The sequence below is a fragment of the Channa argus genome, unplaced genomic scaffold (assembly GCF_033026475.1).
Source record: "Channa argus isolate prfri unplaced genomic scaffold, Channa argus male v1.0 Contig039, whole genome shotgun sequence".
NCBI lineage: Eukaryota > Metazoa > Chordata > Actinopteri > Anabantiformes > Channidae > Channa > Channa argus.
Genome location: NW_027125258.1, coordinates 1 through 277775, shown reverse-complemented (window position 1 = coordinate 277775; position 277775 = coordinate 1). Strand labels below are relative to the sequence as shown.

The following is a 277775-nucleotide window of genomic DNA, read 5'->3' as shown; positions in this document are numbered from 1 at the left end:
CAAGGGCTTCTGGTCTCCAATGGAGGCGTGGGTTCAAATCCCCCTCCTGACATTTCTTCCCTCTGCATGTTTGTCATGATTTAGACATGTTTGTATTTGACAACTTTAGCAACTCGTGATTGTCTTTTGATGAACAAAGCAAAAGACATGGCGACACTATTGCATAATCCTTCTCTACCAGATACCAATGTGCTGCTGAGATGATGCTGCCGCAACATTCTTACGAGAATGCACCTCGGGCACTCCTGGCAGTAATTTCTGACAACTGACGCTCCACATCAATTCACGTCAAGTGAGGTGGCCATGATGTGCAAGCAAACGGTTAGATCAAAGCAATATATTCCAAGCGTAAGACTTACTGTCCGAAGTAGATGCTGAAAACAAACGGCTAAATAGTTGCAGTTGATCTAAAAGTGATTGCTGAAAAAAAGTGGGACTTTGTGCAAACACAACTGGAAATCAGGTTTCCAATGAGGTTTCTCAAACTGTCCGTATATACGTAACAAAAGGCTGCAAGCCCCACGATGGATGCTGAGGTTTTCGAAAGAGAAGCAATTCAGAAAACCCAGCTGCAACTGCAGCCAGACTTGGCTGCTTGTACAAACGTTTTGCCAAACAAAATTAATCATCTAACCAACACTCCAACTGAGACCCACTAAACTCACTTACAAGAGCTTCACTCACTTCATGTCACTGTCATAAGTTGTGCAAAGTCCCGACTGACGTCCTTTCAAGCTGAGACAAAGGTGAATATTGCAAGAAATGGAGACTTTTCTCAAGAACACCTTGAGTATGTTGATTGAATTAGAGAATAATAAACTAATGAGTTAGTTCCACTGTCCTAAAGAGTCAATTCCCACAAATGGCTGTCAGGATGGCCGAGCGGTCTAAGGCGCCAGACTTAAGCAAGGGCTCTTTCCCCAAAAAGACTTCTGGTCTCCAATGGAGGCGTGCGTTCAAATCCCACTCCTGACATTTCTTCCCTCTGCATGTTGGTCATGATTTAGACATAGTTGTATTTGACAACTTTAGCAACTCGTGATTGTCTTTTGTTGCACAAAGCAAAAGACATGGCGACACTATTGCATTATCCTTCTCTACCAGATACCAATGTGCTGCTGAGATGATGCTGCCGCAACATTCTTACGAGAATGCACCTCGGGCACTCCTGGCAGTAATTTCTGATCACTGACGCTCCACATCAACTCACGTCAAGTGAGGTGGCCATGATGTGCAACCAAACGGTTAGTTCAAGCAATATATTCCAAGCCTAAGACTTACTGTCTGGAGGAAGATGCAGAAAACCAACGGCTAAATAGTTGCAGTTGATCTAAAAGTGATTGCTGAAACAGAGTGGGACTTTGCTAAAACACTCCTGGAAATATGTTGCTTTATTGAGGATTAAAAGGTCTTTTCAGGAGTTCAGTTTCAGGAGACCCACACTAAAACTGCAGAAAAATTTTATCTCTTGTCCAGCTGAAAATGAAAGTCACTTCCGGCAATTACACACAGTAAAGTAGCCAAATTACAGTCGGCTTTCTCGGGGGAGCTGATTTCACAAACTGAGGTATGGAAACTGACTTTACCCGACTAGATACCAGTCGGAGATTGCCAAGTTCGTTGTCGTTTATAAACGTAACCATGTTTCCAATCAGGTTTCTCAAACTGTGCGTATATAAGTAACAAAAGGCTGCAAGCCCCATGATGGATGCTGAGGTTTTCGAAAGAGAAGCAATTCAGAAAACCCAGCTGCAACTGCAGCCAGACTTGGCTGCTTGTACAATCGTTTTGCCAAACAAAATTAATCATCTAACCAACAATCCAACTGAGACCCACTAAACTCACTTACAAGAGCTTCACTCACTTCATGTCACTGTCATAAGTTGTGCAAAGTCCCGACTGACGTCCTTTCAAGCTGAGACAAAGGTGAATAATGCAAGAAATGGAGACTTTTCTCAAGAACACCTTGAGTATGTTGATTGAATTAGAGAATAATAAACTAATAAGTTAATTCCACTGTCCTAAAGAGTCAATTCCCACCAATGGCTGGCAGGATGGCCGAGCGGTCTAAGGCGCAAGATTTAAGCAAGGGCTCTTTCCCCAAAGGGACTTCTGGTCTCCAATGGAGGTGTAAGTTCAAATCCCACTCCTGACATTTCTTCCCTCTGCATGTTGGTCATGATTTACACATGTTTGTATTTGACAACTTTAGCAACTCGTGATGATCTTTTGTTGCACAAAGCAAAAGACATGGCGACACTATTGCATAATCCTTCTCTACCAGATACCAATGTGCTGCTGAGATGATGCTGCCGCAACATTCTTACGAGAATGCACCTCGGGCACTCCTGGCAGTAATTTCTGACAACTGACGCTCCACATCAACTCACGTCAAGTGAGGTGGCCATGATGTGCATGCAAACGGTTAGTTCAAAGCAATATATTCCAAGCGTAAGACTTACTGTCCGAAGAAGATGCTGAAAACAAACGGCTAAATAGTTGCAGTTGATCTAAAAGTGATTGCTGAAACAAAGTGGGACTTTGTGCAAACACAACTGGAAATCAGGTTTCCAATGAGGTTTCTCAAACTGTCCGTATATACGTAACAAAAGGCTGCAAGCCCCATGATGGAGGCTGAGGTTTTCGAAAGAAAAGCAATTCAGAAAACCCAGCTGCAACTGCAGCCAGACTTGGCTGCTTGTACAAACGTTTTGCCAAACTAAATTAATCATCTAACCAACACTCCAACTGAGACCCACTAAACTCACTTACAAGAGCTTTACTCACTTCACGCACAACTGACGCTCCACATTAACTCACGTCAAGTGAGGTGGCCATGATGTGCACCCAAACGGTTAGTTCAAAGCAATATATTCCAACCCTAAGACTTACTGTCTGGAGGAAGATGCAGAAAACAAACTGCTAAATAGTTGCAGTTGATCTAAAAGTGATTGCTGAAACAAAGTGGGACTTTGCGCAAACACACCTGGAAATCAGGTTTCCAATGAGGTTTCTCAAACTGTGCGTATATACGTAACAAAAGGCTGCAAGCCCCACGATGGATGCTGAGGTTTTTGAAAGAGAAGCAATTCAGAAAACCCAGCTGCAACTGCAGCCAAACTTGGCTGCTTGTACAAACGTTTTGCCAAACAAAATTAATCATCTAACCAACACTCCAACTGAGACCCACTAAACTCACTTACAAGAGCTTCACTCACTTCATGTCACTGTCATAAGTTGTGCAAAGTCCCGACTGACGTCATTTCAAGCTGAGACAAAGGCGAATATTGCAAGAAATGGAGACTTTTCTCAAGAACACCTTGAGTATGTTGATTGAATTAGAGAACAATAAACTAATGAGTTAGTTCCACTGTCCTAAAGAGTCAATTCCCACAAATGGCTGTCAGAATGGCCGAGCGGTCTAAGGCGCCAGACTTTAGCAAGGGCTCTTTCCCCAAAGGGACTTCTGGTCTTCAATGGAGACGTGGGTTCAAATCCCACTCCTGACATTTCTTCCCTCTGCATGTTGGTCATGATTTAGACATGTTTGTATTTGACAACTTTAGCAACTCGTGATTGTCTTTTGTTGCACAAAGCAAAAGACATGGCGACACTATTGCATAATCCTTCTCTACCAGATACGAATGTGCTGCTGAGATGATGCTGCCGCAACATTCTTACGAGAATGCACCTCGGGCACTCCTGGTAGTAATTTCTGACAACTGACGCTCCACATCAACTCACGTCAAGTCAGGTGGCCATGATGTGCATGCAAACGGTTAGTTCAAAGCAATATATTCCAAGCGTAATACTTACTGTCCGAGGAAGATGCTGAAAACAAACGGCTAAATAGTTGCAGCTGATCTAAAAGTGATTGCTGAAACAAAGTGGGACTTTGCGCAAACACACCTGGAAATCAGGTTTCCAATGAGGTTTCTCAAACTGTCCGTATATACGTAACAAAAGGCTGCAAGCCCCACGATGGATGCTGAGGTTTTCGAAAGAGAAGCAATTCAGAAAACCCAGCTGCAACTGCAGCCAGACTTGGCTGCTTATACAAACGTTTTGCCAAACAAAATTAATCATCTAACCAACACTCCAACTGAGACCCACTAAACTCACTTACAAGAGCTTTACTCACTTCACGCACAACTGACGCTCCACATTAGCTCACGTCAAGTGAGTTGGCCATGATGTGCACCCAAACGGTTAGTTCAAAGCAATATATTCCAAGCCTAAGACTTACTGTCTGGAGGAAGATGCAGAAAACAAACTGCTAAATAGTTGCAGTTGATCTAAAAGTGATTGCTGAAAGAAAGTGGGACTTTGCGCACACACACCTGGAAATCAGGTTTCCAATGAGGTTTCTCAAACTGTCCGTATATACGTAACAAAAGGCTGCAAGCCCCAAGAAGGATGCTGAGGTTTTCGAAAGAGAAGCAATTCAGAAAACCCAGCTGCAACTGCAGCCAGACTTGGCTGCTTGTACAAACGTTTTGCCAAACAAAATTAATCATCTAACCAACACTCCAACTGAGACCCACTAAACTCACTTACAAGAGCTTCACTCACTTCATGTCACTGTCATAAGTTGTGCAAAGTCCCGACTGACGTCCTTTCAAGCTGAGACAAAGGTGAATATTGCAAGAAATGGAGACTTTTCTCAAGAACACCTTGAGTATGTTGATTGAATTAGAGAATAATAAACTAATGAGTTAGTTCCACTGTCATAAAGAGTCAATTCCCACCAATGGCTGTCAGGATGGCCGAGCGGTCTAAGGCGCCAGACTTAAGCAAGGGCTCTTTCACCAAAGGGACTTCTGGTCTCCAATGGAGGCGTGGGTTCAAATCCCACTCCTGACATTTCTTCCCTCTGCATGTTGGTCATGATTTAGACATAGTTGTATTTGACAACTTTAGCAACTCGTGATTGTCTTTTGTTGCACAAAGCAAAAGACATGGCGACACTATTGCATTATCCTTCTCTACCAGATACCAATGTGCTGCTGAGATGATGCTGCCGCAACATTCTTACGAGAATGCACCTCGGGCACTCCTGGCAGTAATTTCTGACAACTGACGCTCCACATCAACTCACGTCAAGTGAGGTGGCCATGATGTGCACCCAAACGGTTAGTTCAAGCAATATATTCCAAGCCTAAGACTTACTGTCTGGAGGAAGATGCAGAAAACCAACGGCTAAATAGTTGCAGTTGATCTAAAAGTGATTGCTGAAACAGAGTGGGACTTTGCTAAAACACGCCTGGAAATATGTTGCTTTATTGAGGATTAAAAGGTCTTTTCAGGGGTTCAGTTTCTGCATACCCACACTATAACTGCAGAAAAACTTGATCTCTTGTCCAGCTGAAAATGAAAGTCACTTCCGGCAATTACACACAGTAAAGTACCCAAATTACAGTCAGCTTTCTCAGGGGAGCTGATTTCACAAACTGAGGTATGGAAACTGAGTTTACCCGACTAGATACCAGTCGGAGAACGCCAATTTCGTTGTCGTTTATAAACGTAACCATGTTTCCAATCTTGTTTCTCAAACTGTGCGTATATAAGTAACAAAAGGCTGCAAGCCCCATGATGGATGCTGAGGTTTTCGAAAGAGAAGCAATTCAGAAAACCCAGCTGCAACTGCAGCCAGACTTGGCTGCTTGTACAATCGTTTTGCCAAACAAAATTAATCATCTAACCAACAATCCAACTGAGACCCACTAAACTCACTTACAAGAGCTTCACTCACTTCATGTCACTGTCATAAGTTGTGCAAAGTCCCGACTGACGTCCTTTCAAGCTGAGACAAAGGTGAATAATGCAAGAAATGGAGACTTTTCTCAAGAACACCTTGAGTATGTTGATTGAATTAGAGAATAATAAACTAATAAGTTAATTCCACTGTCCTAAAGAGTCAATTCCCACCAATGGCTGGCAGGATGGCCGAGCGGTCTAAGGCGCAAGATTTAAGCAAGGGCTCTTTCCCCAAAGGGACTTCTGGTCTCCAATGGAGGTGTGAGTTCAAATCCCACTCCTGACATTTCTTCCCTCTGCATGTTGGTCATGATTTACACATGTTTGTATTTGACAACTTTAGCAACTCGTGATTGTCTATTGTTGCGCAAAGCAAAAGACATGGCGACACTATTGCATAATCCTTCTCTACCAGATACCAATGTGCTGCTGAGATAAGGCTGCCGCGACATTCTTACGAGAATGCACCTCGCGCACTCCTGGCAGTAATTTCTGACAACTGACGCTCCACATCAACTCACGTCAAGTGAGGTGGCCATGATGTGCATGCAAACGGTTAGTTCAAAGCAATATATTCCAAGCGTAAGACTTACTGTCCGAAGAAGATGCTGAAAACAAACGGCTAAAGAGTTGCAGTTGATCTAAAAGTGATTGCTGAAACAAAGTGGGACTTTGCGCAAACACACCTGGAAATCAGGTTTCCAATGAGGTTTCTCAAACTGTCCGTATATACGTAACAAAAGGCTGCAAGCCCCACGATGGATGCTGAGGTTTTCGAAATAGAAGCAATTCAGAAAACCCAGCTGCAACTGCAGCCAGACTTGGCTGCTTGTACAAACGTTTTGCCAAACAAAATTAATCATCTACCCAACACTCCAACTGAGACCCACTAAACTCACTTACAAGAGCTTTACTCACTTCACGCACAACTGACGCTCCACTTTAACTCACGTCAAATGAGGTGGCCATGATGTGCACCCAAACGGTTAGTTCAAAGCAATATATTCCAAGCCTAAGACTTACTGTCTGGAGGAAGATGCAGAAAACAAACTGCTAAATAGTTGCAGTTGATCTAAAAGTGATTGCAGAAACAAAGTGGGACTTTGCGCAAACACACCTGGAAATCAGGTTTCCAATGAGGTTTCTCAAACTGTGCGTATATACGTAACAAAAGGCTGCAAGCCCCACGATGGATGCTGAGGTTTTTGAAAGAGAAGCAATTCAGAAAACCCAGATGCACCTGCAGCCAGACTTGGCTGCTTCTACAAACGTTTTGCCAAACAAAATTGATCATCTAACCAACATTCCAACTGAGACCCACTAAACTCACTTACAAGAGCTTCACTCAGTTCATGTCACTGTCATAAGTTGTGCAAAGTCCCGACTGACGTCCTTTCAAGCTGAGACAAAGGTGAATATTGCAAGAAATGGAGACTTTTCTCAAGAACACCTTGAGTATGTTGATTGAATTAGAGAATAATAAACTAATGAGTTAGTTCCACTGTCCTAAAGAGTCAATTCTCACCAATGGCTGCCAGGATGGCCGAGCGGTCTAAGGCGCCAGACTTAAGCAAGGGCTCTTTCCCCAGTGGGACTTCTGGTCTCCAATGGAGGTGTAAGTTCAAATCCCACTCCTGACATTTCTTCCCTCTGCATGTTGGTCATGATTTAGACATGTTTGTATTTGACAACTTTAGCAACTCGTGATTGTCTTTTGTTGCACAAAGCAAAAGACATGGCGACACTATTGCATAATCCTTCTCTACCAGATACCAATGTGCTGCTGAGATGATGCTGCCGCAACATTCTTACGAGAATGCACCTCGGGCACTCCTGGCAGTAATTTCTGACAACTGACGCTCCACATCAACTCACGTCAAGTGAGGTGGCCATGATGTGCATGCAAACGGTTAGTTCAAAGCAATATATTCCAAGCGTAATACTTACTGTCCGAGGAAGATGCTGAAAACAAACGGCTAAATACTTGCAGCTGATCTAAAAGTGATTGCTGAAACAAAGTGGGACTTTGCTCAAACACGCCTGGAAATATGTTGCTTTATTGAGGATTAAAAGGTCTTTTCAGGAGTTCAGTTTCAGGAGACCCACACTAAAACTGCAGAAAAACTTGATCTCTTGTCCAGCTGAAAATGAAAGTCACTTCCGGCAATTACACACAGTAAAGTAGCCAAATTACAGTCGGCTTTCTCGGGGGAGCTGATTTCACAAACTGAGGTATGGAAACTGACTTTACCCGACTAGATACCAGTCGGAGATTGCCAATTTCGTTGTCGTTTATAAACGTAACCATGTTTCCAATCAGGTTTCTCAAACTGTGCGTATATAAGTAACAAAAGGCTGCAAGCCCCATGATGGATGCTGAGGTTTTCGAAAGAGAAGCAATTCAGAAAACCCAGCTGCAACTGCAGCCAGACTTGGCTGCTTGTACAATCGTTTTGCCAAACAAAATTAATCATCTAACCAACAATCCAACTGAGACCCACTAAACTCACTTACAAGAGCTTCACTCACTTCATGTCACTGTCACAAGTTGTGCAAAGTCCCGACTGACGTCCTTTCAAGCTGAGACAAAGGTGAATAATGCAAGAAATGGAGACTTTTCTCAATAACACCTTGAGTATGTTGATTGAATTAGAGAATAATAAACTAATGAGTTAGTTCCACTGTCCTAAAGAGTCAATTCCCACCAATGGCTGTCAGGATGGCCGAGCGGTCTAAGGCGCCAGACTTAAGCAAGGGCTCTTTCCCCAAAGGGACTTCTGGTCTCCAATGGAGGCGTGGGTTCAAATCCCACTCCTGACATTTCTTCCCTCTGCATGTTGGTCATGATTTAGACATGTTTGTATTTGACAACTTTAGTATCTCGTGATTGTCTTTTGTTGCACAAAGCAAAAGACATGGCGACACTATTGCATAATCCTTCTCTACCAGATACCAATGTGCTGCTGAGATGATGCTGCCGCAACATTCTTACGAGAATGCACCTCGGGCACTCCTGGTAGTAATTTCTGACAACTGACGCTCCACATCAACTCACGTCAAGTGAGGTGGCCATGATGTGCATGCAAACGGTTAGTTCAAAGCAATATATTCCAAGCATAATACTTACTGTCCGAGGAAGATGCTGAAAACAAACGGCTAAATAGTTGCAGCTGATCTAAAAGTGATTGCTGAAACAAAGTGGGACTTTGCTCAAACACGCCTGGAAATATGTTGCTTTATTGAGGATCAAAAGGTCTTTTCAGGGGTTCAGTTTCTGCAGACCCACACTATAACTGCAGAAAAACTTGATCTCTTGTCCAGCTGAAAATGAAAGTCACTTCTGGCAATTACACACAGTAAAGTAGCCAAATTACAGTCAGCTTTCTCAGGGGAGCTGATTTCACAAACTGAGGTATGGAAACTGACTTTACCCGACTAGATACCAGTCGGAGAACGCCAATTTCGTTGTCGTTTATAAACGTAACCATGTTTCCAATCAGGTTTCTCAAACTGTGCGTATATAAGTAACAAAAGGCTGCAAGCCCCATGATGGATGCTGAGGTTTTCGAAAGAGAAGCAATTCAGAAAACCCAGCTGCAACTGCAGCCAGACTTGGCTGCTTGTACAAACGTTTTGCCAAACAAAATTAATCATCTACCCAACACTCCAACTGAGACCCACTAAACTCACTTACAAGAGCTTTACTCACTTCACGCACAACTGACGCTCCACTTTAACTCACGTCAAATGAGGTGGCCATGATGTGCACCCAAACGGTTAGTTCAAAGCAATATATTCCAAGCCTAAGACTTACTGTCTGGAGGAAGATGCAGAAAACAAACTGCTAAATAGTTGCAGTTGATCTAAAAGTGATTGCAGAAACAAAGTGGGACTTTGCGCAAACACACCTGGAAATCAGGTTTCCAATGAGGTTTCTCAAACTGTGCGTATATACGTAACAAAAGGCTGCAAGCCCCACGATGGATGCTGAGGTTTTTGAAAGAGAAGCAATTCAGAAAACCCAGATGCACCTGCAGCCAGACTTGGCTGCTTGTACAAACGTTTTGCCAAACAAAATTGATCATCTAACCAACATTCCAACTGAGACCCACTAAACTCACTTACAAGAGCTTCACTCAGTTCATGTCACTGTCATAAGTTGTGCAAAGTCCCGACTGACGTCCTTTCAAGCTGAGACAAAGGTGAATATTGCAAGAAATGGAGACTTTTCTCAAGAACACCTTGAGTATGTTGATTGAATTAGAGAATAATAAACTAATGAGTTAGTTCCACTGTCCTAAAGAGTCAATTCCCACAAATGGCTGTCAGAATGGCCGAGCGGTCTAAGGCGCCAGACTTTAGCAAGGGCTCTTTCCCCAAAGGGACTTCTGGTCTTCAATGGAGACGTGGGTTCAAATCCCACTCCTGACATTTCTTCCTTCTGCATGTTGGTCATGATTTAGACATGTTTGTATTTGACAACTTTAGCAACTCGTGATTGTCTTTTGTTGCACAAAGCAAAAGACATGGCGACACTATTGCATAATCCTTCTCTACCAGATACGAATGTGCTGCTGAGATGATGCTGCCGCAACATTCTTACGAGAATGCACCTCGGGCACTCCTGGTAGTAATTTCTGACAACTGACGCTCCACATCAACTCACGTCAAGTCAGGTGGCCATGATGTGCATGCAAACGGTTAGTTCAAAGCAATATATTCCAAGCGTAATACTTACTGTCCGAGGAAGATGCTGAAAACAAACGGCTAAATAGTTGCAGCTGATCTAAAAGTGATTGCTGAAACAAAGTGGGACTTTGCGCAAACACACCTGGAAATCAGGTTTCCAATGAGGTTTCTCAAACTGTCCGTATATACGTAACAAAAGGCTGCAAGCCCCACGATGGATGCTGAGGTTTTCGAAAGAGAAGCAATTCAGAAAACCCAGCTGCAACTGCAGCCAGACTTGGCTGCTTATACAAACGTTTTGCCAAACAAAATTAATCATCTAACCAACACTCCAACTGAGACCCACTAAACTCACTTACAAGAGCTTTACTCACTTCACGCACAACTGACGCTCCACATTAACTCACGTCAAGTGAGCTGGCAATGATGTGCACCCAAACGGTTAGTTCAAAGCAATATATTCCAAGCCTAAGACTTACTGTCTGGAGGAAGATGCAGAAAACAAACGGCTAAATAGTTGCAGTTGACCTAAAAGTGATTGCTGAAACAAAGTGGGACTTTGCGCAAACACACCTGGAAATCAGGTTTCCAATGAGGTTTCTCAAACTGTGCGTATATACGTAACAAAAGGCTGCAAGCCCCACGATGGATGCTGAGGTTTTTGAAAGAGAAGCAATTCAGAAAACCCAGCTGCAACTGCTGCCAGACTTGGCTGCTTGTACAAACGTTTTGCCAAACTAAATTAATCATCTAACCAACACTCCAACTGAGACCCACTAAACTCACTTACAAGAGCTTTACTCACTTCACGCACAACTGACGCTCCACATTAACTCACGTCAAGTGAGTTGGCCATGATGTGCACCCAAACGGTTAGTTCAAAGCAATATATTCCAAGCCTAAGACTTACTGTCTGGAGGAAGATGCAGAAAACAAACTGCTAAATAGTTGCAGTTGATCTAAAAGTGATTGCTGAAAGAAAGTGGGACTTTGCGCACACACACCTGGAAATCAGGTTTCCAATGAGGTTTCTCAAACTGTCCGTATATACGTAACAAAAGGCTGCAAGCCCCAAGAAGGATGCTGAGGTTTTCGAAAGAGAAGCAATTCAGAAAACCCAGCTGCAACTGCAGCCAGACTTGGCTGCTTGTACAAACGTTTTGCCAAACAAAATTAATCATCTAACCAACACTCCAACTGAGACCCACTAAACTCACTTACAAGAGCTTCACTCACTTCATGTCACTGTCATAAGTTGTGCAAAGTCCCGACTGACGTCCTTTCAAGCTGAGACAAAGGTGAATATTGCAAGAAATGGAGACTTTTCTCAAGAACACCTTGAGTATGTTGATTGAATTAGAGAATAATAAACTAATGAGTTAGTTCCACTGTCATAAAGAGTCAATTCCCACCAATGGCTGTCAGGATGGCCGAGCGGTCTAAGGCGCCAGACTTAAGCAAGGGCTCTTTCACCAAAGGGACTTCTGGTCTCCAATGGAGGCGTGGGTTCAAATCCCACTCCTGACATTTCTTCCCTCTGCATGTTGGTCATGATTTAGACATAGTTGTATTTGACAACTTTAGCAACTCGTGATTGTCTTTTGTTGCACAAAGCAAAAGACATGGCGACACTATTGCATTATCCTTCTCTACCAGATACCAATGTGCTGCTGAGATGATGCTGCCGCAACATTCTTACGAGAATGCACCTCGGGCACTCCTGGCAGTAATTTCTGACAACTGACGCTCCACATCAACTCACGTCAAGTGAGGTGGCCATGATGTGCACCCAAACGGTTAGTTCAAGCAATATATTCCAAGCCTAAGACTTACTGTCTGGAGGAAGATGCAGAAAACCAACGGCTAAATAGTTGCAGTTGATCTAAAAGTGATTGCTGAAACAGAGTGGGACTTTGCTAAAACACGCCTGGAAATATGTTGCTTTATTGAGGATTAAAAGGTCTTTTCAGGGGTTCAGTTTCTGCATACCCACACTATAACTGCAGAAAAACTTGATCTCTTGTCCAGCTGAAAATGAAAGTCACTTCCGGCAATTACACACAGTAAAGTACCCAAATTACAGTCAGCTTTCTCAGGGGAGCTGATTTCACAAACTGAGGTATGGAAACTGAGTTTACCCGACTAGATACCAGTCGGAGAACGCCAATTTCGTTGTCGTTTATAAACGTAACCATGTTTCCAATCTTGTTTCTCAAACTGTGCGTATATAAGTAACAAAAGGCTGCAAGCCCCATGATGGATGCTGAGGTTTTCGAAAGAGAAGCAATTCAGAAAACCCAGCTGCAACTGCAGCCAGACTTGGCTGCTTGTACAATCGTTTTGCCAAACAAAATTAATCATCTAACCAACAATCCAACTGAGACCCACTAAACTCACTTACAAGAGCTTCACTCACTTCATGTCACTGTCATAAGTTGTGCAAAGTCCCGACTGACGTCCTTTCAAGCTGAGACAAAGGTGAATAATGCAAGAAATGGAGACTTTTCTCAAGAACACCTTGAGTATGTTGATTGAATTAGAGAATAATAAACTAATAAGTTAATTCCACTGTCCTAAAGAGTCAATTCCCACCAATGGCTGGCAGGATGGCCGAGCGGTCTAAGGCGCAAGATTTAAGCAAAGGCTCTTTCCCCAAAGGGACTTCTGGTCTCCAATGGAGGTGTGAGTTCAAATCCCACTCCTGACATTTCTTCCCTCTGCATGTTGGTCATGATTTACACATGTTTGTATTTGACAACTTTAGCAACTCGTGATTGTCTATTGTTGCGCAAAGCAAAAGACATGGCGACACTATTGCATAATCCTTCTCTACCAGATACCAATGTGCTGCTGAGATAAGGCTGCCGCGACATTCTTACGAGAATGCACCTCGCGCACTCCTGGCAGTAATTTCTGACAACTGACGCTCCACATCAACTCACGTCAAGTGAGGTGGCCATGATGTGCATGCAAACGGTTAGTTCAAAGCAATATATTCCAAGCGTAAGACTTACTGTCCGAAGAAGATGCTGAAAACAAACGGCTAAATAGTTGCAGTTGATCTAAAAGTGATTGCTGAAACAAAGTGGGACTTTTCGCAAACACACCTGGAAATCAGGTTTCCAATGAGGTTTCTCAAACTGTCCGTATATACGTAACAAAAGGCTGCAAGCCCCACGATGGATGCTGAGGTTTTCGAAAGAGAAGCAATTCAGAAAACCCAGCTGCAACTGCAGCCAGACTTGGCTGCTTGTACAAACGTTTTGCCAAACAAAATTAATCATCTACCCAACACTCCAACTGAGACCCACTAAACTCACTTACAAGAGCTTTACTCACTTCACGCACAACTGACGCTCCACTTTAACTCACGTCAAATGAGGTGGCCATGATGTGCACCCAAACGGTTAGTTCAAAGCAATATATTCCAAGCCTAAGACTTACTGTCTGGAGGAAGATGCAGAAAACAAACTGCTAAATAGTTGCAGTTGATCTAAAAGTGATTGCAGAAACAAAGTGGGACTTTGCGCAAACACACCTGGAAATCAGGTTTCCAATGAGGTTTCTCAAACTGTGCGTATATACGTAACAAAAGGCTGCAAGCCCCACGATGGATGCTGAGGTTTTTGAAAGAGAAGCAATTCAGAAAACCCAGATGCACCTGCAGCCAGACTTGGCTGCTTGTACAAACGTTTTGCCAAACAAAATTGATCATCTAACCAACATTCCAACTGAGACCCACTAAACTCACTTACAAGAGCTTCACTCAGTTCATGTCACTGTCATAAGTTGTGCAAAGTCCCGACTGACGTCCTTTCAAGCTGAGACAAAGGTGAATATTGCAAGAAATGGAGACTTTTCTCAAGAACACCTTGAGTATGTTGATTGAATTAGAGAATAATAAACTAATGAGTTAGTTCCACTGTCCTAAAGAGTCAATTCTCACCAATGGCTGCCAGGATGGCCGAGCGGTCTAAGGCGCCAGACTTAAGCAAGGGCTCTTTCCCCAATGGGACTTCTGGTCTCCAATGGAGGTGTAAGTTCAAATCCCACTCCTGACATTTCTTCCCTCTGCATGTTGGTCATGATTTAGACATGTTTGTATTTGACAACTTTAGCAACTCGTGATTGTCTTTTGTTGCACAAAGCAAAAGACATGGCGACACTATTGCATAATCCTTCTCTACCAGATACCAATGTGCTGCTGAGATGATGCTGCCGCAACATTCTTACGAGAATGCACCTCGGGCACTCCTGGCAGTAATTTCTGACAACTGACGCTCCACATCAACTCACGTCAAGTGAGGTGGCCATGATGTGCATGCAAACGGTTAGTTCAAAGCAATATATTCCAAGCGTAATACTTACTGTCCGAGGAAGATGCTGAAAACAAACGGCTAAATACTTGCAGCTGATCTAAAAGTGATTGCTGAAACAAAGTGGGACTTTGCTCAAACACGCCTGGAAATATGTTGCTTTATTGAGGATTAAAAGGTCTTTTCAGGAGTTCAGTTTCAGGAGACCCACACTAAAACTGCAGAAAAACTTGATCTCTTGTCCAGCTGAAAATGAAAGTCACTTCCGGCAATTACACACAGTAAAGTAGCCAAATTACAGTCGGCTTTCTCGGGGGAGCTGATTTCACAAACTGAGGTATGGAAACTGACTTTACCCGACTAGATACCAGTCGGAGATTGCCAATTTCGTTGTCGTTTATAAACGTAACCATGTTTCCAATCAGGTTTCTCAAACTGTGCGTATATAAGTAACAAAAGGCTGCAAGCCCCATGATGGATGCTGAGGTTTTCGAAAGAGAAGCAATTCAGAAAACCCAGCTGCAACTGCAGCCAGACTTGGCTGCTTGTACAATCGTTTTGCCAAACAAAATTAATCATCTAACCAACAATCCAACTGAGACCCACTAAACTCACTTACAAGAGCTTCACTCACTTCATGTCACTGTCACAAGTTGTGCAAAGTCCCGACTGACGTCCTTTCAAGCTGAGACAAAGGTGAATAATGCAAGAAATGGAGACTTTTCTCAATAACACCTTGAGTATGTTGATTGAATTAGAGAATAATAAACTAATGAGTTAGTTCCACTGTCCTAAAGAGTCAATTCCCACCAATGGCTGTCAGGATGGCCGAGCGGTCTAAGGCGCCAGACTTAAGCAAGGGCTCTTTCCCCAAAGGGACTTCTGGTCTCCAATGGAGGCGTGGGTTCAAATCCCACTCCTGACATTTCTTCCCTCTGCATGTTGGTCATGATTTAGACATGTTTGTATTTGACAACTTTAGTATCTCGTGATTGTCTTTTGTTGCACAAAGCAAAAGACATGGCGACACTATTGCATAATCCTTCTCTACCAGATACCAATGTGCTGCTGAGATGATGCTGCCGCAACATTCTTACGAGAATGCACCTCGGGCACTCCTGGTAGTAATTTCTGACAACTGACGCTCCACATCAACTCACGTCAAGTGAGGTGGCCATGATGTGCATGCAAACGGTTAGTTCAAAGCAATATATTCCAAGCATAATACTTACTGTCCGAGGAAGATGCTGAAAACAAACGGCTAAATAGTTGCAGCTGATCTAAAAGTGATTGCTGAAACAAAGTGGGACTTTGCTCAAAAAAGCCTGGAAATATGTTGCTTTATTGAGGATCAAAAGGTCTTTTCAGGGGTTCAGTTTCTGCAGACCCACACTATAACTGCAGAAAAACTTGATCTCTTGTCCAGCTGAAAATGAAAGTCACTTCTGGCAATTACACACAGTAAAGTAGCCAAATTACAGTCAGCTTTCTCAGGGGAGCTGATTTCACAAACTGAGGTATGGAAACTGACTTTACCCGACTAGATACCAGTCGGAGAACGCCAATTTCGTTGTCGTTTATAAACGTAACCATGTTTCCAATCAGGTTTCTCAAACTGTGCGTATATAAGTAACAAAAGGCTGCAAGCCCCATGATGGATGCTGAGGTTTTCGAAAGAGAAGCAATTCAGAAAACCCAGCTGCAACTGCAGCCAGACTTGGCTGCTTGTACAAACGTTTTGCCAAACAAAATTAATCATCTACCCAACACTCCAACTGAGACCCACTAAACTCACTTACAAGAGCTTTACTCACTTCACGCACAACTGACGCTCCACTTTAACTCACGTCAAATGAGGTGGCCATGATGTGCACCCAAACGGTTAGTTCAAAGCAATATATTCCAAGCCTAAGACTTACTGTCTGGAGGAAGATGCAGAAAACAAACTGCTAAATAGTTGCAGTTGATCTAAAAGTGATTGCAGAAACAAAGTGGGACTTTGCGCAAACACACCTGGAAATCAGGTTTCCAATGAGGTTTCTCAAACTGTGCGTATATACGTAACAAAAGGCTGCAAGCCCCACGATGGATGCTGAGGTTTTTGAAAGAGAAGCAATTCAGAAAACCCAGATGCACCTGCAGCCAGACTTGGCTGCTTGTACAAACGTTTTGCCAAACAAAATTGATCATCTAACCAACATTCCAACTGAGACCCACTAAACTCACTTACAAGAGCTTCACTCAGTTCATGTCACTGTCATAAGTTGTGCAAAGTCCCGACTGACGTCCTTTCAAGCTGAGACAAAGGTGAATATTGCAAGAAATGGAGACTTTTCTCAAGAACACCTTGAGTATGTTGATTGAATTAGAGAATAATAAACTAATGAGTTAGTTCCACTGTCCTAAAGAGTCAATTCCCACAAATGGCTGTCAGAATGGCCGAGCGGTCTAAGGCGCCAGACTTTAGCAAGGGCTCTTTCCCCAAAGGGACTTCTGGTCTTCAATGGAGACGTGGGTTCAAATCCCACTCCTGACATTTCTTCCTTCTGCATGTTGGTCATGATTTAGACATGTTTGTATTTGACAACTTTAGCAACTCGTGATTGTCTTTTGTTGCACAAAGCAAAAGACATGGCGACACTATTGCATAATCCTTCTCTACCAGATACGAATGTGCTGCTGAGATGATGCTGCCGCAACATTCTTACGAGAATGCACCTCGGGCACTCCTGGTAGTAATTTCTGACAACTGACGCTCCACATCAACTCACGTCAAGTCAGGTGGCCATGATGTGCATGCAAACGGTTAGTTCAAAGCAATATATTCCAAGCGTAATACTTACTGTCCGAGGAAGATGCTGAAAACAAACGGCTAAATAGTTGCAGCTGATCTAAAAGTGATTGCTGAAACAAAGTGGGACTTTGCGCAAACACACCTGGAAATCAGGTTTCCAATGAGGTTTCTCAAACTGTCCGTATATACGTAACAAAAGGCTGCAAGCCCCACGATGGATGCTGAGGTTTTCGAAAGAGAAGCAATTCAGAAAACCCAGCTGCAACTGCAGCCAGACTTGGCTGCTTATACAAACGTTTTGCCAAACAAAATTAATCATCTAACCAACACTCCAACTGAGACCCACTAAACTCACTTACAAGAGCTTTACTCACTTCACGCACAACTGACGCTCCACATTAACTCACGTCAAGTGAGGTGGCAATGATGTGCACCCAAACGGTTAGTTCAAAGCAATATATTCCAAGCCTAAGACTTACTGTCTGGAGGAAGATGCAGAAAACAAACGGCTAAATAGTTGCAGTTGACCTAAAAGTGATTGCTGAAACAAAGTGGGACTTTGCGCAAACACACCTGGAAATCAGGTTTCCAATGAGGTTTCTCAAACTGTGCGTATATACGTAACAAAAGGCTGCAAGCCCCACGATGGATGCTGAGGTTTTTGAAAGAGAAGCAATTCAGAAAACCCAGCTGCAACTGCTGCCAGACTTGGCTGCTTGTACAAACGTTTTGCCAAACTAAATTAATCATCTAACCAACACTCCAACTGAGACCCACTAAACTCACTTACAAGAGCTTTACTCACTTCACGCACAACTGACGCTCCACATTAACTCACGTCAAGTGAGTTGGCCATGATGTGCACCCAAACGGTTAGTTCAAAGCAATATATTCCAAGCCTAAGACTTACTGTCTGGAGGAAGATGCAGAAAACAAACTGCTAAATAGTTGCAGTTGATCTAAAAGTGATTGCTGAAAGAAAGTGGGACTTTGCGCACACACACCTGGAAATCAGGTTTCCAATGAGGTTTCTCAAACTGTCCGTATATACGTAACAAAAGGCTGCAAGCCCCAAGAAGGATGCTGAGGTTTTCGAAAGAGAAGCAATTCAGAAAACCCAGCTGCAACTGCAGCCAGACTTGGCTGCTTGTACAAACGTTTTGCCAAACAAAATTAATCATCTAACCAACACTCCAACTGAGACCCACTAAACTCACTTACAAGAGCTTCACTCACTTCATGTCACTGTCATAAGTTGTGCAAAGTCCCGACTGACGTCCTTTCAAGCTGAGACAAAGGTGAATATTGCAAGAAATGGAGACTTTTCTCAAGAACACCTTGAGTATGTTGATTGAATTAGAGAATAATAAACTAATGAGTTAGTTCCACTGTCATAAAGAGTCAATTCCCACCAATGGCTGTCAGGATGGCCGAGCGGTCTAAGGCGCCAGACTTAAGCAAGGGCTCTTTCACCAAAGGGACTTCTGGTCTCCAATGGAGGCGTGGGTTCAAATCCCACTCCTGACATTTCTTCCCTCTGCATGTTGGTCATGATTTAGACATAGTTGTATTTGACAACTTTAGCAACTCGTGATTGTCTTTTGTTGCACAAAGCAAAAGACATGGCGACACTATTGCATTATCCTTCTCTACCAGATACCAATGTGCTGCTGAGATGATGCTGCCGCAACATTCTTACGAGAATGCACCTCGGGCACTCCTGGCAGTAATTTCTGACAACTGACGCTCCACATCAACTCACGTCAAGTGAGGTGGCCATGATGTGCACCCAAACGGTTAGTTCAAGCAATATATTCCAAGCCTAAGACTTACTGTCTGGAGGAAGATGCAGAAAACCAACGGCTAAATAGTTGCAGTTGATCTAAAAGTGATTGCTGAAACAGAGTGGGACTTTGCTAAAACACGCCTGGAAATATGTTGCTTTATTGAGGATTAAAAGGTCTTTTCAGGGGTTCAGTTTCTGCATACCCACACTATAACTGCAGAAAAACTTGATCTCTTGTCCAGCTGAAAATGAAAGTCACTTCCGGCAATTACACACAGTAAAGTACCCAAATTACAGTCAGCTTTCTCAGGGGAGCTGATTTCACAAACTGAGGTATGGAAACTGAGTTTACCCGACTAGATACCAGTCGGAGAACGCCAATTTCGTTGTCGTTTATAAACGTAACCATGTTTCCAATCTTGTTTCTCAAACTGTGCGTATATAAGTAACAAAAGGCTGCAAGCCCCATGATGGATGCTGAGGTTTTCGAAAGAGAAGCAATTCAGAAAACCCAGCTGCAACTGCAGCCAGACTTGGCTGCTTGTACAATCGTTTTGCCAAACAAAATTAATCATCTAACCAACAATCCAACTGAGACCCACTAAACTCACTTACAAGAGCTTCACTCACTTCATGTCACTGTCATAAGTTGTGCAAAGTCCCGACTGACGTCCTTTCAAGCTGAGACAAAGGTGAATAATGCAAGAAATGGAGACTTTTCTCAAGAACACCTTGAGTATGTTGATTGAATTAGAGAATAATAAACTAATAAGTTAATTCCACTGTCCTAAAGAGTCAATTCCCACCAATGGCTGGCAGGATGGCCGAGCGGTCTAAGGCGCAAGATTTAAGCAAAGGCTCTTTCCCCAAAGGGACTTCTGGTCTCCAATGGAGGTGTGAGTTCAAATCCCACTCCTGACATTTCTTCCCTCTGCATGTTGGTCATGATTTACACATGTTTGTATTTGACAACTTTAGCAACTCGTGATTGTCTATTGTTGCGCAAAGCAAAAGACATGGCGACACTATTGCATAATCCTTCTCTACCAGATACCAATGAGCTGCTGAGATAAGGCTGCCGCGACATTCTTACGAGAATGCACCTCGCGCACTCCTGGCAGTAATTTCTGACAACTGACGCTCCACATCAACTCACGTCAAGTGAGGTGGCCATGATGTGCATGCAAACGGTTAGTTCAAAGCAATATATTCCAAGCGTAAGACTTACTGTCCGAAGAAGATGCTGAAAACAAACGGCTAAATAGTTGCAGTTGATCTAAAAGTGATTGCTGAAACAAAGTGGGACTTTGCGCAAACACACCTGGAAATCAGGTTTCCAATGAGGTTTCTCAAACTGTCCGTATATACGTAACAAAAGGCTGCAAGCCCCACGATGGATGCTGAGGTTTTCGAAAGAGAAGCAATTCAGAAAACCCAGCTGCAACTGCAGCCAGACTTGGCTGCTTGTACAAACGTTTTGCCAAACAAAATTAATCATCTACCCAACACTCCAACTGAGACCCACTAAACTCACTTACAAGAGCTTTACTCACTTCACGCACAACTGACGCTCCACTTTAACTCACGTCAAATGAGGTGGCCATGATGTGCACCCAAACGGTTAGTTCAAAGCAATATATTCCAAGCCTAAGACTTACTGTCTGGAGGAAGATGCAGAAAACAAACTGCTAAATAGTTGCAGTTGATCTAAAAGTGATTGCAGAAACAAAGTGGGACTTTGCGCAAACACACCTGGAAATCAGGTTTCCAATGAGGTTTCTCAAACTGTGCGTATATACGTAACAAAAGGCTGCAAGCCCCACGATGGATGCTGAGGTTTTTGAAAGAGAAGCAATTCAGAAAACCCAGATGCACCTGCAGCCAGACTTGGCTGCTTGTACAAACGTTTTGCCAAACAAAATTGATCATCTAACCAACATTCCAACTGAGACCCACTAAACTCACTTACAAGAGCTTCACTCAGTTCATGTCACTGTCATAAGTTGTGCAAAGTCCCGACTGACGTCCTTTCAAGCTGAGACAAAGGTGAATATTGCAAGAAATGGAGACTTTTCTCAAGAACACCTTGAGTATGTTGATTGAATTAGAGAATAATAAACTAATGAGTTAGTTCCACTGTCCTAAAGAGTCAATTCTCACCAATGGCTGCCAGGATGGCCGAGCGGTCTAAGGCGCCAGACTTAAGCAAGGGCTCTTTCCCCAATGGGACTTCTGGTCTCCAATGGAGGTGTAAGTTCAAATCCCACTCCTGACATTTCTTCCCTCTGCATGTTGGTCATGATTTAGACATGTTTGTATTTGACAACTTTAGCAACTCGTGATTGTCTTTTGTTGCACAAAGCAAAAGACATGGCGACACTATTGCATAATCCTTCTCTACCAGATACCAATGTGCTGCTGAGATGATGCTGCCGCAACATTCTTACGAGAATGCACCTCGGGCACTCCTGGCAGTAATTTCTGACAACTGACGCTCCACATCAACTCACGTCAAGTGAGGTGGCCATGATGTGCATGCAAACGGTTAGTTCAAAGCAATATATTCCAAGCGTAATACTTACTGTCCGAGGAAGATGCTGAAAACAAACGGCTAAATACTTGCAGCTGATCTAAAAGTGATTGCTGAAACAAAGTGGGACTTTGCTCAAACACGCCTGGAAATATGTTGCTTTATTGAGGATTAAAAGGTCTTTTCAGGAGTTCAGTTTCAGGAGACCCACACTAAAACTGCAGAAAAACTTGATCTCTTGTCCAGCTGAAAATGAAAGTCACTTCCGGCAATTACACACAGTAAAGTAGCCAAATTACAGTCGGCTTTCTCGGGGGAGCTGATTTCACAAACTGAGGTATGGAAACTGACTTTACCCGACTAGATACCAGTCGGAGATTGCCAATTTCGTTGTCGTTTATAAACGTAACCATGTTTCCAATCAGGTTTCTCAAACTGTGCGTATATAAGTAACAAAAGGCTGCAAGCCCCATGATGGATGCTGAGGTTTTCGAAAGAGAAGCAACTCAGAAAACCCAGCTGCAACTGCAGCCAGACTTGGCTGCTTGTACAATCGTTTTGCCAAACAAAATTAATCATCTAACCAACAATCCAACTGAGACCCACTAAACTCACTTACAAGAGCTTCACTCACTTCATGTCACTGTCACAAGTTGTGCAAAGTCCCGACTGACGTCCTTTCAAGCTGAGACAAAGGTGAATAATGCAAGAAATGGAGACTTTTCTCAATAACACCTTGAGTATGTTGATTGAATTAGAGAATAATAAACTAATGAGTTAGTTCCACTGTCCTAAAGAGTCAATTCCCACCAATGGCTGTCAGGATGGCCGAGCGGTCTAAGGCGCCAGACTTAAGCAAGGGCTCTTTCCCCAAAGGGACTTCTGGTCTCCAATGGAGGCGTGGGTTCAAATCCCACTCCTGACATTTCTTCCCTCTGCATGTTGGTCATGATTTAGACATGTTTGTATTTGACAACTTTAGTATCTCGTGATTGTCTTTTGTTGCACAAAGCAAAAGACATGGCGACACTATTGCATAATCCTTCTCTACCAGATACCAATGTGCTGCTGAGATGATGCTGCCGCAACATTCCTACGAGAATGCACCTCGGGCACTCCTGGTAGTAATTTCTGACAACTGACGCTCCACATCAACTCACGTCAAGTGAGGTGGCCATGATGTGCATGCAAACGGTTAGTTCAAAGCAATATATTCCAAGCATAATACTTACTGTCCGAGGAAGATGCTGAAAACAAACGGCTAAATAGTTGCAGCTGATCTAAAAGTGATTGCTGAAACAAAGTGGGACTTTGCTCAAAAAAGCCTGGAAATATGTTGCTTTATTGAGGATCAAAAGGTCTTTTCAGGGGTTCAGTTTCTGCAGACCCACACTATAACTGCAGAAAAACTTGATCTCTTGTCCAGCTGAAAATGAAAGTCACTTCTGGCAATTACACACAGTAAAGTAGCCAAATTACAGTCAGCTTTCTCAGGGGAGCTGATTTCACAAACTGAGGTATGGAAACTGACTTTACCCGACTAGATACCAGTCGGAGAACGCCAATTTCGTTGTCGTTTATAAACGTAACCATGTTTCCAATCAGGTTTCTCAAACTGTGCGTATATAAGTAACAAAAGGCTGCAAGCCCCATGATGGATGCTGAGGTTTTCGAAAGAGAAGCAATTCAGAAAACCCAGCTGCAACTGCAGCCAGACTTGGCTGCTTGTACAAACGTTTTGCCAAACAAAATTAATCATCTACCCAACACTCCAACTGAGACCCACTAAACTCACTTACAAGAGCTTTACTCACTTCACGCACAACTGACGCTCCACTTTAACTCACGTCAAATGAGGTGGCCATGATGTGCACCCAAACGGTTAGTTCAAAGCAATATATTCCAAGCCTAAGACTTACTGTCTGGAGGAAGATGCAGAAAACAAACTGCTAAATAGTTGCAGTTGATCTAAAAGTGATTGCAGAAACAAAGTGGGACTTTGCGCAAACACACCTGGAAATCAGGTTTCCAATGAGGTTTCTCAAACTGTGCGTATATACGTAACAAAAGGCTGCAAGCCCCACGATGGATGCTGAGGTTTTTGAAAGAGAAGCAATTCAGAAAACCCAGATGCACCTGCAGCCAGACTTGGCTGCTTGTACAAACGTTTTGCCAAACAAAATTGATCATCTAACCAACATTCCAACTGAGACCCACTAAACTCACTTACAAGAGCTTCACTCAGTTCATGTCACTGTCATAAGTTGTGCAAAGTCCCGACTGACGTCCTTTCAAGCTGAGACAAAGGTGAATATTGCAAGAAATGGAGACTTTTCTCAAGAACACCTTGAGTATGTTGATTGAATTAGAGAATAATAAACTAATGAGTTAGTTCCACTGTCCTAAAGAGTCAATTCCCACAAATGGCTGTCAGGATGGCCGAGCGGTCTAAGGCGCCAGACTTAAGCAAGGGCTCTTTCCCCAATGGGACTTCTGGTCTCCAATGGAGGTGTAAGTTCAAATCCCACTCCTGACATTTCTTCCCTCTGCATGTTGGTCATGATTTAGACATGTTTGTATTTGACAACTTTAGCAACTCGTGATTGTCTTTTGTTGCACAAAGCAAAAGACATGGCGACACTATTGCATAATCCTTCTCTACCAGATACCAATGTGCTGCTGAGATGATGCTGCCGCAACATTCTTACGAGAATGCACCTCGGGCACTCCTGGCAGTAATTTCTGACAACTGACGCTCCACATCAACTCACGTCAAGTGAGGTGGCCATGATGTGCATGCAAACGGTTAGTTCAAAGCAATATATTCCAAGCGTAATACTTACTGTCCGAGGAAGATGCTGAAAACAAACGGCTAAATACTTGCAGCTGATCTAAAAGTGATTGCTGAAACAAAGTGGGACTTTGCTCAAACACGCCTGGAAATATGTTGCTTTATTGAGGATTAAAAGGTCTTTTCAGGAGTTCAGTTTCAGGAGACCCACACTAAAACTGCAGAAAAACTTGATCTCTTGTCCAGCTGAAAATGAAAGTCACTTCCGGCAATTACACACAGTAAAGTAGCCAAATTACAGTCGGCTTTCTCGGGGGAGCTGATTTCACAAACTGAGGTATGGAAACTGACTTTACCCGACTAGATACCAGTCGGAGATTGCCAATTTCGTTGTCGTTTATAAACGTAACCATGTTTCCAATCAGGTTTCTCAAACTGTGCGTATATAAGTAACAAAAGGCTGCAAGCCCCATGATGGATGCTGAGGTTTTCGAAAGAGAAGCAATTCAGAAAACCCAGCTGCAACTGCAGCCAGACTTGGCTGCTTGTACAATCGTTTTGCCAAACAAAATTAATCATCTAACCAACAATCCAACTGAGACCCACTAAACTCACTTACAAGAGCTTCACTCACTTCATGTCACTGTCACAAGTTGTGCAAAGTCCCGACTGACGTCCTTTCAAGCTGAGACAAAGGTGAATAATGCAAGAAATGGAGACTTTTCTCAATAACACCTTGAGTATGTTGATTGAATTAGAGAATAATAAACTAATGAGTTAGTTCCACTGTCCTAAAGAGTCAATTCCCACCAATGGCTGTCAGGATGGCCGAGCGGTCTAAGGCGCCAGACTTAAGCAAGGGCTCTTTCCCCAAAGGGACTTCTGTTCTCCAATGGAGGCGTGGGTTCAAATCCCACTCCTGACATTTCTTCCCTCTGCATGTTGGTCATGATTTAGACATGTTTGTATTTGACAACTTTAGTATCTCGTGATTGTCAATTGTTGCACAAAGCAAAAGACATGGCGACACTATTGCATAATCCTTCTCTACCAGATACCAATGTGCTGCTGAGATGATGCTGCCGCAACATTCTTACGAGAATGCACCTCGGGCACTCCTGGCAGTAATTTCTGACAAGTGACGCTCCACATCAACTCACGTCAAGTGAGGTGGCCATGATGTGCATGCAAACGGTTAGTTCAAAGCAATATATTCCAAGCGTAATACTTACTGTCCGAGGAAGATGCTGAAAACAAACGGCTAAATAGTTGCAGCTGATCTAAAAGTGATTGGTGAAAAAGAGTGGGACTTTGCTCAAACACACCTGGAAACATGTTCCTTTATTGTGGATCAAAAGGTCTTTTCAGGAGTTCAGTTTCTGCAGACCCACACTATAACTGCAGAAAAACTTGATCTCTTGTCCAGCTGAAAATGAAAGTCACTTCTGGCAATTACACACAGTAAAGTAGCCAAATTACAGTCGGCTTTCTCAGGGGAGCTGATTTCACAAACTAAGGGTTTGGAAACTGACTTTACCCGACTAGATACCAGTCGGAGAACGCCAATTTCGTTGTCGTTTATAAACGTAACCATGTTTCCAATCAGGTTTCTCAAACTGTGCGTAAATAAGTAACAAAAGGCTGCAAGCCCCATGATGGATGCTGAGGTTTTCGAAAGAGAAGCAATTCAGAAAACCCAGCTGCAACTGCAGCCAGACTTGGCTGCTTGTACAATCGTTTTGCCATCAAAATTAATCATCTAACCAGCAATCCAACTGAGACCCACTAAACTCACTTACAGGAGCTTCACTCACTTCATGTCACTGTCATAAGGTGAGCAAAGTCCCGACTGACGTACTTTCAAGCTGAGACAATGGTGAATATTGCAAGAAATGGAGACTTTTCTCAAGAACACCTTGAGTATGTTGATTGAATTAGAGAATAATAAACTAATGAGTTAGTTCCACTGTCCTAAAGAGTCAATTCCCGCCAATGGCTGTCAGGATGGCCGAGCGGTCTAAGGCGCCAGACTTAAGCAAGGGCTCTTTCCCCAAAGGGACTTCTGGTCTCCAATGGAGGTGTGGGTTCAAATCCCACTCCTGATATTTCTTCCCTCTGCATGTTGGTCATGATTTAGACATGTTTGTATTTGACAACTTTAGGAACTCGTGATTGTCTTTTGTTGCACAAAGCAAAAGACATGGCGACACTATTGCATAATCCTTCTCTACCAGATACCAATGTGCTGCTGAGATGATGCTGCAGCAACATTCTTACGAGAATGCACCTCGGGCACTCCTGGCAGTAAATTCTGACAACTGACGCTCCACATCAACTCACGTCAAGTGAGGTGGCCATGATGTGCATGCAAACGGTTAGTTCAAAGCAATATATTCCAAGCGTAAGACTTACTGTCCGAAGAAGATACTGAAAACAAACGGCTAAATAGTTGCAGCTGATCTAAAAGTGATTGCTGAAACAAAGTGAGACTTTGCGCAAACACACCTGGAAATCAGGTTTCCAATGAGGTTTGTCAAACTGTCCGTATATACGTAACAAAAGGCTGCAAGCCCCAAGATGGATGCTGAGGTTTTCGAAAGAGAAGCAATTCAGAAAACCCAGCTGCAAATGCAGCCAGACTTGGCTGCTTGTACAAACGTTTTGCCAAACAAAATTAATCATCTAACCAACACTCCACCTGAGACCCACTAAACTCACAAGAGCTTTACTCACTTCAAGCACAACTGACGCTCCACATTAACTCACGTCAAGTGAGGTGGCCATGATGTGCACCCAAACGGTTAGTTCAAAGCAATATATTCGAAGCCTAAGACTTACTGTCTGGAGGAAGATGCAGAAAACAAACGGCTAAATAGTTGCAGTGGATCTAAAAGTGATTGCTGAAACAAAGTGGGACTTTGCGCAAACACACCTGGAAATCAGGTTTCCAATGAGGTTTTTCAAACTGTGCGTATATACGTAACAAAAGGCTGCAAGCCCCACAATGGATGCTGAGGTTTTCGAAAGAGAAGCAATTCAGAAAACCCAGCTGCAACTGCAGCCAGACTTGGCTGCTTGTACAAACGTTTTGCCAAACAAAATTAATCATCTAACCAACACTCCAACTGAGACCCACTAAACTCACTTACAAGAGCTTCACTGACTTCATGTCACTGTCATAAGTTGTGCAAAGTCCCGACTGACGTCCTTTCAAGCTGAGACAAAGGTGAATATTGCAAGAAATGGAGACTTTTCTCAAGAACACCTTGAGTATGTTGATTGAATTAGAGAATAATAAACTAATGAGTTAGTTCCACTGTCATAAAGAGTCAATTCCAACCAATGGCTGTCAGGATGGCCGAGCGGTCTAAGGCGCCAGACTTAAGCAAGGGCTCTTTCCCCAAAGGGACTTCTGGTCTCCAATGGAGGCGTGGGTTTAAATCCCACTCCTGACATTTCTTCCCTCTGCATGTTGGTCATGATTTAGACATAGTTGTATTTGACAACTTTAGCAACTCGTGATTGTCTTTTGTTGCACAAAGCAAAAGACATGGCGACACTATTGCATAATCCTTCTCTACCAGATACCAATGTGCTGCTGAGATGATGCCGCCGCAACATTCTTACGAGGATGCACCTCGGGCACTCCTGGCAGTAATTTCTGACAACTGACGCTCCACATCAACTCACGTCAAGTGAGGTGGCCATGATGTGCACCCAAACGGTTAGTTCAAGCAATATATTCCAAGCCTAAGACTTACTGTCTGGAGGAAGATGCAGAAAACAAACGGCTAAATAGTTGCAGTTGATCTAAAAGTGATTGCTGAAACAGAGTGGGACTTTGCTAAAACACGCCTGGAAATATGTTGCTTTATTGAGGATTAAAAGGTCTTTTCAGGAGTTCAGTTTCAGGAGACCCACACTAAAACTGCAGAAAAACTTGATCTCTTGTCCAGTTGAAAATGAAAGTCACTTCCGGCAATTACACACAGTAAAGTAGCCAAATTACAGTCGGCTTTCTCGGGGGAGCTGATTTCACAAACTGAGGTATGGAAACTGACTTTACCCGACTAGATACCAGTCGGAGATTGCCAATTTCGTTGTCGTTTATAAACGTAACCATGTTTCCAATCAGGTTTCTCAAACTGTGCGTATATAAGTAACAAAAGGCTGCAAGCCCCATGATGGATGCTGAGGTTTTCGAAAGAGAAGCAATTCAGAAAACCCAGCTGCAACTGCAGCCAGACTTGGCTGCTTGTACAATCGTTTTGCCAAACAAAATTAATCATCTAACCAACAATCCAACTGAGACCCACTAAACTCACTTACAAGAGCTTCATTCACTTCATGTCACTGTCATAAGTTGTGCAAAGTCCCGACTGACGTCCTTTCAAGATGAGACAAAGTGAATAATGCAAGAAATTGAGACTTTTCTCAAGAAAACCTTGAGTATGTTGATTGAATTAGAGAATAACAACCTAATGAGGTAGTTCCACTGTCCTAAAGAGTCAATTCCCACCAATGGCTGTCAGGATGGCCGAGCGGTCGAAGGCGCCAGACTTAAGCAAGGGCTTTTTCCCCAAAGGGACTTCTAGTCTCCAATGGAGGCGTGGGTTCAAATCCCACTCTTGACATTTCTTCCCTCTGCATGTTAGTCATGATTTAGACATGTTTGTATTTGACAACTTTAGCAACTCGTGATTGTCTTTTGTTGCACCAAGCAAAAGACATGGCGACACTATTGCATAATCCTTCTCTACCAGATACCAATGTGCTGCTGAGATGATGCTGCCGCAACATTCTTACGAGAATGCACCTCGGGCACTCCTGGTAGTAATTTCTGAAAACTGACGCTCCACATCAACTCACGTCAAGTGAGGTGGCCATGATGTGCATGCAAACGGTTAGTTCAAAGCAATATATTCCAAGCGTAATACTTACTGTCCGAGGAAGATGCTGAAAACAAACGGCTAAATAGTTGCAGCTGATCTAAAAGTGATTGCTGAAACAGAGTGGGACTTTGCTAAAACACGCCTGTAAATATGTTGCTTAATTGAGGATTAAAAGGTCTTTTCAGGAGTTCAGTTTCAGGAGACCCACACTAAAACTGCAGAAAAACTTGATCTCTTGTCCAGCTGAAAATGAAAGTCACTTCCGGCAATTACACACAGTAAAGTAGCCAAATTACAGTCGGCTTTCTCGGGGGAGCTGATTTCACAAACTGAGGTATGGAAACTGACTTTACCCGACTAGATACCAGTCGGAGAACGCCAATTTCGTTGTCGTTTATAAACGTAACCATGTTTCCAATCAGGTTTCTCAAACTGTGCGTATATAAGTAACAAAAGGCTGCAAGCCCCATGATGGATGCTGAGGTTTTCGAAAGAGAAGCAATTCAGAAAACCCAGCTGCAACTGCAGCCAGACTTGGCTGCTTGTACAATCGTTTTGCCAAACAAAATTAATCATCTAACCAACAATCCAACTGAGACCCACTAAACTCACTTACAAGAGCTTCACTCACTTCATGTCACTGTCACAAGTTGTGCAAAGTCCCGACTGACGTCCTTTCAAGCTGAGACAAAGGTGAATAATGCAAGAAATGGAGACTTTTCTCAAGAACACCTTGAGTATGTTGATTGAATTAGAGAATAATAAACTAATGAGTTAGTTCCACTGTCCTAAAGAGTCAATTCCCACCAATGGCTGGCAGGATGGCCGAGCGGTCTAAGGCGCAAGATTTAAGCAAGGGCTCTTTCCCCAAAGGGACTTCTGGTCTCCAATGGAGGTGTGGGTTCAAATCCCACTCCTGACATTTCTTCCCTCTGCATGTTGGTCATGATTTAGACATGTTTGTATTTGACAACTTTAGCAACTCGTGATTGTCTTTTTTTGCGCAAAGCAAAAGACATGGCGACACTATTGCATAATCCTTCTCTACCAGATACCAATGTGCTGCTGAGATGATGCTGCCGCAACATTCTTACGAGAATGCACCTCGGGCACTCCTGGCAGTAATTTCTGACAACTGACGCTCCACATCAACTCACGTCAAGTGAGGTGGCCATGATGTGCATGCAAACGGTTAGTTCAAAGCAATATATTCCAAGCGTAATACTTACTGTCCGAGGAAGATGCTGAAAACAAACGGCTAAATAGTTGCAGCTGATCTAAAAGTGATTGGTGAAACAGAGTGGGACTTTGCTCAAACACGCCTGGAAACATGTTGCTTTATTGTGGATCAAAAGGTCTTTTCAGGAGTTCAGTTTCTGCAGACCCACACTATAACTGCAGAAAAACTTGATCACTTGTCCAACTGAAAATGAAAGTCACTTCCGGCAATTACACACAGTAAAGTAGCCAAATTACAGTCGGCTTTCTCAGGGGAGCTGATTTCACAAACTGAGGTATGGAAACTGAGTTTACCCGACTAGATACCAGTCGGAGAACGCCAATTTCATTGTCGTTTATAAACGTAGCCTTGTTTCCAATCAGGTTTCTCAAACTGTGCTTATATAAGTAACAAAAGGCTGCAAGCCCCATGATGGATGCTGAGGTTTTCGAAAGAGAAGCAATTCAGAAAACCCAGCTGCAACTGCAGCCAGACTTGGCTGCTTGTACAATCGTTTTGCCAAACAAAATTAATCATCCAACCAACAATCCAACTGAGACCCACTAAACTCACTTACAAGAGCTTCACTCACTTCATGTCACTGTCATAAGTTGTGCAAAGTCCCGACTGACGTCCTTTCAAGCTGAGACAAAGGTGAATATTGCAAGAAATGGAGACTTTTCTCAAGAACACCTTGAGTATGTTGATTTAATTAGAGAATAATAAACTAATGAGTTAGTTCCACTGTCCTAAAGAGTCAATTCCCACCAATGGCTGTCAGGATTGCTGAGCGGTCTAAGACGCCAGACTTAAGCAAGGGCTCTTTCCCCAAAGGGACTTCTGGTCTCCAATGGAGGTGTGGGTTCAAATCCCACTCCTGATATTTCTTCCCTCTGCATGTTGGTCATGATTTAGACATGTTTGTATTTGACAACTTTAGGAACTCGTGATTGTCTTTTGTTGCACAAAGCAAAAGACATGGCGACACTATTGCATAATCCTTCTCTACCAGATACCAATGTGCTGCTGAGATGATGCTGCAGCAACATTCTTACGAGAATGCACCTCGGGCACTCCTGGCAGTAAATTCTGACAACTGACGCTCCACATCAACTCACGTCAAGTGAGGTGGCCATGATGTGCATGCAAACGGTTAGTTCAAAGCAATATATTCCAAGCGTAAGACTTACTGTCCGAAGAAGATACTGAAAACAAACGGCTAAATAGTTGCAGCTGATCTAAAAGTGATTGCTGAAACAAAGTGAGACTTTGCGCAAACACACCTGGAAATCAGGTTTCCAATGAGGTTTCTCAAACTGTCCGTATATACGTAACAAAAGGCTGCAAGCCCCAAGATGGATGCTGAGGTTTTCGAAAGAGAAGCAATTCAGAAAACCCAGCTGCAAATGCAGCCAGACTTGGCTGCTTGTACAAACGTTTTGCCAAACAAAATTAATCATCTAACCAACACTCCACCTGAGACCCACTAAACTCACAAGAGCTTTACTCACTTCAAGCACAACTGACGCTCCACATTAACTCACGTCAAGTGAGGTGGCCATGATGTGCACCCAAACGGTTAGTTCAAAGCAATATATTCGAAGCCTAAGACTTACTGTCTGGAGGAAGATGCAGAAAACAAACGGCTAAATAGTTGCAGTGGATCTAAAAGTGATTGCTGAAACAAAGTGGGACTTTGCGCAAACACACCTGGAAATCAGGTTTCCAATGAGGTTTTTCAAACTGTGCGTATATACGTAACAAAAGGCTGCAAGCCCCACAATGGATGCTGAGGTTTTCGAAAGAGAAGCAATTCAGAAAACCCAGCTGCAACTGCAGCCAGACTTGGCTGCTTGTACAAACGTTTTGCCAAACAAAATTAATCATCTAACCAACACTCCAACTGAGACCCACTAAACTCACTTACAAGAGCTTCACTGACTTCATGTCACTGTCATAAGTTGTGCAAAGTCCCGACTGACGTCCTTTCAAGCTGAGACAAAGGTGAATATTGCAAGAAATGGAGACTTTTCTCAAGAACACCTTGAGTATGTTGATTGAATTAGAGAATAATAAACTAATGAGTTAGTTCCACTGTCATAAAGAGTCAATTCCAACCAATGGCTGTCAGGATGGCCGAGCGGTCTAAGGCGCCAGACTTAAGCAAGGGCTCTTTCCCCAAAGGGACTTCTGGTCTCCAATGGAGGCGTGGGTTTAAATCCCACTCCTGACATTTCTTCCCTCTGCATGTTGGTCATGATTTAGACATAGTTGTATTTGACAACTTTAGCAACTCGTGATTGTCTTTTGTTGCACAAAGCAAAAGACATGGCGACACTATTGCATAATCCTTCTCTACCAGATACCAATGTGCTGCTGAGATGATGCCGCCGCAACATTCTTACGAGGATGCACCTCGGGCACTCCTGGCAGTAATTTCTGACAACTGACGCTCCACATCAACTCACGTCAAGTGAGGTGGCCATGATGTGCACCCAAACGGTTAGTTCAAGCAATATATTCCAAGCCTAAGACTTACTGTCTGGAGGAAGATGCAGAAAACAAACGGCTAAATAGTTGCAGTTGATCTAAAAGTGATTGCTGAAACAGAGTGGGACTTTGCTAAAACACGCCTGGAAATATGTTGCTTTATTGAGGATTAAAAGGTCTTTTCAGGAGTTCAGTTTCAGGAGACCCACACTAAAACTGCAGAAAAACTTGATCTCTTGTCCAGTTGAAAATGAAAGTCACTTCCGGCAATTACACACAGTAAAGTAGCCAAATTACAGTCGGCTTTCTCGGGGGAGCTGATTTCACAAACTGAGGTATGGAAACTGACTTTACCCGACTAGATACCAGTCGGAGATTGCCAATTTCGTTGTCGTTTATAAACGTAACCATGTTTCCAATCAGGTTTCTCAAACTGTGCGTATATAAGTAACAAAAGGCTGCAAGCCCCATGATGGATGCTGAGGTTTTCGAAAGAGAAGCAATTCAGAAAACCCAGCTGCAACTGCAGCCAGACTTGGCTGCTTGTACAATCGTTTTGCCAAACAAAATTAATCATCTAACCAACAATCCAACTGAGACCCACTAAACTCACTTACAAGAGCTTCATTCACTTCATGTCACTGTCATAAGTTGTGCAAAGTCCCGACTGACGTCCTTTCAAGATGAGACAAAGTGAATAATGCAAGAAATTGAGACTTTTCTCAAGAAAACCTTGAGTATGTTGATTGAATTAGAGAATAACAACCTAATGAGGTAGTTCCACTGTCCTAAAGAGTCAATTCCCACCAATGGCTGTCAGGATGGCCGAGCGGTCGAAGGCGCCAGACTTAAGCAAGGGCTTTTTCCCCAAAGGGACTTCTAGTCTCCAATGGAGGCGTGGGTTCAAATCCCACTCTTGACATTTCTTCCCTCTGCATGTTAGTCATGATTTAGACATGTTTGTATTTGACAACTTTAGCAACTCGTGATTGTCTTTTGTTGCACCAAGCAAAAGACATGGCGACACTATTGCATAATCCTTCTCTACCAGATACCAATGTGCTGCTGAGATGATGCTGCCGCAACATTCTTACGAGAATGCACCTCGGGCACTCCTGGTAGTAATTTCTGACAACTGACGCTCCACATCAACTCACGTCAAGTGAGGTGGCCATGATGTGCATGCAAACGGTTAGTTCAAAGCAATATATTCCAAGCGTAATACTTACTGTCCGAGGAAGATGCTGAAAACAAACGGCTAAATAGTTGCAGCTGATCTAAAAGTGATTGCTGAAACAGAGTGGGACTTTGCTAAAACACGCCTCTAAATATGTTGCTTTATTGAGGATTAAAAGGTCTTTTCAGGAGTTCAGTTTCAGGAGACCCACACTAAAACTGCAGAAAAACTTGATCTCTTGTCCAGCTGAAAATGAAAGTCACTTCCGGCAATTACACACAGTAAAGTAGCCAAATTACAGTCGGCTTTCTCGGGGGAGCTGATTTCACAAACTGAGGTATGGAAACTGACTTTACCCGACTAGATACCAGTCGGAGATTGCCAATTTCGTTGTCGTTTATAAACGTAACCATGTTTCCAATCAGGTTTCTCAAACTGTGCGTATATAAGTAACAAAAGGCTGCAAGCCCCATGATGGATGCTGAGGTTTTCGAAAGAGAAGCAATTCAGAAAACCCAGCTGCAACTGCAGCCAGACTTGGCTGCTTGTACAATCGTTTTGCCAAACAAAATTAATCATCTAACCAACAATCCAACTGAGACCCACTAAACTCACTTACAAGAGCTTCACTCACTTCATGTCACTGTCACAAGTTGTGCAAAGTCCCGACTGACGTCCTTTCAAGCTGAGACAAAGGTGAATAATGCAAGAAATGGAGACTTTTCTCAAGAACACCTTGAGTATGTTGATTGAATTAGAGAATAATAAACTAATGAGTTAGTTCCACTGTCCTAAAGAGTCAATTCCCACCAATGGCTGGCAGGATGGCCGAGCGGTCTAAGGCGCAAGATTTAAGCAAGGGCTCTTTCACCAAAGGGACTTCTGGTCTCCAATGGAGGTGTGGGTTCAAATCCCACTCCTGACATTTCTTCCCTCTGCATGTTGGTCATGATTTAGACATGTTTGTATTTGACAACTTTAGCAACTCGTGATTGTCTTTTTTTGCGCAAAGCAAAAGACATGGCGACACTATTGCATAATCCTTCTCTACCAGATACCAATGTGCTGCTGAGATGATGCTGCCGCAACATTCTTACGAGAATGCACCTCGGGCACTCCTGGCAGTAATTTCTGACAACTGACGCTCCACATCAACTCACGTCAAGTGAGGTGGCCATGATGTGCATGCAAACGGTTAGTTCAAAGCAATATATTCCAAGCGTAATACTTACTGTCCGAGGAAGATGCTGAAAACAAACGGCTAAATAGTTGCAGCTGATCTAAAAGTGATTGGTGAAACAGAGTGGGACTTTGCTCAAACACGCCTGGAAACATGTTGCTTTATTGTGGATCAAAAGGTCTTTTCAGGAGTTCAGTTTCTGCAGACCCACACTATAACTGCAGAAAAACTTGATCTCTTGTCCAACTGAAAATGAAAGTCACTTCCGGCAATTACACACAGTAAAGTAGCCAAATTACAGTCGGCTTTCTCAGGGGAGCTGATTTCACAAACTGAGGTATGGAAACTGACTTTACCCGACTAGATACCAGTCGGAGAACGCCAATTTCATTGTCGTTTATAAACGTAGCCTTGTTTCCAATCAGGTTTCTCAAACTGTGCTTATATAAGTAACAAAAGGCTGCAAGCCCCATGATGGATGCTGAGGTTTTCGAAAGAGAAGCAATTCAGAAAACCCAGCTGCAACTGCAGCCAGACTTGGCTGCTTGTACAATCGTTTTGCCAAACAAAATTAATCATCCAACCAACAATCCAACTGAGACCCACTAAACTCACTTACAAGAGCTTCACTCACTTCATGTCACTGTCATAAGTTGTGCAAAGTCCCGACTGACGTCCTTTCAAGCTGAGATAAAGGTGAATATTGCAAGAAATGGAGACTTTTCTCAAGAACACCTTGAGTATGTTGATTTAATTAGAGAATAATAAACTAATGAGTTAGTTCCACTGTCCTAAAGAGTCAATTCCCACCAATGGCTGTCAGGATGGCTGAGCGGTCTAAGGCGCCAGACTTAAGCAAGGGCTCTTTCCCCAAAGGGACTTCTGGTCTCCAATGGAGGCGTGGGTTCAAATCCCACTCCTGACATTTCTTCCCTCTGCATGTTGGTCATGATTTAGACATGTTTGTATTTGACAACTTTAGCAACTCGTGATTGTCTTTTGTTGCATAAAGCATAAGACATGGCGACACTATTGCATAATCTGTCTCTACCAGATACCAATGTGCTGCTGAGATGATGCTGCCGCAACATTCTTACGAGAATGCACCTCGGGCACTCCTGGTAGTAATTTCTGACAACTGGCGCTCCACATCAAGTCACGTCAAGTCAGGTGGCCATGATGTGCATGCAAACGGTTAGTTCAAAGCAATATATTCCAAGCGTAATACTTACTGTCCGAGGAAGATGCTGAAAACAAACGGCTAAATAGTTGCAGCTGATCTAAAAGTGATTGCTGAAACAGAGTGGGACTTTGCTCAAACACGCCTGGAAATATGTTGCTTTATTGAGGATCAAAAGGTCTTTTCAGGGGTTCAGTTTCTGCATACCCACACTATAACTGCAGAAAAACTTGATCTCTTGTCCAGCTGAAAATGAAAGTCACTTCCGGCAATTACACACAGTAAAGTACCCAAATTACAGTCAGCTTTCTCAGGGGAGCCGATTTCACAAACTGAGGTATGGAAACTGAGTTTACCCGACTAGATACCAGTCGGAGAACGCCAATTTCATTGTCGTTTATAAACGTAACCATGTTTCCAATCAGGTTTCTCAAACTGTGCGTATATAAGTAACAAAAGGCTGCAAGCCCCATGATGGATGCTGAGGTTTTCGAAAGAGAAGCAATTCAGAAAACCCAGCTGCAACTGCAGCCAGACTTGGCTGCTTGTACAATCGTTTTGCCAAACAAAATTAATCATCTAACCAACAATCCAACTGAGACCCACTAAACTCACTTACAAGAGCTTCATTCACTTCATGTCACTGTCATAAGTTGTGCAAAGTCCCGACTGACGTCCTTTCAAGATGAGACAAAGTGAATAATGCAAGAAATTGAGACTTTTCTCAAGAAAACCTTGAGTATGTTGATTGAATTAGAGAATAACAACCTAATGAGGTAGTTCCACTGTCCTAAAGAGTCAATTCCCACCAATGGCTGTCAGGATGGCCGAGCGGTCGAAGGCGCCAGACTTAAGCAAGGGCTTTTTCCCCAAAGGGACTTCTAGTCTCCAATGGAGGCGTGGGTTCAAATCCCACTCTTGACATTTCTTCCCTCTGCATGTTAGTCATGATTTAGACATGTTTGTATTTGACAACTTTAGCAACTCGTGATTGTCTTTTGTTGCACCAAGCAAAAGACATGGCGACACTATTGCATAATCCTTCTCTACCAGATACCAATGTGCTGCTGAGATGATGCTGCCGCAACATTCTTACGAGAATGCACCTCGGGCACTCCTGGTAGTAATTTCTGACAACTGACGCTCCACATCAACTCACGTCAAGTGAGGTGGCCATGATGTGCATGCAAACGGTTAGTTCAAAGCAATATATTCCAAGCGTAATACTTACTGTCCGAGGAAGATGCTGAAAACAAACGGCTAAATAGTTGCAGCTGATCTAAAAGTGATTGCTGAAACAGAGTGGGACTTTGCTAAAACACGCCTGTAAATATGTTGCTTTATTGAGGATTAAAAGGTCTTTTCAGGAGTTCAGTTTCAGGAGACCCACACTAAAACTGCAGAAAAACTTGATCTCTTGTCCAGCTGAAAATGAAAGTCACTTCCGGCAATTACACACAGTAAAGTAGCCAAATTACAGTCGGCTTTCTCGGGGGAGCTGATTTCACAAACTGAGGTATGGAAACTGACTTTACCCGACTAGATACCAGTCGGAGATTGCCAATTTCGTTGTCGTTTATAAACGTAACCATGTTTCCAATCAGGTTTCTCAAACTGTGCGTATATAAGTAACAAAAGGCTGCAAGCCCCATGATGGATGCTGAGGTTTTCGAAAGAGAAGCAATTCAGAAAACCCAGCTGCAACTGCAGCCAGACTTGGCTGCTTGTACAATCGTTTTGCCAAACAAAATTAATCATCTAACCAACAATCCAACTGAGACCCACTAAACTCACTTACAAGAGCTTCACTCACTTCATGTCACTGTCACAAGTTGTGCAAAGTCCCGACTGACGTCCTTTCAAGCTGAGACAAAGGTGAATAATGCAAGAAATGGAGACTTTTCTCAAGAACACCTTGAGTATGTTGATTGAATTAGAGAATAATAAACTAATGAGTTAGTTCCACTGTCCTAAAGAGTCAATTCCCACCAATGGCTGGCAGGATGGCCGAGCGGTCTAAGGCGCAAGATTTAAGCAAGGGCTCTTTCACCAAAGGGACTTCTGGTCTCCAATGGAGGTGTGGGTTCAAATCCCACTCCTGACATTTCTTCCCTCTGCATGTTGGTCATGATTTAGACATGTTTGTATTTGACAACTTTAGCAACTCGTGATTGTCTTTTTTTGCGCAAAGCAAAAGACATGGCGACACTATTGCATAATCCTTCTCTACCAGATACCAATGTGCTGCTGAGATGATGCTGCCGCAACATTCTTACGAGAATGCACCTCGGGCACTCCTGGCAGTAATTTCTGACAACTGACGCTCCACATCAACTCACGTCAAGTGAGGTGGCCATGATGTGCATGCAAACGGTTAGTTCAAAGCAATATATTCCAAGCGTAATACTTACTGTCCGAGGAAGATGCTGAAAACAAACGGCTAAATAGTTGCAGCTGATCTAAAAGTGATTGGTGAAACAGAGTGGGACTTTGCTCAAACACGCCTGGAAACATGTTGCTTTATTGTGGATCAAAAGGTCTTTTCAGGAGTTCAGTTTCTGCAGACCCACACTATAACTGCAGAAAAACTTGATCTCTTGTCCAACTGAAAATGAAAGTCACTTCCGGCAATTACACACAGTAAAGTAGCCAAATTACAGTCGGCTTTCTCAGGGGAGCTGATTTCACAAACTGAGGTATGGAAACTGACTTTACCCGACTAGATACCAGTCGGAGAACGCCAATTTCATTGTCGTTTATAAACGTAGCCTTGTTTCCAATCAGGTTTCTCAAACTGTGCTTATATAAGTAACAAAAGGCTGCAAGCCCCATGATGGATGCTGAGGTTTTCGAAAGAGAAGCAATTCAGAAAACCCAGCTGCAACTGCAGCCAGACTTGGCTGCTTGTACAATCGTTTTGCCAAACAAAATTAATCATCCAACCAACAATCCAACTGAGACCCACTAAACTCACTTACAAGAGCTTCACTCACTTCATGTCACTGTCATAAGTTGTGCAAAGTCCCGACTGACGTCCTTTCAAGCTGAGATAAAGGTGAATATTGCAAGAAATGGAGACTTTTCTCAAGAACACCTTGAGTATGTTGATTTAATTAGAGAATAATAAACTAATGAGTTAGTTCCACTGTCCTAAAGAGTCAATTCCCACCAATGGCTGTCAGGATGGCTGAGCGGTCTAAGGCGCCAGACTTAAGCAAGGGCTCTTTCCCCAAAGGGACTTCTGGTCTCCAATGGAGGCGTGGGTTCAAATCCCACTCCTGACATTTCTTCCCTCTGCATGTTGGTCATGATTTAGACATGTTTGTATTTGACAACTTTAGCAACTCGTGATTGTCTTTTGTTGCATAAAGCATAAGACATGGCGACACTATTGCATAATCTGTCTCTACCAGATACCAATGTGCTGCTGAGATGATGCTGCCGCAACATTCTTACGAGAATGCACCTCGGGCACTCCTGGTAGTAATTTCTGACAACTGGCGCTCCACATCAAGTCACGTCAAGTCAGGTGGCCATGATGTGCATGCAAACGGTTAGTTCAAAGCAATATATTCCAAGCGTAATACTTACTGTCCGAGGAAGATGCTGAAAACAAACGGCTAAATAGTTGCAGCTGATCTAAAAGTGATTGCTGAAACAGAGTGGGACTTTGCTCAAACACGCCTGGAAATATGTTGCTTTATTGAGGATCAAAAGGTCTTTTCAGGGGTTCAGTTTCTGCATACCCACACTATAACTGCAGAAAAACTTGATCTCTTGTCCAGCTGAAAATGAAAGTCACTTCCGGCAATTACACACAGTAAAGTACCCAAATTACAGTCAGCTTTCTCAGGGGAGCCGATTTCACAAACTGAGGTATGGAAACTGAGTTTACCCGACTAGATACCAGTCGGAGAACGCCAATTTCATTGTCGTTTATAAACGTAACCATGTTTCCAATCAGGTTTCTCAAACTGTGCGTATATAAGTAACAAAAGGCTGCAAGCCCCATGATGGATGCTGAGGTTTTCGAAAGAGAAGCAATTCAGAAAACCCAGCTGCAACTGCAGCCAGACTTGGCTGCTTGTACAATCGTTTTGCCAAACAAAATTAATCATCTAACCAAAAATCCAACTGAGACCCACTAAACTCACTTACAAGAGCTTCACTCACTTCATGTCACTGTCATAAGTTGTGCAAAGTCCCGACTGACGTCCTTTCAAGCTGAGACAAAGGTGAATATTGCAAGAAAGGGAGACTTTTCTCAAGAACACCTTGAGTATGTTGATTTAATTAGAGAATAATAAACTAATGAGTTAGTTCCACTGTCCTAAAGAGTCAATTCCCACCAATGGCTGTCTGGATGGCTGAGCGGTCTAAGGCACCAGACTTAAGAAAGGGCTCGTTCCCCAAAGGGACTTCTGGTCTCCCATGGAGGTTTGGGTTCAAATCCCACTCTCGACATTTCTTCACTCTACATGTTGGTCATGATTTAGACATGTTTGTATTTGACAACTTTAGCAACTCGTGATTGTCTTTTGATGCACAAAGCAAAAGACATGGCGACACTATTGCATAATCCTTCTCTACCAGATACCAATGTGCTGCTGAGATGATGCTGCCGCAACATTCTTACGAGAATGCACCTCGGGCACTCCTGGCAGTAATTTCTGACAACTGACGCTCCACATCAACTCACGTCAAGTGAGGTGGCCATGATGTGCATGCAAACGGTTAGTTCAAAGCAATATATTCCAAGCGTAAGACTTACTGTCCGAAGAAGATGCTGAAAACAAACGGCTAAATAGTTGCAGTTGATCTAAAAGTGATTGCTGAAATAAAGTGGGACTTTGTGCAAACACAACTGGAAATCAGGTTTCCAATGAGGTTTCACAAACTGTCCGTATATACGTAACAAAAGGCTGCAAGCCCCACGATGGATGCTGAGGTTTTCGAAAGAGAAGCAATTCAGAAAACCCAGCTGCAACTGCAGCCAGACTTGGCTGCTTGTACAAACGTTTTGCCAAACAAAATTAATCATCTAACCAACACTCCAACTGAGACCCACTAAACTCACTTACAAGAGCTTTACTCACTTCACGCACAACTGATGCTCCACTTTAACTCACGTCAAATGAGGTGGCCATGATGTGCACCCAAACGGTTAGTTCAAAGCAATATATTCCAAGCCTAAGACTTACTGCCTGGAGGAAGATGCAGAAAACAAACTGCTAAATAGTTGCAGTTGATCTAAAAGTGATTGCTGAAACAAAGTGGGACTTTGCGCAAACACACCTGGAAATCAGGTTTCCAATGAGGTTTCTCAAACTGTGCGTATATACGTAACAAAAGGCTGCAAGCCCCACGATGGATGCTGAGGTTTTTGAAGGAGAAGCAATTCAGAAAACCAAGCTGCAACTGCAGCCAGACTTGGCTGCTTGTACAAACATTTTGCCAAACAAAATTAATCATCTAACCAACACTCCAAATGAGACCCACTAAACTCACTTACAAGAGCTTCACTCACTTCATGTCACTGTCATAAGTTGTGCAAAGTCCCGACTGACGTCCTTTCAAGCTGAGACAAAGGTGAATATTGCAAGAAATGGAGACTTTTCTCAAGAACACCTTGAGTATGTTGATTGAATTAGAGAATAATAAACTAATGAGTTAGTTCCACTGTCCTAAAGAGTCAATTCTCACCAATGGCTGTCAGGATGGCCGAGCGGTCTAAGGCGCCAGACTTAAGCAAGGGCTCTTTCCCCAAAGGGACTTCTGGTCTCCAATGGAGGTGTAAGTTCAAATCCCACTCCTGACATTTTCTTCCCTCTGCATGTTGGTCATGATTTACACATGTTTGTATTTGACAACTTTAGCAACTCGTGATTGTCTTTTGTTGCACAAAGCAAAAGACATGGCGACACTATTGCATAATCCTTCTCTACCAGATACCAATGTGCTGCTGAGATGATGCTGCCGCAACATTCTTACGAGAATGCACCTCGGGCACTCCTGGTAGTAATTTCTGACAACTGACGCTCCACATCAACTCACGTCAAGTCAGGTGGCCATGATGTGCATGCAAACGGTTAGTTCAAAGCAATATATTCCAAGCGTAATACTTACTGTCCGAGGAAGATGCTGAAAACAAACGGCTAAATAGTTGCAGCTGATCTAAAAGTGATTGCTGAAACAGAGTGGGACTTTGCTCAAACACGCCTGGAAATATGTTGCTTTATTGAGGATCAAAAGGTCTTTTCAGGGGTTCAGTTTCTGCATACCCACACTATAACTGCAGAAAAACTTGATCTCTTGTCCAGCTGAAAATGAAAGTCACTTCCGGCAATTACACACAGTAAAGTACCCAAATTACAGTCAGCTTTCTCAGGGGAGCTGATTTCACAAACTGAGGTATGGAAACTGAGTTTACCCGACTAGATACCAGTCGGAGAACGCCAATTTCATTGTCGTTTATAAACGTAACCATGTTTCCAATCAGGTTTCTCAAACTGTGCGTATATAAGTAACAAAAGGCTGCAAGCCCCATGATGGATGCTGAGGTTTTCGAAAGAGAAGCAATTCAGAAAACCCAGCTGCAACTGCAGCCAGACTTGGCTGCTTGTACAATCGTTTTGCCAAACAAAATTAATCATCTAACCAACAATCCAACTGAGACCCACTAAACTCACTTACAAGAGCTTCACTCACTTCATGTCACTGTCATAAGTTGTGCAAAGTCCCGACTGACGTCCTTTCAAGCTGAGACAAAGGTGAATATTGCAAGAAATGGAGACTTTTCTCAAGAACACCTTGAGTATGTTGATTGAATTAGAGAATAATAAACTAATGAGTTAGTTCCACTGTCCTAAAGAGTCAATTCTCACCAATGGCTGTCAGGATGGCTGGGGGGTCTAAGGCACCAGACTTAAGAAAGGGCTCGTTCCCCAAAGGGACTTCTGGTCTCCAATGGAGGCGTGGGTTCAAATCCCACTCCTGACATTTCTTCACTCTGCATGTTAGTCATGATTTAGACATGTTTGTATTTGACAACTTTAGCAACTCGTGATTGTCTTTTGATGCACAAAGCAAAAGACATGGCGACACTATTGCATAATCCTTCTCTACCAGATACCAATGTGCTGCTGAGATGATGCTGCCGCAACATTCTTACAAGAATGCACCTCGGGCACTCCTGCCAGTAATTTCTGACAACTGACACTCCACATCAACTCACGTCAAGTGAGGTGGCCATGATGTGCATGCAAACGGTTAGTTCAAAGCAATATATTCCAAGCGTAAGACTTACTGTCCGAAGAAGATGCTGAAAACAAACGGCTAAATAGTTGCAGTTGATCTAAAAGTGATTGCTGAAACAAAGTGGGACTTTGTGCAAACACAACTGGAAATCAGGTTTCCAATGAGGTTTCTCAAACTGTCCGTATATACGTAACAAAAGGCTGCAAGCCCCACGATGGATGCTGAGGTTTTCGAAAGAGAAGCAATTCAGAAAACCCAGCTGCAACTGCAGCCAGACTTGGCTGCTTGTACAAACGTTTTGCCAAACAAAATTGATCATCTAACCAACACTCCAACTTAGACCCACTAAACTCACTTACAAGAGCTTTACTCAATTCACGCACAACTGACGCTCCACTTTAACTCACGTCAAATGAGGTGGCCATGATGTGCACCCAAACGGTTAGTTCAAAGCAATATATTCCAAGCCTAAGACTTACTGTCTGGAGGAAGATGCAGAAAACAAACTGCTAAATAGTTGCAGTTGATCTAAAAGTGATTGCTGAAACAAAGTGGGACTTTGCGCAAACACACCTGGAAATCAGGTTTCCAATGAGGTTTCTCAAACTGTGCGTATATACGTAACAAAAGGCTGCAAGCCCCATGATGGATGCTGAGGTTTTCGAAAGAGAAGCAATTCAGAAAACCCAGCTGCAACTGCAGCCAGACTTGGCTGCTTGTACAATCGTTTTGCGAAAACAAAATTAATCATCCAACCAACAATTCAACTGAGACCCACTAAACTCACTTACAAGAGCTTCACTCACTTCATGTCACTGTCATAAGTTGTGCAAAGTCCCGACTGACGTCCTTTCAAGGTGAGACAAAGGTGAATATTGCAAGAAATGGAGACTTTTCTCAAAAACACCTTGAGTATGTTGATTGAATTAGAGAATAATAAACTAATGAGTTAGTTCCACTGTCCTAAAGACTCAATTCCCACCAATGGCTGTCAGGATGGCCGAGCGGTCTAAGGCGCCAGACTTAAGCAAGGGCTCTTTCCCCAAAGGGACTTCTGGTCTCCAATGGAGGTGTGGGTTCAAATCCCACTCCTGACATTTCTTCCCTCTGCATGTTGGTCATGAGTTAGACATAGTTGTATTTAACAACTTTAGCAACTCGTGATTGTCTTTTGTTGCAAAAAAGCAAAAGACATGGCGACACTATTGCATAATCCTTCTCTACCAGATACCAATGTGCTGCTGAGATGATGCTGTCGCAACATTCTAACGAGAATGCACCTCGGGCACTCCTGGCAGTAATTTCTGACAACTGACGCTCCACATCAACTCACGTCAAGTGAGGTGGCCATGATGTGCACCCAAACGGTTAGTTCAAAGCAATATATTCCAAGCCTAAGACTTACTGTCTGGAGGAAGAGGCAGAAAACAAACGGCTAAATAGTTGCAGTTGATCTAAAAGTGATTGCTGAAACAGAGTGGGACTTTGCTCAAACACGCCTGGAAATATGTTGCTTTATTGAGGATCAAAAGGTCTTTTCAGGGGTTCAGTTTCTGCAGACCCACATTATAACTGCAGAAAAACTTGATCTCTTGTCCAGCTGAAAATGAAAGTCACTTCCGGCAATTACACACAGTAAAGCAGCCAAATTACAGTCAGCTTTCTCAGGGGAGCTGATTTCACAAACTGAGGTATGGAAACTGACTTTACCCGACTAGATACCAGTCGGAGAACGCCAATTTCGTTGTCATTTATAGACGTAACCATGTTTCCAATCAGGTTTCTCAAACTGTGCCTATATAAGTAACAAAAGGCTGCAAGCCCCATGATGGATGCTGAGGTTTTCGAAAGAAAAGCAATTCAGAAAACCCAGCTGCAACTGCAGCCAGACTTGGCTGCTTGTACAATCGTTTTGCCAAACAAAATTAATCATCTAACCAACACTCCAACTGAGACCCACTAAACTCACTTACAAGAGCTTTACTCACTTCACGCACAACTGATGCTCCACTTTAACTCACGCCAAATGAGGTGGCCATGATGTGCACCCAAACGGTTAGTTCAAAGCAATATATTCCAAGCCTAAGACTTACTGTCTGGAGGAAGATGCTGAAAACAATCGGCTAAACAGTTGCAGTTGATCTAAAAGTGATTGCTGAAACAAAGTGGGACTTTGCGCAAACACACCTGGAAATCAGGTTTCCAATGAGGTTTCTCAAACTGTGCGTATATACGTAACAAAAGGCTGCAAGCCCCACGATGGATGCTGAGGTTTTTGAAAGAGAAGCAATTCAGAAAACCCAGCTGCAACTGCAGCCAGACTTGGCTGCTTGTACAAACGTTTTGCCAAACAAAATTAATCATCTAACCAACACTCCAACTGAGACCCACTAAACTCACTTACAAGAGCTTCACTCACTTCATGTCACTGTCATAAGTTGTGCAAAGTCCCGACTGACGTCCTTTCAAGCTCAGACAAAGGTGAATATTGCAAGAAATGGAGACTTTTCTCAAGAACACCTTGAGTATGTTGATTGAATTAGAGAATAATAAACTAATGAGTTAGTTCCACTGTCATAAAGAGTCAATTCCAACCAATGGCTGTCAGGATGGCCGAGCGGTCTAAGGCGCCAGACTTAAGCAAGGGCTCTTTCCCCAAAGGGACTTCTGGTCTCCAATGGAGGCGTGGGTTCAAATCCCACTCCTGACATTTCTTCCCTCTGCATGTTGGTCATGATTTAGACATAGTTGTATTTGACAACTTTAGCAACTCGTGATTGTCTTTTGTTGCACAAAGCAAAAGACATGGCGACACTATTGCATAATCCTTCTCTACCAGATACCAATGTGCTGCTGAGATGATGCCGCCGCAACATTCTTACGAGAATGCACCTCGGGCACTCCTGGCAGTAATTTCTGACAACTGACGCTCCACATCAACTCACGTCAAGTGAGGTGGCCATGATGTGCACCCAAACGGTTAGTTCAAGCAATATATTCCAAGCCTAAGACTTACTGTCTGGAGGAAGATGCAGAAAACAAACGGCTAAAAAGTTGCAGTTGATCTAAAAGTGATTGCTGAAACAGAGTGGGACTTTGCTAATACACGCCTGGAAATATGTTGCTTTATTGAGGATTAAAAGGTCTTTTCAGGAGTTCAGTTTCAGGAGACCCACACTAAAACTGCAGAAAAACTTGATCTCTTGTCCAGCTGAAAATGAAAGTCACTTCCGGCAATTACACACAGTAAAGTAGCCAAATTACAGTCGGCTTTCTCGGGGGAGCTGATTTCACAAACTGAGGTATGGAAACTGACTTTACCCGACTAGATACCAGTCGGAGATTGCCAATTTCGTTGTCGTTTATAAACGTAACCATGTTTCCAATCAGGTTTCTCAAACTGTGCGTATATAAGTAACAAAAGGCTGCAAGCCCCATGATGGATGCTGAGGTTTTCGAAAGAGAAGCAATTCAGAAAACCCAGCTGCAACTGCAGCCAGACTTGGCTGCTTGTACAATCGTTTTGCCAAACAAAATTAATCATCTAACCAACAATCCAACTGAGACCCACTAAACTCACTTACAAGAGCTTCATTCACTTCATGTCACTGTCATAAGTTGTGCAAAGTCCCGACTGACGTCCTTTCAAGCTGAGACAAAGGTGAATAATGCAAGAAATTGAGACTTTTCTCAAGAAAACCTTGAGTATGTTGATTGAATTAGAGAATAACAACCTAATGAGTTAGTTCCACTGTCCTAAAGAGTCAATTCCCACCAATGGCTGTCAGGATGGCCGAGCGGTCTAAGGCGCCAGACTTAAGCAAGGGCTCTTTCCCCAAAGGGACTTCTAGTCTCCAATGGAGGCGTGGGTTCAAATCCCACTCTTGACATTTCTTCCCTCTGCATGTTAGTCATGATTTAGACATGTTTGTATTTGACAACTTTAGCAACTCGTGATTGTCTTTTGTTGCACCAAGCAAAAGACATGGCGACACTATTGCATAATCCTTCTCTACCAGATACCAATGTGCTGCTGAGATGATGCTGCCGCAACATTCTTACGAGAATGCACCTCGGGCACTCCTGGTAGTAATTTCTGACAACTGACGCTCCACATCAACTCACGTCAAGTGAGGTGGCCATGATGTGCATGCAAACGGTTAGTTCAAAGCAATGTATTCCAAGCGTAATACTTACTGTCCGAGGAAGATGCTGAAAACAAACGGCTAAATAGTTGCAGCTGATCTAAAAGTGATTGCTGAAACAGAGTGGGACTTTGCTCAAACACGCCTGGAAACATGTTGCTTTATTGTGGATCAAAAGGTCTTTTCAGGAGTTCAGTTTCTGCAGACCCACACTATAACTGCAGAAAAACTTGATCTCTTGTCCAACTGAAAATGAAAGTCACTTCCGGCAATTACACACAGTAAAGTAGCCAAATTACAGTCGGCTTTCTCAGGGGAGCTGATTTCACAAACTGAGGTATGGAAACTGACTTTACCCGACTAGATACCAGTCGGAGAACGCCAATTTCATTGTCGTTTATAAACGTAGCCTTGTTTCCAATCAGGTTTCTCAAACTGTGCTTATATAAGTAACAAAAGGCTGCAAGCCCCATGATGGATGCTGAGGTTTTCGAAAGAGAAGCAATTCAGAAAACCCAGCTGCAACTGCAGCCAGACTTGGCTGCTTGTACAATCGTTTTGCCAAACAAAATTAATCATCCAACCAACAATCCAACTGAGACCCACTAAACTCACTTACAAGAGCTTCACTCACTTCATGTCACTGTCATAAGTTGTGCAAAGTCCCGACTGACGTCCTTTCAAGCTGAGACAAAGGTGAATATTGCAAGAAATGGAGACTTTTCTCAAGAACACCTTGAGTATGTTGATTTAATTAGAGAATAATAAACTAATGAGTTAGTTCCACTGTCCTAAAGAGTCAATTCCCACCAATGGCTGTCAGGATGGCCGAGCGGTCTAAGGCGCCAGACTTAAGCAAGGGCTCTTTCCCCAAAGGGACTTCTGGTCTCCAATGGAGGCGTGGGTTCAAATCCCACTCCTGACATTTCTTCCCTCTGCATGTTGGTCATGATTTAGACATGTTTGTATTTGACAACTTTAGCAACTCGTGATTGTCTTTTGTTGCACAAAGCATAAGACATGGCGACACTATTGCATAATCTGTCTCTACCAGATACCAATGTGCTGCTGAGATGATGCTGCCGCAACATTCTTACGAGAATGCACCTCGGGCACTCCTGGTAGTAATTTCTGACAACTGGCGCTCCACATCAACTCACGTCAAGTCAGGTGGCCATGATGTGCATGCAAACGGTTAGTTCAAAGCAATATATTCCAAGCGTAATACTTACTGTCCGAGGAAGATGCTGAAAACAAACGGCTAATTAGTTGCAGCTGATCTAAAAGTGATTGCTGAAACAGAGTGGGACTTTGCTCAAACACGCCTGGAAATATGTTGCTTTATTGAGGATCAAAAGGTCTTTTCAGGGTTTCAGTTTCTGCAGACCCACACTATAACTGCAGAAAAACTTGATCTATTGTCCAGCTGAAAATGAAAGTCACTTCCGGCAATTACACACAGTAAAGCAGCCAAATTACAGTCAGCTTTCTCAGGGGAGCTGATTTCACAAACTGAGGTATGGAAACTGACTTTACCCGACTAGATACCAGTCGGAAAACGCCAATTTCGTTGTCGTTTATAAACGTAACCATGTTTCCAATCAGGTTTCTCAAACTGTGCGTATATAAGTAACAAAAGGCTGCAAGCCCCATGATGGATGCTGAGGTTTTCGAAAGAGAAGCAATTCAGAAAACCCAGCTGCAACTGCAGCCAGACTTGGCTGCTTGTACAATCGTTTTGCCAAACAAAATTAATCATCTAACCAACAATCCAACTGAGACCCACTAAACTCACTTACAAGAGCTTCACTCACTTCATGTCACTGTCATAAGTTGTGCAAAGTCCCGACTGACGTCCTTTCAAGCTGAGACAAAGGTGAATATTGCAAGAAATGGAGACTTTTCTCAAGAACACCTTGAGTATGTTGATTGAATTAGAGAATAATAAACTAATGAGTTAGTTCCACTGTCCTAAAGAGTCAATTCTCACCAATGGCTGTCAGGATGGCTGGGGGGTCTAAGGCACCAGACTTAAGAAAGGGCTCGTTCCCCAAAGGGACTTCTGGTCTCCAATGGAGGTGTGGGTTCAAATCCCACTCTTGACATTTCTTCACTCTGCATGTTAGTCATGATTTAGACATGTTTGTATTTGACAACTTTAGCAACTCGTGATTGTCTTTTGATGCACAAAGCAAAAGACATGGCGACACTATTGCATAATCCTTCTCTACCAGATACCAATGTGCTGCTGAGATGATGCTGCCGCAACATTCTTACAAGAATGCACCTCGGGCACTCCTGCCAGTAATTTCTGACAACTGACACTCCACATCAACTCACGTCAAGTGAGGTGGCCATGATGTGCATGCAAACGGTTAGTTCAAAGCAATATATTCCAAGCGTAAGACTTACTGTCCGAAGAAGATGCTGAAAACAAACGGCTAAATAGTTGCAGTTGATCTAAAAGTGATTGCTGAAACAAAGTGGGACTTTGTGCAAACACAACTGGAAATCAGGTTTCCAATGAGGTTTCTCAAACTGTCCGTATATACGTAACAAAAGGCTGCAAGCCCCACGATGGATGCTGAGGTTTTCGAAAGAGAAGCAATTCAGAAAACCCAGCTGCAACTGCAGCCAGACTTGGCTGCTTGTACAAACGTTTTGCCAAACACAATTGATCATCTAACCAACACTCCAACTTAGACCCACTAAACTCACTTACAAGAGCTTTACTCAATTCACGCACAACTGACGCTCCACTTTAACTCACGTCAAATGAGGTGGCCATGATGTGCACCCAAACGGTTAGTTCAAAGCAATATATTCCAAGCCTAAGACTTACTGTCTGGAGGAAGATGCAGAAAACAAACTGCTAAATAGTTGCAGTTGATCTAAAAGTGATTGCTGAAACAAAGTGGGACTTTGCGCAAACACACCTGGAAATCAGGTTTCCAATGAGGTTTCTCAAACTGTGCGTATATACGTAACAAAAGGCTGCAAGCCCCATGATGGATGCTGAGGTTTTCGAAAGAGAAGCAATTCAGAAAACCCAGCTGCAACTGCAGCCAGACTTGGCTGCTTGTACAATCGTTTTGCGAAAACAAAATTAATCATCCAACCAACAATTCAACTGAGACCCACTAAACTCACTTACAAGAGCTTCACTCACTTCATGTCACTGTCATAAGTTGTGCAAAGTCCCGACTGACGTCCTTTCAAGGTGAGACAAAGGTGAATATTGCAAGAAATGGAGACTTTTCTCAAAAACACCTTGAGTATGTTGATTGAATTAGAGAATAATAAACTAATGAGCTAGTTCCACTGTCCTAAAGACTCAATTCCCACCAATGGCTGTCAGGATGGCCGAGCGGTCTAAGGCGCCAGACTTAAGCAAGGGCTCTTTCCCCAAAGGGACTTCTGGTCTCCAATGGAGGTGTGGGTTCAAATCCCACTCCTGACATTTCTTCCCTCTGCATGTTGGTCATGATTTAGACATAGTTGTATTTAACAACTTTAGCAACTCGTGATTGTCTTTTGTTGCAAAAAAGCAAAAGACATGGCGACACTATTGCATAATCCTTCTCTACCAGATACCAATGTGCTGCTGAGATGATGCTGTCGCAACATTCTAACGAGAATGCACCTCGGGCACTCCTGGCAGTAATTTCTGACAACTGACGCTCCACATCAACTCACGTCAAGTGAGGTGGCCATGATGTGCACCCAAACGGTTAGTTCAAAGCAATATATTCCAAGCCTAAGACTTACTGTCTGGAGGAAGAGGCAGAAAACAAACGGCTAAATAGTTGCAGTTGATCTAAAAGTGATTGCTGAAACAGAGTGGGACTTTGCTCAAACACGCCTGGAAATATGTTGCTTTATTGAGGATCAAAAGGTCTTTTCAGGGGTTCAGTTTCTGCAGACCCACATTATAACTGCAGAAAAACTTGATCTCTTGTCCAGCTGAAAATGAAAGTCACTTCCGGCAATTACACACAGTAAAGCAGCCAAATTACAGTCAGCTTTCTCAGGGGAGCTGATTTCACAAACTGAGGTATGGAAACTGACTTTACCCGACTAGATACCAGTCGGAGAACGCCAATTTCGTTGTCATTTATAGACGTAACCATGTTTCCAATCAGGTTTCTCAAACTGTGCCTATATAAGTAACAAAAGGCTGCAAGCCCCATGATGGATGCTGAGGTTTTCGAAAGAAAAGCAATTCAGAAAACCCAGCTGCAACTGCAGCCAGACTTGGCTGCTTGTACAATCGTTTTGCCAAACAAAATTAATCATCTAACCAACACTCCAACTGAGACCCACTAAACTCACTTACAAGAGCTTTACTCACTTCACGCACAACTGATGCTCCACTTTAACTCACGCCAAATGAGGTGGCCATGATGTGCACCCAAACGGTTAGTTCAAAGCAATATATTCCAAGCCTAAGACTTACTGTCTGGAGGAAGATGCTGAAAACAATCGGCTAAACAGTTGCAGTTGATCTAAAAGTGATTGCTGAAACAAAGTGGGACTTTGCGCAAACACACCTGGAAATCAGGTTTCCAATGAGGTTTCTCAAACTGTGCGTATATACGTAACAAAAGGCTGCAAGCCCCACGATGGATGCTGAGGTTTTTGAAAGAGAAGCAATTCAGAAAACCCAGCTGCAACTGCAGCCAGACTTGGCTGCTTGTACAAACGTTTTGCCAAACAAAATTAATCATCTAACCAACACTCCAACTGAGACCCACTAAACTCACTTACAAGAGCTTCACTCACTTCATGTCACTGTCATAAGTTGTGCAAAGTCCCGACTGACGTCCTTTCAAGCTCAGACAAAGGTGAATATTGCAAGAAATGGAGACTTTTCTCAAGAACACCTTGAGTATGTTGATTGAATTAGAGAATAATAAACTAATGAGTTAGTTCCACTGTCATAAAGAGTCAATTCCAACCAATGGCTGTCAGGATGGCCGAGCGGTCTAAGGCGCCAGACTTAAGCAAGGGCTCTTTCCCCAAAGGGACTTCTGGTCTCCAATGGAGGCGTGGGTTCAAATCCCACTCCTGACATTTCTTCCCTCTGCATGTTGGTCATGATTTAGACATAGTTGTATTTGACAACTTTAGCAACTCGTGATTGTCTTTTGTTGCACAAAGCAAAAGACATGGCGACACTATTGCATAATCCTTCTCTACCAGATACCAATGTGCTGCTGAGATGATGCCGCCGCAACATTCTTACGAGAATGCACCTCGGGCACTCCTGGCAGTAATTTCTGACAACTGACGCTCCACATCAACTCACGTCAAGTGAGGTGGCCATGATGTGCACCCAAACGGTTAGTTCAAGCAATATATTCCAAGCCTAATACTTACTGTCTGGAGGAAGATGCAGAAAACAAACGGCTAAAAAGTTGCAGTTGATCTAAAAGTGATTGCTGAAACAGAGTGGGACTTTGCTAATACACGCCTGGAAATATGTTGCTTTATTGAGGATTAAAAGGTCTTTTCAGGAGTTCAGTTTCAGGAGACCCACACTAAAACTGCAGAAAAACTTGATCTCTTGTCCAGCTGAAAATGAAAGTCACTTCCGGCAATTACACACAGTAAAGTAGCCAAATTACAGTCGGCTTTCTCGGGGGAGCTGATTTCACAAACTGAGGTATGGAAACTGACTTTACCCGACTAGATACCAGTCGGAGATTGCCAATTTCGTTGTCGTTTATAAACGTAACCATGTTTCCAATCAGGTTTCTCAAACTGTGCGTATATAAGTAACAAAAGGCTGCAAGCCCCATGATGGATGCTGAGGTTTTCGAAAAAGAAGCAATTCAGAAAACCCAGCTGCAACTGCAGCCAGACTTGGCTGCTTGTACAATCGTTTTGCCAAACAAAATTAATCATCTAACCAACAATCCAACTGAGACCCACTAAACTCACTTACAAGAGCTTCATTCACTTCATGTCACTGTCATAAGTTGTGCAAAGTCCCGACTGACGTCCTTTCAAGCTGAGACAAAGGTGAATAATGCAAGAAATTGAGACTTTTCTCAAGAAAACCTTGAGTATGTTGATTGAATTAGAGAATAACAACCTAATGAGTTAGTTCCACTGTCCTAAAGAGTCAATTCCCACCAATGGCTGTCAGGATGGCCGAGCGGTCTAAGGCGCCAGACTTAAGCAAGGGCTCTTTCCCCAAAGGGACTTCTAGTCTCCAATGGAGGCGTGGGTTCAAATCCCACTCTTGACATTTCTTCCCTCTGCATTTTAGACATGTTTGTATTTGACAACTTTAGCAACTCGTGATTGTCTTTTGTTGCACCAAGCAAAAGACATGGCGACACTATTGCATAATCCTTCTCTACCAGATACCAATGTGCTGCTGAGATGATGCTGCCGCAACATTCTTACGAGAATGCACCTCGGGCACTCCTGGCAGTAATTTCTGACAACTGACGCTCCACATCAACTCACGTCAAGTGAGGTGGCCATGATGTGCATGCAAACGGTTAGTTCAAAGCAATATATTCCAAGCGTAATACTTACTGTCCGAGGAAGATGCTGAAAACAAACGGCTAAATAGTTGCAGCTGATCTAAAAGTGATTGGTGAAACAGAGTGGGACTTTGCTCAAACAAGCCTGGAAACATGTTGCTTTATTGTGGATCAAAAGGTCTTTTCAGGAGTTCAGTTTCTGCAGACCCACACTATAACTGCAGAAAAACTTGATCTCTTGTCCAACTGAAAATGAAAGTCACTTCCGGGAATTACACACAGTAAAGTAGCCAAATTACAGTCGGCTTTCTCAGGGGAGCTGATTTCACAAACTGATGTATGGAAACTGAGTTTACCCGCCTAGATACCAGTCGGAGAACGCCAATTTCATTGTCGTTTATAAACGTAGCCTTGTTTCCAATCATGTTTCTCAAACTGTGCGTATATAAGTAACAAAAGGCTGCAAGCCCCATGATGGATGCTGAGGTTTTCGAAAGAGAAGCAATTCAGAAAACCCAGCTGCAACTGCAGCCAGACTTGGCTGCTTGTACAATCGTTTTGCCAAACAAAATTAATCATCCAACCAACAATCCAACTGAGACCCACTAAACTCACTTACAAGAGCTTCACTCACTTCATGTCACTGTCATAAGTTGTGCAAAGTCCCGACTGACGTCCTTTCAAGCTGAGACAAAGGTGAATATTGCAAGAAATGGAGACTTTTCTCAAGAACACCTTGAGTATGTTGATTTAATTAGAGAATAATAAACTAATGAGTTAGTTCCACTGTCCTAAAGAGTCAATTCCCACCAATGGCTGTCAGGATGGCCGAGCGGTCTAAGGCGCCAGACTTAAGCAAGGGCTCTTCCCCCAAAGGGACTTCTGGTCTCCAATGGAGGCGTGGGTTCAAATCCTACTCCTGACATTTCTTCCCTCTGCATGTTGGTCATGATTTAGACATGTTTGTATTTGACAACTTTAGCAACTCGTGATTGTCTTTTGTTGCACAAAGCATAAGACATGGCGACACTATTGCATAATCTGTCTCTACCAGATATCAATGTGCTGCTGAGATGATGCTGCCGCAACATTCTTACGAGAATGCACCTCGGGCACTCCTAGTAGTAATTTCTGACAACTGGCGCTCCACATCAACTCACGTCAAGTCAGGTGGCCATGATGTGCATGCAAACGGTTAGTTCAAAGCAATATATTCCAAGCGTAATACTTACTGTCCGAGGAAGATGCTGAAAACAAACGGCTAAATAGTTGCAGCTGATCTAAAAGTGATTGCTGAAACAGAGTGGGACTTTGCTCAAACACGCCTGGAAATATGTTGCTTTATTGAGGATCAAAAGGTCTTTTCAGGGGTTCAGTTTCTGCAGACCCACACTATAACTGCAGAAAAACTTGATCTCTTGTCCAGCTGAAAATGAAAGTCACTTCCGGCAATTACACGCAGTAAAGAAGCCAAATTACAGTCAGCTTTCTCAGGGGAGCTGATTTCACAAACTGAGGTATGGAAACTGACTTTACCCGACTAGATACCAGTCGGAAAACGCCAATTTCGTTGTCGTTTATAAACGTAACCATGTTTCCAATCAGGTTTCTCAAACTGTGCGTATATAAGTAACAAAAGGCTGCAAGCCCCATGATGGATGCTGAGGTTTTCGAAAGAGAAGCAATTCAGAAAACCCAGCTGCAACTGCAGCCAGACTTGGCTGCTTGTACAATCGTTTTGCCAAACAAAATTAATCATCTAACCAACAATCCAACTGAGACCCACTAAACTCACTTACAAGAGCTTCACTCACTTCATGTCACTGTCATAAGTTGTGCAAAGTCCCGACTGACGTCCTTTCAAGCTGAGACAAAGGTGAATATTGCAAGAAATAGAGACTTTTCTCAAGAACACCTTGAGTATGTTGATTGAATTAGAGAATAATAAACTAATGAGTTACTTCCACTGTCCTAAAGAGTCAATTCCCACCAATGGCTGTCAGGATGGCCGAGCGGTCTAAGGCGCCAGACTTAAGCAAGGGCTCTTTCCCCAAAGGGACTTCTGGTCTCTAATGGAGGCGTGGGTTCAAATCCCACTCTTGACATTTCTTCCCTCTGCATGTTAGTCATGATTTAGACATGTTTGTATTTGACAACTTTAGCAACTCGTGATTGTCTTTTGTTGCACCAAGCAAAAGACATGGCGACACTATTGCATAATCCTTCTCTACCAGATACCAATGTGCTGCTGAGATGATGCTGCCGCAACATTCTTACGAGAATGCACCTCGGGCACTCCTGGTAGTAATTTCTGACAACTGACGCTCCACATCAACTCACGTCAAGTGAGGTGGCCATGATGTGCATGCAAACGGTTAGTTCAAAGCAATATATTCCAAGCGTAATACTTACTGTCCGAGGAAGATGCTGAAAACAAACGGCTAAATAGTTGCAGCTGATCTAAAAGTGATTGCTGAAACAGAGTGGGACTTTGCTAAAACACGCCTGGAAATATGTTGCTTTATTGAGGATTAAAAGGTCTTTTCAGGAGTTCAGTTTCAGGAGACCCACACTAAAACTGCAGAAAAACTTGATCTCTTGTCCAGCTGAAAATGAAAGTCACTTCCGGCAATTACACACAGTAAAGTAGCCAAATTACAGTCGGCTTTCTCGGGGGAGCTGATTTCACAAACTGAGGTATGGAAACTGACTTTACCCGACTAGATACCAGTCGGAGATTGCCAATTTCGTTGTCGTTTATAAACGTAACCATGTTTCCAATCAGGTTTCTCAAACTGTGCGTATATAAGTAACAAAAGGCTGCAAGCCCCATGATGGATGCTGAGGTTTTCGAAAGAGAAGCAATTCAGAAAACCCAGCTGCAACTGCAGCCAGACTTGGCTGCTTGTACAATCGTTTTGCCAAACAAAATTAATCATCTAACCAACAATCCAACTGAGACCCACTAAACTCACTTACAAGAGCTTCACTCACTTCATGTCACTGTCACAAGTTGTGCAAAGTCCCGACTGACGTCCTTTCAAGCTGAGACAAAGGTGAATAATGCAAGAAATGGAGACTTTTCTCAAGAACACCTTGAGTATGTTGATTGAATTAGAGAATAATAAACTAATGAGTTAGTTCCACTGTCCTAAAGAGTCAATTCCCACCAATGGCTGGCAGGATGGCCGAGCGGTCTAAGGCGCAAGATTTAAGCAAGGGCTCTTTCCCCAAAGGGACTTCTGGTCTCCAATGGAGGTGTGGGTTCAAATCCCACTTCTGACATTTCTTCCCTCTGCATGTTGGTCATGATTTAGACATGTTTGTATTTGACAACTTTAGCAACTCGTGATTGTCTTTTTTTGCGCAAAGCAAAAGACATGGCGACACTATTGCATAATCCTTCTCTACCAGATACCAATGTGCTGCTGAGATGATGCTGCCGCAACATTCTTACGAGAATGCACCTCGGGCACTCCTGGCAGTAATTTCTGACAACTGACGCTCCACATCAACTCACGTCAAGTGAGGTGGCCATGATGTGCATGCAAACGGTTATTTCAAAGCAATATATTCCAAGCGTAATACTTACTGTCCGAGGAAGATGCTGAAAACAAACGGCTAAATAGTTGCAGCTGATCTAAAAGTGATTGGTGAAACAGAGTGGGACTTTGCTCAAACACGCCTGGAAACATGTTGCTTTATTGTGGATCAAAAGGTCTTTTCAGGAGTTCAGTTTCTGCAGACCCACACTATAACTGCAGAAAAACTTGATCTCTTGTCCAACTGAAAATGAAAGTCACTTCCGGCAATTACACACAGTAAAGTAGCCAAATTACAGTCGGCTTTCTCAGGGGAGCTGATTTCACAAACTGAGGTATGGAAACTGAGTTTACCCGACTAGATACCAGTCGGAGAACGCCAATTTCATTGTCGTTTATAAACGTAGCCTTGTTTCCAATCAGGTTTCTCAAACTGTGCGTATATAAGTAACAAAAGGCTGCAAGCCCCATGATGGATGCTGAGGTTTTCGAAAGAGAAGCAATTCAGAAAACCCAGCTGCAACTGCAGCCAGACTTGGCTGCTTGTACAATCGTTTTGCCAAACAAAATTAATCATCCAACCAACAATCCAACTGAGACCCACTAAACTCACTTACAAGAGCTTCACTCACTTCATGTCACTGTCATAAGTTGTGCAAAGTCCCGACTGACGTCCTTTCAAGCTGAGACAAAGGTGAATATTGCAAGAAATGGAGACTTTTCTCAAGAACACCTTGAGTATGTTGATTTAATTAGAGAATAATAAACTAATGAGTTAGTTCCACTGTCCTAAAGAGTCAATTCCCACCAATGGCTGTCAGGATGGCCGAGCGGTCTAAGGCGCCAGACTTAAGCAAGGGCTCTTTCCCCAATGGGACGTCTGGTCTCCAATGGAGGCGTAAGTTCAAATCCCACTCCTGATATTTCTTCCCTCTGCATGTTGGTCATGATTTAGACATGTTTGTATTTGACAACTTTAGCAACTCGTGCTTATCTTTTGTTGCACAAAGCATAAGACATGGCGACACTATTGCATAATCTGTCTCTACCAGATACCAATGTGCTGCTGAGATGATGCTGCCGCAACATTCTTACGAGAATGCACCTCGGGCACTCCTGGTAGTAATTTCTGACAACTGACGCTCCACATCAACTCACGTCAAGTCAGGTGGCCATGATGTGCATGCAAACGGTTAGTTCAAAGCAATATATTCCAAGCGTAATACTTACTGTCCGAGGAAGATGCTGAAAACAAACGGCTAAATAGTTGCAGCTGATCTAAAAGTGATTGCTGAAACAGAGTGGGACTTTGCTCAAACACGCCTGGAAATATGTTGCTTTATTGAGGATCAAAAGGTCTTTTCAGGGGTTCAGTTTCTGCATACCCACACTATAACTGCAGAAAAACTTGATCTCTTGTCCAGCTGAAAATGAAAGTCACGTCCGGCAATTACACACAGTAAAGTACCCAAATTACAGTCAGCTTTCTCAGGGGAGCTGATTTCACAAACTGAGGTATGGAAACTGAGTTTACCCGACTAGATACCAGTCGGAGAACGCCAATTTCATTGTCGTTTATAAACGTAACCATGTTTCCAATCAGGTTTCTCAAACTGTGCGTATATAAGTAACAAAAGGCTGCAAGCCCCATGATGGATGCTGAGGTTTTCGAAAGAGAAGCAATTCAGAAAACCCAGCTGCAACTGCAGCCAGACTTGGCTGCTTGTACAATCGTTTTGCCAAACAAAATTAATCATCTAACCAACAATCCAACTGAGACCCACTAAACTCACTTACAAGAGCTTCACTCACTTCATGTCACTGTCATAAGTTGTGCAAAGTCCCGACTGACGTCCTTTCAAGCTGAGACAAAGGTGAATATTGCAAGAAATGGAGACTTTTCCCAAGAACACCTTGAGTATGTTGATTGAATTAGAGAATAATAAACTAATGAGTTAGTTCCACTGTCCTAAAGAGTCAATTCCCACCAATGGCTGTCAGTATGGCCGAGCGGTCTAAGGTGCCAGACTTAAGCAAGGGCTCTTCCCCCAAAGGGACTTCTGGTCTCCAATGGAGGCGTGGGTTCAAATCCCACTCCTGACATTTCTTCCCTCTGCATGTTGGTCATGATTTAGACATGTTTGTATTTGACAACTTTAGCAACTCGTGATTGTCTTTTGATGCACAAAGCAAAAGACATGGCGACACTATTGCATAATCCTTCTCTACCAGATACCAATGTGCTGCTGAGATGATGCTGCCGCAACATTCTTACGAGAATGCACCTCGGGCACTCCTGGCAGTAATTTCTGACAACTGACGCTCCACATCAACTCACGTCAAGTGAGGAGGCCATGATGTGCATGCAAACGGTTAGTTCAAAGCAATATATTCCAAGCGTAAGACTTACTGTCCGAAGAAGATGCTGAAAACAAACGGCTAAATAGTTGCAGTTGATCTAAAAGTGATTGCTGAAACAAAGTGGGACTTTGTGCAAACACAACTGGAAATCAGGTTTCCAATGAGGTTTCACAAACTGTCCGTATATACGTAACAAAAGGCTGCAAGCCCCACGATGGATGCTGAGGTTTTCGAAAGAGAAGCAATTCAGAAAACCCAGCTGCAACTGCAGCCAGACTTGGCTGCTTGTACAAACGTTTTGCCAAACAAAATTGATCATCTAACCAACACTCCAACTGAGACCCACTAAACTCACTTACAAGAGCTTTACTCACTTCACGCACAACTGATGCTCCACTTTAACTCACGTCAAATGAGGTGGCCATGATGTGCACCCAAACGGTTAGTTCAAAGCAATATATTCCAAGCCTAAGACTTACTGCCTGGAGGAAGATGCAGAAAACAAACTGCTAAATAGTTGCAGTTGATCTAAAAGTGATTGCTGAAACAAAGTGGGACTTTGCGCAAACACACCTGGAAATCAGGTTTCCAATGAGGTTTCTCAAACTGTGCGTATATACGTAACAAAAGGCTGCAAGCCCCACGATGGATGCTGAGGTTTTTGAAAGAGAAGCAATTCAGAAAACCAAGCTGCAACTGCAGCCAGACTTGGCTGCTTGTACAAACGTTTTGCCAAACAAAATTAATCATCTAACCAACACTCCAAATGAGACCCACTAAACTCACTTACAAGAGCTTCACTCACTTCATGTCACTGTCATAAGTTGTGCAAAGTCCCGACTGACGTCCTTTCAAGCTGAGACAAAGGTGAATATTGCAAGAAATGGAGACTTTTCTCAAGAACACCTTGAGTAAGTTGATTGAATTAGAGAATAATAAACTAATGAGTTAGTTCCACTGTCCTAAAGAGTCAATTCTCACCAATGGCCGTCAGGATGGCCGAGCGGTCTAAGGCGCCAGACTTAAGCAAGGGCTCTTTCCCCAAAGGGACTTCTGGTCTCCAATGGAGGTGTAAGTTCAAATCCCACTCCTGACATTTTCTTCCCTCTGCATGTTGGTCATGATTTACACATGTTTGTATTTGACAACTTTAGCAACTCGTGATTGTCTTTTGTTGCACAAAGCAAAAGACATGGCGACACTATTGCATAATCCTTCTCTACCAGATACCAATGTGCTGCTGAGATGATGCTGCCGCAACATTCTTACGAGAATGCACCTCGGGCACTCCTGGTAGTAATTTCTGACAACTGACGCTCCACATCAACTCACGTCAAGTGAGGTGGCCATGATGTGCATGCAAACGGTTAGTTCAAAGCAATATATTCCAAGCGTAATACTTACTGTCCGAGGAAGATGCTGAAAACAAACGGCTAAATAGTTGCAGCTGATCTAAAAGTGATTGCTGAAACAGAGTGGGACTTTGCTCAAACACGCCTGGAAATATGTTGCTTTATTGAGGATCAAAAGGTCTTTTCAGGGGTTCAGTTTCTGCATACCCACACTATAACTGCAGAAAAACTTGATCTCTTGTCCAGCTGAAAATGAAAGTCACTTCCGGCAATTACACACAGTAAAGTACCCAAATTACAGTCAGCTTTCTCAGGGGAGCTGATTTCACAAACTGAGGTATGGAAACTGAGTTTACCCGACTAGATACCAGTCGGAGAACGCCAATTTCATTGTCGTTTATAAACGTAACCATGTTTCCAATCAGGTTTCTCAAACTGTGCGTATATAAGTAACAAAAGGCTGCAAGCCCCATGATGGATGCTGAGGTTTTCGAAAGAGAAGCAATTCAGAAAACCCAGCTGCAACTGCAGCCAGACTTGGCTGCTTGTACAATCGTTTTGCCAAACAAAATTAATCATCTAACCAACAATCCAACTGAGACCCACTAAACTCACTTACAAGAGCTTCACTCACTTCATGTCACTGTCATAAGTTGTGCAAAGTCCCGACTGACGTCCTTTCAAGCTGAGACAAAGGTGAATATTGCAAGAAATGGAGACTTTTCTCAAGAACACCTTGAGTATGTTGATTGAATTAGAGAATAATAAACTAATGAGTTAGTTCCACTGTCCTAAAGAGTCAATTCCCACCAATGGCTGTAAGAATGGCTGAGCGGTCTAAGGCACCAAACTTAAGAAAGGGCTCGTTCCCCAAAGGCACTTCTGGTCTCCAATGGAGGCGTGGGTTCAAATCCCACTCCTGACATTTCTTCACTCTGCATGTTGGTCATGATTTAGACATGTTTGTATTTGACAACTTTAGCAACTCGTGATTGTCTTTTGATGCACAAAGCAAAAGACATGGCGACACTATTGCATAATCCTTCTCTACCAGATACCAATGTGCTGCTGAGATGATGCTGCCGCAACATTCTTACAAGAATGCACCTCGGGCACTCCTGCCAGTAATTTCTGACAACTGACACTCCACATCAACTCACGTCAAGTGAGGTGGCCATGATGTGCATGCAAACGGTTAGTTCAAAGCAATATATTCCAAGCGTAAGACTTACTGTCCGAAGAAGATGCTGAAAACAAACGGCTAAATAGTTGCAGTTGATCTAAAAGTGATTGCTGAAACAAAGTGGGACTTTGTGCAAACACAACTGGAAATCAGGTTTCCAATGAGGTTTCTCAAACTGTCCGTATATACGTAACAAAAGGCTGCAAGCCCCACGATGGATGCTGAGGTTTTCGAAAGAGAAGCAATTCAGAAAACCCAGCTGCAACTGCAGCCAGACTTGGCTGCTTGTACAAACGTTTTGCCAAACAAAATTGATCATCTAACCAACACTCCAACTTAGACCCACTAAACTCACTTACAAGAGCTTTACTCAATTCACGCACAACTGACGCTCAAAAACAAAATTAATCATCCAACCAACAATTCAACTGAGACCCACTAAATTCACTTACAAGAGCTTCACTCACTTCATGTCACTGTCATAAGTTGTGCAAAGTCCCGACTGACGTCCTTTCAAGGTGAGACAAAGGTGAATATTGCAAGAAATGGAGACTTTTCTCAAAAACACCTTGAGTATGTTGATTGAATTAGAGAATAATAAACTAATGAGCTAGTTCCACTGTCCTAAAGAGTCAATTCCCACCAATGGCTGTCAGGATGGCCGAGCGGTCTAAGGCGCCAGACTTAAGCAAGGGCTCTTTCCCCAAAGGGACTTCTGGTCTCCAATGGAGGTGTGGGTTCAAATCCCACTCCTGACATTTCTTCCCTCTGCATGTTGGTCATGATTTAGACATAGTTGTATTTAACAACTTTAGCAACTCGTGATTGTCTTTTGTTGCAAAAAAGCAAAAGACATGGCGACACTATTGCATAATCCTTCTCTACCAGATACCAATGTGCTGCTGAGATGATGCTGTCGCAACATTCTAACGAGAATGCACCTCGGGCACTCCTGGCAGTAATTTCTGACAACTGACGCTCCACATCAACTCACGTCAAGTGAGGTGGCCATGATGTGCACCCAAACGGTTAGTTCAAAGCAATATATTCCAAGCCTAAGACTTACTGTCTGGAGGAAGAGGCAGAAAACAAACGGCTAAATAGTTGCAGTTGATCTAAAAGTGATTGCTGAAACAGAGTGGGACTTTGCTCAAACACGCCTGGAAATATGTTGCTTTATTGAGGATCAAAAGGTCTTTTCAGGGGTTCAGTTTCTGCAGACCCACATTATAACTGCAGAAAAACTTGATCTCTTGTCCAGCTGAAAATGAAAGTCACTTCCGGCAATTACACACAGTAAAGCAGCCAAATTACAGTCAGCTTTCTCAGGGGAGCTGATTTCACAAACTGAGGTATGGAAACTGATTTTACCCGACTAGATACCAGTCGGAGAACGCCAATTTCGTTGTCGTTTATAGACGTAACCATGTTTCCAATCAGGTTTCTCAAACTGTGCCTATATAAGTAACAAAAGGCTGCAAGCCCCATGATGGATGCTGAGGTTTTCAAAAGAAAAGCAATTCAGAAAACCCAGCTGCAACTGCAGCCAGACTTGGCTGCTTGTACAATCGTTTTGCCAAACAAAATTAATCATCTAACCAACAATCCAACTGAGACCCACTAAACTCACTTACAAGAGCTTTACTCACTTCACGCACAACTGATGCTCCACTTTAACTCACGCCAAATGAGGTGGCCATGATGTGCACCCAAACGGTTAGTTCAAAGCAATATATTCCAAGCCTAAGACTTACTGTCTGGAGGAAGATGCAGAAAACAAACTGCTAAATAGTTGCAGTTGATCTAAAAGTGATTGCTGAAACAAAGTGGGACTTTGCGCAAACACACCTGGAAATCAGGTTTCCAATGAGGTTTCTCAAACTGTGCGTATATACGTAACAAAACGCTGCAAGCCCCATGATGGATGCTGAGGTTTTCGAAAGAGAAGCAATTCAGAAAACCCAGCTGCAACTGCAGCCAGACTTGGCTGCTTGTACAAACGTTTTGCCAAACAAAATTAAGACTTACTGTCCGAAGAAGATGCTGAAAACAAATGGCTAAATACTTGCAGTTCATCTAAAAGTGATTGCTGAAACAAAGTGGGACTTTGCGCAAACACACCTGGAAATCAGGTTTCCAATGATGTTTCTCAAACTGTCCGTATATACGTAACAAAAGGCTGCAAGCCCCACAATGGATGCTGAGGTTTTCGAAAGAGAAGCAATTCATAAAACCCAGCTGCAACTGCAGCCAGACTTGGCTGCTTGTACAAACGTTTTGCCAAACAAAATTAATCATCTAACCAACACTCCAACTGAGACCCACTAAACGCACTTACAAGAGCTTCACTTACTTCATGTCACTGTCATAAGTTGTGCAAAGTCCCGACTGACGTCCTATCAAGCTGAGACAAAGGTGAATATTGCAAGAAATGGAGACATTTCTCAAAAACACCTTGAGTATGTTGATTGAATTAGAGAATAATAAACTAATGAGTTAGTTCCACTGTCCTAAAGAGTCAATTCCCACCAATGGCTGTCAGGATGGCCGAGCGGTCTAAGGCGCCAGACTTAAGCAAGGGCTTTTTCCCCAATGGGACTTCTGGTCTCCAATGGTGGCGTAAGTTCAAATCCCACTCCTGACATTTCTTCCCTCTGCATGTTGGTCATGATTTAGACATGTTTGTATTTGACAACTTTAGCAACTCGTGATTGTCTTTTGTTGCACAAAGCAAAAGACATGGTGCCACTATTGCATAATCCTTCTCTACCAGATACCAATGTGCTGCTGAGATGATGCTGCCGCAACATTCTTACGAGAATGCACCTCGGGCACTCCTGGTAGTAATTTCTGACAACTGACGCTCCACATCAACTCACGTCAAGTCTGGTGGCCATGATGTGCATGCAAACGGTTAGTTCAAAGCAATATATTCCAAGCGTAATACTTACTGTCCGAGGAAGATGCTGAAAACAAACGGCTAAATAGTTGCAGCTGATCTAAAAGTGATTGCTGAAACAGAGTGGGACTTTGCTCAAACACGCCTGGAAATTTGTTGCTTTATTGAGGATCAAAAGGTCTTTTCAGGGGTTCAGTTTCTGCAGACCCACACTATAACTGCAGAAAAACTTGATCTCTTGTCCAGCTGAAAATGAAAGTCACTTCCGGCAATTACACACAGTAAAGTAGCCAAATTACAGTCAGCTTTCTCAGGGGAGCTGATTTCACAAACTGAGGTATGGAAACTGACTTTACCCGACTAGATACCAGTCGGAGAACGCCAATTTCGTTGTCGTTTATAAACGTAACCATGTTTCCAATCAGGTTTCTCAAACTGTGCGTATATAAGTAACAAAAGGCTGCAAGCCCCATGATGGATGCTGAGGTTTTCGAAAGAGAAGCAATTCAGAAAACCCAGCTGCAACTGCAGCCAGACTTGGCTGCTTGTACAATCGTTTTGCCAAACAAAATTAATCATCTAACCAACAATCCAACTGAGACCCACTAAACTCACTTACAAGAGCTTCACTCACTTCATGTCACTGTCATAAGTTGTGCAAAGTCCCGACTGACGTCCTTTCAAGCTGAGACAAAGGTGAATATTGCAAGAAATGGAGACTTTTCTCAAAAACACCTTGAGTATGTTGATTGAATTAGAGAATAATAAACTAATGAGTTAGTTCCACTGTCCTAAAGAGTCAATTCCCACCAATGGCTATCAGGATGGCTGAGCGGTCTAAGGCACCAGACTTAAGAAGGGGCTCGTTCCCCAAAGGGACTTCTGGTCTCCAATGGAGGCGTGGGTTCAAATCCCAATCCTGACATTTCTTCCCTCTCCATGTTGATTATGATTTAGACATGTTTGTATTTGACAACTTTAGCAACTCGTGATTGTCTTTTGTTGCACGAAGCAAAAGACATGGCGACACTATTGCATAATCCTTCTCTACCAGATACCAATCTGCTGCTGAGATGATGCTGCCGCAACATTCTTACGAGAATGCACCTCGGGCACTCCTGGCAGTAATTTCTAACAACTGACGCTCCACATCAACTCACGTCAAGTGAGGTGGCCATGATGTGCATGCAAACGGTGAGTTCAAAGCAATATATTCCAAGCGTAAGACTTACTGTCCGAAGAAGATGCTGAAAACAAATGGCTAAATACTTGCAGTTCATCTAAAAGTGATTGCTGAAACAAAGTGGGACTTTGCGCAAACACACCTGGAAATCAGGTTTCCAATGATGTTTCTCAAACTGTCCGTATATACGTAACAAAAGGCTGCAAGCCCCACGATGGATGCTGAGGTTTTCGAAAGAGAAGCAATTCAGAAAACCCAGCTGCAACTGCAGCCAGACTTGGCTGCTTGTACAAACGTTTTGCCAAACAAAATTAATCATCTAACCAACACTCCAACTGAGACCCACTAAACTCACTTACAAGAGCTTTACTCACTTCACGCACAACTGATGCTCCACTTTAACTCACGTCAAATGAGGTGGCCATGATGTGCACCCAAACGGTTAGTTCAAAGCAATATATTCCAAGCCTAAGACTTACTGTCTGGAGGAAGATGCTGAAAACAAACGGCTAAACAGTTGCAGTTGATCTAAAAGTGATTGCCGAAACAAAGTGGGACTTTGCGCAAACACACCTGGAAATCAGGTTTCCAATGAGGTTTCTCAAACTGTGCGTATATACGTAACAAAAGGCTGCAAGCCCCATGATGGATGCTGAGGTTTTCGAAAGAGAAGCTATTCAGAAAACCCAGCTGCAACTGCAGCCAGACTTGGCTGCTTGTACAATCGTTTTGCCAAACAAAATTAATCATCTAACCAACAATCCAACTGAGACCCACTAAACTCACTTACAAGAGCTTCACTCACTTCATGTCACTGTCATAAGTTGTGCAAAGTCCTGACTGACGTCCTTTCAAGCTGAGACAAAGGTGAATATTGCAAAAAAATGGAGACTTTTCTCAAGAACACCTCGAGTATGTTGATTGAATTAGAGAATAATAAACTAATGAGTTACTTCCACTGTCCTAAAGAGTCAATTCCCACCAATGGCTGTCAGGATGGCCGAGTGGTCTAAGGCGCCAGACTTAAGCAAGGGCTCTTTCCCCAATGGGACGTCTGGTCTCCAATGGAGGCGTAAGTTCAAATCCCACTCCTGACATTTCTTCCCTCTGCATGTTGGTCATGATTTAGACATGTTTGTATTTGAAAACTTTAGCAACTCGTGCTTGTCTTTTGTTGCACAAAGCATAAGACATGGCGACACTATTGCATAATCTGTCTCTACCAGATACCAATGTGCTGCTGAGATGATGCTGCCGCAACATTCTTACGAGAATGCACCTCGGGCACTCCTGGTAGTAATTTCTGACAACTGACGCTCCACATCAACTCACGTCAAGTCAGGTGGCCATGATGTGCATGCAAACGGTTAGTTCAAAGCAATATATTCCAAGCGTAATACTTACTGTCCGAGGAAGATGCTGAAAACAAACGGCTAAATAGTTGCAGCTGATCTAAAAGTGATTGCTGAAACAGAGTGGGACTTTGCTCAAACACGCCTGCAAATATGTTGCTTTATTGAGGATCAAAAGGTCTTTTCAGGGGTTCAGTTTCTGCAGACCCACACTATAACTGCAGAAAAACTTGATCTCTTGTCCCGCTGAAAATGAAAGTCACTTCCGGCAATTATACACAGTAAAGCAGCCAAATTACAGTCAGCTTTCTCAGGGGAGCTGATTTCACAAACTGAGGTATGGAAACTGACTTTACCCGACTAGATACCAGTCGGAAAACGCCAATTTCGTTGTCGTTTATAAACGTAACCATGTTTCCAATCAGGTTTCTCAAACTGTGCGTATATAATTAACAAAAGGCTGCAAGCCCCATGATGGATGCTGAGGTTTTCGAAAGAGAAGCAATTCAGAAAACCCAGCTGCAACTGCAGCCAGACTTGGCTGCTTGTACAATCGTTTTGCCAAACAAAATTAATCATCTAACCAACAATCCAACTGAGACCCACTAAACTCACTTACAAGAGCTTTACTCACTTCATGTCACTGTCATAAGTTGTGCAAAGTCCCGACTGACGTCCTTTCAAGCTGAGACAAAGGTGAATATTGCAAGAAATGGAGACTTTTCTCAAGAACACCTTGAGTATGTTGATTGAATTAGAGAATAATAAACTAATGAGTTACTTCCACTGTCCTAAAGAGTCAATTCCCACCAATGGCTGCCAGGATGGCTAAGGCGCCAGACTTAAGCAAGGGCTCTTTCCCCAAAGGGACTTCTGGTCTCCAATGGAGGCGTGGGTTCAAATCCCACTCCTGACATTTCTTCCCTCTGCATGTTGGTCATGATTTAGACATGTTTGTATTTGACAACTTTAGCAACTCGTGATTGTCTTTTGATGCACAAAGCAAAAGACATGGCGACACTATTGCATAATTCTTCTCTACCAGATACCAATGTGCTGCTGAGATGATGCTGCCGCAACATTCTTACGAGAATGCACCTCGGGCACTCCTGGCAGTAATTTCTGACAACTGACGCTCCACATCAACTCACGTCAAGTGAGGTGGCCATGATGTGCATGCAAACGGTTAGTTCAAAGCAATATATTCCAAGCGTAAGACTTACTGTCCGAAGAAGATGCTGAAAACAAACGGCTAAATAGTTGCAGTTGATCTAAAAGTGATTGCTGAAACAAAGTGGGACTTTGTGCAAACACAACTGGAAATCAGGTTTCCAATGAGGTTTCACAAACTGTCCGTATATACGTAACAAAAGGCTGCAAGCCCCACGATGGATGCTGAGGTTTTCGAAAGAGAAGCAATTCAGAAAACCCAGCTGCAACTCCAGCCAGACTTGGCTGCTTGTACAAACGTTTTGCCAAACAAAATTAATCATCTAACCAACACTCCAACTGAGACCCACTAAACTCACTTACAAGAGCTTTACTCACTTCACGCACAACTGATGCTCCACTTTAACTCACGTCAAATGAGGTGGCCATGATGTGCACCCAAACGGTTAGTTCAAAGCAATATATTCCAAGCCTAAGACTTACTGCCTGGAGGAAGATGCAGAAAACAAACTGCTAAATAGTTGCAGTTGATCTAAAAGTGATTGCTGAAACAAAGTGGGACTTTGCGCAAACACACCTGGAAATCAGGTTTCCAATGAGGTTTCTCAAACTGTGCGTATAAACGTAACAAAAGGCTGCAAGCCCCACGATGGATGCTGAGGTTTTTGAAAGAGAAGCAATTCAGAAAACCCAGCTGCAACTGCAGCCAGACTTGGCTGCTTGTACAAACGTTTTGCCAAACAAAATTAATCATCTAACCAACACTCCAACTGAGACCCACTAAACTCACTTACAAGAGCTTCACTCACTTCATGTCACTGTCATAAGTTGTGCAAAGTCCCGACTGACGTCCTTTCAAGCTGAGACAAAGGTGAATATTGCAAGAAATGGAGACTTTTCTCAAGAACACCTTGAGTATGTTGATTGAATTAGAGAATAATAAACTAATGAGTTAGTTCCACTGTCCTAAAGAGTCAATTCTCACCAATGGCTGTCAGGATGGCCGAGCGGTCTAAGGCGCCAGACTTAAGCAAGGGTTCTTTCCCCAATGGGACTTCTGGTCTCCAATGGAGGTGTAAGTTCAAATCCCACTCCTGACATTTGTTCCCTCTGCATGTTGGTCATGATTTACACATGTTTGTATTTGACAACTTTAGCAACTCGTGCTTGTCTTTTGTTGCACAAAGCAAAAGACATGGCGACACTATTGCATAATCCTTCTCTACCAGATACCAATGTGCTGCTGAGATGATGCTGCCGCAACATTCTTACGAGAATGCACCTCGGGCACTCTTGGTAGTAATTTCTGACAACTGACGCTCCACATCAACTCACGTCAAGTGAGGTGGCCATGATGTGCATGCAAACGGTTAGTTCAAAGCAATATATTCCAAGCGTAATACTTACTGTCCGAGGAAGATGCTGAAAACAAACGGCTAAATAGTTGCAGCTGATCTAAAAGTGATTGCTGAAACAGAGTGGGACTTTGCTCAAACACGCCTGGAAATATGTTGCTTTATTGAGGATCAAAAGGTCTTTTCAGGGGTTCAGTTTCTGCATACCCACACTATAACTGCAGAAAAACTTGATCTCTTGTCCAGCTGAAAATGAAAGTCACTTCCGGCAATTACACACAGTAAAGTACCCAAATTACAGTCAGCTTTCTCAGGGGAGCTGATTTCACAAACTGAGGTATGGAAACTGAGTTTACCCGACTAGATACCAGTCGGAGAACGCCAATTTCATTGTCGTTTATAAACGTAACCATGTTTCCAATCAGGTTTCTCAAACTGTGCGTATATAAGTAACAAAAGGCTGCAAGCCCCATGATGGATGCTGAGGTTTTCGAAAGAGAAGCAATTCAGAAAACCCAGCTGCAACTGCAGCCAGACTTGGCTGCTTGTACAATCGTTTTGCCAAACAAAATTAATCATCTAACCAACAATCCAACTGAGACCCACTAAACTCACTTACAAGAGCTTCACTCACTTCATGTCACTGTCATAAGTTGTGTAAAGTCTTGACTGACGTCCTTTCAAGCTGAGACAAAGGTGAATATTGCAAGAAATGGAGACTTTTCTCAAGAACACCTTGAGTATGTTGATTGAATTAGAGAATAATAAACTAATGAGTTAGTTCCACTGTCCTAAAGAGTCAATTCCCACCAATGGCTGTCAGGATGGCTGAGCGGTCTAAGTCACCAGACTTAAGAAAGGGCTTGTTCCCCAAAGGGACTTCTGGTCTCCAATGGAGGCGTAGGTTCAAATCCCACTCCTGACATTTCTTCACTCTGCATGTTGGTCATGATTTAGACATGTTTGTATTTGACAACTTTAGCAACTCGTGATTGTCTTTTGATGCACAAAGCAAAAGACATGGCGACACTATTGCATAATCCTTCTCTACCAGATACCAATGTGCTGCTGAGATGATGCTGCCGCAACATTCTTACAAGAATGCACCTCGGGCACTCCTGCCAGTAATTTCTGACAACTGACACTCCACATCAACTCACGTCAAGTGAGGTGGCCATGATGTGCATGCAAACGGTTAGTTCAAAGCAATATATTCCAAGCGTAAGACTTACTGTCCGAAGAAGATGCTGAAAACAAACGGCTAAATAGTTGCAGTTGATCTAAAAGTGATTGCTGAAACAAAGTGGGACTTTGTGCAAACACAACTGGAAATCAGGTTTCCAATGAGGTTTCTCAAACTGTCCGTATATACGTAACAAAAGGCTGCAAGCCCCACGATGGATGCTGAGGTTTTCGAAAGAGAAGCAATTCAGAAAACCCAGCTGCATCTCCAGCCAGACTTGGCTGCTTGTACAAACGTTTTGCCAAACAAAATTGATCATCTAACCAACACTCCAACTTAGACCCACTAAACTCACTTACAAGAGCTTTACTCAATTCAAGCACAACTGACGCTCCACTTTAACTCACGTCAAATGAGGTGGCCATGATGTGCACCCAAACGGTTAGTTCAAAGCAATATATTCCAAGCCTAAGACTGACTGTCTGGAGGAAGATGCAGAAAACAAACTGCTAAATAGTTGCAGTTGATCTAAAAGTGATTGCTGAAACAAAGTGGGACTTTGCGCAAACACACCTGGAAATCAGGTTTCCAATGAGGTTTCTCAAACTGTGCGTATATACGTAACAAAAGGCTGCAAGCCCCACGATGGATGCTGAGGTTTTTGAAAGAGAAGCAATTCAGAAAACCCAGCTGCAACTGCAGCCAGACTTGGCTGCTTGTACAAACGTTTTGCCAAACAAAATTAATCATCTAACCAACACTCCAACTGAGACCCACTAAACTCACTTACAAGAGCTTCACTCACTTCATGTCACTGTCATAAGTTGTGCAAAGTCCCGACTGACGTCCTTTCAAGCTAAGACAAAGGTGAATATTGCAAGAAATTGAGACTTTTCTCAAGAACACCTTGAGTATGTTGAATGAATTAGAGAATAATAAACTAATGAGTTAGTTCCACTGTCCTAAAGAGTCAATTCTCACCAATGGCTGTCAGGATGGCCGAGCGGTCTAAGGCGCCAGACTTAAGCAAGGGCTCTTTCCCCAAAGGGACTTCTGGTCTCCAATGGAGGCGTAAGTTCAAATCCCACTCCTGACATTTCTTCCCTCTGCATGTTGGTCATGATTTAGACATGTTTGTATTTGACAACTTTAGCAACTCGTGATTGTCTTTTGTTGCACAAAGCAAAAGACATGGCGACAATATTGCATAATCCTTCTCTACCAGATACCAATGTGCTGCTGAGATGATGCTGCCGCAACATTCTTACGAGGATGCACCTCGTGCACTCCTGGTAGTAATTTCTGACAACTGACGCTCCACATCAACTCACGTCAAGTCAGGTGGCCATGATGTGCATGCAAACGGTTAGTTCAAAGCAATATATTCCAAGCGTAATACTTACTGTCCGAGGAAGATGCTGAAAACAAACGGCTAAATAGTTGCAGCTGATCTAAAAGTGATTGCTGAAACAGAGTGGGACTTTGCTCAAACACGCCTGGAAATATGTTGCTTTATTGAGGATCAAAAGGTCTTTTCAGGGGTTCAGTTTCTGCAGACCCACACTATAACTGCAGAAAAACTTGATCTCTTGTCCAGCTGAAAATGAAAGTCACTTCCGGCAATTACACACAGTAAAGTAGCCAAATTACAGTCAGCTTTCTCAGGGGAGCTGATTTCACAAACTGAGGTATGGAAACTGACTTTACCCGACTAGATACCAGTCGGAGAACGCCAATTTCGTTGTCGTTTATAAACGTAACCATGTTTCCAATCAGGTTTCTCAAACTGTGCGTATATAAGTAACAAAAGGCTGCAAGCCCCATGATGGATGCTGAGGTTTTCGAAAGAGAAGCAATTCAGAAAACCCAGCTGCAACTGCAGCCAGACTTGGCTGCTTGTACAATCGTTTTGCCAAACAAAATTAATCATCTAACCAACAATCCAACTGAGACCCACTAAACTCACTTACAAGAGCTTCACTCACTTCATGTCACTGTCATAAGTTGTGCAAAGTCCCGAATGACGTCCTTTCAAGCTGAGACAAAGGTGAATATTGCAAGAAATGGAGACATTTCTCAAGAACACCTTGAGTATGTTGATTGAATTAGAGAATAATAAACTAATGAGTTAGTTCCACTATCCTAAAGAGTCAATCCCCACCAATGGCTGTCAGGATGGCCGAGCGGTCTAAGGCGCCAGACTTAAGCAAGGGCTCTTTCCCCAAAGGGACTTCTGGTCTCCAATGGAGGCGTGGGTTCAAATCTCACTCCTGACATTTCTTCCCACTGCATGTTGGTCATGATTTAGACATGTTTGTATTTGACAAAATTAGCAACTCGTGATTGTCTTTTGTTGCAAAAGACATGGCAACACTATTGCATAATCCTTCTCTACCAGATAGCAATTTTCTGCTGAGATGATGCTGCCGCAACATTCTTACGAGAATGCACCTCGGGCACTCCTGGCAGTAATTTCTGACAACTGACCCTCCACATCAACTCACGTCAAATGAGGTGGCCATGATGTGCATGCAAACGGTTAGTTCAAAGCAATATATTCCAAGCGTAAGACTTACTGTCCGAGGAAGATGCTGAAAACAAACGGCTAAATAGTTGCAGTTGATCTAAAAGTGATTGCTGAAACAAAGTGCGACATTGCGCAAACACACCTGGAAATCAGGTTTCCAATGAGGTTTCTCAAACTGTCCGTATATACGTAACAAAAGGCTGCAAGCCCCACGATGGATGCTGAGGTTTTCGAAGGAGAAGCAAATCAGAAAACCCAGCTGCAACTGCAGCCAGACTTGGCTGCTTGTACAAACGTTTTGCCAAACAAAATTAATCATCTAACTAACACTCCAACTGAGACCCACTAAACTCACTTACAAGAGCTTTACTCTCTTCACGCACAACTGACGCTCCACATTAACTCACGTCAAGTGAGGTGGCCATGATGTGCACCCAAACGGTTAGTTCAAAGCAATATATTCCAAGCCTAAGACTTACTGTCTGGAGGAAGATGCAGAAAACAAACTGCTAAATAGTTGCAGTTGATCTAAAAGTGATTGCTGAAACAAAGTGGGACTTTGCTCAAACACGCCTGGAAATATGTTGCTTTATTGAGGATCAAAAGGTCTTTTCAGGGGTTCAGTTTCTGCAGACCCACACTATAACTGCAGAAAAACTTGATCTCTTGTCCAGCTGAAAATGGAAGTCACTTCCGGCAATTACACACAGTAAAGTAGCCAAATTACAGTCAGCTTTCTCAGGGGAGCTGATTTCACAAACTGAGGTATGGAAACTGACTTTACCCGACTAGATACCAGTCGGAAAACGCCAATTTCGTTGTCGTTTATAAACGTAACCATGTTTCCAATCAGGTTTCTCAAACTGTGCTTATATAAGTAACAAAAGGCTGCAAGCCCCATGATGGATGCTGAGGTTTTCGAAAGAGAAGCAATTCAGAAAACCCAGCTGCAACTGCAGCCAGACTTGGCTGCTTGTGCAATCGTTTTGCCAAACAAAATTAATCATCTAACCAACACTCCAACTGAGACCCACTAAACTCACTTACAAGAGCTTCACTCACTTCATGTCACTGTCATAAGTTGTGCAAAGTCCCGACTGACGTCCTTTCAAGCTGAGACAAAGGTGAATATTGCAAGAAATGGAGACTTTTCTCAAGAACACCTTGAGTATGTTGATTGAATTAGAGAATAATAAACTAATGAGTTAGTTCCACTGTCCTAAAGAGTCAATTCCCACCAATGGCTGTCAGGATGGCCGAGCGGTCTAAGGCGCCAGACGTAAGCAAGGGCTCTTTCCCCAAAGGGACTTCTAGTCTCCAATGGAGGTGCGAGTTCAAATCCCACTCCTGACATGTCTTCCCTCTGCATGTTGGTCATGATATAGACATGTTTGTATTTGACAAAATTAGCAACTCGTGATTGTCTTTTGTTGCAAAAGACATGGCGACACTATTGCATAATCCTTCTCTACCAGATACCAATGTGCTGCTGAGATGATGCTGCCGCAACATTCTTACGAGAATGCACCTCGGGGACTCCTGGCAGTAATTTCTGACAACTGACCCTCCACATCAACTCACGTCAAATGAGGTGGCCATGATGTGCATGCAAACGGTTAGTTCAAATCAATATATTCCAAGCGTAAGACTTACTGTCCGAAGAAGATGCTGAAAACAAACGGCTAAATAGTTGCAGTTGATCTAAAAGTGATTGCTGAAACAAAGTGGGACTTTGCGCAAACACACCTGGAAATCAGGTTTCCAATGAGGTTTCTCAAACTGTCCGTATATACGCAACAAAAGGCTGCAAGCCCCACGATGGATGCTGAGGTTTTCGAAAGAGAAGCAATTCAGAAAACCCAGCTGCAACTGCAGCCAGACTTGGCTGCTTGTACAAACGTTTTGCCAAACAAAATTAATCATCTAACCAACAATCCAACTGAGACCCACTAAACTCACTTACAAGAGCTTCACTCACTTCATGTCACTGTCATAAGTTTTGCAAAGTCCCGACTGACGTCCTTTCAAGCTGAGACAAAGGTGAATATTGCAAGAAATGGAGACTTTTCTCAAGAACACCTTGAGTATGTTGATTGAATTAGAGAATAATAAACTAATGAGTTAGTTCCACTGTCCTAAAGAGTCAATTCTCACCAATGGCTGTCAGGATGGCCGAGCGGTCTAAGGCGCCAGACTTAAGCAAGGGCTCTTTCCCCAATGGGACTTCTGGTCTCCAATGGAGGCGTAAGTTCAAATCCCACTCCTGACATTTCTTCCCTCTGCATGTTGGTCATGATTTAGACATGTTTGTATTTGACAACTTTAGCAACTCGTGATTGTCTTTTGTTGCACAAAGCAAAAGACATGGCGACACTATTGCATAATCCTTCTCTACCAGATACCAATGTGCTGCTGAGATGATGCTGCCGCAACATTCTTACGAGAATGCACCTCGTGCACTCCTGGTAGTAATTTCTGACAACTGACGCTCCACATCAACTCACGTCAAGTCAGGTGGCCATGATGTGCATGCAAACGGTTAGTTCAAAGCAATATATTCCAAGCGTAATACTTACTGTCCGAGGAAGATGCTGAAAACAAACGGCTAAATAGTTGCAGCTGATTTTAAAAGTGATTGCTGAAACAGAGTGGGACTTTGCTCAAACACGCCTGGAAATATGTTGCTTTATTGAGGATCAAAAGGTCTTTTCAGGGGTTCAGTTTCTGCATACCCACACTATAACTGCAGAAAAACTTGATCTCTTGTCCAGCTGAAAATGAAAGTCACTTCCGGCAATTACACACAGTAAAGTACCCAAATTACAGTCGGCTTTCTCAGGGGAGCCGATTTCACAAACTGAGGTATGGAAACTGAGTTTACCCGACTAGATACCAGTCGGAGAACGCCAATTTCATTGTCGTTTATAAACGTAACCATGTTTCCAATCAGGTTTCTCAAACTGTGCGTATATAAGTAAGAAAAGGCTGCAAGCCCCATGATGGATGCTGAGGTTTTCGAAAGAGAAGCAATTCAGAAAACCCAGCTGCAACTGCAGCCAGACTTGGCTGCTTGTACAATCGTTTTGCCAAACAAAATTAATCATCTAACCAACAATCCAACTGAGACCCACTAAACTCACTTACAAGAGCTTCACTCACTTCATGTCACTGTCATAAGTTGTGCAAAGTCCCGACTGACGTCCTTTCAAGCTGAGACAAAGGTGAATATTGCAAGAAATGGAGACTTTTCTCAAGAACACCTTGAGTATGTTGATTGAATTAGAGAATAATAAACTAATGAGTTAGTTCCACTGTCCTAAAGAGTCAATTCCCACCAATGGCTGTCAGGATGGCTGAGCGGTCTAAGACACCAAACTTAAGAAAGGGCTCGTTCCCCAAAGGGACTTCTGGTCTCCAATGGAGGCGTGGGTTCAAATCCCACTCCTGACATTTCTTCACTCTGCATGTTGGTCATGATTTAGACATGTTTGTATTTGACAACTTTAGCAACTCGTGATTGTCTTTTGATGCACAAAGCAAAAGACATGGCGACACTATTGCATAATCCTTCTCTACCAGATACCAATGTGCTGCTGAGATGATGCTGCCGCAACATTCTTACAAGAATGCACCTCGGGCACTCCTGGCAGTAATTTCTGACAACTGACACTCCACATCAACTCACGTCAAGTGAGGTGGCCATGATGTGCATGCAAACGGTTAGTTCAAAGCAATATATTCCAAGCGTAAGACTTACTGTCCGAAGAAGATGCTGAAAACAAACGGCTAAATAGTTGCAGTTGATCTAAAAGTGATTGCTGAAACAAAGTGGGACTTTGTGCAAACACAACTGGAAATCAGGTTTCCAATGAGGTTTCTCAAACTGTCCGTATATACGTAACAAAAGGCTGCAAGCCCCACGATGGATGCTGAGGTTTTCGAAAGAGAAGCAATTCAGAAAACCCAGCTGCAACTGCAGCCAGACTTGGCTGCTTGTACAAACGTTTTGCCAAACAAAATTGATCATCTAACCAACACTCCAACTTAGACCCACTAAACTCACTTACAAGAGCTTTAGTCAATTCACGCACAACTGACGCTCCACTTTAACTCACGTCAAATGAGGTGGCCATGATGTGCACCCAAACGGTTAGTTCAAAGCAATATATTCCAAGCCTAAGACTTACTGTCTGGAGGAAGATGCAGAAAACAAACTGCTAAATAGTTGCAGTTGATCTAAAAGTGATTGCTGAAACAAAGTGGGACTTTGCGCAAACACACCTGGAAATCAGGTTTCCAATGAGGTTTCTCAAACTGTGCGTATATACGTAACAAAAGGCTGCAAGCCCCACGATGGATGCTGAGGTTTTTGAAAGAGAAGCAATTCAGAAAATCCAGCTGCAACTGCAGCCAGACTTGGCTGCTTGTACAAACGTTTTGCCAAACAAAATTAATCATCTAACCAACACTCCAACTGAGACCCACTAAACTCACTTACAAGAGCTTCACTCACTTCATGTCACTGTCATAAGTTGTGCAAAGTCCCGACTGACGTCCTTTCAAGCTGAGACAAAGGTGAATATTGCAAGAAATGGAGACTTTTCTCAAGAACACCTTGAGTATGTTGATTGAATTAGAGAATAATAAACTAATGAGTTACTTCCACTGTCCTAAAGAGTCAATTCCCACCAATGGCTGTCAGGATGGCCGAGCGGTCTAAGGCGCCAGACTTAAGCAAGGGCTCTTTCCCCAATGGGACGTCTGGTCTACAATGGAGGCGTAAGTTCAAATCCCACTCCTGATATTTCTTCCCTCTGCATGTTGGTCATGATTTAGACATGTTTGTATTTGACAACTTTAGCAACTCGTGATTGTCTTTTGTTGCAAAAAAGCAAAAGACATGGCGACACTATTACATAATCCTTCTCTACCAGATACCAATGTGCTGCTGAGATGATGCTGCCGCAACATTCTTACGAGAATGCACCTCGGGCACTCCTGGCAGTAATTTCTGACAACTGACGCTCCACATCAACTCACGTCAAGTGAGGTGGCCATGATGTGCATGCAAACGGTTAGTTCAAAGCAATATATTCCAAGCGTAATACTTACTGTCCGAGGAAGATGCTGAAAACAAACGGCTAAATACTTGCAGCTGATCTAAAAGTGATTGCTGAAACAAAGTGGGACTTTGCTCAAACACGCCTGGAAATATGTTGCTTTATTGTGGATCAAAAGGTCTTTTCAGGAGTTCAGTTTCTGCAGACCCACACTATAACTGCAGAAAAACTTGATCTCTTGTCCAGCTGAAAATGAAAGTCACTTCCGGCAATTACACACAGTAAAGTAGCCAAATTACAGTCGGCTTTCTCAGGGGAGCTGATTTCACAAACTGAGGTATGGAAACTGACTTTACCCGACTAGATACCAGTCGGAGAACGCCAATTTCATTGTCGTTTATAAACGTAACCATGTTTCCAATCAGCTTTCTCAAACTGTGCGTATATAAGTAACAAAAGGCTGCAAGCCCCATGATGGATGCTGAGGTTTTCGAAAGAGAAGCAATTCAGAAAACCCAGCTGCAACTGCAGCCAGACTTGGCTGCTTGTACAATCGTTTTGCCAAACAAAATTAATCATCCAACCAACAATCCAACTGAGACCCACTAAACTCACTTACAAGAGCTTCACTCACTTCATGTCACTGTCATAAGTTGTGCAAAGTCCCGACTGACGTCCTTTCAAGCTGAGACAAAGGTGAATATTGCAAGAAATGGAGACTTTTCTCAAGAACACCTTGAGTATGTTGATTGAATTAGAGAATAATAAACTAATGAGTTAGTTCCACTGTCATAAAGAGTCAATTCCCACCAATGGCTGTCAGGATGGCCGAGCGGTCTAAGGCGCCAGACTTAAGCAAGGGCTCTTTCCCCAAAGGGACTTCTGGTCTCCAATGGAGGCGTGGGTTCAAATCCCACTCCTGACATTTCTTCCCTCTGCATGTTGGTCATGATTTAGACATAGTTGTATGTGACAACTTTAGCAACTCGTGATTGTCTTTTGTTGCACAAAGCAAAAGACATGGCGACACTATTGCATAATCCTTCTCTACCAGATACCAATGTGCTGCTGAGATGATGCCGCCGCAACATTCTTACGAGAATGCACCTCGGGCACTCCTGGCAGTAATTTCTGACAACTGACGCTCCACATCAACTCACGTCAAGTGAGGTGGCCATGATGTGCACCCAAACGGTTAGTTCAAGCAATATATTCCAAGCCTAAGACTTACTGTCTGGAGGAAGATGCAGAAAACAAACGGCTAAATAGTTGCAGTTGATCTAAAAGTGATTGCTGAAACAGAGTGGGACTTTGCTAAAACACGCCTGGAAATATGTTGCTTTATTGAGGATTAAAAGGTCTTTTCAGGAGTTCAGTTTCAGGAGACCCACACTAAAACTGCAGAAAAACTTGATCTCTTGTCCAGCTGAAAATGAAAGTCACTTCCGGCAATTACACACAGTAAAGTAGCCAAATTACAGTCGGCTTTCTCAGGGGAGCTGATTTCACAAACTGAGGTATGGAAACTGACTTTACCCGACTAGATACCAGTCGGAGAACGCCAATTTCATTGTCGTTTATAAACGTAACCATGTTTCCAATCAGGTTTCTCAAACTGTGCGTATATAAGTAACAAAAGGCTGCAAGCCCCATGATGGATGCTGAGGTTTTCGAAAGAGAAGCAATTCAGAAAACCCAGCTGCAACTGCAGCCAGACTTGGCTGCTTGTACAATCGTTTTGCCAAACAAAATTAATCATCCAACCAACAATCCAACTGAGACCCACTAAACTCACTTACAAGAGCTTCACTCACTTCATGTCACTGTCATAAGTTGTGCAAAGTCCCGACTGACGTCCTTTCAAGCTGAGACAAAGGTGAATATTGCAAGAAATGGAGACTTTTCTCAAGAACACCTTGAGTATGTTGATTGAATTAGAGAATAATAAACTAATGAGTTAGTTCCACTGTCATAAAGAGTCAATTCCCACCAATGGCTGTCAGGATGGCCGAGCGGTCTAAGGCGCCAGACTTAAGCAAGGGCTCTTTCCCCAAAGGGACTTCTGGTCTCCAATGGAGGCGTGGGTTCAAATCCCACTCCTGACATTTCTTCCCTCTGCATGTTGGTCATGATTTAGACATAGTTGTATTTGACAACTTTAGCAACTCGTGATTGTCTTTTGTTGCACAAAGCAAAAGACATGGCGACACTATTGCATAATCCTTCTCTACCAGATACCAATGTGCTGCTGAGATGATGCCGCCGCAACATTCTTACGAGAATGCACCTCGGGCACTCCTGGCAGTAAATTCTGACAACTGACGCTCCACATCAACTCACGTCAAGTGAGGTGGCCATGATGTGCATGCAAACGGTTAGTTCAAAGCAATATATTCCAAGCCTAAGACTTACTGTCCGTAGAAAATGCTGAAAACAAACGGCTAAATAGTTGCAGTTGATCTAAAAGTGATTGCTGAAACAAAGTGAGACTTTGCGCAAACACACCTGGAAATCAGGTTTCCAATGAGGTTTCTCAAACTGTCCGTATATACGTAACAAAAGGCTGCAAGCCCCAAGATGGATGCTGAGGTTTTCGAAAGAGAAGCAATTCAGAAAACCCAGCTGCAAATGCAGCCAGACTTGGCTGCTTGTACAAACGTTTTGCCAAACAAAATTAATCATCTAACCAACACTCCAACTGAGACCCACTAAACTCACAAGAGCTTTACTCACTTCAAGCACAACTGACGCTCCACATTAACTCACGTCAAGTGAGGTGGCAATGATGTGCACCCAAACGGTTAGTTCAAAGCAATATATTCCAAGCCTAAGACTTACTGTCTGGAGCAAGATGCAGAAAACAAACGGCTAAATAGTTGCAGTTGATCTAAAAGTGATTGCTGAAACAAAGTGGGACTTAGCGCAAACACACCTGGAAATCAGGTTTCCAATGAGGTTTCTCAAACTGTGCGTATATACGTAACAAAAGGCTGCTAGCCCCACGATGGATGCTGAGGTTTTTGAAAGAGAAGCAATTCAGAAAACCCATCTGCAACTGCAGCCAGACTTGGCTGCTTGTACAAACGTTTTGCCAAACTAAATTAATCATCTAACCAACACTCCAACTGAGACCCACTAAACTCACTTACAAGAGCTTTACTCACTTCACGCACAACTGACGCTCCACATTAACTCACGTCAAGTGAGTTGGCCATGATGTGCACCCAAACGGTTAGTTCAAAGCAATATATTCCAAGCCTAAGACTTACTGTCTAGAGGAAGATGCAGTAAACAAACTGCTAAATAGTTGCAGTTGATCTAAAAGTGATTGCTGAAAGAAAGTGGGACTTTGCGCAAACACACCTGGAAATCAGGTTTCCAATGAGGTTTCTCAAACTGTCCGTATATACGTAACAAAAGGCTGCAAGCCCCAAGAAGGATGCTGAGGTTTTCGAAAGAGAAGCAATTCAGAAAACCCAGCTGCAACTGCAGCCAGACTTGGCTGCTTGTACAAACGTTTTGCCAAACAAAATTAATCATCTAACCAACACTCCAACTGAGACCCACTAAACTCACTTACAAGAGCTTCACTCACTTCATGTCACTGTCATAAGTTGTGCAAAGTCCCGACTGACGTCCTTTCAAGCTGAGACAAAGGTGAATATTGCAAGAAATGGAGACTTTTCTCAAGAAAACCTTGAGTATGTTGATTGAATTAGAGAATAATAAACTAATGAGTTAGTTCCACTGTCATAAAGAGTCAATTCCCACCAATGGCTGTCAGGATGGCCGAGCGGTCTAAGGCGCCAGACTTAAGCAAGGGCTCTTTCCCCAAAGGGACTTCTGGTCTCCAATGGAGGCGTGGGTTCAAATCCCACTCCTGACAATTCTTCCCTCTGCATGTTGGTCATGATTTAGACACGTTTATATTTGACAACTTTAGCAACTCGTGATTGTCTTTTGTTGCACAAAGCAAAAGACATGGCGACACTATTGCATAATCCTTCTCTACCAGATACCAATGTGCTGCTGAGATGATGCTGCCGCAACATTCTTACGAGAATGCACCTCGGGCACTCCTGGCAGTAATTTCTGACAACTGACGCTCCACATCAACTCACGTCAAGTAAGGTGGCCATGATGTGCACCCAAACGGTTAGTTCAAGCAATATATTCCAAGCCTAAGACTTACTGTCTGGAGGAAGATGCAGAAAACCAACGGCTAAATAGTTGCAGTTGATCTAAAAGTGATTGCTGAAACAGAGTGGGACTTTGCTAAAACACGCCTGGAAATATGTTGCTTTATTGAGGATTAAAAGGTCTTTTCAGGAGTTCAGTTTCAGGAGACCCACACTAAAACTGCAGAAAAATTTTATCTCTTGTCCAGCTGAAAATGAAAGTCACTTCCGGCAATTACACACAGTAAAGTAGCCAAATTACAGTCGGCTTTCTCGGGGGAGCTGATTTCACAAACTGAGGTATGGAAACTGACTTTACCCGACTAGATACCAGTCGGAGAACGCCAATTTCGTTGTCGTTTATAAACGTAACCATGTTTCCAATCAGGTTTCTCAAACTGTGCGTATATAAGTAACAAAAGGCTGCAAGCCCCATGATGGATGCTGAGGTTTTCGAAAGAGAAGCAATTCAGAAAACCCAGCTGCAACTGCAGCCAGACTTGGCTGCTTGTACAATCGTTTTGCCAAACAAAATTAATCATCTAACCAACAATCCAACTGAGACCCACTAAACTCACTTACAAGAGCTTCACTCACTTCATGTCACTGTCATAAGTTGTGCAAAGTCCCGACTGACGTCCTTTCAAGCTGAGACAAAGGTGAATAATGCAAGAAATGGAGACTTTTCTCAAGAACACCTTGAGTATGTTGATTGAATTAGAGAATAATAAACTAATGAGTTAATTCCACTGTCCTAAAGAGTCAATTCCCACCAATGGCTGGCAGGATGGCCGAGCGGTTTAAGGCGCAAGATTTAAGCAAGGGCTCTTTCCCCAAAGGGACTTCTGGTCTCCAATGGAGGTGTGAGTTCAAATCCCACTCCTGACATTTCTTCCCTCTGCATGTTGGTCATGATTTAGACATGTTTGTATTTGACAACTTTAGCAACTCGTGATTGTCTATTGTTGCGCAAAGCAAAAGACATGGCGACACTATTGCATAATCCTTCTCTACCAGATACCAATGTGCTGCTGAGATAAGGCTGCCGCGACATTCTTACGAGAATGCACCTCGCGCACTCCTGGCAGTAATTTCTGACAACTGACGCTCCACATCAACTCACGTCAAGTGAGGTGGCCATGATGTGCATGCAAACGGTTAGTTCAAAGCAATATATTCCAAGCGTAAGACTTACTGTCCGAAGAAGATGCTGAAAACAAACGGCTAAATAGTTGCAGTTGATCTAAAAGTGATTGCTGAAACAAAGTGGGACTTTGCGCAAACACACCTGGAAATCAGGTTTCCAATGAGGTTTCTCAAATTGTCCGTATATACGTAACAAAAGGCTGCAAGCCCCAAGATGGATGCTGAGGTTTTCGAAAGAGAAGCAAATCAGAAAACCCAGCTGCAACTGCAGCCAGACTTGGCTGCTTGTACAAACGTTTTGCCAAACTAAATTAATCATCTAACCAACACTCCAACTGAGACCCACTAAACTCACTTACAAGAGCTTTACTCACTTCACGCACAACTGACGCTCCACATTAACTCACGTCAAGTGAGGTGGCCATGATGTGCACCCAAACGGTTAGTTCAAAGCAATATATTCCAAGCCTAAGACTTACTGTCTGGAGGAAGATGCAGAAAACAAACGGCTAAATAGTTACAGTGGATCTAAAAGTGATTGCTGAAACAAAGTGGGACTTTGCGCAAAAACACCTGGAAATCAGGTTTCCAATGAGGTTTTTCAAACTGTGCGTATATACGTAACAAAAGGCTGCAAGCCCCACAATGGATGCTGAGGTTTTCGAAAGAGAAGCAATTCAGAAAACCCAGCTGCAACTGCAGCCAGACTTGGCTGCTTGTACAAACGTTTTGCCAAACAAAATTAATCATCTAACCAACACTCCAACTGAGACCCACTAAACTCACTTACAAGAGCTTCACTGACTTCATGTCACTGTCATAAGTTGTGCAAAGTCCCGACTGACGTCCTTTCAAGCTGAGACAAAGGTGAATATTGCAAGAAATGGAGACTTTTCTCAAGAACACCTTGAGTATGTTGATTGAATTAGAGAATAATAAACTAATGAGTTAGTTCCACTGTCATAAAGAGTCAATTCCAACCAATGGCTGTCAGGATGGCCGAGCGGTCTAAGGCGCCAGACTTAAGCAAGGGCTCTTTCCCCAAAGGGACTTCTGGTCTCCAATGGAGGCGTAAGTTCAAATCCCACTCCTGACATTTCTTCCCTCTGCATGTTGGTCATGATTTAGACATGTTTGTATTTGACAACTTTAGCAACTCGTGATTGTCTTTTGTTGCACAAAGCAAAAGACATGGCGACACTATTGCATAATCCTTCTCTACCAGATACCAATGTGCTGCTGAGATGATGCTGCCGCAACATTCTTACGAGAATGCACCTCGGGCACTCCTGGTAGTAATTTCTGACAACTGACGCTCCACATCAACTCACGTTAAGTGAGGTGGCCATGATGTGCACCCAAACGGTTAGTTCAAGCAATATATTCCAAGCCTAAGACTTACTGTCCGAGGAAGATGCTGAAAACAAACGGCTAAATAGTTGCAGCTGATCTAAAAGTGATTGGTGAAACAGAGTGGGACTTTGCTCAAACACGCCTGGAAATATGTTGCTTTATTGAGGATCAAAAGGTCTTTTCAGGAGTTCAGTTTCTGCAGACCCACACTATAACTGCAGAAAAACTTGATCTCTTGTCCAGCTGAAAATGAAAGTCACTTCCTGCAATTACACACAGTAAAGTAGCCAAATTACAGTCAGCTTTCTCAGGGGAGCTGATTTCACAAACTGAGGTATGGAAACTGACTTTACCCGACTAGATAACAGTCGGAGAACGCCAATTTCGTTGTCGTTTATAAACGTAACCATGTTTCCAATCAGGTTTCTCAAACTGTGCGTATATAAGTAACAAAAGGCTGCAAGCCCCATGATGGATGCTGAGGTTTTTGAAAGAGAAGCAATTCAGAAAACCCAGCTGCAACTGCAGCCAGACTTGGCTGCTTGTACAATCGTTTTGCCAAACAAAATTAATCATCTAACCAACAATCCAACTGAGACCCACTAAACTCACTTACAAGAGCTTCATTCACTTCATGTCACTGTCATAAGTTGTGCAAAGTCCCGACTGACGTCCTTTCAAGCTGAGACAAAGGTGAATAATGCAAGAAATTGAGACTTTTCTCAAGAAAACCTTGAGTATGTTGATTGAATTAGAGAATAACAACCTAATGAGTTAGTTCCACTGTCCTAAAGAGTCAATTCCCACCAATGGCTGTCAGGATGGCCGAGCGGTCTAAGGCGCCAGACTTAAGCAAGGGCTCTTTCCCCAAAGGGACTTCTAGTCTCCAATGGAGGCGTGGGTTCAAATCCCACTCTTGACATTTCTTCCCTCTGCATGTTAGTCATGATTTAGACATGTTTGTATTTGACAACTTTAGCAACTCGTGATTGTCTTTTGTTGCACCAAGCAAAAGACATGGCGACACTATTGCATAATCCTTCTCTACCAGATACCAATGTGCTGCTGAGATGATGCTGCCGCAACATTCTTACGAGAATGCACCTCGGGCACTCCTGGTAGTAATTTCTGACAACTGACGCTCCACATCAACTCACGTCAAGTGAAGTGGCCATGATGTGCATGCAAACGGTTAGTTCAAAGCAATATATTCCAAGCGTAATACTTACTGTCTGAGGAAGATGCTGAAAACAAACGGCTAAATAGTTGCAGCTGATCTAAAAGTGATTGGTGAAACAGAGTGGGACTTTGCTCAAACACGCCTGGAAATATGTTGCTTTATTGTGGATCAAAAAGTCTTTTCAGGAGTTCAGTTTCTGCAGACCCACACTATAACTGCAGAAAAACTTGATCTCTTGTCCAGCTGAAAATGAAAGTCACTTCCGGCAATTACACACAGTAAAGTAGCCAAATTACAGTCGGCTTTCTCAGGGGAGCTGATTTCACAAACTGAGGTATGGAAACTGACTTTACCCGACTAGATACCAGTCGGAGAACGCCAATTTCATTGTCGTTTATAAACGTAACCATGTTTCCAATCAGGTTTCTCAAACTGTGCGTATATAAGTAACAAAAGGCTGCAAGCCCCATGATGGATGTTGAGGTTTTCGAAAGAGAAGCAATTCAGAAAACCCAGCTGCAACTGCAGCCAGACTTGGCTGCTTGTACAATCGTTTTGCCAAACAAAATTAATCATCCAACCAACAATCCAACTGAGACCCACTAAATTCACTTACAAGAGCTTCACTCACTTCATGTCACTGTCATAAGTTGTGCAAAGTCCCGACTGACGTCCTTTCAAGCTGAGACAAAGGTGAATATTGCAAGAAATGGAGACTTTTCTCAAGAACACCTTGAGTATGTTTATTGAATTAGAGAATAATAAACTAATGAGTTAGTTCCACTGTCCTAAAGATTCAATTCCCACCAATGGCTGTCAGGATGGCCGAGCGGTCTAAGGCGCCAGACTTAAGCAAGGGCTCTTTCCCCAAAGGGACTTCTGGTCTCCAATGGAGGAGTGGGTTCAAATCCCACTCCTGACATTTCTTTCCTCTGCATGTTGGTCATGATTTAGACATGTTTGTATTTGACAACTTTAGCAACTCGTGATTGTATGTTGTTGCACAAAGCAAAAGACATGGCAACACTATTGCATAATCCTTCTCTACCAGATACCAATGTGCTGCTGAGATGATGCTGCTGCAACATTCTTACGAGAATGCACCTCGGGCACTCCTGGCAGTAATTTCTGACAACTGACGCTCCACATCAACTCACGTCAAGTGAGGTGGCCATGATGTGCATGCAAACGGTTAGTTCAAAGCAATATATTCCAAGCGTAAGACTTACTGTCCGAAGAAGATGCTGAAAACAAACGGCTAAATAGTTGCAGTTGATCTAAAAGTGATTGCTTAAACAAAGTGGGACTTTGCGCAAACACACCTGGAAATCAGGGTTCCAATGAGGTTTCTCAAACTGTCCGTATTTACGTAACAAAAGGCTACAAGCCCCAAGATGGATGCTGAGGTTTTTCGAAAGAGAAGCAATTCAGAAAACCCAGCTGCAACTGCAGCCTGACTTGGCTGCTTGTACAAACATTTTGCCAAACAAAATTAATCATCTAACCAACACTCCAACTGAGACCCACTAAACTCACTTACAAGCGCTTTACTCACTTCATGCACAACTGACGCTCCACATTAACTCACGTCAAGTGAGGTGGCAATGATCTGCACCCAAACGGTTAGTTCAAAGCAATATATTCCAAGCCTAAGACTTACTGTCTGGAGGAAGATGCAGAAAACAAACGGCTAAATAGTTGCAGTTGATCTAACAGTGATTGCTGAAACAAAGTGGGACTTTGCGCAAACATTCCTGGAATTCAGGTTTCCAATGAGGTTTTTCAAACTGTGCGTATATACGTAACAAAAGGCTGCAAGCCCCACGATGGATGCTGAGGTTTTTGAAAGAGAAGCAATTCAAAAAACCCAGCTGCAACTGCAGCCAGACTTGGCTGCTTGTACGAACGTTTTGCCAAACTAAATTAATCATCTAACCAACACTCCAACTGAGACCCACTAAACTCACTTTCAAGAGCTTTACTCACTTCACGCACAACTGACGCTCCACATTAACTCACGTCAAGTGAGGTGGCCATGATGTGCACCCAAACGGTTAGTTCAAAGCAATATATTCCAAGCCTAAGACTTACTGTCTGGAGGAAGATGCAGAAAACAAACTGCTAAATAGTTGCAGTTGATCTAAAAGTGATTGCTGAAACAAAGTGGGACTTTGCGCAAACACACCTGGAAATCAGGTTTCCAATGAGGTTTCTCAAATTGTGCGTATATACGTAACAAAAGGCTGCAAGCCCCACGATGGATGCTGAGGTTTTTGAAAGAGAAGCAATTCAGAAAACCCAGCTGCAACTGCAGCCAGACTTGGCTGCTTGTACAAACGTTTTGCCAAACTAAATTAATCATCTAACCAACACTCCAACTGAGACCCACTAAACTCACTTACAAGAGCTTCACTCACTTCATGTCACTGTCATAAGTTGTGCAAAGTCCCGACTGACGTCCTTTCAAGCTGAGACAAAGGTGAATATTGCAAGAAATGGAGACTTTTCTTAAGAACACCTTGAGTATGTTGATTGAATTAGAGAATAATAAACTAATGAGTTAATTCCACTGTCCTAAAGAGTCAAGTCCCACCAATGGCTGTCAGGATGGCCGAGCGGTCTAAGGCGCCAGCCTTAAGCAAGGGCTCTTTCCCCAAAGGGACTTCTGGTCTCCAATGGAGGCGTGGGTTCAAATCCCACTCCTGACATTTCTTCCCATGATTTAGACAGGTTTGTATTTGACAACTTTAGCAACTCGTGATTGTCTTTTGTTGCACAAAGCAAAAGACATGGCGACACTATTGCATAATCCTTCTCTACCAGATACCAATGTGCTGCTGAGATGATGCTGCCGCAACATTCTTACGAGAATGCACCTCGGGCACTCCTGGCAGTAATTTCTGACAACTGACGCTCCACATCAACTCACGTCAAGTGAGGTTGCCATGATGTGCATGCAAACGGTTAGTTCAAAGCAATATATTCCAAGCGTAAGACTTACTGTCCGAGGAAGATGCTGAAAACAAACGGCTAAATAGTTGCAGCTGATCTAAAAGTGATTGCTGAAACAGAGTGGGACTTCACTCAAATACGCCTGGAAATATGTTGCTTTATTGAGGATCGAAAGGTCTTTTCAGGAGTGCATTTTCAGGAGACCCACACTAAAACTGCAGAAAAACTTGATCTCTTGTCCAGCTGAAAATGAAAGTCACTTCCTGCAATTACACACAGTAAAGTAGCCAAATTACAGTCTGCTTTCTCAGGGGAGCTAATTTCACAAACTGAGGTATGGAAACTGCCTTTACCCGACTAGATACCAGTCGGAGAACGCCAATTTCGTTGTCGTTTATAAACGTAACCATGTTTCAAATCAGGTTTCTCAAACTGTGCGTATATAAGTAACAAAAGGCTGCAAGCCCCATGATGGATGCTGAGGTTTTCGAAAGAGAAACAATTCAGAAAACCCAGCTGCAACTGCAGCCAGACTTGGCTGCTTGTACAAACATTTTGCCAAACAAAATTAATCATCTAACCAACACTCCAACTGAGACCCACTAAACTAACTTACAAGAGCTTTACTCACTTCACGCACAACTGACGCTCCACATCAACTCACGTCAAGTGAGGTGGCCATGATGTGCATGCAAACGGTTAGTTCAAAGCAATATATTCCAAGCGTAAGACTTACTGTCCGAGGAAGATGCTGAAAACAAACGGCTAAATAGTTGCAGCTGATCTAAAAGTGATTGCTGAAACAGAGTGGGACTTTGCTCAAACACGCCTGGAAATATGTTGCTTTATTGAGGATCAAAAGGTCTTTTCAGGAGTTCAGTTTCAGGAGACCCACACTAAAACTGCAGAAAAACTTGATCTCTTGTCCAGCTGAAAATGAAAGTCACTTCCTGCAATTACACACAGTAAAGTAGCCAAATTACAGTCGGCTTTCTCGGGGGAGCTGATTTCACAAACTGAGGTATGGAAACTGACTTTACCCGACTACATACCAGTCGGAGAACGCCAATTTCGTTGTCGTTTATAAACGTAACCATGTTTCCAATCAGGTTTCTCAAACTGTGCGTATATCAGTAACAAAAGGCTGCAAGCCCCATGATGGATGCTGAGGTTTTCGGAAGAGAAGCAATTCAGAAAACCCAGCTGCAACTGCAGCCAGACTTTGCCCTAAATTGCGATACATTGAGCAAAACAAGAATGAAGCTGTACTTAAAGATATTTTTCTGTCCATTGCACACAACCATGTACATACTGCGACCGTGGTGCAGGAAGGTAGACCGTTTGTTTGTTCAATCCCCGGCTCATCCGGGCACGTCGAAGTGTAAAGCGCTATGTAAGTGCAGACCATTTACCATTTACTGTCAGTGCTGACCTGGCAATGTCACTATGTGCATATGCAACTCCACATAGTACGCAGTACACAACATGCTCACAATAAAAGAATCCAACAAACCAACCAAAGCTGTTCATTGTTCAAATTGGTGTTGTTTTTGCAGCACTCTCACCAGAAAATTGTGAACAGCAACAATCAGAAGTGAAAGTATTAGTACCTTTGTCCCATTTCCTCTGTCCTTAAGTGATTCATTTACTCTCCTAATTAGTCTTCATTGTTTTCACCTGGTCCCCTATTTATTTAAACTCAGTTCTCCCCACACTTGGTTGTCAGTATTTCTGTTATGTCACGGAACTTATCTGCCATTTGTTTGGACTCATATCACTTGTTCCTATTTAAAGCTCCCAGTTCTAGCCAAGGAGTGCCAAATAGCGGCACAGTATGTAAAGACTTAGGGAGAAGAGTTATTTATGTATTTGGCTTTTGATGTAATTCCACCTAATTGCTAGGTACCCTATGCTTAAACTGAACATTGCCATCAGCTGTGTGCTCATCATAGCACTTATTGTTAGAAGTTTCACGCAAATTGACAATAATCTGACAGTATGTGCTAAAAAGTAAAAGGCGGGAACTTAATTCTGATGTATTTTATCCCTGCTCCCAGGATGGACAAATACAATTGTTTGTTTTTTTTATTACACATGCAGCATTTCTTAGACAAAGATCTCCTTTTTTTCAACTTGGTAGGTGCCACTGCACCTCCTCCTCCTCTGAGTGTCTTCATTCATCTGGCAGAAATAAAGCCCCTGGAGAGCTCTGCATTGAGATCGAGATCGATGGGCAAGAAGAGAGTGCCTTTGAGCTCCAGTGTGCTTTCCTGTTTATTTACCTTCCATAGACTTGCAATAGACTCACACACACACATTTCATCCATGGACCCTCACAATTTTTGCTGCTGTTATTCTGTCCTCTAATATACATTATACAAATGCAATGCACACTATCAACCAAACTAAACAGCAGTTCTTTTTGGGGGGCCTCAGTAACTAATAAATATAACAGTGCATCGTTCAGTAAATCTGTAAAAGTGATATTTACCTATCACCATTACTGGTGCTGCTATTAATAAAATAATAATATATGCAAGGTCTATAAACGCCTTGTTTTAAAAACAAGGCAACATCACACCTCGCAAAGTTTTAATAAATATGACACAAGGACTAAAGCTGACAGAATTTGGCATCTGATAAGTCACTTTCCATTTTTTTTCCAATTCAGACAGTTCACACTTTGGAAAGTAGGTCTGTTGGGCTTGTTGATGCCTTAATGTCTCTCAGTTCTCATACTGTTGCTACACACACAGCAAAAAAATATACTGTAACTATACATTTGAAATCTGAGTCATGGTTTCAAAATAGTTCAAAAGTTGAGAAGAAAACATATTACTCTTATGCAGATGAATGAATAAATAAATGAAGAATGCATTTGTAATGACTTTTCTATGTTTCTGAGGTCCTAAGTAGTTTTAAGGAATGGTGAATCTAATGACTTAGTAAAAGAAATGTTTGGAGGTGTAAAGGCTAACACAAAAATTTGTGCTGGGGCAGAAGGCATTGTAAGGAGGAACAGCAAAAGACGGGTAAAGACTCAGGATGGGTAGCAGTGCATTTTCTAAGTTACTGCTTGTACTCCAGTACTATTATGTAGTCTGTATATACAGCTTCTGGCAGCTGTGGAACAACAGTAGAATATTGTCCTGTTGTTGATTTGTTTTCCCTTCAACCTGCCATTATATCACTGCTTAAAGGTCTGATTTAACTACCACCAAATAAAGGACAAGCAATCCTACTAACCACAGAGGTGTCCATTATTGGTTCAAATTTAGTTGCCATATTCTTTGGGTGTAGATGACGGACCACGAGTGGTTGCAAGAGTGGTTATCTTTTCAGCTTATCCCATGAGTGCAGGCTTGCCACAGTGGATCATTGTCCGCATGTTGGTTTGGCACCTGATGCAACCCTCCCCTATTTCTACCAGGCTGGGACCAGCACTGCAGAGCTTGGGAGGGTAATGGTCTGTTGGAGGTTCAGTGTCTTGCCAAGAGAAATTCCATTTATTCCATTTATTTCCATTCATTGATTTAGAATAGAATAGCAACAAAAAAATTTGATGCAGCTCACCGCGAGTCTCTGGAATTGCGTCATGTAAACTCTATAATTTATGCCACAGACAGTAGTGCATAGAAGATAGGTCACATAACAGACAAAGACTGGGCAAATGGGTAGGGCCAACCGCAAGTTGGAAACCCACAATTCTGGGTTTACCTGCAGGAAAGTACAGAAAGGAATAGGTGCAACTATTGGGGAAAGGAAACACATAGTTAATGGCATTCAAGCGTAAGAAAGAAATACATGAAGAAGCAATCTAAGTCTATATGAGCATATCTAAAATTCACTAAGCCAGTTCTAATTATAAGCTTTAATAAAAGGAATGTTTCTCGTAAGAATGTTGCGGCAGCATTATTTCAGCAGCACACTGGTTTGTAGAGAAGGATTATGCAATAGTGTCATGTGCCATGTGTTTTGCTTTGTGCAACAAAAGACAATCACGAGTTGTTAAATACAAATATGTCTAAATCATTACCAACATGCAGAGAATAGTAATGTCAGGAGTGGGATTTGAACCCACACCTCCATTGGAGACCAGAAGTCCCTTTGGGGAAAGAGCCCTTGCTTAAGTCTGGCGCCTTAGACCGCTCAGCCATCCTGACAGCCATTGGTGGGAATTGACTCTTTAGGACAGTGGAACTAACTCATTAGTTTATTATTCTCTAATTCAATCAACATACTCAAGGTGTTCTTGAGAAAAGTCTCCATTTCTTGCAATATTCACCTTTGTCTCAGCTTGAAAGGACGTCAGTCGGGACTTTGCACAACTTATGACAGTGACATGAATTGAGTGAAGCTCTTGTAAGTGAGTTTAGTTGGTCTCAGTTGGAGTGTTGGTTAGATGATTAATTTTGTTTGGCAAAACGTTTGTACAAGCAGCCAAGTCTGGCTGCAGTTGCAGCTGGGTTTTCTGAATTGCTTCTCTTTCGAAAACCTCAGCATCCATTGTGGGGCTTGCAGCCTTTTGTTACGTATATACGGACAGTTTGAGAAACCTCATTGGAAACCTGATTTCCAGGTGTGTTTGCGCAAAGTCCCACTTTGTTTCAGCAATCACTTTTAGATCAACTGCAACTATTTAGCCGTTTGTTTTCAGCATCTTCCTCGGACAGTAAGTCTTACGCTTGGAATATATTGCTTTGAACTAACCGTTTGCATGCACATCATGGCCACCTCACTTGACGTGAGTTGATGTGGAACGTCAGTTGTCAGAAATTACTGCCAGGAGTGCCCGAGTTGCATTCTCGTAAGAATGTTGCGGCAGCATCATCTCAGCAGCACATTGGTATCTGGTAGAGAAGGATTATGCAATAGTGTCGCCATGTCTTTTGCTTTGTGTAACAAAAGACAATCACGAGTTGCTAAAGTTGTCAAATACAAACATGTCTAACATGCAGAGGGAAGAAATGTCAGGAGTGGGATTTGAACCCACGCCTCCATTGGAGACCAGAAGTCCCTTTGGGGAAAGAGCCCTTGCTTAGGTCTGGCGCCTTAGACCGCTCGGCCATCCTGACAGCCATTGGTGGGAATTGACTCTTTAGGACAGTGGAACTAACTCCTAAGTTTATTATTCTCTAATTCAATCAACATACTCAAGGTGTTCTTGAGAAAAGTCTCCATTTCTTGCAATATTGACCTTTGTCTCAGCTTGAAAGGACGTCAGTCGGGACTTTGCACAACTTATGACAGTGACATGAAGTGAGTGAAGCTCTTGTAAGTGAGTTTAGTGGGTTTCAGTTGGAGTGTTGGTTAGATGATTAATTTTGTTTAGCAAAAGTGAAGGAGACTGAACTAACAAACACGTTTATTGGTAAAAAAACAATAATAACAGAAGTCGCTCCTAACAGGAGGGTACAAAGAAAAACATGACATGACAGTCAACAGAAGTATGCTGAGCAACAAGAATTCCAGGGAAACAACTTGGAAAACAAAACCGAATGAATACTAGAAAAGTTATAAGGAAACCAAAATAGGAAATAATAGGCAAAGAGTAGGCAATCAACCCCACCACATGTGAACCAAACACTGGACCCAAGGGATGTTGGCTGACCTAGGAACCGCGACTGGGTGGGAAATTGCTGCTGCTGGAGAACAGGAACAGGTGATGTGTGTGGGTGAATAACGTAAATTTAGTCATATGGTTAGATAATTGGCAAACAGTCAACCAAGATGGGCTTATTTAAGAGGTCACAAAGAGGACAAGAACTTACAGGTTGGGTCATGTTTAGAAGACTGGTTAAGATCACAGTAGGCACTTTGTTGTTACAAGGCCCAAAGTAACATAGTAGATAGTGGGTCCTGGGGTCACAAGATCTACAAGAAGGTGCAATAAAAGGGTTTTATTGCTTCTTAACTGATATCTTCAGATAACCTAGAAAGGGACAAGAGGGATGACTGTCAACTGCGTGCACGTGGTTTCTTCATTCATGTTTTGTGAGGGTGGTTCCTTTCTTGGGTTTGAGTATAAATAGAAGGGGTTTGAGAGACACAAGTCAGAAGAAGACACCAACACATGTGTTCTTCCATGTATTAAACTGAGATGGTTCATCATGCTGAGTTTTGTCTACAAATTTCTTTCACATATGATGGCCACCCCTGGGGGAGGGATGGCAACCAGCTCGGGACCAGCAAGAGGTGAGATGTCATCCGGCCTGGGGTCAGGAGCAGGAACAGGATCAGAACCAGGCCGGACCTTTGCCGACCCAGAGACAGGAACTGAACCTGTGGCGGCGCCCGCCACCACAGAGACAGGAACCAGAACAAAACCAGGCCGAGTCTCGGCTGACCCCGAGCCGTGAACAGGAACAGGATCAGAACCAGGCCGGTGCTCGGCAGACCTCGGCACCAGGACAGGAACTGGACGACCAGGGACAGGAATTGGGCGAACTGGAACTGCGAACCCTTCAGGACCACTGGCGGCGTCCTGAGTAAGGATGAATGTCGACCGGACACGAAGGTAGCCCAGACATTTCAAGCATCTGTGGAGTGGGTTCTACATGAGCCAAAATGGGAACAGTTGGGCAGCTGGCTGGCTTCAAGACAGGCGGTACTGTAGTAGACTCAGGGGTAGTGTCAGGGGCAAAACCAGTCTCAGCCTGACCCAGGAACAGGGGCAGACTGAGGTGGATGAGAGACAAGCGATTTGTTCTGAGGTTTGAGACTCCTTGTCCATCTGAGGCCCTTAAAGTAATACGGGTCTATTTGTTAGATAGCTAAACCATGATCAGGGTTGTCAACAGAATACAACAGATTATCTAATACCCATACTGATACCAGAAATCAATTTCCTTGGCCGGTTTTATGGTGTCCCCCTCCCACAGTTCTCAGGGTCCGATAGTGAACAGATTGTAACATATAATATACTATAACATAATATAACAATTTAGTGCAAAGGTGGACCCAAGTGAGGAGACTGTGAGAGGGACTGAACTAACAAACACGTTTATAGGTAAAAAGAAAAACAATAATAAACAGAAATTGCTCACAGTAGGGTACAAAGAAAAACAGGCAACAAAAATATGCTGATCAACAAGGATTCCAGGGAAATAACTTGGAAAACAAAACCGAATGAATACTAGACAAGTTATAAGGAAACCAAAATGCAACCCACTAAACCTAAACTACCAACCGGGAAACCCAACTAACACTTGGAAAAAACTAAGGGGATAAATGAACAGAAAACACACCAAAACTCAGACCAAAAGTTGCTGGGAAAACAGAGTCAGATTCTCAGGAGTCAGGATTGCTAGGGTCATGGTAAGTCATGTGCACAGTATATAGGCTGGGGGAGAGAGATGAAGATCTTGCAGGGACCTGTTGAGAAAGCTGGACCTAAATAGTGAGGGGAACAGGTGCAAACAATAAAGAGGGATAATGAACGGTAAAGCTAATGGACAGCGCTCCGGACAGGAAGCAGGGGCTACAAAATAAAGGTCTAAAGGGAGGAAGTGTAACTGAGGACCAGATGGTGACATAATGCTCAAAATGCTGAATTTTTGGTTTCGGCCATATAGATGAGGGCTTATTTTTTAGGCTTGCCAATGTACTGGCATGTATGCCATGTTTTAATGTAAGCTGATAAGTCTTTTTTAAGCCTATGCCAGTAGATAGTTAACTTTAAAAATGGCCTCTTCCACAAAATTGTCACCTTGAGGAACCCACTCTCTTACCAACAGGTCTTGGAGGTAATTTCCATGGTACTCATCAATTTGTCAGCTGGAAGCATCTGCTGGAACAGTTCTAGCTGAGAGGGGCCCTCTTTATGCTCTTTTACCAACTCGCTGTGTGTGACGGACAATGAGAAATCAGGTAAAGGAAAGCACATTTTTTTGTGTTTACCTTTTCATGCTTGACCATTTCCAAATTTAAATCCATACTACTTTGAGCCTGTGTGACTACACGTGCTGGAAGAACTTGGGCCTGCCTCTCATTGCAAATCTAAACATTGAGGTACAGCATCAGAAAAAGGGGGCGTGCCTTCACACATTGAATCAGGCAAATCATGAGCTGAATCCATCTGAAAACATATTAGAAAGGATCTGTCAACACATTTAAACTCATACCTCAATTCTTAACACAACGTCCAGTCTTAAGAGTCAGAAAAAGAGAGATGACACCATCAAAATTAAAGGCTCTAAAGCACCTGACTCCTTGAGGTGTTAACAGGGACCCTATTTGTACCCCCAACCACGGACACAAAACCTCTAAAGACATATGGATTTATTATAACCTGGATCACCTGAAATGAACTCTGTAAAATGACAGAACAGGGGGAAATTCTCTCAGGCTTAGCGTGAAATTGCACCGCAGCTATAGCCTTAGCTCTTTCTTCTAGGTGGGCCAAAACAGCAAGAGCAACTGGTTTCACTAAAAGGTTTGTTTTTTAAAATTTAATGTAGGAAATATTAAACACCCTGATTTTTAAAACAAAGATCCATCCATCCATCCATCGTTATCCTGTTCAGGGTCACAGGGGGCTGGAGCCTATCCAAGCTGTCATTGAGTGAGAGGCAGGGTACACCCTAGACAGCTCTTTAGTCTATAGAAAGATTGATGAATAAAATGTTTGGGAATATATGTCCCTTAGACCAATGAAAAGTAAATGTGATTATTATAAACATTTTAATCCCTTTGACTAAATTATTACTCAGGGATTTCTTCCTCATGCACTTCCACTATTTCATAACATAAACAAGTGCCATGGCAACACTTGAAGACATACATTTTTCATGGCAGAGAAGATGGCAATAGATAACTGCATGTAGATACAAGCAGTTGTAGACAGGCTCAATGAGTTTTATCCTGCAGCTTTTCACTATTTTTTTGAAGACTTGAAGCTGTTGCTGAGATTGTTTGATACTGCTCCATTTGGAATACACAGGATTGCATCTTCCATATGTAGCATTAATTTCTGTCAATGTGCACAACTGAGGTTGTAAATCAATGTCGCCTATGGGAGGACAAACTACTAGTGGTAGTAGTCACAATAGTCATACTTATTATGTTACAGCAAGGTGTAGTCATTTTAGATGATTCATTCATTTTATATGGATTCAGCCTTTTCTCTTTGTACATTCTCAGTCGGGTTGATGTTCTGTTTACATTTCTTGATTTAGTATTGGAGGTAGAGGGGTCTGATTGCTCATTGGTAGAGGATTAGTTTGGGTTACAACAGGCCTTGGGCTCAAATTCTACCCCACCAGGTGTGACCTTGCCCAGCCATCAAGGGCCACCTTGGTGCTGGTCCTGATCCCAGATAAAATGGAAGAGTTTCAGCAGGTGGGGCATCCAGTGAATAAAACTTATGCCAAATCAATGTGTGGAACAAGTGCCGCTGTGGCAGCCTCTAAAGGGTTGATCTTTTAATTTAGTATTGGAGGCTAGAAATTATAGGCAAGGTCAAGTCACTATAACAATAGATGATTATTTTCAGTAGTTCTATACTGTTAGTGAATGTAAATATGATTCTACCAGGTAAAGTTACAAGTTTTTTTTCACTTCACTGCTGCCCACACATATTGATCTGTGGTGTTACCAATAAGGCTGTCAGTCAGCTTATTAGCCGTTAAATCTTAACATGCTGCTAGCAGACATAAGTCCTTATCCACATGACCACAAAAATCAATTCAACAAATGGGATGTTGATGGATTTCCTACTATAAAACTCTCCAGCCTCTGGCTCTCAGTGAAGAATTGGTCCTTTAATGCTTTTCTAGAAGCTCTCTGGAAACACACTGTAGGTTGAAAATAATCTTACTATCACATAGGAAAAACTATATGTTCATAACAATTATGAAAAGTAATTAGATGTTTATGCATGTACAATTAGTGACTCTTTCCCATGTAATACTACTCAATACTCGTGCTTTTTTATAATGTTTTATTAGGGTTAAAAAGCACAACATAGATATAGATTAATTCAGTGATTTCCAGCCCTTCCCAATTTAGTTTGTGACCTTGAATCTAATCACCATGCAGTTGTTGCTCATTGTGATGTTTTTCATGTTTCTGTGTTGTGCACAAGTCAATATTTTACTAAAACAAAAAATGAGAGACAATGCCAAAAAATAAAAACACATGAGTTTATCAGAGTTGTGCTTTTTTTCTTACTTATTCTTTCTTTAATCATCTAACAGCACCTCAGATTTATTTGGGCGACCTTTACATGGTGCTCTACAAATGTTAATGAACGAACATAGTAATGGGCCACCTGACCTGCTCAATTGAAATTAGTGCCCCACATGGCTGTTGGCAGCAGCTGACCTAAATAATAATTAGTTTCAGTTTCTGTCTAATAATTTCACATCTGTAACAAACTGAAGTTTTTACATGGTCAATTAATGAGGCCAAAAAGGTTAATGACAGCCATTTTGTTTGTGAGATTTCTCTGACATAATTAAATCCCTGTGCCATAAACAGCAGCAGGACAATGTGCAGATTTGTACACATAACAGAACAGTGGAGAGCTATTTATTAGTCATCCCTAATATGGACATGGGTTTGATTGGCATCTAACAGCAAATTACATATATGATCACTGACCAAAAGACCAGATGACCTTCCTAGAGGCAATCAATGCTGGTTGTATGGCAATAACTGCATAGAATTGCCATGCAAGGTTTTTCCATCAGTGCATTGCTTGGAAAAACATCTACTGTGATATTGATCAGTCTGTGCTGTAACTGGCAGGAGAGAATGAGCTAAATGTGAAGGTCTGAGTTGAGCTTTTCATTTCAGGTATACTATAGGTTTACTTTGGTTTATTTTATTTCTGAGCCTTATTGAATGTATGAAAGTTTATCAGTAGTAGAGCCTTGGGTTGGGATGCAGAAGGCCATGGACTCAGATCCCACCCCTCTACCCTGGTGGGCCACCTTGCCGTCAGCTTAAAGCCTGGATAAAATGGGAGGGTTGGACATCCAGCGTAAAAACTTATGCCAAATCAGTTTTTGGACCATGTTTTTCTGTGGTGACCCCAGAAGGGACAGGTTAAAAGCTGTTGGAGGTTTATTGTATGTCTTGAATGTCAACTACAATTCATGGGCACGCAAGCTGCATGTTTTCCAACACTTTCAGCTGTATTTGGCCCATAATTACTCAATAAAAGGATGTGATTGTCACGTACTGTCACTGAGTCAGTGTTACCTCAGATATTCTTTATCTATTGTGTTGTTATTGTGCTTCTCTTCAGGCACAAGATTGTCTATAGGCACTTGATTTACGTTCTGTGTCATTCAGTTACATAGCTTGGCAGACACTGGTGTTAGAGTTACATTTAAATTTTACTGAATAGGAGCTGTGTGTATCTTTCAGTGGATGGAAATGGTGAAAATTTAGTTGTTTATTTTTTTTGTGCAAAATGCCTTACAGAGTAAAAAGTACAGGGAGCTGCACTAACACAGCATGACAAGAAACTCATTGTGACCCTCTAAATGTAATTATCTTAAACTTTGTGTGTGTGTGTGCGTGTGTGTGACATGCACGATGACAGACAGACAATGAAAATGCTCTGCAGTTTCATTAATGGATGAACCAAAACAGAATAGAATAATATACCAGCAACACTTTTGTTTGCTGATGGGTGCAGACTGACAGATACCACATGCTGTGTCAGAAACTCACACATGCCCAGCAGTGTACTTTGATTGAATAAGGGAAGCGCTGCTGAGAACACTGTGACTTCCACTACTGTCCATACATAATATAGGCTTTCTGACAGGAATTACCTTTAGGGTAACCATGGCAGACCTGTAGATGTAATCATATTTTAGATCATGGGACAAGTTTGTGAGGACAAAACTCATGAGTAAAAGGTAATTTCAATAGAATTTCAATTGTTTTGCTGAAAGGTAAAAAAACTAAACATGATGTTCATACATTAAATGTTATTGGTTAGTATTTATTTATTACATTATTATTTAACTAGACAAACATTGGAAAATAAAATTAAAATGTTTTCTTTAGCCTCTACTATAAATCTCCTGAAGGTGGGTTTACTGCAGCGTTTTGCCACCCCACTGTTTTGTGTAAAAAGTACTATACTGCTTTAAGACTGAAGACTCTCCCCGGCTCTTACTCCCAAACCCATTGTGTCGCCACCAAATTTATTCATTTATCCTGACTCATCTTCTTTATAAAAGGGGACAGGCTTGGGGGTGAAAAAGTTTTGATAGAGTTTTATTTTTGACACCAGTTTTACTTGGAGTGTCTCTAATGTACATTGCACAATGTACAATGATTCTCACGTAAACAAAAGTCTATGAACATGTTAATCATTACTTTCTCATCTGGATTTGTGCAATTAGGGGTACAGTATGTTGAAGGAGGAGTGGGCAGACTCACAGAAAAGCACTATGAAATGCAAGCATTTAGATGAAAGCAGCAAAAGAAGGTAGACAATTAAATTTGGATTGTCTAGCCCTTTAAAATGGTGAACAACTGGGCAGTTTAGAACCTCACAATTTTGTAGGTCTAAGTCAGATTTAACTCTGTGAGGCTGCATCTTTGCTTTTAATCTCATTGTCTTTGTGTCTTTTTGGGATTGATAAAGTATATCTATATTTAAAACTCTAATTGGCAACGAGCAATGTGGAACAGACATACTACAGGATCCACTCTTTTCCCATGGTATTGCTAAAACTTTACTTTTTTAATATAGTTTCTACTGGACAAGTATGAGTGATCAAACCTGTCTCCTAAAAATTACATTCCTATACAACTAAACTGCAAACGTGAATAGTTTTTCCTGGAAAACATAATTTAAACCGTATTACCTTTCCTGTGAACGTTGTTATGTGTATCATATAACCTTGATGGTGAGTTGCAAATATGTTAATACTGTATATATCAATGAAATGTTACCAGACAACGTAGCTTTATCCGGCAAAATATCCAAGCTTGCAGCGAAATATCCGGTTTTGTTTTCTGCTGTAATACGTGATCCTGCAGTACACTGTCCAGTTTGTTTGACTAGAGCACTATATGGATATGATTAGGCAGGTACAGGAGCTGGTTAGGGTTAGAAGTGTCACACTTTTTAGTGTATATTTAATTGGAGGAGGACCCGAAAAGAGGAGACGACAAGGAAAGGTGTTATGGTTAATGAAGGTTTATTTAAAAAAACAAAGGCAACAGAAACAACAGAAAATCACTCCATGAGGAGGGCGGGAAAACGTAGTGCAAACAACATAAATTATGTAAAACAGGAGAGGGGGGATAAACTAAATCATAACCATACCAGGATAGCAAGGGAACTAAGAAACTAGGGAGAGCAAAAAAGGGAAAAAACAGACAAACACAAAACCTGGACCTAACAAGCGGAGAAAACAAAACCTAAACACTGAAACAAGTAGAAAACCAAACCTCAGACCAAAATGTAAGGGAAGAGAGTCCAAACATAGCACTGGGGAAACACAATGGGGAGAACAATGTCCAAACATATTGGCAGTCTATGGAAGGGTTTAGGGATGAGGAGAAACAATCTAGGAGCAAACAGTGGGGAGAGCTGGGTAGAAATACAAGGGGCCCCAGGTGAAAACAATCAGGGTTAACAAGAAACAAGAAGCTAAAGAAACTAACTGGGAAGTGGAGCAGAGGGATTAAAAAAAATAAAAGCCAGGAGCAGGAAGTTAAGCTAAAGAAAACTAGAGTCAAGAAGAAGTGCTGGTGTAATAGAGGTGAATCTAAAATAATGTTTACACAAATGTGTTTTATTGCTTCCAAATCCAAAATCTTATTCTAACAATAAAGTCAGTGGTTTTCTTGCCTGAACCTGACCAGGCATAGTATTTCCCTTTCCTGAGTTTTGATTGCGGGCATACATTTGTTCCTAGTGTGCATTGGTTTAATTTACGTGAGTGTTTAGCCTTTCCAGTGTTTTTGTTATTTCCCGGTGTCGTTTTAACCCCCGTTTAGATCACTTTCTCCCTTATTGGTTTGTTGCTTCCCCCTTTTTGGTTTTTATGCTTTTGATCTTCTATTGTAATTCTAGTTTGTCTACTCATCCATCGTTAAATTCCTAGTCGGAGTTTATACCTTGGTTACTAGTTTTTGTTGTATTCCTTACGAGTTTGTGCGATTTTTGTCCTCCATTATAAGAGCGAGTCTTTGTTAGCAGTTTTTCCCTGTCTTGTTTACATTTACCTTACATTTACATTCAGTCATTTAGCAGACGCTTTTATCCAAAGCGACTCACAAGTGAGGTACAGGGCAAGCAAAAATCTAAGTCATCTAAGTCTTGTTAATCTTAAAGCTTATTCTTTTCACAGAACCCCTCTTGCCTTGGTGCTCTTGGGTCCTCCTTAAAAACTAATCCTGATAGTATATAGCTTATGTTTCAGCCCTTTTTCTTTAAAAAGAAAAACGAAACCATATTTTCTTCTTTAAATGCATCTATAAATATTTAAACTCTTGTCTGTTAGCTGTTAGCTAGGGCTCCACTAAAGAACATTACACTAGCAGAAGTCTAAAAATTATTTTAAAAATAAAATTATTTTTACCTTTTTTTCTTCCCGCTCAACTCTGGTCTTTTCTTTTGCTCATCTGCTGTAAACTTACCTCAAAGGCTTAACTTATTGTCCATAGCTCTTTTAGGGTTACTGCCATGATTTTCACAGCCTTTAACTGCAGATTTTCTTCTCTGCTTCAGCCAGAAAAGAATTTGTTCACTTGATTAATTAGATTAATTCACAGGAAATCCTAGTTTAGAAATCCTACTCCAGAAAATGAAAAAATAAAAATGTATACATCTAAATTTTTACATTTCCATGGTGCGTGAATCAGGACTTTGTTTGTTTCACAACTAAAGTGACCCAAACAAAAGATTCAAACTTTATTAGCTCTAGAGGGAAACTGCTTGACTCATTACAGCAACTCTCTGCTATAAAGAGAGATAAATAACCACACAAACAAAATGGCTTCAACATCTGTCAATAAGACCAAAGAAAATCTAAAATAAATGAAATGATTTACAATGACCAGCTGTGTTTTTTGCAGTGCAACGAGAATGAGAAAACAGTGACGTTAGAATGAAGCAAATTTTTTTTTGAACAAAATTTTTTAACTTTTCAAAGTTAGATTTGTAGGTAGATTAAACAATTACCTGCAAATGTTACTCCTAGAAATATCATTTATTTCATTATAACTTCACTGTTCTCTTATTCTCTCATTCAATCGTGACAGAAAAACACAACTGTCCAGTTTTGGTCCCATTCCAGTTGCAGTCCCCTTCACCCACTTTGTGGAGCACTTGGTACCGATGAGGCTTTGGCTGAATGTGCACCTCTGACCAGAAGCTCCACAGGGAAAATAACCATCTGTAGGCTTTCTCATAAATTGCTGATTCCAAGGTATTTGTAGTCTGTTACAACCCCAACCCTGCAGATGAGTAAGCCCACATCATTCTGCAAAGCTGTCCACCACTTCAGAGAACTACTGAAGGTGGCAGGACTCTAGCCTGTGGCAGTCCTTATTGCCCCTCAAAACCTCCCTGGTGATGTTTTTCCTTTTTCTCCTCTTTGATCCTTGTCACCTGACCTGAGCTCTTCTTTGTTTCCATTCAAGATGGACTTGATCTCCTAGGTGACACAGGACCTGCTGTTGGGGAAGCTGTGAATAGTTTTTAAACGGGCACGAGTGTCCACACAGAAAGTGATGTATTCTGTGACCCAGCCTGTCAGCCCATCAATGTCCCTACCATGTGGCTCACAGGGTCTGTAGACTCAAAGCATCCCCCAAGGGCAGAAATTTCTATGTAAGAGACTGCCTCTGTAGCAAGGGGTTTGTACAGTGGACAATTGAGGTGAAAGCCACTTTAATATTTGCATACATCAAATTCGTCTAAACACTGTTTGACGTTACAGTGTTAGAGGAAGGAGGAATGTAGACAAAGATCAATATAGTGTATGAAAGCTCTCTGAGCATGTAGTATGGCCCTGCATTAGCATAAGCAGAAGGTATTCGACTTTCGGGTAAAACTTCAGAATACGCCTAAAATGCACTATTACCTTTACAAGTTAACTTAATTTGATGTTCTCTTGACTTTTGAATGCACATGTACAATGTTTCAGTACTTATTGCATAACATCCTGTTGTATAACAAGGTGATTAACCGCAAAAATCAAAAAGTGTCTGATCCATGAATCGACCACTAAATATTCTGGTTCAATGACAGTTTTTATTTAAACAGTCCTCTTCATCATGCTATTCACATTTTTGCATCATGAGACCAAGATGACACCTAACAGTTGATCAACAGTACCTGGCCATTGTGAGGTTTCAAACGGGATGTTCTCAGAGGGAAGTTGCCACTAGGCTTAGTGTCATGGAGTGTAATCAGCAAGTTGCAACAGAGACTGAAAAAGTCACAGAAATGCATTGAAGTGGACGTCCTTTGGCCACACCCCATGCTAATGGCCACATTCTGTTAATGACCACTTCATTTCAAACAGTACCCTGGGGAACCGGATGACAAATGCCACTTAACTCCAAGCAGTGAGGTCAGAGGCACCTCCCTTAAAAGAGTGTCATGTCAGACCATTTAAAGCCCCTTACATCTTCATGGTCTGCGTGCTAGATGACCTGCAAGGGTACCTGACCATACCGCCACTCACGGGCCTTATTGTCTTGCATGGGCCAGGGAGCATTAGCACTGGACAAGGAAGCAGTGGACCTCAGTGTTGTTCTCTGATGAAAGTCAACTCACATTGAGCAAAATTATGGCTGTTATAGGAGACATCAAGAAGAACACTATGCATAAGCCACTGTTGTCACCAGATAACACTGGTGTTAAAGTCTGGGCAGTTGCCTCTAGTCAATACCTACACCTTTAGAATGGTACTGTGACAAGCCGATACTACCTGAATACCACCATTATTCCAGTCATTGTGCCTCTGCATGAGCAACACAGGCCTGATTTCATCTTCATGGACAACAATGCCCTAGCTCATCGAAGTCGAATCATCAGGGAACAACTGCTGGAGGCTGGGGTACATCAAATTTAGTGGCCTGCACTTTCTCCAGAAACTGAATTCCATAGAAAACCTATGGGATCAGCTGAGTTGTTGTTTAGAGGGTCATAACACTTCCCCCCAGAACCTCAATGACCTGAGTGGAATGTCACGCTTCAACAGACAATAAGTCGACTTGTGAACAGACTGAGACATTGTTGTCAAGCTGTAATTGATGCTCAAGGACACATCACAAGTTATTGAGACACTGTCTTTTTGTTGTGGTATACCCACCACTGTTGTTAGTTTTTGTTTTAATAAAGTGTTTGAGATGAAAATTATCATTGCATGCCTAAATGCTATACTTTCATGAAATAATCACTCTATCATAGCTTTTTTACATTTTACATCCATTTCCCCCAAAAGTTAAAATGTCCCAAACCTTTTGTGAGTAGTTTATATTTTGCTGTTTTTTTTATTTGAAAATAAAAACAAAAAGATGCAGCTCTGTGTTTTTTAGTTAGCACTGGTTTGAGTCTCTGTGGTCTTTGTGATTGTCATCATAAACAATGACAACCTATATTTCAATACAATCACATGATTACTCATAAAATAGTTATAATCAGCACCACCTTTAACAGCTGCTGTTTTTGTTCCACGCCATGTCTCTATGGTAACAGAGCATTGTCCTTAAAGCGTATTAATAACTAGAAGTGTTTCTTGTCATATGTCACCTTGGAAAGTTTGCTCCGCTGCCTGTTTACATTACAAATGTCAGATGAATTCACATCACATAATTTTTCATTTTGAAAAGTTGACTTTCTCGTGTGTGTATATCCCCCAATATTTGGTTTTTTGATGCTTTAGTTTTTTACTTGTACATATAGGTTCTTATCAGCCTCGAGTTTAAATTGTTTAAAATAGTTATGTAAAGTCACATGATCTGTTTTTCACACATTTGCATGTAGGATGTATTGAATATTTATAGCCATTATATAGCAGTAAGAATAACAAAAGCCTGTAAGAGTGTACTGTAGTTACTGTAGATGACTCTCACAGTGAACAACTGCAAGACAACTGAATGAAAAAGGCCTTGGATTCCACTAAGAACTTGACTTGGTTCTGAAAATCATTTACATTTCTATAGCATGTATGTTCTGCATCTTCATATCAGCAGCTGGCAATAGTCTGTAATTCCTTCAAAAGAGACAGCAGAAGACTGTGAATCCACAGCATAAACAAAACATTTGCTTACCTTACTTATGTTTCTCTTCTCAAGCACTGATTTGCTAAGATGATCAGCCAATCAGAGTGGTCCAACTAGTTCCAACAGCACATGACACATCGTAACTACTCAGCGAGGATGCTACATTGATACCAATAGCCCACTGCTGTTTTGGTCACAGCCCTATGAAAAAAAAAGCTATGTGAAACCAAAATGACATTCTAACACACAAGCATAAGATTTAAAAGTAAGCTATGTTACATGCATGTAAATTGTATTTACATGTACGGTCTTTATTAACTGACCACAGTGCAAAATATGACTTTGGTCATTCACCTGGGAGAGATAACTGGGGCCCTCATCAGCATAGGATGTCTGAAAAGAGTAGACTGTAGAAAAGCCGAGTGAGTAATAAATATTCAGTGGAGACTTGTCACATAGGTGGCCAACTTTGACATGATGTTACTCTTTGAATCAATAAATAATGAATGTGTCATTTTTATTAGTCTAGAATTTAAACATAAGGATCATCATATTCTATTTGTTGTACATGTGGCATAGACTTCAGCGGATCTCAGAAAGCTACATTGCCTCTCGGCTCTGAAGCCTAAGCAGCATCTCCTCGTTGGCTCTGGCATCTCAATTATATCTCAGCCATAATGCAATCAGCCCAGCTGTAATGGGCAATATTGCTTTGCATAACTCACTCATAACTCATTTAAAGGAATTAATTGGTGCATTAGATGCTGGGTGTCCCCAGTGGTGAGTGAGCTGCACCAATAAGAGATTTAATTTAGTTCACTTGTTTCCAACACGTTCAAACAGGGACAGTGCTGTATTCAGGGGAGATGTGAAGATATAAGATTCATTTGGGTTTAGTTTATATAAGTATTTAACACAAAATAAATATTTATCTTGACCAATGAACTATGGAACATTATACAGCTCTATTTAAATGGTAAATGGCACTTTTGTCCAACGCTTTACAATGTTGAATCCCATTTACCAATTCACACACACAAAAACACATATGGCAGTGGCTGCACTGCAGGGTACTCACCTGACCCACCGGGAGCAACTTGGGGTTCAGTGTCTTGCCCAAGGATACTTTAACATGTAGCTGGGACTGGAGATCGAACCACTGACCCTGTGGACGACTGCCATAAAAACTGAGCTACAGCCACCCCAATATATTTATAATAACAGGTAGGTAATAACTATACATTATATATTAAACTAAAATCGCAAAAACTTTCAAGATTTACAGCAAAACACAAAATGTGTTGGTCAAATTCAAATAAATAAAAGGAAATCTAAACATTAAAATCTTAAATCTAAAAATAAAATCTTATAACTTTCAGGAATTACGGGATAACAGAAACAAAATTGTTGGTCAGTTCTATCGAGTTGTTGAAAGTTCTATCGACCCTGTAATTTTATTGGCTAAATGTTACTATTTTAATTTGGGACCAAGATCACAAGTAGTGATTCTGTGCAGAAGGAGTTTCTCCTAAGGCTTAGTTGTTGTACACATACATGCTATACTGCAATATATCCTCTGTATTTAACCTATTCCCCTGTGAGGAGCAATGGGCAGCCAGAGATGGCGCCCAGGGAGGTAATACTGAGTGTCTTGCTCAAGGACACACCCGATGTGTGACCTGGCAATTGAACCCAGCATCCTAGTTTGATGTTCTACCCATTGATCCAAAATACCATGACCATACCAGGCCATGTTCTGCATACTCTGTGCCAATTAGGTGGTTGTGGTTTTATATCAGGTTCATTTTGATTTCTTGTGTGCCTGTTTGGAACGACAGTAGGGATGTGCAGGTTAATACTGTACAACATTCTGGATCACTTTCAGCAATGTTTCGCATCTGTAAAGATATTGGCGATTCTTTCTAAACCTGTAATACTGACCATGATTAGAACCATGTCACTATGTTGTACTACTGTAAACATCTTTGTTTTTGAGTGGGCTGCTGTTCTGTACCTGTGCAAAAGAGGAACAGAGCTTCCCTTTAGGGAACATTCACACACATGGTTAGAGAGACTAAAGCTGTGATCTTCCTGAAATACAAAGCCTGCTTCTCAGGTGCAAAAAGCACAAACCTTGTTGTTTTCTTTAACTGCCTTCTAGTTTCTGCTGTGGGAATGTAACAGCAAGAGAAGTGTCTACAATCCAACACAGTTTTGATGTTTCTTGCTCCAAATATATATCCAGAATGTTATTTATCTCCACTGCTTGTAAAAGGCAGTAACTGCAAGAACTTGAATAATTTAATGTAAAACGACTTAGATCACTGTCACATGAAAGTGATGTAATGTATTCAAATTGTCTGTCTCAACATTTTCCTCATCACTCCCAGAGGCCTCTGTCACAGAGAAGAGTGAGATGTAAACATAAGTGTGACACTTCTTTTTTATATCAGCAACATTATTTGTCACTTGTGCTCATCAGCGAAGTTCAGCAGTTATTCCAAATCAAAAATACAAAAAGCAACCTTGTTTAAGTGAAAGTTACAAAGCCAGTCAGTTGGACGTAATTTTTCTCTCTGTTTGAGAGTCTTACCACCATATCTTACTATGGTTGCACCATCTGTTGATTTCTGCTAACAACAGCCTCTGATAGGCTAAGAAGCTGTTTTACCTGGAGCACAATAATAGTTTAACAATTTGGATCGCAACAAACTCTAAAAATCTACACTTATTGTTTTAAGATATTGCAGCATGTTGGGAATTGCAGGTCACTCAGGGTCCTGTTCCAATAAAGGATTATTCTGATTTACTCTTTCATTCTGATACCTTTGGTACATTTGGAATAAACCACTATGCATCAAGGCAAACCACCAGTGGCCTCCCAATGCTTTCCAAATAAAACACATTCTTACACGAATCACTTCAAACAATTGTCTCCAAGTCAGATAATCAGGAAACAATCCAAGTATCAGCAAAGTACATTTAGAACAGTAGATAACAGAAACTTTTAAGTGTTACTTGCCAAATGACCTACTGACACTGCATAACCTGACTCTGAGATGTTAACATTCTCCTACGCTGTTGGGTCTAAGAACAGCCTTACAAAGCTAAGATCCAATATCCTTCCTCTTTTGCAGTCCATACCATGAATAATACAAATACAAAGAAAATTCTTCTCTACCCTGATATTGCTTACACTGCTGTAGTTTTCATCTGCATGGGTGTGACATCCTCCCTCAATACATTCGTATGTAACATGTGAAACAAAGTGGCAGCATTTTAGTTCACATGACATTTGGACAAGTATTTGCCATTTGAAAGGTTGATTATATATTCCTTTTTTACTGTGGCCTCTTTGGAGATGAGATCCCAAACAAAAGAAACAGTAATTAAAGCCAGAGACATGAAGAATATTGACAGTATAACACTTTTTCAACTCCCAGAACAAGAGATTGTTAAACAATAACGACTAAATAAGTAGTCACCTGAATTAACTAAGAGGTAACCTAGAATCTCCCACACATCACTTTTATATCATCCATAGTAAGAGCACAAAGACCGCTCTCTGATACGACTACAGCCAACTCTTAGACCTACTCCCTACTGCCTACTTTAAGAACGTTGTAGCTAAACACATAATATTGTAACCTTGAGTCTGTGCCTTCCACATACTTTACTTCTTCTCATTCTGTGATAGTCCTCCATAGTGCATTTTATTAGCATTTTTATGTAAAGGTCCTGTAATGCAACATGTTACCTTTTCAATTGGAATGTCTGTTTTAACCCCCTCTAAATCTGGCCTCTCATTTTCTGCCTGCACTCATTGATGGTTCAATCTTAGACTAATTATCCCCCTGAGCTGACCCTTCGAACGCTGCCTCCCTCATACTCTGATTAGTAGGCGGTCTGATACAGTGATTGGGTAATGAATTGGAGTTATAAAGTGGACATTATTTTCATGCAAACTAATTGTAGCTCTTTATCAGTGTGGAGGCCCTGAACACTTTAAGTGGTTTGGGAAGATGTCTGTGTCCCAGACACGGTTGGTACCCATGCTTTTATAACAGCTAAGAAAGTTCACTGCTTAGACCTTTTGACATAAATAGCTTTCTGGGTCTCTCTTCAACCAGAACAGCTTCTAGCCAAAGAAAAGCAGGGGCTTATTGATATTTAGTCCAAAATATTGTCTTGACTACAATTTGACACTAAGCTTCTACAGGAAGGTCTGAGTAGATGTCTTTCTTTACACATATGGATTTATACTCTCTCTCTCTCACTGAGCTTATTTCACAAATTAAATCCAATAACAGAAACACATCTGTTTACACAGTCCCCTCATATCTTATGTTTTATCTCATATGGTGAACAGCTTTTGGATGTTTCCTGTTTTTGGGCTGTTAAAAATTCTGTAGATAATTTGTAATCTTTTGAATTTCATCATTCAGCCAATACCCTACTAAACAATGTAATAGTTGGTGCCACATAATCTGCTTTAGCTATCCCTACAGCTGTCTTTTGTAAAATAAAAATCTATTTAGTATTTGATTTAAAGGCATATGCATTGCCCAAAATCCCGGACAGTATGTAATGTATGGAAGTACCAGTGAACAATACAACGTATATAACTGAGTCTGATCTAACAAATTCTTAATATTATACAATTGCAATTTTATTTTTTTAACTTGAGGAGTATTAGATTTCCAAGTCAATTTATGATCAATTTTGTTTTGCTCTTTCGGCTTATCCCGGAAGTTCAAGTTCGCCACAGCGGATCATTGTCGGCATGTTGATGTGGCACAGTTTTTACACTGGATGCCCTTCCTGATGCAACCCTCCCCAATTTCTACCGGGCTTGGACTGGCACTGTCAGTCCCTTCCCTGGTGAAAGGGAATGGGCTGTTGGGGTTATTCTGCAAACATTTAATGTATGTAAAAAATAGAGGAAGAAGAAAAATATTTTACTGTCATCATTGAGCATTAATATGCTTTACAATGAAAATCATCCTCTGCATTTAACCCCCTGTTGGTGGGGCTGTGATCAGTCAGTGGTAATTTTTTTTTTTAGGTGATTTAATGAGCTATTGTTCCTGTTGAGCTGAGCAAGTTTCTGGGTAGATGGAAGTTCTTTGAGGCCAGGTGAGCACATACACCCATAGCTCATCAGTGGAAAACACTGTGGGATATAATATAATAATAATATAATTTACTTTTGAAGGTTAAAATAAATCAAACACCACAAACACCATTCATCAGGTAGTACTTTGTCTACCAAATGCATAAACCTATAGAACTCCATGCAGGGCATCTGCTTTGGCCATTTTATTTTATGTTTTCTTTCTCCTTAGTTTCTTATTTCTCAGTTGGTAATAATTTCTGGCTTCTTTCCTCCTCATTACTCTCTACCCCAAAGGTAATCAGTGAAACTCCTTAAAGAAGCTATTTAAGAAAGCTTATGAAACTGAAAACACAATATTTTGTTATGTTTTAAGTTTCAAAAGTGAGCAAATAAAAGTGTGAGTCACACTGAAGAATATCTTCATGTATTCTGCTTCCATCTGCTGGTGGATTTGTCAGTCTTTGGTAGTTGGGCGATTAAGGCTTAGCTTTGTCTGCACCAACATTCATCACTGTCTTACATTCTGATTATTTACATTTTTCCTTATTTGATTCCAGATGTATCTTAAAAATCATTGCAGTCACTTTCTAAATTCCTCAAAAGCACTGACTCACCATTTGTTTAAAATTTCTATACCATGTACTTTAAAATGAAGAAGCATATGATAGAGTGATGCAGTGTGTCTTGCTGGTATGTTGACAGCACAGATGAACAAGCTAATCCACATTTCCATCACTTCACCTGAGTAGGAAGTAATCTGAGACAAAGTTGGGAATTTGAAACGTCTTTTTTCTTTTCAACATTTCTTATTGTAAAGGTATATTTGGTACCTGATGTGTTTTTAGCATAGGTGTAGAGTGGGCAAACTAAGGAACAAGCTACAACTATTTAAAAAAAAAAAAAGTTCAGTTCATAACAGTGATTGCCTTACTTAAATCAAAGGTAATGGGAGCTGTTTTAAAAAACAAATCATAGGAAGCAAAAAGTGAACACAATCACAACATATTATACTACTCCAGGTTTTAATCTCAATTGTTGTTATTATTTAATAATGAGGGGAAATTGTAAAGAAACTATTTTTACAGTAGGTTATTGGATGAGACTGATCCCACACGGAGAGAGAGAGAGAGAGAGAGAGAGAGAGAGAGAGAGAGAGAGAGAGAGAGAGAGAGAGAGAGAGAGAGAGAGACTTGATGACCTGAATGCTGTGCAGGGTTGCAGCTGTTGCATGCTAAATGTTCTCTAAAGCAATCAGGCATCCTATCCAGTGGTGAGGCAGCAGAATACTGATGAGCCATGGGGAGAAGAGAAGCCACTCCTAAATGTGTCTGTGATGAGGATGTAAGTATGTTTGCAGTCATTATATATTTACCTGCCTTGAGATGTCTAGTAACTGTGGGGCAGGAGGTAGAGTGGTTGTTCAACAATCCTACAGTTGGTTTGGTCCTCGGCTCCTCTGGTCACGTTACTGTCCTTGAGCAAGACACTGAACCTCAACTTTTTCTCTCTGTGAATGTTGGCCTGCTGCATAGCAGCTACCCTATTGTGATTGTGTGTGCAAATGGGTGAATAAAAAGCAGTGTAAAGCGCTTTGAGTGCCAATAGGTAGAAAAGTGCTATATAAGTGCAGAGCATTTACCATTTTACTAAATAACATCCACACACAGATTTTGGCAGAGGCTGTGTTTCCTTTCAGAGTAAAGTAAATTTTATGCTACATTTTCTAAATATAAAAAAAAAAAAAATCACACTTAAGTGTTTCATGTGTACCAGCAACAGAAATAGAGCTGTTCCAAATCTTTATTTAATAGCTTTGGCCATTATTTTTTCTTTTTTGGAATGTGTTGCAATCTGAAGATAATGTGACAAAATATTTGAAGGGCACTGATTTATTTTTAAATTGCACTTTCATAAAGTTAAAAAAACAGCCAGAGACAGAATGTACAAATTTGTTATATCAACAGTACAAAAAGAACATAGGCCCATCTTCAGTACATTAGGAATTTAAACACGTTTTCCACACTTCAAAACACTTCAGTTGCACCCCTATCCACACTTCCAACTAAATCATTAAATTTGCAGACCAGACCACAATAGTCAGCCTGATTACAGATGTTGAGGAATGACAAAAATGGTCATTGGACACACACACACACAAGCACACACACAATGCCAATAAATTGACTTAACTTAAAAGAAGCCACCAGTATAAACAGAATTTTCATCATGTTACACAGTAAACAAACTAACCTTGCCAAAACACAGCATTCTGCCCCTCCAATATGGCAAAAATGGTTGACACATACAAAGAGTATTAGAACTAAGCTATCCTTGTAGATTTATGTCCGAGTTGGCAAAACCATGATTTTGCTAAATTTGTTGCATAGCACTAAGATGTATTAATACTGTCTTCACTGATGATTTCATTTATTTATGAAATTGCCAGTTTAGGGTTGGAGCTGCTGTAGCTCAGTTGGTAAGGCAGTTGATCCCTGCTCCTGGCTACATGTCAAAGTGTCCTTGGGCAAGACACTGAACCCCCAGTTGCTCCCGGTGGGTTAAGTGAGCACCTTCCATGGCAGCCAGCAGCATCGGTGAGTGAATGGGAATTGTAAAGCGCTTTGGATAAAAGCGCTATATAAGCGACTATTTACCATTTACCTATTGTTTTATTTGAAAACAGCTCACATTTTTTTCCACCTTTAACTGACACTTTTAAAGACAAACTAATGCAAATAGAATTGTCAAAAATGCTTTTTTTATGAATATCTACTTTTTGATGTCCTAGTAATGGATAACTCTACAGGTATTCATGAAAATTAAATACCCTAGTTTTAGGGTTTGCATTCTTTGATTATGGCTCTACAAAAATAAAGGAACATGTGGCCAGAAGCAGTCCCACATTACAAACGTTGAAAAACTGACAGAAGCACAAACAGACTCCAATGGTGCCCTTTTGTTGCGATAAATACTGTCAAGCTACCAGCAAAGGCCAATCAGTACAGGAGACGCCAGGAGCTCAGGTGTTCAACATGAACTCATCAACAGCCTGACAACACAAGCTGCATGAAGGGCATGTAATTACCACCGACTTGAATCTAGCCTTGACTTAATTCTGTGCATTTATAGCTTCTGACTGACTGAATACCAGATACTGTACAGGTGATCAGCAGTATGTGAATGGTATATCTGCAAATATTAAGTGCTTTTCTACCTTGTTGGACAAAGCAATTTACAATGTTGCTTTACCCATGAAGCTTACTGCTTCATGTACTTACAAGCTCCAATTGATTGAGAGTTTTTCTGTGGCAACCTGGCTCTGATTGACTGCACAGGAAATCAGTCATGTTTGTGTGTTAGTCTTGGTCTGTAGTTCATGGCAACATTCATGGCATCCTTTTGTGGGTTTGGGCTTAAGTAAAATGATAATGTGCAAGGTATAAATATTTTAATCCAGAATGTTTCTCCAGCAGATGATTATAATTCATATACTCAAACCTACTTGTTCACAAAACATAATTTTATGAACCATTAACCTGGGTAAATAAACAAAAATATTCCTTTCGTATAAGCCCAGCATCAAAAATGTAAGAGCATAAGCAAATTCTTTACAAAGGACCCATTAACCGCTGTTTCCCATCAGTGTGAATCACTTTCTGGTGTCATTTGAGGTTTTTAAGCATTTTTAAGCTAATATAAGATGTGTCACAACTACAGATTAAGTGTCAAATGTTTAATATCACACAGTGTCACAAGGTTATTACAACATTTCTGAGACAAACAGTAAAGTATGTGTTTTGCATTTGAAATGGTGACTACATTTGTAATACACAATACCACATACTCGTTACACCTCATGAGTTATGATACTTGGTTGTAAGTTTTACTTTAAAGGCGCAGTCAGTCACAGGCACAGGACAGCACCAGCACAGCAAAAGACCAGTGGCTGAGACACAGCTAGTGCATTTATGCTAGGGTCCTTTAAGGTCAAGGATTGTACATCCCTCTTACAAAGACAGCTCGTTTACAGTGAATAATTGGTCCAAACTGTTTAAGTTGTGGTTACACCACAGCTATTTATTAGCTTTTAAAACTAAACTTCTGTCCAAATAACGTCTTCTGTCCCATAAATGTTACATTTCTTGCATGCATTGAGGACATGTTGAAATGTAATGGAAACACGTTGTAAATACACTGATAGTTTTTAAAAATGGGAGGGGTTGGGGCAGTGTGATGGCCACACCCTAAGTTTGTTTGATAATTTTTTCACTTACCTTTTACCTTAAGTTTAGTTTCTTGCTATTAAGTTTAAGTTGTATTAATTTAATTTCTCTTTTTCTTGAGTTACCATTCTGCTGGTCCGGGGGTGTTTGCCATCCAAATAAATGATTGGATTGAGGCCCCACCTTTAAATACTTTTTACTGTGCCTGGACTGTACCAAGTACCCCGTTTGATGCAGGGAGGGGAAAATATGATCTTTATTAACCTTTAAAAAAACCTCACCGACCCAGAGAGACTTTTTGGGATGACAGTCCTGCACATTATATGCCCACCACTTTCCTTTGTTTTCTATTACTACAAGTAACACTTTTCTTAGGCTGTTCAGGTTTGTCTTTCATCTGATATCAGCCCAATCACTTTGCATTTTAGCCTACTAAACAGACTTTGGAGGAGTGACCCTAATGTAATGCTGAATGTGAATTAATCCAAATGATATGTAAACGCAAAGGAATTGTTTAAATTCTGCAACAGGTTCCTAAATAAAACCGATCTCTGGGGAAATTAAATTAGAAATTAGAAATTAAATTGTTGTGTGTCACATTTTCAGTATTTCCTTTTTGTTTTTAATGTGAAAAGAGTTGTATGAAAGTACTTCAAACTGCTACTTATATACAGGACTTTGTGGTAGGAGTGCAAAAATGATTGGTGTCCCTGTCCAGTCCACTATAATTAAGGGTAAATCACCTCTGTATTTACTTATCAGCATAGGCAGCTCCGACAATGGATGGGTGTTGTGTTTTATATTTGTTTTTAGATATAAATAGATTTAAGGTGTTGTCTGTGGTGCCACAAAGCATCCCTGTGTTTTCTGGACCATTAGAGATCAAACTCCATTAAATTACTACGGGAAACGTAAATGTTAGTATCTATCTAAAATTTATTTATTTTGTTACATCGCCAAATTTGCTTGTTTATATCCAGCTAGAAAACAGCTCTAAACAGTTTGCATTAAAATAATTGTGGTATTGGAACAGACTAAATATTATATGTTTTCTATTATTTCGAATTATTTCTTGTTTGTTTGCTGTGTACACACCCACTATTTCTCTTGTCTTTGAATGTTAAGTGCAAGTGTGTGTGTGTGTGTGTGTGTGTGTGTGTGTGCGAACTCTTCTTACAATATAAACTTTTCCCTAGGATGTAATTAATTAGTAGCGGGTGTTGCAATAATGTCAACATCCAAGTGCTTTATTCTGCTCATTATAATCAACTTTATTATCCCAGGCCTATTCCCAATTCAATTTTACTTTCCCCCATCAACAGCTCAGGGCCACACACAACAGCAGGAAAAACGATTCTGGTTTTTACACCACCACTTCCTCATCAGGCGATAAGATTGGCCTGATTAAAGAGATTACTTCTGCCTGACGTGTCAATAAATCAGCTTTATGCTTTGCGTCAAGCCTGCACTGCAGCAAAGAGATCCTCTGAGTGATGGTGTTGTTTCAGTGTGGCTGTTTTTTGCTTCCTACTGCAGACTTTATGAAGCATCAACTAGAACCACGTGAGGATTACTGTATTGTTGTCAGGCCTAAGGAGCATTGTTTACTGTCCTCCTCTGCCTCCACTTATCTTCACTCTTTCTTCTCTCTGTCACAGTATTTGTGCTTTTAATGTTGTCTGTGTGTTCGGGGGACTGGGATTTAAAAATTAGGTATTCAGTGGTGTTCACCATCATAAAAAAACCCAAATGGCACATTGTGGAACAGTCACCAGCAGTATAAATGGACAAACTAAGACACCAGTTTACTGATGGCGACAACATTAGATAATGTGTTTGTCCCTTCTGCTTATCTGTAATAACAGCACCATGATTTATTAATTCATTTACAGGTGAGTATATCCTCCCAGTCAGTTTACATCTGAGCAATCATGGTTCTTTATGAACACTGTTATAGCTAATCAGTCTCATGCAGACACTCCATCTGTGATCCCACACTAATCACAGATGAATTCCTGAGTAAGAGCACAGTCCTGTGAGGTTTCTTGTTTATTTTCAGAGCTTAGTGCGTGGAGACTCTATGCCAAATGCAGTAAGACTGACAATCTTGGAATGGACTTAAGCACAAACAACCAAAACAGGTATATAAGATAAGTAAAAGTGAAACAGTTCTAGCACACTCCATTGAACAATTTCTCCAGATACAGACTGTTTGTCTTTCTCTTAATGAACAGAACTTAAAGCAAACATGCAACCAGGCAGAGAGTTTTAAGCTAAGTGAGGTGATAATACAGGCAAACACATAACAAATCCTCAGGTTTCTGGACAAAAATGAACCACAAAACAAAGACAATCTGGCATTGTGTTAGGTAGGTGTGTCAAAAACAGGAAGGCATGCAAATGGGGATGTGCAAGATCTAAAATAGACAGAGAGACAACATTTTGTGAATACCAGTTTATTTAACTGATGTTTTCTTAATTCTCAATCATTGGTCACCAAAAATTAGTTTTGTCCCAGAAACTTTTTTTTTTTTACTCTGAGGATGGGGGATCAAGGAACAATGTTAGAGGAGAGATAACCGAGGCTGCATGAGAGCATCCACCACGGAAGTCATTTACAGGACCAACACACCCCTTTGTTGTAAACTTGTTGGTGATTGGATCCTGTAGCAGAGTGATCTGATACTGCACCACAGTATCAGCACAGTTTTACACCAAAATACACAAAAAGGTAATAAACAGAAATATAATTTTTCGGATCTGTCACCTGAATAAAGTCATGGATCTTTGTTAAATGTAGGTCCCAGTGATAAAGAGCCATAAACATATACAGTATATTTATACACTACAAATATTTTTCTGTGTTAAAGATGTGTTGTTTCCTACTATTATTAACGTCTTGAGATAAGGAGATTCTGATGTATTTCAGCAATAATCTATTTTTGGTTGTTTACCATTGTTTCCATGAGGCTGTACATTCCTGTGTGTTGAGTATAAATATAGACTATATCTAATATAATCTGGATTCCTGAATATTTATCTACAAACAGAATAGTATAAATGTGCATGAAATTAATCAGTTTATTGTTTAAATTAATCATTGCTGGCCTTAAGCAGAGTAAAAATACTGAATACAGGTTTTAAAAAATTAGCAGCTGTTAAAGACCAGAAAAATATGCTGTGCCCATAATGATAACTGTGCATCCTAATTATTGCTTGGAGAGTGTGTTTTTGGACAAATACAGACTCCAGTGAAACACATCTCACTGCAGTAACTCCAAGGTCTGACTAACAGGTGATTTACTGAGCCGTGTCATCATTAACAGATGTTGAGCCGATGACAGTTCTGTGCCCTTGTGTCTTTACTTAAATCTCCTTGTATCTTTATTGGGAGGGACAAAGAAGCAAGGAAAAGAAACAACTGAGGGAAACTTGGATGCAATGAAGGAAATTGGTGTATCTTTGGTGCAAGCAAGAAGGTTCATGTGTTTTGCGAATATGAATATCAGGATGCTAAAAGCATGCTGTGTCTTAGCCTCACAACCATAAAAAAGTTTAATAAGGCTGTATTCAGACAAAACTGGTGTCATATTGCAAACTGTTTGCATTTGCAGTTTAAATAGTTTTTGTAGACCGGGTTGCTCTTTGTTACAAGGTTGTCTCAGCTGGATTTAGGGTCCGGATTGTAAATATGCCTTGCTTCTTCAGTACTGCAGTTTCAGAGGATTTACCCCAGTGTCATCAATTTACAGTAGTCTGCCAAAACCCGTGGTTGCCTTCCCAATGCCTCCCTTGACAGGTACCACCAGGAGAGTCTGTCAGCTACTTGTAGTACATGATCTTCAATATCCATTTTTGGTGATGTGTATGGTTTCCCTAGTCCTAGCTGAAACAGGCCAAAATTGACCACAGTCCTAACTAAAGCAGTACTAAATTATCTGCTTGTCACCCTTAGCCCACTGCTCTCAAAAAGATACTAATGAGTGACAAAGAAAATACAGTCCTGTCAGCACCCTGTTCACCCTCCTCTAGTGCTCTGGCTCTTATGCCATCACGGAACATTCTGACCATCCGTATATATATTTACAGCTCTAGAGCCTTTCACATGTACTCAGTTTAGAAATGTTGAAGACTTTACATACTTTAAAGTACCAGACATACAAGTTTTATTTTTGCTGTGAGATGACACATAAGGAACTGTATCAATTCCAAGCTATTTAATAGAAAAGAACAAACATCGGGTCACTTGCGAGCACAGTCAAGTAGGTCAATAAGCAGGTTTTTATAGCTAATTTATTTTTTGTTTTTGCAGTTCACTGAGAATCTTTACTCATTTTAAAATATAAATTCAGATTTAGCATGTCTTCATTATGTTGTTATTCCATTGGTGTTATACATCCGGTTTAGTTTAAATTTATTTACAATTTAACACTAATATTTAAACCAGATTTTTATTTACTTTGATCACATTTATTATTAATTAAAATTTCAACATTTGTTGATTCATGGGACCAATATTAATTAACATCACCCTGGCTACACCTACATGTGTCACAGCATCCGCCCTTCTATCCTCCCCTTCCCTCCTGCTCTCTCTCTCTCTCTCTCTCTCTCTCTCTCTCTCTCCCTGTTTGTTTTCTTTCTCCCAGAGCACCTGGACTGCAGCGGCGGCCACACCTGCAAGCAATCACTCATCCTGATGACAGCAGTTCATATACCGGTCTCCTCCACGCCACAAGTTGCCAAATCGTCGCAGTAACCTCCTTGGTACTCGTGTACATTAGGCTCTTGGTAAAACCCGTTAGTTTGCAACAGCTAACCTGCTCTTTGTCTCCCTGCCCTCAGATCCTCCGGCCGCCCTGCTGTGTTCAGCGACCCCCTCGGCTCTCCGTCTCCACGGCGCCCAATCACTCCCCCCCGCACAAGGCATCGAGCTCCTCGGACCAGCCTCTCCGTTCTCCGGATATCGCCTCCCGGCAGCGCTCCCCTTTTCCCCCGACCCAATCCACTGTACCTTCCCCTAAATAAACATTCACGCCCTCCTAATCGCCTGGTTCCGTCTCTCTTTCTGGGTCCGCAAAACATTAAATACACATCAGAGTGTGACAGAACGATTTGGCCAGCTAAATGGACCCAGCAGACGCGAGCCACCTGCAGCACACGGTCTCCAGCCAGGGGCCTCTCCTGGCCCAGCATGACCATCGGATGCGGCGGATCGAGGAGGCCTTGGACCGGAATTCCCAGCAGCTCTCACAGGTGACGGACACACTTAGGGTTCAGTGCTCCATGTCGGCCTCTTCCGCCGAGCCTGCTCCACCGCCGCCGCCGCCTACCGCTCCCGCGGTCCGCGAGTCATACGTGCCTCCCCCCGAGCCCTTCTCCGGCGACCTGGATAAGTGTCGGGGCTTCCTCCTCCAGTGTCGTCTGGTCTTCGCCCAGCAGCCCCAAACCTACGCCTCAGATGCCGCGAAGGTCGCCTATGTTGTCGGGCTGCTCCGAGGACGAGCTCTCGAGTGGGCGGAGGCAAAGCTGGGTAACTCGTTTCTGATTCCTTTCCACACATTTGTCGAGGAATTAAGAAAAATTTTTGATCACCCGGCGCGTTCGAAGAACGCAGCCGACAGGCTTCTCTCTCTCCGCCAGGGCTTTCGTAGTGTGGCGGATTTCTCGGTGGAGTTCCGGGTGCTCGCTACGGAGGCCCAATGGGACGACGCCGCTCTGCGGACTGTTTTTCGCCACGGACTGTCCGACCCGGTGAAGGATGAGCTGACACACCGGGATCCTCCCGACTCCCTGGACGAGCTTATTGAACTAGCTATCCGTCTGGACAACCGCATCCGTGAGCGGCGGAGAGAGAGAGGAGAGATACCAGCATCTGTTCCCCAGGGCCTGCGCACTCCCCCCCTTAAGAGTCTCGTTTCTCCGGTATCCAGTGCTTCAGCCTCTTCTGAGCTCCCCTGCGGAACCCATGGAACTGGCTCGTGCACGTCTTTCCCCCACGGAGCGACAACGCCGGCTTCAGGCTGGTGAGTGCATTTACTGTGGTTCCACCAGACATTTCATTGCACAGTGTCCCTCACGGCCAAAAGGGGGAGCTCGTCAGGGAGACTGGGGGCCCTGATGAGCGGAGCCGTTTTCCCCGACAACCCCCAAACCCGGCTAACAGTGTCCACAACCCTCTCTTACCAGTCAGTCTCCCTCCCCCTATTGGCACTGGTAGACTCTGGGGCAGAGTATAGTCTACTAGATGCCTCCCTAGCCAAACAGTGGTCTCTTCCCCTTATTCCCCTGGACAGCCTTTGAAGGTCAGAACCCTTGATGGATCAGTGGTAACGGAGATTTCACACAAAACAGCCCCTCTATACCTGTTAGTTTCTGGCAACCATCAAGAAGACATGTCCTTTTTTCTTATGCATTCGCCTGACAATCCCCTGGTTCTGGGCTACTCCTGGCTAAGGAAACATAATCCCCACATTGATTGGTTCTCCAATAAAATAATTGGCTGGGGAATCCCTTGCCACAACTCTTGTCTCCTTTCAGCACCATTCCCTGGTCGCCACTCTCCTCCCGTGGACACTTCCCCCACACCGGATATGTCCCTCATTCCCCCAGCCTATCATGACCTCGCCCCAGTCTTCAATAAAGAGCAAGCCCTGTCACTCCCTCCCCACCGCCCATTTGACTGTGCTATTGATCTCCAGCCTGGGGCACCGTTACCCACTGGTCGCCTGTACAACCTCTCTCGCCCCAAAAGGGAGGACATGGAGAAATACATCAGGGAGTCCCTACAAGCCGGTCTCATCCGTCCATCTTCCTCCCCTGTCGCTGCAGGCTTTTTCTTTGTCAGTAAGAAGGATAAGACTCTCCGCCCATGTATAGATTACCGGGGGTTAAACAACATTACGGTTAAGAACAAATACCCTCTCCCCCTGCTTAACTCTGCTTTTGAGTCCTTACAGGGTGCAACCATCTTCACCAAGCTGGATCTCCGTAACGCCTACCATCTGGTCCGCATCCGCGAGGGGGATGAGTGGAAGACAGCGTTCAACACACCACTGGGCCAGTTCGAGTATTTGGTAATGCCTTTTGGTTTAACTAATGCTCCAGCGGTTTTTCAGTCTCTGATCAACAGTGTGCTCCGTGACTTCATCAACCGGTTTGTTTTTGTTTACCTGGACGACATATTAATTTTTTCACGCAATCTTCACGATCACCAACAACATGTTAGACTGGTATTACAGAGGCTACTGGAGAACAGACTCTTTGTTAAGGCGGAGAAGTGTGAATTTCATGTTTCCACTGTGTCGTTCCTAGGATTCCTTATTGGTGAGGGAGAGGTGAAGCCTGACCCCGAGAAGACACGCGCAGTCACGGAATGGCCCAGACCTGCGACCAGGAAGCAGTTGCAACGCTTTCTAGGCTTCGCCAATTTCTTCGCAGATTCATCAAGAACTACAGCACAATCGCCGCTCCCCTGACAAAACTAACATCTCCCATTGCCCCATTCCGCTGGACAGAGAAAGCCGAGGGAGCGTTCACCCAACTTAAGGAGCAGTTCACCTCTCCTCCCATCCTGTCTCAGCCCGACACCTCTCGCCAGTTTGTAGTTGAGGTGGATGCCTCAGAGGTTGGCGTGGGTGCTGTCCTTTCCCAACGCAGTGAGGGCGACCAGAAGCTGCGGCCCTGCGCCTTCTTCTCACGCCAGTTGTCCCCTGCCGAGAGGAACTATTCTGTGGATGATCGTGAGCTCCTGGCAATTAAGCTGGCACTGGAGGAGTGGCGCCATTGGCTAGAGGGGGCGCCACAACCATTTATCATCTGGACTGACCATAAAAACCTCGCTCATCTCAGGACCGCCAAGCGACTCAATTCCCGCCAAGCCCGATGGTCCCTTTTCTTTGACCGCTTCAATTTTTCCCTCACCTACCGCCCCGGGTCTAAGAACATCAAACCCGACGCTTTGTCCCGCATCCACGCCCCTGAGACATCCCCCCATGATCCCGAACCCATTCTCCACCCGTCATGTGTACTGGGGGCCCTCACCTGGGAAATCGAACGAACTGTGCGCACGGCCCAGCAGCAGGAGCCCGATCCCGGCACCGGACCTCCTGGTCTCCTTTTCGTTCCTTCTCGGGTTCGTTCCCAGGTCCTCCAGTGGGCCCACTGCTCCAAGTTCTCCTGTCACCCTGGGGCAGACCGTTCCATACACCTCCTCCGGAGACACTTCTGGTGCCCGTCTCTGGTTAAGGACACCCGGGAGTTCGTGGCGGCCTGCGCCACCTGTGCCCGGGGAAAAACTCCCAAGAAACCACCAGATGGCCTCCTTCAACCCCTTCCCATACCTACCCAGTCGCCCATGGTCACATATTGCCCTGGACTTCGTCACAGGACTTCCACCATCTCATGGAAATACCACTATCCTCACCATCATCGACCGCTTCTCCAAAGCTGTCCACTTTGTCCCCCTGCCAAAATTACCTACAGCCACTGAAACAGCTGAGCTTCTCACCCAGCATGTTCTCCGTCTCCATGGAATCCCTCGCGATATTGTTTCGGACCGTGGCCCACAGTTTGTCTCCCAGGTTTGGAAGGCCTTCTGTAAGGCTCTGGGGGCAACCGTCAGTTTGTCTCCCGGGTTCCACCCCCAATCCAATGGCCAGACTGAGCGTGCAAACCAGAGTCTGGAAACCGCCCTCAGATGCGTCACTTCATCTAACCCCGCCACCTGGAGTTCATTCATTCCATGGATTGAATATGCTCATAACTCTCTCACTTCCTCTGCCACAGGTCTCTCGCCCTTTATGTGCTCTTTAGGGTACCAACCGGCAATGTTCCCAAATCAGGAGACGGAGATCGCAGTTCCTTCGGTCAACGCACACATCCGCCGTTGCCTTAGGCTATGGAAAGAGGCCCGGGCAGCCCTCCTCCGGACGACACAAAGGAACAAGCGCCTCGCCGACCGTCGGAGAACCCCGGCCCCCACCTATACACCAGGTCAGACTGTCTATCTGTCCACTCAAAATATTCCTCTGCATATCGAATCTCGTAAATTAGCCCCCAGATATATTGGCCCCTTCCCTGTTGTAAGAATAATTAACCCATCCCCTGTACAGCTCAAACTCCCCAGAAGTATGAGAGTGCATCCCGTGTTCCACGTCTCTCAGTTAAAACCAGTCTCTTCCAGTCCTTTGTGCCCACCGACCGACCCCCCGCCTCCCACCCGGCTCATCGACAATCACCCCGCCTACACTGTGCGTCGCATCTTGGACGTTCGCCGCCGGGGCCGGGGTCTCCAATATTTGGTGGACTGGGAAGGTTACGGTCCGGAGGAACGCTCCTGGGTTCCCCGGGCTTGGATCTTGGATCCTAAGGTTGTCAGGTCCTTCCACCAGGCTCACCCTGACAAGCCTGGCCGGTCGCCCAGAGGCGACCCTTGAGGGGGGGGTACTGTCACAGCATCCGCCCTTCTATCCTCCCCTTCCCTCCTGCTCTCTCTCGCTCTCTCTCTCTCTCTCTCTCTCTCTCTCTCTCTCTCTCTCTCTCTCTCTCCCTGTTTGTTTTCTTTCTCCCAGAGCACCTGGACTGCAGCGGCGGCCACACCTGCAAGCAATCACTCATCCTGATGACAGCAGTTCATATACCGGTCTCCTCCACGCCACAAGTTGCCAAATCGTCACAGTAACCTCCTTGGTACTCGTGTACATTAGGCTCTTGGTAAAACCCGTTAGTTTGCAACAGCTAACCTGCTCTTTGTCTCCCTGCCCTCAGATCCTCCGGCCGCCCTGCTGTGTTCAGCGACCCCCTCGGCTCTCCGTCTCCACGGCTCCTTCTCGCGGTCACCATTCATCCTCCACCTGTGACTCGCCGCCCAATCACTCCCCCCCGCACAAGGCATCGAGCTCCTCGGACCAGCCTCTCCGTTCTCCGGATATCACCTCCCGGCAGCGCTCCCCTTTTCCCCCGACCCAATCCACTGTACCTTCCCGTAAATAAACATTCACGCCCTCCTAATCGCCTGGTTCCGTCTCTCTTTCTGGGTCCGCAAAACATTAAATACACATCAGAGTGTGATAACATGTAGTTTATGTGAAAGCACCTGCACACAGTGATTTGTAGCTATACCCATCTTTCTGTAAACAATGACCAATAAAGTTTGTTTGTTTTTTACTTATAGAACTATATAGATATAAATTGTTTTTGTGTCTGTATACCCTTCCAAAATGTTTATTTCAGTTCCACATATGAACAAATGTATTCTATAAAAGCACCTTCATTTTGGCCTGCCCTCTCTTATATTATATCCATGGGTCATCATTCTGCTCAGTTAACTGAGAGGCTTCCAGAAGCTGGCCGATCAGAACAGTGTACTCCAGTGAAGGGGAAATAAAAGCTGTGACACACTAAGCAACCATTTTCGGGCTATCAGTCTCATACTGGAGAGAGATCATTGTGATACACTCTTCACCTTAGTGAATCAGTGAAGAAGAAGACACCATGCTGTTAACAACTCCAAAGCAGTTAGTAATTTCATATTAGATACATTGTTAATTGGAAGTATAAACTGTCTGCAGTCAGACACTTCTTATTGTATGTTATTATTACTTTTGAACTTAAGATTTCAATCAATGAATAAATTCTAACTGAACAGATAAAGGAGCATACTAAAACACTTTTCAATATGAAACACTACAACCATGAGGACATAACTGCTATGATTTATCTTAGGATGAACCCTCACACAGATAAGTTTATTTGTCAAACACATCGGTCTCCTTGTGTAATCACATACACACAATACAGAACAATTTGTCTCAGAAATTACCTCTATAAACAGACTCTGCTGCTGTATTGCCAAGGCTTCTAACCATGTTATCGTTTCTATTATGTGCACACGTCAGTGCCATGAGGAGATGGCTGAAGATGGGAAGAACAGTACATTAATGAGAACTGAACACAGACTCAATATTAGATATGACACCTGAATGCTTGTGAGGATGAATGAGGATATCAAGTAGTACAGCTGCTGGGAAATGCAATCAATCAGCATGAGACAGTGTGACTGTATGTGTGTGTGAACTAACCTTTCATGTGTGAACTGTATCGCTTGTTAATAAATACTGTCATTTTGTTATGTCATAGGCACGAGCAATAAAACATGATAAAAAGAAAACACTATGACACCTTTACGGTCTTGTAATGACTATTTTGTGGCTGGTATACACTTGATTACATATCTGTGTTCAGCTTTCTTTTGAATTAAAGACAGATTTTATAATTGATATTCAATAAAACATGGAATAAGCAAGTAAAAAATGCTAATGCTAATGCAACATGACATAAGGTTTCTAGACATTGCTTAAGCCAATCATGCCTATGCAAGTGTAAATTCCTAGTGGATTCATTTAGGTTATTTTTAGATTAATTTTCAAATATGAACTATGGACAAGATCCATAGAATCTGACTGTTAGTTCACACATGTATCAGCAGGAGGAGCTCCACTTGACACCTGTTCAAAATGTGCAGGAGGAAGGACATGCCACCAGAAGTATGTTGCAGAGATGCTTTGTTCACAGCAGATTGAATGAGGATTGAAAAACAAAAAGATTGCTTGCTTTGCATTTTTCAGACACTTCACTGTTCTATCCCCACATCGGCTCACTTTAGCCAGACTTTGTACCAGGGGTTCAAAAACTGAGTTTACATGCAGCTCCTCTGGGTAGTATATGGAGAATTTCAAGTTTGCAGCTTTTGTAATATGAACACTATATTTCTGTTGAACAACCAGAAACATCCTGTGAGTATTGACAACCACTGCATCTGATAAGATTTAAACACAAACTCCAATTCCTATATCTGGAAAGACTGAGCAAATTTAGCCAACCCAAAGCAATGTGACTTCAGCAATATAACTCATAATCAATTGCTTTAAACTTTTGGATGCTCATCAAACTCAGAGTATTGAGAATAAAAGCACAATCATTCCTACCTATATAATTATCAGTTTATTCAGGACTGGCCACAAAGGTTTTGATTTCATTCTGAAATTCTGTAGGACTTCAGTATGACTGACACTGTACAGATTCAGGCTACTTATAGCCCCAGTCTCGCACCCCACTGATTTTAGAATTACTGTGAATTTTGGCCTGACCAGTTGTTGTTTGAGAGTGAGTGCAACCATGGTCCCTTCACCTAATTGATCCCCTGAAAGATCAAAGTGTGGTTGATTTAATATAAGTGGATTAATACATATGTTCTATGGCTAATTTACCAGGCAGTTTGAGTTTTGTGGCTGATCAGTGTACAGAAGTTTGTGCATCATCCAGCCAGCTGCAACTCCATATTACTGATTTCCCTTTGTTGTTCTCTTTTCTCTGTAGAATGACAAAAGTTACATTACTCTCTTTTTATCAACATTGAAAGCACAGACATCATTCTGAATTGTCATGGGACACAAACAACTAAGAGTTATGTGCTGCTGTGTGAACTCCTCAGTGTAAAGTGTGAACAGAAAGGTTGTAGGTGAGCTGGAAGGCTGATTCAAACGTGTATCATCTATAAAAATATATGAAACTCAACAAGACATATTAAATGTGTATAGCACTCAAAAACAAAACTTAAGCAAAAAGTTATCCAAATTACCTGGCTGTGCTACTGACTTTTAAGCAATGCTCAAAACCCATCTTCAATGTAATAATGTCCTGTCGCTGTAAGTTATTTATGATACGTTCCCAAACAATCCAGTTCATGAATATAACATCAGTATGAGACTGTACGATTTTTCCATCCCTGCCCATAAATTTACTTACTCTATCCTAACTTAAGTGAAAGTGAGAATAGGCAGTGCAAACAAAGTGGTAAATCAAAGGAATAAAACTTTACTTCCTGTTATGTTAAGTAAACACAATTCCACAGCTGCAGGTAGGATTTAGTGTGAATGCAACCGAAGCACATGTTTCTTTCTACTTATGGCCTTACTGATCTGCAGTGGTAGCCAGCAGTCAGACAAACACACACGCATATAATGTTTACTATGCAGTGAACTGACTTTAGGTGTGGGAATATGAGTAATGTAATGCTGCTACACCTAGCCCGTGTGAAAAAATAAATTAAATTACTGAGATGTTTAAATTTAAATTGGTTAGAAAACTTTACCTTTATGTGTTTTTATTTCTTAGAGAAACCCAGGAATACTTGCCCCCTACTAAAAAATAGGTAAAATTATAAATTATGAGATTTTTTTTTTTTAATGGCTTCTGGAAAGAAACAGAGAAAAGAGCCGGCTCCCCTCAAATACCTACAATGTGATGCTAATCGATAACTGTATACCACTGCCTTTAACAATAGGCTTAATATGACTTTAAAGCTAATGTAAGGTTGTTTAGCAAAGGTATGTTGACATTACGATACTGGGGAGTAGAGGAGACACCTCATGGTGCTTCAGGTATAAGTCTATTTTATCATCAAGTATTTACTAACTACCTTTTGTGTAGGTTAGGTCGATATTTGTGAATAGTGTTTGTGTGTGAGCCTTTTTTGTTTGTGTGTGTGTATTTAGCGTATATCAGCGAATACACGCTAAATACAAAATGCAACTCAACAGGAAACATGGGTGGGTTCAATCTATACAAAGTGTTTTACAGGGAAATTGATTCATCCCTATTCCAGTAGCTACCTCTGCCTACCACTGCTAATACAGCGCAATTCTCACAAACATGCAGCAGTAGCAGGAGACAGCTAAATAACATTAGCACATATTAGGATACATTTTACACAGACAGAGGTTTAATCTACAAAATGAAAATATCAGCAGCTTTCACTGGTAAGACGTTAAGTCTTTACAGGATACATACAAACAGATTTAAGTGTCACAGATATCTTTAAAGGATGTCTAATGCTGATTTAATTTAGAACTGCTTGCAGGTATAAGCTCATGATTGATAAGAAGTGCAGGAAATGTTGGTGTGAAGACTGAAAAATACCTCCAGTACAGGTTGTAATACATGGATCTCCCTGCTTACTTAAAAAAAGTTCCAACAAGTGCTCTGAAAGACCCAGGTAAGACTTGGATTAGCAGGAAGAAGCACTATAAACACTGTTTGATGTAGTTTGGTCTGACAGCAGGCGGTTTTTTGCAGGAGACCCCACAGGACTCTGTGGCAACAACACTTGCTGAGTGGCTGGTGTTTAACCTCTGTATAGTCATTAAGTAGTCCAAAACTTTACGGAATGGTCCTGGGGGACCAGTGGGTAGTCACAGGAAGCTACTGTAGTGCTGACCATCTTGCTCAAGCACACACGTGGTGTATGGCCTGAGGATTTGATCTTGCAGATTTCCACACACCAGTCTGATGTGCTACCCATTAAGCCACCAGACTGCATCTTATCTTATTCATGCTAAAGTCAAATGTCTTTAGTGTACAGGAAAAACAGATAATTTGGCCTTCCTGATCCAATACTTTTGGATGGAACTACTAAATAACATACGTTTACTATGCAGTGTGTGTGTGGTTTTGTGAACCTTAATGTATACCCATTTGTTTGAAGTGTGATCATGAGCTTTCAATAAACAGAGTATACTGTAGAGCATTTTTTATATATATAATGCAATAGACTTACAGAGTTAGATCTAAATGGGAGAAGAGCATTATGTTTCTCCTCTTTAAATTATAAGGTGCATTACTCATCAAACTCCTATCCACCTCCTGAGTCTTTGCACTTATGGTTCATGAATAATAATTTACCCCAATTCTTTCCTTCATCTAACCTAAATTAAAATCTGAAGAGTGAGTGAGGAGCAAACAAAACATCCTCACAATGCCAAAACTTACACACAATGATAATTTGTCCACACAATACAATAAAGACATACGTATACACATGCTAATCTTACTATACAGTGAACATATTGACATTAGCTATCCCCTACCACATCAAGTCATGCACACACACACACACACACACACACTTTTAGTGTCTCACTTTAAAATGATTAATGTACAGGTTGTCTTTGTCTGGCATGTTGGCTTCATTCAGACGCCTCCTGCATGTGTTTATCTTTATAGCTATTCTTTAAGGATTTTGTTTATGGTTAAGGGTTAGAGTCAATATATTTAGCTTTAATTTGTTTTAGGGAGACAATGGTAATCACCTGGGAAGGAATTCACACCAACTCAGTGACCTTACTGACTGCCTGTCTGTCCTTTCTCGATTTCCAACGTAACTCCATTTTTGGATCAGGCTTTAAAATGATGACGATAACGACTGTCAACATAAAATCATAACATAAAATCATAAAAATCTAATACAAGTTAAGACTACTGCTCATACTTAACCAAAACCCCAAACTTTCAAATGTGGATTATTAAATATCAGATTTCTCTCTTCTAAATCTCTGTTAGTAAATTATTTGATAAATGATCATCAAATTGATTTACTTTGTCTCACTGAAACCTGGTTGCAGCAGGAAGAATATGTCAGTTTAAATGAGTCAACCCCCCCAAGTCATATTAATTATCATGTTCCTAGATGCACACGCCGAGTTGGAGGAGTAGCAGCGATATTTCACTCTAGCTTATCAATAATTCCTAGACCTAAACATAGTTATAACTCATTTGAGAGTCTTACTCTTAGCCTTTCCCACGCAAACTGGAAAAGTCAAAAACCACTATTATTTGTTATTGTGTACCGTCCTCCAGTCCCTTATTCAGAGTTTTTGATTTGAATTTTCTGATTTTCTATCTGATTTAGTGCTTAGTACAGATAAAGTCATTATAGTGGGTGACTTTAACATTCATGTAGATGCTGACAGTAACTGTCTGAGCACTGCGTTTAATTCATTACTAGATTCAATTCCACTACAGCAGATGTTTATCTGAAAATGCTGTGAATAAATTTAAAGAAATTATTTCTTCATCTTTTTCACCACCATGTGTCAATACTATGGTGAGTAGCCATCTTACTCCTGTACAAATTGATTACTTAGTTGACGATTCTGCAGCCTCATTGCATATGATACTAGATGCAGTTGCCCCTCTGAAAAAGAAGGCAGTGAATCAGAGGAGCCGACCTCCATGGTACAATTCACAAATGCACAGCTTAAAGCAGGCGTCCCGAAAGTTAGAGAGAAAGTGGCGTTCCACTAATTTAGAAGAATCCTGGTTAGCCTGGAAAAACAGTTTAAAAATGTACAAAAAAGCTCTCCATGATGCCAGAACAGCATATTATTCCGCACTAATAGAGGAAAACAAGAACAACCCCCGGTTTCTGTTCAGCACTGTAGCCAGACTGACTAAGAGCCATAGTTCTGTTGAGCCTAGTATACCCTTAACTTTGAGCAGCAATGACTTTATGACTTTCTTTACTGATAAAATTGTAGCCATTAGGGAAAAGATTCACCAGATCCTCCCTACAAATATTACAGATAGATGTTCATGTACAACAGCTCTAGAATCCTAAATAAGGCCCCAATCCATCTTAGACTGTTTTTCACCCATAGATCTCACTGAGCTAAGTTCAACTATCGCCTCCTCAAAACTAACATGTCTTTTAGACCCTGTTCCAACCAAATTGCTTAAAGATGTTCTACCTTTAATAGACACGTTCATATTAGATTTGATTAACCTATCTTTAGAAACTGGCTATGTACCAAAGGCTTATAAAGTTGCTGTAATCAAACCATTACTTAAAAAACCCTGTCTTGATCCGGGTGATTTAGCCAACAATAGACCAATATCAAATCTCCCATTTATTTCTAAAATCCTTGAAAAAGTAGTTGCAAAACAATCATGTGATCACCTTTACAGGAATAATTTGTATGAAGACTTTCAGTCAGGATTTAGAGCTCATCACAGTACAGAAACAGCACTGGTAAAAGTCTCCAATGATCTTCTCCTCGCTTCAGATAATGGACTTGTGTCCATACTCGTCTTACTAGACCTTAGTGCCGCATTTGACACCATTGACCACAACATTTTATTACAGAGACTAGAACATGGATTTGGGATTAAAGGAACCGCATTACATTGGTTTAAATCTTATCTGTCAGACAGATTCCAACTTGTTCATGTTAATGATGACTCTTCTTCATGCACCAAAGTTAGCTATGGAGTTCCACAGGGCTCTGTGTGTCTTGGCAAAAACTGTAAGGCAAGTTAGGAGGCAAAAAGGCAACTTACAAGTGAATGATAACGGTGAATTTAATCAGCAAAATAGAGAAACATGCAGAGCAGAACAGAGCTACACTCTAGAGCGGGCCAATCTGATTGACCAAGATGTGTAGGTTGTTCAGCCTTTTATACATACAACTCAACAGCTGGGTTCACACAAAGAACAAAGGGATGAGTCAATGCAAATCAACCTTCATACAATGTGGTCAGGAGTCTTAATTAACAAGTTCATGTTACTTTGTCCTTTTGTCTTCATTGTCTTTTAAGTTCTTGAGATCGATGATTTGTGCTGGTTCCCGTGGGCTCCCTTCTGGGAAGCAAATGTTCAGGTGTAGGTAGTTTTATAGTTGATATCTACCTAATCACTTCTTTGTGTGGCCAGAGACATGATGTCTTGCTGGGGAGCAAAAGGTGAGGAGGCACTGGTGTAAGCAGGTTTGATAGTGGGTCTGTGAGAAGTGTGAAAACAGTGAAACAGTGTTACCTAGATCTTGAAATCTCCCTCACACTGTGTTAGGACCAATACTTTTTAATCTGTATATGTCACCTTTAGGCAAAATTATTAGGAAACATTCCATAAACTTCCACTGCTATGCAGATGATACCCAGCTCTATTTATCTGTGAAACCAGAAGATACTAACCAATTAGTCAAACTTGAAGCATGTCTAAAAGACATAAAGACCTGGATGTCCTACAATTTCCTACTTCTAAATTCAGACAAAACTGAAATCATCCTCTTTGGGCCTAAAAACATGAGAAATATGCTGTCTAACAATATAGTTACTTTAGATGACATAACTTTGGCCTCCAGTACTGCGGTGAGGAACCTTGGAATTATTTTTGACCAGGATTTGGCATTTACGTCACATTTAAGACAAATCTCTAGAACAGCCTTCTTCCACCTACGGAACATTGCTAAAATTAGAAGCATCCTGTCTCAAAGTGATGCCGAAAAACTGGTCCATGCATTTGTTACTTCTAGGTTAGACTAATGTAATTCCCTACTTCTGGGGTGTCCTAATAACTCCCTAAAAAGCCTTCAATTAATCCAAAATGCTGCAGCAAGAGTGCTGACTGGATTAGGAAAGAGAGATCATATTTCACCTTCACTAGCTTCTCTTCATTGGCTTCCCATAAAATCTAGAATAGAGTTCAAAACCCTCCTCCTTACATACAAAGCTCTTAATGGTCAAGCTCGATCATATTAAAAGATCTCATAGTTCTGTATCGCCCGATTAGACCACTTCGATCCCAAAATACAGGCCTACTTGTGGTTCCCAGAGTTTGCAAAAGTAGAATGGGAGGCAGAGCCTTTAGCTATCAAGCTCCTCTCCTGTGGAACCAGCTTCCAATCCAAATTCGGGGAGCAGACACCCTCTCTACTTTTAAGACTAGGCTTAAAACTTTCCTTTTTGATAAAGCTTATAGTTAAAACTACTCACTCAACCTGAACTAGCTTTTCTCTATACATTTACTTTCACCACTGTATACCATTAATTCTATGTCCTACAACCTGTACGATGCTTTGTTGTTGCTTTTCTTGGTGTTTTGTTGTTGCTTTTTGTTGTTGTTTTGTTGTTGCTTTTCGTTGCTCTTTTCTTTTCTTTCTCCACTTTCCACTCACCCCAACCGGTCAAGGCAGATGGCCGCCCACCCTGAGCCTGGTTCTGCTGGAGGTTTCTCCCATTAAAGGGAGTTTTTCCTCTCCACTGTTGCCTAGGGCTTGCTCAAGGGGGATTTGTTGGGTTGCTTCTACATACTTGTGTAGTCTGGACTTTATTCTGTAAAGTGCCTTGAGATGACTTTGTTGTAAACTGGCGCTATATAAATAAAGTTGAATTGAATTGAAAATTGAATTGAACAACAATAAAAAACAGCCAATGATGTTAAATACTCAAGAAAAAAATTGGAAGCCCCACTTCCCACATTTAAAAAGAGAGAAGGTTTGCTGTAAACAAAGCAACCTTTTTCCTTTTTTAAAATGTTTCTGGAGCTTACCACCTTGAGCAGTGGTGCACCCTAAGCTTGACTACTCAACTTGCCTCTTAATGCCAAGGTCCATTTTCTGCAGCAATGTCATCAAGTACACTACACACAGAAAAAAAAATGGTTCTGAAATGGTTCTTCAGAGGCCTGCATGGTTCTTTTAAAATCCATGCAGGCTTAAAGAACCATTTTTGTTGGTCAGTGGTTCTTTGGCTCCTACAAATGGTTCTTTGAAGAAGTAAAGGTTCTTCATTCTTAGCTATTTGAGTTATTTGATGGTGGACAATGGTATAAACATTCACTGAACGTTTAATACTCTAGCCAGCTACTTAAAAGTGGAATTTAACACTAAAATAAAAACAAAACTCATAAAAATTCATAGGCCATCCAGCAGTAATTAAAATAATTAAGCAGCTTATCTCTATCATTACCAGGTGACATATTAATGAATCAATAACGTTATTCCAATAAAATAACATTAATTTATGTGATGTCTAATGTCACAAAAGTCTTCTTCTTTTCCTTTCGGCTGTTCCCTTTCAGGGGTCTTACTTCATGTCCTCCCTCACTACATCCATAAATCTCCTCTTTGGTCTTCCTGTAGACCTCCTGCCTGGCAGCTCCAACCTCAGCATCCTTCTACCGATATATTCACAATGTCTTCTCTGAACATGTCCAAACCACCTCAATCTGGCCTCTCTGACTTTATCTCCAAAGCATAACATGAGCTGTCCCTCTGATGTACTCATTCCTGATCCTGTCCATCCTCATCACGCCCAAAGAGAACCTCAACATCTTAAGCTCTGCTACCTCCAGCTCTGTCTCCTTTCTTTTCTTCAGTGCCACTGTCTCTAAGCCGAACAACATCGCTGGTTTCACCACTGTCTTGAACACCTTTCCTTTCATTCTTGCCGATACTTTTTTATCACACAACACACCTGACACTATTGTCCACCCGTTCCAACCTGCCTGCAGTCGCCTCTTCACCTCTTTTCCAAACTCTCCGTTGCTCTGAACCGTGTACCCTAAGTACTTAAAGTCCTGCACTTTCTTCACCTCTGCTCCCTGTAACCTCACCGTTCCACCTGGGTCCCTCTCATTGACACACATGTATTCTGTCTTGCTACGGCTAAGCTTCATTCCTCTGTTTTCCAGAGCAGACCTCCACCTCTCTAGATTTTCGTCCACCTGCTCTCTGCTCTCACTACAAATTACAATGTCATCTGCAAACATCATAGTCCATGGAGATTCTTGTCTAACCTCATCTGTCAGCCTGTCCATCACCAGAGCAAACAAGAAGGGACTCAGAGCCGATCCTTGATGCAGACCCACCTCGACCTTGAACTCCTCTGTCACACCTAAAGCACACCTCACCACTGTCTTACAGCTCTCATACATGTCCTGCACCAGGACTAACATACTTCTCTGCCGCTCCAGACTTACTCATACAATACCACAGTTCCTCTCTCGGCACCCTGTCATACGCTTTCTCTAAATCTACGAAGACACAATGCAACTCCCCATGACCTTCTCTGTATTTCTCCATCAGCATCCTCAAAGCAAATACTGCATCTGTACTCTTTCTAGGCATGAAACCATATTGCTTTAGTATGAGCTAATAATATTGTACTTTTACTTTAGTAGCATTTTGAATGCAGGATTTTCCTTATAGTATTTATATACTGTGGTATTGCTAGTTTTACTAAAGTAAATGATCTGAGCGCCTCTCCAGCCACTAATTCATTATTAAGTGTACTGCCAGAGAGAGAGTGAGGAATATACGTCATACCCAGGCTGCCACAGCTACCCGGGGTGCGCACGCGAAAAAAAAAAAAAGAAGGGGTGCGCACACAGAATGTCAGTGAGCTACGAGAACTTTCTTCCAAATTAAACTTCTTGGTTAGAGCAGTTACTGTCAGCGGTATTTGTACTGCGTTTTTTCCACTGGTTGTCTTCATCTCTGGATTCCGAGATAGATAAGGTAAAGTATTTTCACACAAACATTTTTACGTGTTGGTGTTTGTTAACGTTCAATGTAATACGTTTGCTAAGCTTCCTGTAGTGTTAGCTGCTATATGCTGCCTTTAGTGTTAGCGAGACTGATACAAGTAACTTTAACGTTACATATTTGGAAAGTAACGTTAATGTCAACATATCAAATGGCACCTGAAGCTCTTTTTGCAATAACTATATTTCAAAAACTGTCGCTGTGTTGTTTGCTTATAGGTGACCTGTTGTCAATATTGGAAAAAATCGCACCGGGACGCTTTTTTTCATCAGTAACGCTACTACAGAGAACGCGGCCGCGTTGTTTTTATTCAGGTGCCTTGTAGGAAAATTCAGTAGAGCAGGTTTATATACTGGATACTGGAATAGAGCAATGCATTGACTACAGCAGATTATGTGTGCTTTTTAAAACAATACTGTATTACAAGTATTACAAAAAAAGTATTTCAAGTATTTTGAATAGCTAAGATTCATTGGTTCTTATCCCTGGTCCTATCTTCTAGTTTCTGATTGACATAAAACACCAAATTCAATAAAATTAATAGCACAATTGTTTTAATCACCTAATTTTTTACCCCGGATGCCCTCCCCAATTTCTTCCGAGCTTGGACCGGCTCTGTACAGCTGGGGAGGGGAATGGGCTGTTAGGAGTTTAGTGTCTTGCCCAGAGACACTTAGACATGTAGCTGGGACCGGGGATCGAACCAGTGACCCTGTGCTCAGACAGTACTAGGGTCAACAAACACAAAGGCATTACATGATTGAGTTTTTGTATAAATAATAATTGATGTTTGAAATTATGTATTTTTTAATTTTTGGTACTATTTTGCTACTGCATGATATTATAGTAGAATCCTAATATATTATTTTTATTTTAGGTTCTTGAAGAGGCATCAATTTTGCCTAAAATGGCTGTGGACAAAAGAGTCATCAGAGGATTCAGTAAGCTGGCAAACAAGTTTGTGTCCATATCACCAGTGAAGTCAAACGTCTCTGCCTATAGTCAGTTGACAACAGCCAAACAGACACAGAAAGAAATGGTAAGCACATATGTCAATGACATCCTAGAATGATTTTTCAGCTTCATCCCAAATGCCACTTTTTACGGCTCTGACATGAACATCTGATAGGAAATGTTTTTTAATTTGCCATCCCCAAGGCCTCTTAATCATGATCTGTAAAAGGAAGTTGACAGGCTAACGTTAAGCTTTTGGATTGGCTTTTCCAAATTCTCGACTTTAAACTTATTGAAATAATGTTGACCATGCTTAAGAATCAGGTCTGTGCCACAAAAGCAACACATTTTATTTAGCTCTACAAAAAGAAGAGTTATCAAATATCCAACCAGAGTTCTACCACAAGCTTGGTTATGGCTACATATTAAACATGTTTGTTGTATAACTCATCTTCAATGCAACCGCAAGGGGGCACAAGCCAGTGTCTTCTTGTGCCAGTCCCAAGTCTGGATAAATGCAGAGGGTTGTGGCAGGAAGGGCATCCGACGTAAAACACATGCCAAATCAAACATGCGAATCGTGACAAAGACTTTCATACCGGATCGGTCGGGGCCCGGGTTAACAACGACCGCCACCGGTGCTGTTGACCTACAGGGTACCGGTGGAAATTGGACTACTGTTGGTCGAAGACGAAGAAGAAGAGGAGGAAGGTGTGTTCGTAGGCAGAGAGAGAAGAGGAAAGCTAAGAATGTAGGACTGACAGTAGGGACTTTGAATGTTGGTACTATGACAGGGAAGGCTAGGGAGTTGATCGACATGATGCAGAGAAGGAAGGTGGACATACTGTGTGTCCAGGAGACCAGGTGGAAAGGCAGCAAGGCTAGAAGCTTAGGAGCAGGGTTTAAGTTGTTTTACCATGGGTCAGATAGGAAGAGAAATGGAGTAGGAGTTATATTGAAAGAGGATTTTGTGAGGAATGTTCTAGAGGTGTAGAGTATCAGACAGGTTGATGAGTCTGAAGCTGGAAGTTGAAGGGGTGATGTTCAATGTTGTGAGTGGTTATGCCCCACAGGTAGGATGTGAGTTAGAAGAGAAGGAGAAATTCTGGAGTGAGTTAGATGAAGTGATGCAGAGCATCCCCAGAGGTGAGAGAGTTGTCATTGGTGCAGATTTCAATGGGCATGTAGGTGAAGGGAACAGAGGTGATGAGACTGTTATGGGCAGGTTTGGTGTTCAGGACAGGAACGCAGAAGGTCAGATGGTGGTTGACTTTGCAAAGAGGATGGAAATGGCTGTAGTAAACACTTTCTTTCAGAAGAGGCAGGAACATAGGGTGACGTACAAGAGCGGAGGGAGAAGCACTCAGGTAGACTACATCTTGTGTAGTCGTTGTAATCTGAAAGAGATCAGTGACTGTAAAGCATTGGTAGGGGAGAGTGTAGCCAGACAACACAGGATGGTGGTGTGTAAAATGATGCTGGTGGTGAGGAAGATAAGGAGGACTAAGGCAGAGCAGAGGACGAAGTGGTGGAAGTTGAAAAAGGAAGAATGTCGTTTAGTTTTCAGGGATTTGCTGAGACAGACTCTGGGTGGTTTGGAGGTGCTTCCAGATGACTGGACTACTACAGCTAATTTGATCAGGGAGACAGGTAGGAGGGTACTCGGTGTGTCATCTGGAAAGAGGAAAGCGGACAAGGAGACTTGGTGGTGGAACGAGGAAGTTCAGGAGTGTATACAGAGAAAGAGGTTAGCTAAGAAGAAGTGGGACACTGAGAGGACTGAAGAGAGTAGACAGGAGTACAGGGAGATACAGCGTAAGGTGAAGATAGAGGTGGCAAAGGCCAAACAAAGAGCATATGAGGACTTGTATGCTAGGTTGGACACTAAAGAGGGAGAGGTGGATTTGTACAGGTTGGCCAGACAAAGAGATAGAGATAGAAAGGATGTGCAGCAGGTTAGGGTGATTAAAGATAAGGATGGAAATGTATTGACAGGTGCCAGGAGTGTGATGGGAAGATGGAAGGAGTACTTTGAAGAGTTGATGAACGAGGAAAATGAAAGGGAACGAAGAGTAGAAGAGGTGACTGGTGTGGAGCAGGAAGTAGCAAAGATTAGTAAGAGTGAAGTGAGGAGGACATTGAAGAGGATGAAGAGCGGAAAAGCAGTTGGTCCTGATGACATACCTGTGGAGGTATGGAAGTGTCTAGGAGAGGTGGCAGTAGAGTTTTTGACTAGTTTGTTTAACAAGATCTTGGAGAGTGAGAGGATGCCAGAGGACTGGAGGAAAAGTGTACTGGTACCAATTTTTAAGAACAAGGGAGATGTGCAGAGCTGTGGCAACTACAGAGGAATAAAGCTGATGAGTCACACAATGAAGTTGTGGGAAAGAGTAGTGGAAGCTCGGCTAAGGGCAGAGGTGAGCATTTGTGAGCAGCAATATGGTTTCATGCCTAGAAAGAGTACAACAGATGCAGTATTTGCTTTGAGGACGCTGATGGAGAAGTACAGAGAGGGTCATAGGGAGTTGCATTGTGTCTTCGTAGATTTAGAAAAAGCGTATGACAGGGTGCCGAGAGAGGAGCTGTGGTATTGTATGAGGACATCTGGAGTGGCAGAGAAGTATGTTAGAGTGGTGCAGGACATGTATGAGAGCTGTAAGACAGTGGTGAGGTGTGCTGTAGGTGTGACAGAGGAGTTTAAGGTGGAGGTGGGTCTGCATCAAGGATCGGCTTTGAGCCCCTTCTTGTTTGCTCTGGTGATGGACAGACTGACAGATGAGGTTAGACAAGAATCTCCCTGGACTATGATGTTTGCAGATGACATTGTTATTTGTAGTGAGAGCAGGGAGCAGGTGGAGGAAAATCTAGAGAGGTGGAGGTCTGCTCTGGAAAACAGAGGAATGAAGCTTAGCCGCAGCAAGACAGAATACATGTGTGTCAATGAGAGGGACCCAGGTGGAATGGTGAGGTTACAGGGAGCAGAGGTGAAGAAGGTGCAGGACTTTAAGTACTTAGGGTCAACGGTTCAGAGCAACGGTGAGTGTGGAAAAGAGGTGAAGAGGCGAGTGCAGGCAGGTTGGAACGGGTGGAGAAAAGTGTCACGTGTGTTGTGTGATAAAAGAGTATCAGCGAGAATGAAAGGAAAGGTGTTCAAGACGGTGGTGAGACCAGCAATGTTGTTCGGCTTAGAGACAGTGGCACTGAAGAAAAGACAGGAGGCAGAGCTGGAGGTAGCAGAGCTTAAGATGTTGAGGTTCTCTTTGGGAGTGACGAGGATGGACAGGATCAGGAATGAGTACATCAGAGGGACAGCTCATGTTAGATGTTTTGGAGATAAAGTCAGAGAGGCCAGATTGAGGTGGTTTGGACATGTTCAGAGGAGAAACTGTGAATATATCGGTAGAAGGATGCTGAGGTTGGAGCTGCCAGGCAGGAGGTCTAGAGGAAGACCAAAGAGGAGATTTATGGATGTAGTGAGGGAGGACATGAAGTTAGTTGGTGTGAGTGAAGAGGATGCAGAGGATAGAGTTAGATGGAGGCACATGATTCGCTGTGGCGACCCCTGAAAGGGAGCAGCCGAAAGGAAAAGAAGAAGTTGTATAACTCATCTTCATAGCATAAGTCTTCAAAGAAATAATTTAAATCCTAATGTTGTCATGACAGTCATGCCCATGATGAGTGTATGTAAACTTTCATTCACAACTGTATACAGTATCCAAAATATGTAAAGGCTCTTCTCCTGCCCTACGATCTCTACATATGTTAATTTTTAGGTCAGATGGTGAACACAGCGATACTTTTCTTGCCTTCTGTTTTCAAAGAGACTGCCTGCCACCTGTTTGTCATTAATTGAATTTTTTAAGGTGATTTTTAATAAAGAAAATAAATAAATAAATAAATAATATGAAAAAAAAAAGCTATGAGTGTGATTTGTCATTTATTGTTTCAGGTCCCCAGTGCCCACAATTGTCCAATTGTTCTAAAGCTTGAAACTTTGACTGCAACTGTACCAATAGCTGTGCAAAGATCTTCTAGTGCCAGCAAATTTTAAGAAGAGCCTTGCATTGTCCTAAAATGGACTAACATTGAACAATAGTTCAAACATGAAAGTCTTGATACAGAAAAGCTGTGATAAATAATTAATTGATTGGTATGTCTATCGTTAGATCATAATTCTGAAAATGTTTTAATCTTTATATTAAAGTTGATGTTTAAATTGGCATGCAAAATGAAATTTTATATTTTGCTGTTTCTTAAGCTGTTTTGTTTATAAAAAAGAAAATATTTGTTTAGGCCACATTAGATTAACGGAATGTTTTATTAACTACATTGTTTATTTATTGTTAAAAGGTGTTAGACAGATAAACCTAAAATATAATTCTTGGTTGTTTTAGTACTAAATAAGTTTTATATTATACTCATGAGGTCTTACATTTTTTGTATGTGGTACATTTTAAAAATATATATAAAGGGTTTGCATATAAAAAACAGTGAAAGCCAAAGTTGAAAATGTGTTCTGTCATGTTTTACTGTGAATTTATGAATTCCCTATGTAAGCCAGCTTGTACTGCCAATATGTTAATAGCTGTGCTGAGGGTAGAAATGGTTTTATTGTTACTGTGTATGCTAAGTATGGTCAGTAAACTATTTACATCAACGTTCTTGTACTTATTTTACCTGTCACATCAATTCATGATATATTTTATTTTGAAAGGTTTCTTAAAATTGGTTCCTCAAAGAACCATTTTTAGAAAAGTTCTTTAAGCAACCATATAAAGTTACTTAAAGAACCTGTTTTTGGTATTTCTTTAAGGCACCTTTACGGGTTCTTTGAAGAACCATCTTCTGAAAGGTTCTTAATGGCACCATTTATGGTGCCTCATAGAACTATTGTTGGATGGTTCTTTTAGGCACTTTTAAGGGTTCTTCAGTGAACCACTGTCAAAAAATGGTTCTTCAAAGAACCATCTTCTAAAAGGTTCTTTGTGGAACTAAAAATGGTTCTTCTATGGCATCAGTCTCAAGAACTATTTTGGTTCCAGTAAGCACCTTTATTTTTCTTTGTGTACCTGCACATCTCCAACACCTGTTTTGTCTTCAACAAAAAAAGATCTAAGGCCAGTAAGGAGACGGCAAGAGAACGTATAAAGGATAGGGTATTTATTTATAAAGAAACAGGAAGGGTTAAAAACTAAAAATCACTCCATGAGAAGGGTAATAACTTTCCCTCTGAACAGCTGGTGGCATCGACATCAGCGAACCTCTCTGAATTGCTGGCTGTATCGACCTAGGCGAACCTCTCCGAAGCGCTGGTGGTGTCGACCTGGGTGAACACTGCTGAACTGCTGGTGGTGGGCCAGGAGCTGGGGAAGGTGAGCCAGGGCAGGAGTGACTCTCTCTCCCCTCTATAATTGGCCACCGTCTCCAATAACTCCGGGGCACCAGGGAGGCTAAACAGCCAGGGCCGGGAGCTGACCACTTGTCCACCTGCCTGACCTTGGCCAAGCGTGTCTAATGGTCTGTAGCCTACATACAGGAGTCCCAGAGGTAAGTGAGCAGGTTCATGATCACTGGGAGCTGTTTGCATTGTTCAGAGGCCAATGCCTGATCATGAGGCAAGGGGGAATTGGTTGACCGAGGCGGAAGACCATGCTGCTTGGCAACCCCGGGTTGTCCACGGTCGGCAGACAGGAACGGATAAAGGACCTGGCGCTGCAACAGCAGAGGAGGCATGGAGAGCAGGAGCCTGTGGTGGGTTCAGGGACTGAAGTTTGGTCATACGCCTGCGTCTGGTGCCCAGAGGCCGGTAAGGGATGGTGAGGCGAGAACCACTAAACTCGTCTTTGTGAGGGAAATTTCAAAATCTAGGTAACACTGTTTCACTGTTTTCACACAGACCCAGTATCAAACCTGCTTACACCAGTGCTTCCTCACCTTCCCCATCCTGTCTCTGGCCACACAAAGAAGTGTGTTAGGTAGATATCAACTATAAAACTACCTGAACATTTGCTTCCCAGAAGGGAGCCCACGGGAAGCAGCACAAATGATCAATCTCAAGAACTTGAGTTGTATGTATAAAAGGCTGAACAACCTACACATCTTGGTCAATCAGATTAGCCCACTCTAGAGTGTAGCTCTGTTCTGCTCTGCATGTTTCTCTATTTTACTGATTAAATTCACCGTTATCATTCACTTGTAAGTTGCCTTTTTGCCTCCTAACTTGCCTTACAGTTTTTGCCACGACAGTCTTTAATAGAAGGCAGATTCTTTAACTCAGGGCGGTACCCTGAAAACTGCATGAAGGCCTCTGTGCCATCCATGGGGGAAGGGAAAGAAAAAAAACAAAACCTCTTGCATGTCTCGGGGTCCTTTTGTGGCCAGTTGGTAATGTTACGGTTTGCATAGTAATTTGCAAGGAACCAAGTAAGGAGATGGCAAGAGGAGGTATAAAGGAAAGGGTATTTATAAAGAAACGGGAGGGTTTAACAACTAAAAATCACTCGACAAGGAGGGTATTAACTTACAGAACAAACTTGCCAAACAAAAGGTAACAATAGACTATACACAAACAGGGTAAACGACAGACAGGACAGCTATTCAAACAAACAGGGTGCACACAAACAAGACAGACACAAAGTAGGGTACACCCAGGGACCAGACAAGACCATATCTAATTTTAACACACAGGTAAGAGGATAAATTAACAGGGACTAATGAACAGAACTAAACAGGAATGGACAGACGGGAATAAAACATAAACAAACTAAACTAGAGGCAGAGGGAAATTAACAGGAGTAACTAATACAGGAAACAGGGTAAAACAACCAGGCAAAGGATAAACTAATGCATACTTAACAAAGGAGAACCAAACCACAGACCAAAACCATTACAGAGTCCAAACAGGGATCAGGCAGGATACAGAATGCAGGATACTGATACAAACAAGACAGAATCCAAACTTTTGCTGAATGCAAACAAATTGAGTACCAACACACATGAACTGGCAAAGAGCAGTGGGGAGAGCAGGGTATAAAAGGACTGGGGAACAGGTGAAACAAATCAGGACAAAACAAGGAAGGTTATGACACCAAACAGACTATCAGGAAGAGACACAGGAGGAGCAACAAAATAAAAGCCAAAAACAGGAAATAAAGCCAGAAAACTAAACACGGGGACAGGACTGTGACAGCCACAGAGATGCCGTGGGAGCCGCACAGCCAGGGCCAGCGCACCCAAGCAGCATCACCACTCTCAAGACTAGGTTGGGCAGGAGAGGCAACAGAGTCACCATGGGAGCTATACAACCAGCCCACCCCAACGGCCGCCCCCTCCTACCTCTGGCTCCCCTCTCTCTGATGAGATTGCTGCCGCTGTTGCAGAGCTGGAACAGCGTAGTGGCAGATAGCGCAGAGTTGAGGTGTTGGAAGAAAACTGGGAGGTGCGCCCTTGTTAAGACTATAGGTGCTTGAACACAGTAACCCAAGACTACTATCCACTGCCCCGTATCAACGATGTGGACTAATTGGCTGGGTCCTGGTGGCTCAGCTCCTTTGACTTACGCAGTGGGTACTGGCAAGTAGAGCTGGCACCTTTCAGACTGTGCAATGCCCCCGCCACTTTTGAACAGTTGATGGAACATGTGCTTAAGGACATTAAGCCACTGTGTGGTCTACCTGGACAACCTGCTGGTGCACGCCAAGACGTGGCGGACGCCATCAGCAATGTTGCCAAAGTCTTTGCTGCCATTTGTCAGGCTGAACCGAACAAAATGCCACTTGCTGGCCAGAGAGACTCAGTTCCTGGGCCACGTGGTGAACGAGCATGTGGTGACCACAGACCCGGCCAAGGTGTCATCAATCAAGGAGTGGCCCCAGCCAACCAGTTTCCTTGTCCTAGCCCCCTACTACAGGAGGTTTGTAAAAGACTTTGCCACCATCGTCAGTCCCCTCCACAGAGTGATCGAGAAGGACGGGCAGTTTTAGTCATCCGATGCCTGCTCAGTGGCTTCCCAACAGCTGAAGACAGCTATCTCAGAGGCTCCTGTCCTGGCTTACCCTGACCGAGTATAAGCATGCCCCCAGACCCTTATTTCTAAACAATCTGGATTCTATTTATCTTAGTTTGATAATAAGTAAAATCTGAGCAGGGAGAGAAAGGGCTGGGTGGGTCTTCAGTGGGTCAATCAGATTGGCCCACTCTAGAGTGTAGCTCTGTTCTGCTCTGCATGTTTCTCTATTTTGCTGATTAAATTCACCGTTATCATTCACTTGTAAGTTGCCTTTTTGCCTCCTAACTTGCCTTACAGTTTTTGCCACGACAGTTGGTAGGACACAAAATTAATTGCATACAGTGGTGACAAATAAATGTATAGAGAAAAAGAGGAGGGGAGCTCATTGCACTTGCAGGAGTCCCCCTACACTCTAAACCTATAGTATCTTAAGTAGGAGCTAGTTCAGGTTCAGTGAGCAGTTTTAACTATAAGCTTTATCAAAAAGTAAGGTTTTAAGCCTAGTCTTAAAAGTAGAGAGGGTGTCTGCCCCCCGAATTGGATTGGCTATTAGCTATTAGTTTGATAGCTAAAGGCTCTGCCTCCCAATCTACTTTTGCAAACTCTGGGAATCACAAGTAGGCCTGTATTCTGGGATCGTGGTGGTCTAATCAGGCGATACAGAACTATGAGATCTTTTAAATATGATGGAGCTTGACTATTAAGAGCTTTGTATGTAAGCTGGAGGGTTTTGAACCCTATTCTAGATTTTATGGGAAGACAATGGAGAGAAGCTAGTGAAGGTGAAATATGATCTCTCTTTCCTAATCCAGTCAGCACTCTTGCTGCAGCATTTTGGATTAATTGAAGGCTTTTTAGAGAGTTATTAGGACACCCCAGAAATAGGGAATAACAGTAGTCCAACCCAGAAGTAACAAATGCATGGACCCGTTTTTCGGCATCACTTTGAGACAGGATGGTTCTAATTTTAGCAATTTTCCAATAAGCCACACTACACATCTCTTTTCAAATCAGTCATAGACGACATAGAAATTTCTTTAAAAAACGATCAGAATCAATATATACCATTTACATACGGCTAAGTAATCGTTAAACTCCACTTTAGACCTTTAAAACAATATTTCTGAAACACAGAAGGGTTAAAGAATTATATGGCCTACAATCCACATACACACGACGACGGAAGATACATGGCTTATTATTTAAATCAGGCAGGTAATGAGTTACCAGGATTTATTGGCAGTAGTGCGCAATACGGAAATGGACTTGGAGGGATTAAATATTACAAGAAGCACGCGGAAGCAGGAGGGAAACGGGCTAGCAGTGTACTGTAAAAGACCAATAAAAAGGCCTCCTGTGGAATATAGGCGTGGCGTCACAGAGCCCCAAACCAGTAGAAAATTGTGTAAAACAGCGAGGATTGCTAAGAAGAAGCCTTGTCACAAAAGAGGCAGGACCACACTCAGAGCAGGCCTGACAAGCACCGATATCTTTTGAAATAAAAAATGGCTCTGATTCACAGCCAGTCACAAGAGAGTGTAAAGAGCGAGCTAGACCTTTTTTGCCATACCCTACACACAGACTAGTATTGAGAAACCCATTTCTGTCGAAATTCCACCACTCTCTGCGATCACTCCCCACGGACCTCTGGAATTCTTCATTTCATCAAGCGGAGAAGATTATCTAGACCTAAATAATACATACCTGTACACCCGTGTACAAACGTGAGATTTGTGAATTATCCGGGAGCATCACTTTTTTCACAGGTGGATATAACACTGGGGGACAGGTTAATAACTTAATCCTCTAACACAATCCATACTGAGGCATTCTGGAACTGCTTACAAACTATGAAAGAGATACTCTACACAAGCAATTCAGTACAGCTCTGTTTTGCATGGATACAGGTAACAACATGGACGATTCGTCAATAGATGGCAACAATGAGGGCCTTGCATTAAGGGCTGATTACACCCGAGAGAGCGTATAGTGGAATTATTAGCTCTGATACCACGGATCTGTTCTTTCAGGAGTAACTATTACAGTATTGAACGGAATTGATAAAAAGATAAAATGTATACCTTCAAAAAACGAATTCTGTCTGATGATGTCTACAGACACTCAGTTCAATGTCAGCATTGTGTCCGCCAGTTTATTCATCAAGAAAGTAGCAGTCTCTCCCAGCGTGAGACTGGCTCACAGCCAGGCCCTGCAACACACTAATGCGAAATATGCTATAAAAAAAGTGAGTGTAAAAACCTTTTCAGTACCTGCTGATACAAGAGTGTGTAACCAGAAAACTCTTTATATAGGTCAAATCCCTAAATTTGTCTAAATAGCGTTTGTTGACAACGAGGATCCGGACGAGGGATGCGCCAGTCACGTGTCAGACTAGAAGTTTGCTTCAAACAGCCTCTGCCTCGCACAGCTACCATCTTGGCGTATTCTGTGTATGACTCGATTCTGGAAGTGTCTGCAAGTCGACAGATTTTGATGGACTTTTATTCGACATTATGAATACTATAGAGCTGACGAGTATTCTTAAAAGGATAACTAGCAAAGAGACTGATTTCTTGGGTGTCTATCCATGCAACCACTTAAATGATAAGAAAATAAGCAGACTACCTGCCATGCTGGTTGTTAACACACACCCTTCTCATATGCCCGGAGAACATTGGCTAGGAGTCTATTTTACTGAAAAAGGACACTGTTATTTAAAACAGAATTAAACAGAATTATACAGAGGTGTTTTATTCCACAAAGCAGGTGCAGGATAATAATGCAGTGGCTTGTGGTCAACACACCGTGTTTTTTCTGTGTCATATGCAGAGAGGGGTGTCTTATGAGGACTTTATGGACAAATATGGCTCAAATCTGAATTGTAATAATGTTATGGGTTATAAATTTCTCAACAAAATACGACCTGGTATTTGTCAAAAATATAACTTTTCCTGTGTTCAATGTGTAAAACCTCACATGAATGATTGTTTTAGAATTGTCATAGTATGTATCTATATTCAGGCTTGTTTACTGCTGTTAGTTTTATTGATAATGTATTTCTCGATGATATTAAAGTATACAAAACAAAAACATAATGTGTAAATAAAGACTCTTTATTCATACGTTGTATACTTATACATGGTGTTATAACACAATAGTCACAGTTTTTAAAATGCATGTATTAGATACAATAAGTAATATCAAAAGCTGTATATAAACATTATTAGATGATAAAACATTCGAAATGGGTCACAATAAACAAAATGTTGAAATAAAATTTTAAATAAAAAGAGACATTGTAATACAACATACAAATAAATCAACAATATCTACATAAAATTAAAAATTAAGCCATACATTTGACTTCCTTTTACGCCCTGGGGTTTGACTTAATTCGGGGTTATGTTCACTCAGAGACATTTTAGCTGTTTGACAATCATCCATTTTAATCCCTGTAATGAGCCGTCTAACCTGAGTGTTTGGGATGGACGATAATGGCAGATTGAGAGCGGCCAGGACCTGCAAACACCTGTCCCAATCCAGAGGTCTTGTGTCATTAGACACACCCTGAGCTTGCGTAATGCTTTTTACCAGATCGTATATGTGTGACCCCTTCAAAACCTCCCTGTCGACAACAAGCTCCCCCTGACCAGTCTATGAGACAGAGTTTTTAGTCATGGTTTCTAATATGTGCTGTGCATGTCTCTTATGTTTAACGGGCATGTGTTTTAGAATGTCCTCCAACATTACATCAGAGGTGCTGCTGGCTCCAGCATCATAGACCTGTGTGACAGTCACCGTCGGATGTACACTTAGGATGTACACCGTCGCCATTTTCACCACCAGATAGTGTCAAGTTGATCACGCCTTTTTCACGATCAACATGTTTCACTAGTTACACGTAGCGCTGTAAAATACCTACAGACTTTTCGGCCTTTTCATACAAATCAGTGTCAGGCTGGCTCAAAATATTGGCCATAGCTTTATCTAGCTCATTTTTCACCGACTGTCTGATAGAACCTGTATTTTGATTCTGGTGATGCTGTTTTAAAGCATCCAGCTGGTGCTGTGGGATCAAATACATTTTCTGGGTATGTTCCATTACTTGATGGGTGTCCAGTCTCATGAAAAAACAATTAATAACAATTAATAAAAATAACATTTGATCTTACCGGTTCCTAAAAAAAAAAGCCTCCGCTCTGATTATTTTTTTTTTCCTCCTGTGAAAGCCCTGCTTTCTTGTTTGCCACTAATATAATACCGTCTTTGTTCTTCTTGAGCAATTTCACACAGAGCATTTATAAAGTCAGTCCCTGCATTGTTCAGTATGGCTAATCTGACCCTAGGAGGAGAAGCCTCCAAAAGGATTAGATTTCTACGCATGCGCGCTGAAATTATCAGCTTCTCCGGCTTTTAGACACGTAAACGACTTAATGGTCAGAAAGCAAGTCTGGTTTGAGACGTAGAGGATCAGGGGTCTTAGCTTTAAAGTCTATGAACAGATACCTGTAGGCAGAACTTGTAGCGTCCTTAAAAGCCTCCAGGAAAAATCTGCTATTACCAGGGAACATCTGTCTAGCCAATAATGTGATTTGGTATTTGTCACGTGGGTTTTTAAATAACACTAAATAGGTTGTGTTTAAACTGATGGTCCTACTTCATTTACCCTGAATAAAAAGATTCTGAACCAGGTTCTCTGATGAACATATTTAGTGAAAACATTTTGTACTTGTACATCATTGCTGGCATCCTTCATTAAATCATCTATAATTAATAAATTTTTCAGGTGTGTGGGGAGAAGCACATCGACACATACAGAGTCTGGCAGTCCGTTTACAAAATGAATTTCTCTTATTCTCAACAGCTGGTCATAAAGAGGGTACCAGCACGAATATACGTACACAACATTGTCTATATCCTCTGAAACGAGGCGTGAAACATTTTCAAAAACACTCCTAATAAAAAAAGTCTTTACACAGTTTGAAGGGCCGCTTACGACCATGCTAAACGGATGTTGATCAGTAGCCATAAGGGAGGGTTGAATAATCAGGCAGCACTCTCCGCTTAGTGTCATCAACCTGCACGTGACAGAAAACTGTAGAATTTTTTAGTGTATGGGCCTTTTTATTCCGAACAATAATTTCAGATTCAGGGGTCAGGTGATCATCATCTGAAACCCCATCGGCCACGTATGTCTACACAAGTCTTAACAAGACTCTGCAGTGACTGGTGTGTGATGATAGAGGCGTTTTGGGCATTTAGAGTGACTCCTTTGCATTTCACCTGCTTCTTCCCACATTTAGTGACATATGTGTAACACTTAGGACCTCCCGAAACAAACTCTGTGATAAAGTCTTCTTCAGGCATTCCACACACATCACCATTATTAATCTCATTGGTCTCATCACCCAGGTAAGGACCCAGTGGTGGGATCATTACATTGTCACAATACAACACACACTCCTGCAATTTGTCAATAAGATCATATAACATGAGTCTCGCTTGTGCCGTGGTCATGGCTCCTATGAAGACATTGACATCATTAGTTTTAGAAGCCCGCTTGTCAGCATGATGCCTCTGAACCAAGGCCACTTCTTCTGAGATTAAGCAAAACTGACGCACATCATAGTGGTCGCTGAACATTAACTGTGTGAACTGAGAGGGCTCAGATATTAATTCACAATTGGCCATATCACTTCTCATGCTAAACCGACCCCAGAGTGAGTTAAGGAGCAGTTTTTTACAGCTTCGAACAGCTTTGTTCACTTTGATATTCATCGGGTCTAGTCTTATACCCTCTTTTTCATAATAGTCATCAATGTATTTTTGTCTCTCCACGTCGTCATTCACAAGCCCGAGGCCTCTTGTTTACACTTCAGAAAAGTCTTGACATACTCCCTAAACAGGGTGTCAATCTGGTGTGGAAAGTGTCAAACCTCATCAATGCTTATCACTACTTAGCCTTTATCAACAACCTTTTGAAGCTCAAATGACACACATGGTGGTGGGAGAACAGTGCATTTCACAAATCCGAAATAAATATCAATGGAATCAAAATCCCTAAAGATAACCTCAGGGTGTCCTACAGGATGTGGCTTTTGGGCCTGCACAGTCGGGTACAGACTTGTAAAGTCGTAATACCTGATTTTCTCACCCTCTTCAGCTTTGTGATAGAGCTTCATGGCATTCGTGCGCCCACCAAACAATGCTTTTAGTGGGTCAAGATGCTCTGACATTTTGTATCCTGCCATAAATTTTTGAATGCTGGTGTTTTTTTTTGAAGCCTCTCCCATTAACATTCCTACATCACAACAACATGCAAACCGTACCATCTCCTCAAGACCACAAGCATCTCATTAAATTGATGGCAGAGCACGCTATTTGGGATATTACTGAGAGGGTTCAACTCTGCCTGATTTGTGCACTTTGTACAACCATGAAAAAGGCATCCTGCAAACTCATAACATGTGTTTGACTGTGTGTGGTAACCATCTACATAATAACACCCAAATTTCTGTTCACCATGGTTTACAGTGTGTCTGACCTCTATTTTTTTCACATGCGACACATACGCCACTGTATGGAGACACTTGAATATGTTTTATGCTGGTTTGTGTAGGCACCGTCATATGTCAGAGCTACGGCGTCTTTGGGGAGAAAGTGCGTCTTGAACACCCCAATGCAGCTGGATGCCAGCGTGGTGAAGTTAAATGGATCCAGTTCTGTACACTTGATAAAAGTGTCACGATAGATCAGACATGCCTGACGCAACATTTCCACGTCCTTCATACCATAAAGTCTCTTCTTTTGAAATTCATCATCTCATCACTGACGGAACCATACCACTCCATGAAGTATTTCTTTTTACTCTCATTTATCCTATCATAACCACAAAAACTGACATTGGATATGAGCCCACGTAGTGTTCGTTTTCCCTAGTGTTAAATTTCTGAGTGATATTACCTTTGGCTAGTTATAGCTAAACCCTAGAGATTCGTGTTTTGGATAAACGCATTGGCAGAAAATTGAAACTGTCGATCCACCGCTGATGGAAGCATCATCATGCATTATTATGAATCAGCTCCCTCTCATGGTCAGAGTGGGTGTGATACCCTGTTTGACTAATTGTTTCACCACAATGTAATAATCAAATTCTGACTCATTGTGCGCAATAATTGTATAGCCTTTGTATTTAGGACTTAGCCTCTAGCACTCTAAAAAAATCTTTACACACTCAAGTCTCGGCTACTGTACACACTCATACATACTCATACATACTGTATGTACAGTTGCCGCTGCTACAGTAGCCGCTGCTACTGGTCTTGCTCAGTTGGTAAGGCAATTGACCATGGACCACAGGGTCAGTGGTTCAATCCCCGCTCCTGGCTACAAGTCGAAGTGTCCTTGGGCAAGACACTGAACCCCAAGTTGCTCCCGGTGGGTCAGGTGAACACCTTGCATGGCAGCCATCGCCATCGGTGTGTCAGTGTGTGTGTGAATGGGTGAATGGGAAGCAACATTGTAAAGCACTTTGGATAAAAGCGCTATATAAGTGACTATTTACCATTTACCAGTAGCACACCATTTGTTCCCCTCGAAATCCAAAGCACACACAAAGTTAGCCTCATGTCTACCATTGTGAATTCTAAGTTTCAAAGTTCTAAAAGATGTAAGTGCTCTGAGACTTCTTTTTTTAATAAGCTGTATGAAGCAGCTATGCAGGTCGTCTCTACTAAGCTTTTCCTGACAGTGCACACATTTGGCAGAGAGACATGCCCCCCTTTCTTACTTTCGGTGTACAGTTTCCCATACTGTGCAATATTTTAACCTATCACATGGGATTGTGTTGTTTATGGGGTCGTGTTGTTTGTGTCTTTGATAGCACTGACTAGAATATCAGATGCGCTTACCGTCTGTGCAAAGTAGTGCCCCCACGGTCACACTCTGTAAAGCACACTTTACATAGATGTTTACAATTGTGGAGCAGGGGCTTCTCATATGGTGTGTAACAATATTTACAAATATAGGGTGAACACAAGAAAGCCATCTTATTCAATATCAAATGGGAGTGGTCACTGTGTAAATAGAGTCATACTGTCTGGGGGTGAGGTGTGTCAATTGTCTGGAATAAGTCTAATTTTTTACAGTGATTATGATGACACTAATTTTAATCACCAGGTGTCTTTCAAACTTGGAAATATGGTAAATTGTCTGAACTTATATAGTGCATTTCTACCTATTGGCACTCAAAGCACTTTACACTGCTTCTCATTCACCCATTCACACTCACAATCACACACACACACACACACACGCACACACACACACACACACACACACACGCACCGATGGGGGAGCTGCTATGCAGCTAGCCAACACTCACCAGGAGCTAAGTTGGGGTTCAGTGTCTTGCTGACGGACACTTCAACATGTGGAGGTTTGAACCAACAACTGTGAGATTGGTGGACAACCGCTCTACCTTCCTGCGCCACATTTAAGGAGGCAAAAGGCAGCTCAGCGTTTTGGTTATGGTGAGTTTAATCAGCAAAACAGAGAAACATACAGAGCAGAACAGAACTACACTCATGAGTGGCTCAATCAGATTGACAAAGTTTCACAGGTTATTGGTGTCTTTTAACCACTCAGCTCAGCAGCTGAATTCACATAAAAGCACAAAGGAATGATTCAATGCAAATCAATCTTACAGAACATACACACAGTGGTCAGGAATCTAATCAGCAAGTATCTGAAACTACTCATCTCCTATGTGTTCCCCACTGGGACAGCTTCCTGATGAAGCTCTGGTCTAAAGACAGTGCAGACAGGTCTGCTGGGGTGCGAATGTACCATTTAGTCACCATAAACAGCCATTTTGAAGTGTGCACTGCATGAGCTCAATGCTGAAAAGTACATAGTGGTTTTAGAGCAACATATGCTCCCATCTTGGCAATGCCTGGCAATGCTAAATAACATACTTCATCAATCACAACAGCATGGCTTCGCAGCATGCAGAGTCTGAGAACTGCAGAGAACTGGCCTGCCTGCAGTCCAGTCCTTTCACCAATAGAAAACATTTTGTGCATTATAAAGTGAAAATTCCAGCAACAAAGGCCCAGGACTGTTGAGCAGCTAGAATCCTGCATCAGACAGGAATGGGACATTCTCACTCATTTACAGACAGTTGTTAAAAGAAGAGGGGATGCTACACAATGGTAAACATCCCCCTCTTCCAACTTTTTGAGATGTGTTGCTGCCATCAAATTCAAAATGAGCTGATATTTTCCATGTAATGTTAAAATTTCTCAGTGTCAACATCCAATATGTTGTTTATTTGTGAATGAAATTTGGGATGATGAGATTTGCAAATCATTGCATTCTGTTTTTATTTATGTTTTATACTTCTTCCTAACTTTTTTGAAAATAGGGTTGTAATTTTTAACACAAATTTCAGGCTTTTGAAATCTATTATGAACATTCATGTACTTCTGAACTGGTGGGAACTTGTAAGTATTCAGAAGTACTGTCAAAACATTGTTGCATTTCATAATGATGTTACAGTTTTTGCACAAAGTGGGAGACGTAACCAGCCCCTCTGAAGAACTGCTGCAAGTACACTTGTTTTTTCCTTAACAGGTTGCAGTAAAAGCTTACATTCTAACTCAATTTTAATATGTTAAATACACAAGTTTATTTTATGTGCATTTCTGATATTTAAAATGTGCTTTTTAGCAAAGAAATCTCCTGGTGGATACAGTTTATTAAAAACCATCTCTTCATTTGTAATTTTTCATAATTCACCAACTTGTTTACCGCTTGCTGTTTAAAGATTCTTAATATTTTTTGTGTTGGGCAAATGATTTTTGTGTGTTCCATGTATCACATTACTGAGTTGTGAATGTTAGGAGCTGTAGTAGGAATTGTCCTGCTGTAGTGGGTCATCAGCCAATAGTGGTTCTTAAGTGTCTCCAAACTGGGTCGGGCCTCTGATTTCTTGGACAAACACCTCAGTAGAAAATTCAGGCATCCTGGACAAAAAAGATAGAACATTTTAAATAATGTCCTGTGTGTGCATGTGTTTGTGTGCGTGTGTGTGTTGAGTGGTCTGTATGTGTAAGGTCAGGACTTACCAACGGAAAGACCTTCACTGATGGCAGGATCTTCACAAACTATTTGTCTCTCATGTTTGAAAGGTAGATGTCCATGCAACATTGCAAACAGAACCACACCGAGCTGCCACACTGTGGTAGGTTCAGCCTTGTACCACCTCCACTGGAACCACTCAGGGGTGAGGTACTCATAGGTTCCTACGATATACACAAAGTTAAATGGTGAGGAACTGAGGTAGAGGACAGAGACCAGATGCTGACTTGGCTCTAAGAAAAGGACTAACAGCAATGACAGCTTACCTTCTTTTCTAGTGTAGCCCCCATCTCTCAGAAGTGTCCCACAGCCAAAGTCAATCAGGCGGACACGAGGGACATCAGAGCTGGTTTCTATTAGAATGTTATCCAGCTTGATGTCCCTATGGAACACACTTTTGGAGTGGACCTCAAGGAGAGCGTCCACCAGGTGTTTGGTTATTTCCTGAGAGAGAGACAAAGAGACATGTTGACTGTGGACATGGTGGATATGGACACACACAAAACCACACACCATCAGTTGCTTACTTTGGCTAGGTGTTCCTGTAGAATGTAACCTCTAGTGATGATAAAATCAAGCAGCTCCATGCAGGGGACTGGTCTCTCTAGAACAAGAATCAACTCATTGTGCAAATCGCACCAGTCCAGCAGGGTCACGACTGCACTGGTCTCTGCTGCTGCTGGTTTGACTTTGAGCAGCAGGGCCACTTCCAAAGGGACCATTGTATATTTCCCATTCAGAGACTGTACTTGGCCACAAAGTCATCTGCAGAAACAAATTCAAACACTGATGATGCTGGGGGCTTAATCACACAAGGCAAGAGTTGTCAAAGTGTGGCTCGTTCGACTAGTGTGATTGAGCATGATACAGATTTAGTGTGAATGCAGAATGTGCCGGAGCAAGCAACTCAAGAGATTATAGGTTAGCCCTTCTTCTCAAAACATAAAGTCACATGGCAGTGATGTACATTTAAATCATTCATAATTAGTTTTCCTACTATTTCATCTTACCTCTGCTGACCAAGGGGCCACTGTTGACTGATGAGGAGGGACCAGGTTGTAGTTGTGGTCTTGTGACTCGGTTCCTCAATAGGAAGTGGGGTCTTCCTGCTTTTTTTTCTTGGTTTATAGGTCTCAGACTTTCTCTTCTGGCCCTTTGTCCCTTCAGTTTCAGTGCTGATAGGGATGGATATCTCAGCATCCTGTGCTAAGGAAAGTCTGAGTGCACTCAAAGTCTGAGTATGGCTCTCACAGGTACTAAAGGAGCCTTTCCTTCTCTTCCTCTGCATTTCTGTGCTGCCATCAGAGGTGGATTTCCTCTTGCTGCTTTTCTGTACCTCTCTGATGTTGCTGGGTCCAGAGAGGCTGGAAGTTGGTCCTTAGGCATGTGAGTAACAACAAAAACACCATGCACATGTTTCACTTTAATTCACTTCTGAGCAGAGATAATACAAACTTTGCACACTGCTGTTCCCACTCATGACACATTTCTCACTAAAATATTTCATTTCATTAAAGTACATGTCTAATTTCATTATCAGGGATTTGACTTCACTGAGTAGGTTTAAGGAGAACGTCTTCATCAAGCGAGACCAAAAAAAGACCATTTTCTTTGGTGCACAGGTTGAATAAAAAGGTGACTCACATAAGAACTAGCATTAATAATGAACAGAGTCTCTCTATAGGTTTCAGACTATTTCAGCTGAATCCTATGGGGAGACTGTGGTTTTTTGCCCCATCCCAACCACTTACCTCTGCTAGAGGCCCGACACTGGAGAGTGTTTGTTGATTGCCACGATTTGAGCTTCATGAGTCTTAATGTCTAATTGTTCACAGTTGGATCACCAAAAATGTGTGTCTATCCAAGTCTGTAACTTTTCTGACTGAGAAGTCTGGGAGGTTGTGTCCACACAATTTTACTGACTGTAATGTTCTACTGCATAGATTCAGAATGAGCAATCAAAGTCAGTTGCTACAGTTCTGTTGCTACAGTTACTGCAGACATTTGCAAAATGTTATGCCCCTGGTCTAGGGGAACCTAGACATAACGCGATGTGCACCACTCTTTCCATTCCCAAGCCAAAACCAGACCAAGTGTTTCAAATGATAGCAATTTATTTGCCTCAGATGTGGGTAGTGCCCAGAACAACGAACAAAAAAACTCTAGGACAAACCCAATCTTACCTAATCAAACAAACCAAAAAACAGGATGTATAACCTAAACTCCTAGCCCTACACAGAAGTAAAATGATTAAAATAAAAGGGCTTCTCACTTATATAGTTGTTACTCGGTCCTCAATATTTACCATGAGTTATATATTTACTTATTTATAGAAATGTCTACACAGAATTTGCTAGCCGAGTCCAAACAGGATGCTAGGTTGGTTAGAGTGGCAGAGGTAGAGGGGGTGAAGGCTGCTGACATCCAGGATATATGGAGTAAGACGCTCCAGCCTTTCCAATCAGGTGGCGACAATCCGTTCAAATGGCCCAATCCGTGAACACCACCCGTGGCTCAGGTGGCTCAAAACACATGAGGAGGAGGAGAGAGAGAGAACATAACAATAATAACACAAATAATGTTGGTCATACCACCAAATAAGTTGCTGTAAGTTACAGTAAATAAGTTACTGTCACTTAGTGCACGTACTTTATCACTTTCAGGTTTTAAGTTTATGCAGCACATAATATTTAAAGAATTTTATAAATCCCACAGTCTTCCACACAGTACCCTGCCAGATCCTTGTTGTCTAATGCTCTGAGCTCTCGGTAAACCTGATTTTTGCAATGCTGACTCTTGTACTCTAGACTCTATGTATCAACATCTTTTGGTCGGAGGTTTGGTAAATTCCTGTTTAGTAGTTTATGTCAATCCGTGTCTTATTTGTTAGGTGTATCTCTGTTTTGTTAGTTTCCTTAGCCTTTCCCCGGGTGTTCATTTGTTTAGTAGCTTATGTCTTTTACCAGTGTCGTATTTCATTTGGTGTATTTCAGTTTGTTAGTCTCCTAGTTTTTTTGTGTGTGTTCATTTAGATTTATTTTTTTCATACCCTAGCCTTATTTTATCCCTGAGCCTTTTGTTGTTTATTTTTAGTAATTATGTTCCCCTCCTCTTGTTGACATTAGTTCTATTGCATTCTTGTGTTCTATTTAGTTAACTCCCCTCGTCTTTGGTCCAGTGATAGTTTGTGTTAGTCTTGTTATGAACTTGTTTCTCATACTCTCCCGTTAGGAGCGATTTCCGTCTTTTAAGTTCTTGTCAATAAAAGCCTTTTGTTAGATCAGTCACTCGCACAGTTTCCTCACTTGGGTCCACCCTCACTCTAATTGTGATAGAAACTTGTTGTTTTATTGAAAAATATCTGCTAATTTCTAATTTGATGTAAGCAACATAACCAAAATAGAGAAACTGGTTTAATTTAGTTGGTCGGGGAACAGACGCAGTCTCTATAGGTATGTGGGAGTTGTGGGGGGTTGACGGTTGTAAGGACACTGCAGAGAGGTGTGTAGGACTGGATCTCTGCATCCTAGGCTCAACTCTGGATTATCATTCTTTTGGTTGTCTAAACCAGCTGTATTTCTTGATAAGAAAGCTGCACCATCTAAAGGCTGCCATCTCTCCTAATCAGCCTAGGTTTTCCCCAAAATCGATTCCAATTGTCTATGTAGCCCACATCGTTTGCACCGTATCACACAGCCACAGATATAAAAAGAGGTCTTTGTCAGATTTACTACTGAACCTGTACTACACATTCAAAAGTTTTCAAAAATAGTCATATTCAGACAATTGTTGTGAACCTGTATCAACATCAATCAGCCACAACAGTACCACTGTCAGTCTTAATACAGTCATGGAGGACTAAAAATGGCACGTGGGTCCCACTCAGATAATGGGTGAGAGTTCTGCTTACCCTCGCCACTGACTGTAATTGTTGTTACAAAGGCACCTGGAAGTGGATCAGCTGTATTAGACAGCACAAGTAAGCAGTTTGTCCTTGAAGTTGTGTTGGAAGCAGAAATCATGGGCAAGTGAAAGGATTTGAGCAACTTTGACAACAGCCAAAATTGCGATAGCTAGATGACTGGGTCAGAGCTACTTCAAAACTTGAAAACAGCTTTTGTAGCTTGTTCTTGTTCTGTAGTCAAGGCCTACATAAAGTGGTCCAAGGAAGTTAAGCCGGCAAACCAGCAAAGGAAGTATCTAAACAATGATTTTGAAGATCCAACCAGTGTCTCCATGTACATGTTGGTAATAATTAGTTTATGCAGATCTGCAGGGAAAGTTTTTGTTAGGAGTAGGATTTGACCCACACCTCCACTTGGTGATCAGAAATCTGTCTGTCTGTCTTTGAGTCTGGGCCTTATCTGGAGTTTCTGAACTGTTAATATCATGAAATGTTTAGGAAGCCTGTTGTTACAGTAGTACCTCTAAGTTCAGGTCTGTCATCAGTAACAAAACTTGCTACTTGCAACAAATCTTTATGACAGCAGATTGTGTGAATGAACTCAACAGTTTTATATTTGTCTACCCTTTCTCAAATTGATCACTCTCAGAACACCACACATGAATAGCATCTGCTATAGCTACAAATACAAGTGAAAAGGCTGTGTTCATAACCAAACCAAATAGTCAAACCATTTGGATTTCACCTATTTCTTTTATCTCCAATTGAATTCCACCAAGTATGGGTGTTAACAGCTGAGGAAAAGTATAGTAATCATAATAATAATAATTATCTTCCTAGTAATCATCTTCCTCCCAGACCCTGCTGAGTTAAAACCTAATCACAAAGATGGGAGGAGAAGCAGACAGTCTGGCATAATGGAAATACATTAATGAGATAATTATTTCCTCTTTCTCATACTGCTCCCTCTCGTTCACTGACACTCATCATCACTAACACTGACTAATTATCTCCTGTCTGCAAGACATTAGTTGTCTCTGCTGCACATTTCTATTACCCCCTGTCTGAGGGAAAAGGCACTGTGTGCCTCTGAATCAATCATCACAGGATAAACTGGCATCAGACTTAATTCTCATCCAGTAGTGGATCAGAATCATTAGCCGTATCAGCTTTATTACCTCAATAACTTCTATTACAAATTGCATATCTGCCTAGGTAATCTCCTGGCCATGTCAATTTGAGTTAGGTTCGGTTTGATTCTGAAGCACACCAGTAAAGGTACTTTAAGGAAACAAAGTCAAACTAAATTATATGTAACTCATAAGGTAAAACAGTTCATTCACTAGTTGGTAAGTCGCTTCCTGGATCAACACAAAAATACAAATTAATTCTTAATGGACAAACCAGTAGGTATGCTGTATAAATATATTAATTTAACATGTTAGCGTTTGCTATTATACAGTACAATTCAACCTTATTCTTGCCAAATTAAGCTACTGTGCTTTGATTGGAACAGTAAATACTGTTATTCAGTGACTAATTATTAATTTTAGTGTAATTTACCCTGCCTAAATAGCTTTTCCAAAAAGAAAATGCACTCTGAATTCTTGGGTGCTGAAAGTATTTTCCAAGCACAGCTGCAAAAATGCTGAAATAGCTGAAATTAAATGTCACTTCCTGTATTAAGGAGGTTATTTAGGGTCAGGTGGTGAGGTTATGAACATATTTTTTAATGATTTTTATTAGGGAATAGAATAGAAATTGAGCTTAGATCTAGATGGGGTTCTTCAATAATGGTATTTAATAATGGACTTTTGGTAGTTTAAGCATAGCAAAACAAACAAACAAACAAACAAAAAAAGCCAGATTGCACTCGAGTATTCACTATATTCAATTGTACTCTACTTCACGGGTGTGTATTTTTTTACTCTATTTTAAGTTGGGCTGAATCAAACTGTGGTTTGTTAACCCACTAGATGCAGTTTATTTGCACAGGTCAAATGCATGCAAATGCACAAAGCATTTGAAGTCCAGGAAGGTTTAGTGACTAAAGGCAAAAATCTACAGATTTCCTTTTACTCTGCAAAGCAGAATGGGCAAATTCGAGTGGAAAGAACAGTAAACTGTAAGAAATAATTTTTTATTATCTTTCAAAATAATAAGATGCATACTAAGAGCTTAATACTTTGAAACCCATTAAGCAATTAGTTGCAGCTGAAGAAAGATCGGCTCAGATGCAAAGTTTAATTAATAAAAATTGGCCATGAGAACATTACACTTTTTGACATCAAGTTGAAGCAATGCTTTATTTCATTTACTGTAAAGGCTATTTATCTACAGGAAACCCTGTAACATTTAGTAAAAACAACTGAGTGATTTGTGTTATGATTTTCATTTGTGCTAATTCTTTATTAATTACATTAGATTAATTTCAAATGTCTGTGTCTTTCTATTTTCCTTTTCAAGATTCAAAAATTCAAAGTGTTTATTGTCATATGCACAGATAGAACGCATGTTTCCCTGTACAATGAAATTCTTACTTTGCCCTCCACTCTGAATGTCACACAGTAAGATGAGAATTTACAAAAAATACAAATAAAAGAAAATACAAATAAAATGAAAAAGTAAAAAAATTAGAGCAAACAAATAAGAGCAATAAGGTAGTGCAGTTCTTAAAAAAAAGGCAATAAGTGAGGTAGTGCAGTTCTGAGTAGGCAATAAAGTGAGGTAGTGCCGTTCTCAGTGCGGTAGTGCAATTCAAAAAACAATTTGTGTGCAAATACAAAATGTCATTCGTGAGCAGTTGTGTCCATGTATCAGTTGTGTCCGTGTAACAGTTATGTTATGTTATGTTATGTTATGTTCATGGTTGCAAACTCCTGTCAGCTGTTTAGGAGTCTGATGGCAGAGGGGAAGAAAGAGTTCTTCAGTCTCGAGGTCCTGCATTTCACACTTCTGTACCTCCGTCCTGAGGTTAGAAGTGTGAACAGTTCGTGCTGGGGGTGAGAGGGGTCTTTGAGGATGGACGCAGCTCTCCTGCGGCCTCTGCGATGGTAGATGCTCTGCAGGGAGGGCAGTGGAGTCCTGGTGATCTTCTGTGCAGTCTTCACCACTCTCTGCAGGCATTTACGGTCCATGGCAGTAGTGCTGCCGTACCACACCGTGATGCAGTTGGTCAGGACACTCTCAATGACGCAGCTGTAGAAGTTGCTGATGATCTTAGGCGACATGCCAAACTTTCTCAGCCTCCTCAAAAAATACAGCCGCTGTTGGGCCTTGTTGACCAGCTGCGTGACGTGAGGTGTCCAAGTGAGGTCCTCAGTGATGTGGACACCCAGGCATTTAAAGCTGCTCACCCTCTCCACTTCAAGCTCCCGGATGAACAGTGGCTGATGCGTTCTCCTCTCCTTTCACATGTCCACTATCATTTCCTTTGTCTTGTCCGTGTTGAGGGTGAGGTTGTTGTCTCCACACCATGACACCAGACTGGCCACCTCCCTCCTGTAGGCTGCCTCGTTACCGCCAGCAATGCGTCCTATGACTGCGGTGTCGTCCGCGAACTTCAGGATGATGTTGTCCTTGTGGGAGGCGACACAGTCATGGGTGAACAGGGTGTAGAGGATGGGGCTGAGTACACAACCCTGTGGATTACCAATGTTTGTGATGAGTCTGGCTGAAGTCCTGTTACCAATCCTGACAGAGTGAGGCCTCCCAGTCAGGAAGTCTAGGAGCCAGTCACAGAGGGTGGGGTGTAGACCAAGTGTGGACAGTTTGTGGGTGAGTTTGTGGGGGATGACTGTGTTGAAGGCGGAGCTGTAGTTGATGAAAAGTATCCTCAGGTATGAGTCCTTATTTTCCAGATGAGAGAGGGAGTAGTGGATGGCAGCAGCAATGGCATCCGAGGTGGACCTGTTGGGCCGGTAGGCATACTGGAGGGGATCAACAGTGTCAGGTATGCTGCTCTGAATGTGGGCCAGCACAACTCTCTCGAAACACTTCATAATGATTGGAGTGAGTGCCACTGGCCTGTAGTCATTCAGGCAGGTGGGTGGGCTCTTCTTAGGCAGGGGGACAATGGTCGTGGTCTTGAAGCACAAAGGAACAGTGCACTGGCTGAGGGAGAGGTTAAAGATGGAGGTGAGAACGTCAGCCAGCTCATTGGCACATGCTCTGAGGGCCCACCCAGGAATGTTGTCAGGACCTGCTGCTTTGCGGGGGTTGATCTTCCTCAGAGCTTTGTGTACCTGGGTCGTTGAGACAGTTGGTGGAGGGGAGGGGGTTGAGTGGTCCAGGTGTGTGGGCCCCCTCTCTGCAGTGTAGCTGGGGCCCTCAAAGCGGGTGTAGAATGTGTTGAGGTCGTCTGGCAGGCTGTCTGTTGAGGTGGTGATGTTGGTGGTGTTGGTCCTGTAGTCTGTGATGTGCTGCAGGCCTTGCCACATCCGCCCTGAGTCAGTAGTAGAGTAGAAGCTGTCCAGCTTCTCTCTGTACTGCCTCTTGGCCGCTGTGATGGCTTTTCTCAGTCCGTACTTCGCAGCTTTGTACTCGGTCTCATTGCCTGATCTAAATGCAAGAGAGCGAGTACGCAGCATTTGACGTACCTGACTGTTTATCCGGGGTTTTGGTTTGGAAACTTCCTGATTTGTATGGTCGGCACGATGTTATCAACACAAGTGCTGATGTACCCAGTCACATACTCAGCATAATCCTGAACGCTGATGGAAGAGTCCTCCAGAGTGGCTGCAGCTTTAAACACATCTTAGTCTGTCAGAGCAAAACAGTCCTGCAGGGTGGTCTCAGTCTCTGGGGTCCAGAGTTTAACCTGTTTGGTGACAGGGTGTGTTTGTTTCAGTCTTTGTCTGTAAGCAGGGTACAGGAACAAAGAGATGTGGTCTGAGTGTCCGAAGTGGGGGCGGGGTGCAGCCCTGTATGCACCACGTATGTTGCTGTAAACATGGTCCAGAGTGTTCTTATCACGGGTGGGAATGTCCACATGCTGGTTGTATTTGGGGAATACAGTCCGTAAACTACACTGGTTGAAGTCGCCAGCAACAATAAAAACAGCGTCAGGATGAGCCATTTCTAACGCGCTGATGACGTCATGGAGTTTGCTGAGTGCTGCCGTGGAGTTAGCTCGCGGGGGGATGTAAACAGCGGCAAAAAACACAGCAGTAAATTCCCTCAGTAGATAATAAGGACGGCACTTCAGCAGTAGAAACTCCACATCTGGCGAACAGTGTTCATCCGCCGTCTGTATATCTCCACACCACGAGTTGTTGACAAACACACACACACCTCCCCCTTTAGCCTTACCGGACGCGGCCATTCGATCGCCTCGGTGAGCAAAGTGAGTCTGTAGCTGAATGGCGTCCTCTGGGACTTTGTCTGAGAGCCAGGTCTCGGTAAAAATCAGTGTGCAGCACTCTCTGATTTCCCGTTGTGTTGTAATCCTGGCTCGTAGCTCGTCCAGTTTGTTTTCCAGGGACCGCACATTCGCTAGCAGGAGACTCGGTAGCGGTGGTCGGCTAGCGCAAGCTTTTAGCCTAGCACGGAGCCCTCCCCTCTTGCTTCGCTTGCGTCGCCGTCTCCGAAGCGCTTTCCTGGGGTCAGCTAACTCACTCGAGCCCGGTGCTTCATGGCCTCCGGGGTGGTTACGGTGGTGACTCTGGGAGCGAACAATGAGTTGTAGCTCCAGCGGAATAAAACTAGCAAAGTCAGTGTGTTGTGAGTTGGCGATGTCCAGTAATGCCTGTCGGTTGAATGTTAGCAGTCCATGGCATTTGTGCACTGCAGAAAAAACAAGAAACACACAAAAAAGAAGGAAAAGCCGACATTCGAGCGCGGAGCGAGCAAACACGTCTGCCACGGAGGGCGCCATGTTTTAAGGGAAATTTAGAAGTCCCTGGTTATAGGCCAAGAGAAATAATGGAACATTATGTCATGAACTATCTGTCACTTATTTTATAGCTAGTTCCATGTTGGAGTTGGATTTAGGTTGTTATTTTTACAGGTCTGAGTCATAAGCTGGGAGCTTCATCTGCTACCAAAAGAAATACTCATATAAATTTAGTTTGAAGTCAAAAAGAATGGTGGAGGAAAGGAGTGGGAGGCTGTGGTGGACTCGCATCTGTGACTGGTGTCTGCAAATCAGGGTGTAGCTGTAGCAGACTGAAGGCTTGTACTTCTGACACGGTACTGGCTAAAAGTGCATATTGTAGTTTTAAGTTTTGAATGTAATAAAACAATTTAAAGTTATTTACTGACAATAACTAATAAATTGTGACCTCGAATTACCAGGTTTTCTCCAGAGAATAACAAGTGTGCTTGGTGCTGGTGGGTGATGTTTGTGTGCTTTTGAATTGTTCTGCACTGTTTTCCAGAAGGTAAAGGAGCAAACACGTGGTGATCATGGTGTGTTGAATCCTTAACAATGTTGCCAGTCCGCTTTGTCAGAGTAATTCAGTGGTGTAAATTAGATTTTATTTATTTTGTTTTGTTTTAGCCAAGTTGTATCAGCAACCACTGCAGAGTTAAGCTGCAGGTTAGTCAGAAACAGAGCTCAAACTGCACAATCTATTAACACTGTCTGTAAATCCATCCATAACTTTTGTTTATATCAAAATAACTGGTTTGGACCTTACTCCAATTTGGAGAAGGTAACTGTACGTTTGTAATATTGTACTAATTCCCTGCAGTATTTGATGGTTATGATCCTAATTAGCATGTTAGCATGTTAGTGACATTAGCATAGCTTTGGTGTCTTCTTTGTTGTTGGCTAATGTCTAAATCTAAAACTAGCTCAGTGTTCAGGAGAGGACATTTGTATTTATTGGACGGAGATGAGCAGGTAACGCCTTTGACTGTGCATGCAGAATGCAGAAATTGCTTAAATTCTGATTGGTTAAAAGAGTAAGCCTTAATCCAAAACTCTATACTCGTATATATCTTCTCTTCCTTTCGGCTGTTCCCTTTCAGGGGTCACCACAATGAATCATGTGCCTACATGCAGCCTCTCACACCAACTAACTTCACGTCTTCTCTCACTCTACATCCATAAATCTCCTCTTTGCTCTTCCTGTAGACCTCCTGCCTGGCAGCTCCAACCTCAGCATCCTTTTAGCAATGTATACCACAGTTTCTCCCCTGAACATGTCCAAACCACCTCAATCTGGCCTCTCTGACTTTATCTCCAAAACTTCTAACAGGAGCTGTCCCCCTGATGTCCTCATTCTTAATCCTGTCCATCCTCGTCACTCCCAAAGAGAACCTCAAGATCTTAAGCTCTGCTACCTCCAGCTCTGCCTCCTGTCTTTTCTTCAGTGCCACTGTCTCTAAGCTGAACAACATCGCTGGTCTCACCACCGTCTTGAACACCTTTCCTTTCATTCTTGTTATCAAACAATACACCTGACACTTTTCTCCACCCGTTCCAACCTGCTTGCACTCGCCTCTTCACCTCTTTTCCACACTCTCCGTTGCTCTGAACCGTTGACCCTAAGTACTTAAAGTCCTGCACCTTCTTCACCTCTGCTCCCTGTAACCTCACCGTTCCGCCTGGGTCCCTCTCATTGACACATATGTATTCTGTCTTACTGCGGCTAAGCTTCATTCCTCTGTTTTCCAGAGCAGACTTCCATCTCTCTAGATTTTCCTCCACCTGCTCCCTGTTCTCACTACAAATTACAATGTAATCCGCAAACATCATAGTCCACGGAGATTCCAGTCTAACACACATCTGTCAACCTGTCCATCATTCAAAGAAACAAGAAGGGGCTCAGAGCCGATCCTTGATGCAGACCCACCTCCACCTTGAACTCCTCTGTCAAGCCTACAGCACACCTCACCACGGTCTTACAGCTCTCATACATGTCCTGCACCACTCTAACATACTTCTCTGCCACTCCAGACTTCCTCATACAATACCACTCCTCTCTCGGCACCCTGTCATACGCTTTGTCTATATCTACGAAGACACAATGCAACTCCCTATGACCTTCTCTGTACGTTTCCATCAGCATCCTCAAAGCAAATACTGCATCTGTTGGACTCTTTCTAGGCATGAAACCATATTGCTGCTCACAAATGCTCACCTCTGCCCTTAGCCTAGCTTCTACTATTTTTTCCCACAACTGCAGTGTGGCTCATTAACTTTATTCCTCTGTAGTTTCCACAGCTCTGCTCATCTCCCTTGTTCTTAAAAATGGGCACCAGTACACTTCTCCTCTAGTCTCCTCTCACTCTCCAAGATCTTGTTAAACAAAGTAGTCAAAAACTCTACTGACACCTCTCCTAGACACTTTCATACCTCCACAGGTTTGTCATCAGGACCAACTGCCTTTCCACTCTTCATCCTCTTCAACGCCCTCCTCACTTCACTCTTACTAATCTTTGCTACTTCCTGCTCCACACCAGTCACTTCTTCTACTCTTCGTTCCCTTTCATTTTCCTCATTCATCAACTCTTCAAAGTACTCCTTCCATCTTCCCATCACACTCCTGGCACCTGTCAATACATTTCCATCCTTATCTTTAATCACCCTAACCTGCTGCACATCCTTCCCATCTCTATCTCTTTGTCTGGCCAATCTGTACAAATCCACCTCTCCCTCTTTAGTGTCCAACCTAACATACAAGTCCTCATATGCTCTTTGTTTGGCCTTTGCCACCTCTACCTTCACCTTACGCTGTATCTCCCTGTACTCTTGTCTACTCTCTTCAGTCCTGTCAGTGTCCCACTTCTTCTTAGCTAACCTCTTTCTCTGTATACACTCCTGAACTTCCTCGTTCCACCACCAAGTCTCCTTGTCCGCTTTCCTCTTTCCAGATGACACACCGAGTACCCTCCTACCTGTCTCCCTGATCACATAAGCTGTAGTAGTCCAGTCATCTGGAAGCACCTCAAAACCACCCAGATTCTGTCTCAGCTCCTCCCTGAAAACTACACAACATTCTTCCTTTTTCAACTTCCACCACTTCGTCCTCTGCTCTGCTTTAGTCCTCTTCATCTTCCTCACCACTAGCATCATTTTACACACCACCATCCTGTGTTGTCTGGCTACACTCTCCCCTACCAATGCTTTACAGTCACTGATCTCTTTCAGATTACAGCGTCTACACAAGATGTAGTCTACCTGAGTGCTTCTACCTCCGCTCTTGTACGTCACCCTATGCTCCTGTCTCTTCTGAAAGAAAGTGTTCACTACAGCCATTTCCATCCTTTTTGCAAAGTCTACCACCATCTGACCTTCTGCATTCCTGTCCTGAAGACCAAACCTGCCCATAACAGTCTCATCACCTCTGTTCCCTTCACCTACATGCCCATTGAAATCTGCACCAATGACCACTCTCTCACCTCTGGGGATGCTCTGCATCACTTCATCTAACTCACTCCAGAATTTCTCCTTCTCTTCTAACTCACATCCTACCTGTGGGGCATAACCACTCACAACATTGAACGTCACCCCTTCAACTTCCAGCTTCAGACTCTGATACTCTTTTCACCTCTAGAACATTCCTCACCAACTCCTCTTTCAGGATAACTCCTACTCCATTTCTCTTCCTATCTGACCCATGGTAGAACAACTTGAACCCTGCTCCTAAGCTTCTAGCCTTGCTACCTTTCCACCTGGTCTCCTGGACACACAGTATGTCCACCTTCCGTCTCTGCATCATGTCGATCAACTCTCTAGCCTTCCCTGTCATAGTACCAACATTCAAAGTCCCTACTGTCAGTCCTACATTCTTAGCTTTCCTCTTCTCTCTCTGCCTACGAAATCACCTTCCTCCTCTTCTTCTTCGTCTTCGACCAACAGTAGTCCAATTTCCACCGGTACCCTGTAAGTCAACAGCACCGGTGGCGGTCGCTGTTAACCCGGGCCCCGACCGATCCGGTATGGAAGTCATTGTCACGATTCGCATGTTTGATTTGGCATGTGTTTTACGTTGGATGCCCTTCCTGCCACAACCCTCTGCATTTATCCAGACTTGGGACTGGCACAAGAAGACACTGGCTTGTGCCCCCTTGCGGTTGCATTCCATTCAATGACTCTAGTACTCTACCAAATGACGTGGTTCAATTAATGTAATGCAATAATTGGATACTGGTTACTCTAAGAACTCTTTTTCTGGAGTTTGCTGAAAAAATGAATGCATATGTTAAAGCTCCATGAATTGATGTCTTCCCAGCAAAGGGCAGAAGAACACCAATACCAGCTGACAGATGTGTAGTGGCTTAATCAACAAGCTCTTTTTTGCCTGAGACATCCCATACTTCACGCATCAATCACTGATAGCCAGGGTAGCAATGAACTGATAAAGAGGCTGATGACGAGTTTGCACATTTGATTCACAATAATTACGCATAATCTAAACACTGTCTTTTTGGATTTCTTTGGAGTACTAAGGCGCTGCATTCAGGTCGCAGTCTCTCCTGGAGGCGTGGGTTCGAATCCCACTTCTGACAAATGTTGGATTTTAGGGACAACAGCTGACACTTGGAAAACACATTCTCCCACATTAGTCAAAGGTGGGGAACCACCTATTCTCCAATGCTGCTTACCTGGATGAATTCATAGACTTTGATGTTATATAAGTTACAGTTCATCTGGATAGATGCAATGAACATCACACACAGAGATAAGAGTGACACAGTGCTTAGATGTACCCAAACTTCCTTGTATTGACAATTTTATAATTTGCTACATGATCACCCAATCTCCAAGTTGTCAATATGCACACAATAATGAAATGAATCAAATCATCTGGAAGAAACTGTTCAACAAAAGTAGCCTAGCAATGTGAAATGGTTCCATGGTGTAATGGTGAGCACTCTGGACTTTGAATCCAGTTCAAATCTCGGTGGAACCTACCGCTGGCTAGTTGTAGGTTTTTTTGCCACAATGAGTGACTCAGTTACTCCACCAACTGGGAGACACACAGTGGCATTGTCAACGAGCTCATCTTGTTCCAGAGACATAGAGTACTTTGTGCAATCAACACTCATGGCAAGTGTTTAAAGAACTAATACAGGGAGAGAGATGAGGCCAAGGTTGCACAATGGTTTATGATAGACACACTCTTAAGTAAATATCCTTGCGGATCTCATTCAGATAATGCTAAAAACACATTTTGGGCATGAATTGCTATCCCAGACACAATCCCAAATTCTTTATTTATAACCCTACCCCTCGTTTTCAAGTGCTTCCCTATTTTTGTGTTTCACCCCAAACAGAGTCATAAGGTCTAGTAGTTTAAATATCTCCCTGTGAAATGCAATAAGCCATGTGTGAAGGAAATTTCAAAATCTAGGTAACACTGTTTCACTGTTTCACACTTCTGGCAGACTCAGTATCAAACCTGCTTACACCAGTGCCTCCTCACCTTTTGCTCCCCAGCAAGACATCATGTCTCTGGCCACACAAAGAAGTATGTTAGGTAGATATCAACTATAAAACTACCTACACCTGAACATTTGCTTCCCAGAAGGGAGCCCACGGGAACCAGCACAAATAATCAATCTCAAGGACTTAAAAGACAATGAAGACAAAAAGAAAAAGTAACATGAACTTGTTAATTAAGACTCCTGACCACATTGTATGAAGGTTGATTTGCATTGACTCATCCCTTTGTTCTTTGTGTGAACCCAGCTGTTGAGTTGTATGTATAAAATTCAATTCAATTCAATTCAACTTTATTTATATAGCGCCAATTCACAACAAAGTAATCTCAGGGCACTTTACAGAATAAAGTCAAGATTATAAAGATATATAAAGAGAACCCAACAATTCCCCCTGGAGCAAGCCATAGGCAACAGTGGAGAGGAAAAACTCCCTTTAACGGAAGAAACCTCCAGCAGAACCAGACTCAGGGTGGACGGCCATCTGCCTCGACCGGTTGGGGTGAGTGGAAAGGGGAGAGACAAAAGAACAGAGCAACAAAAGCAACAACAAAACAAGGCTGAACAACCTACACATCTTGGTCAATCAGATTGGCCCGCTCTAGAGTGTAGCTCTGTTCTGCTCTGCATGTTTCTCTATTTGCTGATTAAATTCACCGTTATCATTCACTTGTAAGTTGCCTTTTTGCCTCCTAACTTGCCTTACAGTTTTTGCCACGACACCTTGAAACCCCTGTCAAGCATCAGAGTGTTCAGGACTGCTCAGTAAAACCACAGAGTGTTAAAACTGTTGTCTGTGTAACACTGTTCACTTTTCCAGTGCACACTTACTTCATTTGGCAGCATCTGGAGATTCCCTGGTGTATAGGTAAGCACTCTGGACTATGAATCCAGCAATCTGAGTTCAAATCATGGTGGGACCTGTTATAGTGTAGAATGAATAAAACCAGCTGGACCTTTAAGCTGGCTTGCTGTTCTCAGGTTTTACTGTGCAATAAATGCAGGCAACTTTGGCAACAGTTCTTTCTCTTGTGCTCCATTCAATGACTCTAGTACTCTACCAAATGACGTGGTTCAATTAATATAATGCAATATTTGGATACTGTTTACCTTTTCTGGAGTTTGATGAAAAACTGAATGTATATGTTAAAGCTCCATGAATTGATGTCTTCCCAGCAAAGGGCAAAAGAACACCAATACCAGCTGATAGATGTGTAGTGGCTTAATCAACAAGCTCTTTTTTGCCTGGGACATACCATACTTCACGCACCAATCACTGATCGCCAGGGTAGCAATAAACTGATAAAGAGATAGGCTGATGACGAGTTTGCACATTTGATTTACAATAATTACGCCTAATCTAAATGCTGTCTTTGCGGATCTTTTTTGGAGTACCAAACCAACCCTATTCTGTTGTCAGGATGGCCAGCGGTCTAAGGCGCTGCGATAAGGTCGCAGTCTCACCTGAAGGCGTGGGTTCAAATCTTTGTTTTTTAAGGACAACACTTGGAAAACACATTGGATCCATTCTTCCACATTCGTCAGAGGTGGGGAACCACCTATTCTCCAAGACTGCTTGCCTGGATAAGGTGTGTTCAATCAGACAGAAAGTGCAGGAGCAGTGGGTAAAGCACGGATAGCTGACAAGCAAGCAGGGCTGTGGAGCTCAAGGAGCATGGCTTTGGCACCCCTCTAGTTAGGTATCAAAGGTAGTCTTTCATCTATGCCCTATAATCACTAATGAGAGTCCATTTGAGACTGACTCTATTGGCCAAATCCATAGATTTTGATGTTATACAAGTGACAGTGCATCTGGATAGATCCAATGAACATCACACACTGAGATAAAAGTGACACAGTGCTTAGATGTACCCAAACCGCCTTGTATTGACATTTTTTTAGTTTGCTACATGATCAGCCAAATCTCCAAGTTCTCAATTTGGAGACAATAATGAAATGAATCAAATTGTGTGGAAGAACCTGTTCAACAACATTAAGCTAGCAATGTGGAAAGGTTCCATGGTGAAATGGTGAGCACTCTGGACTCCGAATCCAGCGATCCGAGTTCAAATCTCGGTGGGACCTACTGTTGGCAGGTTGTAGCTTTTCTCGATCCAATGAGTGACTCGGTTACTCCACCAACTGGGAGACTCACAGTGGCATTGTCATGGAGCTCATCTTGTTCCAGAAACAGAATACTATGTGCACTAAACACTCATGACAAGCCTAAAAAAACTGATACTGGCACAGAAATGAGGCCAAGCCTGCACGATGGTTTAAAATAAACACACTCTTAGCTTAATATCCCTGCTGATCTCTGTCACATAATGCTAAAAACACATTTTGGGCATTCCATTCAAGTTTGGGCATGAAGTGCGATCCCAGACACAATCCCCAATTCCTCTTTTATAACCCTACCCTAGTTTTCAAGTGCTTCCTTATTTTTGTCATAAAGGTTAGTATTTGAAATATATTAAAACTAGTGTCTGTGTAACACTGTTCACTTTTCCAGTGCACACTTGCTTCATTTGGCAGCATCTGGAGATTCCCTGGTGTATAGGTAAGCACTCTGGACTATGCATCCAGCAATCTGAGTTCAAATCACGGTGGGACCTGTTATAGTGTAGAATGAATAAAACCAGCTGGACCTTTAAGCTGGCTTGCTCTTCTCAGGTTTTACTGTGCAATAAATGCAGGCAACTTTGGCAACAGTTCTTTCTCTTGTGCTCCATTCAATGACTCTAGTACTCTACCAAATGACGTGGTTCAATTAATATAATGCAATATTTGGATATTGTTTTCCTTTTCTGGAGTTTGCTGAAAAACTGAATGTATATGTTAAAGCTCTATGAATTGATGTCTTGCCAGTAAAGGGCAGAAGAAAACCAACACCAGCTGACAGGTGTGTAGTGGCTTAATCAACAAGCTCTTTTTTGCCTGAGACATACCATACTTCACGCATCAATCACTGATGGCCAAGGTAGCAATGAACTGATAAAGAGATAGGCTGATGACGAGTTTGCACATATGATTTACAATAATTACGCCTAATCTAAATGCTGTCTTTGCGGAATTTTTTTGGAGTACCAAACCAAGCCTGTTCTGTTGTCAGGATGGCCGAGCGGTCTAAGGCGCTGTGTTAAGGTCACAGTCTCTCCTGGAGGTGTGGGTTCAAATCCCACTTCTGACAAATGTTGTTTTTTAAGGACAACAGCTGACACTTGGAAAACACATTGGATCCATTCTTCCACATTTGTCAGAGGTGGGCAACCACCTATTCTCCAAGACTGCCTACCTGGATAAGGTGTGTTCAATCAGACAGAAAGTGCAGGAGCAGTGGGTAAAGCACGGACAGCTGACAAGCAAGCAGGGCTGTGGAGCTCAAGGAGCATGGCTTTGGCACCCCTCTAGTTAGGTATCAAAGGTAGTCTTTCATCTATGCCCTCTAATCACTAATGAGAGTCCATTTGAGACTGTCTCTACTGGCCAAATCCATAGATTTTGATGTTATACAAGTTACAGTGCATCTGGATAGATGCAATGAACATCACACACTAAGATAAAAGTGACACAGTGCTTAGATGTACCCAAACCGCCTTGTATTGACATTTTTTTAGTTTGCTACATGATCAGCCAAATCTCCAAGTTGTCAATTTGGAGACAATAATGAAATGAATGACATTGTGTGGAAGAACCTGTTAAACAACATTAAGCTAGCACTGTGGAAAGGTTCCATGGTGTAATGGTGAGCACTCTGGACTCTGAATCCAGCGATCCAAGTTCAAATCTCGGTGGGTCCTACTGTTGGCAGGTTGTAGCTTTTCTCAATCCAATGAGTGACTCGGTTACTCCACCAACTGGGAGACTCACAGTGGCATTGTCATGGAGCTCATCTTGTTCCAGAAACAGAATACTATGTGCACTAAACACTCATGACAAGTCTAAAAAAACTGATACCGGCACAGAAATGAGGCCAAGCCTGCACGATGGTTTAAAATAAACACACTCTTAGCTAAATATCCTTGCTGATCTCTGTCACGTAATGCAATAAACACATTTTGGGCATGGGATCCCAGACACAATCCCAAATTCCTAATTTATAACACTACCCCTCGTTTTCAATTGCTCCCCTATTTTTGTGTTTCACCCCAAAAAGAGTCATAAGGGAGTCATAAGTTGAAATATCTAACTGTGAAATGCAATAAGACTTTTTTTTCTTTTATTATTTTATTTTCTTTTTATTATCAAAAATACACTTAATAAAAATAACTATATACAGAAAAACATAAAGAAAAAGAGTAAATTCATTAGGCTTTTTTCCAGTAAATCAAACAAATTAAAGCAAAGCAAGCCTCTTTCCCCTTTTTTTTCCACATATTTGTATGCACATATAAACATATATATATACATATATATACATACACACATATACATACATATATACATACACATACCTACACACCTACATTCTTAAATATATACACACATATACTACAAGGTTAAATAAATTCATCCGAAATCGAAGTGCAATCTACCCTCCCCATCCAGATCACATAAATCATTCCTTGCCCCCCACCTAGCTATAAACTCATCCTCATCCACTGAAAACAGAATTCTCATGTAATGTCACCATATTTTGAAAAAAACCCACCCTGTTTGTCCTTTTCCCCCCATATAAAGCATAATTTCTACCAACATACAACACATGACGTCCTACACTCAATAAAAAATTGATTAATCCAACATTACATCTTTTATCACCTTTTTGTTTCCCAAAGCACCACACCCAGTCCCATGCTTCCCCTTCTAACCTAGGCTGTTTACACTTATTGATTAACAACGTTTTAACCCAATCCCTGAAATCCCGTGTGACTGTACAGTATAGCATAAAGTGGTTAAAATCTTCATCTTCCACCCTACAGACCGGACAGGTTCTCGCATACTTACTTTTACTTATCTGGTGGAGGACGACAGAAACCAGCACCCTTCTATGACGCAGCAGGAAGTTTGAGTTTGCTATTGCAGGGGGAAGCCACTTACTGTGTAGATTTGACCAAATTTCAGAGACTGGACAGGTAAGAAAAAGATGAGACCATGCAGTGTTTGCTGTAGGTTCTTTGAATATTTTGTTAATTAAAACCCTATACCAAAATTTTGATTGTAAATCTTGCAGTTTTGTGTTTTTGACGTCACAGGTCAGAGCAAAATCCAGCTCGTCGTCCTCCACCCGATCCTCATCTGCTTCCGACAACCACTCTTTCCACTCTTGCAGCATTCGCTCTAATAATTCATCACAAAATCGCACAACTCTAGCCTTTTTTATATTAAACCTTTTCATCCTAATCTTACTAAATACCGCAAAAGGGTTAGGAGCCCCTGTCTGGTCTAAAACATCTTTAATCTGATGTAGCGCATCAGTCAAGATGCCCCGACCGGCCTTACATCCCTCTCGGCCGCTGAGGCAGGGGTTCCCAAAGATGGGCTGGTTTAACACACTTTGTTTTGATGTAATTACACACTCCAACTGGGGCAGGATTTCCACCCATGCCTCAGCCGCCTCCTGGAAGAGTGGACATGTTCCCACAATAGGCCGGCCGAGTGTGACGCTACATAGATTGTAAAAGCCGCACATACCTCTTTTCAGTACATCATCATACAAATAATCCTCCCATATGTTTTTAGTTTTCTGGCTCAGCATTTTCTTAAACAGTTTTATTCTTAATGACTTCAATTTTACTTTTAAATTACACAGTTTGAATCCCCCCTTTTTGTACGGCCCGACCAGTGTCTTATGTGCAATTTTCATTGCTCTCCCCTTCCATAGAAAATCCTCAATAGCGCTGCTCAGGCGAGCCAGTACATCACTCGGCAGGTGACAAACCTGCATGGTGTAGACAAGTCTCGGCACAATTACTGCATTTATTACAGTGATTTTCCCTTTTAAACCTAATCCCCTCATTCTCCACAGTCCGAGCCTTGATCTACACCACGCAACCTGCTCTTCCCAGGATCTACGACTGCTGTCTTCTGGTTGTGAGCCCAAATATACACCAAGTACTTTAACCTCAGGCCCGCCCCTTTTAAAATGCTGGCCTTCCTCCCCAAGAACAGTACCAGGCCCCAGGATCAAACTCGATTTTTCCTTATTTACCCGTGCCCCCGCAGCTTGCTCATATGCATCTAGATGTTGCAAAACCCTTCGCAAACTATCCCCATCCCTGACCATGATGTTAATATCATCCGCATATTGTGCTATTTTGAAATCAGTTCCTCTGGGCGACGTGATCCCAATTATTTGAGAGTCAGATATAATTGAGTGTGCTAGAGGTTCTGCCACTATTGCATAGAGCATAGCTGATAGGTGGCACCCCTGTCTCACTGATCTTTCTAAGGGGACGGGATCTGTCACGAAGCCATTGCACTACACGACACTAGTAGCTCGGCTGTACAGTAACTTCATCCACCCTCGAAAAGTTGGGCCGAACCCAAAAACCCCCAGACACTCAAAGAGAAAATCGTGACTCACTCTGTCAAATGCCTTCTCTAGATCTACACTAAGGTATATACCTCCTGTAGCCATTAAATTCTCTTAAATGAGAATTTTGTTGACATAATGTAGTCAGCGATATCCCTCCCCGGAATGCTGTAAGTCTGGGTAGGCCCAACTATCGAGCCAATCACTCCCTTAAGCCTGAACCCTAGCGCCTTAGCGAGGATCTTATAGTCAGTATTGAGCAGACTAATTGGCCTATAATTTGCCAGGTCATCTCTGGCGCCTTTGTTTTTATAAACTAGAGTGATCACACCCCTCAAAAAAGACTCCGCGCACCTGTTCTCCTCCTGCATGGCAGAGTATAGTCTGCATAGGACGGGGGCCAGTATGTTGCTGAAATGTTGGTAAAACTCAGCTGAGAGACCATCCACACCCGGGCTTTTAGATGTATTAAGGCTTCCAATCGCTGCTCTCACTTCTTTAATTTGAATGTCACCATCACACAGAGCCGCATCCTTGTGACTGAGGGAGCAGCCAATTTTGCCTAATACTGTGTCCATTTGTGCTTTTGTAATATGTTGTTTGCTAAACAAATTAGCGTAGTAGTCTTGTACTGCTTGTAAAATATCCACTATGTCAGTATGTGTGTTTCCATCAAGGTCTTTTATTTCTGGTATGTATGTTTTTGCCTGTTTCCTTTTTTCCAAACCTAGAAAAAAAGCAGTACAGCGCTCCCCTTTCAACATGTGTTGTGCTTTACTGCGGATCATTGCGCCTCTGCATTTTCTCTCATCTAACTGTCTCAGCTGCTCCCTCAATCCAAGATAGACATCCAAGGGACGGTCACACTCAGCCTCAATGAGCTCAAGCTCCTCTTTTAGATGATGTCTCAGCTCAGCCTCCTCTGTCTTTTCCCTCAGCCTCTTCTCTCTGCTCAGAGCGATACAACGCTTTTTAATTTTAAATTTGGTGCGCTCCCACCACTCAATGATATCCACGACATACTCACTCTCATCACATATAGCAGAGAGAAAAGACTTCATTTTATCTTTAAAAACTTGATCTTCTAGGAGGGAAGTGTTAAAACACCACATGCCCCCATTCCTCTGCATACCACCCTCCGCTAGAGTCACCTTTAAACAGGCATGATCACTCCAGGAACAAAAACAATATTTACACTCATTTAATTCTTGCACCAAACTCGACGCCAACAAACACAGGTCAATCCTGGATTGCTTTAGCCTGCCCAATAACACTTGCCTGCACGAATACGCACGGGCGCCGGGGTTCAGCACTCTCCACGCATCTATCAAATCACACTCATCAATCCATACAAAAACAGCCGATCTACTAATGTCGTGTTTAAATTTATTATTGACTCCTACGTCCACCTTAGTCAGAGCAACATTCCAATCTCCTATCACTACCGAGCGATCATCTGTCCACCTTTTGCAGCGCTCAAAGAAACCTCTCCTTTCAGATTCAGTTTTTCAGCAAACTCCAGAAAAGGTAAACAGTATCCAAATATTATATTAATTGAACCACGTCATTTGGTAGAGTACTAGAGTCATTGAATGGAGCACAACAGAAAGAACTGTTGCCAAAGTTGCCTGCATTTATTGCACATTAAAACCTGAGACCAGCAACACAGCTCAAAGGACGAGCTGGTTTTATTCGTTCTACACTATAACAGGTGCTACCGTAATTTGAACTCAAATCGCTGGATTCACAGTCCAGAGTGCTTACCTATACACCAGGGAATCTCCAGATGCTGCCAAATGAAGAATATGCGCACTGGAAATGTGAACAGTGTTACACAGACAACAGTTTTAACAGTCTGTGGTTTTACTGAGCAGTCCTGAGTGTTCAGGTGATGCTTGACAGGGGTTTCAAGGCTTATTGCATTTCATCCAGGTAAGCAGCATTGGAGAATAGGTGGTTCCCCACCTTTGACTAATGTGGGAGAATGTGTTTTCCAAGTGTCAGCTGTTGTCCCTAAAATCCAACATTTGTCAGAAGTGGGATTCGAACCCACGCCTCAAGGAGAGACTGCGACCTGAACGCAGCGCCTTAGACCGCTCGGCCATCCTGACAACAGAAGGGGGTGGTTGTTTGGTACTCCAAAGAAATCCGAAAACACAGCGTTTACATTATGCGTAATTATTGTGAATCAAATGTGCAAACTCGTCATCAGCCTATCTCTTTATCAGTTCATTGCTACCCTGGCCATCAGTGATTGATGCGTGAAGTATGGGATGTCTCAGGCAAAAAAGAGCTTGTTGATTAAGCCACTACACATCTGTCAGCTGGTGTTGGTGTTCTTCTGCCCTTTGCTGGGAAGACATCAATTCATGGAGCTTTAACATATGCATGCATTTTTTTTAAGCAAACTCCAGAAAAAGAGTTCTTAGAGTAACCAGTATCCAATTATTGCATTACATTAATTGAACCCCGTCATTTGATAGAGTACTAGAGTCATTGAATGGAGCACAACAGAAAGAACTGTTGCCAAAGTTGCCTGCATTTATTGCACATTAAATCCTGAGACCAGCAACACAGCTCAAAGGACGAGCTGGTTTTATTCGTTCTACACTATAACAGGTCCCACCGTGATTTGAACTCAGATCGCTGGATTCACAGTCCAGAGTGCTTACCTATACACCAGGGAATCTCCAGATGCTGCCAAATTTTTTTTTTTTTCTCTTTTTATTATCAAAAATACTCTTTTACATTTTGGTGAAGACAAATACAAAGGTGCTTAAAATCAGAAAATAACATACATATTTTACATTTGTATATTCATTTCCCATTTCAAAACAGAACAAAATTATGAAAAAACATCTCAAATTATACACACATATTAAACACAAAAAGACCCAAACAGGAGTAAACCCCTACCCATTTTATCCCAACTTACCATTAACCAAAATCCACCACCATCCGCCCTTCTCTATCTACACCACATAGATCATTCTTCGCCCCCCACCTTCTTTCAAAACCATCCTTATCCGCTTCATAAAAGATTTTCAAATAGCATTTAACCAAATTCTTACACAGTGCCGTTCTACTTATTATTTTACCCCCAAAAAGTGCATGGTTTCTTGCAATTTATAAAACATGAGGCGCCACACTCAATACCAAATTCACCATATCCACGTTTATGCCTTTTTCCGTTTTCTCAACCCCAAAACACCACACCCAGCTCCATTTCACTCCTTCCAACCCGATCACTTTACATTTCTCAGTTAGAACTGTCCTCACCCAATCTCTAAAAACCCGTGCTACCCTACAATGCAGCATAAGATGATCAAAGTCTTCATCCTCCCATTCACACACCGCACACGTTCTTGAATGTATATCACAATTAATTCGGTGGAGGACGACAGACACCAACACTCTTCTGTGCATCAACAGAAAATTTGTGTTAGCAATGGCTGGCGTCATCCAGTGCATGTATACATTTTCCCATATATCAGTAATGGAACGGGAGGGAAAAATCTGGCTCCACGCTGTGTTGGCTGCAGGTTGTTTGAATATATTCTTTAATAGGACTGAGTACCAGAATTTAGTAGGTAATTCTATCAGATTCCTGTTCTTTATATCACATGACAAGGTGAAAACAATTCCATCCCCTCCCCCCAGACCATCTTGTGTCCCCTGTAAAACTTCTCTCCATCTCTGTGGCCACCCCTGATGGAATTCTCTCCCTAATTCCCGGATAACTGACCTTGAGATTTTGTATCCTTTTCCTTTCGCTCTAAAAAACACCTCATCCTCATCAAACACCCCGTCTTGGTTTAAAAGATCTCTCACCTGTTGCACCGCTTTCCCCAGCACACCCCGGTTCTTCAGGAGGCCTGCCCGACCCTGCAGGCAGGGATTTCCAAAGATGGGTTGGTTCAACACATCCCACTTATTAGTCACCATGCACTGCAGGTGAGGCAGGACATCAGCCCATGCCTCTGCCGCCTCCTGGAATAGCATGCACGCTCCGGGCACATGCCGCGCCAGCTCGACGCTGCACAGGTTGAAAATCCCACCCGTCCCCCTATTCCTTATGTCTAACCACATATAGTCCTGCCATATACCACATGCTGACTTGTCCAAAAGCTTCTTATATAGCTTAATTCTAAGTGATTTAATTTTTGTTTTTAAATCACACAGCTGTAACCCACCTTTTTTATATGGCCCAACCAGTGTATTATGTGCAATCTTCATCGCTCTTCCTTTCCACAGGAAGTCTTCTATGGCTCTGCTCAGGAGGACCAACAAATCGCCCGGCAGGTGACAGACTTGCATGGCGTAAACCAGCCTCGGTACTATTACAGAATTCACTATTATTACCTTCCCTCTCAAACCCAACCCTCTCATCTTCCACAGTCCGAGCCTAGATCTACACCACGCAATATGCTCCAACCAGGTTCTTCGAATGCTTGCCTCCATTTGAGGTCCCATGTAGACTCCCAGGAGTTTAAACTCCTCCTCTCCCATTTTGAACCCCTGCCCCTCACCACCTAGATCAGTCCCAGGGCCAAGAATTAGTTTAGATTTATTGTTATTGACTCGCGCCCCTGTGGCATGCTCATATGCAGTTAGGTGACCGAGCACCCGTTGCAAGCTGTTCCTATCTTTAACCATTATGTTAATATCATCTGCATATTGTGCAATTCTAAAGTCTGAGCCAGTCGGTGATTGTATTCCATTTATTTTTGTATCGCTTAAGATTAATTTCGCTAGGGGCTCGGCCACTATTGCATAAAGCATAGCCGACAGGGGGCACCCCTGCCTAACCGACCTCTCCAAAGGGAAGGGATCAGTCAGGAAGCCATTACATTTGACAACACTAGTAGCTCGGCCATACAACAGCTCCACCCATGCTCGAAAAGTTGGGCCGAACCCAAAAACCCCCAGACACTCAAAGAGGAACTCGTGACTCACCCTGTCAAACGCCTTCTCTAGGTCCACACTCAAGTAGATGCCACCTGTGGCCATTAGCTGTTGAAATGAGAATCTGGTTGACAGGATACAATCAGCAATATCCCTCCCCGGAATGCTATAAGTCTGGGTAGGCCCAACTATCGACCCAATCACTCTTTTGAGTCTGGACGCCAGCACCTTAGCCAGGATCTTGTAGTCAGTATTGAGCAAACTAATGGGCCTATAATTCCCCAAGTCGGTCCTGGCTCCCTTATTCTTGTAAACCAGAGTGATCACGCCTCTCACGAAAGACTCCGCACATCTGTTCTCCGTTTGCATGGCAGAGAACAACCTACAGAGGACCGGAGATAGCAAATCCTTATAGGACTGATAGAACTCTGCCGAGAGGCCGTCCAGACCCGGGCTTCTAGCTCTATGCATTTCAGCAATGGCTGCACTGATTTCCTCCGGGTGGAGGTCGCCATCACACATAGCCGCGTCCTCAGGACCGAGAGAGCAGCCGACATTACCAAGTATTTTATCTCTTTGTGCTTTTCCTATATTTTGTTTACTGAAAAGATTAGAGTAAAAATCCTGTATAGTTTGTAATATATCTACTAAATCGGTGTGTGTATTGCCTTCAGAATCCTGTATTTCTGTTATGTATGTTTTGGTCTGCCTTCTCTTTTCTAAGCCCAAAAAGTATGCTGTACAGCGCTCTCCCTCCACTACATGTTGTATTTTGCTGCGGATCACTGCCCCTTTACATTTTTCCTCATCTAGGCGTGCTAGTTGCTCTCTCAGTCCAAGATAGCCATCCAGGGGATGGCCATGCCCAGCTTCAACAAGCTCAATTTCCCTTTTCAGACGGTGTCTCAACTCAGCCTCCTTAGCTCTTTCCCTTAGCCTTTTCTCTCTGCTCAGTGCAATGCAGCGCCTCCTAATTTTAAACTTGGCGTGCTCCCACCACTCAATGATATCTACTACAAATTCACTTTCTTCACACAGAGCAGAGAGAAAAGACTTCATTTTATCTTTAAAAAATGAATCCTCCAGGAGGGCTGAGTTAAAACACCACACCCCTCCATTCCTCTGCATGCTACCCTCCCCAAGAGTCACATTCAGCGAGGCATGATCACTCCATGTGCAGAAATTATATTCACACTTTTTTAACATAGGAATCAAGCCCGACGCCAGCAAACACAGGTCTATCCTAGACTGCTTTAGTTTGCCCAATACTACTTGCCTGCGCGAATACGCACGGGTGCCAGGGTTCAGAACTCTCCAAGCATCAATCAAATCACCCTCAGTCATCCACTGAAAAACAGCCGATCTACTAGTGTCTGTTTTGAAAACGTTGTTTGCACTCACATCCAGCCCAGTTAGAGCAACATTCCAGTCCCCCACCACTACCGAGCGATCGTCCGTCCACCTTTTACAGCGGCCAAAAAAAACCCTCCTTTCACCCTCACTGTTTGGGCCATATAGATTTAGAATTCTGTAGTTTCTATTGTGATATACAGTATCTAGAACCAACAGTCTCCCTTGGTTATCCTTAAAAACCTCTGTCACATTCTCAAAAACACCTGGCTTTACAAATACTGCTACACCTGCGGTTTTGTCAGCAGAGAGGGAATAAAACAAATCCCCTCTCCAAAAAGTATTTATTTTGTCTATTTTTTCCATAGTCCATCTACATTCCTGGACGCACAGGATGTCACAGTCCATGTCTTCACACAGTCTTTTAATTTTCCATACCTTTCCTAGGCCGTTTAGGTTTTGGGACTGGAGATGCATGAAAAGGATCACACAAAAGGGGGTCATCTATCTCTGGCCTGTTTCTTCCCTTTCCCTTTGCCCTCTGCCACACTTTCCCCGGACTTCTTTTGTCCTCTTTTCCTCATGTGCCTTACTTGCTGAAAGTCCATCTCTGCCTCTGATTCATCACCGTCAGCCTGAGGAGTCGATACAGCAATTTCTAGAGCAATACCTCTGGGGTCAGGTAATGGCTCACCTTGAATTGGAAGTCTAGACAGAGGAGCCTGAAGCATACCCCTCTCGCCCTCTTCAGGGTGACTGGCTACTTCTCCACTCCACTCCGCCAACACTAGATCCAGACTTGACCCAATCTCATTCACATTGTTTCCCTTTTTATTCTCTGAAAGGACCAGTTCACTGGCCTGAGTCTCCATTAACTCTCCTCCCCCCTCCTCATATTCACTTGCTCCTTCACTGTCAAGATCCAGTCCTACCTCCTCTGGAGGCCTTATTCCAGCATCCTCATTGGGGATCAGTCCCCTGTGCCCCTCTCCAGACTCTATTGCATTGTTTTGACACACACATTCCTCCTGTGGACTATGGCATGAGTCACATCTATGCTCCTGGGCATCACACTCCCTCGCATAATGACCCTGTCTGTTACACTTAAAACAAGTGAAATCTGGGCAATCTCTGACGATATGCCCAGGCTGTAGACACATCCTGCATACCTTAACTTGATTATTATGCATTACCCTGAAATACTCTGGGCCAGTTGCTGTCATAAACTTTGCGGAGTAAGGCAGGGATTGCACAGTCTCATTGAACTTAACTTTTAGATATCTGGTGCCATCAGCCACATCAGTTCCTGGCCACAGTCTCCTTTTTACTGAGAACAGCAAGCCAGCTTAAAGGTCCAGCTGGTTTTATTAATTCTACACTATAACAGGTCCCATCGTGATTTGAACTCAGATTGCTGGATTCATAGTCCAGAGTGCTTACCTATACACCAGGGAATCTCCAGATGCTGCCAAATGAAGAATGTGTGCACTGGAAATGTGAACAGTGTTACACAGACAACAGTTTTAACAGTCTGTGGTTTTACTGAGCAGTCCTGAACACTCTGATGCTTGACAGGGGTTTCAAGGCTTATTGCATTTCACAGGGAGATATTTCAACTACTAGACCTTATGACTCTGTTTGGGGTGAAACACAAAAATAGGGAAGCACTTGAAAACGAGGGGTAGGGTTATAAATTAGGAATTTGGGATTGTGTCTGGGATCGCACTTCATGCCCAAAATGTGTTTTTAGCATTATCTGAATGAGATCCGCAAGGATATTTACTTAAGAGTGTGTCTATCGGAAACCATTGTGCAACCTTTGCCTCATCTCTCTCCCTGTATTAGTTCTTTAAACACTTGCCATGAGTGTTGATTGCACAAAGTACTCTATGTCTCTGGAACAAGATGAGCTCGTTGACAATGCCACTGTGTGTCTCCCAGTTGGTGGAGTAACTGAGTCACTCATTGGGGCAAAAAAACCTACAACTAGCCAGCGGTAGGTTCCACCGAGATTTGAACTCGGATCACTGGATTCAAAGTCCAGAGTGCTCACCATTACACCATGGAACCATTTCACACTGTTAGGCTACTTTTGTTGAACAGTTTCTTCCAGACAATTTGATTCATTTCATTATTGTGTGCATATTGACAACTTGGAGATTGGGTGATCATGTAGCAAACTATAAAATTGTCAATACAAGGAAGTTTGGGTACATCTAAGCACTGTGTCACTCTCATCTCTGTGTGTGATGTTCATTGCATCTATCCAGATGAACTGTAACTTGTATAACATCAAAGTCTATGAATTCATCCAGGTAAGCAGCATTGGAGAATAGGTGGTTCCCCACCTTTGACTAATGTGGGAGAATGTGTTTTCCAAGTGTCAGCTGTTGTCCCTAAAATCCAACATTTGTCAGAAGTGGGGTTCGAACCCACGCCTCCAGGAGAGACTTCGACCTGAACGCAGCGCCTTAGACAGCTCGGCCATCCTGACAACAGAAGGGGGGGGTTGTTTGGTACTCCAAAGAAATCCGAAAAGACAGCGTTTAGATTATGCGTAATTATTGTGAATCAAATGTGCAAACTCGTCATCAGCCTATCTCTTTATCAGTTCATGCTACCCTGGCCATCAGTGATTGATGCGTGAAGTATGGGATGTCTCAGGCAAAAAAGAGCTTGTTGATTAAGCCACTACACATCTGTCAGCTGGTATTGGTGTTCTTCTGCCCTTTGCTGGGAAGACATCAATTCATGGAGATTTAACATATGCATTCATTTTTTCAGCAAACTCCAGAAAAAGAGTTCTTAGAGTAACCAGTATCCAATTATTGCATTACATTAATTGAACCACGTCATTTGGTACACACACAACAGAAAGAACTGTTGCCAAAGTTGCCTGCATTTATTGCACATTAAATCCTGAGACCAGCAACACAGCTCAAAGGACAGGCTGGTTTTATTCGTTCTACACTATAACAGGTCCCACCGTGATTTGAACTCAGATCGCTGGATTCACAGTCCAGAGTGCTTACCTATACACCAGGGAATCTCCAGATGCTGCCAAATGAAGAATGTGTGCACTGGAAATGTCAACAGTGTTACACAGACAACAGTTTTAACAGTCTGTCGTTTTACTGAGCAGTCCTGAAAACTCTGATGCTTGACAGGGGTTTCAAGGCTTATTGCATTTCACAGGGAGATATTTCAACTACTAGACCTTATGACTCTGTTTGGGGTGAAACACAAAAATAAGGAAGCACTTGAAAACGAGGGGTAAGGTTATAAATTAGGAATTTGGGATTGTGTCTGGGATCGCACTTCATGCCCAAAATGTGTTTTTAGCATTATCTGAATGAGATCCGCAAGGATATTTACTTAAAAGTGTGTCTATCGGAAACCATTGTGCAACCTTTGCCTCATCTCTCTCCCTGTATTAGTTCTTTAAACACTTGCCATGAGTGTTGATTGCACAAAGTACTCTATGTCTCTGGAACAAGATGAGCTCGTTGACAATGCCACTGTGTGTCTCCCAGTTGGTGGAGTAACTGAGTCACTCATTGGGGCAAAAAAACCTACAACTAGCCAGCGGTAGGTTCCACCGAGATTTGAACTCGGATCACTGGATTCAAAGTCCAGAGTGCTCACCATTACACCATGGAACCATTTCACATTGTTAGGCTACTTTTGTTGAACAGTTTCTTCCAGACGATTTGATTCATTTCATTATTGTGTGCATATTGACAACTTGGAGATTGGGTGATCATGTAGCAAACTATAAAATTGTCAATACAAGGAAGTTTGGGTACATATAAGCACTGTGTCACTCTTACCTCTGTGTGTGATGTTCATTGCATCTATCCAGATGAACTGTAACTTGTATAACATCAAAGTCTCTGAATTCATCCAGGTAAGCAGCATTGGAGAATAGGTGGTTCCCCACCTTTGACTAATGTGGGAGAATGTGTTTTTCAAGTGTCAGCTGTTGTCCCTAAAATCAAACATTTGTCAGAAGTGGGATTCGAACCCACGCCTCCAGGAGAGACTGCGACCTGAACTCAGCGCCTTAGACCGCCCGGCCATCCTGACAACAGAAGGGGGGGTTGTTTGGTACTCCAAAGAATTGTGAATCAAATGTGCAAACTCGTCATCAGCCTTTCTCTTTATCAGTTCATTGCTACCCTGGCCATCAGTGATTGATGCGTGAAGTATGGGATGTCTCAGGCAAAAAAGAGCTTGTTGATTAAGCCACTACACATCTGTCAGCTGGTATTGGTGTTCTTCTGCCCTTTGCTGGGAAGACATCAATTCATGGAGCTTTAACATATGCATTCATTTTTTCAGCAAACTCCAGAAAAAGAGTTCTTAGAGTAACCAGTATCCAATTATTGCATTACATTAATTGAACCCCGTCATTTGATAGAGTACTAGAGTCATTGAATGGAGCACAACAGAAAGAACTGTTGCCAAAGTTGCCTGCATTTATTGCACATTAAATCCTGAGACCAGCAACACAGCTCAAAGGACAAGCTGGTTTTATTCGTTCTACACTATAACAGGTCCCACCGTGATTTCAATTCAATTCAATTCAATTCAATTCAACTTTATTTATATAGCGCCAATTCACAACAAAGTCATCTCAGGGCACTTTACAGAATAAAGTCAAGATTATAAAGATATATAAAGAGAACCCAACAATTCCCCCTGGAGCAAGCCATAGGCAACAGTGGAGAGGAAAAACTCCCATTAACGGAAGAAACCTCCAGCAGAACCAGGCTCAGGGTGGACGGCCATCTGCCTCGACCGGTTGGGGTGAGTGGAAAGCATTAACAAAACATCGGGCAGATTGGTAGGACCAGTAGCTTCACGCTGGAAGACACACAGCTTCAAAGCCGGGGGACACCTGCAGAAAGGGACAGAGAGAAGGGGACAGAGGAGGACAAAGACAACTACGGGAGAGAACACACAGAGTTAATGACATACAGTGGTGACAATTGCGGGATGAGAGGAGAGGAAAGAGGTCAAGAGGAGGAAAGGAGCTCAGTGCATTGGGGGGTGGGACCCCCAGCAGTCTAAGCCTATGGAAATTTATGGAGTGTTTTCTAATAATGTTGCCTAAAGGAGACATATATAAAGTAAAAAGTATTGGTCCTAACACAGAGCCTTGTGGAACTCCATAGCTAACCTTTATGTGCATGGAGGATTCATCATTAACATGAACAAATTGAAATCTATCAGATAGATAAGATTTAAACCAACCTAGTGCAGTTCCTGTAATTCCAATTTCATGTTCCAGTCTCTGTAATAAAATGTTATGATCAATGGTATCAAATGCAGCACTAAGATCTAACAGAACAAGTATAGAGATGAGTCCAGTATCTGAGGCCATGAGAAGATCGTTGGTGACTTTTACCAGTGCTGTTTCTGTACTATGATGAACTCTAAATCCTGACTGAAAGTCTTCATACAAATTATTCCTATGAAGGTGATCACATAATTGTTTTGCGACTACTTTTTCAATTATTTTAGAAATAAAGGGGAGATTAGATATTGGTCTGTAATTGGCTAAAACACCTGGGTCAAGACAGGGTTTTTTAAGTAATGGTTTAATTACAGCTACCTTATAGGCCTGTGGTACATAGCCTGTTTCTAAAGATAGATTTATGATATCTAATATGAATGCATCTATTAAGGGTAAAACTTCCTTGAGCAGCTTAGTTGGAATAGGGTCTAGCAGACAGGTTGTTGGTTTAGATGAGGTAATAATTGAAGTTAGCTCAGAGAGATCTATGGGTAAAAAGCAGTCTAACAGGGATTGGGGCCTTATCGATGACTCTAGCACTGCTGTACATGAAGATCTATCTGTAATTTTTGGGGGGAGGATCTGGTGAATTCGTTCTCTAATAGCTACAATTTTATTCATAAAGAAGGTCATGAAGTCATTGCTGCTCAAAGTTAAGGGAAAACTATGCTCAACAGAACTATGGCTCTTAGTCAGCCTGGCTACAGTGCTGAACAGAAACCGGGGGTTGTTCTTGTTTTCTTCTATTAATGATGAATAATATGCTGTTCTGGCATCACTGAGAGCTTTTTTGTACATTTTTAAACTATTTTTCCAGGCTAAATGAGATTCTTCTAACTTTCTGGAATGCCACTTCCTTTCTAACTTTCATGTTTCCTGTTTTAAGTTGCGTGTTTGTGAACTATACCATGGAGATCGCCTCTGCTGGTTTGCTGCCTTCTTTTTTAGAGGGGCAACACTATCGAGTATCGTACGTAGTGAGGCTGCAGAATTGTCAACAAGATAATCTACTTGTGCAGGAGTAACATTAAGGAGACTACTTTCCATTGTATTAACATATGGTGAAGCAAATGATGAAGAAATAATTTCTTTAAATTTGTTGACAGCTTTTTCACTTAAGCATCTGCTATAGTGGAATTTTTCTATAACTGCTATATAGTCTGTTATTGTAAATTCAAATGTCATTAAAAAATGGTCAGACAGAAGAGAGTTGTGAGGAAATATGGTTAAATTATCCGCTTCAATTCCATACGTAAGGACAAGGTCTAACGTGTAACTAAAACAGTGAGTGGGTTTATTTACATTTTGGGAAAAACCAATTGAATCTAATAATGAATTAAATGCAGTGCTCAGGCAGTTACTGTCAGCATCTACATGAATGTTAAAGTCACCCACTATAATGACTTTATCTGTACTAAGCACTAAATCAGATAGAAAATCAGAAAATTCAATCAAAAACTCTGAATAAGGGACTGGAGGACGGTACACGATAACAAATAATAGTGGTTTTTGAGTTTACCAGTTTGGGTGTGAAAGGCTAAGAGTAAGGCTTTCAAATGAGTTATAACTATGTTTAGGTCTAGGGTTTATTGATAAGCTAGAATGGAAGATTGCTGCAACTCCTCCACCTCTGCCTGTGCTTCTAGGAACATAATAATTAATATGACTTGGGGGTGTTGACTCATTTAAACTGACATATTCTTCCTGCTGCAACCAAGTTTCAGTGAGACAAAATAAATCGAATCGATGATCACTTATTAAGTCATTTACTAACAGAGATTTAGAAGAGAGAGATCTGATATTTAATAATCCACATTTAATAGTTTTGGGGTTTTGTTCTGTAAGAGGAGTAGTCTTAACTTTTATTAGGTTATTATGATTAACTCCTCTTGTTGATTTGAATTCAGATCCCTGGATTCCCAGTCCAGAGTGCTTACCTATACACCAGGGAATCTCCAGATGCTGCCAAATGAAGAATGTGTGCACTGGAAATGTGAACAGTGTTACACAGACAACAGTTTTAACAGTCTGTGGTTTTACTGAGCAGTCCTGAACACTCAGATGCTTGACTGGGGTTTCAAGGCTTATTGCATTTCACAGGGAGATATTTCAACTACTAGACCTTATGACTCTGTTTGGTGTGAAACACAAAAATAGGGAAGCACTTGAAAACGAGGGGTAGGGTTATAAATTAGGAATTTGGGATTGTGTCTGGGATCGCACTTCATGCCCAAAATGTGTTTTTAGCATTATCTGAATGAGATCCGCAAGGATATTTACTTAAGAGTGTGTCTATCGTAAACCATTGTGCAACCTTTGCCTCATCTCTCTCCCTGTAATAGTTCTTTAAACACTTGCCATGAGTGTTGATTGCACAAAGTACTCTATGTCTCTGGAACAAGATGAGCTCGTTGACAATGCCACTGTGTGTCTCCCAGTTGGTGGAGTAACTGAGTCACTCATTGGGGCAAAAAAACCTACAACTAGCCAGCGGTAGGTTCCACCGAGATTTGAACTCCGATCACTGGATTCAAAGTCCAGAGTGCTCACCATTACACCATGGAACCATTTCACATTGTTAGGCCACTTTTGTTGAACAGTTTCTTCCAGACGATTTGATTCATTTCATTATTGCGTGCATATTGACAACTTGGAGATTGGGTGATCATGTAGCAAACTATAAAATTGTCAATACAAGGAAGTTTGGGTACATCTAAGCACTGTGTCACTCTTATCTCTGTGTGTGATGTTCATTGCATCTATTCAGATGAACTGTAATTTGTATAACATCAAAGTCTATGAATTCGTCCAGGTAAGCAGCATTGGAGAATAGGTGGTTCCCCACCTTTGACTAATGTGGGAGAATGTGTTTTCCAAGTGTCAGTTGTTGTCCCTAAAATCCAACATTTGTCAGAAGTGGGATTCGAACCCACGCCTCCAGGAGAGACTGCTACCTGAACGCAGCTCCTTAGACCGCTCGGCCATCCTGACAACAGAAGGTGGGGTTGTTTGGTACTCCAAAGAAATCCGAAAAGACAGCGTTTAGATTATGCGTAATTATTGTGAATCAAATGTGCAAACTCGTCATCAGGCTATCTCTTTATCAGTTCATTGCTACCCTGGCCATCAGTGATTGATGCGTGAAGTATGGGATGTCTCAGGCAAAAAAGAGCTTGTTGATTAAGCCACTACACATCTGTCAGCTGGTATTGGTGTTCTTCTGCCCTTTGCTGGGAAGACATCAATTCATGGAGCTTTAACATATGCATTCATTTTTTCAGCAAACTCCAGAAAAAGAGTTCTTAGAGTAACCAGTATCCAATTATTGCATTACATTAATTGAACCACGTCATTTGGTAGAGTACTAGAGTCATTGAATGGAGCACAACAGAAAGAACTGTTGCCAAAGTTGCCTGCATTTATTGCACATTAAATCCTGAGACCAGCAACACAGCTCAAAGGACGAGCTGGTTTTATTCGTCCTACACTATAACAGGTCCCACCGTAATTTGAACTCAGATCGCTGGATTCACAGTCCAGAGTGCTTACCTATACACCAGGGAATCTCCAGATGCTGCCAAATGAAGAATATGCGCACTGGAAATGTGAACAGTGTTGCACAGACAACAGTTGTAACAGTCTGTGGTTTTACTGAGCAGTCCTGAACACTCTGATGCTTGACAGGGGTTTCAAGGCTTATTGCATTTCACAGGAAGATATTTCCACTACTAGCCCTTATGACTCTGTTTGGGGTGAAACACAAAAATAGGGAAGCACTTAAAAACGAGGGGTCGGGTTATAAATTAGGAATTTGGGATTGTGTCTGGGATCGCACTTCATGCCCAAAATGTGTTTTTAGCATTATCTGAATGAGATCCGCAAGGATATTTACTTAAGAGTGTGTCTATCGTAAACCATTGTGCAACCTTTGCCTCATCTCTCTCCCTGTATTAGTTCTTTAAACACTTGCCATGAGTGTTGATTGCACAAAGTACTCTATGTCTCTGGAACAAGATGAGCTCGTTGACAATGCCACTGTGTGTCTCCCAGTTGGTGGAGTAACTGAGTCACTCATTGGGGCAAAAAAACCTACAACTAGCCAGCAGTAGGTTCCACCGAGATTTGAACTCGGATCACTGGACTCAAAGTCCAGAGTGCTCACCATTACACCATGGAACCATTTTACATTGTTAGGCTACTTTTGTTGAGCAGTTTCTTCCAGACGATTTGATTAATTTCAGTATTGTGTGCATATTGACAACTTGGAGATTGGGTGATCATGTAGCAAACTATAAAATTGTCAATACAAGGAAGTTTGGGTACATCTAAGCACTGTGTCACTCTTATCTCTGTGTGTGATGTTCATTGCATCTATCCAGAAGAACTGTAACTTGTATAACATCAAAGTCTATGAATTCATCCAGGTAAGCAACATTGGACAATAGGTGGTTCCCCACCTTTGACTACTGTGGGAGAATGTGTTTTCCAAGTGTCAGCTGTTGTCCATAAAATCCAACATTTGTCAGAAGTGGGATTCAAACCCACACCTCCAGGAGAGACTGTGACCTGAACGCAGCGCCTTAGACCGCTCGGCCATCCTGACAACAGAACAGGCTTGGCTTGGTACTCCAAAAAAAAATGCGCAAAGACAGCATTTAGATTAGGCGTAATTATTGTAAATCAAATGTGCAAACTCGTCATCAGCCTATCTCTTTATCGGTTTATTGCTACCCTGGCCATCAGTGATGGATGCGTGAAGTATGGTATGTCTCAGGCAAAAAAGAGCTTGTTGATTAAGACACTACACACCTGTCAGCTGGTATTGGTGTTCTTCTGCCCTTTACTGGCAAGACATCAATTCATAGAGCTTTAACATATACATTCAGTTTTTCAGCAAACTCCAGAAAAGGTAACCAGTATCCAAATATTGCATTATATTAATTGAACCACGTCATTTGGTAGAGTACTAAAGTCATTGAATGGAGCATAAGAGAAAGAACTGTTGCCAAAGTTGCCTGCATTTATTGCACATTAAAACCTGAGAACAGCAAGCCAGCTTAAAGGTCCAGCTGGTTTTATTTATTCTACAGTATAACAGGTCCCATCGTGATTTGAACTCAGATTGCTGGATTCATAGTCCAAAGTGCTTACCTATACACCAGGGAATCTCCAGATGCTGCCAAATGAAGCAAGTGTGCACTGGAAAAGTGAACAGTGTTACACAGACACTATTTTTAATATATTTCAAATACTAACCCTTATGACAAAAATAAGGAAGCACTTGAAAACTAGGGTAGGGTTATAAAAGAGGAATTGGGGATTGTGTGTGGGATCGCACTTCATGCCCAAAATGTGTTTTTATCATTATGTGACAGAGATCAGCAAGGATTATTATTTTAAACCATCGTGCAGGCTTGGCGTCATTTCTGTGCCGGTATCAGTTTTTTTGGATTTGTCATGAGTGTTTAGTGCACATAGTATTCTGTTTCTGGAACAAGATGAGCTCCATGACAATGCCACTGTGAGTCTCCCAGTTGGTGGAGTAACCGAGTCATTCATTGGATCAATGAAAGCTACAACCTGCCCACAGTAGGTCCCACCGAGATTTGAACTCGGATCGCTGGATTCAGAGTCCAGAGTGCTCACTATTACACCATGGAACCTTTCCACATTGCTAGCTTAATGTTGTTGAACAAGTTCTTCCACACAATTTGATTCATTTCATTATTGTCTCCAACTTGACAACTTGGAGATTTGGCTGATCATGTAGCAAACTAAAAAAATGTCAATACGAGGCGGTTTGGGTACATCTAAGCACTGTGTCACTTTTATCTCAGTGTGTGATGTTCATTGCATCTATCCAGATGCAATGTAACTTGTATAACATCAAAATCTATGGATTTGGCCAATAGAGTCAGTCTCAAATGGACTCTCATTAGTGATTATAGGGCATAGATGAAAGACTACCTTTGATACGTAACTAGTGGAGTGCCAAAGCCATGCTCCTTGAGCTACACAGCCCTGCTTGTTTGTCAGCTATCCGTGCTTTACCCATTGCTCCTGCACTTTCTGTCTGATTGAACACACCTTATCCAGGTAAGCAGTCTTGGAGAATAGGTGGTTCCCTACCTCTGACGAATGTGGAAGAATGGATCCAATGTGTTTTCCAAGTGTCAGCTGTTGTCCTTAAAAAACAACATTTGTCAGAAGTGGGATTCCAACCCACGCCTCCAGGAGAGACTGCGACCTTAACGCAGCGCCTTAGACCGCTCGGCCATCCTGACAACAGAACAGGCTTGGTTTGGTACTCCAAAAAAAATGCGCAAAGACAGCATTTAGATTAGGCATAATTATTGTAAATCAAAAGTGCAAACTCGTCATCAGCCTATCTCTTTATCAGTTTATTGAAGTTGCAACTGGATTCTGGACTTCCTGACTGGGAGACCCCAGTCAGTCCGGATCGGGAACAACATCTCCAGCACCACCACACTGAGCACTGGAGCCCCTCAGGGCTTTGTGCTCAGCCCTCTGCTGTTCACTCTGCTGACGCACGACTGTGTAGCAATGCACAGCTCAAACCACATAGTCAAGTTTGCTGATGACACGACCGTGGTGGGTCTAATCAGCAAGAACGACGAGTCAGCCTACAGAGAGGAGGTGCAACGTGCAACGATTAACAGCCTGGTGTGGAGGAAACAACCTGTCTCTGAACGTTGACAAAACTAAAGAGATGGTTGTGGACTTCAGGAGAGCACAGGGTGACCATTCTCCATTGATCATCGATGGATCCTCAGTGGAGATAGTCAAGAGCACCAAATTCCTTGGTGTTCATCTGGCGGACAACCTCACCTGGTCAGTCAACACCAGCTCCATCACCAAGAAGGCCCAGCAGCGTCTCTACTTCCTGAGAAGGCTGAGGAAAGCCCATCTCCCTCCCCCCATCCTGACCATGTTCTACAGAGGGACCATTGAGAGCATCCTGAGCAGCTGCATCACTGCCTGGTTTGGGAACTGCACCGTCGCGGATCGCAAGACCCTACAGAGGATAGTGAGGACAGCTGAGAAGATCATCGGAGTCTCTCTGCCCTCTATCATGCACATTTACACCACACGCTGCATCCGCAAAGCCAACAGCATTGTGGACGACCCCACACACCCATCACACACACTCTTCACACTCCTGCCATCAGGAAAGAGGTTCCGAAGCATTCGGGCCACCACATCCAGACTATGCAACAGTTTTTTCCCACAAGCCATCAGGCTCCTCAACACACAGAACTGAAATAGAACTTAAACACACTGCAAACCGAACTCAGCACATTCTCATCACTCACTACTCATCTCATTCCACCACCACTTATTTATTATTTATTTACTTTTATCATTCTACATTTACTGCACTACACTGTTTACCTGCTGTTTTTTTTTTGCACATTCCAATGCAATTGCACTTTTTTTACATGCTGGACATTTAAATGCACTATACCGTTTACATGCTGCTCTTTTTTTTAACACCCCTAGCACACTTAACTGAACTGTACTGTACTGTAAAATAGTATACAGTAGGTTTACTGGTCGGCACTGTCTTGGGTCTTGTGTCTTGTGTCCTGTCCTGTGTTACTTGTGTTGTCTGTCTACACTGTCCGTCTGTACTGTTTTTTCGTCTGCACTGTTTGCACTTGGTTGCACTCGATGCACTTTATTATAGCTTGTGTTGTTTGTAGCACCTTGGTTCTTGGAGAAACGTTATCTCGTTTCTACTGTGTACTGTGTACCACTGTGTATAGTAGAAATGACAATAAAAGCCACTTGACTTGACTTGACTTGACTTGCTACCCTGGCCATCAGTGATGGATGCGTGAAGTATGGTATGTCTCAGGCAAAAAAGAGCTTGTTGATTAAGACACTACACACCTGTCAGCTGGTATTGGTGTTCTTCTGCCCTTTACTGGCAAGACATCAATTCATAGAGCTTTAACATATACATTCAGTTTTTCAGCAAACTCCAGAAAAGGTAACCAGTATCCAAATATTGCATTATATTAATTGAACCACTTCATTTGGTAGAGTACTAAAGTCATTGAATGGAGCATAAGAGAAAGAACTGTTGCCAAAGTTGCCTGCATTTATTGCACATTAAAACCTGAGAACAGCAAGCCAGCTTAAAGGTCCAGCTGGTTTTATTTATTCTACAGTATAACAGGTCCCATCGTGATTTGAACTCAGATTGCTGGATTCATAGTCCAGAGTGCTTACCTATACACCAGGGAATCTCCAGATGCTGCCAAATGAAGCAAGTGTGCACTGGAAAAGTGAACAGTGTTACACAGACACTATTTTTAATATATTTCAAATACTAACCCTTATGACAAAAATAAGGAAGCACTTGAAAACTAGGGTAGGGTTATAAAAGAGGAATTGGGGATTGTGTCTGGGATCGCACTTCATGCCCAAACTTGAATGGAATGCCCAAAATGTGTTTTTAGCATTATGTGACAGAGATCAGCAAGGATACTTAGCTAAGAGTGTGTTTATTTTGAACCATCGTGCAGGCTTGGCCTCATTTCTGTGCCGGTTTCAGTTTTTTTAGACTTGTCATGAGTGTTTAGTGCACATAGTATTCTGTTTCTGGAACAAGATGAGCTCCATGACAATGCCACTGTGAGTCTCCCAGTTGGTGGAGTAACCGAGTCAATCATTGCATCGAGAAAAGCTACAACCTGCCAACAGTAGGTCCCACCGAGATTTGAACTCGGATCGCTGGATTCAGAGTCCAGAGTGCTCACCATTACACCATGGAACCTTTCCACATTGCTAGCTTTATGTTGTTGAACAGGTTCTTCCACACAATTTGATTCATTTCATTATTGTCTCCAACTTGACAACTTGGAGATTTGGCTGATCATGTAGCAAACTAAAAAAATGTCAATACGAGGCAGTTTGGGTACATCTAAGCACTGTGTCACTTTTATCTCAGTGTGTGATGTTCATTGCATCTATCCAGATGCACTGTAACTTGTATAACATGAAAATCTATGGATTTGGCCAATACAGTCAGTCAAATAGACTCTCATTAGTGATTATAGGGCATAGATGAAAGACTACCTTTGATACGTAACTAGAGGGGTGCCAAAGCCATGCTCCTTGAGCTCCACAGCCCTGCTTGCTTGTCAGCTATCCGTGCTTTACCCACTGCTCCTGCACTTTCTGTCTGATTGAACACACCTTAGGTGGTTCCCCACCTCTGACGAATGTGGAAGAATGGATCCAATGTGTTTTCCAAGTGTCAGCTGTTGTCCTTAAAAAACAACATTTGTCAGAAGTGGGATTCGAACCCACGCCTCCAGGAGAGACTGCGACCTTAACGCAGCGCCTTAGACCGCTCGGCCATCCTGACAACAGAACAGGCTTGGTTTGGTACTCCAAAAAAAATGCGCAAAGACAGCATTTAGATTAGGCGTAATTATTGTAAATCAAATGTGCAAACTCGTCATCAGCCTATCTCTTTATCGGTTTATTGCTACCCTGGCCATCAGTGATGGATGCGTGAAGTATGGTATGTCTCAGGCAAAAAAGAGCTTGTTGATTAAGACACTACACACCTGTCAGCTGGTATTGGTGTTCTTCTGCCCTTTACTGGCAAGACATCAATTCATAGAGTTTTAACATATACATTCAGTTTTTCAGCAAACTCCAGAAAAAGAGTTCTTAGAGTAACCAGTATCCAATTATTGCATTACATTAATTGAACCACGTCATTTGGTAGAGTACTAGAGTCATTGAATGGAGCACAAAAGAAAGAACTGTTGCCAAAGTTGCCTGCATTTATTGCACATTAAATCCTGAGACCAGCAACACAGCTCAAAGGACGAGCTGGTTTTACTCGTTCTACACTAACCTCATTGGAGACCTGATTTCCAGGTGTGTTTGCGCAAAGTCCCACTTTGTTTCAGCAATCACTTTTAGATCAACTGCAACTATTTAGCAGTTTGTTTTCTGCATCTTCCTCCAGACAGTAAGTCTTAGGCTTGGAATATATTGCTTTGAACTACCCGTTTGGGTGCACATCATGGCCACCTCATTTGACGTAATTTAAAGTGGAGCGTCAGTTGTGCGTGAAGTGAGTAAAGCTCTTGTAAGAGAGTTTAGTGGGTCTCAGTTGGAGTGTTGGGTAGATGATTAATTTTGTTTGGCAAAACGTTTGTACAAGCAGCCAAGTCTGGCTGCAGTTGCAGCTGGGTTTTCTGAATTGCTTCTCTTTCGAAAACCTCAGCATCCATCGTGGGGCTTGCAGCCTTTTGTTACGTATATACGGACAGTATGAGAAACCTCATTGGAAACCTGATTTCCAGTTGTGTTTGCACAAAGTCCCACTTTGTTTCAGCAATCACTTTTAGATCAGCTGCAACTATTTAGCCGTTTGTTTTCAGCATCTTCCTCGGACAGTAAGTATTACGCTTGGAATATATTGCTTTGAACTAACCGTTTGCATGCACATCATGGCCACCTGACTTGACGTGAGTTGATGTGGAGCGTCAGTTGTCAGAAATTACTGCCAGGAGTGCCCGAGGTGCATTCTCGTAAGAATGTTGCGGCAGCATCATCTCAGCAGCACATTGGTATCTGGTAGAGAAGGATTATGCAGTAGTGTCGCCATGTCTTTTGCTTTGTGCATCAAAAGACAATCACGAGTTGCTAAAGTTGTCAAATACAAACATGTCTAAATCATGACCAACATGCAGAGGGAAGAAATGTCAGGAGTGGGATTTGAACCCACGCCTCCATTGGAGACCAGAAGTCCCTTTGGGGAAAGAGCCCTTGCTTAAGTCTGGCGCCTTAGACCGCTCGGCCATCCTGACAACCATTGGTGGGGATTGACTCTTTAGGACAGTGGAACTAACTCATTAGTTTATTATTCTCTAATTCAATCAACATACTCAAAGTGTTCTTGAGAAATGTCTCCATTTCTTGCAATATTCACCTTTGTCTCAGCTTGAAAGGACGTCATTCGGGACTTTGCACAACTTATGACAGTGACATGAAGTGAGTGAAGCTCTTGTAAGTGAGTTTAGTGGGTCTCAGTTGGATTGTTGGTTAGATGATTAATTTTGTTTGGCAAAACGATTGTACAAGCAGCCAAGTCTGGCTGCAGTTGCAGCTGGGTTTTCTGAATTGCTTCTCTTTCGAAAACCTCAGCATCCATCATGGGGCTTGCAGCCTTTTGTTACTTATATACGCACAGTTTGAGAAACCTGATTGGAAACATGGTTACGTTTATAAACGACAACGAAATTGGCGTTCTCCGACTGGTATCTAGTCGGGTAAAGTCAGTTTCCATACCTCAGTTTGTGAAATCAGCTCCCCTGAGAAAGCTGACTGTAATTTGGCTACTTTACTGTGTGTAATTGCCGGAAGTGACTTTCATTTTCAGCTGGACAAGAGATCAAGTTTTTCTGCAGTTATAGTGTGGGTCTGCAGAAACTGAACCCCTGAAAAGACCTTTTGATCCTCAATAAAGCAACATATTTCCAGGCGTGTTTGAGCAAAGTCCCACTCTGTTTCAGCAATCACTTTTAGATCAGCTGCAACTATTTAGCCGTTTGTTTTCAGCATCTTCCTCGGACAGTAAGTATTACGCTTGGAATATATTGCTTTGAACTAACCGTTTGCATGCACATCATGGCCACCTGACTTGACGTGAGTTGATGTGGAGCGTCAGTTGTCAGAAATTACTACCAGGAGTGCACGAGGTGCATTCTCGTAAGAATGTTGCGGCAGCATCATCTCAGCAGCACATTGGTATCTGGTAGAGAAGGATTATGCAATAGTGTCGCCATGTCTTTTGCTTTGTGCAACAAAATACAATCACGAGTTGCTAAAGTTGTCAAATACAAACATGTCTAAATCATGACCAACATGCAGAGGGAAGAAATGTCAGGAGTGGGATTTGAACTTACGCCTCCATTGGAGACCAGAAGTCCCATTGGGGAAAGAGCCCTTGCTTAAGTCTGGCGCCTTAGACCGCTCGGCCATCCTGACAGCCATTGGTGAGAATTGACTCTTTAGGACAGTGGAACTAACTCATTAGTTTATTATTCTCTAATTCAATCAACATACTCAAGGTGTTCTTGAGAAAAGTCTCCATTTCTTGCAATATTCACCTTTGTCTCAGCTTGAAAGGACGTCAGTCGGGACTTTGCACAACTTATGACAGTGACATGAACTGAGTGAAGCTCTTGTAAGTGAGTTTAGTGGGTCTCAGTTGGAGTGTTGGTTAGATGATTAATTTTGTTTGGCAAAACGTTTGTACAAGCAGCCAAGTCTGGCTGCAGTCGCAGCTCGGTTTTCTGAATTGCTTCTCTTTCAAAAACCTCAGCATCCATCGTGGGGCTTGCAGCCTTTTGTTACGTATATACGCACAGTTTGAGAAACCTCATTGGAAACCTGATTTCCAGGTGTGTTTGCGCAAAGTCCCACTTTGATTCAGCAATCACTTTTAGATCAACTGCAACTATTTAGCAGTTTGTTTTCTGCATCTTCCTCCAGACAGTAAGTCTTAGGCTTGGAATATATTGCTTTGAACTAACCGTTTGGGTGCACATCATGGCCACCTCATTTGACGTGAGTTAAAGTGGAGCCTCAGTTGTGCGTGAAGTGAGTAAAGCTCTTGTAAGTGAGTTTAGTGGGTCTCAGTTGGAGTGTTGGTTAGATGATTAATTTTGTTTGGCAAAACGTTTGTACAAGCAGCCAAGTCTGGCTGCAGTTGCAGCTGGGTTTTCTGAATTGCTTCTCTTTCGAAAATATCAGAATCCATCATGGGGCTTGCAGCCTTTTCTTACTTATATACGCACTGTTTGAGAAACCTGATTGGAAACATGGTTACGTTTATAAACGACAACAAATTGGCGTTCTCCGACTGGTATCTATTCGGGTAAGGTCAGTTTCCATACCTTAGTTTGTGAAATCAGCTCCCTGAGAAAGCCGATTTTAATTTGGCTACTTTACTGTGTGTAATTGCCGGAAGTGACTTTCATTTTCAGCTGGACAAGAGATCAAGTTTTTCTGCCGTTTTAGTGTGGGTCTCCTGAAACTGAACTCCTGAAAAGACCTTTTGATATTCAATAAAGCAACATATTTCCAGGCGTGTTTGAGCAAAGTCCCACTCTGTTTCAGCAATCACTTTTAGATCAGTTGCAACTATTTAGCCATTTGTTTTCAGCATCTTCCTCCAGACAGTAAGTCTTAGGCTTGGAATATATTGCTTTGAACTAACCGTTTGGGTGCACATCATGGCCACCTCACTTGACGTGAGTTAATGTGGAGCGTCGGTTGTGCGTGAAGTGAGTAAAGCTCTTGTAAGTGAGTTTAGTGGGTCTCAGTTGGAGTGTTGGTTAGATGATTAATTTTGTTTGGCAAAACGTTTGTACAAGCAGCCAAGTCTGGCTGCAGTTGCAGCTGGGTTTTCTGAATTGCTTCTCTTTCGAAAACCTCAGCATCCATCATGGGGCTTGCAGCCTTTTGTTACTTATATACGCACAGTTTGAGAAACCTGATTGGAAACATGGTTACGTTTATAAACGACAACGAAATCGGCGTTTTCCGACTGGTATCTAGTCGGGTAAAGTCAGTTTCCATACCTCAGTTTGTGAAATCAGCTCCCCTGAGAAAGCCGACTGTAATTTGGCTACTTTACTGTGTGTAATTGCCGGAAGTGACTTTCATTTTCAGCTGGACAAGAGATCAAGTTTTTCTGCAGTTATAGTGTGGGTCTGCAGAAACTGAACTCCTGAAAAGACCTTTTGATCCACAATAAAGCAACATATTTCCAGGCGTGTTTGAGCAAAGTCCCACTCTGTTTCAGCAATCACTTTTAGATCAGCTGCAACTAATTAGCCGTTTGTTTTCAGCATCTTCCTCGGACAGTAAGTATTACGCTTGGAATATATTCCTTTGAACTAACCGTTTGCATGCACATCATGGCCACCTGACTTGACGTGAGTTGATGTGGAGCATCAGTTGTCAGAAATTACTACCAGGAGTGCCCGAGGTGCATTCTCGTAAGAATGTTGCGGCAGCATCATCTCAGCAGCACATTCGTATCTGGTAGAGAAGGATTATGCAATAGTGTCGCCATGTCTTTTGCTTTGTGCAACAAAAGACAATCACGAGTTGCTAAAGTTGTGAAATACAAACATGTCTAAATAATGACCAACATGCAGAGGGAAGAAATGTCAGGAGTGGGATTTGAACACACGCCTCCATTGAAGACCAGAAGTCCCTTTGGGGAAAGAGCCCTTGTTTAAGGCTGGCGCCTTAGACCGCTCGGCCATCCTGACAGCCATTTGTGGGAATTGACTCTTTAGGACAGTGGAACTAACTCATTAGTTCATTATTCTCTAATTCAATCAACATACTCAAGGTGTTCTTGAGAAAAGTCTCCATTTCTTGCAATATTCACCTTTGTCTCAGCTTGAAATGACGTCAGTCGGGAGTTTGCACAACTTATGACAGTGACATGAAGTGAGTGAAGCTCTTGTAAGTGAGTTTAGTGGGTCTCAGTTGGAGTGTTGGTTAGATGATTAATTTTGTTTGGCAAAACGTTTGTACAAGCAGCCAAGTCTGGCTGCAGTTGCAGCTGGGTTTTCTGAATTGCTTCTCTTTCGAAAACCTCAGCCTCCATCATGGGGCTTGCAGCCTTTTGTTACGTATATACGGACAGTTTGAGAAACCTCATTGGAAACCTGATTTCCAGTTGTGTTTGCACAAAGTCCCACTTTGTTTCAGCAATCACTTTTAGATCAACTGCAACTATTTAGCCGTTTGTTTTCAGCATCTTCTTCGGACAGTAAGTCTTACGCTTGGAATATATTGCTTTGAACTAACCGTTTGCATGCACATCATGGCCACCTCACTTGACGTGAGTTGATGTGGAGCGTCAGTTGTCAGAAATTACTGCCAGGAGTGCCCGAGGTGCATTCTCGTAAGAATGTTGCGGCAGCATCATCTCAGCAGCACATTGGTATCTGGTAGAGAAGGATTATGCAATAGTGTCGCCATGTCTTTTGCTTTGTGCAACAAAAGACAATCACAAGTTGCTAAAGTTGTCAAATACAAACATGTCTAAATCATGACCAACATGCAGAGGGAAGAAATGTTAGGAGTGGGATTTGAACTCACGCCTCCATTGGAGACCAGAAGTCCCTTTGGGGAAAGAGCCCTTGCTTAAGTCTTGCGCCTTAGACCGCTCGGCCCTCCTGACAGCCATTGGTGGGAATTGACTCTTTAGGACAGTGGAACTAACTCATTAGTTTATTATTCTCTAATTCAATCAACATACTCAAGGTGTTCTTGAGAAAAGTCTCCATTTCTTGCAATATTCACCTTTGTCTCAGCTTGAAAGGACGTCAGTCGGGACTTTGCACAACTTATGACAGTGACATGAAGTGAATGAAGCTCTTGTAAGTGAGTTTAGTGGGTCTCAGTTGGAGTGTTGGTTAGATGATTAATTTAGTTTGGCAAAACTTTTGTACAAGCAGCCAAGTCTGGCTGCAGTTGCAGCTGGGTTTTCTGAATTGCTTCTCTTTCGAAAACCTCAGCATCCATCGTGGGGCTTGCAGCCTTTTGTTACGTATATACGCACAGTTTGAGAAACCTCATTGGAAACCTGATTTCCAGGTGTGTTTGCGCAAAGTTCCACTTTGTTTCAGCAATCACTTTTAGATCAACTGCAACTATTTAGCAGTTTGTTTTCTGCATCTTCCTCCAGACAGTAAGTCTTAGGCTTGGAATATATTGCTTTGAACTAACCGTTTGGGTGCACATCATGGCCACCTCACTTGACGTGAGTTAATGTGGAGCGTCAGTTGTGCGTGAAGTGAGTAAAGCTCTTGTAAGTGAGTTTAGTGGGTCTCAGTTGGAGTGTTGGTTAGATGATTAATTTTGTTTGGCAAAACGTTTGTACAAGCAGCCAAGTCTGGCTGCAGTTGCAGCTGGGTTTTCTGAATTGCTTCTCTTTCGAAAACCTCAGCATCCATCGTGGGGCTTGCAGCCTTTTGTTACGTATATACGGACAGTTTGAGAAACCTCATTGGAAACCTGATTTCCAGGTGTGTTTGCGCAAAGTCCCACTTTGTTTCAGCAATCACTTTAAGATCAGCTGCAACTATTTAGCCGTTTGTTTTTAGCATCTTCTTCGGACAGTAAGTCTTACGCTTGGAATATATTGCTTTGAACTAACCGTTTGCATGCACATCATGGCCACCTCACTTGACGTGAGTTGATGTTGAGCGTCAGTTGTCAGAAATTACTGTCAGTAGTGCCCGAGGTGCATTCTCGTAAGAATGTTGCGGCAGCATCATCTCAGCAGCACATTCGTATCTGGTAGAGAAGGATTATGCAATAGTGTCGCCATGTCTTTTGCTTTGTGCAACAAAAGACAATCACGAGTTGCTAAAGTTGTCAAATGCAAACATGTCTAAATCATGACCAACATGCAGAGGGAAGAAATGTCAGGAGTGGGATTTGAACCCACGCCTCCTTTGGAGAACAGAAGTCCCTTTGGGGAAAGAGCCCTTGCTTAAGTCTGGCGCCTTAGAGCGCTCGGCCATCCTGACAGCCATTGGTGGGAATTGACTCTTTAGGACAGTGGAACTAACTCATTAGTTTATTATTCTCTAATTCAATCAACATGCTCAAGGTGTTCTTGAGAAAAGTCTCCATTTCTTGCAATATTCACCTTTGTCTCAGCTTGAAAGGACGTCAGTCGGGACTTTGCACAACTTATGACAGTCACATGAAGTGAGTGAAGCTCTTGTAAGTGAGTTTAGTGGGTCTCAGTTGGATTGTTGGTTAGATGATTAATTTTGTTTGGCAAAACGATTGTACAAGCAGCCAAGTCTGGCTGCAGTTGCAGCTGGGTTTTCTGAATTGCTTCTCTTTCGAAAACATCAGAATCCATCATGGGGCTTGCAGCCTTTTCTTACTTATATACGCACAGTTTGAGAAACCTGATTGGAAACATGGTTACGTTTATAAACGACAACAAATTGGCGTTCTCCGACTGGTATCTAGTCGGGTAAGGTCAGTTTCCATACCTTAGTTTGTGAAATCAGCTCCCCTGAGAAAGCCGATTTTAATTTGGCTACTTTACTGTGTGTAATTGCCGGAAGTGACTTTCATTTTCAGCTGGACAAGAGATCAAGTTTTTCTGCCGTTTTAGTGTGGGTCTCCTGAAACTGAACTCCTGAAAAGACCTTTTGATCCTCAATAAAGCAACATATTTCCAGGCGTGTTTTAGCAAAGTCCCACTCTGTTTCAGCAATCACTTTTAGATCAACTGCAACTATTTAGCCGTTTGTTTTCAGCATCTTCCTCGGACAGTAAGTATTACGCTTGGAATATATTGCTTTGAACTAACCGTTTGCATGCACATCATGGCCACCTCACTTGACGTGAGTTGATGTGGAGCGTCAGTTGTCAGAAATTACTGCCAGGAGTGCCCGAGGTGCGTTCTCGTAAGAATGTTGCGGCAGCATCATCTCAGCAGAACATTGGTATCTGGTAGAGAAGGATTATGCAATAGTGTCGCCATGTCTTTTGCTTTGTGCAACAAAAGACAATCACGAGTTGCTAAAGTTGTAAAATACAAACATGTCTTAATCATGATCAACATGCAAAGGGAAGAAATGTCAGGAGTGGGATTTGAACCCACGCCTCCATTGGAGACCAGAAGTCCTTTTGGGGAAAGAGCCCTTTCTTAAGTCTGGCACCTTAGACCGCTCGGCCATCCTGACAGCCATTGGTGGGAATTGACTCTTTAGGACAGTGGAACTAACTCATTAGTTTATTATTCTCTAATTCAATCAACATACTCAAGGTGTTCTTGAGAAAAGTCTCCATTTCTTGCAATATTCACCTTTGTCTCAGCTTCAAAGGACGTCAGTCGGGACTTTGCACAACTTATGACAGTGACATGAAGTGAGTGAAGCTCTTGTAAGTGAGCTTAGTGGGTCTCAGTTGGAGTGTTGGTTAGATGATTAATTTTGTTTGGCAAAACGTTTGTACAAGCAGCCAAGTCTGGCTGCAGTTGCAGCTGGGTTTTCTTAATTGCTTCTCTTTCGAAAACCTCAGCATCCATCGTGGGGCTTGCAGCCTTTTGTTACGTATATACGGACAGTTTGAGAAACCTCATTGGAAACCTGATTTCCAGGTGTGTTTGCGCAAAGTCCCACTTTGTTTCAGCAATCACTTTTAGATCAACTGCAACTATTTAGCAGTTTGTTTTCAGCATCTTCTTCGGACAGTAAGTCTTACGCTTGGAATATATTGCTTTGAACTAACCGTTTGCATGCACATCATTGCCACCTCACTTGACGTGAGTTGATGTGGAGCGTCAGTTGTCAGAAATTACTGCCAGGAGTGCCCGAGGTGCATTCTCGTAAGAATGTTGCGGCAGCATCATCTCAGCAGCACATTGGTATCTGGTAGAGAAGGATTATGCAATAGTGTCGCCATGTCTTTTGCTTCGTGCATCAAAAGACAATCACGAGTTGCTAAAGTTGTGAAATACAAACATGTCTAAATCATGACCAACATGCAGAGGGAAGAAATGTCAGGAGTGGGATTTGAACCCACGCCTCCATTGGAGACCAGAAGTCCCTTTGGGGAAAGAGCCCTTGCTTAAGTCTTGCGCCTTAGACCGCTCGGCCATCCTGACAGCCATTGGTGGGAATTGACTCTTTAGGACAGTGGAACTAACTCATTAGTTTATTATTCTCTAATTCAATCCACATACTCAAGGTGTTCTTGAGAAAAGTCTCCATTTCTTGCAATATTCACCTTTGTCTCAGCTTGAAAGGACGTCAGTCGGGACTTTGCACAACTTATGACAGTGACATGAAGTGAGTGAAGCTCTTGTAAGTGAGTTTAGTGGGTCTCAGTTGGATTGTTGGTTAGATGATTAATTTTGTTTGGCAAAACGATTGTACAAGCAGCCAAGTCTGGCTGCAGTTGCAGCTGGGTTTTCTGAATAGCTTCTCTTTCGAAAACCTCAGCATCCATCATGGGGCTTGCAGCCTTTTGTTACGTATATACGCACAGTTTGAGAAACCTCATTGGAAACCTGATTTCCAGGTGTGTTTGCGCAAAGTCCCACTTTGTTTCAGCAATCACTTTTAGATCAACTGCAACTGTTTAGCCGTTTGTTTTCAGCATCTTCCTCCAGACAGTAAGTCTTAGGCTTGGAATATATTGCTTTGAACTAACCGTTTGGGTGCACATCATGGCCACCTCATTTGACGTGAGTTAAAGTGGAGCATCAGTTGTGCGTGAAGTGAGTAAAGCTCTTGTAAGTGAGTTTAGTGGGTCTCAGTTGGATTGTTGGTTAGATGATTAATTTTGTTTGGCAAAACGATTGTACAAGCAGCCAAGTCTGGCTGCAGTTGCAGCTGGGTTTTCTGAATTGCTTCTCTTTCGAAAACCTCAGCATCCATCATGGGGCTTGCAGCCTTTTCTTACTTATATACGCACAGTTTGAGAAACCGGATTGGAAACATGGTTACGTTTATAAACGACAACGAAATTGGCGTTCTCCGACTGGTATCTAGTCGGGTAAAGTCAGTTTCCATACCTCAGTTTTTGAAATCAGCTCCCCTGAGAATGCCGACTGTAATTTGGCTACTTTACTGTGTGTAATTGCCAGAAGTGACTTTCATTTTCAGCTGGACAAGAGATCAAGTTTTTCTGCCGTTTTAGTGTGGGTCTCCTGAAACTGAACTCCTGAAAAGACCTTTTGATCCTCAATAAAGCAACATATTTCCAGGCGTGTTTGAGCAAAGTCCCACTCTGTTTCAGCAATCACTTTTAGATCAATTGCAACTATTTAGCCGTTTGTTTTCAGCATCTTCCTCGGACAGTAAGTATTACGCTTGGAATATATTGCTTTGAACTAACCGTTTGCATGCACATCATGGCCACCTCACTTGACGTGAGTTGATGTGGAGCGTCAGTTGTCAGAAATTACTGCCAGGAGTGCCCGAGGTGCGTTCTCGTAAGAATGTTGCGGCAGCATCATCTCAGCAGCACATTGGTATCTGGTAGAGAAGGATTATGCAATAGTGTCGCCATGTCTTTTGCTTCGTGCAACAAAAGACAATCACGAGTTGCTAAAGTTGTCAAATGTAAACATGTCTAAATCATGACCAACATGCAGAGGGAAGAAATGTCAGGAGTGGGATTTGAACCCACGCCTCCATTGGAGACCAGAAGTCCTTTTGGGTAAAGAGCCCTTTCTTAAGTCTGGCACCTTAGACCGCTCGGCCATCCTGACAGCCATTGGTGGGAATTGACTCTTTAGGACAGTGGAACTAACTCATTAGTTTATTATTCTCTAATTCAATCAACATACTCAAGGTGTTCTTGAGAAAAGTCTCCATTTCTTGCAATATTCACCTTTGTCTCAGCTTCAAAGGACGTCAGTCGGGACTTTGCACAACTTATGACAGTGACATGAAGTGAGTGAAGCTCTTGTAAGTGAGCTTAGTGGGTCTCAGTTGGAGTGTTGGTTAGATGATTAATTTTGTTTGGCAAAACGTTTGTACAAGCAGCCAAGTCTGGCTGCAGTTGCAGCTGGGTTTTCTGAATTGCTTCTCTTTCGAAAACCTCAGCATCCATCGTGGGGCTTGCAGCCTTTTGTTACGTATATACGGACAGTTTGAGAAACCTCATTGGAAACCTGATTTCAATTCAATTCAATTCAATTCAACTTTATTTATATAGCGCCAATTTACAACAAAGTCATCTCAAGGCACTTTACAGAATAAAGTCCAGACTACACAAGTATGTAGAAGCAACCCAACAAATCCCCCTTGAGCAAGCCCTAGGCAACAGTGGAGAGGAAAAACTCCCTTTAATGGGAGAAACCTCCAGCAGAACCAGGCTCAGGGTGGGCGGCCATCTGCCTTGACCGGTTGGGGTGAGTGGAAAGTGGAGAAAGAAAAGAAAAGAGCAACGAAAAGCAACAACGAAAAGCAACAACAAAACAACAAAAAAGCAACAACAAAACAACAAAAAGCAACAACAAAAAGCAACAACAAAACAACAAGAAAAGCAACAACAAAACAACAAAAAAGCAACAACAAAGCATCGTGCAGGTTGTAGGATATAGAATTAATGGTATACAGTAGTGACAAGTAAATGTATAGAGAAAAGCTAGTTCAGGTTGAGTGAGCAGTTTAACTATAATCTTTATCAAAAAGGAAGGTTTTAAGCCTAGTCTTAAAAGTAGAGAGGGTGTCTGCTCCCCGAATTTGGATTGGAAGCTGGTTCCACAGGAGAGGAGCTTGATAGCTAAAGGCTCTGCCTCCCATTCTACTTTTGCAAACTCTGGGAACCACAAGTAGGCCTGTATTTTGGGATCGAAGTGGTCTAATCGGGCGATACAGAACTATGAGATCTTTTAAATATGATGGAGCTTGACCATTAAGAGCTTTGTATGTAAGGAGGAGGGTTTTGAACTCTATTCTAGATTTTATGGGAAGCCAATGAAGAGAAGCTAGTGAAGGTGAAATATGATCTCTCTTTCCTAATCCAGTCAGCACTCTTGCTGCAGCATTTTGGATTAATTGAAGGCTTTTTAGAGAGTTATTAGGACACCCCAGAAGTAGGGAATTACAGTAGTCCAACCTAGAAGTAACAAATGCATGGACCAGTTTTTCGGCATCACTTTGAGACAGGATGCTTCTAATTTTAGCAATGTTCCGTAGGTGGAAGAAGGCTGTTCTAGAGATTTGTCTTATATGTGACGTAAATGCCAAATCCTGGTCAAAAATAACTCCAAGGTTCCTCACCGCAGTACTGGAGGCCAAAGTTATGTCATCTAAAGTAACTATATTGTTAGACAGCATATTTCTCATGTTTTTAGGCCCAAAGAGGATGATTTCAGTTTTGTCTGAATTTAGAAGTAGGAAATTGTAGGACATCCAGGTCTTTATGTCTTTTAGACATGCTTCAAGTTTGACTAATTGGTTAGTATCTTCTGGTTTCACAGATAAATAGAGCTGGGTATCATCTGCATAGCAGTGGAAGTTTATGGAATGTTTCCTAATAATTTTGCCTAAAGGTGACATGTACAGATTAAAAAGTATTGGTCCTAACACAGAGCCCTGTGGAACTCCATAGCTAACTTTGGTGCATAAAGAAGAGTCATCATTAACATGAACAAGTTGGAATCTGTCTGACAGATAAGATTTAAACCAATGTAATGTGGTTCCTTTAATCCCAAATCTATGTTCTAGTCTCTGTAATAAAATGTTGTGGTCAATGGTGTCAAATGCGGCACTAAGGTCTAGTAAGACGAGTACGGACACAAGTCCATTATCTGAAGCGAGGAGAAGATCATTGGAGACTTTTACCAGTGCTGTTTCTGTACTGTGATGAACTCTAAATCCTGACTGAAAGTCTTCATACAAATTATTCCTGTAAAGGTGATCACATAATTGTTTTGCAACTACTTTTTCCAGGATTTTAGAAATAAACGGGAGATTTGATATTGGTCTATAGTTGGCTAAATCACCTGGATCAAGACAGGGTTTTTTAAGTAATGGTTTGATTACAGCAACTTTATAAGCCTTTGGTACATAGCCAGTTTCTAAAGATAAGTTAATCAAATCTAATATGAATGTGTCTATTAAAGGTAGAACATCTTTAAGCAATTTGGTTGGAACAGGGTCTAAAAGACATGTTGTTAGTTTTGAGGAGGCGATAGTTGAACTTAGCTCAGTGAGATCTATGGGTGAAAAACAGTCTAAGATGGATTGGGGCCTTATTGAGGATTCTAGAGCTGTTGTACATGAAGATCTATCTGTAATATTTGTAGGGAGGATCTGGTGAACCTTTTCCCTAATGGCTGCAATTTTATCAGTAAAGAAAGTCATAAAGTCATTGCTGCTCAAAGTTAAGGGTATACTAGGCTCAACAGAACTATGGCTCTTAGTCAGCCTGGCTACAGTGCTGAACAGAAACCGGGGGTTGTTCTTGTTTTCCTCTATTAGTGCGGAATAATATGCTGTTCTGGCATCACGGAGAGCTTTTTTGTACACTTTTAAACTGTTTTTCCAGGCTAACCGGGATTCTTCTAAATTAGTGGAACGCCACTTCCTCTCTAATTTTCGTGACGCCTGCTTTAAGCTGTGCATTTGTGAATTGTACCATGGAGGTCGCCTCCTCTGATTCACTGCCTTCTTTTTCAGAGGGGCAACTGTATCTAGTATCATACGCAATGAGGCTGCAGAATCGTCAACTAAGTAATCAATTTGTACAGGAGTAAGATGGCTACTCACCATAGTATTGACACATGGTGGTGAAAAAGATGAAGAAATAATTTCTTTAAATGTATTCACAGCATTTTCAGATAAACATCTGCTGTAGTGGAATTTTTTCCTAACTGCTGTATAGTCCGTTATTGTAAATTCAAATGTTATTAGAAAATGGTCAGACAAAAGAGAGTTATGAGGAAATACTATTAAATTATCAGTTTCAATGCCATATGTAAGTACAAGGTCTAATGTGTGACTAAAACAGTGAGTGGGTTTATTTACATTTTGGGAAAAACCAATTGAATCTAGTAATGAATTAAACGCAGTGCTCAGGCAGTTACTGTCAGCATCTACATGGATGTTAAAGTCACCCACTATAATGACTTTATCTGTACTAAGCACTAAATCAGATAGAAAATCAGAAAATTCAATCAAAAACTCTGAATAAGGGACTGGAGGACGGTACACGAGAACAAATAATAGTGGTTTTTGAGTTTTCCAGTTTGCGTGTGAAAGGCTAAGAGTAAGACTCTCAAATGAGTTATAACTATGTTTAGGTCTAGGAATTATTGATAAGCTAGAGTGAAATATTGCTGCTACTCCTCCACCTCGGCCTGTGCATCTAGGAACATGATAATTAATATGACTTGGGGGGGTTGACTCATTTAAACTGACATATTCTTCCTGCTGCAACCAGGTTTCAGTGAGACAAAGTAAATCAATTTGATGATCATTTATTAAGTCATTTACTAACAGAGATTTAGAAGAGAGAGATCTAATATTTAATAATCCACATTTAATAGTTTTGGGTTTTGGTTCAGTATGAGCATTAGTCTTAACTTGTATTAGATTTTTATGATTAACTCCCCTTGTGTTCATTTTTGGTTTAAAAAGTTTAATTGGTCGTGGAGCAGACATAGTCTCTATAGGGCAAATAGCAGTGTGGTTAAGATCATAACATTCAGCAAAATAATAATATTCCCTGTGTGAAAAATTAGAGTCCATAAGAGCTGCATTTTGTCTGTTGGTAACGTCAGATTCTATAAATATCTCGGACTGTTTATACCTGTGGATGTTGTCGGGTGTTGGAGCGGAGGATGCAGGAGATGTGAGCACATCAGAGCCACAGGTGTTTTCAATGGTCAGTCAGTCTCCGGAGACTTCCAGGTGTGTTTGCGCAAAGTCCCACTTTGTTTCAGCAATCACTTTTAGATCAACTGCAACTATTTAGCAGTTTGTTTTCAGCATCTTCTTCGGACAGTAAGTCTTACGCTTGGAATATATTGCTTTGAACTAACCGTTTGCATGCACATCATGGCCACCTCACTTGACGTGAGTTGATGTGGAGCGTCAGTTGTCAGAAATTACTGCCAGGAGTGCCCGAGGTGCATTCTCGTAAGAATGTTGCGGCAGCATCATCAAAGCAGCACATTGGTATCTGGTAGAGAAGAATTATGCAATAGTGTCGCCATGTCTTTTGCTTCGTGCATCAAAAGACAATCACGAGTTGCTAAAGTTGTGAAATACAAACATGTCTAAATCATGACCAACATGAAAAGAAATGTCAGGAGTGGGATTTGAACCCACACCTCCATTGGAGACCAGAAGTCCCTTTGGGGAAAGAGCCCTTGCTTAAGTTTGGCGCCTTAGACCGCTCGGCCATCCTGACAGCCATTGGTGGGAACTGACTCTTTAGGACAGTGGAACTAACTCATTAGTTTATTATTCTCTAATTCAATCAACATACTCAAGGTGTTCTTGAGAAAAGTCTCCATTTCTTGCAATATTCACCTTTGTCTCACCTTGAAAGGACGTCAGTCGGGACTTTGCACAACTTATGACAGTGACATGAAGTGAGTGAAGCTCTTGTAAGTGAGTTTAGTGGGTCTCAGTTGGATTGTTGGTTAGATGATTAATTTTGTTTGGCAAAACGATTGTACAAGCAGCCAAGTCTGGCTGCAGTTGCAGCTGGGTTTTCTGAATTGCTTCTCTTTCGAAAACCTCAGCATCCATCATGGGGCTTGCAGCCTTTTGTTACGTATATACGCACAGTTTGAGAAACCTCATTGGAAACCTGATTTCCAGGTGTGTTTGCGCAAAGTCCCACTTTGTTTCAGCAATCACTTTTAGATCAACTGCAACTGTTTAGCCGTTTGTTTTCAGCATCTTCCTCCAGACAGTAAGTCTTAGGCTTGGAATATATTGCTTGGAACTAACCGTTTGGGTGCACATCATGGCCACCTCATTTGACGTGAGTTAAAGTGGAGCATCAGTTGTGCGTGAAGTGAGTAAAGCTCTTGTAAGTGAGTTTAGTGGGTCTCAATTGGAGTGTTGGTTAGATGATTAATTTTGTTTGGCAAAACGTTTGTACAAGCAGCCAAGTCTGGCTGCAGTTTCAGCTGGGTTTTCTGAATTGCTTCTCTTTCGAAAACCTCAGCATCCATCGTGGGGCTTGCAGCCTTTTGTTACGTATATACGGACAGTTTGTGAAACCTCATTGGAAACCTGATTTCCAGTTGTGTTTGCACAAAGTCCCACTTTGTTTCAGCAATCACTTTTAGATCAACTGCAACTATTTAGCCGTTTGTTTTTAGCATCTTCTTCGGACAGTAAGTCTTACGCTTGGAATATATTGCTTTGAACTAACCGTTTGCATGCACATCATGGCCACCTCACTTGACGTGAGTTGATGTGGAGCATCAGTTGTCAGAAATTACTGCCAGGAGTGCCCGAGGTGCATTCTCGTAAGAATGTTGCGGCAGCATCATCTCAGCAGCACATTGGTATCTGGTAGAGAAGGATTATGCAATAGTGTCGCCATGTCTTTTGCTTTGTGCATCAAAAGACAATCACGAGTTGCTAAAGTTGTGCAGAGGGAAGAAATGTCAGGAGTGGGATTTGAACCCACACCTCCATTGGAGACCAGGAGTCCCTTTGGGGAAAGAGCCCTTGCTTAAGTCTGGCGTCTTAGACCGCTCGGCCATCCTGACAGCCATTGGTGGGAATTGACTCTTTAGGAGAGTGGAAGTAACTCATTAGTTTATTATTCTCTAATTCAATCAACATACTCAAGGTGTTCTTGAGAAAAGTCTCCATTTCTTGCAATATTCACCTTTGTCTCAGCTTGAAAGGACGTCAGTCGGGACTTTGCACAACTTATGACAGTGACATGAAGTGAGTGAAGCTCTTGTAAGTGAGTTTAGTGGGTCTCAGTTGGATTGTTGGTTAGATTATTAATTTTGTTTGGCAAAAGGATTGTACAAGCAGCCAAGTCTGGCTGCAGTTGCAGCTGGGTTTTCTGAATTGCTTCTCTTTCGAAAACATCAGAATCCATCATGGGGCTTGCAGCCTTTGGTTACTTATATACGCACAGTTTGAGAAACCTGATTGGAAACATGGTTACGTTTATAAACGACAACGAAATCGGCGTTTTCCGACTGGTATCTAGTCGGGTAAAGTCAGTTTCCATACCTCAGTTTGTGAAATCAGCTCCCCTGAGAAAGCTGACTGTAATTTGGCTGCTTTACTGTGTGTAATTGCCGGAAGTGACTTTCATTTTCAGCTGGACAAGAAATCAAGTTTTTCTGCAGTTATAGTGTGGGTCTCCTGAAACTGAACTCCTGAAAAGACCTTTTGATCCTCAATAAAGCAACATATTTCCAGGCGTGTTTGAGCAAAGTCCCACTCTGTTTCAGCAATCACTTTTAGATCAACTGCAACTATTTAGCCGTTTGTTTTCTGCATCTTCCTCCAGACAGTAAGTCTTAGGCTTGGAATATATTGCTTTGAACTAACCGTTTGGGTGCACATCATGGCCACCTCACTTGACGTGAGTTAATGTGGAGCGTCAGTTGTGCGTGAAGTGAGTAAAGCTCTTGTAAGTGAGTTTAGTGGGTCTCAGTTGGAGTGTTGGTTAGATGATTAATTTTGTTTGGCAAAACGTTTGTACAAGCAGCCAAGTCTGGCTGCAGTTGCAGCTTGGTTTTCTGAATTGCTTCTTTTTCGAAAACCTCAGCATCCATCGTGGGGCTTGCAGCCTTTTTTTACGTATATACGGACAGTTTGAGAAACCTCATTGGAAACCTGATTTCCAGGTGTGTTTGCGCAAAGTCCCACTTTGTTTCAGCAATCACTTTTAGATGAACTGCAAGTATTTAGCCGATTGTTTTCAGCATCTTCTTCGGACAGTAAGTCTTACGCTTGGAATATATTGCTTTGAACTAACCGTTTGCATGCACATCATGGCCACCTCACTTGACGTGAGTTGATGTGGAGCGTCAGTTGTCAGAAATTACTGCCAGGAGTGCCCGAGGTGCATTCTCGTAAGAATGTTGCGCCAGCATCATCTCAGCAGCAGATTGGTATCTGGTAGAGAAGGATTATGCAATAGTGTCGCCATGTCTTTTGCTTCGTGCAACAAAAGACAATCACGAGTTGCTAAAGTTGTCAAATACAAACATGTCTAAATCATGACCAACATGCAGAGGGAAGAAATGTCAGGAGTGGGATTTGAACCCACGCCTCCATTGGAGACCAGAAGTCCCTTTGGGGAAAGAGCCCTTTCTTAAGTCTGGTGCCTTAGACCGCTCGGCCATCCTGACAGCCATTGGTGGAAATTGACTCTTTAGGACAGTGGAACTAACTCATTAGTTTATTATTCTCTAATTCAATCAACATACTCAAGGTGTTCTTGAGAAAAGTCTCCATTTCTTGCAATATTCACCTTTGTCTCAACTTGAAAAAACGTCAGTCGGGACTTTGCACAACTTATGAGAGTGACATGAAGTGAGTGAAGCTCTTGTAAGTGAGTTTAGTGGGTCTCAGTTGGAGTGTTGGTTAGATGATTATTTTGTTTGGCAAAACGTTTGTACAAGCAGCCAAGTCTGGCTGCAGTTGCAGATGGGTTTTCTGAATTGATTCTCTTTCGAAAACCTCAGCATCCATCGTGGGGCTTGCAGCCTTTTCTTACGTATATACGGACAGTTTGAGAAACCTCATTGGAAACCTGATTTCCAGGTGTGTTTGCGCAAAGTCCCAGTTTGTTTCAGCAATCACTTTTAGATCAACTGCAACTATTTAGCCATTTGGTTTCAGCATCTTCCTCGGACAGTAAGTATTACGCTTGGAATATATTGCTTTGAACTAACCGTTTGCATGCACATCATGGCCACCTCACTTGACGTGAGTTGATGTGGAGCGTCAGTTGTCAGAAATTACTGCCAGGAGTGCCCGAGGTGCATTCTCGTAAGAATGTTGCGGCAGCATCATCTCAGCAGCAGATTGGTATCTGGTAGAGAAGGATTATGCACCAGTGTCGCCATGTCTTTTGCTTCGTGCAACAAAAGACAATCACGAGTTGCTAAAGTTGTGAAATACAAACATGTCTAAATCATGACCAACATGCAGAGGGAAGAAATGTCAGGAGTGGGATTTGAACCCACGCCTCCATTGGAGACCAGAAGTCCCTTTGGGGAAAAAGCCCTTTCTTAAGTCTGGCGCCTTAGACCGCTCAGCCATCCTGACAGCCATTGGCGGGAATTGACTCTTTAGGACAGTGGAACTTACTCATTAGTTTATTATTCTCTAATTCAATCAACATACTCAAGGTGTTCTTGAGAAAAGTCTCCATTTCTTGCAATATTCACCTTTGTCTCAACTTGAAAAAACGTCAGTCGGGACTTTGCACAACTTATGAGAGTGACATGAAGTGAGTGAAGCTCTTGTAAGTGAGTTTAGTGGGTCTCAGTTGGAGTGTTGGTTAGATGATTAATTTTGTTTGGCAAAACATTTGTACAAGCAGCCAAGTCTGGCTGCAGTTGCAGCTGGGTTTTCTGAATTGCTTCTCTTTCAAAAACCTCAGCATCCATTGTGGGGCTTGAAGCCTTTTGTTACTTATATACGCACAGTTTGAGAAACCTCATTGGAAACCTGATTTCCAGGTGTGTTTGAGCAAAGTCCCACTTTGTTTCAGCAATCACTTTTAGATCAACTGCAACTATTTAGCAGTTTGTTTTCTGCATCTTTCTCCAGACAGTAAGTCTTAGGCTTGGAATATATTGATTTGAACTAACCGTTTGGGTGCACATCATGGCCACCTCACTTGACGTGAGTTAATGTGGAGCGTCAGTTGTGCGTGAAGTGAGTAAAGCTCTTGTAAGTGAGTTTAGTGGGTCTCAGTTGGAGTGTTGGTTAGATGATTAATTTTGTTTGGCAAAACGTTTGTACAAGCAGCCAAGTCTGGCTGCTGTTGCAGCTGGGTTTTCTGAATTGCTTCTCTTTCGAAAACCTCAGCATCCATCGTGGGGCTTGCAGCCTTTTGTTACGTATATACGGACAGTTTGAGAAACCTCATTGGAAACCTGATTTCCAGGTGTGTTTGCGCAAAGTCCCACTTTGTTTCAGCAATCACTTTTAGATCAGCTGCAACTATTTAGCCGTTTGTTTTTAGCATCTTCTTCGGACAGTAAGTCTTACGCTTGGAATATATTGCTTTGAACTAACCATTTGCATGCACATCATGGCCACCTCACTTGACGTGAGTTGATGTTGAGCGTCAGTTGTCAGAAATTACTGCCAGTAGTGCCCGAGGTGCATTCTCGTAAGAATGTTGCGGCAGCATCATCTCAGCAGCACATTGGTATCTGGTAGAGAAGGATTATGCAATAGTGTCGCCATGTCTTTTGCTTTGTGCAACAAAAGAAAATCACGAGTTGCTAAAGTTGTCAAATGCAAACATGTCTAAATCATGACCAACATGCAGAGGGAAGAAATGTCAGGAGTGGGATTTGAACCCACACCTCCATTGGAGACCAGAAGTCCCTTTGGGGAAAGAGCCCTTGCTTAAGTCTGGCGCCTTAGACCGCTCGGCCATCCTGACAGCCATTGGTGGGAATTGACTCTTTAGGACAGTGGAACTAACTCATTAGTTTATTATTCTCTAATTCAATCAACATACTCAAGGTGTTCTTGAGAAAAGTCTCCATTTCTTGCAATATTCACCTTTGTCTCAGCTTCAAAGGACGTCAGTCGGGACTTTGCACAACTTATGACAGTGACATGAAGTGAGTGAAGCTCTTGTAAGTGAGTTTAGTGGGTCTCAGTTGGAGTGTTGGTTAGATGATTAATTTTGTTTGGCAAAACGTTTGTACAAGCAGCCATATCTGGCTGCAGTTGCAGCTGGGTTTTCTGAATTGCTTCTCTTTCAAAAACCTCAGCATCCATCGTGGGGCGTGTAGCCTTTTGTTACGTATATACGCACAGTTTGAGAAACCTCATTGGAAACCTGATTTCCAGGTGTGTTTGCGCAAAGTCCCACTTTGTTTCAGCAATCACTTTTAGATCAACTGCAACTATTTAGCAGTTTGTTTTCTGCATCTTTCTCCAGACAGTAAGTCTTAGGCTTGGAATATATTGCTTTGAACTAACCGTTTGGGTGCACATCATGGCCACCTCACTTGACGTGAGTTAATGTGGAGCGTCAGTTGTGCGTGAAGTGAGTAAAGCTCTTGTAAGTGAGTTTAGTGGGTCTCAGTTGGAGTGTTGGTTAGATGATTAATTTTGTTTGGCAAAACGATTGTACAAGCAGCCAAGTCTGGCTGCAGTTGCAGCTGGGTTTTCTGAATTGCTTCTCTTTCGAAAACCTCAGAATCCATCATGGGGCTTGCAGCCTTTTCTTACTTATATACGCACAGTTTGAGAAACCTGATTGGAAACATGGTTACGTTTATAAACGACAACAAATTGGCGTTCTCCGACTGGTATCTAGTCGGGTAAAGTCAGTTTCCATACCTCAGTTTGTGAAATCAGCTCCCCTGTGAAAGCCGACTGTAATTTGGCTACTTTACTGCGTGTAATTGCCGGAAGTGACTTTCATTTTCAGCTGGACAAGAGATCAAGTTTTTCTGCCGTTTTAGTTTGGTTCTCCTGAAACTGAACTCCTGAAAAGACCTTTTGATCCTCAATAAAACAACATATTTCCAGGCGTGTTTGAGCAAAGTCCCACTCTGTTTCAGCAATCACTTTTAGATCAGCTGCAACTATTTAGCCATTTGTTTTCAGCATCTTCCTCGGACAGTAAGTATTACGCTTGGAATATATTGCTTTGAACTAACCGTTTGGGTGCACATCATGGCCACCTCACTTGACGTGAGTTAATGTGGAGCGTCAGTTGTGCGTGAAGTGAGTAAAGCTCTTGTAAGTGAGTTTAGTGGGTCTCAGTTGGAGTGTTGGTTAGATGATTAATTTTGTTTGGCAAAACGTTTGTACAAGCAGCCAAGTCTGGCTGCAGTTGCAGCTGGGTTTTCTGAATTGCTTCTCTTTCGAAAACCTCAGCATCCATCGTGGGGCTTGCAGCCTTTTGTTACGTATATAAGGACAGTTTGAGAAACCTCATTGGAAACCTGATTTCCAGGTGTGTTTGCGCAAAGTCCAAGAGCTTTGTGCAACAAAAGACAATCACGAGTGGCTAAATACAAACATGTCTAAATCATGACCAACATGCAGAGGGAAGAAATGTCAGGAGTGGGATTTCAACCCACGCCTCCATTGGAGACCAGACGTCCTTTTGGGGAAAGAGCCCTTTCATAAGTCTGGCACCTTAGACCGCTCGGCCATCCTGACAGCCATTGGTGGGAATTGACTCTTTAGGACAGTGGAACTAACTCATTAGTTTATTATTCTCTAATTCAATCAACATACTCAAGGTGTTCTTGAGAAAAGTCTCCATTTCTTGCAATATTCACCTTTGTCTCAGCTTCAAAGGACGTCAGTCGGGACTTTGCACAACTTATGACAGTGACATGAAGTGAGTGAAGCTCTTGTAAATGAGTTTAGTGGGTCTCAGTTGGATTGTTGGTTAGATGATTAATTTTGTTTGGTAAAAAAAATTGTACAAGCAGCCAAGTCTGGCTGCAGTTGCAGCTGGGTTTTCTGAATTGCTTCTCTTTCGAAAACCTCAGCATCCATCATGGGGCTTGCAGCCTTTTGTTACTTATATACGCACAGTTTGAGAAACCTGATTGGAAACATGGTTACGTTTATAAACGACAACGAAATTGGCGTTCTCCGACTGGTATCTAGTCGGGTAAAGTCAGTTTCCATACCTCAGTTTGTGAAATCAGCTCCCCTGAGAATGCCGACTGTAATTTGGCTACTTTACTGTGTGTAATTGCCGGAAGTGACTTTCATTTTCAGCTGGACAAGAGATCAAGTTTTTCTGCCGTTTTACTGTGGGTCTCCTGAAACTGAACTCCTGAAAAGACCTTTTGATCCTCAATAAAGCAACATATTTCCAGGCGTGTTTGAGCAAAGTCCCACTCTGTTTCAGCAATCACTTTTAGATCAGCTGCAACTATTTAGCCATTTGTTTTCAGCATCTTCCTCGGACAGTAAGTATTACGCTTGGAATATATTGCTTTGAACTAAATGTTTGCATGCACATCATGGCCACCTCACTTGACGTGAGTTGATGTGGAGCGTCAGTTGTCAGAAATTACTGCCAGGAGTGCCCGAGGTGCGTTCTCGTAAGAATGTTGCGGCAGCATCATCTCAGCAGCACATTGGTATCTGGTAGAGAAGGATTATGCAATAGTGTCGCCATGTCTTTTGCTTTGTGCAACAAAAGACAATCACGAGTTGCTAAAGTTGTCAAATACAAACATGTCTTAATCATGATCAACATGCAAAGGGAAGAAATGTCAGGAGTGGGATTTGAACTCACGCCTCCATTGGAGACCAGAAGTCCCTTTGGGGAAAGAGCCCTTGCTTAAGTCTGGCGCCTTAGACCGCTCAGCCATCCTGACAGCCATTGGTGGGAATTGACTCTTTAGGACAGTGGAACTAACTCATTAGTTTATTATTCTCTAATTCAATCAACATACTCAAGGTGTTCTTGAGAAAAGTCTCCATTTCTTGCAATATTCACCTTTGTCTCAACTTGAAAAAACGTCAGTCGGGACTTTGCACAACTTATGAGAGTGACATGAAGTGAGTGAAGCTCTTGTAAGTGAGTTTAGTGGGTCTCAGTTGGAGTGTTGGTTAGATGATTAATTTTGTTTGGCAAAACATTTGTACAAGTAGCCAAGTCTGGCTGCAGTTGCAGCTGGGTTTTCTGAATTGCTTCTCTTTCAAAAACCTCAGCATCCATCATGGGGCTTGCAGCCTTTTGTTACTTATATACGCACAGTTTGAGAAACCTCATTGGAAACCTGATTTCCAGGTGTGTTTGAGCAAAGTCCCACTTTGTTTCAGCAATCACTTTTAGATCAACTGCAACTATTTAGCAGTTTGTTTTCTGCATCTTTCTCCAGACAGTAAGTCTTAGGCTTGGAATATATTGATTTGAACTAACCGTTTGGGTGCACATCATGGCCACCTCACTTGACGTGAGTTAATGTGGAGCGTCAGTTGTGCGTGAAGTGAGTAAAGCTCTTGTAAGTGAGTTTAGTGGGTCTCAGTTGGAGTGTTGGTTAGATGATTAATTTTGTTTGGCAAAACGTTTGTACAAGCAGCCAAGTCTGGCTGCAGTTGCAGCTGGGTTTTCTGAATTGCTTCTCTTTCGAAAACCTCAGCATCCATCGTGGGGCTTGCAGCCTTTTGTTACGTATATACGGACAGTTTGAGAAACCTCATTGGAAACCTGATTTCCAGGTGTGTTTGCGCAAAGTCCCACTTTGTTTCAGCAATCACTTTTAGATCAGCTGCAACTATTTAGCCGTTTGTTTTTAGCATCTTCTTCGGACAGTAAGTCTTACGCTTGGAATATATTGCTTTGAACTAACCATTTGCATGCACATCATGGCCACCTCACTTGACGTGAGTTGATGTTGAGCGTCAGTTGTCAGAAATTACTGCCAGTAGTGCCCGAGGTGCATTCTCGTAAGAATGTTGCGGCAGCATCATCTCAGCAGCACATTGGTATCTGGTAGAGAAGGATTATGCAATAGTGTCGCCATGTCTTTTGCTTTGTGCAACAAAAGAAAATCACGAGTTGCTAAAGTTGTCAAATGCAAACATGTCTAAATCATGACCAACATGCAGAGGGAAGAAATGTCAGGAGTGGGATTTGAACCCACACCTCCATTGGAGACCAGAAGTCCCTTTGGGGAAAGAGCCCTTGCTTAAGTCTGGCGCCTTAGACCGCTCGGCCATCCTGACAGCCATTGGTGGGAATTGACTCTTTAGGACAGTGGAACTAACTCATTAGTTTATTATTCTCTAATTCAATCAACATACTCAAGGTGTTCTTGAGAAAAGTCTCCATTTCTTGCAATATTCACCTTTGTCTCAGCTTCAAAGGACGTCAGTCGGGACTTTGCACAACTTATGACAGTGACATGAAGTGAGTGAAGCTCTTGTAAGTGAGTTTAGTGGGTCTCAGTTGGAGTGTTGGTTAGATGATTAATTTTGTTTGGCAAAACGTTTGTACAAGCAGCCATATCTGGCTGCAGTTGCAGCTGGGTTTTCTGAATTGCTTCTCTTTCAAAAACCTCAGCATCCATCGTGGGGCGTGCAGCCTTTTGTTACGTATATACGCACAGTTTGAGAAACCTCATTGGAAACCTGATTTCCAGGTGTGTTTGCGCAAAGTCCCACTTTGTTTCAGCAATCACTTTTAGATCAACTGCAACTATTTAGCAGTTTGTTTTCTGCATCTTTCTCCAGACAGTAAGTCTTAGGCTTGGAATATATTGCTTTGAACTAACCGTTTGGGTGCACATCATGGCCACCTCACTTGACGTGAGTTAATGTGGAGCGTCAGTTGTGCGTGAAGTGAGTAAAGCTCTTGTAAGTGAGTTTAGTGGGTCTCAGTTGGAGTGTTGGTTAGATGATTAATTTTGTTTGGCAAAACGATTGTACAAGCAGCCAAGTCTGGCTGCAGTTGCAGCTGGGTTTTCTGAATTGCTTCTCTTTCGAAAACCTCAGAATCCATCATGGGGCTTGCAGCCTTTTCTTACTTATATACGCACAGTTTGAGAAACCTGATTGGAAACATGGTTACGTTTATAAACGACAACAAATTGGCGTTCTCCGACTGGTATCTAGTCGGGTAAAGTCAGTTTCCATACCTCAGTTTGTGAAATCAGCTCCCCTGTGAAAGCCGACTGTAATTTGGCTACTTTACTGCGTGTAATTGCCGGAAGTGACTTTCATTTTCAGCTGGACAAGAGATCAAGTTTTTCTGCCGTTTTAGTGTGGTTCTCCTGAAACTGAACTCCTGAAAAGACCTTTTGATCCTCAATAAAACAACATATTTCCAGGCGTGTTTGAGCAAAGTCCCACTCTGTTTCAGCAATCACTTTTAGATCAGCTGCAACTATTTAGCCATTTGTTTTCAGCATCTTCCTCGGACAGTAAGTATTACGCTTGGAATATATTGCTTTGAACTAACCGTTTGGGTGCACATCATGGCCACCTCACTTGACGTGAGTTAATGTGGAGCGTCAGTTGTGCGTGAAGTGAGTAAAGCTCTTGTAAGTGAGTTTAGTGGGTCTCAGTTGGAGTGTTGGTTAGATGATTAATTTTGTTTGGCAAAACGTTTGTACAAGCAGCCAAGTCTGGCTGCAGTTGCAGCTGGGTTTTCTGAATTGCTTCTCTTTCGAAAACCTCAGCATCCATCGTGGGGCTTGCAGCCTTTTGTTACGTATATAAGGACAGTTTGAGAAACCTCATTGGAAACCTGATTTCCAGGTGTGTTTGCGCAAAGTCCAAGAGCTTTGTGCAACAAAAGACAATCACGAGTGGCTAAATACAAACATGTCTAAATCATGACCAACATGCAGAGGGAAGAAATGTCAGGAGTGGGATTTCAACCCACGCCTCCATTGGAGACCAGACGTCCTTTTGGGGAAAGAGCCCTTTCATAAGTCTGGCACCTTAGACCGCTCGGCCATCCTGACAGCCATTGGTGGGAATTGACTCTTTAGGACAGTGGAACTAACTCATTAGTTTATTATTCTCTAATTCAATCAACATACTCAAGGTGTTCTTGAGAAAAGTCTCCATTTCTTGCAATATTCACCTTTGTCTCAGCTTCAAAGGACGTCAGTCGGGACTTTGCACAACTTATGACAGTGACATGAAGTGAGTGAAGCTCTTGTAAATGAGTTTAGTGGGTCTCAGTTGGATTGTTGGTTAGATGATTAATTTTGTTTGGTAAAAAAAATTGTACAAACAGCCAAGTCTGGCTGCAGTTGCAGCTGGGTTTTCTGAATTGCTTCTCTTTCGAAAACCTCAGCATCCATCATGGGGCTTGCAGCCTTTTGTTACTTATATACGCACAGTTTGAGAAACCTGATTGGAAACATGGTTACGTTTATAAACGACAACGAAATTGGCGTTCTCCGACTGGTATCTAGTCGGGTAAAGTCAGTTTCCATACCTCAGTTTGTGAAATCAGCTCCCCTGAGAATGCCGACTGTAATTTGGCTACTTTACTGTGTGTAATTGCCGGAAGTGACTTTCATTTTCAGCTGGACAAGAGATCAAGTTTTTCTGCCGTTTTACTGTGGGTCTCCTGAAACTGAACTCCTGAAAAGACCTTTTGATCCTCAATAAAGCAACATATTTCCAGGCGTGTTTGAGCAAAGTCCCACTCTGTTTCAGCAATCACTTTTAGATCAGCTGCAACTATTTAGCCATTTGTTTTCAGCATCTTCCTCGGACAGTAAGTATTACGCTTGGAATATATTGCTTTGAACTAAACGTTTGCATGCACATCATGGCCACCTCACTTGACGTGAGTTGATGTGGAGCGTCAGTTGTCAGAAATTACTGCCAGGAGTGCCCGAGGTGCGTTCTCGTAAGAATGTTGCGGCAGCATCATCTCAGCAGCACATTGGTATCTGGTAGAGAAGGATTATGCAATAGTGTCGCCATGTCTTTTGCTTTGTGCAACAAAAGACAATCACGAGTTGCTAAAGTTGTCAAATACAAACATGTCTTAATCATGATCAACATGCAAATGGAAGAAATGTCAGGAGTGGGATTTGAACTCACGCCTCCATTGGAGACCAGAAGTCCCTTTGGGGAAAGAGCCCTTGCTTAAGTCTGGCGCCTTAGACCGCTCGGCCATCCTGACAGCCATTGGTGGGAATTGACTCTTTAGGACAGTGGAACTAACTCATTAGTTTATTATTCTCTAATTCAATCAACATACTCAAGGTGTTCTTGAGAAAAGTCTCCATTTCTTGCAATATTCACCTTTGTCTCAGCTTGAAAGGACGTCAGTCGGGACTTTGCACAACTTATGACAGTGACATGAAGTGAGTGAAGCTCTTGTAAGTGAGTTTAGTGGGTCTCAGTTGGAGTGTTGGTTATATGATTAATTTTGTTTGGCAAAAGGTTTGTACAAGCAGCCAAGTCTGGCTGCAGTTGCAGCTGGGTTTTCTGAATTGCTTCTCTTTCAAAAACCTCAGCATCCATCGTGGGGCTTGCAGCCTTTTCTTACGTATATACGCACAGTTTGAGAAACCTCATTGGAAACCTGATTTCCAGGTGTGTTTGAGCAAAGTCCCACTTTGTTTCAGCAATCACTTTTAGATCAACTGCAACTATTTAGCAGTTTGTTTTCTGCATCTTTCTCCAGACAGTAAGTCTTAGGCTTGGAATATATTGATTTGAACTAACCGTTTGGGTGCACATCATGGCCACCTCACTTGACGTGAGTTAATGTGGAGCGTCAGTTGTGCGTGAAGTGAGTAAAGCTCTTGTAAGTGAGTTTAGTGGGTCTCAGTTGGAGTGTTGGTTAGATGATTAATTTTGTTTGGCAAAACGTTTGTACAAGCAGCCAAGTCTGGCTGCAGTTGCAGCTGGGTTTTCTGAATTGCTTCTCTTTCGAAAACCTCAGCATCCATCGTGGGGCTTGCAGCCTTTTGTTACGTATATACGGACAGTTTGAGAAACCTCATTGGAAACCTGATTTCCAGGTGTGTTTGCGCAAAGTCCCACTTTGTTTCAGCAATCACTTTTAGATCAGCTGCAACTATTTAGCCGTTTGTTTTTAGCATCTTCTTCGGACAGTAAGTCTTACGCTTGGAATATATTGCTTTGAACTAACCATTTGCATGCACATCATGGCCACCTCACTTGACGTGAGTTGATGTTGAGCGTCAGTTGTCAGAAATTACTGCCAGTAGTGCCCGAGGTGCATTCTCGTAAGAATGTTGCGGCAGCATCATCTCAGCAGCACATTGGTATCTGGTAGAGAAGGATTATGCAATAGTGTCGCCATGTCTTTTGCTTTGTGCAACAAAAGAAAATCACGAGTTGCTAAAGTTGTCAAATGCAAACATGTCTAAATCATGACCAACATGCAGAGGGAAGAAATGTCAGGAGTGGGATTTGAACCCACACCTCCATTGGAGACCAGAAGTCCCTTTGGGGAAAGAGCCCTTGCTTAAGTCTGGCGCCTTAGACCGCTCGGCCATCCTGACAGCCATTGGTGGGAATTGACTCTTTAGGACAGTGGAACTAACTCATTAGTTTATTATTCTCTAATTCAATCAACATACTCAAGGTGTTCTTGAGAAAAGTCTCCATTTCTTGCAATATTCACCTTTGTCTCAGCTTCAAAGGACGTCAGTCGGGACTTTGCACAACTTATGACAGTGACATGAAGTGAGTGAAGCTCTTGTAAGTGAGTTTAGTGGGTCTCAGTTGGAGTGTTGGTTAGATGATTAATTTTGTTTGGCAAAACGTTTGTACAAGCAGCCATATCTGGCTGCAGTTGCAGCTGGGTTTTCTGAATTGCTTCTCTTTCAAAAACCTCAGCATCCATCGTGGGGCGTGCAGCCTTTTGTTACGTATATACGCACAGTTTGAGAAACCTCATTGGAAACCTGATTTCCAGGTGTGTTTGCGCAAAGTCCCACTTTGTTTCAGCAATCACTTTTAGATCAACTGCAACTATTTAGCAGTTTGTTTTCTGCATCTTTCTCCAGACAGTAAGTCTTAGGCTTGGAATATATTGCTTTGAACTAACCGTTTGGGTGCACATCATGGCCACCTCACTTGACGTGAGTTAATGTGGAGCGTCAGTTGTGCGTGAAGTGAGTAAAGCTCTTGTAAGTGAGTTTAGTGGGTCTCAGTTGGAGTGTTGGTTAGATGATTAATTTTGTTTGGCAAAACGATTGTACAAGCAGCCAAGTCTGGCTGCAGTTGCAGCTGGGTTTTCTGAATTGCTTCTCTTTCGAAAACCTCAGAATCCATCATGGGGCTTGCAGCCTTTTCTTACTTATATACGCACAGTTTGAGAAACCTGATTGGAAACATGGTTACGTTTATAAACGACAACAAATTGGCGTTCTCCGACTGGTATCTAGTCGGGTAAAGTCAGTTTCCATACCTCAGTTTGTGAAATCAGCTCCCCTGTGAAAGCCGACTGTAATTTGGCTACTTTACTGCGTGTAATTGCCGGAAGTGACTTTCATTTTCAGCTGGACAAGAGATCAAGTTTTTCTGCCGTTTTAGTGTGGTTCTCCTGAAACTGAACTCCTGAAAAGACCTTTTGATCCTCAATAAAACAACATATTTCCAGGCGTGTTTGAGCAAAGTCCCACTCTGTTTCAGCAATCACTTTTAGATCAGCTGCAACTATTTAGCCATTTGTTTTCAGCATCTTCTTCGGACAGTAAGTATTACGCTTGGAATATATTGCTTTGAACTAACCGTTTGGGTGCACATCATGGCCACCTCACTTGACGTGAGTTAATGTGGAGCGTCAGTTGTGCGTGAAGTGAGTAAAGCTCTTGTAAGTGAGTTTAGTGGGTCTCAGTTGGAGTGTTGGTTAGATGATTAATTTTGTTTGGCAAAACGTTTGTACAAGCAGCCAAGTCTGGCTGCAGTTGCAGCTGGGTTTTCTGAATTGCTTCTCTTTCGAAAACCTCAGCATCCATCGTGGGGCTTGCAGCCTTTTGTTACGTATATAAGGACAGTTTGAGAAACCTCATTGGAAACCTGATTTCCAGGTGTGTTTGCGCAAAGTCCAAGAGCTTTGTGCAACAAAAGACAATCACGAGTGGCTAAATACAAACATGTCTAAATCATGACCAACATGCAGAGGGAAGAAATGTCAGGAGTGGGATTTTTAACCCACGCCTCCATTGGAGACCAGACGTCCTTTTGGGGAAAGAGCCCTTTCATAAGTCTGGCACCTTAGACCGCTCGGCCATCCTGACAGCCATTGGTGGGAATTGACTCTTTAGGACAGTGGAACTAACTCATTAGTTTATTATTCTCTAATTCAATCAACATACTCAAGGTGTTCTTGAGAAAAGTCTCCATTTCTTGCAATATTCACCTTTGTCTCAGCTTCAAAGGACGTCAGTCGGGACTTTGCACAACTTATGACAGTGACATGAAGTGAGTGAAGCTCTTGTAAATGAGTTTAGTGGGTCTCAGTTGGATTGTTGGTTAGATGATTAATTTTGTTTGGTAAAAAAAATTGTACAAACAGCCAAGTCTGGCTGCAGTTGCAGCTGGGTTTTCTGAATTGCTTCTCTTTCGAAAACCTCAGCATCCATCATGGGGCTTGCAGCCTTTTGTTACTTATATACGCACAGTTTGAGAAACCTGATTGGAAACATGGTTACGTTTATAAACGACAACGAAATTGGCGTTCTCCGACTGGTATCTAGTCGGGTAAAGTCAGTTTCCATACCTCAGTTTGTGAAATCAGCTCCCCTGAGAATGCCGACTGTAATTTGGCTACTTTACTGTGTGTAATTGCCGGAAGTGACTTTCATTTTCAGCTGGACAAGAGATCAAGTTTTTCTGCCGTTTTACTGTGGGTCTCCTGAAACTGAACTCCTGAAAAGACCTTTTGATCCTCAATAAAGCAACATATTTCCAGGCGTGTTTGAGCAAAGTCCCACTCTGTTTCAGCAATCACTTTTAGATCAGCTGCAACTATTTAGCCATTTGTTTTCAGCATCTTCCTCGGACAGTAAGTATTACGCTTGGAATATATTGCTTTGAACTAAACGTTTGCATGCACATCATGGCCACCTCACTTGACGTGAGTTGATGTGGAGCGTCAGTTGTCAGAAATTACTGCCAGGAGTGCCCGAGGTGCGTTCTCGTAAGAATGTTGCGGCAGCATCATCTCAGCAGCACATTGGTATCTGGTAGAGAAGGATTATGCAATAGTGTCGCCATGTCTTTTGCTTTGTGCAACAAAAGACAATCACGAGTTGCTAAAGTTGTCAAATACAAACATGTCTTAATCATGATCAACATGCAAATGGAAGAAATGTCAGGAGTGGGATTTGAACTCACGCCTCCATTGGAGACCAGAAGTCCCTTTGGGGAAAGAGCCCTTGCTTAAGTCTGGCGCCTTAGACCGCTCGGCCATCCTGACAGCCATTGGTGGGAATTGACTCTTTAGGACAGTGGAACTAACTCATTAGTTTATTATTCTCTAATTCAATCAACATACTCAAGGTGTTCTTGAGAAAAGTCTCCATTTCTTGCAATATTCACCTTTGTCTCAGCTTGAAAGGACGTCAGTCGGGACTTTGCACAACTTATGACAGTGACATGAAGTGAGTGAAGCTCTTGTAAGTGAGTTTAGTGGGTCTCAGTTGGAGTGTTGGTTATATGATTAATTTTGTTTGGCAAAAGGTTTGTACAAGCAGCCAAGTCTGGCTGCAGTTGCAGCTGGGTTTTCTGAATTGCTTCTCTTTCAAAAACCTCAGCATCCATCGTGGGGCTTGCAGCCTTTTCTTACGTATATACGCACAGTTTGAGAAACCTCATTGGAAACCTGATTTCCAGGTGTGTTTGAGCAAAGTCCCACTTTGTTTCAGCAATCACTTTTAGATCAACTGCAACTATTTAGCAGTTTGTTTTCTGCATCTTTCTCCAGACAGTAAGTCTTAGGCTTGGAATATATTGATTTGAACTAACCGTTTGGGTGCACATCATGGCCACCTCACTTGACGTGAGTTAATGTGGAGCGTCAGTTGTGCGTGAAGTGAGTAAAGCTCTTGTAAGTGAGTTTAGTGGGTCTCAGTTGGAGTGTTGGTTAGATGATTAATTTTGTTTGGCAAAACGTTTGTACAAGCAGCCATATCTGGCTGCAGTTGCAGCTGGGTTTTCTGAATTGCTTCTCTTTCAAAAACCTCAGCATCCATCGTGGGGCGTGCAGCCTTTTGTTACGTATATACGCACAGTTTGAGAAACCTCATTGGAAACCTGATTTCCAGGTGTGTTTGCGCAAAGTCCCACTTTGTTTCAGCAATCACTTTTAGATCAACTGCAACTATTTAGCAGTTTGTTTTCTGCATCTTTCTCCAGACAGTAAGTCTTAGGCTTGGAATATATTGCTTTGAACTAACCGTTTGGGTGCACATCATGGCCACCTCACTTGACGTGAGTTAATGTGGAGCGTCAGTTGTGCGTGAAGTGAGTAAAGCTCTTGTAAGTGAGTTTAGTGGGTCTCAGTTGGAGTGTTGGTTAGATGATTAATTTTGTTTGGCAAAACGATTGTACAAGCAGCCAAGTCTGGCTGCAGTTGCAGCTGGGTTTTCTGAATTGCTTCTCTTTCGAAAACCTCAGAATCCATCATGGGGCTTGCAGCCTTTTCTTACTTATATACGCACAGTTTGAGAAACCTGATTGGAAACATGGTTACGTTTATAAACGACAACAAATTGGCGTTCTCCGACTGGTATCTAGTCGGGTAAAGTCAGTTTCCATACCTCAGTTTGTGAAATCAGCTCCCCTGTGAAAGCCGACTGTAATTTGGCTACTTTACTGCGTGTAATTGCCGGAAGTGACTTTCATTTTCAGCTGGACAAGAGATCAAGTTTTTCTGCCGTTTTAGTGTGGTTCTCCTGAAACTGAACTCCTGAAAAGACCTTTTGATCCTCAATAAAACAACATATTTCCAGGCGTGTTTGAGCAAAGTCCCACTCTGTTTCAGCAATCACTTTTAGATCAGCTGCAACTATTTAGCCATTTGTTTTCAGCATCTTCTTCGGACAGTAAGTATTACGCTTGGAATATATTGCTTTGAACTAACCGTTTGGGTGCACATCATGGCCACCTCACTTGACGTGAGTTAATGTGGAGCGTCAGTTGTGCGTGAAGTGAGTAAAGCTCTTGTAAGTGAGTTTAGTGGGTCTCAGTTGGAGTGTTGGTTAGATGATTAATTTTGTTTGGCAAAACGTTTGTACAAGCAGCCAAGTCTGGCTGCAGTTGCAGCTGGGTTTTCTGAATTGCTTCTCTTTCGAAAACCTCAGCATCCATCGTGGGGCTTGCAGCCTTTTGTTACGTATATAAGGACAGTTTGAGAAACCTCATTGGAAACCTGATTTCCAGGTGTGTTTGCGCAAAGTCCAAGAGCTTTGTGCAACAAAAGACAATCACGAGTGGCTAAATACAAACATGTCTAAATCATGACCAACATGCAGAGGGAAGAAATGTCAGGAGTGGGATTTTTAACCCACGCCTCCATTGGAGACCAGACGTCCTTTTGGGGAAAGAGCCCTTTCATAAGTCTGGCACCTTAGACCGCTCGGCCATCCTGACAGCCATTGGTGGGAATTGACTCTTTAGGACAGTGGAACTAACTCATTAGTTTATTATTCTCTAATTCAATCAACATACTCAAGGTGTTCTTGAGAAAAGTCTCCATTTCTTGCAATATTCACCTTTGTCTCAGCTTCAAAGGACGTCAGTCGGGACTTTGCACAACTTATGACAGTGACATGAAGTGAGTGAAGCTCTTGTAAATGAGTTTAGTGGGTCTCAGTTGGATTGTTGGTTAGATGATTAATTTTGTTTGGTAAAAAAAATTGTACAAACAGCCAAGTCTGGCTGCAGTTGCAGCTGGGTTTTCTGAATTGCTTCTCTTTCGAAAACCTCAGCATCCATCATGGGGCTTGCAGCCTTTTGTTACTTATATACGCACAGTTTGAGAAACCTGATTGGAAACATGGTTACGTTTATAAACGACAACGAAATTGGCGTTCTCCGACTGGTATCTAGTCGGGTAAAGTCAGTTTCCATACCTCAGTTTGTGAAATCAGCTCCCCTGAGAATGCCGACTGTAATTTGGCTACTTTACTGTGTGTAATTGCCGGAAGTGACTTTCATTTTCAGCTGGACAAGAGATCAAGTTTTTCTGCCGTTTTACTGTGGGTCTCCTGAAACTGAACTCCTGAAAAGACCTTTTGATCCTCAATAAAGCAACATATTTCCAGGCGTGTTTGAGCAAAGTCCCACTCTGTTTCAGCAATCACTTTTAGATCAGCTGCAACTATTTAGCCATTTGTTTTCAGCATCTTCCTCGGACAGTAAGTATTACGCTTGGAATATATTGCTTTGAACTAAACGTTTGCATGCACATCATGGCCACCTCACTTGACGTGAGTTGATGTGGAGCGTCAGTTGTCAGAAATTACTGCCAGGAGTGCCCGAGGTGCGTTCTCGTAAGAATGTTGCGGCAGCATCATCTCAGCAGCACATTGGTATCTGGTAGAGAAGGATTATGCAATAGTGTCGCCATGTCTTTTGCTTTGTGCAACAAAAGACAATCACGAGTTGCTAAAGTTGTCAAATACAAACATGTCTTAATCATGATCAACATGCAAATGGAAGAAATGTCAGGAGTGGGATTTGAACTCACGCCTCCATTGGAGACCAGAAGTCCCTTTGGGGAAAGAGCCCTTGCTTAAGTCTGGCGCCTTAGACCGCTCGGCCATCCTGACAGCCATTGGTGGGAATTGACTCTTTAGGACAGTGGAACTAACTCATTAGTTTATTATTCTCTAATTCAATCAACATACTCAAGGTGTTCTTGAGAAAAGTCTCCATTTCTTGCAATATTCACCTTTGTCTCAGCTTGAAAGGACGTCAGTCGGGACTTTGCACAACTTATGACAGTGACATGAAGTGAGTGAAGCTCTTGTAAGTGAGTTTAGTGGGTCTCAGTTGGAGTGTTGGTTATATGATTAATTTTGTTTGGCAAAAGGTTTGTACAAGCAGCCAAGTCTGGCTGCAGTTGCAGCTGGGTTTTCTGAATTGCTTCTCTTTCGAAAACCTCAGCATCCATCGTGGGGCTTGCAACCTTTTGTTACGTATATACGGACAGTTTGAGAAACCTCATTGGAAACCTGATTTCCAGGTGTATTTGCGCAAAGTCCCACTTTGTTTCAGCAATCACTTTTAGATCAACTGCAACTATTTAGCCATTTGTTTTTAGCATCTTCTTCGGATAGTAAGTCTTACGCTTGGAATATATTGCTTTGAACTAACCGTTTGCATGCACATCATGGCCACCTCACTTGACGTGAGTTGATGTTGAGCGTCAGTTGTCAGAAATTACTGCCAAGAGTGCCCGAGGTGCGTTCTCGTAAGAATGTTGCGGCAGCATCATCTCAGCAGCACATTGGTATCTGGTAGAGAAGGATTATGCAATAGTGTCGCCATGTCTTTTGCTTTGTGCAACAAAAGACAATCACGAGTTGCTAAAGTTTTCAAATACAAACATGTCTAAATCATGACCAACATGCAGAGGGAAGAAATGTCAGGAGTGGGATTTGAACCCACGCCTCCATTGGAGACCAGAAGTCCCTTTGGGGAAGTAGCCCTTGCTTAAGTCTGGCGCCTTAGACCGCTCGACCATCCTGAAAGCCATTGGTGGGAATGACTCTTTAGGACAGTGGAACTAACTCATTAGTTTATTATTCTCTAATTCAATCAACATACTGAAGGTGTTCTTGAGAAAAGTCTCCATTTCTTGCAATATTCACCTTTGTCTCAGCTTGAAAGGACGTCAGTTGGGACTTTGCACAACTTATAACAGTGACATGAAGTGAGTGAAGCTCTTGTAACTGAGTTTAGTGGGTCTCAGTTGGATTGTTGGTTAGATGATTAATTTTGTTTGGAAAAACGATTGTACAAGCAGCCATATCTAGCTGCAGTTTCAGCTGGGTTTTCTGAATTGCTTCTCTTTCGAAAACCTCAGCATCCATCGTGGGGCTTGCAGGCTTTTGTTACGTATATACGCACAGTTTGAGAAACCTCATTGGAAACCTGATTTCCAGGTGTGTTTGCGCAAAGTCCCACTTTGTTTCAGCAATCACTTTTAGATCAACTGCAACTATTTAGCAGTTTGTTTTCTGCATCTTCCTCCAGACAGTAAGTCTTAGGCTTGGAATACATTGCTTTGAACTAACCGTTTGGGTGCACATCATGGCCACCTCACTTGACGTGAGTTAATGTGGAGCGTCAGTTGTGCGTGAAGTGAGTAAAGCTCTTGTAAGTGAGTTTAGTGGGTCTCAGTTGGAGTGTTGGTTAGATGATTAATTTTGTTTGGCAAAACGTTTGTACAAGCAGCCAAGTCTGGCTGCAGTTGCAGCTGGGATTTCTGAATTGCTTCTCTTTCGAAAACCTCAGCATCCATCGTGGGGCTTGCAGCCTTTTGTTACGTATATACGGACAGTTTGAGAAACCTTATTGGAAACCTTATTTCCAGGTGTGTTTGCGCAAAGTCCCACTTTGTTTCAGCAATCACTTTTAGATCAACTGCAACTATTTAGCCGTTTGTTTTTAGCATCTTCTTCGGACAGTAAGTCTTACGCTTGGAATATATTGCTTTGAACTAACCGTTTGCATGCACATCATGGCCACCTCACTTGACGTGAGTTGATGTTGAGCGTCAGTTGTCAGAAATTACTTCCAGGAGTGCCCGAGGTGCATTCTCGTAATAATGTTGCGGCAGCATCATCTCAGCAGCACATTGGTATCTGGTAGAGAAGGATTATGCAATAGTGTCGCCATGTCTTTTGCTTCGTGCAACAAAAGACAATCACGAGTTGCTAAAGTTGTCAAATACAAACATGTCTAAATCATGACCAACATGCAGAGGGAAGAAATGTCAGGAGTCGGATTTGAACCCACGCCTCCATTGGAGACCAGAAGTCCCTTTGGGGAAGACCGCTCGGCCATCCTGACAGCCATTGGTGGGAATTGACTCTTTAGGACAGTGGAACTAACTCATTAGTTTATTATTCTCTAATTCAATCAACATACTGAAGGTGTTCTTGAGAAAAGTCTCCATTTCTTGCAATATTCACCTTTGTCTCAGCTTCAAAGGACGTCAGTCGGGACTTTGCACAACTTATGACAGTGACATGAAGTGAGTGAAGCTCTTGTAAGTGAGTTTAGTGGGTCTCAGTTGGAGTGTTGGTTAGATGATTAATTTTGTTTGGCAAAACGTTTGTACAAGCAGCCATATCTGGCTGCAGTTGCAGCTGGGTTTTCTGAATTGCTTCTCTTTCAAAAACCTCAGCATCCATCGTGGGGCTTGCAGCCTTTTGTTACGTATATACGCACAGTGTGAGAAACCTCATTGGAAACCTGATTTCCAGGTGTGTTTGCGCCAAGTCCCACTTTGTTTCAGCAATCACTTTTAGATCAGCTGCAACTATTTACCAGTTTGTTTTCTGCATCTTCCTCCAGACAGTAAGTCTTAGGCTTGGAATATATTGCTTTGAACTAACCGTTTCGGTGCACATCATGGCCACCTCACTTGACGTGAGTTAATGTGGAGCGTCAGTTGTGCGTGAAGTGAGTAAAGCTCTTGTAAGTGAGTTTAGTGGGTCTCAGTTGGAGTGTTGGTTAGATGATTAATTTTGTTTGGCAAAAGGTTTGTACAAGCAGCCAAGTCTGGCTGCAGTTGCAGCTGGGTTTTCTGAATTGCTTCTCTTTCGAAAACCTCAGCATCCATCGTGGGGCTTGCAGCCTTTTGTTACGTATATACGGACAGTTTGAGAAACCTCATTGGAAATCTGATTTCCAGGTGTGTTTGCGCAAAGTCCCACTTTGTTTCAGCAATCACTTTTAGATCAGCTTCAACTATTTAGCCGTTTGTTTTTAGCATCTTCTTCGGACAGTAAGTCTTACGCTTGGAATATATTGCTTTGAACTAACCGTTTGCATGCACATCATGGCCACCTCACTTGACGTGAGTAGATGTTGAGCGTCAGTTGTCAGAAATTACTGCCAGGAGTGCCCGAGGTGCATTCTCGTAAGAATGTTGCGGCAGCATCATCTCAGCAGCACATTGGTATCTGGTAGAGAAGGATTATGCAATAGTGTCGCCATGTCTTTTGCTTTGTCCAACAAAAAACAATCACGAGTTGCTAAGTTGTCAAATACAAACATGTCTAAATCATGACCAACATGCAGAGGGAAGAAATGTCAGGAGTGGGATTTGAACCCACGCCTCCATTGGAGACCAGAAGTCCCTTTGGGGAAAGAGCCCTTGCTTAAGTCTGGCGCCTTAGACCGCTCGGCCATCCTGACAGCCATTGGTGGGAATTAACTCTTTAGGACAGTGGAACTAACTCATTAGTTCATTATTCTCTAATTCAATCAACATACTCAAGGTGTTCTTGAGAAAAGTTTCCATTTCTTGCAATATTCACCTTTGTCTCAGCTTCAAAGGACGTCAGTCGGGACTTTGCACAACTTATGACAGTGACATGAAGTGAGTGAAGCTCTTGTAAGTGAGTTTAGTGGGTCTCAGTTGGAGTGTTGGTTAGATGATTAATTTTGTTTGGCAAAACGATTGTACAAGCAGCCAAGTCTGGCTGCAGTTGCAGCTGGGTTTTCTGAATTGCTTCTCTTTCGAAAACCTCAGCATCCATCATGGGGCTTGCAGCCTTTTGTTACTTATATACGCACTGTTTGAGAAACCTGATTGGAAACATGGTTACGTTTATAAACGACAACGAAATTGGCGTTCTCCGACTGGTATCTAGTCGGGTAAAGTTAGTTTCCATACCTCAGTTTGTGAAATCAGCTCCCCAGAGAAAGCCGACTGTAATTTGGCTATTTTACTGTGTGTAATTGCCGGAAGTGACTTTCATTTTCAGCTGGACAAGAGATCAAGTTTTTCTGCCGTTTTAGTGTGGGTCTCCTGAAACTGAACTCCTGAAAAGACCTTTTGATCCTCAATAAAGCAACATATTTCCAGGCGTGTTTGAGCAAAGTCCCACTCTGATTCAGCAATCACTTTTAGATCAGCTGCAACTATTTAGCCATTTGTTTTCAGCATCTTCCTCGGACAGTAAGTATTACGCTTGGAATATATTGCTTTGAACTAACCGTTTGCATGCACATCATGGCCACCTCACTTGACAAGAGTTGATGTGGAGCGTCAGTTGTGCGTGAAGTGAGTAAAGGTCTTGTAAGTGAGTTTAGTGGGTCTCAGTTGGATTGTTGGTTGGATGATTAATTTTGTTTTCGCAAAACGATTGTACAAGCAGCCAAGTCTGGCTGCAGTTGCAGCTGGGTTTTCTGAATTGCTTCTCTTTCGAAAACCTCAGCATCCATCGTGGGGCTTGCAGCCTTTTGTTACGTATAAACGGACAGTTTGAGAAACCTCATTGGAAACCTGATTTTCAGGTGTGTTTGCGCAAAGTCCCACTTTGTTTCAGCAATCACTTTTAGATCAACTGCAACTATTTAGCCGTTTGTTTTTAGCATCTTCTTCGGACAGTAAGTCTTACGCTTGGAATATATTGCTTTGAACTAACCGTTTGCATGCACATCATGGCCACCTCACTTGACGTGAGTTGATGTGGAGCGTCAGTTGTCAGAAATTACTGCCAGGAGTGCCCGAGGTGCATTCTCGTAAGAATGTTGCGGCAGCATCATCTCAGCAGCACATTGGTATCTGGTAGAGAAGGATTATGCAATAGTGTCACCATGTCTTTTGCTTTGTGCAACAAAAGACAATCACGAGTTGCTAAAGTTGCCAAATACAAACATGTCTAAATCATGACCAACATGCAGAGGGAAGAAATGTCAGGAGTGGGATTTGAACTCACGCCTCCATTGCAGACCAGAAGTCCCTTTGGGGAAAGAGCCCTTGCTTAAGTCTGGCGCCTTAGACCGCTCGGCCATCCTGACAGCCATTGGTGAGAATTGACTCTTTAGGACAGTGGAACTAACTCATTAGTTTATTAGTCTCTAATTCGATCAACATACTCAAGGTGTTCTTGAGAAAAGTCTCCATTTCTTGCAATATTCACTTTTGTCTCAGCTTGAAAGGACGTCAGTCGGGACTTTGCACAACTTATGACAGTGACATGAAGTGAGTGAAGCTCTTGTAAGTGAGTTTAGTGGGTCTCAGTTGGATTGTTGGTTAGATGATTAATTTTGTTTGGTAAAACGATTGTACAAGCAGCCAAGTCTGGCTGCTGTTTCAGCTGGGTTTTCTGAATTGCTTCTCTTTCGAAAACCTCAGCATCCATCATGGGGCTTGCAGCCTTTTGTTACTTATATACGCACAGTTTGAGAAACCTGATTGGAAACATGGTTACGTGTATAAACGACAACAAAATTGCGGTACTCCGACTGGTATCTAGTCGGGTAAAGTCATTTTCCATATCCCAATTTGTGAAATCAGCTCCCCTGAGAAAGCCGACGGTAATTTGGCTACTTTACTGTGTGTAATTGCAGGAAGTGACTTTCATTTTCAGCTGTACAAGAAATCAAGGTTTTGTGGAGTTTTAGTATTGGTCCGAGATCTTATCCAGTGTGGCCGTATTAAAACCACCACACCCAACGTGGGGCTCGAACCCACGACCCTGAGATTAAAAGTCTCATGCTCTACCGCCTGAGCTAGCCAGGCCTCAAAGAGGACCCTGAAAAGACCCTTTGACCTTCAATGAAGCAACATATTTCCAGGCGTCTTTGAGCAAAGTCCCACTTTGTTTCAGCAATCGCTCTTAGATCAGCTGCAACTATTTAGCCGTTTGTTTTCTGCAACTTCCTCCAGACAGTAAGTCTTAGGCTTGGAGTATATTGCTTTGAACTAACCTCAACATCTTAAGCTCTGCTACCTCCAGCTCTGCCTCCTGTGTTTTCTTCAGTGCCGCTGTCTCTAAGCCGAACAACATCGCTGGTCTCACCACCGTCTTGAGACGGTGGCTTCCTTTCATTCTCGCTGACACTCTTTTATCACACAACACACCTGACACTTTTGTCCACCCGTTCCAACCTGATTGCAGTGGCCTCTTCACCTCTTTTCCACACTCTCCGTTGCTCTGAACCGTTAACCCTAAGTACTTAAAGTCCTGCACCTTCTTCACCTCTGCCCCCTGTAACCTCACCGTTCCACCTGGGTCCCTCTCATTGACACACATCTCAGTTTTCCAGAGCAGACCTCCATCTCTCTAGATTTTCCTCCACCTGCTCCCTGTTCTCACTACAAATCACAATGTCATCCGCAAACATCATAGTCCACGGAGATTCCAGTCTAACCTCATCTGTCAGCCTGTCCGCCACCAGAGCAAGGAAGAAGGGGCTCAGAGCCGATCCTTGATGCAGACCCACCGCCACCTTGAACTCCTCTGTCACACCTACAGCACACCTCACCGCGGTCTTACAGCTTTCATACATGTCCTCCATCACTCTAACATACTTCTCTGCCACTCCAGAATTCCTCATACAATACCACAGCTCCTCTCTCGGCACCCTGTCATACGCTTTCTCTAAGTCTACGAAGACACAATGCATCTCCCCATGACCTTCTCTGTATTTCTCCATCGGCATCCTCAAAGCAAATATTTCATCTGTTGGACTCTCTCTAGGCATGAAACCATATTGCTCACCTCTGCCCTTAGCCTAGCTTCCACTACTATTTCCCACAACTTCATTGTGTGGCTCATCAACTTTATTCCTCTGTAGTTGCCACAGCTCTGCTCATCTCCCTTGTTCTTAAAAATGGGCACCAGTACACTTCTCCTCCAGTCCTCGGCCCTCCTCTCACTCTCCAAGATCTTGTTAAACAAACTAGTCAGAAACTCTACTGCCACCTCTCCTAGACACTTTCATACCTCCACAGGTATGTCATCAGGACCCGCTGCCTTTCCACTCTTCATCCTCTTCAACGTCCTCCTCACTTCACTCTTACTAATCTTGGCTACTTCCTGCTCCACACCAGTCACCTCTTCTACTCTTTGTTCCCTTTCATTTTCCTCATTGATTAACTCTTAAAAAGTTCTCCTTCCATCTTCCCATCAAAATCCTGGCACCTGTCAATTTATTTCCATCCTTATCGTTAAACACCCTAACCTGCTGCACATCCTTCCCATCTCTGTCTCTTAGTCTGGCCAACCTGAACAAATCCACCTCTCCCTCTTTAGTGTCCAACCTAGCATAAGAGTCCTCATATGCTCTTTGCCACCTCTACCTTCACCTTACGCTGCATCTCCCTGTACTCTTGTCGACTCTCTTCAGTCCTCGCAGTGTCCCACTTCTTCTTAGCTAACCTTTTTCTCTGTATACACTCCTGAAGTTCCTGGTTCTGCCGCCAAATCACCTTGTCCACTTTCCTGTTTCCAGATGACACACCGAGTACCCTCGGTGTTCCCTATGAAAGTCCCCCAGTGACTTTCATTTTCAGCTGTACAAGAAATCAAGTTGTTCTGCAGTTTTAGTGTTGGTCCCAGATCTTCTCCAGTGTGGCCATAATCAAAAGAGACCCCGCCCAACGTGGGGCTCGAACCCACGACCTTGAGATTAAGAGTCTCATGCTCTACCGACTGAGCTAGCCGGGCCGCTAAAAGTACACCTGAAAAGACCCGTTGACCCTCAATAAAGCAACATTTTTCCAGGCGTGTTTAAGCAAAGTCCCACTCTGTTTCAGCAATCACTTTTAGATCAGCTGCAACTATTTAGCCTTTTGTTTTCTGCATCTTCCTCCAGACAGTAAGTCTTAGGCATGGAATAAATTGCTTCGAACTAATCGTTTGCATGCACATCATATCTGGTATCTAGTCGGGTAAAGTCATTTTCTATATCCCAATTTGTGAAATCAGCTCCCCTGAGAAAGCCGACTGAAGTTTGGCTACTTTACTGTGTGTAATTGCAGGAAGTGACTTTCATTTTCAGCTGTACAAGAAATCAAGGTTTTGTGGAGTTGTAGTGTTGGTCCGAGATCTTATCCAGTGTGGCCGTATTAAAAGCACCATGCCCAACATGGGGCCCGAACCCACGACCCTGAGATTAAAAGTCTCATGCTCTACCGCCTGAGCTAGCCAGGCCTCAAAGAGGACCCTGAAAAGACCCTATGACCTTCAATGAAGCAACATATTTCCAGGCGTCTTTGAGCAAAGTCCCACTTTGTTTCAGCAATCGCTCTTAGATCAGCTGCAACTATTTAGCCGTTTGTTTTCTGCAACTTCCTCCAGACAGTAAGTCTTAGGCTTGGAGTATATTGCTTTGAACTAACCTCAACATCTTAAGCTCTGCTACCTCCAGCTCTGCCTCCTGTGTTTTCTTCAGTGCCGCTGTCTCTAAGCCGAACAACATCGCTGGTCTCACCACCGTCTTGAGACGGTGGCTTCCTTTCATTCTCGCTGACACTCTTTTATCACACAACACACCTGACACTTTTGTCCACCCGTTCCAACCTGATTGCAGTGGCCTCTTCACCTCTTTTCCACACTCTCCGTTGCTCTGAACCGTTAACCCTAAGTACTTAAAGTCCTGCACCTTCTTCACCTCTGCCCCCTGTAACCTCACCGTTCCACCTGGGTCCCTCTCATTGACACACATCTCAGTTTTCCAGAGCAGACCTCCATCTCTCTAGATTTTCCTCCACCTGCTCCCTGTTCTCACTACAAATCACAATGTCATCCGCAAACATCATAGTCCACGGAGATTCCAGTCTAACCTCATCTGTCAGCCTGTCCGCCACCAGAGCAAGGAAGAAGGGGCTCAGAGCCGATCCTTGATGCAGACCCACTGCCACCTTGAACTCCTCTGTCACACCTACAGCACACCTCACCGCGGTCTTACAGCTTTCATACATGTCCTCCATCACTCTAACATACTTCTCTGCCACTCCAGAATTCCTCATACAATACCACAGCTCCTCTCTCGGCACCCTGTCATACGCTTTCTCTAAGTCTACGAAGACACAATGCATCTCCCCATGACCTTCTCTGTATTTCTCCATCGGCATCCTCAAAGCAAATATTTCATCTGTTGGACTCTCTCTAGGCATGAAACCATATTGCTCACCTCTGCCCTTAGCCTAGCTTCCACTACTATTTCCCACAACTTCATTGTGTGGCTCATCAACTTTATTCCTCTGTAGTTGCCACAGCTCTGCTCATCTCCCTTGTTCTTAAAAATGGGCACCAGTACACTTCTCCTCCAGTCCTCGGCCCTCCTCTCACTCTCCAAGATCTTGTTAAACAAACTAGTCAGAAACTCTACTGCCACCTCTCCTAGACACTTTCATACCTCCACAGGTATGTCATCAGGACCCGCTGCCTTTCCACTCTTCATCCTCTTCAACGTCCTCCTCACTTCACTCTTACTAATCTTGGCTACTTCCTGCTCCACACCAGTCACCTCTTCTACTCTTTGTTCCCTTTCATTTTCCTCATTGATTAACTCTTAAAAAGTTCTCCTTCCATCTTCCCATCAAAATCCTGGCACCTGTCAATTTATTTCCATCCTTATCGTTAAACACCCTAACCTGCTGCACATCCTTCCCATCTCTGTCTCTTAGTCTGGCCAACCTGAACAAATCCACCTCTCCCTCTTTAGTGTCCAACCTAGCATACAAGTCCTCATATGCTCTTTGCCACCTCTACCTTCACCTTACGCTGCATCTCCCTGTACTCTTGTCGACTCTCTTCAGTCCTCGCAGTGTCCCACTTCTTCTTAGCTAACCTTTTTCTCTGTATACACTCCTGAAGTTCCTGGTTCTGCCGCCAAATCACCTTGTCCACTTTCCTGTTTCCAGATGACACACCGAGTACCCTCGGTGTTCCCTATGAAAGTCCCCCAGTGACTTTCATTTTCAGCTGTACAAGAAATCAAGTTGTTCTGCAGTTTTAGTGTTGGTCCCAGATCTTCTCCAGTGTGGCCATAATCAAAAGAGACCCCGCCCAACGTGGGGCTCGAACCCACGACCTTGAGATTAAGAGTCTCATGCTCTACCGACTGAGCTAGCCGGGCCGCTAAAAGTACACCTGAAAAGACCCGTTGACCCTCAATAAAGCAACATTTTTCCAGGCGTGTTTAAGCAAAGTCCCACTCTGTTTCAGCAATCACTTTTAGATCAGCTGCAACTATTTAGCCGTTTGTTTTCTGCATCTTCCTCCAGACAGTAAGTCTTAGGCATGGAATAAATTGCTTCGAACTAATCGTTTGCATGCACATCATATCTGGTATCTAGTCGGGTAAAGTCATTTTCTATATCCCAATTTGTGAAATCAGCTCCCCTGAGAAAGCCGACTGAAGTTTGGCTACTTTACTGTGTGTAATTGCAGGAAGTGACTTTCATTTTCAGCTGTACAAGAAATCAAGGTTTTGTGGAGTTGTAGTGTTGGTCCGAGATCTTATCCAGTGTGGCCGTATTAAAAGCACCATGCCCAACGTGGGGCCCGAACCCACGACCCTGAGATTAAAAGTCTCATGCTCTACCGCCTGAGCTAGCCGGGCCTCAAAGAGGACCCTGAAAAGACCCTATGACCTTCAATGAAGCAACATATTTCCAGGCGTCTTTGAGCAAAGTCCCACTTTGTTTCAGCAATCGCTCTTACATCAGCTGCAACTATTTAGCCGTTTGTTTTCTGCAACTTCCTCCAGACAGTAAGTCTTAGGCTTGGAGTATATTGCTTTGAACTAACCGTTTGCATGCACATCATGGCCACCTCACTTGACGTGAGTTGATGTGGAGGGTCAGTTGTGCGCATGGTCAGAAATTACTGCCAGGAGTGCCCGAGGTGCATTCTCGTAAGAATGTTGCGGCAGCATTATCTCAGCAGCACAATGGTATATGGTAGAGAAGGATTATGCAATAGTGTTGCCATGTCTTTTGCTTTGTGCAACAAAAGAAATCACGAGTTGTTAAAGTTTTCAAAGTTGTTCAATACAAATATGTCTAAATAATTAGCAACATGCAGATCAAAGTAATGTCAGGAGAGGGATTTGAACCCACGCCTCCACTGGAGACCAGAAGTCCCTTTGGGGAAGGAGTTCTTCCTTGAGTCTGGCGCCTTAGACCGCTCTGCCATCCTGACAGCCGTTGGTGGGCGCCGACTCTTTAGGACAGTGGAACTAAGTCATTAGGTTGTTATTCTCTGATTCAATCAACATACTCAAGGTGTTCTTGAGGAAAGTCTCAATTTGTTGCAATACTCACTTTTGTCTCAGCTGGAAAGGGCCGTCAGTCGGGACTTTGCGCAACTTATGACAGTGTAATGAAGTGAGTGAAGCTCTCGTTTGTGAGTTTAGTGGGTTTCAGTTGGAGTGTTGGTTAGATGATCGATATTGTTTGGCAAAACGTTTGTACGGGTAGCCAAGTCTGGCTGCAGTTGCAGCTGGATTTTCTGAATTGCTACTTTTTCAAAAACCTCAGCATCCATCGTAGGGCTTGCGGCCTTTTGTTACGCTTATGCACAGTTTCAGAAAGCTAATTGGAAACATGGTTACGTGTATAAACGACAACAAAATTGCGGTACTCCGACTGGTATCTAGTCGGGTAAAGTCATTTTCCATATCCCAATTTGTGAAATCAGCTCCCCTGAGAAAGCCGACTGTAATTTGGCTACTTTACTGTGTGTAATTGCAGGAAGTGACTTTCATTTTCAGCTGTACAAGAAATCAAGGTTTTGTGAAGTTTTAGTGTTGGTCCGAGATCTTATCCAGTGTGGCCGTATTAAAAGCACCACGCCCAACGTGGGGCCCGAACCCACGACCCTGAGGTTAAAAGTCTCATGCTCTACCGCCTGAGCTAGCCGGGCCTCAAAGAGGACCCTGAAAAGACCCTTTGACCTTCAATGAAGCAACATATTTCCAGGCGTCTTTGAGCAAAGTCCCACTTTGTTTCAGCAATCGCTCTTAGATAAGCTGCAACTATTTAGCCGTTTGTTTTCTGCAACTTCCTCCAGACAGTAAGTCTTAGGCTTGGAGTATATTGCTTTGAACTAACCGTTTGTCCTCATTATTGAGCCTGTCCATCCTCGTTACTCCCAAAGAGAACCTCAACATCTTAAGGTCTGCTACCTCCAGCTCTGCCTCCTGTGTTTTCTTCAGTGCCGCTGTCTCTAAGCCGAACAACATCGCTGGTCTCACCACCGTCTTGCGACGGTGGCTTCCTTTCATTCTCGCTGACACTCTTTTATCACATAACACACCTGACACTTTTGTCCACCCGTTCCAACCTGATTGCAGTGGCCTCTTCACCTCTTTTCCACACTCTCCGTTGCTCTGAACCGTTGACCCTAAGTACTTAAAGTCCTGCACCTTCTTCACCTCTGCCCCCTGTAACCTCACCGTTCCACCTGGGTCCCTCTCATTGACACACATCTCAGTTTTCCAGAGCAGACCTCCATCTCTCTAGATTTTCCTCCACCTGCTCCCTGTTCTCACTACAAATCACAATGTCATCCGCAAACATCATAGTCCACGGAGATTCCAGTCTAACCTCATCTGTCAGCCTGTCCGCCACCAGAGCAAGGAAGAAGGGGCTCAGAGCCGATCCTTGATGCAGACCCACCGCCACCTTGAACTCCTCTGTCACACCTACAGCACACCTCACCGTGGACTTACAGCTTTCATACATGTCCTTTATCACTCTAACATACTTCTCTGCCACTCCAGAATTCCTCATACAATACCACAGCTCCTCTCTCGGCACCCTGTCATACGCTTTCTCTAAGTCTACGAAGACACAATGCACCTCCCCGTGACCTTCTCTGTATTTCTCCATCGGCATCCTCAAAGCAAAAACTTCATCTGTTGGACTCTTTCTAGGCATGAAACCATATTGCTCACCTCTGCCCTTAGCCTAGCTTCCACTACTATTTCCCAAAACTTCATTGTGTGGCTCATCAACTTTTTTCCTCTGTAGTTGCCACAGCTCTGCTCATCTCCCTTGTTCTTAAAAATGGGCACCAGTACACTTCTCCTCCAGTCCTCGGCCCTCCTCTCACTCTCCAAGATCTTGTTAAACAAACTAGTCAGAAACTCTACTGCCACCTCTCCTAGACACTTTCATACCTCCACAGGTATATCATCAGGACCCGCTGCCTTTCCACTCTTCATCCTCTTCAACGTCCTCCTCACTTCACTCTTACCAATCTTGGCTACTTCCTGCTCCACACCAGTCACCTCTTCTACTCTTTGTTCCCTTTCATTTTTTCTCATTGATTAACTCTTAAAAAGTTCTCGTTCCATCTTCCCATCACAATCCTGGCACCTGTCAATTTATTTCCATCCTTATCGTTAATCACCCTAACCTGCTGCACATCCTTCCCATCTCTGTCTCTTAGTCTGGCCAACCTGAACAAATCCACCTCTCCGTCTTTAGTGTCCAACCTAGCATACAAGTCCTCATATGCTCTTTGCCACCTCTACCTTCCCCTTACGCTGCCTCTCCCTGTACTCTTGTCGACACTCTTCAGTCCTCGCAGTGTCCCACTTCTTCTTAGCTAACCTTTTTCTCTGTATACACTCCTGAAGTTCCTCGTTCTGCCGCCAAATCACCTTGTCCACTTTCCTGTTTCCAGATGACACACCGAGTACCCTCGGTGTTCCCTATGAAAGTCCCCCAGTGACTTTCATTTTCAGCTGTACAAGAAATCAAGTTGTTCTGCAGTTTTAGTGTTGGTCCCAGATCTTCTCCAGTGTGGCCAAAATCAAACGTGGGGCTCGAACCCACGACCCCGAGTTTAAGAGTCTCATGCTCTACCGACTGAGCTAGCCGGGGCGTTAAAAGGACACCTGAAAAGACCCTTTGACCCTCAATAAAGCAACATTTTTCCAGGCGTGTTTAAGCAAAGTCCCACTCTGTTTCAGCAATCACTTTTAGATCAGCTGCAACTATTTAGCCGTTTGTTTTCTGCATCTTCCTCCAGACAGTAAGTCTTAGGCTTGGAATAAATTGCTTCGAACTAATCGTTTGCATGCACATCATGGCCACCTCACTTGACGTGAGTTGATGTGGAGGGTCAGTTGTGCGCGTGGTCAGAAATTACTGCCAGGAGTGCCCGAGGTGCACTTTCGTAAGAATGTTGTGGCAGCATTATCTCAGCAGCACAATGGTATATGGTAGAGAAGGATTATGCAATAGTGTTGCCATGTCTTTTGCTTTGTGCAACAAAAGAAATCACGAGTTGTTAAAGTTTTCAAAGTTGTTCAATACAAATATGTCTAAATCATTAGCAACATGCAGATCAAAGTAATGTCAGGAGAGGGATTTGAACCCACGCCTCCACTGGAGACCAGAAGTCCCTTTGGAGAAGGAGTTCTTCCTTGAGTCTGGCGCCTTAGACCGCTCGGCCATCCTGACAGCCGTTGGTGGGCGCCGACTCTTTAGGACAGTGGAACTAAGTCATTAGGTTGTTATTCTCTAATTCAATCAACACACTCAAGGTGTTCTTGAGGAAAGTCTCAATTTGTTGCAATACTCACCTTTGTCTCAGCTGGAAAGGGCCGTCAGTCGGGACTTTGCGCAACTTATGACAGTGTAATGAAGTGAGTGAAGCTCTTGTTTGTGAGTTTAGTGGGTTTCAGTTGGAGTGTTGGTTAGATGATCGATATTGTTTGGCAAAACGTTTGTACGGGTAGCCAAGTCTGGCTGCAGTTGCAGCTGGATTTTCTGAATTGCTACTTTTTCGAAAACCTCAGCATCCATCGTAGGGCTTGCAGCCTTTTGTTACGCTTATGCACAGTTTGAGAAAGCTGATTGGAAACATGGTTACGTGTATAAACGACAACAAAATTGCGGTACTCCGACTGGTATCTAGTCGGGTAAAGTCATTTTCCATATCCCAATTTGTGAAATCAGCTCCCCTGAGAAAGCCGACTGTAATTTGGCTACTTTACTGTGTGTAATTGCAGGAAGTGACTTTCATTTTCAGCTGTACAAGAAATCAAGGTTTTGTGAAGTTTTAGTGTTGGTCCGAGATCTTATCCAGTGTGGCCGTATTAAAAGCACCACGCCCAACGTGGGGCCCGAACCCACGACCCTGAGGTTAAAAGTCTCATGCTCTACCGCCTGAGCTAGCCGGGCCTCAAAGAGGACCCTGAAAAGACCCTTTGACCTTCAATGAAGCAACATATTTCCAGGCGTCTTTGAGCAAAGTCCCACTTTGTTTCAGCAATCGCTCTTAGATAAGCTGCAACTATTTAGCCGTTTGTTTTCTGCAACTTCCTCCAGACAGTAAGTCTTAGGCTTGGAGTATATTGCTTTGAACTAACCGTTTGTCCTCATTATTGAGCCTGTCCATCCTCGTTACTCCCAAAGAGAACCTCAACATCTTAAGGTCTGCTACCTCCAGCTCTGCCTCCTGTGTTTTCTTCAGTGCCGCTGTCTCTAAGCCGAACAACATCGCTGGTCTCACCACCGTCTTGAGACGGTGGCTTCCTTTCATTCTCGCTGACACTCTTTTATCACATAACACACCTGACACTTTTGTCCACCCGTTCCAACCTGATTGCAGTGGCCTCTTCACCTCTTTTCCACACTCTCCGTTGCTCTGAACCGTTGACCCTAAGTACTTAAAGTCCTGCACCTTCTTCACCTCTGCCCCCTGTAACCTCACCGTTCCACCTGGGTCCCTCTCATTGACACACATCTCAGTTTTCCAGAGCAGACCTCCATCTCTCTAGATTTTCCTCCACCTGCTCCCTGTTCTCACTACAAATCACAATGTCATCCGCAAACATCATAGTCCACGGAGATTCCAGTCTAACCTCATCTGTCAGCCTGTCCGCCACCAGAGCAAGGAAGAAGGGGCTCAGAGCCGATCCTTGATGCAGACCCACCGCCACCTTGAACTCCTCTGTCACACCTACAGCACACCTCACCGTGGACTTACAGCTTTCATACATGTCCTTTATCACTCTAACATACTTCTCTGCCACTCCAGAATTCCTCAAACAATACCACAGCTCCTCTCTCGGCACCCTGTCATACGCTTTCTCTAAGTCTACGAAGACACAATGCACCTCCCCGTGACCTTCTCTGTATTTCTCCATCGGCATCCTCAAAGCAAAAACTTCATCTGTTGGACTCTTTCTAGGCATGAAACCATATTGCTCACCTCTGCCCTTAGCCTAGCTTCCACTACTATTTCCCAAAACTTCATTGTGTGGCTCATCAACTTTTTTCCTCTGTAGTTGCCACAGCTCTGCTCATCTCCCTTGTTCTTAAAAATGGGCACCAGTACACTTCTCCTCCAGTCCTCGGCCCTCCTCTCACTCTCCAAGATCTTGTTAAACAAACTAGTCAGAAACTCTACTGCCACCTCTCCTAGACACTTTCATACCTCCACAGGTATATCATCAGGACCCGCTGCCTTTCCACTCTTCATCCTCTTCAACGTCCTCCTCACTTCACTCTTACCAATCTTGGCTACTTCCTGCTCCACACCAGTCACCTCTTCTACTCTTTGTTCCCTTTCATTTTTTCTCATTGATTAACTCTTAAAAAGTTCTCGTTCCATCTTCCCATCACAATCCTGGCACCTGTCAATTTATTTCCATCCTTATCGTTAATCACCCTAACCTGCTGCACATCCTTCCCATCTCTGTCTCTTAGTCTGGCCAACCTGAACAAATCCACCTCTCCGTCTTTAGTGTCCAACCTAGCATACAAGTCCTCATATGCTCTTTGCCACCTCTACCTTCCCCTTACGCTGCCTCTCCCTGTACTCTTGTCGACACTCTTCAGTCCTCGCAGTGTCCCACTTCTTCTTAGCTAACCTTTTTCTCTGTATACACTCCTGAAGTTCCTCGTTCTGCCGCCAAATCACCTTGTCCACTTTCCTGTTTCCAGATGACACACCGAGTACCCTCGGTGTTCCCTATGAAAGTCCCCCAGTGACTTTCATTTTCAGCTGTACAAGAAATCAAGTTGTTCTGCAGTTTTAGTGTTGGTCCCAGATCTTCTCCAGTGTGGCCAAAATCAAACGTGGGGCTCGAACCCACGACCCCGAGTTTAAGAGTCTCATGCTCTACCGACTGAGCTAGCCGGGGCGTTAAAAGGACACCTGAAAAGACCCTTTGACCCTCAATAAAGCAACATTTTTCCAGGCGTGTTTAAGCAAAGTCCCACTCTGTTTCAGCAATCACTTTTAGATCAGCTGCAACTATTTAGCCGTTTGTTTTCTGCATCTTCCTCCAGACAGTAAGTCTTAGGCTTGGAATAAATTGCTTCGAACTAATCGTTTGCATGCACATCATGGCCACCTCACTTGACGTGAGTTGATGTGGAGGGTCAGTTGTGCGCGTGGTCAGAAATTACTGCCAGGAGTGCCCGAGGTGCACTTTCGTAAGAATGTTGTGGCAGCATTATCTCAGCAGCACAATGGTATATGGTAGAGAAGGATTATGCAATAGTGTTGCCATGTCTTTTGCTTTGTGCAACAAAAGAAATCACGAGTTGTTAAAGTTTTCAAAGTTGTTCAATACAAATATGTCTAAATCATTAGCAACATGCAGATCAAAGTAATGTCAGGAGAGGGATTTGAACCCACGCCTCCACTGGAGACCAGAAGTCCCTTTGGAGAAGGAGTTCTTCCTTGAGTCTGGCGCCTTAGACCGCTCGGCCATCCTGACAGCCGTTGGTGGGCGCCGACTCTTTAGGACAGTGGAACTAAGTCATTAGGTTGTTATTCTCTAATTCAATCAACACACTCAAGGTGTTCTTGAGGAAAGTCTCAATTTGTTGCAATACTCACCTTTGTCTCAGCTGGAAAGGGCCGTCAGTCGGGACTTTGCGCAACTTATGACAGTGTAATGAAGTGAGTGAAGCTCTTGTTTGTGAGTTTAGTGGGTTTCAGTTGGAGTGTTGGTTAGATGATCGATATTGTTTGGCAAAACGTTTGTACGGGTAGCCAAGTCTGGCTGCAGTTGCAGCTGGATTTTCTGAATTGCTACTTTTTCGAAAACCTCAGCATCCATCGTAGGGCTTGCAGCCTTTTGTTACGCTTATGCACAGTTTGAGAAAGCTGATTGGAAACATGGTTACGTGTATAAACGACAACAAAATTGCGGTACTCCGAGTGGTATCTAGTCGGGTAAAGTCGGTTTCCATATCCCAATTTGTAAAATCAGCTGCCCTGACAAAGCCGACTGTAATTTGGCTACTTTACTGTGTGTAATTGCAGGAAGTGACTTTCATTTACAGCTGTACAAGAAATAAAGGTTTTGTGCAGTTTTAGCATTGGTCCCAGATCTTATCCAGTGTGGCCGTATTAAAACCACCACGCATAACATGGGGCTCGAAACCACGACCCTGAGATTAAAAGTCTCATGCTCTACCGCCTGAGCTAGCCGGGCCTCAAAGAGGACCCTGAAAAGACCCTTTGACCTTCAATGAAGCAACATATTTCCAGGCGTCTTTGAGCAAAGTCCCACTTTGTTTCAGCAATCGCTCTTACATCAGCTGCAACTATTTAGCCGTTTGTTTTCTGCAACTTCCTCCAGACAGTAAGTCTTAGGCTTGGAGTATATTGCTTTGAACTAACCGTTTGACCTCATTATTGAGCCTGTCCATCCTCGTTACTCCCAAAGAGAACCTCAACATCTTAAGGTCTGCTACCTCCAGCTCTGCCTCCTGTGTTTTCTTCAGTGCCGCTGTCTCTAAGCCGAACAACATCGCTGGTCTCACCACCGTCTTGAGACGGTGGCTTCCTTTCATTCTCGCTGACACTCTTTTATCACACAACACACCTGACACTTTTGTCCACCCGTTCCAACCTGATTGCAGTGGCCTCTTCACCTCTTTTCCACACTCTCCGTTGCTCTGAACCGTTGACCCTAAGTACTTAAAGTCCTGCACCTTCTTCACCTCTGCCCCCTGTAACCTCACCGTTCCACCTGGGTCCCTCTCATTGACACACATCTCAGTTTTCCAGAGCAGACCTCCATCTCTCTAGATTTTCCTCCACCTGCTCCCTGTTCTCACTACAAATCACAATGTCATCCGCAAACATCATAGTCCACGGAGATTCCAGTCTAACCTCATCTGTCAGCCTGTCCGCCACCAGAGCAAGGAAGAAGGGGCTCAGAGCCGATCCTTGATGCAGACCCACCGCCACCTTGAACTCCTCTGTCACACCTACAGCACACCTCACCGCGGTCTTACAGCTTTCATACATGTCCTCCATCACTCTAACATACTTCTCTGCCACTCCAGAATTCCTCATACAATACCACAGCTCCTCTCTCGGCACCCTGTCATACGCTTTCTCTAAGTCTACGAAGACACAATGCACCTCCCCATGACCTTCTCTGTATTTCTCCATCGGCATCCTCAAAGCAAATACTTCATCTGTTGGACTCTTTCTAGGCATGAAACCATATTGCTCACCTCTGCCCTTAGCCTAGCTTCCACTACTATTTCCCACAACTTCATTGTGTGGCTCATCAACTTTTTTCCTCTGTAGTTGCCACAGCTCTGCTCATCTCCCTTGTTCTTAAAAATGGGCACCAGTACACTTCTCCTCCAGTCCTCGGCCCTCCTCTCACTCTCCAAGATCTTGTTAAACAAACTAGTCAAAAACTCTACTGCCACCTCTCCTAGACACTTTCATACCTCCACAGGTATGTCATCAGGACCCGCTGCCTTTCCACTCTTCATCCTCTTCAACGTCCTCCTCACTTCACTCTTACTAATCTTGGCTACTTCCTGCTCCACACCAGTCACCTCTTCTACTCTTTGTTCCCTTTCATTTTCCTCATTGATTAACTCTTAAAAAGTTCTCCTTCCATCTTCCCATCACAATCCTGGCACCTGTCAATTTATTTCCATCCTTATCGTTAATCACCCTAACCTGCTGCACATCCTTCCCATCTCTGTCTCTTAGTCTGGCCAACCTGAACAAATCCACCTCTCCCTCTTTAGTGTCCAACCTAGCATACAAGTCCTCATATGCTCTTTGCCACCTCTACCTTCACCTTACGCTGCATCTCCCTGTACTCTTGTCGACACTCTTCAGTCCTCGCAGTGTCCCACTTCTTCTTAGCTAACCTTTTTCTCTGTATACACTCCTAAAGTTCCTCGTTCTGCCCCCAAATCACCTTGTCCACTTTCCTGTTTCCAGATGACACACCGAGTACCCTCGGTGTTCCCTATGAAAGTCCCCCAGTGACTTTCATTTTCAGCTGTACAAGAAATCAAGTTGTTCTGCAGTTTTAGTGTTGGTCCCAGATCTTCTCCAGTGTGGCCAAAATCAAACGTGGGGCTCAAACCCACGACCCTGAGATTAAGAGTCTCATGCTCTACCGACTGAGCTAGCCGGGCCCCTAAAAGGACACCTGAAAAGACCCTTTGATCTTCCATAAAGCAACATTTTTCCAGGCGTGTTTAAGCAAAGTCCCACTCTGTTTCAGCAATCACTTTTAGATCAGCTGCAACTATTTAGCCGTTTGTTTTCTGCATCTTCCTCCAGACAGTAAGTCTTAGGCTTGGATTAAATTGCTTCGAACTAATCGTTTGCATGCACATCATGGCCACCTCACTTGACGTGAGTTGATGTGGAGGGTCAGTTGTGCGCGTGGTCAGAAATTACTGCCAGGAGTGCCCGAGGTGCACTCTCGTAAGAATGTTGCGGCAGCATTATCTCAGCAGCACAATGGTATATTGTAGAGAAGGATTATGCAATAGTGTTGCCATGTCTTTTGCTTTGTGCAACAAAAGAAATCACGAGTTGTTAAAGTTTTCAAAGTTGTTCAATACAAATATGTCTAAATCATTAGCAACATGCAGATCAAAGTAATGTCAGGAGAGGGATTTGAACCCACACCTCCACTGGAGACCAGAAGTCCTTTTGGGGAAGGAGTTCTTCGTTGAGTCTGGCGACTTAGACCGCTCTGCCATCCTGACAGCCGTTGGTGGGCGCCGACTCTTTAGGACAGTGGAACTAAGTCATTAGGCTGTTATTCTCTAATTCAATCAACACACTCAAGGTGTTCTTGAGGAAAGTCTCAATTTGTTGCAATACTCACCTTTGTCTCAGCTGGAAAGGGCCGTCAGTCGGGACTTTGCGCAACTTATGACAGTGTAATGAAGTGAGTGAAGCTCTCGTTTGTGAGTTTAGTGGGTTTCAGTTGGAGTGTTGGTTAGATGATCGATACTGTTTGGCAAAACGTTTGTACGGGTAGCCAAGTCTGGCTGCAGTTGCAGCTGGATTTTCTGAATTGCTACTTTTTCAAAAACCTCAGCATCCATCGTAGGGCTTGCACCCTTTTGTTACGCTTATGCACAGTTTGAGAAAGCTGATTGGAAACATGGTTACGTGTATAAACGACAACAAAATTGCGGTACTCCGAGTGGTATCTAGTCGGGTAAAGTCGGTTTCCATATCCCAATTTGTGAAATCAGCTGCCCTGACAAAGCCGACTGTAATTTGGCTACTTTACTGTGTGTAATTGCAGGAAGTGACTTTCATTTTCAGCTGTACAAGAAATAAAGGTTTTGTGGAGTTTTAGTGTTGGTCCGAGATCTTATCCAGTGTGGCCGTATTAAAAGCACCACGCCCAATGTGGGGCTCAAACCCACGACCCTGAGATTAAAAGTCTCATGCTCTACCGCCTAAGCTAGCCGGGCCTCAAAGAGGACCCTGAAAAGACCCTTTGACCTTCAATGAAGCAACATATTTCCAGGCGTCTTTGAGCAAAGTCCCACTTTGTTTCAGCAATCGCTCTTACATCAGCTGCAACTATTTAGCCGTTTGTTTTCTGCAACTTCCTCCAGACAGTAAGTCTTAGGCTTGGAGTATATTGCTTTGAACTAACCTCAACATCTTAAGGTCTGCTACCTCCAGCTCTGCCTCCTGTGTTTTCTTCAGTGCCGCTGTCTCTAAGCCGAACAACATCGCTGGTCTCACCACCGTCTTGAGACGGTGGCTTCCTTTCATTCTCGCTGACACTCTTTTATCACACAACACACCTGACACTTTTGTCCACCCGTTCCAACCTGATTGCAGTGGCCTCTTCACCTCTTTTCCACACTCTCCGTTGCTCTGAACCGTTGACCCTAAGTACTTAAAGTCCTGCACCTTCTTCACCTCTGCCCCCTGTAACCTCACCGTTCCACCTGGGTCCCTCTCATTGACACACATCTCAGTTTTCCAGAGCAGACCTCCATCTCTCTAGATTTTCCTCCACCTGCTCCCTGTTCTCACTACAAATCACAATGTCATCCGCAAACATCATAGTCCACGGAGATTCCAGTCTAACCTCATCTGTCAGCCTGTCCGCCACCAGAGCAAGGAAGAAGGGGCTCAGAGCCGATCCTTGATGCAGACCCACCGCCACCTTGAACTCCTCTGTCACACCTACAGCACACCTCACCGCGGTCTTACAGCTTTCATACATGTCCTCCATCACTCTAACATACTTCTCTGCCACTCCAGAATTCCTCATACAATACCACAGCTCCTCTCTCGGCACCCTGTCATACGCTTTCTCTAAGTCTACGAAGACACAATGCACCTCCCCATGACCTTCTCTGTATTTCTCCATCGGCATCCTCAAAGCAAATACTTCATCTGTTGGACTCTTTCTAGGCATGAAACCATATTGCTCACCTCTGCCCTTAGCCTAGCTTCCACTACTATTTCCCACAACTTCATTGTGTGGCTCATCAACTTTTTTCCTCTGTAGTTGCCACAGCTCTGCTCATCTCCCTTGTTCTTAAAAATGGGCACCAGTACACTTCTCCTCCAGTCCTCGGCCCTCCTCTCACTCTCCAAGATCTTGTTAAACAAACTAGTCAGAAACTCTACTGCCACCTCTCCTAGACACTTTCATACCTCCACAGGTATGTCATCAGGACCCGCTGCCTTTCCACTCTTCATCCTCTTCAACGTCCTCCTCACTTCACTCTTACTAATCTTGGCTACTTCCTGCTCCACACCAGTCACCTCTTCTACTCTTTGTTCCCTTTCATTTTCCTCATTGATTAACTCTTAAAAAGTTCTCCTTCCATCTTCCCATCACAATCCTGGCACCTGTCAATTTATTTCCATCCTTATCGTTAATCACCCTAACCTGCTGCACATCCTTCCCATCTCTGTCTCTTAGTCTGGCCAACCTGAACAAATCCACCTCTCCCTCTTTAGTGTCCAACCTAGCATACAAGTCCTCATATGCTCTTTGCCACCTCTACCTTCACCTTACGCTGCATCTCCCTGTACTCTTGTCGACTCTCTTCAGTCCTCGCAGTGTCCCACTTCTTCTTAGCTAACCTTTTTCTCTGTATACACTCCTAAAGTTCCTTGTTCTGCCCCCAAATCACCTTGTCCACTTTCCTGTTTCCAGATGACACACCGAGTACCCTCGGTGTTCCCTATGAAAGTCCCCCAGTGACTTTCATTTTCAGCTGTACAAGAAATCAAGTTGTTCTGCAGTTTTAGTGTTGGTCCCAGATCTTCTCCAGTGTGGCCAAAATCAAACGTGGGGCTCGAACCCACGACCCTGAGATTAAGAGTCTCATGCTCTACCGACTGAGCTAGCCGGGCCTGTAAGACACCTGAACAGACCCTTTGACCCTCAATAAAGCAACATTTTTCCAGGCGTGTTTAAGCAAAGTCCCACTCTGTTTCAGCAATCACTTTTAGATCAGCTGCAACTATTTAGCCGTTTGTTTTCTGCATCTTCCTCCAGACAGTAAGTCTTAGGCTTGGAATAAATTGCTTCGAACTAATTCTCTGTATTTCTCCATCGGCATCCTCAAAGCAAATACTTCATCTGTTGGACTCTTTCTAGGCATGAAACCATATTGCTCACCTCTGCCCTTAGCCTAGCTTCCACTACTATTTCCCACAACTTCATTGTGTGGCTCATCAACTTTTTTCCTCTGTAGTTGCCACAGCTCTGCTCATCTCCCTTGTTCTTAAAAATGGGCATCAGTACACTTCTCCTCCAGTCCTCGGCCCTCCTCTCACTCTCCAAGATCTTGTTAAACAAACTAGTCAAAAACTCTACTGCCACCTCTCCTAGACACTTTCATACCTCCACAGGTATGTCATCAGGACCCGCTGCCTTTCCACTCTTCATCCTCTTCAACGTCCTCCTCACTTCACTCTTACTAATCTTGGCTACTTCCTGCTCCACACCAGTCACCTCTTCTACTCTTTGTTCCCTTTCATTTTCCTCATTGATTAACTCTTAAAAAGTTCTCCTTCCATCTTCCCATCACAATCCTGGCACCTGTCAATTTATTTCCATCCTTATCGTTAATCACCCTAACCTGCTGCACATCCTTCCCATCTCTGTCTCTTAGTCTGGCCAACCTGAACAAATCCACCTCTCCCTCTTTAGTGTCCAACCTAGCATACAAGTCCTCATATGCTCTTTGCCACCTCTACCTTCACCTTACGCTGCATCTCCCTGTACTCTTGTCGACTCTCTTCAGTCCTCGCAGTGTCCCACTTCTTCTTAGCTAACCTTTTTCTCTGTATACACTCCTAAAGTTCCTCGTTCTGCCCCCAAATCACCTTGTCCACTTTCCTGTTTCCAGATGACACACCGAGTACCCTCGGTGTTCCCTATGAAAGTCCCCCAGTGACTTTCATTTTCAGCTGTACAAGAAATCAAGTTGTTCTGCAGTTTTAGTGTTGGTCCCAGATCTTCTCCAGTGTGGCCAAAATCAAACGTGGGGCTCGAACCCACGACCCTGAGATTAAGAGTCTCATGCTCTACCGACTGAGCTAGCCGGGCCCCTAAAAGGACACCTGAAAAGACCCTTTGACCCTCCATAAAGCAACATTTTTCCAGGCGTGTTTAAGCAAAGTCCCACTCTGTTTCAGCAATCACTTTTAGATCAGCTGCCACTATTTAGCCGTTTGTTTTCTGCATCTTCCTCCAGACAGTAAGTCTTAGGCTTGGATTAAATTGCTTCGAACTAATCGTTTGCATGCACATCATGGCCACCTCACTTGACGTGAGTTGATGTGGAGGGTCAGTTGTGCGCGTGGTCAGAAATTACTGCCAGGAGTGCCCGAGGTGCACTCTCGTAAGAATGTTGCGGCAGCATTATCTCAGCAGCACAATGGTATATGGTAGAGAAGGATTATGCAATAGTGTTGCCATGTCTTTTGCTTTGTGCAACAAAAGAAATCACGAGTTGTTAAAGTTTTCAAAGTTGTTCAATACAAATATGTCTAAATCATTAGCAACATGCAGATCAAAGTAATGTCAGGAGAGGGATTTGAACCCACACCTCCACTGGAGACCAGAAGTCCCTTTGGGGAAGGAGTTCTTCCTTGAGTCTGGCGACTTAGACCGCTCTGCCATCCTGACAGCCGTTGGTGGGCGCCGACTCTTTAGGACAGTGGAACTAAGTCATTAGGTTGTTATTCTCTAATTCAATCAACACACTCAAGGTGTTCTTGAGGAAAGTCTCAATTTGTTGCAATACTCACCTTTGTCTCAGCTGGAAAGGGCCGTCAGTCGGGACTTTGCGCAACTTATGACAGTGTAATGAAGTGAGTGAAGCTCTCGTTTGTGAGTTTAGTGGGTTTCAGTTGGAGTGTTGGTTAGATGATCGATACTGTTTGGCAAAACGTTTGTACGGGTAGCCAAGTCTGGCTGCAGTTGCAGCTGGATTTTCTGAATTGCTACTTTTTCAAAAACCTCAGCATCCATCGTAGGGCTTGCAGCCTTTTGTTACGCTTATGCACAGTTTGAGAAAGCTGATTGGAAACATGGTTACGTGTATAAACGACAACAAAATTGCGGTACTCCGAGTGGTATCTAGTCGGGTAAAGTCGGTTTCCATATCCCAATTTGTGAAATCAGCTGCCCTGACAAAGCCGACTGTAATTTGGCTACTTTACTGTGTGTAATTGCAGGAAGTGACTTTCATTTTCAGCTGTACAAGAAATAAAGGTTTTGTGGAGTTTTAGTGTTGGTCCGAGATCTTATCCAGTGTGGCCGTATTAAAAGCACCACGCCCAATGTGGGGCTCGAACCCACGACCCTGAGATTAAAAGTCTCATGCTCTACCGCCTAAGCTAGCCGGGCCTCAAAGAGGACCCTGAAAAGACCCTTTGACCTTCAATGAAGCAACATATTTCCAGGCGTCTTTGAGCAAAGTCCCACTTTGTTTCAGCAATCGCTCTTACATCAGCTGCAACTATTTAGCCGTTTGTTTTCTGCAACTTCCTCCAGACAGTAAGTCTTAGGCTTGGAGTATATTGCTTTGAACTAACCTCAACATCTTAAGGTCTGCTACCTCCAGCTCTGCCTCCTGTGTTTTCTTCAGTGCCGCTGTCTCTAAGCCGAACAACATCGCTGGTCTCACAACCGTCTTGAGACGGTGGCTTCCTTTCATTCTCGCTGACACTCTTTTATCACACAACACACCTGACACTTTTGTCCACCCGTTCCAACCTGATTGCAGTGGCCTCTTCACCTCTTTTCCACACTCTCCGTTGCTCTGAACCGTTGACCCTAAGTACTTAAAGTCCTGCACCTTCTTCACCTCTGCCCCCTGTAACCTCACCGTTCCACCTGGGTCCCTCTCATTGACACACATCTCAGTTTTCCAGAGCAGACCTCCATCTCTCTAGATTTTCCTCCACCTGCTCCCTGTTCTCACTACAAATCACAATGTCATCCGCAAACATCATAGTCCACGGAGATTCCAGTCTAACCTCATCTGTCAGCCTGTCCGCCACCAGAGCAAGGAAGAAGGGGCTCAGAGCCGATCCTTGATGCAGACCCACCGCCACCTTGAACTCCTCTGTCACACCTACAGCACACCTCACCGCGGTCTTACAGCTTTCATACATGTCCTCCATCACTCTAACATACTTCTCTGCCACTCCAGAATTCCTCATACAATACCACAGCTCCTCTCTCGGCACCCTGTCATACGCTTTCTCTAAGTCTACGAAGACACAATGCACCTCCCCATGACCTTCTCTGTATTTCTCCATCGGCATCCTCAAAGCAAATACTTCATCTGTTGGACTCTTTTTAGGCATGAAACCATATTGCTCACCTCTGCCCTTAGCCTAGCTTCCACTACTATTTCCCACAACTTCATTGTGTGGCTCATCAACTTTTTTCCTCTGTAGTTGCCACAGCTCTGCTCATCTCCCTTGTTCTTAAAAATGGGCACCAGTACACTTCTCCTCCAGTCCTCGGCCCTCCTCTCACTCTCCAAGATCTTGTTAAACAAACTAGTCAGAAACTCTACTGCCACCTCTCCTAGACACTTTCATACCTCCACAGGTATGTCATCAGGACCCGCTGCCTTTCCACTCTTCATCCTCTTCAACGTCCTCCTCACTTCACTCTTACTAATCTTGGCTACTTCCTGCTCCACACCAGTCACCTCTTCTACTCTTTGTTCCCTTTCATTTTCCTCATTGATTAACTCTTAAAAAGTTCTCGTTCCTTGTTCTGCCGCCAAATCACCTTGTCCACTTTCCTGTTTCCAGATGACACACCGAGTACCCTCGGTGTTCCCTATGAAAGTCCCCCAGTGACTTTCATTTTCAGCTGTACAAGAAATCAAGTTGTTCTGCAGTTTTAGTGTTGGTCCCAGATCTTCTCCAGTGTGGCCATAATCAAAAGAGACCCCGCCCAACGTGGGGCTCGAACCCACGACCCTGAGATTAAGAGTCTCATGCTCTACCAACTGAGCTAGCCGGGCCGCTAAAAGGACACCTGAAAAGACCCTTTGACCCTCAATGAAGCAACATTTTTCCAGGCGTGTTTAAGCAAAGTCCCACTCTGTTTCAGCAATCACTTTTAGATCAGCTGCAACTATTTAGCCATTTGTTTTCTGCATCTTCCTCCAGACAGTAAGTCTTAGGCTTGGAATAAATTGCTTCGAACTAATCGTTTGCATGCACATCATGGCCACCTCACTTGACGTGAGTTGATGTGGAGGGTCAGTTGTGCGCGTGGTCAGAAATTACTGCCAGGAGTGCCCGAGGTGCATTCTCGTAAGAATGTTGCGGCAGCATTATCTCAGCAGCACAATGGTATATGGTAGAGAAGGATTATGCAATAGTGTTGCCATGTCTTTTGCTCTGTGCAACAAAAGAAATCACGAGTTGTTAAAGTTTTCAAAGTTGTTCAATACAAATATGTCTAAATCATTAGCAACATGTAGATCAAAGTAATGTCAGGAGAGGGATTTGAACCCACGCCTCCACTGGAGACCAGAAGTCCCTTTGGGGAAAGAGTTCTTCCTTGAGTCTGGCGCCTTAGACCGCTCGGCCATCCTGACAGCCGTTGGTGGGCGCCGACTCTTTAGGACAGTGGAACTAAGTCATTAGGTTGTTATTCTCTAATTCAATCAACATACTCAAGGTGTTCTTGAGGAAAGTCTCAATTTGTTGCAATACTCACCTTTGTCTCAGCTGGAAATGGCCGTCAGTCGGGACTTTGCGCAACTTTTGACAGTGTAATGAAGTGAGTGAAGCTCTTGTTTGTGAGTTTAGTGGGTTTCAGTTGGAGTGTTGGTTAGATGATCGATATTGTTTGGCAAAACGTTTGTACGGGTAGCCAAGTCTGGCTGCAGTTGCAGCTGGATTTTCTGAATTGCTACTTTTTCAAAAACCTCAGCATCCATCGTAGGGCTTGCAGCCTTTTTTTACGCTTATGTACAGTTTGAAAAAGCTGATTGGAAACATGGTTACGTGTATAAACGACAACAAAATTGCGGTACTCCGACTGGTATCTAGTCAGGTAAAGTCATTTTCCATATCCCAATTTGTGAAATCAGCTCCCCTGAGAAAGCCGACTGTAATTTGGCTACTTTACTGTGTGTAATTGCAGGAAGTGACTTTCATTTTCAGCTGTACAAGAAATCAAGGTTTTGTGGAGTTTTAGTGTTGGTCCGAGATCTTATCCAGTGTGGCCGTATTAAAAGCACCACGCCCAACGTGGGGCCGGAACCCACGACCCTGAGATTAAAAGTCTCATGCTCTACCGCCTGAGCTAGCCGGGCCTCAAAGAGGACCCTGAAAAGACCCTTTGACCTTCAATGAAGCAACATATTTCCAGGCGTCTTTGAGCAAAGCACCACTTTGTTTCAGCAATCACTCTTACATCAGCTACAACTATTTAGCCGTTTGTTTTCTGCAACTTCCTCCAGACAGTAAGTCTTAGGCTTGGAGTATATTGCTTTGAACTAACCGTTTGTCCTCATTATTGAGCCTGTCCATCCTCGTTACTCCCAAAGAGAACCTCAACATCTTAAGGTCTGCTACTCCCAGCTCTGCCTCCTGTGTTTTCTTCAGTGCCGCTGTCTCTAAGCCGAACAACATCGCTGGTCTCACCACCGTCTTGAGACGGTGGCTTCCTTTCATTCTCGCTGACACTCTTTTATCACACAACTCACCTGACACTTTTGTCCACCCGTTCCAACCTGATTGCAGTGGCCTCTTCATCTCTTTTCCACACTCTCCGTTGCTCTGAACCGTTGACCCTAAGTACTTAAAGTCCTGCACCTTCTTCACCTCTGCCCCCTGTAACCTCACCGTTCCACCTGGGTCCCTCTCATTGACACACATCTCAGTTTTCCAGAGCAGACCTCCATCTCTCTAGATTTTCCTCCACCTGCTCCCTGTTCTCACTACAAATCACAATGTCATCCGCAAACATCATAGTCCATGGAGATTCCAGTCTAACCTCATCTGTCAGCCTGTCCGCCACCAGAGCAAGGAAGAAGGGGCTCAGAGCCGATCCTTGATGCAGACCCACCGCCACCTTGAACTCCTCTGTCACACCTACAGCACACCTCACCGCGGTCTTACAGCTTTCATACATGTCCTCCATCACTCTAACATACTTCTCTGCCACTCCAGAATTCCTCATACAATACCACAGCTCCTCTCTCGGCACCCTGTCATACGCTTTCTCTAAGTCTACGAAGACACAATGCACCTCCCCATGACCTTCTCTGTATTTCTCCATCGGCATCCTCAAAGCAAATACTTCATCTGTTGGACTCTTTCTAGGCATGAAACCATATTGCTCACCTCTGCCCTTAGCCTAGCTTCCACTACTATTTCCCACAACTTCATTGTGTGGCTCATCAACTTTTTTCCTCTGTAGTTGCCACAGCTCTGCTCATCTCCCTTGTTCTTAAAAATGGGCACCAGTACACTTCTCCTCCAGTCCTCGGCCCTCCTCTCACTCTCCAAGATCTTGTTAAACAAACTAGTCAGAAACTCTACTGCCACCTCTCCTAGACACTTTCATACCTCCACAGGTATGTCATCAGGACCCGCTGCCTTTCCACTCTTCATCCTCTTCAACGTCCTCCTCACTTCACTCTTACTAATCTTGGCTACTTCCTGCTCCACACCAGTCACCTCTTCTACTCTTTGTTCCCTTTCATTTTCCTCATTGATTAACTCTTAAAAAGTTCTCCTTCCATCTTCCCATCACAATCCTGGCACCTGTCAATTTATTTCCATCCTTATCGTTAATCACCCTAACCTGCTGCACATCCTTCCCATCTCTGTCTCTTAGTCTGGCCAACCTGAACAAATCCACCTCTCCCTCTTTAGTGTCCAACCTAGCATACAAGTCCTCATATGCTCTTTGCCACCTCTACCTTCACCTTACGCTGCATCTCCCTGTACTCTTGTCGACTCTCTTCAGTCCTCGCAGTGTCCCACTTCTTCTTAGCTAACCTTTTTCTCTGTATACACTCCTAAAGTTCCTCGTTCTGCCCCCAAATCACCTTGTCCACTTTCCTGTTTCCAGATGACACACCGAGTACCCTCGGTGTTCCCTATGAAAGTCCCCCAGTGACTTTCATTTTCAGCTGTACAAGAAATCAAGTTGTTCTGCAGTTTTAGTGTTTGTCCCAGATCTTCTCCAGTGTGGCCAAAATCAAACGTGGGGCTCGAACCCACGACCCTGAGATTAAGAGTCTCATGCTCTACCGACTGAGCTAGCCGGGCCTGTAAGACACCTGAACAGACCCTTTGACCCTCAATAAAGCAACATTTTTCCAGGCGTGTTTAAGCAAAGTCCCACTCTGTTTCAGCAATCACTTTTAGATCAGCTGCAACTATTTAGCCGTTTGTTTTCTGCATCTTCCTCCAGACAGTAAGTCTTAGGCTTGGAATAAATTGCTTCGAACTAATTCTCTGTATTTCTCCATCGGCATCCTCAAAGCAAATACTTCATCTGTTGGACTCTTTCTAGGCATGAAACCATATTGCTCACCTCTGCCCTTAGCCTAGCTTCCACTACTATTTCCCACAACTTCATTGTGTGGCTCATCAACTTTTTTCCTCTGTAGTTGCCACAGCTCTGCTCATCTCCCTTGTTCTTAAAAATGGGCATCAGTACACTTCTCCTCCAGTCCTCGGCCCTCCTCTCACTCTCCAAGATCTTGTTAAACAAACTAGTCAAAAACTCTACTGCCACCTCTCCTAGACACTTTCATACCTCCACAGGTATGTCATCAGGACCCGCTGCCTTTCCACTCTTCATCCTCTTCAACGTCCTCCTCACTTCACTCTTACTAATCTTGGCTACTTCCTGCTCCACACCAGTCACCTCTTCTACTCTTTGTTCCCTTTCATTTTCCTCATTGATTAACTCTTAAAAAGTTCTCCTTCCATCTTCCCATCACAATCCTGGCACCTGTCAATTTATTTCCATCCTTATCGTTAATCACCCTAACCTGCTGCACATCCTTCCCATCTCTGTCTCTTAGTCTGGCCAACCTGAACAAATCCACCTCTCCCTCTTTAGTGTCCAACCTAGCATACAAGTCCTCATATGCTCTTTGCCACCTCTACCTTCACCTTACGCTGCATCTCCCTGTACTCTTGTCGACTCTCTTCAGTCCTCGCAGTGTCCCACTTCTTCTTAGCTAACCTTTTTCTCTGTATACACTCCTAAAGTTCCTCGTTCTGCCCCCAAATTTTTCCAGGCGTGTTTAAGCAAAGTCCCACTCTGTTTCAGCAATCACTTTTAGATCAGCTGCAACTATTTAGCCATTTGTTTTCAGCATCTTCCTCGGACAGTAAGTATTACGCTTGGAATATATTGCTTTGAACTAACCGTTTGGGTGCACATCATGGCCACCTCACTTGACGTGAGTTAATGTGGAGCGTCAGTTGTGCGTGAAGTGAGTAAAGCTCTTGTAAGTGAGTTTAGTGGGTCTCAGTTGGAGTGTTGGTTAGATGATTAATTTTGTTTGGCAAAACGTTTGTACAAGCAGCCAAGTCTGGCTGCAGTTGCAGCTGGGTTTTCTGAATTGCTTCTCTTTCGAAAACCTCAGCATCCATCGTGGGGCTTGCAGCCTTTTGTTACGTATATAAGGACAGTTTGAGAAACCTCATTGGAAACCTGATTTCCAGGTGTGTTTGCGCAAAGTCCAAGAGCTTTGTGCAACAAAAGACAATCACGAGTGGCTAAATACAAACATGTCTAAATCATGACCAACATGCAGAGGGAAGAAATGTCAGGAGTGGGATTTCAACCCACGCCTCCATTGGAGACCAGACGTCCTTTTGGGGAAAGAGCCCTTTCATAAGTCTGGCACCTTAGACCGCTCGGCCATCCTGACAGCCATTGGTGGGAATTGACTCTTTAGGACAGTGGAATTAACTCATTAGTTTATTATTCTCTAATTCAATCAACATACTCAAGGTGTTCTTGAGAAAAGTCTCCATTTCTTGCAATATTCACCTTTGTCTCAGCTTCAAAGGACGTCAGTCGGGACTTTGCACAACTTATGACAGTGACATGAAGTGAGTGAAGCTCTTGTAAATGAGTTTAGTGGGTCTCAGTTGGATTGTTGGTTAGATGATTAATTTTGTTTGGTAAAAAAAATTGTACAAGCAGCCAAGTCTGGCTGCAGTTGCAGCTGGGTTTTCTGAATTGCTTCTCTTTCGAAAACCTCAGCATCCATCATGGGGCTTGCAGCCTTTTGTTACTTATATACGCACAGTTTGAGAAACCTGATTGGAAACATGGTTACGTTTATAAACGACAACGAAATTGGCGTTCTCCGACTGGTATCTAGTCGGGTAAAGTCAGTTTCCATACCTCAGTTTGTGAAATCAGCTCCCCTGAGAATGCCGACTGTAATTTGGCTACTTTACTGTGTGTAATTGCCGGAAGTGACTTTCATTTTCAGCTGGACAAGAGATCAAGTTTTTCTGCCGTTTTACTGTGGGTCTCCTGAAACTGAACTCCTGAAAAGACCTTTTGATCCTCAATAAAGCAACATATTTCCAGGCGTGTTTGAGCAAAGTCCCACTCTGTTTCAGCAATCACTTTTAGATCAGCTGCAACTATTTAGCCATTTGTTTTCAGCATCTTCCTCGGACAGTAAGTATTACGCTTGGAATATATTGCTTTGAACTAAACGTTTGCATGCACATCATGACCACCTCACTTGACGTGAGTTGATGTGGAGCGTCAGTTGTCAGAAATTACTGCCAGGAGTGCCCGAGGTGCGTTCTCGTAAGAATGTTGCGGCAGCATCATCTCAGCAGCACATTGGTATCTGGTAGAGAAGGATTATGCAATAGTGTCGCCATGTCTTTTGCTTTGTGCAACAAAAGACGATCACGAGTTGCTAAAGTTGTCAAATACAAACATGTCTTAATCATGATCAACATGCAAAGGGAAGAAATGTCAGGAGTGGGATTTGAACTCACGCCTCCATTGGAGACCAGAAGTCCCTTTGGGGAAAGAGCCCTTGCTTAAGTCTGGCGCCTTAGACCGCTCGGCCATCCTGACAGCCATTGGTGGGAATTGACTCTTTAGGACAGTGGAACTAACTCATTAGTTTATTATTCTCTAATTCAATCAACATACTCAAGGTGTTCTTGAGAAAAGTCTCCATTTCTTGCAATATTCACCTTTGTCTCAGCTTGAAAGGACGTCAGTCGGGACTTTGCACAACTTATGACAGTGACATGAAGTGAGTGAAGCTCTTGTAAGTGAGTTTAGTGGGTCTCAGTTGGAGTGTTGGTTATATGATTAATTTTGTTTGGCAAAAGGTTTGTACAAGCAGCCAAGTCTGGCTGCAGTTGCAGCTGGGTTTTCTGAATTGCTTCTCTTTCGAAAACCTCAGCATCCATCGTGGGGCTTGCAACCTTTTGTTACGTATATACGGACAGTTTGAGAAACCTCATTGGAAACCTGATTTCCAGGTGTATTTGCGCAAAGTCCCACTTTGTTTCAGCAATCACTTTTAGATCAACTGCAACTATTTAGCCATTTGTTTTTAGCATCTTCTTCGGATAGTAAGTCTTACGCTTGGAATATATTGCTTTGAACTAACCGTTTGCATGCACATCATGGCCACCTCACTTGACGTGAGTTGATGTTGAGCGTCAGTTGTCAGAAATTACTGCCAAGAGTGCCCGAGGTGCGTTCTCGTAAGAATGTTGCGGCAGCATCATCTCAGCAGCACATTGGTATCTGGTAGAGAAGGATTATGCAATAGTGTCGCCATGTCTTTTGCTTTGTGCAACAAAAGACAATCACGAGTTGCTAAAGTTTTCAAATACAAACATGTCTAAATCATGACCAACATGCAGAGGGAAGAAATGTCAGGAGTGGGATTTCAACCCACGCCTCCATTGGAGACCAGACGTCCTTTTGGGGAAAGAGCCCTTTCATAAGTCTGGCACCTTAGACCGCTCGGCCATCCTGACAGCCATTGGTGGGAATTGACTCTTTAGGACAGTGGAATTAACTCATTAGTTTATTATTCTCTAATTCAATCAACATACTCAAGGTGTTCTTGAGAAAAGTCTCCATTTCTTGCAATATTCACCTTTGTCTCAGCTTCAAAGGACGTCAGTCGGGACTTTGCACAACTTATGACAGTGACATGAAGTGAGTGAAGCTCTTGTAAATGAGTTTAGTGGGTCTCAGTTGGATTGTTGGTTAGATGATTAATTTTGTTTGGTAAAAAAAATTGTACAAGCAGCCAAGTCTGGCTGCAGTTGCAGCTGGGTTTTCTGAATTGCTTCTCTTTCGAAAACCTCAGCATCCATCATGGGGCTTGCAGCCTTTTGTTACTTATATACGCACAGTTTGAGAAACCTGATTGGAAACATGGTTACGTTTATAAACGACAACGAAATTGGCATTCTCCGACTGGTATCTAGTCGGGTAAAGTCAGTTTCCATACCTCAGTTTGTGAAATCAGCTCCCCTGAGAATGCCGACTGTAATTTGGCTACTTTACTGTGTGTAATTGCCGGAAGTGACTTTCATTTTCAGCTGGACAAGAGATCAAGTTTTTCTGCCGTTTTACTGTGGGTCTCCTGAAACTGAACTCCTGAAAAGACCTTTTGATCCTCAATAAAGCAACATATTTCCAGGCGTGTTTGAGCAAAGTCCCACTCTGTTTCAGCAATCACTTTTAGATCAGCTGCAACTATTTAGCCATTTGTTTTCAGCATCTTCCTCGGACAGTAAGTATTACGCTTGGAATATATTGCTTTGAACTAAACGTTTGCATGCACATCATGACCACCTCACTTGACGTGAGTTGATGTGGAGCGTCAGTTGTCAGAAATTACTGCCAGGAGTGCCCGAGGTGCGTTCTCGTAAGAATGTTGCGGCAGCATCATCTCAGCAGCACATTGGTATCTGGTAGAGAAGGATTATGCAATAGTGTCGCCATGTCTTTTGCTTTGTGCAACAAAAGACGATCACGAGTTGCTAAAGTTGTCAAATACAAACATGTCTTAATCATGATCAACATGCAAAGGGAAGAAATGTCAGGAGTGGGATTTGAACTCACGCCTCCATTGGAGACCAGAAGTCCCTTTGGGGAAAGAGCCCTTGCTTAAGTCTGGCGCCTTAGACCGCTCGGCCATCCTGACAGCCATTGGTGGGAATTGACTCTTTAGGACAGTGGAACTAACTCATTAGTTTATTATTCTCTAATTCAATCAACATACTCAAGGTGTTCTTGAGAAAAGTCTCCATTTCTTGCAATATTCACCTTTGTCTCAGCTTGAAAGGACGTCAGTCGGGACTTTGCACAACTTATGACAGTGACATGAAGTGAGTGAAGCTCTTGTAAGTGAGTTTAGTGGGTCTCAGTTGGAGTGTTGGTTATATGATTAATTTTGTTTGGCAAAAGGTTTGTACAAGCAGCCAAGTCTGGCTGCAGTTGCAGCTGGGTTTTCTGAATTGCTTCTCTTTCGAAAACCTCAGCATCCATCGTGGGGCTTGCAACCTTTTGTTACGTATATACGGACAGTTTGAGAAACCTCATTGGAAACCTGATTTCCAGGTGTATTTGCGCAAAGTCCCACTTTGTTTCAGCAATCACTTTTAGATCAACTGCAACTATTTAGCCATTTGTTTTTAGCATCTTCTTCGGATAGTAAGTCTTACGCTTGGAATATATTGCTTTGAACTAACCGTTTGCATGCACATCATGGCCACCTCACTTGACGTGAGTTGATGTTGAGCGTCAGTTGTCAGAAATTACTGCCAAGAGTGCCCGAGGTGCGTTCTCGTAAGAATGTTGCGGCAGCATCATCTCAGCAGCACATTGGTATCTGGTAGAGAAGGATTATGCAATAGTGTCGCCATGTCTTTTGCTTTGTGCAACAAAAGACAATCACGAGTTGCTAAAGTTTTCAAATACAAACATGTCTAAATCATGACCAACATGCAGAGGGAAGAAATGTCAGGAGTGGGATTTGAACCCACGCCTCCATTGGAGACCAGAAGTCCCTTTGGGGAAGGAGCCCTTGCTTAAGTCTGGCGCCTTAGACCGCTCGACCATCCTGAAAGCCATTGGTGGGAATGACTCTTTAGGACAGTGGAACTAACTCATTAGTTTATTATTCTCTAATTCAATCAACATACTGAAGGTGTTCTTGAGAAAAGTCTCCATTTCTTGCAATATTCACCTTTGTCTCAGCTTGAAAGGACGTCAGTTGGGACTTTGCACAACTTATAACAGTGACATGAAGTGAGTGAAACTCTTGTAACTGAGTTTAGTGGGTCTCAGTTGGATTGTTGGTTAGATGATTAATTTTGTTTGGAAAAACGATTGTACAAGCAGCCATATCTAGCTGCAGTTTCAGCTGGGTTTTCTGAATTGCTTCTCTTTCGAAAACCTCAGCATCCATCGTGGGGCTTGCAGGCTTTTGTTACGTATATACGCACAGTTTGAGAAACCTCATTGGAAACCTGATTTCCAGGTGTGTTTGCGCAAAGTCCCACTTTGTTTCAGCAATCACTTTTAGATCAACTGCAACTATTTAGCAGTTTGTTTTCTGCATCTTCCTCCAGACAGTAAGTCTTAGGCTTGGAATACATTGCTTTGAACTAACCGTTTGGGTGCACATCATGGCCACCTCACTTGACGTGAGTTAATGTGGAGCGTCAGTTGTGCGTGAAGTGAGTAAAGCTCTTGTAAGTGAGTTTAGTGGGTCTCAGTTGGAGTGTTGGTTAGATGATTAATTTTGTTTGGCAAAACGTTTGTACAAGCAGCCAAGTCTGGCTGCAGTTGCAGCTGGGATTTCTGAATTGCTTCTCTTTCGAAAACCTCAGCATCCATCGTGGGGCTTGCAGCCTTTTGTTACGTATATACGGACAGTTTGAGAAACCTTATTGGAAACCTTATTTCCAGGTGTGTTTGCGCAAAGTCCCACTTTGTTTCAGCAATCACTTTTAGATCAACTGCAACTATTTAGCCGTTTGTTTTTAGCATCTTCTTCGGACAGTAAGTCTTACGCTTGGAATATATTGCTTTGAACTAACCGTTTGCATGCACATCATGGCCACCTCACTTGACGTGAGTTGATGTTGAGCGTCAGTTGTCAGAAATTACTTCCAGGAGTGCCCGAGGTGCATTCTCGTAATAATGTTGCGGCAGCATCATCTCAGCAGCACATTGGTATCTGGTAGAGAAGGATTATGCAATAGTGTCGCCATGTCTTTTGCTTCGTGCAACAAAAGACAATCACGAGTTGCTAAAGTTGTCAAATACAAACATGTCTAAATCATGACCAACATGCAGAGGGAAGAAATGTCAGGAGTGGGATTTGAACCCACGCCTCCATTGGAGACCAGAAGTCCCTTTGGGGAAGACCGCTCGGCCATCCTGACAGCCATTGGTGGGAATTGACTCTTTAGGACAGTGGAACTAACTCATTAGTTTATTATTCTCTAATTCAATCAACATACTGAAGGTGTTCTTGAGAAAAGTCTCCATTTCTTGCAATATTCACCTTTGTCTCAGCTTCAAAGGACGTCAGTCGGGACTTTGCACAACTTATGACAGTGACATGAAGTGAGTGAAGCTCTTGTAAGTGAGTTTAGTGGGTCTCAGTTGGAGTGTTGGTTAGATGATTAATTTTGTTTGGCAAAACGTTTGTACAAGCAGCCATATCTGGCTGCAGTTGCAGCTGGGTTTTCTGAATTGCTTCTCTTTCAAAAACCTCAGCATCCATCGTGGGGCTTGCAGCCTTTTGTTACGTATATACGCACAGTGTGAGAAACCTCATTGGAAACCTGATTTCCAGGTGTGTTTGCGCCAAGTCCCACTTTGTTTCAGCAATCACTTTTAGATCAGCTGCAACTATTTACCAGTTTGTTTTCTGCATCTTCCTCCAGACAGTAAGTCTTAGGCTTGGAATATATTGCTTTGAACTAACCGTTTCGGTGCACATCATGGCCACCTCACTTGACGTGAGTTAATGTGGAGCGTCAGTTGTGCGTGAAGTGAGTAAAGCTCTTGTAAGTGAGTTTAGTGGGTCTCAGTTGGAGTGTTGGTTAGATGATTAATTTTGTTTGGCAAAAGGTTTGTACAAGCAGCCAAGTCTGGCTGCAGTTGCAGCTGGGTTTTCTGAATTGCTTCTCTTTCGAAAACCTCAGCATCCATCGTGGGGCTTGCAGCCTTTTGTTACGTATATACGGACAGTTTGAGAAACCTCATTGGAAATCTGATTTCCAGGTGTGTTTGCGCAAAGTCCCACTTTGTTTCAGCAATCACTTTTAGATCAGCTTCAACTATTTAGCCGTTTGTTTTTAGCATCTTCTTCGGACAGTAAGTCTTACGCTTGGAATATATTGCTTTGAACTAACCGTTTGCATGCACATCATGGCCACCTCACTTGACGTGAGTAGATGTTGAGCGTCAGTTGTCAGAAATTACTGCCAGGAGTGCCCGAGGTGCATTCTCGTAAGAATGTTGCGGCAGCATCATCTCAGCAGCACATTGGTATCTGGTAGAGAAGGATTATGCAATAGTGTCGCCATGTCTTTTGCTTTGTCCAACAAAAAACAATCACGAGTTGCTAAGTTGTCAAATACAAACATGTCTAAATCATGACCAACATGCAGAGGGAAGAAATGTCAGGAGTGGGATTTGAACCCACGCCTCCATTGGAGACCAGAAGTCCCTTTGGGGAAAGAGCCCTTGCTTAAGTCTGGCGCCTTAGACCGCTCGGCCATCCTGACAGCCATTGGTGGGAATTAACTCTTTAGGACAGTGGAACTAACTCATTAGTTCATTATTCTCTAATTCAATCAACATACTCAAGGTGTTCTTGAGAAAAGTCTCCATTTCTTGCAATATTCACCTTTGTCTCAGCTTCAAAGGACGTCAGTCGGGACTTTGCACAACTTATGACAGTGACATGAAGTGAGTGAAGCTCTTGTAAGTGAGTTTAGTGGGTCTCAGTTGGAGTGTTGGTTAGATGATTAATTTTGTTTGGCAAAACGATTGTACAAGCAGCCAAGTCTGGCTGCAGTTGCAGCTGGGTTTTCTGAATTGCTTCTCTTTCGAAAACCTCAGCATCCATCATGGGGCTTGCAGCCTTTTGTTACTTATATACGCACTGTTTGAGAAACCTGATTGGAAACATGGTTACGTTTATAAACGACAACGAAATTGGCGTTCTCCGACTGGTATCTAGTCGGGTAAAGTTAGTTTCCATACCTCAGTTTGTGAAATCAGCTCCCCAGAGAAAGCCGACTGTAATTTGGCTATTTTACTGTGTGTAATTGCCGGAAGTGACTTTCATTTTCAGCTGGACAAGAGATCAAGTTTTTCTGCCGTTTTAGTGTGGGTCTCCTGAAACTGAACTCCTGAAAAGACCTTTTGATCCTCAATAAAGCAACATATTTCCAGGCGTGTTTGAGCAAAGTCCCACTCTGATTCAGCAATCACTTTTAGATCAGCTGCAACTATTTAGCCATTTGTTTTCAGCATCTTCCTCGGACAGTAAGTATTACGCTTGGAATATATTGCTTTGAACTAACCGTTTGCATGCACATCATGGCCACCTCACTTGACAAGAGTTGATGTGGAGCGTCAGTTGTGCGTGAAGTGAGTAAAGGTCTTGTAAGTGAGTTTAGTGGGTCTCAGTTGGATTGTTGGTTGGATGATTAATTTTGTTTTCGCAAAACGATTGTACAAGCAGCCAAGTCTGGCTGCAGTTGCAGCTGGGTTTTCTGAATTGCTTCTCTTTCGAAAACCTCAGCATCCATCGTGGGGCTTGCAGCCTTTTGTTACGTATAAACGGACAGTTTGAGAAACCTCATTGGAAACCTGATTTTCAGGTGTGTTTGCGCAAAGTCCCACTTTGTTTCAGCAATCACTTTTAGATCAACTGCAACTATTTAGCCGTTTGTTTTTAGCATCTTCTTCGGACAGTAAGTCTTACGCTT

General features: G+C 42.7%; 106 non-coding genes across 106 annotated transcripts in view; 50 read left to right on the top strand and 56 right to left on the bottom strand.

Moving 5' to 3' along the window:
* The window catches only part of trnal-uaa (transfer RNA leucine (anticodon UAA)), a 102-nt gene extending 50 nt beyond the window's left edge, over nucleotides 1-52 (top strand). Inside the window, exon 2 of the tRNA in view lies at nucleotides 8-52. This is a non-coding gene — a tRNA (tRNA-Leu). The remainder of the gene's footprint in view (nucleotides 1-7) is intronic.
* Nucleotides 53-868: 816 nt separating this feature from the next.
* Nucleotides 869-975, top strand: trnal-uaa (transfer RNA leucine (anticodon UAA)). The gene is made up of 2 exons: nucleotides 869-906; nucleotides 931-975. It is a non-coding gene; the product is annotated as a tRNA-Leu (tRNA).
* Nucleotides 976-4756: 3781 nt separating this feature from the next.
* On the top strand, nucleotides 4757-4863 carry trnal-uaa (transfer RNA leucine (anticodon UAA)). The gene is made up of 2 exons: nucleotides 4757-4794; nucleotides 4819-4863. It is a non-coding gene; the product is annotated as a tRNA-Leu (tRNA).
* A 3607-nt stretch (nucleotides 4864-8470) lies between these two features.
* trnal-uaa (transfer RNA leucine (anticodon UAA)) lies at nucleotides 8471-8577 on the top strand. Its single transcript has 2 exons — nucleotides 8471-8508; nucleotides 8533-8577. It is a non-coding gene; the product is annotated as a tRNA-Leu (tRNA).
* Nucleotides 8578-11866: 3289 nt separating this feature from the next.
* On the top strand, nucleotides 11867-11973 carry trnal-uaa (transfer RNA leucine (anticodon UAA)). The gene is made up of 2 exons: nucleotides 11867-11904; nucleotides 11929-11973. It is a non-coding gene; the product is annotated as a tRNA-Leu (tRNA).
* Nucleotides 11974-15580: 3607 nt separating this feature from the next.
* Nucleotides 15581-15687, top strand: trnal-uaa (transfer RNA leucine (anticodon UAA)). The gene is made up of 2 exons: nucleotides 15581-15618; nucleotides 15643-15687. It is a non-coding gene; the product is annotated as a tRNA-Leu (tRNA).
* A 3289-nt stretch (nucleotides 15688-18976) lies between these two features.
* trnal-uaa (transfer RNA leucine (anticodon UAA)) lies at nucleotides 18977-19083 on the top strand. The gene is made up of 2 exons: nucleotides 18977-19014; nucleotides 19039-19083. It is a non-coding gene; the product is annotated as a tRNA-Leu (tRNA).
* Nucleotides 19084-22690: 3607 nt separating this feature from the next.
* Nucleotides 22691-22797, top strand: trnal-uaa (transfer RNA leucine (anticodon UAA)). Its single transcript has 2 exons — nucleotides 22691-22728; nucleotides 22753-22797. It is a non-coding gene; the product is annotated as a tRNA-Leu (tRNA).
* Nucleotides 22798-24301: 1504 nt separating this feature from the next.
* trnal-uaa (transfer RNA leucine (anticodon UAA)) lies at nucleotides 24302-24408 on the top strand. The gene is made up of 2 exons: nucleotides 24302-24339; nucleotides 24364-24408. It is a non-coding gene; the product is annotated as a tRNA-Leu (tRNA).
* Nucleotides 24409-25481: 1073 nt separating this feature from the next.
* On the top strand, nucleotides 25482-25588 carry trnal-uaa (transfer RNA leucine (anticodon UAA)). The gene is made up of 2 exons: nucleotides 25482-25519; nucleotides 25544-25588. It is a non-coding gene; the product is annotated as a tRNA-Leu (tRNA).
* Nucleotides 25589-26661: 1073 nt separating this feature from the next.
* Nucleotides 26662-26768, top strand: trnal-uaa (transfer RNA leucine (anticodon UAA)). The gene is made up of 2 exons: nucleotides 26662-26699; nucleotides 26724-26768. It is a non-coding gene; the product is annotated as a tRNA-Leu (tRNA).
* Nucleotides 26769-28011: 1243 nt separating this feature from the next.
* On the top strand, nucleotides 28012-28118 carry trnal-uaa (transfer RNA leucine (anticodon UAA)). Its single transcript has 2 exons — nucleotides 28012-28049; nucleotides 28074-28118. It is a non-coding gene; the product is annotated as a tRNA-Leu (tRNA).
* Nucleotides 28119-29190: 1072 nt separating this feature from the next.
* On the top strand, nucleotides 29191-29297 carry trnal-uaa (transfer RNA leucine (anticodon UAA)). The gene is made up of 2 exons: nucleotides 29191-29228; nucleotides 29253-29297. It is a non-coding gene; the product is annotated as a tRNA-Leu (tRNA).
* Nucleotides 29298-32900: 3603 nt separating this feature from the next.
* trnal-uaa (transfer RNA leucine (anticodon UAA)) lies at nucleotides 32901-33007 on the top strand. Its single transcript has 2 exons — nucleotides 32901-32938; nucleotides 32963-33007. It is a non-coding gene; the product is annotated as a tRNA-Leu (tRNA).
* Nucleotides 33008-34079: 1072 nt separating this feature from the next.
* Nucleotides 34080-34186, top strand: trnal-uaa (transfer RNA leucine (anticodon UAA)). The gene is made up of 2 exons: nucleotides 34080-34117; nucleotides 34142-34186. It is a non-coding gene; the product is annotated as a tRNA-Leu (tRNA).
* A 2253-nt stretch (nucleotides 34187-36439) lies between these two features.
* trnal-uaa (transfer RNA leucine (anticodon UAA)) lies at nucleotides 36440-36546 on the top strand. The gene is made up of 2 exons: nucleotides 36440-36477; nucleotides 36502-36546. It is a non-coding gene; the product is annotated as a tRNA-Leu (tRNA).
* Nucleotides 36547-37618: 1072 nt separating this feature from the next.
* trnal-uaa (transfer RNA leucine (anticodon UAA)) lies at nucleotides 37619-37725 on the top strand. Its single transcript has 2 exons — nucleotides 37619-37656; nucleotides 37681-37725. It is a non-coding gene; the product is annotated as a tRNA-Leu (tRNA).
* A 2253-nt stretch (nucleotides 37726-39978) lies between these two features.
* On the top strand, nucleotides 39979-40085 carry trnal-uaa (transfer RNA leucine (anticodon UAA)). Its single transcript has 2 exons — nucleotides 39979-40016; nucleotides 40041-40085. It is a non-coding gene; the product is annotated as a tRNA-Leu (tRNA).
* Nucleotides 40086-42512: 2427 nt separating this feature from the next.
* Nucleotides 42513-42619, top strand: trnal-uaa (transfer RNA leucine (anticodon UAA)). The gene is made up of 2 exons: nucleotides 42513-42550; nucleotides 42575-42619. It is a non-coding gene; the product is annotated as a tRNA-Leu (tRNA).
* A 1074-nt stretch (nucleotides 42620-43693) lies between these two features.
* Nucleotides 43694-43800, top strand: trnal-uaa (transfer RNA leucine (anticodon UAA)). Its single transcript has 2 exons — nucleotides 43694-43731; nucleotides 43756-43800. It is a non-coding gene; the product is annotated as a tRNA-Leu (tRNA).
* Nucleotides 43801-45048: 1248 nt separating this feature from the next.
* On the top strand, nucleotides 45049-45155 carry trnal-uaa (transfer RNA leucine (anticodon UAA)). The gene is made up of 2 exons: nucleotides 45049-45086; nucleotides 45111-45155. It is a non-coding gene; the product is annotated as a tRNA-Leu (tRNA).
* A 1506-nt stretch (nucleotides 45156-46661) lies between these two features.
* trnal-uaa (transfer RNA leucine (anticodon UAA)) lies at nucleotides 46662-46768 on the top strand. The gene is made up of 2 exons: nucleotides 46662-46699; nucleotides 46724-46768. It is a non-coding gene; the product is annotated as a tRNA-Leu (tRNA).
* A 1073-nt stretch (nucleotides 46769-47841) lies between these two features.
* On the top strand, nucleotides 47842-47948 carry trnal-uaa (transfer RNA leucine (anticodon UAA)). The gene is made up of 2 exons: nucleotides 47842-47879; nucleotides 47904-47948. It is a non-coding gene; the product is annotated as a tRNA-Leu (tRNA).
* Nucleotides 47949-49021: 1073 nt separating this feature from the next.
* Nucleotides 49022-49128, top strand: trnal-uaa (transfer RNA leucine (anticodon UAA)). The gene is made up of 2 exons: nucleotides 49022-49059; nucleotides 49084-49128. It is a non-coding gene; the product is annotated as a tRNA-Leu (tRNA).
* A 1073-nt stretch (nucleotides 49129-50201) lies between these two features.
* Nucleotides 50202-50308, top strand: trnal-uaa (transfer RNA leucine (anticodon UAA)). The gene is made up of 2 exons: nucleotides 50202-50239; nucleotides 50264-50308. It is a non-coding gene; the product is annotated as a tRNA-Leu (tRNA).
* Nucleotides 50309-51556: 1248 nt separating this feature from the next.
* Nucleotides 51557-51663, top strand: trnal-uaa (transfer RNA leucine (anticodon UAA)). Its single transcript has 2 exons — nucleotides 51557-51594; nucleotides 51619-51663. It is a non-coding gene; the product is annotated as a tRNA-Leu (tRNA).
* Nucleotides 51664-53169: 1506 nt separating this feature from the next.
* Nucleotides 53170-53276, top strand: trnal-uaa (transfer RNA leucine (anticodon UAA)). The gene is made up of 2 exons: nucleotides 53170-53207; nucleotides 53232-53276. It is a non-coding gene; the product is annotated as a tRNA-Leu (tRNA).
* Nucleotides 53277-54349: 1073 nt separating this feature from the next.
* trnal-uaa (transfer RNA leucine (anticodon UAA)) lies at nucleotides 54350-54456 on the top strand. The gene is made up of 2 exons: nucleotides 54350-54387; nucleotides 54412-54456. It is a non-coding gene; the product is annotated as a tRNA-Leu (tRNA).
* Nucleotides 54457-55518: 1062 nt separating this feature from the next.
* trnal-uaa (transfer RNA leucine (anticodon UAA)) lies at nucleotides 55519-55625 on the top strand. The gene is made up of 2 exons: nucleotides 55519-55556; nucleotides 55581-55625. It is a non-coding gene; the product is annotated as a tRNA-Leu (tRNA).
* Nucleotides 55626-56698: 1073 nt separating this feature from the next.
* On the top strand, nucleotides 56699-56805 carry trnal-uaa (transfer RNA leucine (anticodon UAA)). The gene is made up of 2 exons: nucleotides 56699-56736; nucleotides 56761-56805. It is a non-coding gene; the product is annotated as a tRNA-Leu (tRNA).
* A 3433-nt stretch (nucleotides 56806-60238) lies between these two features.
* Nucleotides 60239-60345, top strand: trnal-uaa (transfer RNA leucine (anticodon UAA)). Its single transcript has 2 exons — nucleotides 60239-60276; nucleotides 60301-60345. It is a non-coding gene; the product is annotated as a tRNA-Leu (tRNA).
* A 1247-nt stretch (nucleotides 60346-61592) lies between these two features.
* trnal-uaa (transfer RNA leucine (anticodon UAA)) lies at nucleotides 61593-61699 on the top strand. Its single transcript has 2 exons — nucleotides 61593-61630; nucleotides 61655-61699. It is a non-coding gene; the product is annotated as a tRNA-Leu (tRNA).
* A 2090-nt stretch (nucleotides 61700-63789) lies between these two features.
* trnal-uaa (transfer RNA leucine (anticodon UAA)) lies at nucleotides 63790-63896 on the top strand. Its single transcript has 2 exons — nucleotides 63790-63827; nucleotides 63852-63896. It is a non-coding gene; the product is annotated as a tRNA-Leu (tRNA).
* Nucleotides 63897-68210: 4314 nt separating this feature from the next.
* trnal-uaa (transfer RNA leucine (anticodon UAA)) lies at nucleotides 68211-68317 on the top strand. The gene is made up of 2 exons: nucleotides 68211-68248; nucleotides 68273-68317. It is a non-coding gene; the product is annotated as a tRNA-Leu (tRNA).
* A 2418-nt stretch (nucleotides 68318-70735) lies between these two features.
* On the top strand, nucleotides 70736-70842 carry trnal-uaa (transfer RNA leucine (anticodon UAA)). The gene is made up of 2 exons: nucleotides 70736-70773; nucleotides 70798-70842. It is a non-coding gene; the product is annotated as a tRNA-Leu (tRNA).
* Nucleotides 70843-71915: 1073 nt separating this feature from the next.
* Nucleotides 71916-72022, top strand: trnal-uaa (transfer RNA leucine (anticodon UAA)). The gene is made up of 2 exons: nucleotides 71916-71953; nucleotides 71978-72022. It is a non-coding gene; the product is annotated as a tRNA-Leu (tRNA).
* A 1247-nt stretch (nucleotides 72023-73269) lies between these two features.
* trnal-uaa (transfer RNA leucine (anticodon UAA)) lies at nucleotides 73270-73376 on the top strand. The gene is made up of 2 exons: nucleotides 73270-73307; nucleotides 73332-73376. It is a non-coding gene; the product is annotated as a tRNA-Leu (tRNA).
* A 1073-nt stretch (nucleotides 73377-74449) lies between these two features.
* Nucleotides 74450-74556, top strand: trnal-uaa (transfer RNA leucine (anticodon UAA)). Its single transcript has 2 exons — nucleotides 74450-74487; nucleotides 74512-74556. It is a non-coding gene; the product is annotated as a tRNA-Leu (tRNA).
* Nucleotides 74557-76969: 2413 nt separating this feature from the next.
* Nucleotides 76970-77076, top strand: trnal-uaa (transfer RNA leucine (anticodon UAA)). Its single transcript has 2 exons — nucleotides 76970-77007; nucleotides 77032-77076. It is a non-coding gene; the product is annotated as a tRNA-Leu (tRNA).
* A 1074-nt stretch (nucleotides 77077-78150) lies between these two features.
* Nucleotides 78151-78257, top strand: trnal-uaa (transfer RNA leucine (anticodon UAA)). Its single transcript has 2 exons — nucleotides 78151-78188; nucleotides 78213-78257. It is a non-coding gene; the product is annotated as a tRNA-Leu (tRNA).
* A 2428-nt stretch (nucleotides 78258-80685) lies between these two features.
* trnal-uaa (transfer RNA leucine (anticodon UAA)) lies at nucleotides 80686-80792 on the top strand. Its single transcript has 2 exons — nucleotides 80686-80723; nucleotides 80748-80792. It is a non-coding gene; the product is annotated as a tRNA-Leu (tRNA).
* Nucleotides 80793-81865: 1073 nt separating this feature from the next.
* On the top strand, nucleotides 81866-81972 carry trnal-uaa (transfer RNA leucine (anticodon UAA)). The gene is made up of 2 exons: nucleotides 81866-81903; nucleotides 81928-81972. It is a non-coding gene; the product is annotated as a tRNA-Leu (tRNA).
* A 1674-nt stretch (nucleotides 81973-83646) lies between these two features.
* On the top strand, nucleotides 83647-83753 carry trnal-uaa (transfer RNA leucine (anticodon UAA)). The gene is made up of 2 exons: nucleotides 83647-83684; nucleotides 83709-83753. It is a non-coding gene; the product is annotated as a tRNA-Leu (tRNA).
* Nucleotides 83754-86180: 2427 nt separating this feature from the next.
* Nucleotides 86181-86287, top strand: trnal-uaa (transfer RNA leucine (anticodon UAA)). The gene is made up of 2 exons: nucleotides 86181-86218; nucleotides 86243-86287. It is a non-coding gene; the product is annotated as a tRNA-Leu (tRNA).
* Nucleotides 86288-87359: 1072 nt separating this feature from the next.
* trnal-uaa (transfer RNA leucine (anticodon UAA)) lies at nucleotides 87360-87466 on the top strand. The gene is made up of 2 exons: nucleotides 87360-87397; nucleotides 87422-87466. It is a non-coding gene; the product is annotated as a tRNA-Leu (tRNA).
* A 1073-nt stretch (nucleotides 87467-88539) lies between these two features.
* On the top strand, nucleotides 88540-88646 carry trnal-uaa (transfer RNA leucine (anticodon UAA)). Its single transcript has 2 exons — nucleotides 88540-88577; nucleotides 88602-88646. It is a non-coding gene; the product is annotated as a tRNA-Leu (tRNA).
* Nucleotides 88647-90325: 1679 nt separating this feature from the next.
* On the top strand, nucleotides 90326-90432 carry trnal-uaa (transfer RNA leucine (anticodon UAA)). Its single transcript has 2 exons — nucleotides 90326-90363; nucleotides 90388-90432. It is a non-coding gene; the product is annotated as a tRNA-Leu (tRNA).
* Nucleotides 90433-94732: 4300 nt separating this feature from the next.
* Nucleotides 94733-94839, bottom strand: trnal-uaa (transfer RNA leucine (anticodon UAA)). Its single transcript has 2 exons — nucleotides 94802-94839; nucleotides 94733-94777 (listed from the first exon to the last, which is right to left on the bottom strand). It is a non-coding gene; the product is annotated as a tRNA-Leu (tRNA).
* An 805-nt stretch (nucleotides 94840-95644) lies between these two features.
* On the bottom strand, nucleotides 95645-95751 carry trnal-uaa (transfer RNA leucine (anticodon UAA)). Its single transcript has 2 exons — nucleotides 95714-95751; nucleotides 95645-95689 (listed from the first exon to the last, which is right to left on the bottom strand). It is a non-coding gene; the product is annotated as a tRNA-Leu (tRNA).
* Nucleotides 95752-175799: 80048 nt separating this feature from the next.
* trnar-ccg (transfer RNA arginine (anticodon CCG)) lies at nucleotides 175800-175871 on the top strand. Its single transcript has one exon. It is a non-coding gene; the product is annotated as a tRNA-Arg (tRNA).
* A 1022-nt stretch (nucleotides 175872-176893) lies between these two features.
* Nucleotides 176894-176976, top strand: trnal-aag (transfer RNA leucine (anticodon AAG)). Its single transcript has one exon. It is a non-coding gene; the product is annotated as a tRNA-Leu (tRNA).
* Nucleotides 176977-177514: 538 nt separating this feature from the next.
* Nucleotides 177515-177586, top strand: trnaq-cug (transfer RNA glutamine (anticodon CUG)). Its single transcript has one exon. It is a non-coding gene; the product is annotated as a tRNA-Gln (tRNA).
* A 4703-nt stretch (nucleotides 177587-182289) lies between these two features.
* Nucleotides 182290-182372, bottom strand: trnal-cag (transfer RNA leucine (anticodon CAG)). The gene has a single exon. It is a non-coding gene; the product is annotated as a tRNA-Leu (tRNA).
* A 6142-nt stretch (nucleotides 182373-188514) lies between these two features.
* Nucleotides 188515-188586, bottom strand: trnaq-uug (transfer RNA glutamine (anticodon UUG)). Its single transcript has one exon. It is a non-coding gene; the product is annotated as a tRNA-Gln (tRNA).
* A 1520-nt stretch (nucleotides 188587-190106) lies between these two features.
* Nucleotides 190107-190178, bottom strand: trnaq-uug (transfer RNA glutamine (anticodon UUG)). Its single transcript has one exon. It is a non-coding gene; the product is annotated as a tRNA-Gln (tRNA).
* Nucleotides 190179-194310: 4132 nt separating this feature from the next.
* trnaq-uug (transfer RNA glutamine (anticodon UUG)) lies at nucleotides 194311-194382 on the bottom strand. The gene has a single exon. It is a non-coding gene; the product is annotated as a tRNA-Gln (tRNA).
* Nucleotides 194383-195922: 1540 nt separating this feature from the next.
* trnaq-uug (transfer RNA glutamine (anticodon UUG)) lies at nucleotides 195923-195994 on the bottom strand. The gene has a single exon. It is a non-coding gene; the product is annotated as a tRNA-Gln (tRNA).
* Nucleotides 195995-197406: 1412 nt separating this feature from the next.
* Nucleotides 197407-197478, bottom strand: trnaq-cug (transfer RNA glutamine (anticodon CUG)). The gene has a single exon. It is a non-coding gene; the product is annotated as a tRNA-Gln (tRNA).
* Nucleotides 197479-198016: 538 nt separating this feature from the next.
* On the bottom strand, nucleotides 198017-198099 carry trnal-aag (transfer RNA leucine (anticodon AAG)). Its single transcript has one exon. It is a non-coding gene; the product is annotated as a tRNA-Leu (tRNA).
* A 2447-nt stretch (nucleotides 198100-200546) lies between these two features.
* Nucleotides 200547-200618, bottom strand: trnaq-cug (transfer RNA glutamine (anticodon CUG)). Its single transcript has one exon. It is a non-coding gene; the product is annotated as a tRNA-Gln (tRNA).
* A 511-nt stretch (nucleotides 200619-201129) lies between these two features.
* trnal-aag (transfer RNA leucine (anticodon AAG)) lies at nucleotides 201130-201212 on the bottom strand. Its single transcript has one exon. It is a non-coding gene; the product is annotated as a tRNA-Leu (tRNA).
* A 1355-nt stretch (nucleotides 201213-202567) lies between these two features.
* On the bottom strand, nucleotides 202568-202674 carry trnal-uaa (transfer RNA leucine (anticodon UAA)). The gene is made up of 2 exons: nucleotides 202637-202674; nucleotides 202568-202612 (listed from the first exon to the last, which is right to left on the bottom strand). It is a non-coding gene; the product is annotated as a tRNA-Leu (tRNA).
* Nucleotides 202675-203747: 1073 nt separating this feature from the next.
* On the bottom strand, nucleotides 203748-203854 carry trnal-uaa (transfer RNA leucine (anticodon UAA)). The gene is made up of 2 exons: nucleotides 203817-203854; nucleotides 203748-203792 (listed from the first exon to the last, which is right to left on the bottom strand). It is a non-coding gene; the product is annotated as a tRNA-Leu (tRNA).
* A 2190-nt stretch (nucleotides 203855-206044) lies between these two features.
* trnal-uaa (transfer RNA leucine (anticodon UAA)) lies at nucleotides 206045-206151 on the bottom strand. The gene is made up of 2 exons: nucleotides 206114-206151; nucleotides 206045-206089 (listed from the first exon to the last, which is right to left on the bottom strand). It is a non-coding gene; the product is annotated as a tRNA-Leu (tRNA).
* Nucleotides 206152-208321: 2170 nt separating this feature from the next.
* trnal-uaa (transfer RNA leucine (anticodon UAA)) lies at nucleotides 208322-208428 on the bottom strand. Its single transcript has 2 exons — nucleotides 208391-208428; nucleotides 208322-208366 (listed from the first exon to the last, which is right to left on the bottom strand). It is a non-coding gene; the product is annotated as a tRNA-Leu (tRNA).
* Nucleotides 208429-209500: 1072 nt separating this feature from the next.
* trnal-uaa (transfer RNA leucine (anticodon UAA)) lies at nucleotides 209501-209607 on the bottom strand. Its single transcript has 2 exons — nucleotides 209570-209607; nucleotides 209501-209545 (listed from the first exon to the last, which is right to left on the bottom strand). It is a non-coding gene; the product is annotated as a tRNA-Leu (tRNA).
* Nucleotides 209608-210423: 816 nt separating this feature from the next.
* On the bottom strand, nucleotides 210424-210530 carry trnal-uaa (transfer RNA leucine (anticodon UAA)). Its single transcript has 2 exons — nucleotides 210493-210530; nucleotides 210424-210468 (listed from the first exon to the last, which is right to left on the bottom strand). It is a non-coding gene; the product is annotated as a tRNA-Leu (tRNA).
* Nucleotides 210531-212034: 1504 nt separating this feature from the next.
* On the bottom strand, nucleotides 212035-212141 carry trnal-uaa (transfer RNA leucine (anticodon UAA)). The gene is made up of 2 exons: nucleotides 212104-212141; nucleotides 212035-212079 (listed from the first exon to the last, which is right to left on the bottom strand). It is a non-coding gene; the product is annotated as a tRNA-Leu (tRNA).
* Nucleotides 212142-216689: 4548 nt separating this feature from the next.
* trnal-uaa (transfer RNA leucine (anticodon UAA)) lies at nucleotides 216690-216796 on the bottom strand. The gene is made up of 2 exons: nucleotides 216759-216796; nucleotides 216690-216734 (listed from the first exon to the last, which is right to left on the bottom strand). It is a non-coding gene; the product is annotated as a tRNA-Leu (tRNA).
* A 1214-nt stretch (nucleotides 216797-218010) lies between these two features.
* On the bottom strand, nucleotides 218011-218117 carry trnal-uaa (transfer RNA leucine (anticodon UAA)). The gene is made up of 2 exons: nucleotides 218080-218117; nucleotides 218011-218055 (listed from the first exon to the last, which is right to left on the bottom strand). It is a non-coding gene; the product is annotated as a tRNA-Leu (tRNA).
* Nucleotides 218118-219621: 1504 nt separating this feature from the next.
* Nucleotides 219622-219728, bottom strand: trnal-uaa (transfer RNA leucine (anticodon UAA)). Its single transcript has 2 exons — nucleotides 219691-219728; nucleotides 219622-219666 (listed from the first exon to the last, which is right to left on the bottom strand). It is a non-coding gene; the product is annotated as a tRNA-Leu (tRNA).
* Nucleotides 219729-220543: 815 nt separating this feature from the next.
* On the bottom strand, nucleotides 220544-220650 carry trnal-uaa (transfer RNA leucine (anticodon UAA)). Its single transcript has 2 exons — nucleotides 220613-220650; nucleotides 220544-220588 (listed from the first exon to the last, which is right to left on the bottom strand). It is a non-coding gene; the product is annotated as a tRNA-Leu (tRNA).
* A 1247-nt stretch (nucleotides 220651-221897) lies between these two features.
* Nucleotides 221898-222004, bottom strand: trnal-uaa (transfer RNA leucine (anticodon UAA)). The gene is made up of 2 exons: nucleotides 221967-222004; nucleotides 221898-221942 (listed from the first exon to the last, which is right to left on the bottom strand). It is a non-coding gene; the product is annotated as a tRNA-Leu (tRNA).
* A 1635-nt stretch (nucleotides 222005-223639) lies between these two features.
* On the bottom strand, nucleotides 223640-223746 carry trnai-uau (transfer RNA isoleucine (anticodon UAU)). Its single transcript has 2 exons — nucleotides 223709-223746; nucleotides 223640-223684 (listed from the first exon to the last, which is right to left on the bottom strand). It is a non-coding gene; the product is annotated as a tRNA-Ile (tRNA).
* A 1074-nt stretch (nucleotides 223747-224820) lies between these two features.
* On the bottom strand, nucleotides 224821-224927 carry trnal-uaa (transfer RNA leucine (anticodon UAA)). The gene is made up of 2 exons: nucleotides 224890-224927; nucleotides 224821-224865 (listed from the first exon to the last, which is right to left on the bottom strand). It is a non-coding gene; the product is annotated as a tRNA-Leu (tRNA).
* A 1247-nt stretch (nucleotides 224928-226174) lies between these two features.
* Nucleotides 226175-226281, bottom strand: trnal-uaa (transfer RNA leucine (anticodon UAA)). Its single transcript has 2 exons — nucleotides 226244-226281; nucleotides 226175-226219 (listed from the first exon to the last, which is right to left on the bottom strand). It is a non-coding gene; the product is annotated as a tRNA-Leu (tRNA).
* Nucleotides 226282-227916: 1635 nt separating this feature from the next.
* On the bottom strand, nucleotides 227917-228023 carry trnai-uau (transfer RNA isoleucine (anticodon UAU)). The gene is made up of 2 exons: nucleotides 227986-228023; nucleotides 227917-227961 (listed from the first exon to the last, which is right to left on the bottom strand). It is a non-coding gene; the product is annotated as a tRNA-Ile (tRNA).
* A 1074-nt stretch (nucleotides 228024-229097) lies between these two features.
* trnal-uaa (transfer RNA leucine (anticodon UAA)) lies at nucleotides 229098-229204 on the bottom strand. Its single transcript has 2 exons — nucleotides 229167-229204; nucleotides 229098-229142 (listed from the first exon to the last, which is right to left on the bottom strand). It is a non-coding gene; the product is annotated as a tRNA-Leu (tRNA).
* A 1247-nt stretch (nucleotides 229205-230451) lies between these two features.
* On the bottom strand, nucleotides 230452-230558 carry trnal-uaa (transfer RNA leucine (anticodon UAA)). The gene is made up of 2 exons: nucleotides 230521-230558; nucleotides 230452-230496 (listed from the first exon to the last, which is right to left on the bottom strand). It is a non-coding gene; the product is annotated as a tRNA-Leu (tRNA).
* A 1635-nt stretch (nucleotides 230559-232193) lies between these two features.
* Nucleotides 232194-232301, bottom strand: trnai-uau (transfer RNA isoleucine (anticodon UAU)). The gene is made up of 2 exons: nucleotides 232264-232301; nucleotides 232194-232239 (listed from the first exon to the last, which is right to left on the bottom strand). It is a non-coding gene; the product is annotated as a tRNA-Ile (tRNA).
* Nucleotides 232302-233375: 1074 nt separating this feature from the next.
* trnal-uaa (transfer RNA leucine (anticodon UAA)) lies at nucleotides 233376-233482 on the bottom strand. Its single transcript has 2 exons — nucleotides 233445-233482; nucleotides 233376-233420 (listed from the first exon to the last, which is right to left on the bottom strand). It is a non-coding gene; the product is annotated as a tRNA-Leu (tRNA).
* Nucleotides 233483-235548: 2066 nt separating this feature from the next.
* Nucleotides 235549-235656, bottom strand: trnai-uau (transfer RNA isoleucine (anticodon UAU)). The gene is made up of 2 exons: nucleotides 235619-235656; nucleotides 235549-235594 (listed from the first exon to the last, which is right to left on the bottom strand). It is a non-coding gene; the product is annotated as a tRNA-Ile (tRNA).
* A 1074-nt stretch (nucleotides 235657-236730) lies between these two features.
* On the bottom strand, nucleotides 236731-236837 carry trnal-uaa (transfer RNA leucine (anticodon UAA)). Its single transcript has 2 exons — nucleotides 236800-236837; nucleotides 236731-236775 (listed from the first exon to the last, which is right to left on the bottom strand). It is a non-coding gene; the product is annotated as a tRNA-Leu (tRNA).
* Nucleotides 236838-237653: 816 nt separating this feature from the next.
* trnal-uaa (transfer RNA leucine (anticodon UAA)) lies at nucleotides 237654-237760 on the bottom strand. Its single transcript has 2 exons — nucleotides 237723-237760; nucleotides 237654-237698 (listed from the first exon to the last, which is right to left on the bottom strand). It is a non-coding gene; the product is annotated as a tRNA-Leu (tRNA).
* A 2571-nt stretch (nucleotides 237761-240331) lies between these two features.
* On the bottom strand, nucleotides 240332-240438 carry trnal-uaa (transfer RNA leucine (anticodon UAA)). Its single transcript has 2 exons — nucleotides 240401-240438; nucleotides 240332-240376 (listed from the first exon to the last, which is right to left on the bottom strand). It is a non-coding gene; the product is annotated as a tRNA-Leu (tRNA).
* Nucleotides 240439-241942: 1504 nt separating this feature from the next.
* trnal-uaa (transfer RNA leucine (anticodon UAA)) lies at nucleotides 241943-242049 on the bottom strand. The gene is made up of 2 exons: nucleotides 242012-242049; nucleotides 241943-241987 (listed from the first exon to the last, which is right to left on the bottom strand). It is a non-coding gene; the product is annotated as a tRNA-Leu (tRNA).
* Nucleotides 242050-242700: 651 nt separating this feature from the next.
* On the bottom strand, nucleotides 242701-242773 carry trnak-uuu (transfer RNA lysine (anticodon UUU)). Its single transcript has one exon. It is a non-coding gene; the product is annotated as a tRNA-Lys (tRNA).
* Nucleotides 242774-244630: 1857 nt separating this feature from the next.
* trnak-cuu (transfer RNA lysine (anticodon CUU)) lies at nucleotides 244631-244703 on the bottom strand. Its single transcript has one exon. It is a non-coding gene; the product is annotated as a tRNA-Lys (tRNA).
* A 413-nt stretch (nucleotides 244704-245116) lies between these two features.
* On the bottom strand, nucleotides 245117-245189 carry trnak-uuu (transfer RNA lysine (anticodon UUU)). Its single transcript has one exon. It is a non-coding gene; the product is annotated as a tRNA-Lys (tRNA).
* A 1857-nt stretch (nucleotides 245190-247046) lies between these two features.
* On the bottom strand, nucleotides 247047-247119 carry trnak-cuu (transfer RNA lysine (anticodon CUU)). Its single transcript has one exon. It is a non-coding gene; the product is annotated as a tRNA-Lys (tRNA).
* A 413-nt stretch (nucleotides 247120-247532) lies between these two features.
* trnak-uuu (transfer RNA lysine (anticodon UUU)) lies at nucleotides 247533-247605 on the bottom strand. The gene has a single exon. It is a non-coding gene; the product is annotated as a tRNA-Lys (tRNA).
* Nucleotides 247606-251351: 3746 nt separating this feature from the next.
* On the bottom strand, nucleotides 251352-251458 carry trnal-caa (transfer RNA leucine (anticodon CAA)). The gene is made up of 2 exons: nucleotides 251421-251458; nucleotides 251352-251396 (listed from the first exon to the last, which is right to left on the bottom strand). It is a non-coding gene; the product is annotated as a tRNA-Leu (tRNA).
* A 3165-nt stretch (nucleotides 251459-254623) lies between these two features.
* On the bottom strand, nucleotides 254624-254730 carry trnal-caa (transfer RNA leucine (anticodon CAA)). The gene is made up of 2 exons: nucleotides 254693-254730; nucleotides 254624-254668 (listed from the first exon to the last, which is right to left on the bottom strand). It is a non-coding gene; the product is annotated as a tRNA-Leu (tRNA).
* A 3921-nt stretch (nucleotides 254731-258651) lies between these two features.
* Nucleotides 258652-258724, bottom strand: trnak-uuu (transfer RNA lysine (anticodon UUU)). Its single transcript has one exon. It is a non-coding gene; the product is annotated as a tRNA-Lys (tRNA).
* Nucleotides 258725-260566: 1842 nt separating this feature from the next.
* On the bottom strand, nucleotides 260567-260639 carry trnak-cuu (transfer RNA lysine (anticodon CUU)). The gene has a single exon. It is a non-coding gene; the product is annotated as a tRNA-Lys (tRNA).
* A 1128-nt stretch (nucleotides 260640-261767) lies between these two features.
* On the bottom strand, nucleotides 261768-261840 carry trnak-cuu (transfer RNA lysine (anticodon CUU)). Its single transcript has one exon. It is a non-coding gene; the product is annotated as a tRNA-Lys (tRNA).
* Nucleotides 261841-263072: 1232 nt separating this feature from the next.
* trnak-uuu (transfer RNA lysine (anticodon UUU)) lies at nucleotides 263073-263145 on the bottom strand. Its single transcript has one exon. It is a non-coding gene; the product is annotated as a tRNA-Lys (tRNA).
* Nucleotides 263146-264711: 1566 nt separating this feature from the next.
* On the bottom strand, nucleotides 264712-264784 carry trnak-cuu (transfer RNA lysine (anticodon CUU)). Its single transcript has one exon. It is a non-coding gene; the product is annotated as a tRNA-Lys (tRNA).
* Nucleotides 264785-265259: 475 nt separating this feature from the next.
* On the bottom strand, nucleotides 265260-265366 carry trnal-caa (transfer RNA leucine (anticodon CAA)). The gene is made up of 2 exons: nucleotides 265329-265366; nucleotides 265260-265304 (listed from the first exon to the last, which is right to left on the bottom strand). It is a non-coding gene; the product is annotated as a tRNA-Leu (tRNA).
* Nucleotides 265367-267982: 2616 nt separating this feature from the next.
* On the bottom strand, nucleotides 267983-268055 carry trnak-cuu (transfer RNA lysine (anticodon CUU)). Its single transcript has one exon. It is a non-coding gene; the product is annotated as a tRNA-Lys (tRNA).
* Nucleotides 268056-269570: 1515 nt separating this feature from the next.
* On the bottom strand, nucleotides 269571-269677 carry trnai-uau (transfer RNA isoleucine (anticodon UAU)). Its single transcript has 2 exons — nucleotides 269640-269677; nucleotides 269571-269615 (listed from the first exon to the last, which is right to left on the bottom strand). It is a non-coding gene; the product is annotated as a tRNA-Ile (tRNA).
* A 1074-nt stretch (nucleotides 269678-270751) lies between these two features.
* trnal-uaa (transfer RNA leucine (anticodon UAA)) lies at nucleotides 270752-270858 on the bottom strand. Its single transcript has 2 exons — nucleotides 270821-270858; nucleotides 270752-270796 (listed from the first exon to the last, which is right to left on the bottom strand). It is a non-coding gene; the product is annotated as a tRNA-Leu (tRNA).
* Nucleotides 270859-271674: 816 nt separating this feature from the next.
* On the bottom strand, nucleotides 271675-271781 carry trnai-uau (transfer RNA isoleucine (anticodon UAU)). Its single transcript has 2 exons — nucleotides 271744-271781; nucleotides 271675-271719 (listed from the first exon to the last, which is right to left on the bottom strand). It is a non-coding gene; the product is annotated as a tRNA-Ile (tRNA).
* A 1074-nt stretch (nucleotides 271782-272855) lies between these two features.
* trnal-uaa (transfer RNA leucine (anticodon UAA)) lies at nucleotides 272856-272962 on the bottom strand. The gene is made up of 2 exons: nucleotides 272925-272962; nucleotides 272856-272900 (listed from the first exon to the last, which is right to left on the bottom strand). It is a non-coding gene; the product is annotated as a tRNA-Leu (tRNA).
* Nucleotides 272963-273778: 816 nt separating this feature from the next.
* trnal-uaa (transfer RNA leucine (anticodon UAA)) lies at nucleotides 273779-273885 on the bottom strand. The gene is made up of 2 exons: nucleotides 273848-273885; nucleotides 273779-273823 (listed from the first exon to the last, which is right to left on the bottom strand). It is a non-coding gene; the product is annotated as a tRNA-Leu (tRNA).
* A 2571-nt stretch (nucleotides 273886-276456) lies between these two features.
* On the bottom strand, nucleotides 276457-276563 carry trnal-uaa (transfer RNA leucine (anticodon UAA)). Its single transcript has 2 exons — nucleotides 276526-276563; nucleotides 276457-276501 (listed from the first exon to the last, which is right to left on the bottom strand). It is a non-coding gene; the product is annotated as a tRNA-Leu (tRNA).
* Between the last annotated feature and the right edge of the window lie 1212 nt (nucleotides 276564-277775).